Source organism: Myxocyprinus asiaticus, chromosome 7 (genome assembly GCF_019703515.2).
Source record: "Myxocyprinus asiaticus isolate MX2 ecotype Aquarium Trade chromosome 7, UBuf_Myxa_2, whole genome shotgun sequence".
Taxonomy (NCBI): domain Eukaryota; kingdom Metazoa; phylum Chordata; class Actinopteri; order Cypriniformes; family Catostomidae; genus Myxocyprinus; species Myxocyprinus asiaticus.
The window spans coordinates 35,994,574-36,244,438 of NC_059350.1; the positions used below are offsets into that span (position 1 = coordinate 35,994,574).

The 249,865-nt window shown below is 38.2% G+C and overlaps 7 protein-coding genes and 1 long non-coding RNA gene across 19 annotated transcripts; 3 read left to right on the forward strand and 5 right to left on the reverse strand.

The window, feature by feature from the left end:
- Window positions 1–6,572: 6,572 nt before the first annotated feature.
- On the reverse strand, window positions 6,573–98,549 carry apbb2b (amyloid beta (A4) precursor protein-binding, family B, member 2b). 2 transcript variants are annotated; one of them, XM_051703697.1, is made up of 19 exons: window positions 98,434–98,549; window positions 60,619–60,671; window positions 55,333–55,468; window positions 53,278–53,323; window positions 50,635–51,573; window positions 31,435–31,652; window positions 31,114–31,305; window positions 30,247–30,321; window positions 29,915–29,968; window positions 28,481–28,566; window positions 28,100–28,160; window positions 24,561–24,707; window positions 22,841–22,968; window positions 14,642–14,756; window positions 12,893–12,980; window positions 12,722–12,802; window positions 11,928–12,043; window positions 11,569–11,748; window positions 6,573–7,775 (listed from the first exon to the last, which is right to left on the reverse strand). In XM_051703697.1, the coding sequence occupies exons 5-19, from the start codon at window positions 51,569–51,571 to the stop codon at window positions 7,605–7,607; spliced, it is 2,649 nt and encodes an 882-aa protein (XP_051559657.1). In that variant the 5' UTR covers window positions 51,572–51,573; window positions 53,278–53,323; window positions 55,333–55,468; window positions 60,619–60,671; window positions 98,434–98,549; the 3' UTR covers window positions 6,573–7,604. The 2 variants fall into 2 exon arrangements, with proteins under 2 accessions (XP_051559657.1, XP_051559656.1); XM_051703696.1 differs by having other exon boundaries at window positions 12,722–12,805.
- A 2,586-nt stretch (window positions 98,550–101,135) lies between these two features.
- Window positions 101,136–126,484, reverse strand: LOC127444368 (ubiquitin-like modifier-activating enzyme 6). Of its 3 annotated transcripts, XM_051703682.1 has the most exons (34): window positions 126,246–126,292; window positions 125,628–125,715; window positions 123,952–124,034; window positions 123,693–123,787; window positions 123,075–123,103; window positions 122,686–122,780; window positions 119,004–119,115; window positions 118,714–118,794; window positions 118,341–118,463; window positions 118,014–118,137; window positions 116,052–116,155; window positions 115,898–115,960; window positions 115,734–115,810; window positions 115,103–115,169; window positions 114,860–115,003; window positions 114,713–114,780; window positions 114,374–114,452; window positions 112,329–112,409; window positions 112,157–112,234; window positions 111,683–111,864; window positions 111,490–111,595; window positions 111,156–111,245; window positions 110,359–110,439; window positions 110,147–110,275; window positions 109,722–109,773; window positions 109,545–109,608; window positions 109,336–109,405; window positions 109,159–109,230; window positions 108,919–109,042; window positions 108,587–108,780; window positions 106,746–106,873; window positions 106,548–106,635; window positions 106,314–106,408; window positions 101,136–102,882 (listed from the first exon to the last, which is right to left on the reverse strand). In XM_051703682.1, exons 3-34 carry the CDS (start codon window positions 123,987–123,989, stop codon window positions 102,732–102,734), a joined length of 3,084 nt encoding a protein of 1,027 aa, XP_051559642.1. In that variant the 5' UTR covers window positions 123,990–124,034; window positions 125,628–125,715; window positions 126,246–126,292; the 3' UTR covers window positions 101,136–102,731. The 3 variants fall into 3 exon arrangements, with proteins under 3 accessions (XP_051559642.1, XP_051559641.1, XP_051559643.1); XM_051703681.1 differs by lacking the exons at window positions 125,628–125,715; window positions 126,246–126,292 and adding an exon at window positions 126,446–126,484; XM_051703683.1 differs by lacking the exon at window positions 125,628–125,715 and having other exon boundaries at window positions 126,246–126,345.
- Window positions 126,485–127,604: 1,120 nt separating this feature from the next.
- On the forward strand, window positions 127,605–140,536 carry LOC127444381 (glyoxylate reductase/hydroxypyruvate reductase-like). The gene is made up of 9 exons (XM_051703714.1): window positions 127,605–127,916; window positions 129,297–129,427; window positions 129,529–129,601; window positions 129,676–129,792; window positions 129,896–129,984; window positions 130,917–131,021; window positions 131,813–131,948; window positions 134,492–134,622; window positions 134,743–140,536. Exons 1-9 carry the CDS (start codon window positions 127,753–127,755, stop codon window positions 134,862–134,864), a joined length of 1,068 nt encoding a protein of 355 aa, XP_051559674.1. The 5' UTR covers window positions 127,605–127,752; the 3' UTR covers window positions 134,865–140,536.
- Window positions 135,188–150,143, reverse strand: LOC127444374 (zinc finger and BTB domain-containing protein 5-like). Of its 2 annotated transcripts, XM_051703700.1 has the most exons (4): window positions 149,965–150,143; window positions 145,646–146,716; window positions 142,490–143,432; window positions 135,188–136,208 (listed from the first exon to the last, which is right to left on the reverse strand). In XM_051703700.1, exons 2-4 carry the CDS (start codon window positions 146,711–146,713, stop codon window positions 136,165–136,167), a joined length of 2,055 nt encoding a protein of 684 aa, XP_051559660.1. In that variant the 5' UTR covers window positions 146,714–146,716; window positions 149,965–150,143; the 3' UTR covers window positions 135,188–136,164. The 2 variants fall into 2 exon arrangements, with proteins under 2 accessions (XP_051559660.1, XP_051559659.1); XM_051703699.1 differs by lacking the exon at window positions 135,188–136,208 and having other exon boundaries at window positions 142,257–143,432; window positions 149,965–150,132.
- Window positions 150,144–153,775: 3,632 nt separating this feature from the next.
- Window positions 153,776–182,355, reverse strand: LOC127444371 (folliculin-interacting protein 2-like). Of its 6 annotated transcripts, none has more exons than XM_051703688.1 (18): window positions 182,103–182,355; window positions 180,580–180,675; window positions 177,766–177,883; window positions 171,614–171,706; window positions 171,112–171,212; window positions 170,946–171,020; window positions 170,586–170,644; window positions 169,393–169,464; window positions 166,783–166,918; window positions 166,481–166,682; window positions 166,199–166,287; window positions 164,199–164,345; window positions 163,532–163,701; window positions 161,905–162,646; window positions 160,524–160,680; window positions 157,824–158,024; window positions 154,806–154,921; window positions 153,776–154,495 (listed from the first exon to the last, which is right to left on the reverse strand). In XM_051703688.1, exons 1-18 carry the CDS (start codon window positions 182,186–182,188, stop codon window positions 154,417–154,419), a joined length of 2,739 nt encoding a protein of 912 aa, XP_051559648.1. In that variant the 5' UTR covers window positions 182,189–182,355; the 3' UTR covers window positions 153,776–154,416. The 6 variants fall into 6 exon arrangements, with proteins under 6 accessions (XP_051559648.1, XP_051559652.1, XP_051559649.1 ...); XM_051703692.1 differs by lacking the exon at window positions 182,103–182,355 and adding an exon at window positions 172,532–173,164 and having other exon boundaries at window positions 180,580–182,068; XM_051703689.1 differs by lacking the exon at window positions 180,580–180,675.
- Window positions 182,356–183,043: 688 nt separating this feature from the next.
- tma16 (translation machinery associated 16 homolog) lies at window positions 183,044–184,859 on the forward strand. Its single transcript, XM_051703719.1, has 7 exons — window positions 183,044–183,191; window positions 183,275–183,384; window positions 183,528–183,565; window positions 183,731–183,815; window positions 183,952–184,100; window positions 184,258–184,300; window positions 184,415–184,859. Exons 1-7 carry the CDS (start codon window positions 183,189–183,191, stop codon window positions 184,575–184,577), a joined length of 591 nt encoding a protein of 196 aa, XP_051559679.1. The 5' UTR covers window positions 183,044–183,188; the 3' UTR covers window positions 184,578–184,859.
- A 340-nt stretch (window positions 184,860–185,199) lies between these two features.
- On the reverse strand, window positions 185,200–212,528 carry marchf1 (membrane-associated ring finger (C3HC4) 1). 3 transcript variants are annotated; one of them, XM_051703706.1, is made up of 7 exons: window positions 212,225–212,528; window positions 198,609–198,659; window positions 198,058–198,137; window positions 195,517–196,194; window positions 194,633–194,813; window positions 191,750–191,897; window positions 185,200–188,138 (listed from the first exon to the last, which is right to left on the reverse strand). In XM_051703706.1, exons 1-7 carry the CDS (start codon window positions 212,321–212,323, stop codon window positions 187,837–187,839), a joined length of 1,539 nt encoding a protein of 512 aa, XP_051559666.1. In that variant the 5' UTR covers window positions 212,324–212,528; the 3' UTR covers window positions 185,200–187,836. The 3 variants fall into 3 exon arrangements, with proteins under 3 accessions (XP_051559666.1, XP_051559665.1, XP_051559667.1); XM_051703705.1 differs by having other exon boundaries at window positions 185,200–188,171; window positions 212,225–212,527; XM_051703707.1 differs by lacking the exon at window positions 212,225–212,528 and adding an exon at window positions 203,921–203,982 and having other exon boundaries at window positions 185,200–188,171.
- A 17,581-nt stretch (window positions 212,529–230,109) lies between these two features.
- On the forward strand, window positions 230,110–235,255 carry LOC127444385 (uncharacterized). The gene is made up of 3 exons (XR_007897801.1): window positions 230,110–230,731; window positions 232,785–232,916; window positions 233,285–235,255. It is a non-coding gene; the product is annotated as an uncharacterized LOC127444385 (long non-coding RNA).
- The last annotated feature ends 14,610 nt before the right edge of the window (window positions 235,256–249,865 follow it).

Genomic DNA, 249,865 nt, shown 5'->3' on the forward strand with positions numbered 1-249,865 from the left:
GGCTGTCATCACTATTGGTATTGCTGTTGAGAAAGAGATCCTTATGGATTTAAAAACACAAGATGTTCTGCATGACCGTGTGATTGCTTAATTTATGAAACAGGAAAGGAGGACTGATTTTCACTTCAAGCAAATTCGTAAGAGCTTTTTGCATTGTTATAGCAACATCAGGAGTTTTCTAAGTGTAAATTAGGCTGCTTGAGTATTCAGTGTTGGATCAAGTTTTGAAAAGTAGTGTTGCGTTCCATTCAACTCGGAGAGTTGGATTTTACAACTTCCTACTAGGAAAAGTGCAATGGAATGCATCTTGAAGTCAGAATTACAACTTGTAGGCTCGTGCAGAAATTCTCAACTCTGATTTTGCCGAGATGCAGGGGCATGATGTCACACAAACATGTGGACACTCAAGGAGATATACAAAGTAAGTGATAAACATTAACTTTATTAAATAATATCGATAAATGAGTTAGTGTCAGAAACAGGTGTATAAAACTTTATAATCTCTTTTGATAATCATACACCTGAAGCACAAATGCTAGCGCTGCAGCATTGTTTATCAGTTGGGTTGCTAGGAGACATCTCTAATGCGAGTCAAACCCCTGCTAAACTAACGGGAGCGTTGCAGTTTTTTTTCCTTAAACATCATCTTCCAAATATAATGCCGAATGGAATGCATTTATGGTCGGAGATATCAAGTAGGAATATCCCACATCCAACTTGAATTGAACGCAGCATAACCGTGTACCCTGACGAAACGGAATTTATTGCAAGCAACATTTAAATCGCAAATATTATTAGATAGAGTTTTCCAGGTATTATAGACCTCCTTGGTAGATTCATATGAAAAATTATGATTTTTGAATATCTGTTCGGGAGACGTTCATTTCACAAAACAGTCATGCTGCAGTTAAAATTAGGCTTGCTTGAGCATTAAGTGCGTGGACGTGTTTTTAATATGTCAATTGGTATTACTAGTTAGCTGCGACATAACGTATGATGCCCAAAGGGTGTCTTATTCATTGTGAAACTGTGTTTTCTTAATGGCATGAATTACACTGAAGACCTAGACTTTAAATGCACGGCCCGCCACTGTATTTGGCTATGTATCTATGGTGTTGATGGTAGATTTTTAAATGGTCAGGGTTCTTTCAATGTTCTTTGTTATTTGTTCATTTAAAAGGCAAGTTTTCTATTGCAAAATTAAACTTGTTATTAAGACAACAACAATAAAGTTTGTTTATCTTTCAACCCGTTTTTGTAATGTAATTCCATACCGTGATAATACTGTATACCATGATAAAAGCTTCAGCACTTATCCTGATGTGAAAATGTGATACTGTCACATGCCTACCACCAGTGATTAGCATATGTTACTTTTTCAAATTATTTTATTGTTCTGATGAATGATTAATTACTTTAAACCACATTTAAATTAATCTGAAATATTTTGCCTTTATTTTCCCCTTTCATTATATATATATATATATATATATATATATATATATATATATAGACACTCAGCCACGCCTTCGCCACAATGACTCTTTGAATAAACCGTAGTTCATTAGAAGCGAGTCAGTTCGCGCAAACGCCACTAATGCCACTTGAATTGACCGTCAGGAAAACAGATGGTGGGAGAAATTATGCTGATACCTGCGCCAAGCATTTTATCAATTTAGCACAGCAGTAAAACATGCCCGCAAAGCACAGATAGAGCTCGGAACTTTGTAACATGATTGCAGCGGCAAGAGAGCTGCTATTTCAACACCTGCCTTGCACTGCGAGACGCGTTAAGAAAGTTGCGAGGCGCGGTGCGAGCACCTGTGTTCCGCGACTGCTATCGGGTCGTTGAATAACGTATAACGTGCCAATAAATGCAGCCGGTGGAGTTTCTGGTGCCCCCCTAGGGAGTTGGTGCCCTACGCAGACTGTGTAATATGCATATAGGGAGAGGCGGTACTGATTACCGGCTAACGAAAACCCTGCTGCTGTCCACAAGGTTCTGTCACACTCTGTTTGATAGTGCACTAGCCAGTGCAGAAGTTGGAGACATTGCTGGAACCCTGCAGGTAATCTACACTGTCATTAACCCATTTAATCCCACCGGTTGCAATTGTTATCATTAACCCATTTAATCCCACCGGTTGCAATTGTTATCATTAACCCATTTAATCCCACCGGTGCAATTGTCTAAAAGGAGTTTTTGATGTATTTTGCACAGAGTTGTCACTTGTAAATGACAGAGTAGACTTTTTTGCATGAGTTGTGCAAATAGTCACATGACCAGAGCTATTTAATTCCACTGTGCTCCTGGAAATATTATGTCTGTCAAAACTCCGTAAAAAGAAGCAAATAAATCCTGTTATAATACATTTACAACTACCATATTTTGTACATAATTTGCATTGAGTTGTGTTCATTTTCTGTTGTTGGTGGGGTAGGTTTTGCGTGGACGACTGAAAAATACATCTGGATGAAGCATATTTTGTCCACTCATTTTTATAAAGATATTGCGATTAATCACGATTAACTAAAAAAGAAATTAAAAAAAAATAAAATAAAAAATTAAGCAATCACGATTAAATATTTTAATTGTTTGACAGCCCTGTTATATAAAATTATATTTTATATATAAATCATATATATAAAATTCAGTAATTCATAAATAACATTGCACTCTATGTTAATCTTATGATGAGCATGCTTTTATAAATCTTTTTATCCTATCTTTGAAAGCCTGTAATTCAGGCTCTGTTTGCTCTGTCCCTGCAATTTTTTTTTTTTTTTTTTTAGTTCATTCCACTGGATTGTAGCAAGTACAAGGAAAAAAACATTTTCCTCTATCACCTTCTATCATAATATACAGATCTGAAATGCAGGTGGCGCTTTAACACAGCTGAGTACTCGCCATAGGCTCCTCCATAGGGATTATGGCACAAATAAACTGCATAGATGCATTCCTGAGAATGAGAGATTTTGCCATTTGATGTATGAATTGTCTACTTTAGTGATATTTGAAAATCTTTTATATTCATATTCATATTTCTACATCATTACATCAAGGAGATGCTCATTTGTGACACAGAGGTTTTCAGGTCTTATCTTGTTATTTTCTCTAACAAAAATGCAAAAGTGAAAATTTCCAATTCTAACCTGTCAAATGGAATCACATATGAATATTTATGTATCCAGGGACTTTTCAATTTTAAGTGTAAACTTATTGCACACTACTGGCCCCGCCATCAGGTCCGCAGAGTATTATGCTGGTAGAAGAAGAAGAAGAAGAAAAACAAAACGACATAAAATCATTAGGAACTAATGAAATCTCCCCCTTCTGGGGGACTAGGAGACAGGGGCGGAGCCAGGAGTTTTTCATAGGGGTGGTCTGGCAGGGTCCAGCGATCAGTCTGTAGTGGCACAGAAATTTTGAGGCAGCGTTTCCGTATCGTCGGAGGTGGGGTTAATATAGTGACACCTGGGACAGAGAGGTGCGGTGACCTTGGTGTGCGCACATGTTAAGACTCCTGTGTGTTGCGGTTGTACAGAGAGAGTTCCACCTCTAAAAACTAAATTGTGCCCAAGACAAAAATGACCAAAGCAGCAGTTGCGAGCGGGTGGCCAATGGGGTGGCCAGGCTTCGATCCATGGTGGCCACGGCCACCCCTGGCCACCCCCTAGCTCCACCACTGCTAGGAGACAGAAACCTTTTGATGTATTTTTTGATATGCCATTTATTTTCACAACAGTTTACATTTATATGGTGTACAAATTAGTGTAGAGCACAGAAAGCCAGCGTTTCCACAAAAAATGTGTTTGTGTGTTTCACCTAAAGAGTCTTAATTCTTCACTTGTTAATCCTTGTCATGATATTTTCCCTGAAAGCCAATAATCAGAGAGTGTTTCACCATGCAAGAACACTACAGTCAATCGAACAAATACATTATTCTTGGCTAACAGAGAACTCATTTACTGGACTACATTACTCATAAGCCTCTTCCCTCTTTCTGGTTTTGCATGAAGCAGCTGACTCTGACTGTTGTCAAGGAGAACATATTTAAATATAAAGTGTAATTAATATTCACTGTGAATAAACAAAAAAAAAGTGTGATTTAACAGAATGTGTTCTGAATCAACAAAAAGAATACATTGAATTGTATAAGACTCAACTGAATCACAATACATTTCCTCTGTGTATAACAGAGTGAAATTCACATGAATCAAATGAACAAAAACAAACTTAAGCAGACTGATATGTGCCAGGTCATTTGAACACATACGTATTTATACAGATGATGGTAATTATTTCACCATCTCATACTCTGATTATCTGCTTGGTGAAAGCTAAGTATGGTGGCCTTGAGTCGTCAAGATACAAGAGTAATGGTTAATGGTTATAGTGGAGCTAGCTAACCACATCTCACACTGCCCAAAAAAAACAAAAAAAAAATCAAATGCGTTTTAATTATGAAAAAGCGGATCTTGAAAAATATGTCTAATTTGTTTCAATTGTCTGTCACTAACTTCAGGAACATTTTCTAAAGCAGACCTAAGCTATACCTAAAGTACAACATGTAATGTTTGTTTGGGCAGAATGTAATTATCTTTCAAGGCCTTACAAATGTTGTTATGATGAGCATACACAACTTTTTCAGGGTCACCAGAGTAACTGTACAATATTTTGGACTGATATTTCTTGTTTCCAGACATTGTGACTGGTTATTTGAGACAGGGTAAAGGATGTCTGAGCATTTGATACATCACAATGAAACCAGTATATACCAATATAAAATAGAATAAATAAAATAAAACATATAATTTCTGTTCAGTACAGTTTTTCTTCTTAAATTGTCCTAGGACATGCAAGGCAATGTGTATTTGTTCTCAAATCGTCCTCAGAGCTAAAAGAATGCATAGATAGACACTTACAGTTCACATCTTCTTTCATATAGCTAGCTCTTATAAAATAAATTCACATTCACAATCTCTACCATCTTTCACTCTTCTTTTTTATCTTCATATTGTCAGTTGGTTTATCTACAACTCATACAATGATATGTATACAGTATGGCCAAATTAAACGGGATAAGACATGCCAAGGCAAAAAAAAAAAAAAAAAAAGCCAAAAAAAAAAAAAGTATCTGAAATTTGTCAAATAAAAGCTTATGAAATGATGTTTGGTGTATATATAGATACCGTATGTAATCATATAAGTGACTTTTCAAAACCCTTGTGAAAGAAAGGGTGTTGTTAAGTCTAGGACTACAGGTGTCACGCCTGGAAAGACCATGTGGGTGCGTGTGGGTCAAAGAAACGTGTGAAGTGTTCCAAGGGAAGGATGCTGGAATTAAAAGGCTCTTTATAGACCCTGGTGTTTTTCCACTGAACTGGATGTGCTGCAAACCTGTTCCAATTGGTCAGGTATTTATTTTTTTATTTCTCTTTCAGTCACTGCAGAACTGACCTTATCCAAGAGCATCAAGTCCGAGTTCCTTGAAAAAGTAAGCACTACTCTGAGGGTCCAAGCAGAATTGTAACTGTTTGGCTCTAGGCAAAGTTCATCCAGCATGAGTTATTTTATTCTCTTCTCCAACATTCTTTTAAAGGAAAAAAGGCAATTTCACTTTGGAAATATAAAAAGCACATTCATACGTTATAACTGCACACTAAACCGAATGGGTCATCCCTTTCCACACTAACTGTGTTAATGTAGGGCAAGTCTATGGCATGTTCGATCAATTGATGTGCGATTTTCACGTGTTGTTTCATATTGAGCCACCATGTCAACAGAAGAAGTCCAGTGAAGAAAAGTGTCCACAGAGCTTCTTGAAGGAAATAAAATCATTTGGTGAAAGCTTTAATTTGTTTTTAAATGTTAACCCTTCACAAGTGCCATTGAGTCATATGACGTCACTTTCTCTCATCCATCCATTCTCTCCTTTATCTATTTTTGCATTCATCGGGATAATTAAAGGGATACTTCACCCAAAAGTAAAAAATTCACTTATCATTTACTCCCTCCTATGCCATCCCAGATGTGTGACTTTCTTTCTTCTGCAGAACACAAACGAAGATTTTTAGAAGAATATCTCAGCTCTGTAGGTCCATACAATGCAAAAGAATGGTGACCAAATGTTTGAAGCACCAAAAAGCACATAAAGGCAGCATAAAAGTATATGTCCACAAGACTCCAGTGGTTTAATCCATGTCTTCTGAAGCGATCTAATCGATTTTGGCTGAGAAGAGACCAAATATAACTCCTTTTTCACTGTACATCTTGCCAATACAGTCTCTAGGCACGGTCATGATTTCAAGTTCAATTACACTTCCTAGTGCTTCAAGTGTAAACTGCTGATGCCAAAATTTACAGTGAAAAAATGTGTTATATTTTAGTCTGTTCTCACCCAAAACTGATTGGATCGCTTCAGAATACGGATTAAAACACTGGATTATTATGGATTACTTTTATGCTGCCTTTATGTGCTTATTGGAGCTTCAAAGTTTTGGTCACTTTCACTTGCATTGTATAGACCTACAGAGCTGAGATATTCTTCTAAAAATTTTCTTTTGTGTTCTGCAGGAGAAAGAAAGTCATACACATCTGGGATGGCATAAGTGTGAGTAAATGATGATAGAATTTTCATTTTTGGGTGAACTATTCCTTAAAGCAATATCACACGAGCAGGAGTGCTGTTGTATTGATAATCAGCTGATATTCAGAACAACAGCATGAATGCAAGTGTGGTAGCGGTTTTATACAACAGTTTTATAAACAAAAAGTTGATATCGAGTAACTTCCATTTTAGACACAAGATGGCCAGTTATTTTGTCTATATTTGCTCCGCTAATGAAAATAGTTCCAAATGAAGCCAAAGCAGGCTTACGTGTCGCCGAGCAACGCACAGACTGACAGCCTGTCTAGAATGTTGCAAACACAGACAAGCGGAGTGATACAAACAGTGAAGCGTCCCAGTGCCGTGTATACTAAATATTAGCACTCTTGGAACACCACTTTTCCAATCAGATTAGAGGACCAAAACTAACTGGTTCATAATAAAGGGTGTAACATAGAAAGTAACAAAAATAGGTTGTTTCATGACACTTAAAGTACAAACATCCTTTAGCAAATTAAGCAGCATCAAGCTCCTCTACACACACACACACACACTCCGCACACACATATGATCATGCAGCTACAGTTACTAACTGTCACAATACCAAAGAACCTCTGGTGAGGCAAAGAAGCCATATTTGTTTTGAATCACACACACACAAACTTTCATTCTATTGAAGTCATCTCTGCTGAGGAACTTCAATCAGGCTTTGCCCAGATAGGGCGGTGTTTTGTAGCTGGATGGAGCCTGCTGATTTATGTCATGCTTCAGAGATGTGGCTTCCCATGCAGATACTCACAACTGACATATAGAAGTTAGTGGATCAGGTGTGTGTTTCTGAATAAAGGGTATATTTTTGTGGCACCAGCTCATGTTTGTTTTCGTCCTTGACTTCCTCTTCATTTCAATTATGTGACTGGTATATACAGAACATTGTGATTGTTATAAGCATGCAGAGCGTGTGACAGTGAGTGTGCGTGCATGTGTGTCAGATCACTGGGGAAGCTCAGTGATGGGTCTCTTCTGTTTGAGTGTGTCGATGAGGGAAAGAACTCCACGTTTGACACTGGTGGAGACACGGCGCGTGACTGAATCAGCAGGGGGCATCTGTGAGCAGGCTTTCTGAGATGGAGGGCGTGCCACCAGACACTTCTGATAACGCAACTGCAGAAACACAGAACAAAACAAGAAAAAAATGAATGTGTTGAATGTTTAATTCTGATGTTGTATGTGTAACAGATGGGCAGAAAATAAAAACCTTGGAAATGACGTGCTATCTAGTCCTATAACTAATTGTAATAGAAGACTCTTGTCTGTTCTATTGTCTGGTGTTACTCCACATGTTCGTACTGACACTGATCTAATATATGGTCTTGAATAGGGGTGGGCAATATATTAAATATATTTAAATGAAATATTGAATCAAGCAACATAGTGATTATTGCTTATCGTAAATTACTGTAATGTGCTTTTTATTTGGCCATTAAGTTTCCTCAAATCCCTCAAAAGTTTGTTTACAACAATAAAACAATACTTTCTTTTTTCATTAATAAATGGCACAAAAACAAAAAATAAAACAACAATAACAATAAAACACAGAAGCTAACACTCTGAACTGTATCAAAACAACAGTTTTGGTGGGGAAAAAAATTGCATATTAAATGTAACAGCTGTCACAAAGTAGTCATTTACACACAAAATGTGAAATAAAAATTGACTGTCATTACCCCCACAACAAAATATGCTTCAAAATCAAATATATATATATATTTTTTTATATAATCAGTGGCTTTCTAAAAACACATTTAAGGAGGAAAATACCACACATAATCAATCTATGTGCTTGGGTCTCTCAAGGTTAAGGCTGTGTCATTAAGACTAGTTTTTGAAATCTAGTATGAGAGCATCAAGATTTAAACTTCAGGAGCAAAAATGGTGTTCAAACAGAGTTCGATTTCATTTTTGGGAATTTGCTCAAACTGTCTGTTTCAGTTAATCAATTAAAAACTCTAACTCAATTATTTGTTTACATTCAACATACATTTACATTTTTCCCAGCAATCTCTGTGTGGCATTTTTCATATTTTTTGTTTTAGTAAAAAATATATGTAGATAAATATTGCTATTTTTTACTGTATTATTATGTTGTTATATTTATCCATATAAATAAAAATGCTTAAATATCAGTCGTCATAATTTTTATTTGTATAGGATTTTTCACAACACACATTGTTTCAAAGCAGCTATACAGAAAATTAAGTTGTGACAGAAAATTATGCTGTAAAATCCATAATGTCTTAAATTCCTAATTGAGCAGTTTAAATGAAAACACGATTTAAAAAAAAAAAAAACAGGGTCCCCAGTGAGTAAGCCAAAGGTGACTGTGGCAAGGAACCCAAAACTCCATAAGATGTTAGTTAATGGAGAGAAGAAAAAAAAAACTTGGTAGAAACCAGGCTCAGCTGGGGGAGCCAGCTATACAGCATGAATATAATGCCAATATTAGTTATCTATGTGTAATACAAGTCATGTATTAATTGACTAAACTGAGGAGATGTTAGTGGGCAATGTTTAAAACTAAACGATATTGATTGGACGGTTAATGATTAAGTGTCTTTGAAGTCCATCATGAATGGACTGTGGAATTGCACGTAAATGCAGTGTCCTTTTTTATTTGGCTGAAGAAGGCTATGGTTGGCATTAATTTACTCTATATGTATTCCATTTTAAGAGAGTCTTTGTTGTGATCATTAAATGGAGATTCTAAACAAAGTTCGGGAGGATCATATTCATTTAATCTAACCAATCACAACGCTAGAGTAGTCATATATAAACCGCTGCTTTAATGCTGCGACAATTATTCTGGCATCCCTCCTCCACCCCATCTCCAGGTTATGTCTATTTGTTATTAAACTCAGTTTATTACTAAACTCAATTCAAGAGCTCGGGCCGAGTCACGACAGTGAGCCAAATCTGTTTACACATCTTTTTAAGGATTACATTTACATGCAAACTACTGAAATGGAAAACAGCGTGAAAATCGTGCCTTTGTTATTTTTTACCCAAAATTTTACCAATACAATTAAACATTTTGAATCTACTTGGCAACAATGGTTGTTTGGTTGAAATGATAGTGGCTCTGATTAAACAATTATTCTTTTGAGTCATTTCAGAGCAAATATGTAAATACAGTTGTGCGCAAAAGTTTGCATACCCTTGGAGAATTGGTAATATATGTACCATTTTTAAAGAAAACATGAGTGAGCAGGCAAAACACATTTCTTTTATTTCTTATGGGATTCATATTCAACTGTAGGTTATAACAGAATGGCACAATCATAAAACAAAACATGGCAACAAAGAAAAATAGTAAATGACCCCTGTTCAAAAGTCTGCATACCCTTAGTTCTTAATACTGTGTATTGCCCCCTTTAGCATCAATGACAGCGTGCAGTCTTTTAAAATTGTTGTCTATGAGGCCCCAAATTTTTGCAGGTGGTGTAGCTGCCCATTCATCTTGGCAAAATGCCTCCAGGTCATGCAAAGTCTTTGGTCGTCTTGCATGAACTGCACGTTTGAGATCTCCCCAGAGTGGCTCGATGATATTAAGGTCAGGAGACTGTGATGGCCACTCCAGAACCTTCAACTTTTTCTGCTGTAACCACTGGAGGGTTAACTTGGCCTTGTGCTTAGGGTCATTGTTGTGCTGGGAAGTCCAAGAGTGTCCCATTCGCAGCTTTCGTGCAGAAGAATGCAAATTGTCTGCCAGTATTTTCTGATAACATGCTGCATTCATCTTATCATCAACTTTCACAAGATTCCCCGTGCCTTTAGAGCTCACACCCCCCCCCAAAACATCAGTGAGCCACCACCATGCTTCACAGTGGGGATGGTATTCTTTTCACTATAGGCCTTGTTGACCCCTCTCCAAACATAGCTCTTATGGTTGTGACCATAAAGCTCTATTTTGGTCTCATCACTCCAAATTACAGTGTGCCAGAAGCTGTGAGGCGTGTCAAGGTGTTGTCGGGCATATTGTAACTGGGCTTTTTTGTGGCATTGGCGCAGTAAAGGCTTCTTTCTGGCAACTCGACCATGCAGACCAAGTATTGTCGTATTGTGCTCCTTGAAACAACCACACCGTCTTTTTCCAGAGCAGCCTGTATTTCTCCTGGGTTTTTCTTTGTATCCCGAACAATTCTGCTGGCAGTTGTGGCTGAAATCTTTCTTGGTCTACCTGACCTTGGCATGGTATCAAGAGATCCCCAAATTTTTCACTTCTTAATAAGTGATTGAACAGTACTGACTGGCATTTTCAAGGCTTTGAATATCTTTTTATATCCTTTTCCATCTTTATAACGTTCCATTACCTTGTTACGCAGGTCTTTTGACAGTTCTTTTCTGCTCCCCATGGCTCAGTGTCTAGCCTGCTCAGTGCATCCACGTGAGAGCTAACAAACTCATTGACTATTTATACACAGACACTAATTGCAATTTAAAAAGCCACAGGTGTGGGAAAAATAATCTTTAATTTCCATTTAAACCTCTGTGTGTCACCTTGTGTGTCTGTAACAAGGCCAAACATTCAAGGGTATGTAAACTTTTAATCAGGGGCATTTGGGTGATTTCTGTTATCATTATGATTTAAAAAGGAGCCAAACAACTATGTGATAATAAATGGCTTCATATGATCACTATACTTAAATAAAAGACAGGTTTTTTTTGCATGATCAGTCATATTTTCAGAATCAATGCCAAAATTTCACAATTTCTGCCAGGGTATGCAAACTTTTGAGCACAACTGTATGTTTGATATATATTGAACATCATCAAAAGGCTGATAAATATTGAGGTGCATAGCTTAATTGTAAAGCCCTGCTATAGTCTGCACTTCTGCTGACTTTATAACTCATCTGACATGGTCTGGAACTGCTTTTATTCTGGTGTTACAACTCACCATGCATGCTGCCTGAACAGCCTCTGACACACTGCCAGCATTGGGCTCACACCAAAACACATGACACTCAAAGTGCTGGTTCCCAGAGTCCATGATAAATGCAAATGAATGCACATCTTTTCCTACTCCCATGAATGACAGGAAACGTACACGACACTCCACTAGGACCTCCTCTTCCTCCTAAAATAGATAGTCTCACCTTGAGTATGAGTGACATTCAAAAGTATAACTGACAAATGAACTGCTATGATATCTGTCAGTATAATTTAGTATTCTGACACTACATTACTTTAGTATAAATCACAGCTATTTTTGCAAAGATCCTTCACGGTTTAACAAGTAAAACGTTCTGCAATTGCCTTCTCTTTGATGACTGTGACTGTTGCATCAGCTACATTCAGCATCACAGGCATCCAGTCTTCTCGGGTTGATGATGTTATCAAACTATCTATTGCACCATTGAGAATGTCCATGCCTAGAAAAGAGGGACATTTGGCATTGTAATCGCATATACGTGTATGTACACTACCAGTCAAAAGTTTGGACACATCAACTCATTCGTTATTATTTCTATTTTTCACATTTTTGAAAATCTGTAAAGTCATCAAAACTGTGAAATAACACCAGTGGAGGTATGGGAATTATGCATTGACCAAATAAGTAGGCGTATCAAAACTATCTTATATATTCGTTTTTTCAAAGTAGCAACTCATTGTCATAACCAACTTCATGAGATGCATCCTTGTATGCTATTTAAACAGTACTGAAGAAGTTCCCATGTATGCTGGGCACTTGTTGGCTATTTTTTCTTCACTCTCTGATCCAAATCATCCATTAAAAAAAAATTATTATTTGTAAAGCTATGCATACACTGGCACAATTAATATGAACCAATTTCTAGCATAAATTGATTTTAAAGGTTTAAATTTGTTTTAAGCACAACACGTTTTAAAGATCACGAGAAACAAAAATTCAGTCGAGTGTGTCCAAACCAGTGGTAGTGTAAGGGGTTAGGGGCAGAGTGTGTGTGAATAAAAGACACTGGATTAAGCATGTATTACTTAAAAAGAGAGAGAGAGTAGGTGAGAGACAGACAGAGACACCATGAGAATTGTAAATGCGAGACAGAACAAGAAAGTGTCTGATTGCTCACCTAAAGGTCTAGCAACTGGCATCATGCCAACATATAACACCTGGAATTTCTGCACCAATTCAGTCTTTGGTGTGGGGAACTCTGCTAAGGGTAACACACAACATATACATTAATACACACCAATTATGCACTCTTACAGGGAAAAACATACATATAAGCATACTGTGTAACCTTGTAGTGGGACATCAAGCCCAGCGTGTGTCCTGTCCTGTAGGGATCCTCCAGCCATAGCTTTGGCATTCTTGCGCTCTGCCATAATCTGTTACACAGTACAAACAACACATGGAAAGGGTGTTACATCCTTACAGCAGAGTATACATGCATATACAGTATGTCTGATATCAACATGCAGTGACACATATTATGTGAAGCAGATCCATAATAGTTTATTTTTAGCAGAAATGTTACAGATCCTCCACTGAAGTCAGATCACCCAAGACAGATCTTAATACCAGATGTAAATAGGGCCTTAAATCAGCAGTTAAACAGAACATGTGGACCCTGGTTCCTCTTTCTGTGCGGTGTCCTGCCATTTTGCGCAGACTTGAGACTGTCTATAGTTTCTCTGCTGTTTAGCATAATTTTTTGTAAATGTTTTGAATGGACCATTACAGATATTTCTTTAACCCTTTAAGCTCTGAGGGTGTTTTTAACGATTTCTTGTTTCAGAGGCATACCCAAAATTAAAGGCTTACTGTATAACTCGACAAAAAACAAACAAACAAGGCTCAAGTGTTTGGTATCATTTTAAAGAAAACTTTTAATATTTTTTAATGATATAGATTATGATAAATTATGAGACACCCTAAGAAACTGCAAAAAAAAAAAAAAAAACTTGAGCCAAAAATTTACTTTTTTTCTAATTTTTCTGATTTTACATTATATGACTCAGGGTTTAAACAAGGTGGTTCTGAAAAACAGCTTTTGTTTTGTTCCCAATCATGTCATCTGTAACAATTTTCAGAGTCAAATTTTGTGTTGATACGACAAAGCAATCACAAGTTATCATTACAAACTTTATTTATTTATCCAAGTGTCCAAAAACGTCTCCAAGTGTTGTGAAGCCTCTCCAAACAAATAAAACATAATAATTGTACACAAGAACTAATTACACATGCAAATACAGAAATGACTGAACGATCCTCTCTAACCATATTTGGATTACTTCCACCTCTGGTTGCAGTGATTTGAATTCTAATACGATTGGTTTAGCATTCCGTGACGCTGGACAATGTACTACATCATTTCCGATGAAGTCATTTGATCCAGGAAAGCTAATGTGTTTTTAGCCAGATAGCACATCATATGATGTGTGCATACTGTGCTTTGTATGGATTATCTAATGATCTATATGCATCCAATTATGTTGTGTGTGATAATCACCTCCTCTAAGTAATGGTATGTGATATTTTATATTCTGTTTATTTTTTGTGAGGTTATAAGTGAAAACGCGGCATATAAGCAACAACTTTAAATGTAACATGTATGTCAAAGACATATATTTGGCTACAGTATTACTCGCTATATTTTTGTAGGTAAGTAAAACAAATAGGTTGGTTGTATTCTACTCTTTGAGAGCTTTCCAACGACATATGACACATAGTTATTTGATAAGTTTGATATTTTTACCAATTACATAAATATGTGCAGTGCAAAATTATTAATAAATTATCAAAACAGAACACTTCTGATTTGTCTACAAATTTAAAAGCACTTGTTCAGTTTTGGTCATAATGCCTACATGCATTGAAAGCTTTAAAACGATACCTATTTTGTGTTGGTCAAGACTGTAGTTATTAATATGTTGATAACTATTTTTTTCCTGTGGACCCGACTGCAGGCCCAGGCCTAAAACAGATCATTTGAAATAGAATTGTGGGAAAGTTTTGGATCTTGTTTGTTCAGCATGTAGCTTCTTACCCTTGAACAGATCTCGTGCAGACTGGTAGCGATGGCTTTGGCAGGGGTGTCACAGCGGAACACATGACATTTTAATATCCGAGTGTCCTTATCTCGTGCTACATACGCAAAATCCCTGTTTGAACACAGATAAAATGTAAACAGAGTTTAAGTAAATCTTTTAATAGCCTTCAGAAAATAAACAGCCTCCAGAATTTGTGTGGATATGTGTGTATGGATGCTAACAGCCTTCAAAGACCCTGATGGATGACATGCCCTTTAGATTTAACAGAGACAATCAATCACAAAATACAGTACTTAAAGAAAAACACACATTTTAAGAAAACAAAAAATGATTTAAATACATACTGTATGTGGACAAGATAAACACTAAATGAATAAGTGTCTCTAATTTTACACCTCCAGCTGTATCATACACATTCTGCATTTAACACTTCTGTAAAAATAAACTATTATGAAAAAAAATCAACAAACTTCATAGACATCAGCCTATAAACAAATGCTGAGAATAGAGATAAAAAAGTAAAATCAATTTACCTCTCTCTGAATCCAGGAAAGCAGTCAAGGAAAAGAGGAAAAATATGATGAGAATAGAGTGTGTGCATGTATGTGTGCAGATATCTCAGAACATGTGCATTAAACAGACCAAATGGTTATGACACAATGTCCATCTTGCTGTGGGGTACCACTAACCCACACACACACACACACACACACACACACACACACAAAAAGGCAAATAACAATAGCTGCTAGAGCTTGCTGTGCGAAGACCATTCTTAGTTCAAGAAAAGATCCATTTTGCAACAGTATTACATTTTCTGAATCTCCAAACTAAGGACTAGCGTCCATGTAAGCATGAGTGTGTGAGAGAGAAAATAAGGTGTGACAATTCAGTTATATATCATGATGTATGTGACACCTCAAAACATGAGGGTGGCAGTGTGAAGGCGGTAAAAAGCATGAATATGTTACTGTAACTCTGTGGTAACTAGAGATTTTACAGAAAAATAATTCAATGCACTCGTTAATGTACCCAAAGTCCCTTTGAGGCAAGTCAGTTCACTCTGTGGCAGCAAGCTATTTTATATGCAGGTAATATGCATACAAGTAGAGTTCCAAACTACTTGAAGACAGAAAGCTCCAAAACTGTTTGTCAATACTACGTTTCAATAACATATTTCAAATCAGAAATAAAATCTGACAGCGAAGATATAATTATTTTTATTTTTTTATTTTTTTTGGTTTATTTAGCTCAAATGATAAAAAAAAAAAAAAAAACGATCCAGTTAAGGGTATGTTCACTCAAAAAAGAAAATTCTGTCATCATTTACACACCCTTATGTAGTTCTGTTATGACTTGGAAAACTTGAGGAGAAATTTGAAAAAAAAAAATGAGAGAAATTCTGAAGAATGTTTAAACTGTTCTTTCCCAGTACAATGAAAGTGAATGGGGACTGAGGTTGTGAGTACCTAACATTCTTATTATGTGTACCACATAAGAAGAAAGCCATATGGGTTTGGAACAACATAAGGGTGTGTAAATAGTGACCGAATTTTTTGATTAACTATCCTTTTAACGTGCATGCACATTCTAAAGCAAACAAACTCTATCAAAAAGGCAACTGGCTCTTATTTAAAAGGTAACTGGAAGGAGATACTTCCTTTCCTACAGTTTCTCCCATTCATTTTTCCATGAGTGGTCCATCTCCCCCTTATACTATCTCTTGTGAACCCCAGGATGGTACACCTGTTCAGAATGGGCTGTTTAACAGCACCTATGCAAGATCCGACAGCAGGAAAATGTGCTGGAGGTTCAAGGACAACTAGAGGTAGGTAAAGGGAACAATGCAAATGGACCGAAGACAGAACCTTGCGGTTCCCCTGAGGAGTTTGACAAATGGCATCTGTAGTCTGTTTGCGTGTGCGATGATATCTGAGGGAAGGCCTGATTTGAGTGAACACGGTACAAAGTTGCAGTCTCAAATGCAACCTATTTAAAGATGACATGAACATCCCGTGACCTACTTTAATTAGCGTGAACACAAAACTCCGCAATACGATTCTCACCACAACAACAATGCACAGTATGCATCCATATTTCACCACTGAAATCCCTCCGATTCAAAGAAATCTCCACCTCCTCATTCACACTATGTGGAGCAAATCCACCCATTCCACCTTCAAACATTCTAGTATTCCTCCTCGCTCACTCCAGTTCATACTTCCATTCAGAACTACTGACACCAAATGTGATGCTGTAGAAAATGCCTTTCATTCATTCATTTGAGTAATGTTTTAAATGTACAGAGCAAAGAATGAAAAGAAAGAAATTAAGAAACAGAGAAAGAATACTCACATCTAGTTAAGTAACATGTTTTTTCTAGCTGTAGCATTATTCTGCTCCCCTCTTATACAGATTTTCACCTCCTTGACTCATCCTCTGCTCTGTTAAAAACAAGCAGCTCACCTCTCTACGCTCATCTTCTCTCTTTTTTTACCCCCTTCTCTTTTTCGCTCTCTCTCCTTTCATCCAATCCCAGTGTTCCCTCTACCCTCCCCCTCCCTTTCCGCTTGTCACTACGGTATCCTCCTGCAGGATCCTGGGTGGAAAATGTTCCTGATGGGCTTAGTGGCATATTAGCATAGGGGAACATGGTGAGTACACACAAGCACATACTTATAAATGTATGCTACACAATAAATCTGACAACGCCCAGAGTAAAGCATGATTCCTGTGGACTGTGCAGATGATGAGTGTCCTCTGCTGGTCAGAAAGTAGTAATGCTTAGACTCACAGAGGCAAAACTGTGATTCAGCAGCCCTGATGAAGTATGCTGCATTCCACCCCTGCATCACTCACACACACACACACACACACACACTATATCACTGGATTAAACTTTCATTAGCTCTCGTCTCTCGATCATCAATCTTTTATTTCTGTCCTCCTTTCACAAGGGCGACTTCTTCAGTCCAAAATCATTATAGTGACCTTTAGTGTGATGGGGGTGGAGAAGTGCGTCTCCACATCAGCATACATTAACACAGACTGATTAAGTGAATCTCTCATGGAGTGTTTAAGCCAGTTAAGACATGAAGAAAGTTACAGGTGCCAACATGCTGAAGTTTGCAGATCTAAAATCGCTAACTGAAATGTGATGACTTCTGGAAGCAGGTTTCTAGGCATTTAGTATATATCCTTACATCATGAAGGTTTGGGACAGTGTCAGATATTAACTATTCCATGATGGGGCAACAACTGCCCCCTGGATTTAATTTTATGGGGCATGTTTTACATTTATGAGAGCATTTTTTCTTTAACATATAAACTACAGTATACATGGTCATTTTTTTATTCATATTCTTTAATCAGTTCATTTCCAATTCATGTTCTCAATCTGAATATTTAGACTGAGAATATATTACCTCATCCTTAAAAAATATCAAGTCATATTTTATGTGATAATTTGTATAAGTTGGCTTAGAACAGAATATTAAGAACATATATTCATAACATAAATCAGATGTTATGAATAAAAAACAGAAAAATTAATTATGGGGCACTTTTCCCCCCACATTTTGAATTTCACATGGATTTTTTGCCCCAAGCCCCCCTTAATTTCTGAACCTGGTTTGGAACATCATGAGGGTAAGTAGATAATAGCAAATTTAAATGTTTCGGTGAAATATTTCTTTAATCCCCAAGCATTTGACTGAATTTTAAAATTGAAAGATGCATTATGAGTGGCTACTCTTTGAATTTTTCTCAAAACATTCTCAAAGCTAGGCTATTTCTAATTTCATATAGGCTACAAATACACTGCAGCTATATATGGTTGTTATGGGATTGACAACTGTATTTATAAAAGGAATGTTCCGGGTTCAGTTCAAGTTAAGCTCAATCGAAAGCATTTGTGGCATAATGTTGATTACCATAAAATAATTTCAACTTGTTCCTCCTTTTCTTAAAAAAAAAAAAACAAAGCAAAAATCGAGTTTACAGTGAGGCCCTTACAATGGAAGTGAACGGGGGCCAATTTAATTTAATAAATTAAATACTCACATTTTCAAAAGTATTACAAGAAATAAAGAATATGTGGTTAACATTTTTTTTTTTTGTTTTTGTTTTTTTATAAAATCACTTACAAACCTTTTCTGTGTAAAGATATAGCCAATTTTACAACTTTGTTACCATGACGATGTAATGTCAACAAACCCTAAAACCCTAAAATGACTGTAAATGACAAAGTGAATAACTTTAAAGCTGAAATAATAATTACGTTTTAACAAAAGAATTAATGCATGTGCTTTTATAAAATTATAAGCTTCACATATCTGTGTTTAAACCAGGGGTCGGCAACCTTTTTGACACTAAGCCATGTTTTATTTTCCTGGTCAATGGCTGTGCCAACACCCCCCTCCCCCCACACACCGAAAAAAAAACATGCTAAGTATGAGTCCACTTGTGAAAATGTTTCTATTTAACATTTTTCTAATTTCATTGTTTATTTTTAATTACAAATGATATTATCAGCATAACAGTTTGATGCAAAACCCAATGATTATGATATAATCATGATCCTGCATGTGAATTTTCACAGAGCATCTTGTGAAAGTGCATTAATGAAAGAAAACCTGTCCTTTTGTACAAAGGGAGTTAACAAAGTTAGTCACAAATTTGCTTATTTGAGTACTGATCTTGAAATTGTGTGGAATCTTAAATATTTCTTATACTGGGCCTGGGTAGCTCAGTGAGTACTGACGCTGACTACCACCCCTGGAGTCGCGAGTTCGAATCCAGGGTGTGCTGAGTGACTCCAGTCAGGTCTCCTAAGCAAACAAATTGTCCCAGTTGCTAGAGAGGGTAGAGTCACATGGGGTAACCTCCTCGTGGTTGCTATATAATGTTTGGTTCTCACTCTCGGTGGGGCACGTGGTGAGTTGTGCGTGGATGCCGCGGAGAATAGCGTGGGCCTCCACACGCACTATGTCTCCACAGTAACGCGCTCAACAAGCCACATGATAAGATGTGCGGATTGATGGCCTCAGACGTGGAGGCAACTGAGATTCATCCTCCACCTCCCGGAATGAGGCGAGTCACTACGCCACCACGAGGACTTAGAGTGCATTGGGAATTGGGCATTCCAAATTGGGGAGAATAAAAACAAACAAATTTCTTGTATTATGTCATTGCAGTAGTGTAGTCTAGGGAATACGCAGGCATACGGCGTATTTCCACCTAACTTTCTTAAGATTTTGCATATGCCCACCTAAAATAAGTGATGATACGTATGGCTGCCAGAACAACGAGCAGGCTTTTGACTTGGAACTTTTAATCTACTAACGCAATGGCGCAGCACCAATGAGTGAATTGTGCTTTTTATTTTATTTTAAAAACTGTACAGTGATTCTCTCTAAATGCGCATGGAGCAGCGGGAGGTGGGAGCGCAACTGATGGCACTGGCATGACAGACAGTCCAACTAAGCTGATCCACAAATCAGAACATTCATTTCAGACATGATTGCATATTTGCTAACCAATCATACTTTCCGTTTCAGTAAGGGGCGGGACATTTTCAGCATCTAATGCTAATGCTCAATCCTGGAATAACCATAATTTGCACTATAAATTTATTTCCCTGCTAAACTAAATTTTTTTTGCCTTTTACTGCTGTTGGTGGTGCCTTTTTCTCGTGATATCAAATCATTTCAATTTATAATTCTAAGTAGAAAAACAATTTCACTATAAACAGAAAAGCACATTGTAGTACACAAATAAAACAAATAGCCATTAATTCTTATGTAGGCTATATATGGTAATTCTAGATAACGTGTTAACGTGAACATTACTACACTCATATTAGCTATACAATGCATAACAATTTATTGCCTATTAAGTATGTATTAGTTTATTAATTAGAGTAATTATAAAGTATTAACAATTTTCATAGTAGCCTAATGAAAAGAACATTAATGACACCTATTCATTTAAATACGTATTTAACATCAAGTTACCATATCATGGTTCTTAGTAGTGAACTGTACACAATGCCAGCAAGAAACTTACCCTGATATTACAACAGCCAATATACTTTTTTTTCCTTCATAAATTCACAGTATGCCCACCTCTTCAGACACTACTATACCACTGTGTTATTGTAATCATGTATTCACTAGCACGCAATCAACAGCAAGAGAGGAGCAGGCTATTTTATTTATAAGAAGTTTTTCGCACCTGCATTCCAATTTACATCTTGATGTAATCCTTCCTCATGATCACGCAGCATGTTTTCATCAGCTGAATGAGAGAACACTGCACGTGCAAGCCATTCGCACATCATAAGCCGATCAACTATTTAGCCCTTTTCAGTGAATGGCACCTGCAAAATCCTAAAACTTTATTTCCATGTTTATGGAATTGGATTTTTGAACCCCACGGTGTGGGTTTATGTTTTCTCTTTTAATCGTTTAATGTAATTTTGAGTGTGACTATGGTTTAAGGAGGTTGTACCTGTATGCTGCGTTGGAAATCTCAAGGATTAATAGTGGTGTTTTCAATATTACATCACATGTTGTTCTGAAAGCAAATAGAAACAAATGAAACATGGAATGTAGGCTGTCATCCGCGCAGCCTGACCGTAGCAAAGCGGGTGCATTTATTGTGCGATTAACCGAAAGTGAAGCGCTGCCGGCTCGTGATGCGTGAACAACTTGCACATGCTGCACGGGTCGGTTGGGTATACTGCAGTCTTGTCACATTTTAACTTTTTGTTTAGCCTCCCATTCAGCTTATGAAAACACGTTGCGATCATGAGGAAGGTTTATGTCAAGATGTAGATTGGAATGCAGGTGCAAAATTTATATAAATAAAATAGTCTACTCCTCTCCGTTGCTGGCGTGCCAGGGATTACCCCTCCACGTGCCAATGCTGGGATGCATGCCATAGGTTGCCGACCCCTGGTTTAAACCGTCCCAAAATTTTCCCCATTCACTTCCATTGTAAGTGCTTTCTGTAACCTCGATTTTTGCTTTTTTTTTTTAAAGAAAAGGAGGAACGAGTCGAAATTAATTTTTGCAGTAATCAACATTATGCCATAAATGCTGTCAATTTAGCTTAACTTGTATTGAACCTGGAACATTCCTTTAACCGTATTGTACAGACATGAAAAGAAAAACTGGTTGTTAATGCAGTGACGGCACCCTCATTTTGACAGTTTGTTTAAGGTGTGGTGCAAGAACATCACAGAACCAAAAGTACTTGACTCATTCACAAATTTTTTATACTGTTTTGATACCATATTTTGCCCACCAGCCCTGCAGTCTAGGGGTTACCCATATATTATGGTCAAAAGAGTGCAACTGTTTAAAAGTAGAAGCTTAAAAAGCATAAACAAAACATTGAACCTCTGTCGTCAGCGATTTACTTGACCTTGGTGCTAATATTTCTTTATATATATATATATATATATATATATATATATATATATATATATATATATATATATAGCCAACTCCAAAAACAGAACATCAAACAGATGCTAAACACTGCTTGGGTTATCACCATATCAACCCCAATTTCAGAATTGACTTCTGCATTCTGTACACACACAAAACAATAATACAAGGGATTGCAGTTGTCACTCACAAAACTTGTAGTGTGTATATGCCCATACGGTATTTACTTTTTCCACTGATAAAGTATTGCAATGTCAAAAACGTACATTTATTTCCCCTCCATTCAATAGCTTTTTTAGGTCAATTCAGTCTTTAAAATGGTCTTAATCTGATTTAACAATGCAGAAATTGCTTGCTCTAAGAGATTGCAGAGCTCTGAACAAACATTCAGTGAGTCAGAGAGATTAGATGAGAAGCTAACCGAACAAGATCAGCAAAGTAGAAAGTTGGCTTGTTGTTAATAAGACTGTGGATCAGAGAGCTGTAGCGTGTGTGTGTGTGTGTGTGTGTGTGTGTGTGTGTGTGTGTGTGTGTGTGTTTTAAATGATCAAAAATTGTGACATTGCCAGAAGAACTTTAGGAACACCTCCTGCATTCTCATAAATAATATTGTGTTATCAAACATTCAGTTAAGTTCAGTTTATCTCTCTCATTTATTACACATTTCATAAGCTCTTCATCATTTAACATGTTATCCTCAACTAGCCCATACCAATCATTGCCATTGCGACTGGTGCTTACCTTCCATTATCACGGCCAACGCCCCATACACGAATGCTTGTGATTGACTGAGAGTGTAAAACACTGCGATCCATAGGGTCGACCAGATTCAGCATGTTGTTCTCTAGAATGAGGTACATATCCTTCCCCTGGACACACACACAAGCCAGGAAAAAAAATTAAAAACTAAAGTGAGCTGACTTGCAACCTATGTAGGGCAGCTGCCTTGAAATGCATCATCCTAACTGAATGAACATTTTTAAATGACTGGACCACAACTCTGTATGTCAAACAAAAAGCGCTCATCACGCAAAGCACACAGAAGACTTCATTTCAATAGAGTTTAGTGTTAGTATGTTACTCATCTTACGATGCGATACCCTGATATCGAGTAAAATACTAAATTTGTAATTATACTGAACTATTTTAATTAGTAATTTTTCAGTATTGAATTAATTTATTATTTTAAAATTTATAAAAAAATATATATATTTATAATCAATATTTCTCTTGCTCCATTCGGAATTGTCTTCTCCACAAAGGACAGATGCAATGCTGCCTTGAAGGTAGGAATCTTAGAAGGCAACATAATTATGCTGTCTACCATTTGGAACAGCCTTAGAGTCAGGAGTGTGCTTATGAATTTTCATTTTCTAATGAAAAACTAATATTACTCACTTCATATCGGTAACCTCCTTTTATTGGACATTTTAACTCACGTAGTAAATTAATCAAGGTTGGCTTCTAATGCAGCAATTTCTACATATCTAACGGCCAGAGCAATATAAAAGATTATTGAGTTGTTCACTATGTTTTGAAACAGTGACGTCACAATTGTAAGGTCTTAGGATGCTTGTACTTGTATGTGTGCTGGAAGTAATAAATAAATGATCAGACCAGAAAATAAAAGGTAGCAGAACACAGGCTCTCCTCCTCTGTGTCCTGTCACAACACATTAAACTCTCATTCATCCTCTCCCTCTTATATTCACTTGCTTTCTTCGTCCATGACATTATCAGCTATCCCTCGTTCCATTACTTTTGTTCTTTCTGGGCGCTTTCATTTGTTTTATGAAAACTCTCTTTTTCAATCTAATACAGGAATACAGGATGTTTGGAAACACATTGTAGGTAACTTTAAATGAATTGCTGTGTCTGAAGTTGCATACTGTCAGAGTATGTACTTTAGTAAAAAAGTGCATCCTTTAGGTATGCATGCGAGTAGTATGAATACATTCCGGACATTCTTCATCCAGGAATGTGGGCATTGTCCCATGACCTGAATGTACAGTATGCCATAGTAACAAAAACAATGAAAATAATCTGCTCTGGTTTTGTTAGACAAGCACCATTTAAGCACAAGGAACATCTTTTTTGGTAAATATAGCACTTAGGGTTGAAAAGAGCCGCCCGACTCGTGACTGTCTGCTCTTTCTTTAAATTTTTAATATGAAATCTCCTCAGCTCCCGAGGCATTATGGGATAGTACAGTGTCCAGTGGATGCGCGCTTCGGAATATCGCCGGATGTAGTAGATCATCCGGGTATTTCTCGCTTACTCTTTTTATGAATACTGAGGATTCTGACACCCTATTCTATTGGCATACTGTTTTTGGCATTCTATTTGATAGGAAAGTATGCATATTCGGACACAGCTAGTGTGTGTGTGTGTGTGTGTGTGTGTGTGTGTGTGAGTGTGTGTGAGTGAGAGAGAGCGAGAGAGAGAGAGACGGTGTATCTCACCTCTCCCCAAATGCCCACGGTGTCTCGGATGTCATTCTTGCAATAGGACAGTTGACGGATACAGTTGTTAACAGCGACGCTGCTTTTACCAGGAGCCAAGTCCTCTTCAGCCATCTCTACCCAGCCCAGAGAGCGCACGGCATAACACTGTAATAAACACAAACCCAACATATTACACACAGCACTGCAACCATAATCTTTATATAACACTGCTAAAAAAAAATTTATGTAAAAATTAAAAAATGCTTAAACTAGATTAAGTTGGTTTCCTGGTCTCCCAGTCTGGCTGATCTGACAAGTGCCCAAAATCCCTCTTTAAAAAAAAAAAAAAACAGAGGGAGACCAGCTAAGACAACCAAACCAGTTATGTCTGGTTTAAACTTTTTCCAGCAGGGAAATTACATATAAGTAAAGTAAAGCAAATATTTAAGACTTAAAAGATATAACATTCGCAGTGTTCAGGGGAACAAGTCTAGTAGTACAGTATCTTGTTTATCTATTATATTATATTATATTATATTATGCCTCAAATCCAAAATCCTCCTCCTCTGCAGAGAGAGATTTTGAAATAAGGAAACACCTCTTTATATTTTCACATGGCAACCTCTTAGAATAGCTGCAGCTGAAAAGAGAGAGAGAGGGAGAGAGAGAGAGATGTCCTTTCTTCTTACAAAACTCAGCATCACTTCACCCCTCACTCTCTTATTAAACAACGCAGAGCCTGAGTCTGTAATCCTCAAGTTCACCATCATTTACACACACACAGAGACACACTTTCATGGCATGGTGCCAAGATCAAATGGAAAGATCCCTTTAACTAGAAGATCTTTTCTTTCATCTTCCACTCTTTTCCCTCCTCCCTTATTATCCCAGCGCTCTGAGACCAGAATGTTACATCATTCATTCGATTTTCTTGTTTAAAACTCTGTGATGAGACCACACCATTATGAGAGTGTTTGTGTGTGCGTGCGTGCGCGCGTGTGTGTGTGCATGTGCGTGTGTGTGTTGTGTGTGTGCGGGCAGGTTTAAGTGGTTTACGAGGACTTTTTTTTAGGTTACAAACTGGTAATTACAAGGGTCTTATGCTATAAATGTGGTTTATGAGGACATTTCTAGTGCCCCATTATTCAAATTGCTTAAAAAACATACTAAGCTATGTTTTTTTGAACATGTGAAAATGCAGAAAGTTTTTTGTGAGGGTTAGGGTTAGGGTAAGGATCGCCACACCAACATGTGCGTGTGTGCGTGCGTGTGTGTGTGTGTGAAATAATTAATAGACAATGTTGTCATCCTTATTCAGTTTGATTTTAACTGCTGCTGAAAGAGCGGAGCCCCAAGAGGAAGAGTGGGAAAGATGGATAGAGACAATGACTTGGGCGGAGAGAATGAGGGAGATAGAGGTATATATTGAATTGTAACATGAATAGCAGATAAATTCTCATCTGATAACTCGAAACTGAAAAATTAAGAATTAAGTCATCAATGTGAAGTCATGGTCATAACCAGGTCCAGTCGGACTTTGCAGACTTTATTATCATTTACTGCGCTGATATTGCTAAATAAATAAATAAATCTTAAAGGAGATATTTAGCAGAATGTCCAGGCTGCTCTTTGCCATGAAACTAAAGTAGACGAGGACCAGTGGCTGTCAAACTCAACATAAAATAATCACCATAAGGGTACCGTAAATAGAGTCCATATTATACATTTTTGTGAGAAGAACATAGTTGGAATTTATGACATTTAAATCCAATGGACTACTTTTATTTTGAAAAGAGCAGCATGAACATTCTGTTTAGGGCTGGTATCACCTGGCACCTCACAATATGATATGTACTGCAATACACATGTCATGGTTTAATATATTGCGATACATCACAATAATATAATTTGATTAAATTACAAATCAATTACACTTTCAATTACAATTCATTTGGGTATATTTCAGAGCATGTAGCTCGAAACATCACGTTTTTGTCTCTTGGTGAGTGGAAGTAACAATGTGCCAACTTTGTTGTGTGTTTGCATGATATGAATACACAAATAGTTGAATATAATTATCAATACATGAATCTAAAGTATCAATATAATAACAAGAGTAAAAGTAATGCGATATATAGATATTTGATTGTATCGACACAGCCTTAATTCCGTTAACTTCTTTAGTCTTCCACAGACAAAAAAAATACAGTGTTTGAGTGACATGAGCATATGATGACAGAATTTAATTTTTTCCTTCCCTTCAAAATCAGCTGATAATACTATATTGTTGTTGATGGCTGCATGCAAAATCAACTTAGCCAAATATTTCATAAATGGGCATGCAAGTGTGTTCCAATTCGGAATTCTGCACACAGAGATTACATGAGGGCCTTATCACAACAGACAGACAAAACACAAAACTATCTAGTCAGTAATAACATTAATAATGTAAGAGAAATTGCAAATGCAAGCTCTTGCTGATGTGATTCTTTTATAAATCAATTCTTTAATCGCTTTAGAATATATATATATATATATATATATATATATATATATATATATATATATATATATATATATATTTGTGTTTTTTAAAAACTACTGCCCCCCACACACACACTCTGTCCATGTCCTTTCAACCCTGCTAAGGTCTGTGCACGTCACTGACCCAAATGCATGTGACTATCCTTTCATTGCATAGTCATTTGACAGACTTGGAGTTGTTTAGTGCTTTCAGCTAACACCAGAATTCCCTGTTGTTTTGTGAACGACTTAAACATAAATACAAGACAATTACATTACCCCCTTCCACATATTTCCTAGAGTGAAGTTCATGTGCATTTCTTTAACGAGTCAGCAGATGGCACTGTATATTTAGTATTACATCAGGAGTTGGAAATGCCTGACAACACCACCAAATTCCAAAAATAAACAAACAGGGAACAAGTAATAAACAATGATTATAAGATTGCTGTCATATAAATCAAAAATGGTAAATAATGTATTTGCCATGCTTATTTCAGATGAACATGCTCACAAGAAGAAGAGAGAAGACAGGTTAAAGTTATGTTGAAAGAGAATGTAAATTATTTCTTAAACTATAAGTTAACCTCAAGCAGGGCCAATATTGTGACTTGATGTGATTGAAATTCCACATTTGTAGAGGTTCTGGCCAAAAATAAATTTTAGACATCCTAGATAAAATCCTTAGTGGTAACATTTCCAATGAGAAAAAAGTTGTTAGAAGATGTGCAAATTATGACAGATAGTAGAAGGTATGTATATGTTTGGTTTAAATCACACCCATCTCTTACATTAGCGAGGGTCCGGCTATCATTCTTACAATTCAAATTAAACCATGTATTATTGCAGTTCTTCCACATTAAAGATCAATAAATAAAAATAAACAACTAGGCCAATTGGCAAGTGACTCGTAAAAGCCAATTTTTACTAATATTTGGCACTTATTGGGTGTTAATTTTGGATCCTTCCCTCAAGACTAAAATAAGTTCTCTGTAGAGCTGTTATCTTTGAATAGCTGCAGTATGTTCTCTCACCTTGGCTTCAGGGTCACTGTTAATACTACTGGAATCTTCCTCTTCAATGGGAGCAGGGTTTCTAAACACATATACACACACAATTGAGAAGATGTATATGCAGCTTGCATCTCACATGCTAACTTAGCTATGTAAAAGGGAAAACACAATATACCATGTTTTTATATAAAACTAATTATAATAACTACACCCTACACTATATAACCATAACCCTGATCCTACCCCTAAAAGAAAATATAAAATATTTGAATTTAAAAAAAAAGTTTTTACTTTTCCAAATGTGGTCATCCCCTAATGTGACAAACACAGATTTTGTCATATTTAGCTAACTTCTGTGGACAAATTCTTCCCTAAACTATGGCTACGTAAACCCAAACACACCGTAGCTTGAGGGAGGCATAGCGGAGAGTTGCTCCTTCAAATTCCTTTAGACTGGGGTCAGGGTTCACTGTTGCCGCTTGTAGATCCTGAGGCAGAGGGATAAAACAGAGATGCTTAAAAACAAGCACACAAATAGAAAGCAAAGTCACATACAGCCAAGTTTAGAGCCAGTGCTATGATCTGTGTGCATGTTTTTGCAGATCATGCTCAGCTAAACTCATTAAAACAGGAAAGCACCTGCAATGAATGATTTAATAAACTGAACTGAAAATGATTAACCCGTTTTAAACAGAGACACAGGAACACTTGATTTGAAGAAAAATACCTGAGCATTTTTTCAAAATGAATGTAAAAAGAGAAAAAGGAGAAATTAAGAGTGATCAATCACTTTTCTGCAGTAACATGCAGACTCAAGCCATACAGGCAAAGTGGGAAGCCATGCTCAGATGAGGTTAAAGGTCAAAAGGTGAGGAAGGTATAAAGCAGCAGAAAGAAAATCTGCTGAGAACACAACTACATCAGTGGAACATCTACTGGTTGACTGTGATATCATAGAACACATATTGCATCCGTCAGATACATAAGATTTAAGATCTGAGATGTTTGACAAGGGCAAAAATAATATATATATATATATATATTTTATATTTTAAATTTTATTAAAAAAAACAAACTCTTAAAAGTCATGTACCTTTTAAACAATGAATAACCATGACTTTTCCAGTTGTTCATGATTCCTCTAAAAAAAAATGTTTTAATCATTTTATAGAGATTGTACTCACAAAAAGCATTTTCTGAAGTACTGTATAACATACACACTTCAAATATAAAGTATATAGCATATATTAAATATAGCATAACTACAGAAAATTACAGTAACTATAGAACATTTCCAGTACTTTTCCTAGGACTTCTCTTATTCAGAGCATTGACACCAAATACATGAAATTGAGCCTGAAAGATAAAAGCTTTATGTTCTGAGGCACTATATAAGACTATTCAAGTACTTATGGTGCATATGGACAAGAGCCATATAGTTAAAGCAGGCTTGTGTTCAGAGCTCTGGGTTCTGTTAAGGATGCATTTCAGTGTGTAGAACCAGGGTCCAAAATTAACACTTGCCAAGGGGCAAATGTGAGTAGGCCAATTCAAAACTTAATTAGGAACTGTAACATAATACGTGGATTAAATTAAATTGTAAGAGCCATAGTATGACCCTTGTTGATATAAGTAGCAGCAGTTAAATAACCCTTTCATCATAGGGACAAAGCTGGTGAGAAATACTGTATATATGGTTGATAAATTTCACCCTCCAATTGGCAAGTGTTGCATAAAGTTCATTTTGGACCCTGTGTCAAACAGAGCAAAGTGTTGACAGTTCTGTATGACATCCTACTGTGTATTTGGCTCTGCAGGTAATTAAGAAATACTAACCTTCCAGATCTCACTATCAATCTTTCCCACTGCAAAATCACTCCATGGCTGTTTCTGCACCATTATTCACACAAACACACACACACAAACAGGGAGGTTGAGGGGTCAAGGGTGGGTGGGTGGAGAGAAACAAGACAGGGTTGTAAGATCACCCGACAAGCATATGTACATGTATGTGTATGAAGCCTGCTGAATGTGTGTGATTGTGTGTGCGTTTGGCTGGATGCTGTATGGATGTAGATTTCTTGCTTTAAGTGTTATAGTTGCTGTAAAAATCAGAGGAGAAATCAAACTGTTTATCACTAAATTCTGAGAGTGAAAAAGTTGATTACCTTGTCCTCTTCCCGATGGCGCATCTCAGAGTGTCTGTCCTTCCCTGGCATTATCTGTAGGGATGAAGAACGAGGCTACAAACACACACACAAACACAGTTTTAACCTTATTGCTAGTAACAAGGATTTGGCGGTATGACCAATATCGCATATCAGGGCGTGAGTAATTTTATAAGATGTCACGATATACATCACAGTATAGTCACTTTTGCAGGACATTCAACAACAAAAAATTATTTACATTTTAATAACCAATGCCTATTTCTGGATAATCCACTGAATTAAATATAATTCGATTATTTTCTAATTTTATTTGGAAGATGATTGACGCATCCCAAAAGATCAGATTATTTATAATAAATGAATGGGAAATGTCACATTATATTTCTCATATTGGCATGTTTTGGACACATCCCACTATGTATTTTCGCATTATTCCATGTTTCATCGTTGCTCTCACATGTAAATAATTTAAAGCCATCCTACCCATTAATTGTTGCACAAATATACCAAAAGTATAAACAGTACACAAAAATCTCACATACTGTTGTGATTGTAGACACATTTCTAACATTTTCAGATTAAACTGTCATACTGTCCAATCCCACCTGTAACTAGGCTATACAAAGCATTTTACCAGCTCAGTTTAATCACTGCAATACTGTAAAATCTGTAATAAACTGCTACTGGTTAACTGGTTTTTCCCTGGTTTTATAAACTGTAATTTGTCCATAGATTGTGTTTTACTCATAAATGTATAAGTAAGCCACTTATTTATCCAGAACTAAACTTAACTCATTGTGAAACCTAAACACCCAGAGAATGGGCAGGACAGCTGTAAAACGGGAGGCTGATGAACAGACTTACAAAGTAGCAGCTGTTGACAAATCCACAGGAAGGAACATTGCTGTCAGAGGATACAGAAGAGTTTGAGGAGAGGATGGGGATGGGTTCAAGACATGAAGAGGACGGGACGGGGGCAGGGTCAGAGGAGCTCTCAGAAGTGGTGCTGCCTGAATGACTCGATGCTCCAAAAAACACATCGGCATGAGACATTGACTGGAGAAAAAAAAAAAAAAAGATATAAATGTGGATAAATCAAACGTTTACCAGATTAAAACTGATTTAGGGTAAGTCCAGTTTGCATAACCACATGGTTTCAAAGTGTGTGTTTGTATGTGTGTGTACCTCATGATCCGGGGTGGGAGAGGGTGATAAGGAGCCCAGGGAGTGTTTACGGCTGGCATGTTTGGGTCCGGTTGGCACCGGATGGCATGGGATGGGTCTCTGCCACTGTGTGGTGCCTGTTGGAATGTGCCAGTAATAAATACCAGCCATGTCTGTCATCATCTTCCATCCTGGAGGCAAATCAGGGTCTGTCTGAAATGACTGCTCCCCCCAGATATCTGTAAACACAAATACACAAGGTCAGGCGTGGTCCCCACATACCCATCAACTAAGATATCCAAGACTCCCAACATGTGGACAACAGCTTTGAATTGTTTAGATGACATTACAAGTGGCAACCAAATAATTAAATTGTTGAAGCATAGATAATGACTCACTCCATCACAGTGTCTTTCTGTGGGATATGAGTGCCCTGTAATGCTTTAATGCTTTTAAATATTATGTTTAAACACTGTGAATGCTGTTAATGGCACAGTTAATGGTACAACGTTATCACAGCCAAAAATACAAAGAAAAAAAATCACACCAAAAAGCTGAGGTGTGATTTACATTTAGTAATTTAGCAGACACTTTTAGCCAAAGTGACTTACAAATGAGGAACATAGCAAGTAAATGATTTTTCCAATGTTAAAATACTTTCTACTATACCAACTTAATATGAAGAGACAAGCAAGTCAATTGAGACTTGATTCTCCTCAAAAAGTTCCAGGTGCTCCTTCAGACCCAGGTGGAGGACCGGCAGGTGTTGCAGAGCTTGTTGCCCCAGGATGAAACTGCAGCCGCAATCCCGGCTACAGCTTCGGGCATCCCCCACGTCACGCTCGTAAAGATGGGCTCACAGGACGACACAGAGGCCTTCATAGAGCTGTTTGAGAGGACAGCCAGGTCCTGGGGATGGCCCAACAACTGGTGGGCGGTCCACCTCTTGCCTCTGTTGACCGGGGAAGCCCAGCTCATGGCCCAGCATCTGCCGGTGGCAGATCTCTTGGAGTATGAGAAGCTGCGGTGAGCCATCCTGCAGCAGGTTAGTAACAGTCCAGAAAAGCATCGCCAGCAGTTTTGTTCTCTGACGCTTTGTGATTTTGGCCGCCCATTTGCCTTTGTTCAACAGCTCCATGACTCCTGCCAGTGGTGGTTGTTGACAGCCGAACGCGACGCCATGGCCGTAGTTGATCTGGTGATGTTGAAGCAATTTATTTCCCGGCTACCGAAGGGGATGGCAGAATGGGTCCAGTGCCACCGTCCGGCATTGCTGGATGTAGCCATCGAGCTGGCTGAGGACCACTTGGCAGTGGTTCAGGGGGCTGGCGAGCCCTCTTTTTTTTCTCTCTCTCTCCTTCTCCCCCATCCCCTTCCTCTTGTCCTGTTCCGACTCCCCAGAAACAGGAAGCTGTACCCCCTAAACCAGTTCCCAGTGCCCAGGGATCTTTCAACCCACAGGTTTCCCCTATCTCTCTCCGATCTCTTCCCCAGGTTGGTGAATCTGCTGCCGTAGGTGTGATTGTGAAGCCTGGGCCAGTCTGCTGAAGCTGTGGGGAACCTGGGCACTTCCAGGACCGATGCCTGGCAATGGAGCTGGGGACATTGGTCCGGATCCCCGATGCACCACAGCCCGCCCTCGATCGAGCAGGAGCATACCAGGTACTAGAGAGTATTAAGGAGGGTACATAACAAGCCTTGGTGGATTCAGGTTGTAATCAAATCTCTATTCACCAAAGCTTGGTTCATTCTGAAGCTTTGGGTACAAACCGAAGGGTGAAGGTGAGGTGTGTACATGGGGATGTTCAAAATTACCCTTTAGTGATGGTCATAATTCAATTTCGGGGACAACAGCATAGTTTCGAGGCTGCGGTTAGTCCCCACCTCACCATCCACTAATTTTGGGTATGAATTGGCCAGAATTTACAACTTTATTGAGGGGAATATGTGTGGATGGATCCTGTAATAAAGGTGCCAGGGCCGTCTATATTAGTTCCATGTCAGGATGGCCGCGGCTCCCCCATGCTTAGAGGATTCCCTGCAGGGGATTTTCATTTGAGGCAGACACAAGACGAAACCTTTAAGCACACCTTTGACTGTGTGAAATTGATTGATGGTCAACGCCTCCAGCCAGACATTGCTCTATCATACCCCTATTTTTCGATTATTAAGGATCGGTTGTATCATGTGATGCAGGATGCTTAGATGAAAGAAGATACAACCCAATTGTTAGTACCGAAGAGCCATCAGGAAATGTTATTCCAGATGGCCCATTATAATCCGACGGTGGGTCAATTAGGGCAGGAAAAAACACTAAATCGCCTGATGGCCCGCTTCTATTGGCCAGGCATTCACGGGGATGTTCGCAGGTTGTGTGCCGCATGCCGTGAATGTCAGCTGGTGAATCCCGCGGCCACCCCAAAAGCGACATTGCGCCCACTTCCATTGATTGAGGTCCCCTTCGAAAGAATTGCCATGGACCTGGTTGGGCCATTAGAGCCGATGGCACGCGGTCATCATTTTGTGTTGGTTCTGGCGGACTACGCAACGCGATATCCAAAATATGGGAATTTACACTAAGAGATAAAGTCCTTGTATTGCTCCCCACAACGAGCTCTAAATTACTCACCAAACTGCAAGGACCCTTTGAGGTCACACGGCGAGTTGGGGAAGTCGATTAAGAGGTTAAACACACGGATAGAGGCGGTGCATGTCAGATTTACCACCTCAATCTCCTAAAACCGTGAAGAGAGGCAGTCCCCGTGACTTTGGCAATGGTGGTTCCAGAGGAGGAGCTCAGACTGGAGGTGAACTTAAAAGCCACAGATCAGGTCACCCCAGTCACTTGCGGAGACCACCTCTCACCATCACAAGTCACGGAGGTTGCCTAGTTGCAAGAAGAACTCTCCAACGTGTTCTCGTCTCTTCCCGGTCATATGAATCTCATGGAGCACCATATCGAAATGACCCCAGGGGTAGTGGTATGCAGTCGTCCCTACCGATTACCTGAACACAATAAAAAAGTGGTTTGGGAAGAATTACAGGCCATGCTAAATATGGGGGTAATAGAAACCTGGTGGTGCTGGTCCCAAAGACTGACGGTTCGGTCTGGTTCTTTGTGGATTATAGGAAAGTCAATGCAGTGTCTAAATTGAATGCGTACCCAATGCCTCGGATGGATGAACTGCTTGATCGGTTAGGCGCAGCTCGCTTTTATTCGACACTGGATTTAAAAAAAGGATATTGGCAGATCCCCTTAACTACCATGTCCCGTGAAAAGACAGCATTTTCTACACCGTTTGGATTACACCAATTCGTGATGCTTCCGTTCGGTTGGTTCGGGGCCCCGGCTATGTTTCAGCGGCTCTTGGACCAAATCCTTAGACCTGAGAAGGAGTGTTTGGCCATCAAGTGGGCGGTCCTCACCCTCCGGTACTATCTGCTGGGGCAAGCCTTCACCCTCTGTTCAGACCCCGCCCCGCTCCAGTGGCTCCAGCATGAAGGATACCAACATGCATATCACCCGTTGGTATCTGGCTCTCTAGCCTTTTAAGTTCCACAGGCCGGGGGTGCAGATGGCTGTGGCAGATTTCCTCTCTAGAAATGAGGGGGTTGTTGTAAGTGACAAGCCGGATGGCTCTCCGGCATTAGTCGGGCGATGGGGGTATGTGGAGAGATGTGCTGTGGCTGAGCGACATCTGTGGAAAGTGAGGCCGGGAGAGAGGGAACGGTAAGGATTGACACCTGGGGAAAATTATCTCTGAAAGCTGTTTTGTATTAACAGTGAATGCTGGAGGGAAATAAAAGAACAACAAAGCCACAATGAAGGAGAGAGAGAGAGAGAGACTGGAAGCTGAAAACGCTGTGGATGGCAGCAATTCTTTACGTTTATACGAAACCTTATAATAAGGACTTAACGTTGAGTTTTCTGTAAAAAGCAGCAAAATAAATCACCCCGAAGTGTGATTTGCTGGTTCCCGCTTCCTTACTTGCCCTTTTAACTGACTGAGAGTGTCACAATCTCGACCAGCCTAAAATAGTACCATTGTCCGACCAATGGCAGATTGAGTGAGTATTCGTGAAACATGTTTTAAAACAGTCATTATTTTTGCAATTTCGTTTGGTGCTAGTGGCAGAGAAATTACACACTTCACCTTTAACATAAGCCTGTTTACCATTGTGTCTTACAACACACTGAAGCAAATAACCCAAAACCAGAATAATATTCATAACATTTGCTTGCTAGAACACTTTAAAGGAGCTAAAATAAAGTGTTTGACCGAGGGTGCTACAATGAAAGGGCATTTTTTTTTTTGTGGACTCAATCATACTGTAAAATCTCTCACTCATACACACACACACACACACACACATACGCATGAACTCGCTACTGTTCTTTCTGTCCTAACACAGCAGCTGGGAATGTTTGTTTCATGTTTCAGATGTTAGTAAGAGCATTATTCATGCAAAGAAATCTGAGAAACCACACATACACACAAAAAAAAAAAAAAACACTGCAGTCTCTAACTCACATCTGCTAAACAGATTCAAGCCAGGAAATACATCCTTACTAAACCTACGACGCTTTTACACTGAGTGTGTTTGAAAGAATTCTAAGAGGAACATTTTCACATGACATATCAAGTACTCACTGAATGGGTACAAGTGAATTGGGCCAGTCCATAATCATTAAAATTTCAAAAAGTTAAATGTATAGCCACAAGACACATTATAAGAGTTAGGATTATTTTACTGTGAAAATATTGCTAAGTCATTTCCAATTTTACAACTTCATTGTCATGACAACATAACACCAGTAAACCCTGTAATCTGGATAGCGTTGTAACGCTGGTAAATTCCTTATTTTATCACACTAAAATAATTTTTACTAGTGGTGCACTGATCAGGATATTTCAGGCCAATACAATCACCAATATTTTAACACTGTGATTGGCCAATACTGATCCGATCAAGGATATTTCTTTTAAAAGTGCCCTTTGCCACAGTTTTGCAAGTTATATGCTGAAGTTATGTTAATGCCACACACTGTAAAATTACATTTAATTTACATTAACTGTGAAATGCTAACATTTATTTGAATTAACAGTTCTGCATAGTTCTGTTGTCACTATAAAAGATAATTTTTTAGCTAAAACATGATTGGAGATATGTTGGTGCCATTGTGTTTTATGTTGATTTTAGTAGTGTTTTTTATGTTCGTTGTTATGTACTTATTTTAATAATGTACAGCACACACTGGTCAACTACCTGTTGTTTTTAATTGTGCTTTATGAATAAATTGCCTTGTCTTGCCTTGCCTTGCCATTGTGATATACTGGCAACCAGTTAAAACCATGAGAGCATCAACACAGTAGAGATACGTTCAAAAATAAGAGAGATATATCCACTTCAAGCTCCAGAACCTTTCCAGTGAGAAATCTTTAGTATCTATGATTTGTTTACCAGCTTTTGATTAATAATTGTCATACAAATTGTCATGCTTTTGTCCTAGCTGCGTTCTTTATAAACCTTAAGAAATAATTTATTTATAATAAACTTTTACATGATTTCCTTTAAAGCTTTAAAAACTTATGTATGACATTAAAAATTATATTTTAATAATTTTGTGAATGTCATCATTTAATTTTTAATGTAGAAATACAGACAAAAATCTAATTTATATCAAACACAGTCTCAAATTCTTAAACTGTAGACAAAAACCACAGAAAATAATTATTTTAACTGAACTGAATTCAAACAATTAACTGTATTGACAATTAACTGTCTTAACTGTAAATAATGTTAAACAATTAACAGGCCACTGAGGCATTAGCATAAACTGAAAAACATTTTGCTGCAGGGCTAACATTAGCTATTTCTCAGATAAATAACAAATTTGATCATCAGCCATCTGTCTTGCTGAACGTTCCTGAGCCGGTAGAGATTCACATCTTTTTTTACTTTCTGTAAAACAGCCAGTAAAATAATCTCAGGTTAGAGATCGCTGGGATCTCTACTGACATCCCTTATCCCATAAAAATTGACGGTAAACATTACAGACGTCCGCAGTAATAATTAATTTACAGTCAGACACTTGTCCGGAAAACTAATCACGTCCAAATGGGACTTTACTTAATAGCACCATCTACTGTTGGATATGGGAAATGCATGCATTCAGTCTGACTAGAAACAGAAACATATCCCATCTGGAGATAAAAAAAAAAAATGAACAACCAGAAGGGGGGATATCAAAAGCAGAGGCAGGGAAATCACACTTACCAGTGATTGGCCCTGAATCTAGGCACCATCAGCCGATTGCTGATTACAGATTTAAGACATGCCTAATTTTTACTTTTATTTTTTCAAATAAAAAAAACATGCCTCAAAAACATGTCAAAAATATATTTTTGATAATCAACATTATGCCACAAATGTCAAGTTTTTATCCTAACCAGTCATGCAATTATTTTGTTAGACAGTTTCTATTTCTATCAGATTTTATATATATATATATACACAGTATATCAGAGAGCTAAAAAACAAAACAAAAAAAAGTTGCTAGTTAAGGGCTTGGGCTGGTGTACATTCTGTGGTGCCATCAGCCAATCAATGAGGTAATAATGTAATTTTCTTGTTGCTCCAGAGTAATTAGTCACATGCATTTATGGCTATAGTGATTGGCTTTAAACAAATACCTGCACGTAGAACTGAGTATCCATGAGCAATGATGGCAGATTTCAAATTGTGAACTTCCAAGGGGTCCTGCGCCAGCTGGACAACTGCCATTGAAATGAATGGGAATGCTAATGGAAAGCTTTCTCCAGGTATTCTAGACCTCCTTGAAAAATCCTATCAGGACACCCAATTATATGAATGATGAACAGGAACTAATCAGCCTTGCTGTTTCTTTAAGGCAAGTATCACTTCGATGAGTTAATAATTAGCCACCAGAACTGACTAAGTGAGTTAAAATGTTATTAGCCAGTTTAGTCATCTAAATCTTATCTATTCCCGTCATGCTAAGTGAACACTACTAGTGCTCAGAGTCATCTCCTGTCCCCCATTTCCCTGTCAACAAGATAATGAGGCACTGCAGTAAAGGAGCTGTAGTTTCTTTAATACAAGATATTATGCTGAGCAGAGGTGTATCATGGGAGTTGCAGTCCCTGATGTATGAGTGGGTCACTTCAGTTTTCTAAAAACTTCATTGCTATTTTTGGAGAGAACAAAACCTTTATACGGACACAAATACAAAAAATAGAGATAATCAGGTTGACGATCAATAATTAGTTGGATGTTTACACAAAAACAGCCACTTTGTTTTTAAACAACACAAGGGAGAGATAGAGACAGACACAGGTAGACAGACATATAGTTTGCATATAGTAACTATGCTTATCCTAACATTCGACCCACTTTCGTTTCACCCCTCTCTTTCAGTCTCTCCTCTCTTTCTCTGCAGTCTATAAAGCATCTGCTGGACAGAGGGGGAGGGAGCACAGCTGTAAAATTTGTGCACAAGCGCACATAAACACACAAATGGAGCTAAGTGCTTGCCATGAACATATGCACAAACTTTAGTATGCAGCACACAGCTCGTGACACCCCTCATTGCATCCTCTCTGCTTTATCTCTCTCCTCCGCCTACATTTACAAGCATGCACACGCAACCAGGCGTGTAGCTACATGCGCAGCACGGACTCACAGCCGCATTTGTACATAGGCACACACACACAAGGTACCTACCCTCGTAATTCACTATTACAATGGCCAACATGTAGTCTTTACCCAGCATCATGACTGAGCAGCCGCAAGCAGAGCAGATGACATGAGGAAACCAAAGAGCGAGAGAGGGAAGCAGAGGTAGAGGGGGGCGAGGGACTGATGGAGAAAGAGAGAGGGAGAAACAGGGTGGGAGAGAGCGCGACAGACTCTGTTTATTTGCTGTTTATTTTTTTTATCCAAATCAGGCAGGAAGAAAGATATTAACTTCCTGTCCATCTGTGACATACAATTGGTTGTGCGACCACAAAAACCCACCTCCCTTTCTGTTACCCCGACAACCCTGGGATCATTTTTCCTGCAGTGTCACCCAATGCCTGGTCATTAGGGCAGGGTGATATAGCTAAAAGTACTAAATTTTTTCAGCCTTTTTTGAAAATATTCGATATACAATATATACAGCGTATTCAGAATGTATTCAAACCCCCTTCATTTTTTACACATTTTGTTATGTTGCAGCCTTATGCTAATATGTTTTAATAATTTTTTTCCCACATCAATCTACACTCCATACCCCATAATGACAAAGCAAAAACCAGATTTTTGATAACTTTGCAAATTTATTAAAAAGAAAACAACTGAAATATCACATTGACATAAGTATTCAGACCCTTTGCTATGACACTTGAAATTTAGCTCAGGTGCATCCAGTTTCTCTGGATCATCTTTGAGATGTTTCTACACTTTGATTGGAGTCCACCTGTGGCAAATTCAGTTGATTGGACAAGATTTGGAAAGGCACAAACCTGTCTATATTAGGTCTCACAGCTGAAAATGCACATCAGAGCAAAAACCAAGCCATGAAGTCAAAGGAACTGCCTGCAGAGCTCAGAGACAGGATTGTGTCGAGGCACAAATACAACAATTTTTCGGTTGCTTTGAAGGTGTCCAAGAGCACAGTGGCCTCCATAATTCTTAAATGGAAGAAGTTTAAAACAACCAGGACACTTCCTAGAGCTGGCCACCCAGCCAAACTGAGCAACTGGGGGAGAAGGTCCTTGGTAAGAGAGGTGACCTAGAACCCAATGGTCACTCTGGTTGAGCTGCAAAGATCATGTGTGGAGATGGGAGAAACTTTCAGAGAGGACAACCATCACTGCAACACTCCACCGATCGCGGCTTTATGGCAAAGTGGCCTGACGGAAGCCTCTCCTCAGTGCAAGACACATGAAAGCCTACAAAAAAAGCACCTAAACGACTCTCAGACTGTGAGAAACAAGGTTTTCTGGTCTGATGAAATGAAGATTGAACAGTCTGGCTTCAATTCCAAACATCATATCTGGAGGAAACCAGGCACCGCTCATCACCTGCGCAATACCATCCCAACAGTGAAGCATGGTGGTGGTAGCATCATGCTGTGGAGGTGTTTTCAGTGGCAGGGACAGGGGGACTGGTCAGGGTTGAAGTAAAGCTGAATGCAGCAAAATACAGAGATATCCTTAATGAAAACTTGGTCCAGAGCACTCAGGATCTCAGACTGGGCTGAAGGTTCATCTTCCAACAGGACAATGACCCTAAGCACACAGTCAATACAATGCAAGAGTGGCTTAGGGACAATTCTGTGAATGTCCTTGAGTGGCCCATCCAGAGCCCGGACTTGAACCTAACATCAAACATCTCTGGAGAGACCTGAAAATGGCTGTCCACACTCGGTCCCCATCCAACCTGACTGAGCTTGAGAGGGTCTGCAAAGAAGAATGGCAGAAAATCCCCAAATCCAGGTGTGCAAAGCTTGTCACATCATACCCAAAAAGACTTGAGGCTGTAATCGCTGCCAAAGGTGCTTCAACTAAGTACTGAGTTAAGGGTCTGAATACTTATGTCAATGTGATATTTCAGTTTTTTTATTTTAAGTTATCAAAAATCTGGTTTTTGCTTTGTCATTATGGGGTATGGAGTGTAGATTGATGTGAAAAAATAATAATTTAAAGCATTTTAGCATATGGCTCTAACATAACAAAATGTAAAAAAATGAAGGGGTCTGAATACTTTCGGAATGCACTGTACATTTGGTCCAAAATGGCTTAAAAGGGTGTCAGGGAACACTTTCAACCAAACAGCCATCGTAGCCAAGAAGCGAAATATAATAGAAATCTACTTAGAGATAATCAATCAAGGCATGTTTTCCGCACTGTTTTTCACAAAACATTCATTTACACATCGCGTGTTAGTGCACATGACAGTTTTTGAAACTTTGCAAGCATTGCTTCAATTCCATTGAACAAATTCGAGGCACGGGGCAGGGAAGATGTGCCTGTACTTTTGAGGAAGAGTAAAACTATTGCAAATAATGTAAAAGGACAATGTTTTCACTTTGAAATTGCCTGTTGCAGCTCCTCAGTTGTTCTTGTTTAGAAAGACAAGTAAGTCTATTTATCCACTGCCTTTTGTACACTGCATAAAAAAGTCTCAAATAGGGAAATTCATGAATAATCAACTATCGATTATTTGCCATTAATAATTTGACAGATACAAGGTGCTGTACGTGAAATTTTTATGGAAAGGCATGTGAAAAAATTTTCCTACTCCCTGAAAGATATTAATGAAATAAGTGTCGTGAGATTTCTCACCTGTCTCTGTGACAGCACTAGACTCTGTAAATAGCAAACAAAAAAGTGTCCGCGGCCCGCGGTTAGTGATGCTTTCTGCCTATCGATCATTTTGCGCATTCTCATAGTATTGTAGTTTCAGCTAATTATTGAGGCTTAATGCTTTTTTTATGCCATGTTGTTCATAACAGTTGTCAGTTGAAGGCGCTATTTTGCTACTGTTGTTTTTTTTTTCGCCCCTTTTCTCCCCAATTTGGCATACCCAATTCCCAATACGCTCTAGGTCCTTGCGGTGATGTAGTGACTCGCCTCAATCTGAGTGGCGGAGGACGAATCTCAGTTGCCTCCATGTCTGAGACAGTCAATCCGAGCATCTTAACACATGATGTTGAGCGCGTTACCGTGGAAACCTAGCACCTGTGGAGGCTCACGCTATTCTCTGCGGCATCCACGCACAACTCACCATGCGCCCCACCGAGAGCGAGAACAACATTATAGTGACCACGAGGAGGTTAACCCAATGTGACTCCACCCACCCTAGCAACTGGGCCAATTAGTTGCATAGGAAGCCTGACTGCAGTCACTCAGCATGCCCTGGATTCAAACTTGCGACTCCAGGTGTGGTAGTCAGCGTCTTTACTTGCTGAGCTATCCAAGCCCCCGCCACTGTTGTTTTTTACAACTGTTTCTACATGAAGTCTGTCTCAATAAAGCTCATTTGGTATCTTTGGAGTGAGGGTTTTGAAAAGAGGGGGCATGGCTAATCCAACGGCTCAGTTTGTGGAAATTCTAGAACGGCTAAAATCGCTTACAGCACCTTTAAGCTTATTGATCATCAATTAATAAATTTCAGCACAAATGTGTTCAGTAATCTTGCCAGCAGATACAAGTAGGTGTAGCTGCAGATCTGAGATCTCCAAATGGGGGTGAAATCTACAAACGAGGATGGTTACTCCAAAAGAGGGCGGGGTTACTCCAAAAGAGGGTTGTGGCAACTCCAAAAGGGGGCGCCACTTTCACACACGGTTAAGGTTAGGGAAAGGGTTAGGTTAGGGGCTCCCTATATCTTTGCTAGTGGTTTGGAGCTCCTGCCCCTTTTTGGACCTCTGTCTGCAGCTATATCCTTCTCAGCAGATAGACAAAGACTATCTATACAGTCATCCACAGCTAGAGGGCGCACTGCCTTTTGCCTTGATAATCATGAAGCATTTCTCTATCGATGAACATTATGTTTACCGCATGAACCATTAATAGTGTGTTTAAGTATAACATGGCAACAAGCATTGTTGATCCGCTGGTCTGCCTGTATCAATCACACCGACAATCACGTCAGTTCTCGCTGGGAGACCATGCAGGTTTGAATTCACAAATTCATACTAAACAACCTGAATGTGTTAAAAATAAACACTACACTGAAAATATATTAAGAGGAAAATATCGATACTCACATTAATAGTGTATTTATTTGAATGATTTTTAAAAAGTAGGCTAAATGCACACACTTCATTGGCTGTTTAATGTTTTCATGTATCCTTTTACAGTAAGGAATTTTCTCAGATGTTAACGTTTTCAAGTTTGCATTAGGATGGTTGATCAGTCAAAAATCAAACTTTGTATAAATAAAGCTTTGATTGAAGAAAAATATGCATCTTGAATTTTTTTTTCAAGCTGTTTACCACTTACAGTTTATTATTGTTATTGTTAATGATAAATTGATTTTCATTCATTAACATTAACGACTGTCGATTAACCCTAGTCTAAACCAATACACTGAAGTGTGGTTTTATTAATATATAACTATACATTTAAAATAAATATATGTACTCCAATTACATTTAAACACTTGCTATTAGTTTTACACTGTATAAAAAAAACAAGAAATGTAACTGGACATTTCTTGTTATTTTATACTGTGTAAAACTAATATACAAATATACAAATAACACAAGGCTTTAACAAGGGGACTACATTCTTCAATGCTATGAAGGACAAAAATGGACCAGGAATAACTGAACATGAAGGTTGCGAGGCACAAATGAAGGTAAAGACAAAAGCTGAACACAATGGAGGACAGTTGAGGACAAAGTCAAGGTAATCTGATAGAAAATTTGTGGGCAGAACTGAAAAAGCATGTGCGAGCTAGGAGGCCTACAAATCTGACTCACACCAGTTCTGTCAGGAGGAATGGGTCAAAATTCCAGCAACTTATTGTGAGAAGCTTGTCGAAGGCTACCCAAAATGTTTGACCCAAGTTAAACAATTTAAAGGCAATGTTAACAAACATTAACAAAGTGTATGTAAATTTCTGACACACTGCTAATGTGACGAAAGAAATTCTCTATTATTCTGACATTTCACACTCTTAAAATAGTGATCCTAACTGACCTAAAACAGGGAATGTTTTCTATGATCAAATGTCAGGAATTGTGAGAAACTGAGTTTAAATGTATTTGGCTTAGGTGTATGTAAACATCTGACTTCAACTGTAAGTCTTGACAAATCAGTCTGATGACACTTAACGGTCAAATTAAAAGCATATTGACAACTCAGTAATTATGTTGCTTAATTTCATATTAACATCAAAATCATTGTAAATATTCAATATACAGGTGCATCTCAATAAATTAGAATGTCGTGGAAAAGTTCATTTATTTCAGTAATTCAACTCAAATTGTGAAACTCGTGTATTAAATAAATTCAATGCACACAGACTGAAGTAGTTTAAGTCTTTGGTTCTTTTAATTGTGATGATTTTGGCTCACATTTAACAAAAACCCACCAATTCACTATCTCAACAAATTAGAATACATCATAAGACCAATAAAAAAATAATTTTTAGTGAATTGTTGGCCTTCTGGAAAGTATGTTCATTTACTGTATATGTACTCAATACTTGGTAGGGGCTCCTTTTGCTTTAATTACTGCCTCAATTTGGCGTGGCATGGAGGTGATCAGTTTGTGGCACTGCTGAGGTGGTATGGAAGCCCAGGTTTCTTTGACAGTGGCCTTCAGCTCATCTGCATTTTTTGGTCTCTTGTTTCTCATTTTCCTCTTGACAATACCCCATAGATTCTCTATGGGGTTCAGGTCTGGTGAGTTTGCTGGCCAGTCAAGCACACCAACACCATGGTCATTTAACCAACTTTTGGTGCTTTTGGGAGTGTGGGCAGGTGCCAAATCCTGCTGGAAAATGAAATCAGCATCTTTAAAAAGCTGGTCAGCAGAAGGAAGCATGAAGTGCTCCAAAATTTCTTGGTAAACGGGTGCAGTGACTTTGGTTTTCAAAAAACACAATGGACCAACACCAGCAGATGACACTGCACCCCAAATCATCACAGACTGTGGAAACTTAACACTGGACTTCAAGCAACTTGGGCTATGAGCTTCTCTACCCTTCCTCCAGACTCTAGGACCTTGGTTTCCAAATGAAATACAAAACTTGCTCTCATCTGAAAAGAGGACTTTGGACCACTGGGCAACAGTCCAGTTCTTCTTCTCCTTAGCACAGGTAAGATGCCTCTGACGTTGTCTGTGGTTCAGGAGTGGCTTAACAAGAGGAATATGACAACTGTAGCCAAATTCCTTGACATGTCTGTGTGTGGTGGCTCTTGATGCCTTGACCCCAGCCTCAGTCCATTCCTTGTGAAGTTCAGCCAAATTCTTGAATCAATTTTGCTTGACAATCCTCATAAGGCTGCGGTTCTCTCGGTTGGTTGTGCATCTTTTTCTTCCACACTTTTTCCTTCCACTCAACTTTGTTACCATGCTTGGATACAGCACTTTGTGAACAGCCAGCTTCTTTGGCAATGAATGTTTGTGGCTTACCCTCCTTGTGAAGGGTGTCAGTGATTGTCTTCTGGACAACTGTCAGATCAGCAGATTGTGTAGCCTAGTGAACCAAACTGAGAGACCATTTTGAAGGCTCAGGAAACCTTTGCAGGTGTTTTGAGTTGATTAGCATGTCACCATATTCTAATTTGTTGAGATAGTGAATTGGTGGGTTTTTGTTAAATGTGAGCCAAAATCATCACAATTAAAAGAACCAAAGACTTAAACTACTTCAGTCTGTGTGCATTGAATTTATTTAATACACGAGTTTCACAATTTGAGTTGAATTACTGAAATAAATGAACTTTTCCACGACATTCTAATTTATTGAGATGCACCTGTATTGCCCAGCCCTAATGGGTATGTGTCATGCATAACAGTCAGAGTGTAAACCCAGTAGTGCAGTTATGCCAGCTAACATCTGCGTGTAAAACCAGTTCACACCTGTCCTTAAACACACCCTGCTGGCCAAACAGACCTCCCACACACCTGTGAGCCTTTTCTTGACTACAGTGAGACAAACACTGTGCTTTACACTCCATGGTCAAAAATTTGCATTTGTCAACTTAAGGTATAGCTAGGCCTGGGCAATGAGAGTAAGAGATTCAAATGCAGATTTATTGAAGACGAATATACAAATAACACAAGGCTTTAAAAAAAGGGACTACATTCTTCAGTGCTACGAAGGACAAAAATGGATCAGGAATAACTGAACATGAAGGTTGCGAGGCACAAATGAAGGTAAAAGACAAAAGCTGAACACAATGGAGGACAGTTGAGGATGATCACCGGGCATCATGGGAAATGTTGTGCAGAAGGTGATTAACAAGAGTCTCTTGAAGACAGATTTAAAAAAATAAATCAAATAAAAAAAATAATTGGTACAGAGGAAGAGATCTCCGGCAGATTGGCCAGGGCACCATGGGATGACAGATGGAGTTGGCAGATGATCAGGAGGCCAGAGAGGAGCCCTCAGGTAGGAAGTGGGGTCCGGAGGTTTGGGAGGCGGCTCCAGGAAGGCAACTGGCTGAGGATCAGAACACCAGGATGAAACTGGCAGGGGGTCAGGAGGCAGAGCCACAGGGTGTGGAGCCACAGTGTGCAGAGGCACTAGCGAGAAGACCCAGGGGGCGGAGCCACAGTTGGTTCAGGGAGTTGAGACTCGGGAGGAGCCAGAGCCGCTGGAGAAGGGGTCTCTGGGAGAGCAGATGGGGCCGCTGGAGTAACGGGCAGAGTCGTGGAAAACTCAGAGGGTGGAGTCGCCGTGGTCAAGAGCATTGGCAGTGATGGAAAAACGGCTTCCGTGGCTGTGAGCACTAGCCGTGATGGAGAAACAACCTCGGTGGTCATGAGCACAGGCAGTGATAGGGGAACAGCCTCTGTGGCTGTTAACAATGGCAGTGACTGGAGAGTAGGAGCCCTTCTCTTCCACTCCCGGACGGCCGCGAGCACGCTGTGGGAAACTGGCAGAGCCATGGGAGGCTCAATGAAGGAAGTCTCCAGGACCACCGAGGCTGGGGAGAAAGTGGTCTCCATTGAAGGGAGCTCAGGTCACTGGAACAATAGTAGCTCCCCCAAACATTCCTCTAGGGCTGGAGCTGGCATGAAAGCTGGTTCTGGGACAGACATGGCTTCAGGAACTAGCTCATTTACCATGGCAGGCGTGGGCTCGTTGGCCGTGGGAGGCCAGTATGTTACTGGGTTTAAGGGCTGTGATGGCAGGCTCAGAAGATGAGTGGGGCCACCAGAGCAGGAAGCGGAGGGGCCTTCGAGGCGTAATGGCTCGTCCGGCATTGCTTGTACATATTCCTGAAATGAGAGGTTCCCCATCTCTGGAAGAGATGTACTACAGTGGTAGTTAAATCCTATACCATAGATGGATTTGATGTAGGTGTCAGATATTGTGGTTGTCATAGCAAGTTCATAATACTTTCCTGAATATTCCAGAAGAGGAAGATGTCCTGAATAGTTCCATAAACACATCCACCAGCTCCATGCTCTTGGTCAGTTCTTCTGCTGGGTTCAAATGAGGGTCTAATCTTCTGTAAGCAATGAACCAGGAGATAGTGAAGTTTGTGAACCCAAATGCAGTATTTAATGAAGACCAATATACAAATAACACAAGACTTGAAGAACAAAGGGACTACTTCCCTTCAATGCTACTATGGGCAAGACCAGACCAGGGATAACTGAACATGAAGGTATAAATAAAGGCACAAATGAAGGTAAACACAAAACAGCTGAACACAATGATGGAGGACAGGTGAGGATGATAACCGGGCATCATGGGAAATGTAGTGCAGAAAGTGATTTCAACATAAGAGTCTCTTGAAGAAGACAAGGGAAAACACAGGACAGTTTGTGACAATAGATGCCAAAAGATATCCAGTACAAAATGGTAGGCTAAATCCAAAACAAATATGTAATGGAGGAGTTTTTTCAGAATCAAAGCAAATGTTTCTGTTCAACAAAAATGAGAGAAGCCTAATTTTCTGCTAATAATTTGTTAATAATTATATATTTATTGATGTTATTTAATTGCAACAGACATGACAGGTCTAGCATTACTATGAAATTATTTTAAATAAAAAAGAACTTACTGTGATATACATTATCTACCACAAATTTCAAGAATATAGCAATATAATTTTTTTCTTACATCACCCACCCCTAGGTGTACCTATACACACATGTACCTACAAGCTCACACAAAAAGTACATTTTATTAGAACAATTAAATTGTAAACCCCAATAAGATAGCAGAACTCAGAATTTAAGGTAATCATTTACATACATTTTTTAAGTTAATACACTCCAAGTTTAAGTTTGTAAAACTTTCAAATTTTGATTTTGCACTACACATACAAGTTAATTTCTCTTAACTTGAAATATTGAGTAAGCTGACAATCTAATGGCTCTTAACTTTAAATTTAACTCTTGGCTGCACTTAAAATTACCATGTAATCCCAACTTAAATACTTAGAGGGAACCTAATTAAATTAAGTAAACCCAACTAAATTAGACATTTTGAAATTAACTTTAATTTCTTTCCATTATAATCTAGCTAGTAGCTAGTGAATGCTAGCATGCTGAATGCATGCTAACTGGAAACACTATGTTTTGATTAGCATAGGTTAATTTATATTAACTAGCTTGTATGCTTTAAGTTTTTCCCTACTTAATAAAAAATAATTAATTTAAAGGTGCAATATGTAACAATTTTCATGTAATGTTAGCCCTTTTTGCCAATGTGTGAACAGCTTGTAACGCAACTTAAAAACTTCCTAGGTTGCCTATTAAAGCCTGTAGACTGATTTTCATGCGAAGGGAGCGGGTCGCTTTTGCCGGAAAAATCTAAAGGATGTGTGCGCTCCCAAGAGCCTTGCCTCAGACAGTAATAGCTTCTCTTCTGCTTTTCAACAGCAAGGTAGGTAACACTAGGTAACGTTATCTTAGAGATGGAATCCAGCAAATATCCGGCTCCCAGTACAACACCGTCTCCTACAAAAACTCAGAGTAAGCCAAAAATACAAAAAACATTTATCTACTGAATCCCGTCTGGCTAAGCGAGAACGTGATCGTGGTCGAGCAAAAACTAGCATGAACATCGGCAGGGCATTTGATTCCTGGAGGGAACTTCATTCAGTTTTGGGGATCAAAACTGACCCTGAACAGGCATTCTTCAGGTAAGCTTACATAACTGCAAAGCATGTGAAATATAGTGCCATAAGGATTGATCTGTGTAATTTTAGCTAAACTACAATAACACATGAAATGAATGCTAGACAGTGTTCAAGATAATGCAAAAAGACCCATTCATTAGTGTAACATAACTTGGTTATACAGAAAATATATACATTCTATTATTATAAAACAATAGTGCATCGATATATATAAATGACAGTTGTGATGGAATCACATCAATACTGAATTGTGTCAACATATTTATAATGTACAGTCTATTTTATAAACAGCTACTGTCAATATCCACCAAATTCAGCTAACAGCTATTGATAAAGCTGGCTAGCTAGATAACGCCAACATAGGCTATCATATAAATGCAGTCAATGTATCATGCAAAGAAAAGTGATTACTTCAAACTACAGTCTCACATAGCCAGACCTATATCCACACTTTGTTTTAGCCCTGTTCCAGCACTGGAGAGTCAAATATAATATACAGTCTCAAAGTTTGTAGTAAAACAATCATAACTGTGTAATTTTAATTATGCTACCTCATCTGTCAGCATGATCCCGGTGAATCACGTTGTCTCTTTATACATCACTGTTTTGGTCGATGCTCACTCACTCGCATCCCTATGGAGTGTGTGCACGAGCGCGAGCATGAGCAACAGGTAGCTGGCTGCAGTTCACTTAACGGCCACAGGTGTTAATAATAACAAGGGTTTCTGAATCTTACATACTGCACATTTAAGCATTAGGTTTACAATATAGAGCTGGGCTGAATAATGCTATATACCATGCAATGGTAGAAATGTGTCAACCTAAGAGATTCTGCTATACTGTTTTTACTAGGGTATATGATCTGCAGTGCGATTTAAAAAATATGGCATAAAGCAGAAAGCAAATGCCAACTCTGCAAACTGTGTGTCTCAGTATAGACAGTTTTGTTTATTGCATGCATGGTTATGTAATCTATAAAGCATTTCTGGCTTCAATTTCTGACATAAATAACTACACAGTGATGTATACCGTTAGTGTTATAACATTATTCATACTGATAATATTTTGGTCATACTGTTTATCCCTACGCATTACAGTACATACAGTATACTCATGACAAACTTTCTTCCACAGTCTCACTTCTTTGCCAGAAAGGAAAACCAGTCACTTACTGACACACACTGCCTGTGCTTACCTATCACACTCCAGTGTGAGAAAAGTCCAAACACACAAAAACCCTGTACCAACCCACTTCAGTCAAACTGAAAACCACACACACCACAGGAGAGCACCATATCCACTACAGTGGTCCAAATCACACACACACAAAACCACACTGAGGAGACAAGCATCGTAACACAGTGTGAATGTGTACTGACCGCTATCCTCTGGTGAGCCCAGCGATGCACTGTCCTGAGACAATGTGGTCCAGCTGGACTCCTCGTCGCTGTGTGGCAGGTTCTGGATACGGTTTAGTGCACGATCCGTCTTGGCTCCCGTCCGTGGTCTGTCTTTTTTCGTCTCTGGGGAGGAAGAAGAAGATGAAGAGCCGACAGACAGTAGGGGTGTGTCTTCGGGGCTCTGCTGTTTCCTTGGAGACGTGGGACAGGGATTCTTTTCTTTTTCCAGCAAAGGCTTTGTGACATCATCATCCTGCGTATCAGGTCGGTCGTATGACAGGTCATTAAGGCATGACTGCAGGTAACTCTTGGTCTTAAGGTGCTCGGGGGACTTCATGTCTGAGACAATCTCAGTTTTCTCAGGCAGAATGAGCAGGTCATCACAATTCTCCATAGACTGAACATGGCCCTCCTCAATAGTGTCATCATTAACCAACTCATTTACATCCTCGTTAACAAGCTCGTTATTGAGATCAAAGTCAATGTTAGACTCACTATCAAAGCTTAATTCAACATTTAATTCATCATCACCGTTGAGCTCTGATTCAGCAGCTGTGTTTCCATCTTCGTCTTCTTTGGAGGTGTTCTTGTTGTGATCCTGTCGTTCCGCAGCTTTACGTAACTGATTCGCACCATTTTTGGCCAGTTTTGGATTGGCAGTAGATGCTGAAGAAGATGACGGTGGCGTCATGCCTTCACCGAGTCCCATCGCGCTCTGAATGCTCGTGAGTGCATACTTCTTCCGACACTTAGGGGGCGTGGCCTGACCCTGCTTGATGACATCACCACTAAGCAGTTCATTGTGTGAGGAACGCAGGCTGAGGGAAGTGGGTGGAGTTGCCTGGGACCCGTTGCGATTGGCTACATCCACAGTGGGAGAGGAGTTACGTGGTGAGGGCACGCAGACTGACATCATAGCTAAAGTAAGAAAAAGGGCAAAGCAATCAAAACCCCATATAAACAAACAGTAACAAGCAAAAGAAAGACTAAGAGACCAATTTAAGCAATGCAAAAGGTCAACTTGCGCCAAACATTATTAATAATTTTGTTTTTCTCAACCATTTCCAACCCTCTCTTTTGGTCTTTGTATTTTTTTCTGGTATGCCTTTAAGAAATGCCCTCACTGCATTTAAAAAACATAAATTTACTCCTCTAAGACATGGACTTCAGATCTCTTGTTGTGTCTGATATAGTTTCTAATTTCCTCATTCTTGAATTACAGCTTCTTTGCAAAGTCTGCATAACATTGTTATATATATATATATATATATATATATATATATATATATATATATATATATATATTGTTAAATTTTTATGGTTTTCTTGCATAATTTTTACTATTACATGTATTTATATTGATATGTAGGACACGTGCTTAATTTGTACTGTATCTTTAAGACTAGCCGCATCAGCCTGTAAGTGCATATAGAGAAGACTTGCATCATTTCTTTAGCGCATCCATGTGTGATTAGTATTATTATTATTTTTTTTAATCAACAACTGACTGTAAAAAACAGAAAGGGTATTAAAAGAGACATTATTCAATGACATATGGATCCATGAATCTTGTCTTTGGACACACAGAATGAGTTAAACCAATCTTTTACTCTCAACATACAGTAAAGGACCTCGGTGCTAATAACTTTTTCTCCACTATACTACTCAATCACTGGTGAGTGAAATCTGAACATTTACCAACCAGTGGCTAATCATAGACATTTTTTTTCACATAGCGTGAGATTTGGTTGCAAATGCGAGTGATTTACTTGTATTATAGGGGTTTGCCGCATAGAGTGAAAGATCGATCTTGGGATTTAAGAATCGATATTGCGATGCATCGGGAAATCAATATTTTTACACTGCTCTATTCATAAAACAATCTTCACTGCTATATGCCCCAAAAACAATTAATGTCAAACTGAAATGTTCAGAGATGGTGTTAAAAATAAATCCCAAAAGTTGGTATTATTTAGAAGGATATTTAGAGCGACAGATACAACGTTCAGTCAGGAGCAGCACAAGGTCTGATGAACTTTCACACATTTTACTCTTATATCATTAGTTCTTCCTGTGCAAAATTAGTCGTTTTTGCAGATTAGTTTCAATAATTGTTATTTTTTGGACTGGGGAGGAAGTTTTTAAATTCTGAAACTTACATGTTTTTATTGTAAAGTGAACTCTTATATCTCAAAATATCAAGGAAAATATAATTCCTCATGATTCCGTTGATTAAATGAGATATAATCTATAAGTAGATCAATACTAGAACTGCTTCTGCAACAATGTTCACAAAACGTTAATTTATTTTTGCTTAAGACTCTGCAGACTGTGCTGCTTCAGTGGAACTACACTGAAATAAATTTAAAATCAAGTTAATCAGAGGGGATTTAATGCAATTTATAGCTGACCCACAACCCAGTGCTTCCTTCTCTGATGTGATTGAGGACTAAATTAAATCAAGTTCATGCCGAAAGATGAGCAAAGAAATTCACAAAGCTGATTCATAGAGACACTACATTCACTGTGAGAGAAGATCTAACCAATGACATGCAGAAATCCAACATATTACATTAACACAGTTGAACACAAATCAGATACTAACACAGAGGGCTGTCTGACCTTGGACACGTTTTCTCCTTGAGCCTGAGACGCTGTCAGTATAAATCTGCAAGAAATGACACAATGAGCTTCTTTCATCATCTGCAGACCTAGAAAACCATCCACCAACAACATGTGCACAGAAATACAAAGCCAGTGCTATGCATGCACATAGAGTATGCATCCAGAACATAATGTAACTTAAGACCCCGTGAAATGGTTTAACAAGAAAATCAGTTTTTTTTAATCAAATTGTTTATTATGTTTCCAAGAGTGTTGATTATTGTCATGTGTATTTTGTTGATTCATGTCTTTTATTTTGAAATGTTTAGTTCCTGTTTCCCTTGTCATGTGATTTCTGTTTTCCCTCCATGTTCATGTGTCATGTTTTCATTGGTTTATTGTTTAATTAGCTTGTTATGAGTTCTGTTTGTTCATTGGTTTATGTTCTCCCATGTCTTGTATTTAAGCCCTCATGTTTGCATTGTCTGGTGGTCAAGTATTGAATGTGAAAGGGTATGTGCAAAGTCTAGTTTAGTTCATGTTTTGTAGTTAGGGTTTTGGATTTCACACTTATTTAATAAACTGCACTTGGGTTCTTCATCTCATCATCGTCTTCATCATTGCCGGTTCCAGCATATGTTACAGTTATTCATGTTTTTGAGATGTTAGACATTACAGATGATTTTCTGTAAAGCTACTTTGGAACAATATGTATTGGGAAAAGCACAAACTATATAAATAAAAGTTATTTGACTTGTTACAATGTTTGTTTTCCACTTTGGCAACAAAAACTCAATGTACTCTCTTTGCACTGTCAAACAAACAAGTGATAAAACCACTTAAAATATTTTTTAAGAGATAAAAAACAGCCAGTGCTGAAGCACTTTACCAATCAGAAATTAGCCTGCTTAATTCTGATAATTAGCATAATTAATTCTGAAGTAATGGCCAGCATCATCCAATCACTGCCAACAATGTTAAAATAAAATTATACATTATACATTCTGAATCTAAGTACAGATTACCATTGTTCCATGTCTGCCAACCATGTTGAGTGGTCCAAACATCATCTGCAGCCTGAAACTGAACTTTTGATAGGAAATTTGGATTGAGTGTACTTGGCTTCATAGGAAAGCTATAGGATGCACCCTTGCTCTCCTGCTATCTATTTAATGAATGACTTAACCTCCAGTGTGCTGTCTGTCTGCACTGGTCTCAAAACAGTATTGATGCACAGTATTTTCATCCTAACTCCATATAAATCCTCTGAAAGCAAATTTTTTCTCAATGTGAAAATGCACAGTAAATAAAGTATTTCTGATGAAAATCTTGTGCTATTGTACACATTAGTGTACACTGTGTTTAGCAGCGTGGTGTTTCGTGATAAATCACTCAAATAAAAAAAAAATGGCATATTGGATGAAACTAGAGACTCTAATCCAGAGATGCCTAAACCAGGGCCCGCAGGCCAATGTTTGCCCGTGATGACCTTTGATTTGGCCTGCCTTGCCATATACAACAAGAGGGGGAAAAATATTAAAAAAATAATATGCCACTGATGCAGCTATTCACTGCATTAGTTAAGCAGATTGCAGAGTAATGTTGTTTTTTATGTCATGAAATCATAAAGGAGGGAAACCAGGGCAACTTTTATATTTTAATATAATACAGTTTGATATAATTCAGCATTTACTTTCAGCCCACGGCCCTCAATTAAGTTAGATTTTTGGCACTTCGTAGGAAAAAGTTTCATCCATATTTTTGGTCTGTTATTTTCCGAATAGAAAGACTGTAATGTTAAACGCATATACTTACTATATATACTAAAAGTAAATTTTACCTACATTTATCAGATGGCCTCAAAGCTAAAAGACATGGACTAAAAGCCACAAATCTCAATTTCATCAACTGATTTCATGGGGTCTTTAAAATTATGCATAATCTCACATTTGTTACTTCAATTTCAATTTTGTGCAGCACAGCACATCATATCTGTAAAATCATAGGGTAATACAAACAAACACACTTACACACTATGCAGATATATTTCGATAAGCAGGCGGTCACACTCACCAGGGAGCTGAGGATTGTGGGTATCTCCACAGAGCCTCCAGGGCCATGGTGTTGAATTAGCGCACCATTAAGTTTTCGGCCATTTCAGCACCAGACACGTATATCATCACCATGGAAGCACTCTGAAAACTATATGCTGAACACAATAAAAAAAATATGAAAATGAGACAATAGATAGCATATGGAAATTTTTAATTAATGTATTTTCACTACACCCATGCCTCGGTTAAGGATAGTTGTGTGTGTGTGTGTGTGTGTGTGTGTGTGTGTGTGTGTTTCTCTTCCAGGACATCTCCTGCTGTGCATGTAAACAGCATGGGGTGGGAATATGCATCTGGAGCACAAAGACAAAAATAACTGTCAGGGTGAAAGCACAAACAGAAACACACACACACAGGGAATCACCTCACCAGGTAGTGAATATGAATTAAATCATTTGTCACCACACAGATTAATTGAAATATAGTCTAACTACTATAATCAAAAATAACTAGGGCTGGATGATATATATTCACAAAGATTTTATATTCACAACGATATAAAATTAAGCAACATCATAAATGTCACAATCATTTTAATGCACTTTTAAAAGGGCCATTAAGTTTCCTAAAGACTGTGTCATTAGACTAGTTTTATGAATACTCACATTATGACACATTTAATAGCGCCTCTAATTAAAACATTCAGTTGCAAAAGCTGTGTTAAAGTTCCATTCATTTCCGTGAGTCACTTCAAACTATCTGTTTCATTGAATTGATTCATAAGTCTTACTCAACATTGTCTTTGCAACAGTACTCATAAATAAGTGGAACACACAAATGAGTGGAATTTTACATACAATGAAAGTGAATAGTGACTGAGGCTATCCTTCTACCAAGTATCTCCTTTTGTGTTCCATGGAAGAAAGTTATGCAGGTTTGGAACAACATACTGTTGATACTGCTGTTTGTTACTGTGCATTATTGTATTGGAAAATATAAATGAAAACTAGGCATGTCATAAAATTGCGATATATAGATTATTGATCGGCACGTTCTTTTATCTAGATATTTTTGATAATATTTTATATATTAATATTAGACAATATTTAAATTAGAAGCCTAATTTGAGTGCTTTCCAATTCACTCAGTCGGGCTTCTGTTTACTGTCTGGCGTAATAGCGTTGGGAGACACAAGGGGGTAATATAACATTTACTGAAGTAGGTCATAAGGAACAGGTATCAACACAGGATTGGTATTTTAGAGCTCCTTGCACAGGACACATACACACAAAAGTTACAAAGGTTTTTGTACTTCTTCAAGAATGAAAGCGATGTTAATGTGTTTGCAGGTTGGTGTATGAAACTGGTTTAACTTTGCAAACTGAACAATTAGAAATTATTAATCAATTTCTCTCTATATCTTTGAGGAGGTTTCATTAAAGCTGTCAAACCACAAAAAGACATACTTGTAACTGAAAATATATTGTGTAGGCTATATGAAAGATGCATAAATAATCATAAATAATCTTTGTCCACTGATAATGATTTGGGTCGAATTTAATGGAAAACTATGCAAGTTGCACTATGTGGTGCTACACATTTTTGAGCAGCCTCTGGAGACCACGGGCACACGCTGTGTACGTTACATTTTTTTAAAACAATTTTTTATTTAGAATGTGCCATGTTGTCTATTGTGCAATGGGTAGCCCTATTTATATCTGAAATAATCCCCATTTATATCGATAATCATTGAGAAAATCTTCAGATTATCGATGTGTGAAAAAGGCATCGATCCTAACCCTAATGAAAACGATTAAATACCATTCTTCCTTTAGTTCATTTAGTACAAAACACAGAGGAAAATATTAATTTTTTTTAACTACCAGTAGACTTAAACTGAATTTTACTTCTTGCATTAAATAATTTTAATATACTTGGCATAAATGGTTTTGTCGAAATGATGGTTCCTCTGATAGAAAAAACAAACAAACATTTAAGCCACTGCAGAGCAAATACACTGCCTGGCCAAAACAAAAGCATACTCTAATATGACCACATTTAGATTTGATTACGGCACGTATTCATCGTGGCATTGTTTCAACAACCTTATGCAACGTCACAACATTTATTTAGTTGCATTAATTTTTTGACGAGATCTTGTATTGATGTCGGGAGAGTCAAACCACTTTGTGAAGTCTTCTTAAGCACATCGGAAAGACTTTCAATGGGGTTAAGGTCAGGACTCAGTGGTGGCCAATTCATGTGTGAAAATGATTCCTCATGCTCCCTGAACCACTCTTTCACAGTTTGAGCCTGATGAATCTTGGCATTGTCATCCTGGAATATGCCAATATGGAATTTTCCATTGATGGGATAACCTGGTCATTCAGTACATTCAGGTAGTCAGCTGGTTTCATTTTATTGTCGCATAATGTTGCTGAGCGTAGACCTGACCAATTGAAGCAACCCCAGATCATAACACTCGCTTTGGAATAGGGTAAATCTGGACTCATCAGACCACATGACCTTTTTCTATTGCTCCACAGTCCAATCTTTATGCTCCCTAGCAAATGTATATAATTTTTTTCCGATTAGCCTCAATAACAAGTGGCTTTCTTGTGACCACACAGCTGTTTAGTCCCAATCCTGTAAGTTCTCGTCGCACTGTGCATGTGGAAATGCTTTTACTTTCATTATTAAACATAGACGTGAGTTCTACTATCGATTTTTTACCATGTGAATTCACCAAGCGTTTTATTGATCTCCGATCACGATCATTCAAGATTTTTTTCCCTCCACATTTCTTCTGCGAAGCTGATGGTTCCCCACTATCCTTTCAGGTTTTAATAATGTGTTGGACATTTCTTAACCCAATTCCAGTGATTTCAGAAATGTGAAACACAGTAACATCTTTTCCACGACCACAGGATACATCTTCTGACATGGTTGTAAGCTACACACTGCATCAGTTAGGGTTAAAAGAATTGTTGCCAGCTGAAACATATAACTTAAGGCTATTAAATACTGAGATCAAATTATAGGAACTAGAAAATGCAAAAAATCCTATTGTTATCAAGTGTTTTTGTCTTGTTTTCCATTTAAAATGGTCTAAAAATACATTTACTTGAGAAGCAACATATAAGATATTTAGACTTGCTTTAAGAGAATGTATATTAGATATAAGTGTATTTTGAATATAAGTGTATTTTTCACTTGGTTATACTTCTGTGAGTGCAGTAAAGACAAAATATACTTATATTCAAGATCTATTCTCTAAAAGCAAGTCTAAATATATTATATGATGCTTCTCAGGTGAATGCATCTTTTTTTAAGGATTTTTAGATATTTTAAAATATGTGTATCTTTAATGTTATATTCAACATTCTTAAATAACAATTTTTTCTTCTGCAGTATAGCTGCTAAAGAAAACAAGCCAAAACAAAAACAAATCAAAAACGTATTTTGTTGCAGTGTATAATGGGGTGAAGACTACCTCTCTCTCCTTTTTGTTCACTTCAATCCATCTTTAACTCACAAAAAAACAAACTCTCTTTTATATTGCCAATTTTCTTAATGTTAAGAAATACACAGTGACACATATACTGTTTTATGATTATGATACAATAAGTCGCGAGCTGCAGCAAGCTCGTGTGCTCGAGGGATGAACGTCCCCGCGACAGAGTGTGTATCAGCCAGATGCAGTTTCAATCTCTCCCCCTTAGATCAGGACACTTTGCGCAACTCATAGAAGAGGCACTGTCCACACAGAGAAATGCCAGTTTCTAAGTTTGTAGTTATTTACATGACCTGCTTCCATATTATATGAACTTTAATAAAGCTATAACGCATTAAATATAACAGCATTTAAGATAAACGCCAGGGTGTTTCCTTTAAAGATGCTCGTCACTTAAGTTTTGCTTCAGCAGAGTGGCAGCTCCAGCTCCACTTATTCCACAACAAGTGTGCTTCTGTGTTTACTTATTTGGTATTTTTGTACAATTCCCTCATACTTTGCGATCTACATCACCTGAAGCTGTTTGGAAAGTTTAGAGTGCATCTGGGCTGTGGGCTGGGCATCAGTTTCATATGTTACATTAAATGACATTAAACAACATTTTCGTAGACAATTTTTTATGTATGTGTGTGTGTGTGTGTGTGTGTGTGTGTGTGTGTGTGAGAGAGAGAGAGAGAGAGAGAGAGAGAGAGAGAGAGAGAGAGAGCATTGAGACTTAATTAGAGATGTCCGTCTGGTGGCTAACCTCCTCGAAATCCCTCTTTCATGCCTCTCTCTCTCTCTCGGTCAGGAGGTTGCTAGACTCATGACCTTAAATAAAGGGTGTGTGTATGTTTGAGTACATGAATTAAACTTGACATTAGTAGTTCATTCATTTCTTGCCCACAAACTCAAACATACACAGGGGGATAGACGAGATTACGAAGCGAGTTGTAGATACATGCATGAAAAGACATTTCAGCACATGACATTTTCATCTTTTAACAGCACACATGCCACCTCTCTCTGTGCCTATATTACTGTTACATTACACTGTGTGCTCTAAATAAATAATTAATAACATAAATAATAATAACATTCTAAAAACTAAAATCTCCCAATGCTCTTGTGTTTGTAGGATTGTTACATTTATTGTTGCTTGAAATGTATGTTCCAAAATATCATGGCGACAACTGACACTTCAGAGAGAACAGACTCATCCACACAGACTTGCAGTCAAATCACACACCTTTATTTTTATAGGAGAGGGACTTTCCATTGACTTGTATTATGTTTATACTGAGCTAATTATATATTTATCCCCTAATCCTATCCACTTAAATCAATTTTTACATTTTCATAAAGACATTATTTAACATGTTTATTAAGCCGTTTTCCTCAAGCTGACTGTTGGATGGTCCCCACAATGTAGGTGATTTCAGGTTTTTAACATCCTTGTGGGGACATTTCGTTGCACCTCAAAGTAGGCAACACCTACACACACCCCACACACAAAATATAATAATAGAATGAAATACACTTTTTTAACTCAGTATTTTTCCACTCCTTCTCTGAAAGAAATGAATTCTGAAGCACAACAAACAAAAAAGTTTGCCATCTGGACACTACAGCTATAATCAAAACACTCTCACACACACACACCCTCAAATCCACTGAATTCTTCACAAGGAGCAAAAAACAGGAATGTAAGGGAAAGCTGAAGAATTCTTGGCTTTAATTAGCCATCTGAGAAAAAACACATCACTTATTGCTCTTTTACACACACACACACACACATACACAAGTACACACCTGTATTTTTGCAGGTAGATGTGCTTCTGTCACATTAAAATGAGGTGCATCCACTGAAAAAGAAGGAGAAAAACACTGTTAAGTTTGTTTCTCACTGGAATCAATTAACACATTGAAAAAATAATTTTCTTAATCAGTATTTTGTCTTGTTTTCCTGTAAAAACACCTAAACATCTTTAAAATGAGATCAATTCACTTAAGAAGCAAAACCGTGTAAGACAGAAAGAAAAAAAAAAGTTTTGTTTGTTTTCTAAGCATAGGCTATAACTAACAAAATTAGTGAGGTCTATATTAAACCTCATAAATATAATAAAATAGGCATATATTAAAGTTATAGGTTTAATATAAGCTAGGGCTGGGTATTGATACAGACATCCAGATTCAATATTATTCTGATTCAATATGATTATGCTATGATTCATTTGGATATACACTCACTGACCATTTTATTAAGAACACCTGTACACCTAATTATTTATGTGATTATCTAATCAGCCAATCGTGTGGCAGCAGTGCAATACATAAAATCATACAGATATGATTCAGGAGCTTCAGTTTATGTTCACATCAACCATAAGAATGGGGAAAAAATGTGATCTCAGTGATTTTGACCGTGGCATGATTGTTGATGCCAGACAGGCTGGTTTGAGTATTTCAGTAACTGCTGATCTCCTGGGATTTAACAACAGTCTCTAGAGTTTACTCAGAAAGGTGCCAAAAACAAAAATTATCCAGTGAGTGGCAGTTCTATGGACGGAAATGCCTTGTTGATGAGAGAGATCAACGGAGAATGGCCAGACTGCTTTGAGCTGACAGAACGGCTACAGTAACTCAGGTAACCACTCTGTACAATTGTAGTGAGCAAAAGAGCATCTCAGAATGCACAACACGAGGCAGATGGGTTACAACAGCAGAAGACCATGTCAGGCACTTTATTAATGGAAAACTATGTGAAAAAAAATTAAGAATCACTTCAACTTTCTAATACACAACCCTGACAGTTTTAGCAGATGAAAATTAAAATGTTAAAAAAGAGAGAGAGAGAGAGATGACCGACTGGTGAGAGTAAAGAAAGTTTATTTAGCAGCAGAAACAGGGAGGAACATGTATAGCCAGAGTCTGCCCTGCCATAAAAATGCAACCAATCAAGTGTGGTGGAAGAAAAAACAAACTTAAAACACCATTTAAAATGCACACAAACACATATACACGCCAACATACAGATGAATGCTGGGAAAAGAGGCAAAAGCCAAGTCAAGATCACATTTCAGAGAGGAGAAATCTCACACACATACACAGGGCTTCATTTCAAAGACTTGGTTTCCAGCACACTACACAGTGAAAATAGCTGCCAAATGATGAAGAAGAAAAAAAGGGGAAAGAGAGAGAGAGAGAGAGAGAGAGAGAGAGAGAGAGAGAGAGAGAGAGAGAGAGAGAGCGCAAGCGAGAGAGCGCTAAAGGCAACGGAGAGAAAAAGAAGAAAGAAAATCCCACAACACTTTGGATTTCCATCAGCATCTGTATAAACAATGTATGCACACAAAAAGCTTTGAGATACACTTATTAGCTGGTCGCCTTTTGCCCTTTACTCAACACGCACACACAAACACACACACGCACACATCTGATTTTCCTGGTTTCTTCCCATATACTCTTAAAAATAAATGATCTTTCTCGTATCCCAGCTTAATATGCAGAGTTAACTATAACACCATGTCCTCCTAACCAGTCACGACACCCAATAAAAGGTATATTTTCCAAATAAATAAGAGTTTAGTCCTAACTAGATGCGACAGCAATGCTTGGTTTCTTTTCTGTGCTGGGTAGCCCTGTCCACTGTAAATACGTTAATTCAGAATGGAGGAGAGGTGACAGACAAACTGACTTCATCCGATCTTCTCTCCGATTCTCACATGAAGCATATGTCCATACGCAGCTTCAGTGAGAAAAGGATTTATGTTCAATAAAGCTTCGCAAAAGGTTGTGATTTAGTCTGCATGTGCTGCATGCATAAAAGTGCGTGGATGGATGTAGGAGATGACAGAGCAGAGAACTCATTTAATGTAAAGCACACAGCACAAGCAGACTATATATTTATATAATGAATTGCAGCATTTGCGCTTACATGATTACACTGGGCCATATAACCAAACGCTTTTCCAGAGGTGTGAAGCTACTGTCAAAAACACACAGAAAGTGAATAGCTTGATTCAACTGCACACATGAAATTTAAGAAACTGCAACAGAAATGAAGTATAAAGGTATAGTAAAATGTAATATTCACTGTAATAATAATAATAATAATAACAAGAATAATGATTAATAAATAATATTAAAAAATGATCATATTCATATTTAAGAAATATATCACAAGCAAGAGTGCTGTTGTACTGAAAAGTTTTCATCAATGTTTTTATTTTCTATATACTGTGACGCTCTGTTGTGCACAGTGTTGGGTAAGTTACTTAAAAATGACAAATTACAAATTATTTCTCTAAATTGTAATCATATTACTTTACTAATTACTTTATTGGAAAAGTAATCAGTAATCATTACTAATTACTTTACTTTTAGGCCAAACGGTTCTTTTTGCGGAACTGTGCCATTCCATACCGTTTCTTTTTCTACATGGTGCTGCAAAATCAGGATTAGAATGGACTGACAGAGCAAGTGACCAGTCATGAGTCTGTGTTCCACCAGCATGGTTGAGAACAGTAGCTAACCATGCTGAGAAATCCACCCCAGGAACGGTTTGTAATCGTACCGTACCAAACCATTCTTAAGTGGAAATGCTACTGGAACTGTTGCTCACCACGCTCAGAACTGTTCAGCCAGATGGTGGAAAAGCAACTATATTTCTAATTTTGTACCCAAAAGTAGTTAGATTAGAAGAACACACACACACTCACACAGCTTGACAGCATTCCAGCAGGACGAGCCAATAGGCAGGCTCAGATGGAATCTGAGGACTTTTTTTTCTGCACTGATTTTGAGCAAAAAACTGCAGGTTTCTGTGGAACATTGTAAAATATATTCTACATTATAAAATGTAGAGTTGAGAGCACTACTCTCTTTTTGTTGGCTGATAGATTATTAAAATTTGTCCAAATATTTAATAAACAAACACACAAGGATCACGGATTTGTATAACTTTGTGAATGACAGGCTTTCCAATTAAGTGGAAATCTGCAAAGCTTTCTTTGGAATTCTGCGGGCGCAGATTCCATGTGGGCCTGCCAATAGGCTATATCTTCTGTGCTGCTGGTGATCATAGAAGAAAATGCTGATGTATGCCAAACGCACCAGAGATGAAGACGAAGAGGCTGTTTCTTCTGGTGCAATCTGCTCTGATAATGCTCATATGAAGAGTGAAAAATATGTGTAGCATACTGTATATACTATCAATGCCTAATAACCACTATAAGATCAAACAAGATGAAACTTCATAAATCAATGCATAAATCAAATCAATTGCATTAGTTGTGCTGCATGACTTCATGTGACAGGTAGGCTAACCTGTTACACATGATTGCAGATTTTTTTCACCTGGCAAAATTTCAGCGCTCAAACAGTATGGCCAATGTTTTTTCACTGTTCCTCACATGTGCAGACAATAATTCCACAAGTTAAATGCTTAACCATTAAAAAATCAAAGCATCACGAAGAGGTCAATTAACCGCAGCAGTGTAACGGCATATGACAATACTAGCGTTCGCTGTACCACATAAATGTGAACCTTTATCATTTTAAGATCTATGTATTGTGCTATTTAAGCTTATAGCTCATGGTGGATTTAATTATCTGCTATTTTGAGTAGTGTTTGAAGCATTTTCATTGCAATAAACATTCTTTATTGCTGAGTCCCGACTCCCTACGAAAAACCAAATAACTGTTTGTGAACCCTCGTGGTTAACCAAATATTAAAACCGGTTACAATGCAAATCTCTAGTTACACAAGAATCAGACAATTAGGAATAAACCTGAATTACTTTCCTACGACACATGTAGAGGGTTTTTGCTTAAAGTCAACATGAAACAGGGGCCTGGGTAGCTCAGTGGTAAAGACACTGACTACCACCCCTGGAGTTCGCTAGTTCGCTAGTTCAAATCCCAGGGTGTGCTGAGTCCAGCCAGGTCTCCTAAGCAACCAAACTGGCCCGGTTGCTAGGGAGTGTAGAGTCACATGGGGTAACCTCCTCATAGTCGCTATAATGTGGTTCATTCGTGTTGAATGTGGATGGCGTGAAGCCTCTCCATGGCGACGCTCTCAACAAGCCACGTGATAAGATGCGTGGATTGACAGTCTCAGATGCAGCCACCCGGACTGAGGCGAATCACTATGTGACCACGAGGACTTAAAAGCACATTGGGAATTGGGCATTCCAAACTGGGAGAAAAAGGGGAGAAAATCAACAACAAAAAAAAGTCAACATGAAACACAATTTAATTTCCATAATGTGACATATTTCAGAGTGAAACAGGATATTAAATGAGAAAACAATGTAGGGCTGGACTTCATCCAACAGGACTTGATTGGATTGAAAAAAGGGGGTTTTACATACTAATAGGGAGCCACACCAGATTGTGAGTTTGCTTAAACAATGAGTTTGCTTTTGGCCTCTGGTTAATATTATCCAATAGCCTGTGTGGCTTAAGTGATGTCAGTGGAAAAGAAAAGTCATATTAGAGGAAGAAAAAGTTATTTCATTTTAATTAAAGAAAAATAAAATAAAAAAAAAACTTTTTTTTGGAATAACACACTGTAACAAGGTTAAAAATGGGAAAAGAGGAGTCAGGAACCAGCTGAACGGTCAAAATAATATTTAATGAAACAAAAAGACACACAACACAAACGCACACACGGCAGCTGCGTGTGTGTGTCTCTCTCTCTCTCGAACTGCCGCATCCCACTGCACTTATCCCTCTCCGGCCCCGCCTGCTGGCAGGCTTTTCCCCGCCTCTCTAGAACTGGGGAGGGGGATGAGGGGAAGGAAAATCAAAAACCAAAAAAAAAAGAGGAGAGGGAAAGGGCAAGGACAGCTGCTCCTCCCCGGGCTGACCGGAGCAAGTCCTCCGACCCCTGGTGGATGGAACGCCCCTCCGCGTTTTAGCGGCCGGTAGGGAGCCCCTCCACCCCTGGCAGCGGCTCCACCACTCCAGGCGGCCGGTAGCAAGCCCCTCCGTCCCCAGGCGGACGGCCGCGGCTGCTCCTTTGGGCAGACGTCAGTGGCGAGGACTCCACAACAGCGCTTCAGCACCAATGTAACATGGTTCAAATGGGAAAGGAGGGGGCGGGAACCGGCTGAACGGTCAAAATAATATTTAATGAAACAAAAAGACACACAACACAAATGCACACACGGCAGATGTGTGTGGCTCTCTCTCTCTCGAACTGCCTCATCCCGCTGCACTTATCCCTCTCCTCAGTTGATTAGCCTGATTGGGGGCCCGGCGTGCATAGTCATGGCCCGTCCCCACCCTCCTCCTCGTCACACACCCCAATGGATCATTCACAATAAGACAGCTATTTTTTTTTATTTCATATTGACTTTAAAGAACACATACCTGCAATTTTGTTTCAACACAAAGCAACAGAACATTTCTATTGTTTAAACGCAATAGAAATGTCAAAGACTTAGTCAAAGAAAGCAATGCAGAAGATAAGAGGCACATAGACTGGCTCAGAAACACACAAGAAGGAACATTCTTGTCCCTCTCACACATAAACACACACACACACACACACACACACACACATACACACTGTGTGAGTGCCAGGGGCTAGCACAGCACCAGAGCTGAAATGAGCCCAACACCCATTTCCTGTTCCAAGAGCAGACAGGAATTGGGGGAGGCTGATGGAGGGCGTCACTAAAAAGCCAGTCCAGCCCCCTTAAATGCTATCACTAATGCCAAACATCTGGAGTGGGCTTTCTCTCACACTTACACACAAACACACACAGGGCACAATGACATACAACCAGTACAGCCCTGCACCATATTGGATAATGTTCCATTGATGTCATCATGATGGTGACATTCCACAGCTCTGTTCTAGTGATGTAATAAACTTGCCATTGTATGTCATATTAAAAGCCACCTCACATTCAACAGACACTCAATAGCACAGAGCATCACGTCTACTACTAATGGAGACTGCATGAATGGCTAAACAGCTAAACAGAAAAAACAGACTCTAGTTTTTAAAATTCTACAATTATGTACCATGTGGGTGGGGGTCGAACTCAAGTCTCATGTCTTTTAAGTTGCTGGCAGCAGAAGTGTACTGGGCTGAGTTTTACACTTGGCCTGCATACTCTCTTTATGTAAATATATTCAAACTGTGACTGTATAGCATCCAAAGTCACTGCACTCCAGCAAAGGTGAGTTAAGCTTTGGGGAATCTGGTTCCTTCATATAGCTGGTATATCAGCTAGGGCTAGGTGATATAGCTTAAAAAAAAAATCTAAATAGTTTTCAGCCTTTTGACAATATTTGATACCTATCTCAATATTTATGTATTTGGTCTAAACTGGATTAAAATGGAATTTATATGGAGGCGCCAATACAAAATTTGTGTGCTGGTACTAATATCTGATTACTTAAATACTGATACTGATTAGTGCCTGACCGATATATTGGTTGGCCGATATTATCGGCCGATATTAGCCTTTCACCTATATATCGGTATTGGCGTATATTTTACCGATATGCGCCGATATGAAAACTTTTTTTCAGAACATATAATGCAGAAAACAATGCTTTAGGATTGGTGTCATAGCGTAGTTTGTCCAGCAGAGCACGCTCCAACTCCATTGTTTACAAAGCTGTTTCTGAGCTGACAATGGCTCTGCAGACAGGGCGGAGTTAAACGGTGTGGATTTGAGTGATCTCTTCTCCTTAAATTGCTAACTAGTTTGTGAAATACATATTGGAAAGTTAATACAAAATGACCCCATCATTTTATATAACTAATATAACATTAACCCTGTCCCTGACAACCATGTCACTCATGTTTAATTAATTAATTTTATTTATTTATCACACATTTGCACATATACAGTGAAATTCTTTTTTTTCCACATATCCCAGCTAAGCTGGGGTCAGAGTGCAGGTTCAGCCATGATACGGCACCCCTGAAGCAGATTGGGTCAAGGGCCTTGCTCAAGGGCCCAACAGTGGCATCTTGGCAGTACTGGGGCTTGAAACCCTGACCTACTGATCAGTAAACCAGAGCCTTAACAGCTGAGCCACCACTGCCGTTTATCACATCTGTTTGCTGTTAGCCAGCTATAGTTTGTCAGTGCAGTCATTAATGTAGCAGATTGAAAGGTAAACATCAGAGCATCTTTTTGCAGCTCAGCAGACAACGGTGCGGTGGTGGATTGTGTGTGTTGAGTGTTGATTTCACGCTTTGCTGTAATCTAACTGGTGAGACGCAATGCTGGAAAGTAAATAAAGTCCATCTTTTACTCTCCGTGGCAACGAGCTTACAGCTAACTAGCTAACCACGTAGCTACTTTCATTGTTGTCAGCTGAGTGGAAGCTAATTTGTAAACATGTATTCACCAAAATGTTTTGTTCAGGATTCACAGTTTGGTACCCCCTTTCAACTGAACAATTCCAGTCACTGCATTTACAAAATGTAATATTTAAAAGTCTGGTTTTCCAGACATTAAAATAGGATGCGTTATAGAAGTAGATTTAATAAATAGTATATTCGCCCTGTGCAAATACTAATATATAGGAACTGTATCTAAAATAAATGAGGGGTGATAAATACTAATACAACAGGCTGGAAAAATAGACATTTATTCATTTTAATATTCTATATATATATATATATATATATATATATATATATATATATATATATATATATATATTGAATGTGTTGAAACTTGACACCGGGCGACACACTCTAAAAACGGCACCGTTAGATCGGTTTCATGCTGAAGAGTACGTTAAAAGTACGTTTTTTTCTTCTCTCTCGTAAATGTAAATGAGTGTAAATGCCAACACCATCATATATGTCGAAAGGACTGATGCCTGTCATGCACAACATGAGCTCATTGATGTCATTAAGTGAGTCTGCTTTTTTATTCCATCAATTACTCCTGGTCGAAGGCTTCCGTAAATATTTAGTTTATATGTAGGTTTACATCATACATAAATGTAATGGTGCAACGCTCAAATATTTAGTAGAAATTGTGACTTAGTGCCCATTTACGCCACAACTAGACTAAGTTGTAACGTACGTATAACTGGTGCATCCGGCCCTTGATGTTTATTTAGCTATTTATTTTATTTGAATTTATTATTTATTTAAATGGTCAGCATTTGACTGATACTAAACAGTACTGATGTTTATTTAGCTATTTATTTTTTTTTTATTTATTCTTTATTTTAATGGTCAGCCATTGACTGATACTAAACAGTACTGATGTTTATTTAGCTATTTATTTTATTTTTTATTTATTCTTTATTTTAATGGTCAGCCATTGACTGATACTAAACAGTACTGATGTTTATTTAGCTATTTATTTTATTTGAATTTATTCTTTATTTTAATGGTCAGCATTTGACTGATACTAAACAGTACTGATGTTTATTTAGCTATTTATTGTATTTTTATTCTTTATTTAAATGGTCAGCATTTGACTTATACTAAACATACAGTACTGATGTTAATTAAGCTATTTATTTTATTTTTATTTATTCTTTATTTTAATGGTGGGCAATTGACTTATACTAAACATACAGTACTGATTTTTATTTTATTTATTCTTTATTTAAATGGTCAGCAATTGACTGATACTAAACAATATTGATGTTTATTTAGCTATTTATTGTAGTTTATTTATTCATTATTTTCTCAGTGTTCATTTCTAGAATTTGTTGACAAAGTATTATAATAATAATGTCAAATGTTCTTTGATAAAAATATTTGTTTAAGAAAGCAGCCTTCTGAGTACCTTTGCATAGTCATATTGGTGCAAAATCTGTGAAAAATCCACATAGAAAAGGTCTGTTTTCATTCCAGCTCAAAATTAGCTATATCGGCTACCATATCGGTAATCAGTGAATTTTCTCTCTCTAAAATTGGTTTCGGTCTCAAAAATCCCATATCGGTCAGGCTCTAATACTGATAGTTTGGTCGTTTTGCCTTTTCTGCTACCCTGTATTTGGAACCTATTTACTGAACAGACAGTTTGAACTGATTCACAGAAAAGAATCGAACTTTCTGGTGGCCTACATTTCAGTTACCCTCCTTGGTCCTTAAAAGGTGTACTGACTTTTGGCGATATTTTTAATGGTAGCAGACTGCGTACATTTCAGGATATTCAAGCAGGCTATTCCCTGCCAGGTGCCCCCTTCTTCATGTATCTGAAGTTAAGGTCTGCAGTGAAAGCGTATGGTGTGCCCTGGAATTCTGGCTTAGATGATCACTCATTGTTAAAGTGGATCAAACACACTGGAAGTTTTCGGGGCACAGACTCTCTGATCTATAAACAACTACTTGAATGTTCATATAAATCTTTGAAGATATTAACTATATGGGAGAGAGAACTCTCCTGGTTGGGTTATAGTCCTGACTGGAATACAGTATGGTTAAATCTCTGCCTTACCTCCAAAAACCCCTCGCACATTCTTATTAATTTCAAAACCGTACACAAAATGTATTGTACCCCATATAAGCGATACTTGATGAAACTCTCATTAAATCCCAATTGCTGTCTGTGTAATACTAATTCTAAAGGTACTTTTTTGCATATGTTTTGGGATTGTCCGGTCATATCCCATTTCTGGAAACATGTAGTTCATGTGTTAAACAACATCATAGAGCTGCAGTATGACTTAGATCCTTGTCTCTTGTTGCTCAATGATGATTCCTCTTATAAGTTCACATTAGTTCAGAGAAGGCTGTTAATGTCTGGTTTCATGGCTGCTAAAAAAACAATATTACAGCAATGGTTTACACCTGACATTGACATAAAAATATCTTGGTTGCTCTCACTTTATAACATAGTTTATTTGGAATGCAGCACTGCAAGGATCAATGGGGATAGAATACATAATGTCACCTATTGGAGTAATATAGCCCAAGCTTTAAAATAATTATTTCAAACTGAAGATTTGTCAGCCTATGTGATAATCTGCTGCCATTGTTTATTCGTCTGTTCCTTTTAATTTTCCCTGTAGCATTACTTACTGTACTTATGTTTTTTTTTCTATTATTTTTGTTGTACTTTTGCTGTTATTCTAGCATTGTAATTCATTATAATTATTTCAAATAAAAATTATAATCACAAAAAAAAAAAAAAAAGAAAAGAACTGAACTGATGCCATGTTTGCTATGGATGCTATTAAAACATTAACACTCTCAAGAAAAGATAGCTAAACTAGTCTAACATCACAGTAAAAAGTGCACCAAAAAGATTAATCGCAAGTTTATACAACAGTTAGTTGTGGTACTCTAGTAGTAATAGTAGTAATTTGATTGGACAAGCGGCATTCCAAGAGTGCTGATATTTCGTATAACTTCACAGTTTGAATCACTTCATTTTCTGTGTTTGTTAGCTGACAGCTGAGCGTTGCTTAGTGATGCACAACTGTGATCATGTTTTGGCTTCGTTTGCAACAATTTTCATTGGTAGAGCAAAAAACTAAAAAAAAAACAAAATGCCAAATTACATTCTAAAAAGTTCCTCAAAATTAACTTTTTGCTGATAGAACTGTGGAATAAAGTGCTGTTGTACTGAATATCAGAACATCTACTTAAGATTTTTCGTACCTACGGTTTTTGTGACTACAGCTAAATCACAGCTGTGCTGATGATCAGTACAATAGCAATCTTGCTTGTGTGATATTGCTTAAACATCATGGATTTTCGATATAATGCTAATAAAGTTTTAACTGAAAACCAGATGCCATAACATAGATTTAATTTTTTTATATACATTTTTAGATTTGATATGAGCTCTTACAATGAGCTCAACTGATCTGATAAGGCACACATAAACTCAACATAGAACCCAGAACAATGAACAGAGCGGATGAGCCACAATAAACAAGATTTACAGGCCATTAGAGCAACAGAAAAACACACACAACCTCATACTCACACACACACAAGTTGAAAGGAACTTCAGTTACACACAATAAAGAGTGCAAGAAAAAAGTATAGATGAGGATTGACGGGATGCACAGTGTTTATGTATGTGTATATAAATAAGTCTGTTCTATAATAGCCAGCAGGATGAGTTCATTGTTCCCAGTATTTCCTCTGAAAAACAGTTTAACTGAGGCCATCAGATGCAAAATTTGGTGTGTTGAGAACTATTTCAGCTATAAAAACTGAAACTAACCATTGACAAAGCAAAGCAAAGTTTTTATATTACATAAAGCAGATTATCCAGGGCCAATCTCTCTCCCACACTCTCATTTAATTCCTGTGAAACTTTGTAACTCCTGATTAGATTGTGTAGCAGTATATTCGTATAATGTTGGTCAGAACCAGCAATCTGCAGTTTAACAAGCCACTGCAGATTTTCTAAGACAATCTGCAGTTTAATAAGAGACGGAGTGTTGTACACAATAACTCAACTACCCAGATTGTCATACCTTGGTGAAAGACCAGCTTAGACCAGCACAAATTTCTAGGTTGGTGTATGCTGATTAGTACTGGTTTGGTGTTGGTGTAGCTGGTAAACCAGCCTAGCCATGTTGTTCATATGTGAAAATGCTGATCAACCAGCATGCTCTTTCTGGTGAAGCTTGTTATCTAATGAAATTCTACTGGTTAAGCACTAGCACACTCATAGTCATTGATTCAACGTTGAATCAATACTGATCTCTGACACTGAAACAGTATTTACTTTGTTCTTAATTAGCAATGTTTGCGAAGGCAAGAATTACTAACACTGCTGCTCATTTGAACAAACCCCTACCCTTAGTATTTAACTTCTGTGCATAACTTGTCCGGCACTGTTTGTGCTACGGACATAAATGATACCACAAATAATATGGCTTGTTTAGAAATGGTTTGTCATTACTTTTCTAAATACACTTACAATTTTTCCCTGGCAGATGATAAAACAGGTGAAAAAATCCCATCAATTTACATTTAAGAAGGGATTCAAGCGATATGGAACAGAATATCATTTAGGGATGCGCTCTTTTGACTTGGGTCAGTAAGCAAATGGGATGGGACGATATGGTCATCTCACTATTCGGTTTGATATACGATATGAGGTTCATAATTCAATATAATCTCGATTTGATATAATAACACTTAAATTACAAAATATTACAGAACAATTTTTATTTTCTGAAAAATCTGAGCCAAATGCACATTATAATTTCTCATCAAAATAAACGTATTTAATACACAGTATAAATGCTCAAAGTTTAAATAATAAGAGTTGCTTATATGCGTTTCTCCATAAGAAATGACCACAAACAAATAAGCTTTCAAAAATAGTGGGCTACATTCAGGCTGATCAGGTGCAGAACATGTAAAAGAACTGAACAGAACCTGTCCTGAAAAAGTATGTGAAAGTGTATATTTATTTTTTAATTATTTGTTTGTCTTCATTATTATAATAAAAATGTAACTTTATAAAAATACAAAATTCTACATTATATTCATTAATATTATTTCATGAAATTGTATATGTAATAATGATATGAGCTATCACTGTTTGAAATAATGTGTACAGTGTACAAGTAACATTGAGTTTACATTCATTTGTTTAAGAAACACTAAAAAGGTACTGTCACTTTAAAGGTTCAATGAGTGCCTCACATTGTTCTAGTTCAGCGAACATTAACACAAATTTCTCGGTTTCTTTTGTGCATCCTTGCTGCATGAGATTAAAATTAATATTTCCTTTTACTTTTTTATCTGACTGTAAAGAACAGAAAGGATATTAAGACACATTATTCTTTACACATACATTAATCTCAAGAACGTTTCATCAAAATGCAGATATTCCAAGTATTCCAGTACCTTCATTTCTAAAAGCTAAATTCAAGCATTTTAAGCACTTCAAGGACCTTGTGTGAACCCTGTAAACAGCGTAGAAAAAGGCGCATTAGGGGTAAAATCAAGCGAGAGATTGGTAACAGTCCGGTTGTGTGCATTCATATGTGGTTTCGTCATATATCATCTTATGAGTTACTGAATACATCTACATTCACCAGTGTGTCTCGAGCCACTTTTCACCCATTCTATTTCTGACGAGCTCGCTGCACCGTACGCAACAACAAACCCAGCGCGAGAGAGTCATGACCAAATGACTCTTTTGAACGGGTCTTTTTCATGAATCACCCGAAAAGAACTGAGGGTGTGAACTCAGGAGCTCAGGTTAGCAGTTTGAATCAGAGTCACTATCTTAGCAAATCATCCGTCAGTGTGTTCACAACTGGGAGCGCAGACATTTCAAAATAGGAGTCCCATGTGTATTTCGCGCTTCTTTATAATTACAAGTACTGCACCACTTTATATATACAGTATATATGAGATCCAGCTTTTGACACTTAGGACAATCGAGGGACTCATACACAACTATTACACAAGGTGCAAACATTCATTGATGCTCAAGAAGCCAACACACTACTATATGCATACTATGCTTTATGTAAATATCTGCTTATGTAGATTCTGAAGGGCAGTACTAAATATAAAAAAATCTATTTGAATAAATTATGAAAGGTGTGTGAACATTGATGAGATAAAAGGGGAATGCAAACTTATGCATCTTCTCAATTATATATACTGCTTATTAAACCTCCGATTAATGGGTTATCAGCTGTCTTCCTTTTCTTCTACTTTCTATCTTGTTTCTGAACAACAATCTAAATCAAGCAATTATATGATTTTGTCCGTAATGTTTCAGTTAAGGAGCCAATGGCTCCAAAGTCACTGTTTTAGTCTAGAGCCCTGGTCCAATCCTTAGTAAGCAAGTAAAACAACTACTTAGAAAACACCCAGAACACACTTGTAACCAGCTAACTATACCCTAGCAACCACATAGCAACACAATAACAACCAACCAGAACACCTTAGTATTGTTGCAGTGACTTTTGCATGGGATGGCTCAACGTTGAAAAAGACAATCATCAACAGACATGAAATTTCTCTTTTTAGTTGCACTATAATTGTGGCAATAAGTGTAGTAAGTTTAATTTAGTTAAATGGTGGAGGAGTAAACTATTATAAAACATTTAGAGAATTCAAAGATCCTCTTTTGACTTGTAATGGGTGGATAAATATGAATTTACAGAAGCAGAGATGGCTGAGTGGAGGCATATATATATACACACACACAGGCAAACACAAATACTCATGCATTGGACCTGTCGGGTTTGAGAGCGCATTGCTCTGAGGCACGAAAATTACCATTAAAAAAAAACATCCAGACCTGACAGCCTTGACAAAACATATACATATGCACTCACACGCAGCTAAAAATATTGTAAATGCAGATTTACCTTCATGTGCATATGTAACCAGCATCTCACCTCAACTTTCTGTCGAAAAATCAACAGAATAAAAGATGGACGTCAACAGAATTTGCCAATAGATGAACATTCAATAAGGAGAGGCAGTTTCTGGAAGGTAAATGTGCAGTGTTTGTCTTGGTTTGTGTGTTTTACATCTCCAAATCTGACATGCCTGACACAATTGAATTTATTTACATCACAACTGAAGGTCGATCAAGGAGTGGCAGACCGAATAATATACAAATACATCCATAAAAACAGAATAAAGTATTTTCTTTTCTCAAAACACTAACAGCATGAAGAAAAGTCTGACTGTGCTGACATGCCAACACACAATCCCTCTGAACAAACACACAGAGGAATGCATGTGTGTGTGCACTGTGCAGGGCCGTAGCAAGGAATTTTGGGCCCCCTCACTGTATATTGCTCTGGACCACTTTCATATGAAAAATACAGTTTAAAATGTATTGTGGGCCCCCCTGGACCTGTGGGCCCCGGGAATAGTTACCACCTTTCACCCCATTAGCTACGGCCCTGGCACTGTGAACGCACTACTCAGGCACACTGAAAACATTCACAGGAAATAGGAAGTGATGTCAGGCTTGTCAGTATCCGTGACCTCTCATTTCAAGGGGTCAGTGAATTTAATTATCAAGCAAATCAGTGTTTTTCTGTGTTTGTTTAATGTCAGGCAAATAATGCAACTTACCTCTCACACACACACACAAACACACATAGTTGGCACCAACGGTGAGGAAAAGATCCAAACTAAGGCTGTCAAAATAAAATCGAAATTCGAATAATCGTCAAATTTAATATAAAAACATATTTCAATGCTTAAATTGTGCATTCAAATCTTGGATGGGTGCCAAGCACTGACAATAACTTCAGACCGATCACTTTCTTGCACTAAAAAAGGCTAGATGCAGCGCAACAAGTACATTTTAACAGAACGCAGGTGTCTCGAGATGCGTTTTTAAAGGTTGAAGTTTATTTAACTTGACACTGCATCTAAAAAACACAGCGCTCCTACACGAGACGCTGAATAAACTACAAAACGAGGCGAAGTGGTCAAAGAAAATTTGAAAACTGTGTGGATGGACTCAGAAGTGTTTGCTGTGAACGACCCCTTAGGTGGAGGTCTTTGGCCTTGGTTTCTTGCTCTCTATCACCATTTCTCAGATTAAGCAATGGGTTTTAAAACGATTTGTCAGGAAAGGAGTTCAATTTGGACATTTTCGCAATGAAAGAAAAACACTGTGTTACTGTCACAATTTTGAAGCTCTTGAGTCTGGGATAGTACTGTGGCACCAGTGCAACACCATGTTAATATATTAAGAATCAGAATCAGAAGAATCAGAATCAGCTTTATTGCCAAGTATGCTTATACGTACAAGGAATTTGTCTTGGTGACAGGAGCTTCCAGTGTACAACAATACAAAAATAATACAAAAACATCAGCAAGACATAGATAATAATAACAAAAATAATAATTATACACATACGTACATACACACACACACACAGATACACATACATACATACATACACACATATACATATGTAGTGCAAATCTAATAAAAATCTGTTATCTGTTATGTACAGTGCAAAATACAAATCTGTTATTTACAGTGCAAATGTTTTTTTTGTTTTTTTTAGAGGAATGAAATGGCAGAAGAGGTTGGATGTGTTGGATAAATATAAAAAAGACTAAACTATGTATTGCACATAGTTATTGCTCAATAGGGCAATTTAACTCTTCATGAGATGGATAGCCTGAGGGAAAAAACTGTTCCTGTGCCTAACGGTTCTGGTGCTCAGAGCTCTGAAGCATCGGTCAGAAGGCAACAGTTCAAAAGGGAAATAGGCAGGATGAGTGGGGTCCAGAGTGATTTTTCCAGCCTTTTTCCTCCCTCTGGAAGTGTATAGTTCTTGAAGGGGGGGCAGGGGGCAACCAATAATCCTCTCAGCAGTCCGAACTGTCCTTTGTAGTCCTCTGATGTCTGATTTCGTAGCTGAACCAAACCAGACAGATATTGAAGTGCAGAGGACAGACTCAATGACTGCTGAGTAGAACTGTATCAGCAGCGCCTGTGGCAGGTTGAACTTCCTCAGCTGGCGAAGGAAGTACAACCTCTGCTGGGCCTTTTTCACAATGGAGACAATGTGTGTCTCCTACTTCAGGTCCTGTGAGATGGTAGAGCCCAGGAACCTGAATGACTCCACTGCTACCACAGTGCTGTTTAGAATGGTGAGGGGGGTCAGTGTTGGGGTGTTCCTCCTAAAGTCCACAATCATCTCCACCATTTTGAGCGTGTTCACCTCAAGGTTGTTTTGACTGCACCAGATAGCCAGCTGTTCAACCTCCCTTCTGTATGCAGACTCATCGTCATCTCGGATGAGGCCGATGACAGTGGTGTCGTCTGCAAACTTCAGGAGCTTGACAGAGGGGTCCTTGGCAATGCAGTCATTGGTGTAGAGGCAGAAGAGTAGTGGGGAGAGCACACATCCCTGGGGGGCACCAGTGCTGATTGTACAGGTGCTGGAAGTGAGTTTCCAAAGCTGCTGCCTGTCCATCAGAAAGCTGGTAATCCACTGACAGACAGACATGGGAACAGAGAGTTGGTGTAATTTATTCTGGAGTTTAGCTGGGATGATGGTTTTGAAAGCTGAACTGAAGTTCACAAAAAGGATCCTTGCATATGTCCCTGGTCTGTCCAGATATGCAGGATATGATGCAATCCCCTGTTTGCTCGATAAGCAAATTGAAGGGGATCTAGAAAGTGTCCAGTGATGTTCTTCAGGTGGGCCAACACCAGTCTCTCAAATGATTTCATGACCACAGACGTCAGGGCGACAGGTCTGTAGTCATTAAGTCATTAAGGTTTTTGGTTTCTTTGGGACAGGAATAATGATTGAGCGTTTGAAGCAGCATGGGAATTCACACTGCTCCAGTGATCTATTGAAGATCTGTGTGAAGATGGGGGCCAGCTGGTTAGCACAGGATCGAAGACACGCTGGTGAGACACCATCTGGGCATCCTCATCTTTTGTTTCTGAAAGACCTGGCTCGCATCATCATCACAGATCTTAAGTGCAGGTTGAGTAGCAGGAGGGGGGTGGGGGTTGCAGGAGGTGTTGGTGTTTGTGTGAAGTGAAGGTCAGAGTGGGTGTGGGGTGTGAGATTGGGCCTTTCAAATCTGCAGTAGAACACATTCAGGTTGTAAGCCAGTTGTTGGTCCACTACAGGTTTGGGGGTAGGAGTCCTGTAATTTGTGAGTTGCTTCATGCCACTCCACACTGATGCAGGGTCGTTAGCTGAAAACTTGTTTTCAACTTCTCAGAGTATCTTCTTTTAGCCACTCTGATTTCCTTGTTAAGTGTGTTCCTGGCCTGACTGTACAAGACTTTATCCCCACCCCTGTAAGCATCCTCTTTGGCCTGACGAAGCTGCCTGAGCTCTGCTGTAAACCACGGTTGTCACTGTTGAACTTTAAATAAGTCCTAGTAGGAATGCACAAATCCTCACAGAAACTGATATATGATGTAACAGTATCTGTGAGCTCGTCCAGGTCTGTGGCTGCAGCCTCAAAAACACTCCAGTCCATGCAATCGAAGCAGGCTTGTAGTTCCCGCTCTGCTTCATCGGTCCATCTCTTTACAGTCCTTACTACTGGCTTGGTTGATTTTAATTTCTGCCTGTAGGTTGGAAGAAGATGAACCAGACAGTGATCAGAGAGTCCCAAAGCTGCTCTAGAGACAGAGCGATATCCATCCTTTATTGTTGTGTAACAGTGATCCAGTATGTTCCTGTCTCTGGTGGGGCATGTAATGTGCTGTTTGTATTTGGGCAGTTCACGTGTGAGATTTTCTTTGTTAAAATCCCCAAGAATAATAATAACTGAGTCCGGGTATTGTTGTTCTGTGTCTGTGATTTGATGAGTCAGCTGTTGCAGCGCTGTGTTCACACACGTGTATGGCGCGATATACACACTCACCAGAATAAACGAGGAAAACTCCCGCGGCGAGTAGAATGGCTTACGGTTAATACAGAGTGCTTCCAAATTAGGACAGCACATCCTCTTTAACGTTGTTACATCTGTACACCAACTTTCACTGATGTAAAAGCATGTTCCACCACCTCTCGTTTTCCCCGTTAACTCCGCGATGCGATCCGCTCTGAACAGCTGAAAGCCCAGCAGATGTAACGCGCTGTCCGGAATGGCTTCACTCAGACAGGTTTCTGTGAAGCACAAGGCAGCAGAGTTTGAAAAGTCCTTGTTTGTACGGGTGAGATGTAGTTCGTCCGTTTTGTTAGGAAGAGAGCGGAGATTTGCTAGATGAATGCTCGGCAGCATTGTTTGAAAGCCGCACCGACAGAGCCTGACCAGCGCGCCTGCTCGTCTCCCTCGCCTGCATCTCATAGCGCGTTTAAACAACACAGCTGCGCCTCCTCCTAAAATGTCCAGTAAATGTCAGAATATTCAAAAACCGGGAAAAGGTTGTCTGGTATATGCTGCCGAATGTTCAGCAGTTCGTCCCTGGTAAAACTGACTGGAAAAATTTTACTAAACACAGGACAAACAAACAAAATCAACAAAAGAACTGAAGAGCTACACACCGAGGCAGCCATCCACGGCGCCATCTTGATGATTGAACCAAGTCTACTGAACTATGAACTGGCTTAATCTTGAATCAGTCAAATGCTTTCTAGAACGAGAATGCACCCCCCCCCCACCCCACAACAGTTCAGCGTGTCTGGCTGTGTTCTAACTGGTACTGATCATGCCATTGCAGAGCACTTTGAAGGGAGCACAATAAGGTAGTTTTAAACTGAATTCCCAATAAGAATCACTTAAAAAGTGAGTTGCGAATGACCGTTATCCACCTTTCAGCCATCTGAAGTGCTCACAGTGAAGGGTAATTGTCTTCAAAGGGAATAGGGCATAGGGATGATTAGGACACGAGGAAAGTTGCTGGAGTTTATTTATATATTTTGTGCAGCCGGAGGTTTCTTTGGAAGTTTTCTGTATTCTTTATGCTTAGTGTATTGTGATTCAAAACATGGATATATTTTATTTTACTCACTTGTTTCTTAATGATCTGCACTGGACTTGAACAAGGGCGCTGGCATGAGCAGCATGGTGGAAATGGGTATTTGTGTGTGTGTGTGGGTGGCTATAAACTAAAGCCTATTGGCTATTTTTAAAAAATAGGTCGAGTCGTTCGACACGTCCCGCCCCCACTTGTTTCACTAGGAAATACGTCAAAACACCAAATCGAACTGCCCTTGTCATGGAACTTCACTGAGACTTTAATTAGAATTGTGGCAATATTTAAGGTAAAAATTCGAATTTAGTTTCTGAACCCAGTTGACAGCATGTGACAGCACGTGAATAAAAGAGGCATCAGTCCTTCTTTCTTAATGAAAACAGACCATATGGCTGTCTGCTTCCAAAAACAACAGAGAGAAAGAAAGGGAGAACAAGAGAGAGATGGAGAGAGTAGAGAGTGAGAAATAACAATTCAACCCTCCTTTTGTTAAGCCAGGAAAGGAAATAGGACACACATACACACACACACATACTGGACACACACAGTGGGAATGAAACAGCACTTTCATAATCCTGAGTCAAGCCGAAGGCAACTGTTGGTTAAATAAGAAGAGTGTACAATAACACACACACACACACACACACACACACACACACACACACACACACACATACACACACACACATACACACACTAAAGATGACAGTGGGATCATACCATGATCCCGTCCCCCTTCCATTGACAGCAGGACTGATAAATGCTGAATTATGAATCCTGGCTGCTCACTTCACAGTTCTCTTAGTTACTCTACACTTGAATCCTCAAACAAACCCAAATCCTTTTGACTCATACTAAAACTGTTTTGTTTTTAGTTAAGAATGGGTCTCAGTCCACTTTCCATTCAGATTAGTACCCTAAATGCTCAGGTATACTTTGTTTTTCTGCGTTACGTATAGAATCACGCCCGGCCGACCGTGTTTCATTTCAAAGTTTACTACTTTTTTGACCACAAAGGAATACAAACATTTTCAACGCATACCCACTACAACTGCTTTGTGATACTCTTTTAGAACAGTCAATAGGGGTGTAACAGTTCTCGGTAAAAAAACGATCCGTACGGTTTGCCACCCACGTTTCAGTAAGCATTGGCACCACGGTTCACCTCAAGTTTAATGACGCATCTGGAGCACAAGGTTTGATTGGAAAAAACAAAACGCCAAATAGACAGACACAGTTACAACCTCTGCTTAATGTACCTGAATAGCTCTGTAGATTGATACGCTTTACCTGTGTTTCACGTGGGTCAACTTGATGACATCACAGCTCTGCATGTGTTGTGTGTAGTTGAAATGGCAAGCGGAAAAAATAAGCTGCTGATAGAGAAGCCCTCTGCGTTATTCAAGTCTCCTGTCTGGGAACATTTCCTTCAGTTACAATAGCGATGGTCAAAAAACCTTTACAAAACAGTCACTGTTTGCAGACATCGCTCGAAGCGAGAGCTCTATACTGGTAATACATAGATATATGAATAATAATTTATGCCAACATCACCCTGGGAAACATAACGTGCATCACGCACAGGGACGAAGGTGAGCCCAACTGCACAAACTCCCTTCTGTTTTTAAGCAGGCACTCAGTGCTAATTCTGACAGGCATGAAACAATAACAATAAAGCGCTTGGGGTTTTCATCGCTAAAGTTATGTTGCCCTACTCCGTTGATGAGGATTTGGGATTTTAGCGTATGATTAAAACACTCGAGCCGTGTTATGTAATCCCTTCTCATATCCATTTTAATAGCAAGGTTCCTTCTATAGTGATATACAGTTTTTGAATGTTGAACATGCAGTATGCTGAGTTGAGTTTGAAATGCACTTTGCTTATGCATGTAGCATAAAAATGCAGGTATTATGTTAATGTTGATTTAGTAATTAGAGAAAAAAAAGGACCCAAACAAAAATGTACCATTGTTTTTACTATAGTGATATTGTAGTAACCATGACTGTAATAACCATGACTGCTGTCACCATTATTTTCTTAGCAGAAATCATGATTTTTTAATAAAATTTTGATACAATTAACCATGGTTTTTCAACAGGACTGTGCCGATGACAGAATTTGAGTCACGCATACTGTGCACAGAGCGTTCAGCAACATGGACAACCGAAGTATACTTTGGCCTTAAGTAGGGTGGCCATCTGATTTCGCAAAGACAAAGAAGCCTACTAACTTGTTTACATTTATATTAGGGGTGTTGCGGTTCTCAGTAAAAAAAACTAACCGTATGGTTTGCCACCCATGGTTCGGTAAGCACTGGCACTGCAGTTCACCTCAAGTTTATTGACGCATCTGCAGCACAAGGTTTTGCGAAGAAAATATAGCGTCAAATAGACAAGCACAGTTACAACCTCCGCTAATGCACCTGAATGGATCTGTAGATGAATACACTCTGCCTGTGTTTCACGTGGGTCAACTTGATGACATCACTGTTCTGCACGCGTTGTGTGTAGTTGAAAATGACAAGTGGAGAAAACAACCCACTGATCGAGAAGCCCTCTGCGTTATTCAGGTCTCCTGTCATTTTCTTTGTGCAGTCAATTACAACAGCGATGGTCAAAAAACGTTTACAAAACAGGCACTGATTGCAGACATCGCTCATCGCGTGTGCTGTATACTGGTAATTACACCAAAATCACCGGGGAAAGAAGATGAAGATGAGCCGAAATTGCACACACTCCCTTTCCTTTTTAAGCAAGCACTCAGTGCTAATTCGGACAGGCATAAAACAATAACTAATGTGATTGGGGTGTTCATTGCCAACGATATGATTCCCTACACCACTGACAAAGATGTGCAATTTCCATGTATGATTAAAACACTCGAGCCGCGTCACAACCTCCCTCGGATCCATTTTAATAGCATAGTTCCTTCTATAGTGATGTACAGCTTTTGAATATTGAAGATATGTGCAGTAGAGTTTGAAATGCATTTTATGTCGATGCATGTAGCATAATAGTGCAAGTATTAAGTTAAAATGTTGATTTAGTAATTCGAGAAAAGTTTTTTTTTTTTTTTTTGTTAAAGACCTAACTAAAATTAATCATGGTTTAAGTATAGTAATATTGTAGTAACCATGACTGCTGTCACCATGGTTTTCTGAGCAGAAATCATGGTTTTTATACAATTAACCATGGTTTTACAACAGTAATACTGTAGTATTCGCAGTGCATGGAAGGATAGTGTCTGTAGCTACAGACAGGCACTAAAAGCTGCCAGGTCAGCATATTTTAGCAAACTCATAGAAAATAACCACACCAATCCTAAGTGTTTATTCAGTACTGTGGCTAAATTGATTAGGAATAAAGCCTCAACAGAACCAGATACTCCGTCGCAGCACAAGAGTAATGACTTCATTAATTTCTTTACTGATAAAACTGAAATAATCAGGAATAAAATTATGCAATCATCTGTCACAGTACCTCAGAAAACAGTGTCTCATAATTTTACTCACGTGCAACTTCAATCCTTTGCTGTCATAGGTCATGAAGAGCTAACAAAACTTATCGAAACATCAAAAGTCACAACATGTATGTTAGATCCAATACCAACCAAGCTCTTAAAAGAGGTATTCCCTGTAATCTCAGAACCTCTTCTTAATATTATTAACTCCTTGCTATCCTTAGGACATGTCCCAAGAAACTTTAAAATGGCAGTTATCAAACCGCTTATTAAGAAGCCACAGCTTGATCCTGGAGAACTGGCTACTTACAGATCTCCCGTTTATGTCGAAAATACTAGAAAAGGTAGTATCCTCCCAAATATGTTCATTTCTACAGAGAAATAGTATATATGAACAATTTCAGTCAGGGTTTAGGCCTCATCACAGTACAGAGACTGCACTTATCAGAGTTACAAATTACTTGCTCTTATCATCTGATCGCGGCTGCATTTCACTTCTAGTGCCTTTAGATCTTAGTGCTGCATTCAACACGATAGATCGCAGCATTCTCTTGAATAGGCTATAGAATTATGTTGGCATTTGTGGAGTTGCATTAGCAAGTCCTATTTAGACCACTACCGCTTTGTCTATGTAAATGAATAATTGTCAAACCAAACAAAAGTAAAGTATGGAGTGCCACAGGGATCAGTTTTAGGGGCTCTGCTTTTCTCCTTGTATATGCTTCCCCTGGGAGATATTATCAGGAATTGTGGAATAAGTTTCCACTGTTATGCCGACGATACCCAACTTTATATTTCTTCAAAACCTGATGAAAATTCACATTTCTCCAAATTAGCAGAGTGTATCAATGAAATAAAAGATTGGATGGCCAGAAATTTCCTTCTACTCAATTCCGACAAAACGGAGGTACTAATTATTGGACCAAAAACCTCTAAAAGTAAGCCGCTAAAATATAATTTGACTCTCGATGGGTGTACTGTTAAATCGTCTTCAACAGCGAAGAACTTAGGTGTTATATTTTATACCAATCTCTCCTTTGAAAATCAAATTACCAATGTTTATAGAATAGCATTCTTCCACCTCAGAAATATTGCTAAGTTACGTCACATGCTCTCTGTTGCTGATGCCGAAAAACTAATTCATGCGTTCATGACCTCAAGACTAGATTATTGTAATGCATTACTGGAAGGATGTCCAGCAAGATCAATAAATAAACTTCAACTGGTTCAAAATGCAGCAGCCAGAGTGCTGACTAGAACAAAGAAATATGATCATATTAGCCCAATTTTATCGTCCTTACATTGGCTACCTGTTAAATTTCGTATTAATTTTAAAATTCTGTTAACTACGAACAAAGCTTTGAATGGTCTAGCTCCGCAGTACTTAAGTGACCTCCTACCATGCTATATTCCATCACGTTCATTACGATCGCAAAATTCTGGCCTGTTAATAGTTCCTAGAATATCAAAATCCACAAAAGGTAGATCCTTTTCATATTTGGCTCCTAAACTATGGAATAGTCTCCCTAACACTGTTCGAGATGCAGACACACTCACTCAGTTTAAGTCTAGACTAAAGACTCATCTATTTAGCCAGGCATACACCTAATTTATCCTTCAACTCACAATTAGGCTGCTTTAGTTAGGTCTGCCGGAACCAGAAACCAGAAACATTGATCGTGATCTATAACTCTGCAATAAATTGAAAGGCATCTATGCTAATATTATTCTATTTGTTTCCTTGTCTCAACCTCGGGACTCCTATCCTGAGGTCACCAGAACCAGCTGGATCCAGCTCCATTCCTGCTTCGTGTTGGACTCCACTGCTACGTGTCACTGAGTGATGATGACTAATAGCAGCTGGTGCCAGCCAAACATCACTTCAGTCTATTACGATGGACTTCAGAGGATGAACTGATGCCAACTCCAACCATAAGACACTGGATACCTTATATGCCATTGCCTGAACCTTGGACTTAGGATAGACCACACCGAAATTACCAGCCAGGTTGAACTGCAATGCACCTCACTGATCTGCCTGTATCACCTCGGTCTAATGATGGACTACGCTCTTGAAATGGAATACATAGACTATCAATTAATTGCCAACAAAACACTTAATCAGCCAACTAACAAGGACAATTGCATCTATGTGAACTTCTGCAGTTAATCCAGGAAGAACTTCAAAGAAATTAGTCATTAATCTTACAGTTCATACAAAATCTTTGTTTAAACACTGACCCTTTACACTTACTTAGTTTAATAATTTTAAACCATGACTTGCACTATACATAAGTAATATTGGCATTACATTCATGATGTTAGCCAGAGGGGAACTGGCCCCCGCAGTGAGCCTAGTTTCTCCCAAGGTTATTTTTCTCCATTAACCAACATCTTATGGAGTTTTGTGTTCCTTTCCACAGTCGCCCTTGGCTTGCTCACTGGGGTTCTAAATACAACTATTATTTAGTTACTTATTTTTAAACACAATTCACAATCGTATTTTATCAAACTACAAAATGATGAATCTAAGACATCATAGATATTACAGTTTCATTTTCTGTTAATGCATGATCTTCTGTAAAGCGGCTTTGAAACGATGTGTGTTGTGAAAGGCGCTATACAAATAAAAATGACTTGACTAGTTTCCATATAGTAACCATGATTATACTATATAATGTAAACATGACAGTAACCATGATGATTTTGTGGTTACTATGTTTTTACTACAAATACCATAGTTAAACAATGGTTACTGTAAAACAATGATTTTTATTAAGGGCAAACCTGTTGAAGTGTTTGTTACCAAATAGAGAATTCTTACTTTGGATTTGGCAGTAATATTTTTTTTTCTGAACTAGGCAAATACCGAACCGAAACCGTGACCCTAAAACCATGATACAACCCGAACCGTGAGAAATTTGAACTGTTACACCCCTAATATATATCCTTCAGTCAATGCTAATAGTAATGCAATCTTGAAGGAATAGCAGGCTCAAACTCACTGCCTGCAGTGCCTGCACTTTCCTGTAAAACATTATAATAGGGCAATAACCCAACATTACAGATACCCCTGTACTAAATACCCCCCTCTCAGCCATCAGCTGCAGTCTCTACAGGACACCTCCCTCTCGCCTCTCTCTTTCTCTCTCTCTCGCCATTTCTCTATCCCCCTCTGACTCACTTTTTCCCCAGTCAGCAAGTCCAGACCCTTAAAGAGGGAGACAGAGACATAGTGCAGCAGCCTGCTGGAATATAAACCACTATACACACACACACGTCTGTATGCCCAGAGGATGCTGCTACAGTATTAGCAGTGACATCACATCGCTTACTTAAAAAAACCCACACAAGCTGCAACAAGGATACTAGATCCTGTATGGAGATGGCTCACACATACTCTGAAATTGTAATATCACTCCAGTTTGCTGCTCAAAGAGAGATGTGTGTGTGTATGTTAACGAGAGGACAGAGAGAGAGAGCAACAGAAGAAGAGAGAGTAAAGATACTGTACATAATAAATGAATACATAAACACAAAAGAGATGGAAAGTAGGATATTGTTTCTGATTTTTACAATTGCTAAACTAGCAATCAGGAGTTTGTGAAGTTCATCCTTTTATCAGTTTCTTCTCCAAAGGTGTAAGAGATATGAATTTAAAGGAATAGTTCACCAAGGTCATCATTCGGTACCAATTCGATACTAAAATAAAAAAGATGTAACGATACCAGTGTTTCTGCAGTACCGGTAGTACCGAGCACCGACTCAATCCGGTACCAGCACGACGAGCGTGCAGTATGACTGACACACAACTGCTTTAAAATGCTCATTTTGAGCTTGTGCTCTGTTACTCCTTACACTGAAATGGACTATTAATCAAATTAAAATTGTTCAAGTGTGATTTATTAAACTGCTAAAGGCTGCAATCTTAGTGTGGTAGGGATGCGTACTTTGAATGAATGTATAAATCCGAGCGCTCATACACTGGAAACGCCACAGAATCATTCACAACATGTTGTATCAGATGACAGAGCAGAGCAATAATCTACTGTGAACCACACAGCACATGTAAACTATATATGTATATAATTAAATCACAGCATTTGCTCTTTATTATCTCAACTCAACTTTATTTATATAGCATTTAAAACAATAGAGTTGATCAAAGTGCTTCACAGTAATACAATTTAAAACATAACATTTAAAAATCACCATATACACAAACACCAGTAATCTAAAACACAAACACTCCAAAACTGTGTCCTACATTTCATTTGTCAGACTCAAAGGCCAGTGTAAAGAGATAAGATTTCAGACATGATTTAAAAGTGTTGCTAACTGTTTATCTGGAAAGTGAAGATTTAGACAAAAAATACATGTCATAATAAAAGCACGTTTTAAAATATAAGCTAGAGCCCTGAAATTGAAGAAATTGTGACAGAAATATATTACAACTGTATAGTAAAATGTAAGATTCACTGTAATGATAATAATAATAATAAATAATAATAATAATAATTAAGCAATATATCACAAGCAAGACTACTGTTGAATAAAAGTTTGGGGGGAAAATGCACTGACATGTTGAACAGTTCTATTTTCACTTGTTAAAAGTTTTAAGAATTAATTGATTAGACACCATTTTGATGACTACATTAAATTAAACTCTAAAACGTGGAGTTCTGGAAAATAATAATAATAATAATAATAACAACAACAAAAAGGAAAACTTGATTTGGCAAAGAATAAACAGATTTCAGTAGGGTGCTACTTAAAAACACTTAAGCAATGTGAACACGTGAAGGAAACATGCATTTCTTTTAATATATTATTTACATTGAAATGTAACTTTTTAAATGGGCTAAACGGGTGTGTTCAATAGCACATTGTCATTTTAGAATATTTATGCTCTGGTACCAAAATTGGTATCGAGAACCATGAAATTTCATTGGTATCGGTACCAATTTTGGTACCGTGGCAACACTACATTAAATATATAAAAGCACATTTAAGAGCACACAAAAGCGTACTCAAAAATACTTTATATTGTGTGTGTGTGTATATATATATATATATATATATATATATATATATATATATATATATATATATATATATATATATATATATATAAAATTCTAAGAACACTTTTTGTTCTTAAAAAATCTGATAACAAAAGGAATGGTAGAATGACCAAAAAGGGTTGTCCTTGTTTTAATTAAAGTACATTTAAAGTTATTTAGTCTTATTAGGTCTTCTGAAGCCATATGATACCTTTGTGTGAGGAAAAGAAAGTCGTCGTTATTTACTGATTAGGGCTGGATATTAATATAAATTTTCCAATTCGATTCCGATTCACAAGCTCTCAGTTTGATTCAATTTGCTATCGATCATACGGATTTATCAGATATAATGTCCATTTTACTTAGATATGAAAGAAATTCTCTCCTAGTTTATGCTGTTAATTATAAAGGGGACCTTCTAACTAGGTACATTAAGAAAATATTAATGGAATAGTTCACCCATAAATGTAAATTCTCTCATAATTTACTCACCGTCATGCCATCCCAGATGGCATGAGGGTGCTTAAAAATTTTGACACCCATTCACTTGCATTGTATGGACCAAAAAAGCTGAGATATTCTTCTGAAAATTTTCATTTGTGTCCTGCTGAAGAAAGAAAGTCATACACATCAGGGATGGTATAAGGGTGAGTAAATGGTGAGAGAATTTTCATTTTTGGGTGAACTATTCCTTTAATTGTACTAATTAAATTTTATTCGTTTTTCATAATTTTGGTCACATTTTAGCTTTCTAAAAATGAACAACTACATGTATTCTATCAATAAATAAAAATATATTTTAAGAAAAATAGAAATATTATATATAATTTCAAAACTGTTTCAAAACTGCCAACCAAATGGCAGTAGTTGATGTGTGTTGTAATCTACCATGATGCACCATTTTGAATATGCAGGATGGAGAGTGAGATTTCAGAGCTTTTTTTGCACTACAGACAAATTTTATGGTGTTTTTGGGCCTTTTATTTTTATTTTATTTGTTTTTTAGCTTTGAAGCCATGGTCACTATGAAGTGTCTTGTATGGAAAAGAGCTAGGTGGAGCTAGGTTAAGATTCTTCAGAAATTCTCCTTTTGTGTTCCACTAGAAGAAAAATATAGCATATGGGGTTTTTAAGACATGGGGGTGAGGAAATGTGTTTTCAGTTTGAAGAGAATTTTCATTTTTGAGTGAACTATTCCTTAAAATTGGAAAATAAAATTATTTTTTATAAAGCAGTAGGAAGTCACACTTATGGACACAGAGCGAAAAATGAAATTGAACAGTCTGGTACGTTTAAAATATTAGAATGTGGATGTCTTTTTATTTGTAAAATGTCTCATCAGAAAAATGAAAAATATGCCATCTAGAATGCGAGTATTGAGAATTTGAGCCTGTTATAAAAAACTCAAGCCCACAATGAACTAGACAGCTGCTTTTGCATCATAAAGGAATGTCCAGGGTTCAATAGAAGCAGCGTCCATGGCATGCTGCTGATTACCACAGAAATAACTTTGATTTGTCCCTCAGTTTGAAAAAACAAACCAAAAATGTACAAAAGTTGATAGAGCTTAACTTGTTTTTAAACATTCCTTTAACCGGCAGATTGTTACAAAATCTGCTCCAAATGTCTTGACAAAGTTGTTGTCAATAAAATACCACCGATGGCAATAGTCAGCTCTGCTATAGTCTATTTAATACAGCGAGACAGGCCGTGATTTGTAGTATTTCTCTAGTACTGATGTATTTAATTTTTCAAATGATTCTGCCAAAACGTAAGTGAATCTAAATGGTCAGAAGAGAAAATAACAAAATACAACTGAATAAAAGAGGGAAGTGATGTTGTAAAGGAAACACTTTGGAAACCAAGAGATGAATGGAATCCGGAAAAAAATTGGGAAAGCCTATTTCCCAGTTCTAAATTGGGTCGCCACTGCCATTTCAAACCTAAAAAATTGCAATTCTAAAAAATTGCAATTCTAACTCTTTAAACTATTGAAAACTAGCTTTACATACAACTAGGGATGGGAATCATAAAAGATGTAACATTTAACATCAGTATTAGACTACTTCTATACCATACTACAACCGAAGCACTGTATGTTTCATGCTGTAGATTCAAAAGAACCAGCTTGTTAGAATAATTCTTCCAGGAATCGGACTATATCGGAAGCACTGTATGTTTTGCGCTGTAGATTCAAAAGAACCAACTCATTACAATCCTTCTTTCCGGAATCGAACTATACCAGAAGTACTGTATGTTTCACGCTGTAGATTCAAAAGAACTGGCTCATTAGAATCATTCTTTCGGGAATCAGATTATACCGGAAGCGCTTTATGTTTTGCGCTGAACAAGAACAGGTTCCTGGTTCCCAACCAAAGGCAGTTCTAAACCATTTTATCTGGGGGGGCCAGTGTGGGGCCGGGTGTGCTTGTAGGGGGGCAACTGTATAATAACTTAAATGTCCCCTGTACACATATAAAACATAATTTGCTGTTTTTTTTGTTTTGTTTTTCTCCCCTTTTCTCCCAAATTTGGAATTCCCAATTCCCAATGCGCTCTAAGTCCTTGTGGTGGCGTAGTGACTTGCCTCAATCCAGGTGGCGGAGGATGAATCTCAGTTGCCTCCGCGTCTGAGACTGTCAATCCGTGCATCTTATCACGTGGCTTGTTGAGCACGTTACTGCGGAGATCTAGCATGTGTGGAGGCTTCACGCTGTTCTCCGCGTCATCCACTCACAACTCACCACGTGCCCCACTGAGAGCGAGAACCACATTATGGTGACCACGAGGAGGTTACCCCATGTGACTCTACCCTCCCTAGCAACCGGGCCAATTTGGTTGCTTGGGAGACCTGGCTGGAGTCACTCAGCACGCCCTGGATTCGAACTCGCGACTCCAGGGGTGGTAGTCAGTGTCTTTACTCGCTGAGCTACCCAGGCCCCCCATAATTTGCTGTTTTATATTTGCGGACATGCAATTTTTAAAGACAACCAAAGATTCACCAAAATGCAGCTTTCCCTCAGACAGGTGTGCAGGGTGTTAGGGGTTGTACCTGAGGTAAAGTTCACCTCCCCCCGTTGGGGGTGGAGGGAGGCCGAGAGAGAGACCAAGCCAAGATTACAGTTCCTTATCGTTAGAAATTATACAGTTTATCTTACTACCAATACCAAACGTTAGAATTTCAAATATTACAAAGATAAGTTTCATCGTTAAACTTACCTGCAGTTGTCTCTGTGTGTACTCCATAGTAAAAGCTGATGGCAGAGGCGCTGATGGCGCATGCCTATGTGCGTTAATGCAAATAATTACCAGAATTTATTAATACAAAATAAAAAAAGAGTATGAAAGACGTAAGAAAGACGTAAACCCCTCAGGAAAAGACGCTGTGGGTTTCAAACCGATAAACATCTTCAGTAATTTGCTGTAGTTAGTTACAGTTTGTTACTGTATTAATTAGATAAAAAGTAATTTACTGTTATTAATGAGTGATGTCACAGAAATTAACCATGATGCAATCAGATTATAGTTAAATACTGTATAGTAATTTACTGGTCATTTTACAGTTATTTACCCTATAAACTACAGTAAGGGTTAACAGTGTATGTAATGCGCATTATCATGAGGGAGCCACCTTGTCACGATGGAGCAGCTGTATTACCTCTCCCTGCTTTGGGGACAGTTTTATTTGCAAGATTGGAGCAAGCATCTCATTTTATTAAATGCATCCATGAGACACCGCAGAATAAGTGTAATATCTGATATAATTTGGGCTGAAATAGCTGCGATGCCCACATACCACCAGTCTCCGCATACCTGGGAGCGTCTGCTCTCAAAACTGTTCTGGTGGATTGTGAGGACCCATTTTATCGACCAGCTGTGGGTTAAGCACTTCCGAATGACAAGCGCTATGTTTAAATAATTGTGTTCCAAGGTCAAACCTTTCGGTGGGCTAGTCACATTAAGCTATCGCACACTCCTAACAAATGCACGAATGGTCAAAACACGTCATCGTTTTACGAATAAACCGTTTCCATCACCTTAATGCGCATTTTAACCAATGCGAATCTCTAGAAAATCCACCTCTTCCTAGCGCATTAAATTTTAAGCGAATTTAGAACGTTTATTCGCATATCAAGCGTTTCCATTCAGGATTTGTTACGCAAAATTTCAAAACATGCATAAAAATAGTTGGATGGAAACCCACTGCATGAAGGTAAGTTATTTATTTGGGCTTTAGTGGGGTGGTTTATAAAGGGTTCCAATTTTAAGTGTATTCATAATAAATTTGCCATTGCAGGTATGGTGTGGCCCTGTATAAGGCTAGCTGCTATTTCTTTATACCTCTTCACATCTGTTCCATCGTGCTGTTTCATCAGAGTTGTTTGTTTGTTTTGCCAAATGTGTTGCACTACATTTGTCTTGTTTCTGCATTGTACAGAACAAAACATTGAATTAAAGACCTTATTATAAATAACATGTGTGTACTGTATATTGTTCCAGAAATGAAAACCAGACAGATGTATACATACAAAAAATATTTTGTAATGAATTCTTGCCAAATAAGAGCGATCTCTAACGAGTTGGGCTCAGATGCATTCAATAAGGCAGATAATCAGATCCAGATCAGGTTTTGTGATAATAAAGTGGAAAGTTGCACTGTAAAAGTAATTTAACTTACATTTACACCAGCACGTATAATCCACATTAAGTAGAACTGAAACTGGAGCTGGCATGTCCAATGATATGAAACTAATGCTGACTTCTATCTTATCTAGAGAAGTTATGGTTATTCGTTTGACATTCGGTTTCTCCAACCTGCGCTCTCTGGAGCCGACAATTTTACAACGATATCATTAGCACAATTAGGTTAAACAATATATGACTATATCATATACAGGCATAAAATACTGAACTCAAATGGTCAATTCTTGATGTAGCTGGAGAATTATGCCTAAAAATGCTACTATGGTCTTTCATGGACTAGCACTTGTAAATCGCAACAGAGTTCGTTTTAATCGAACCAAACCTGCCAAGTGTGAACACACCCTAAGGGACCATCTGAAAATTCCACCAACTGCACTAAAATGTCAGAGGTGTCCAAGTATTCAATTATTAATTCATTCAATTAAAGTGTAAGTTATACATACAATTTACATCTTTATTTATCTTTAGAATGTGTTAAACACTTTTATAAAAAAATAAAAATAAAGACAGAACATGCAAGGCAGCTGCATTGAACACTTGGATACCAGTGACGTTTTAACACAGTGTGTGGACTTTTCAGATGACCTCTTTTGCACCATAAGCGAATAATGAATAAATATTGAACTTAAATTAAACTTTATCCTGCTAAATAATATTATGCAGTCATAATGTATTAATGTTTTGTTTAAATATAATTTGTTCGGTCTATTTACTACGATGTAGGGTCACTAAACTGAGAATAAATGAGAATACCACTGGGGGGGCCAGGTCTGTTGACATGGGGGGTGGTTCACCCCCAGAACCCCCACTGTTCCCAACCCTACTTACAACAAAATCTGTATGATTACTAAGGGGTATTTGCATCTTAGCTGTATATGACATAATTTCAGGCTGCATCAAATACCAAATATGTGAGTTCATGCACAAGAAATGAGGCATTTATATCACTCTTAACCTACCATAATGTCTAGCTGCCACTAGACTAAATATTCTGTGATAACAAGCAAATTTACACCCAAACAAAATCTTGTTTCGGCAAAAGCTGGGAGTCTGTGCTCTAAGAAACCAGCATGTCAACATCAACACAAAACAAGCTAGGAGTGATGGCAATTTCCCTTTATACACAAAAAAAAAAAAAAAAAAAAAGTCTCCTGTGGATTTCTATGCTAATACTTCACCAATATCCCCCAAAAAATACATAAACCATGATGAATGTAATAGCAAGTACTGCATCATACAACAAATCCTGATGAGCAGACGGCTTGGAAATAAGAGTGCGCAATTTATTACTAAAACAGCCCTCAGCAAAACATTCCAGCAGATTTTCATTCCCAAAGCAGCGACCTTCCTCAGCCAGAGAAAAGGGAAATATGAATCCTGGACAAGGATACTTTTTTCACTACAGCTGACCAAAGAAACATCCACTGAGCTGCTGCTGCACAACAAACAAGACAAGGAGTCAAGGGATAAAAGTCAAGTTTAGGAGATCACGAAGAAGAGAATGCCACTAGAAAAGACAACTGGACAGAGGGTTACGCTGAGATTTCCTCCATTATCCACAAAGTTCTTTACAGGAACTAGCCTACAGTATATAAATCAAGTCCCTATTTTTCCCAGTACTAAAGCCAAGCGCACACTACCTGACTTGCAGTCTTGTTTTAGGTCATGTTGGTGCGCACACTACATGACTGATCGCAGACTGGGTGTATCAACTACACAACCATTCATCCCCGATTGAGGCCATGTGTACACCTGGTATTAAGATGCGTTCTGGGTGATCTGATCACAAGTGTACAAGAGAGACACATCACCATTAAACCTGGTCATCTCTTTTGACCACATGTGTTCGGATTTCGAGGGAAGAGTCTATGATTTCATGAGGACATACATCAGTCATTACATCTATATATTACTGAAGATAATAAAAAGAAAAAGAAAAAGAAAGCCGTAAAACTGGCACACAGTTTATCTTAATTATATACAAACACAACGTTAAGAACAGAATTCTGAGTTATTTTAGTGCAGCTGAGCTTCTAATGTGGGTGCTTCTCATATCTGTGTCCCTGCATATTGATATTAGACACGCTGAAGAATTGAGTGAAGCTCGTGTGCATGTACATGCATTCGCTTTTTAAAATGTTCCTATCATACGGTTATTTCCTTTTAAATCCACATGTAACCGGCAAAGTTTAAACTCTTGTTTTATTAGGCAGTGCTCCGCTGCTTTGGCACTACGAGCTCAATGTCTAAATGTGTTTGAAGTGGACAAATCTCAAAACAGTTTGGACCCAATTACAGCTGTCTTTAGCGTCATCCCGTTTCAAACAGATTGACCAAAACGCATGTCAAAATTATGATAACGAAATACATTAAAAAACTCGCACAGTTTATTCGCGGTAACGTCAAAAACATGAAAGAATGGCTCGGGCCCGTTTTTGCGCTTATTTGCTCTTATTTGAAAAGAAATAAAAACATGCTAAAAATAATAAAGACAGCGGGTAGAGAGATGTGGGTGTTTTATTTTATTTTCAAATTATTCAACACACTCTCACGGCGAAATCGTCAGGATTCGTACGACTTTTCTAAATTTGCTTAATTCGTATGATATCGTGCGACTGCACTCCTTTGAATTCCTGCGACTTTCACTGCAGCCAGTGACGTCGCTGGACATCGTTTCCATATAATACGCAACAATTACTTGCTTCTGCCACACACAACAGCTTCCTATCATGTTTACACACTCTACTGATTGGTTAAGTTTAGATAAGGGGTTTGGGTAAGGACATAATATTAATAAGTATGTCCTTAACGACTCGTGCGCAGAACACGCGCTTACTTCCGCATTAGACATCCGGGAATTTGCACGTGATGAAGTCACACGAGTTTAAGCAAACAACATCATGCGAGACCATACGAAATAGCCAACTCTGAATTATTTTTTGTCTCCTGCTTCCCAATACCTTGTTCTCCTCTGACGCTCTTTCTATATCTCTCTGTACATTTCATTGCCTTTGGCTCATTGTCGGGACAGTGCACACACCTGACGACAAGATGTCTAGATATCAAGCTGGTTTGAAATCCGTAGCGCCTGCGAGACCAGTCACTGACTTAAAACATCAAAGGAGACAAGCTTGAGTCTAGTATTATGCACTAGGTTTAAAGGGATAGTTCACCCCAAAATGAAAATTCTCTCATAATTTACTCACCCGCATGCCATTTCAGATGTGTATGCCTTTCTTTCTTCTGCTGAACAAAAACTACGATTTTTAGAAGAATATTTCCGCTCTGTAGATCCATACAGTGCAAGTGAACTTTGAAGGTCCAAAAAGCACATAAAGGCAGCTTAAAAGTAATGTATGGACCTACAGAGCCTAAATATTCTTCTAAAAACCTTTGTTAGTGTTCAGAAGAAGAAAGAAAGTCATAAACATCTGGGATGGCATGAGGGTGAGTAAATGATGAGAGAATTTTCATTTTTGGGTGAACTTTCCCTTCAACACACAGTGTCTGCAGCTTAGAATATAGCTGAATACAGCACAGCAATCATTATAATGGATACCCCCATGTAAAAAATAAATACAAATTAGATTAGGAAAAAATAGAAACATTTTCACAAGTGAAACTTGTTTAGTGAAACTGGTCAGACATTTGGACCCATTTGAAAATATATGTGCTACTGGGGGCATGTACACAACTGGGAGTGAGAGATGGGGCAGCCATGCTCCTATTTTGCTCAAATTGCTATATCAAATTGTTATATAATAATGTAATATTTATAATATGAGCCCCCAGTTATTGTGAGCATATAAACAGTGTAATAACAACAAGCCCATTAAGCTATCACACCACACATTTCATGTTGATAAATACGCAATACCCAGCAATGATCTCTTGTAATATACAAACACACTTCAATGTTCACAAACAAATTGATAAATTACTGGAAGCCACTTAAAAAACGAAATTATTTTCCAGAAATGTTCTAAGTAGCTTTCAAATAGCAACAATTCCCAAAGCTGCTCTCAATGCTCCATATACGTACTACATTTCAAGCACTGGACTCACAGCCACGGATAGCCAGAGCTAGTAAACGCCTTAACGTGGGTGGTTATATGCTGGTGTACAGTATTATTGGCTATTGTAGTTCGGAGAATGGGAAAATGGTATTCAGGGAACATGCCTGCGCTGGCTGCTGCCTGTGCCTGCCGCAGAACGGGCGTCATGAAACAGGATTAGATTCTCGCCACTGCGACGCGCACCTACAGTACACACAGGCCTACGGGCGAGCGGCTGTGCTGTAGGTGCGCGTCGCAGTGGCGACTATCAGCCGCTACGTGTGCATGCGCTCACATCGATCTCTCCAAACACACAGGATTGTGATTTCACTTAAACTAACGTGCGCGATTGCCTCAAGTCCGTATGATAGTCTATCGATTCCCGCAGCTTTGACTTTACCTATAGTTTGGCCTTGGGCAGGGGTGCCGTAGCCTACCACCACAGACCTGCGAGGGAAGAGGCGACTCGCGAATTTTATTTGCTAATACATACCCTGACGTTGGAATGACATTCCTCGCAAAAGCGAAGGCTAAACAGCGAGGCACAAAGTGACCCGCAGAGTCAAGCTAAATTGGGAAGGACGGCTGCGACCACACACACGACCCCCGAACACGACCCCTTTCCATCTCAAAAACGAACAGGATGTAATAATATCAAAGACGCGCCAAAATGTTGACACAATGTAACAAGCGACATTGTGTTTATATTACTGTTGCAACATTCGAACGTCCGCTCGAGGACACAATGTAACTAACATAAACAATACAGTTTAAAGCCTATCTGCCTGGGCGTCTGTCCGCTTTCTGCTCGCGCTGTGCAACGAAGGGCGAAGAATGTCCTCTTAACTTCATATTTCCAACCTTTTAAAACTTCTTCACCAACAAATGTGTCAAACGGCAAAAATTAGACGTGAACAAATCCAAAAGCCGTATGGCTCTAATGTCCAGGTTAGATTTTTTAGCACATAACTCACCTCAAATGTCAGCACCTTCTCCCGTTCTCCTCCTTTTTTTCTGTTTTACCTCTCTCTCTCTCTCTCTCTCTCTCTCTCTCTCTCTCTATCTCTCTATCTCTCTCCTATTCTCTTCTCTCCTCTCTTCCAGATGTCGAGCGGACTCTTCCAATCCGCTTCTCGTCGGAAGGGAGCGGGCCAATGAGCGAGCGGACCACAGGAAACACATTCGGGTTTGCCGAGTCAAGAGAAGAGAGAGCGTGACGGAAAGTTTAGAGAAAGGGGAAGAAAAACGTAAACACTTTAGGGGTAAAATAAACAGAGGACTTCTTGGGAGAAAAAAAAGATGAAATAAATGTTTTTATTTAATTTGTGTAAATATGAAAAAATAATGTAATATAAATAAAAAAGTAAAAAAAAAAAAAAACGATCATTGTCTTTTAATTTTTTGGTGCAATTCAGTTAAAAACTTAAATATGCCTGCACTGTAAAAAATAAATAAATAAAATTTATTTATTTAAAAAAAAATCACGTGCTTTATATGGTAACATCTAAATTCCTAACTGGTTTTACTGAATTAAAAAATGATAGACCTACTTGATCTGTCTAAATTTACCTGACAAAATAGGTATGTCATTTTTACTGGAAGTAGATTTGTAGTAGAAATAGATCCTTGAGGTAACAATTGCAGGTTACCACTTTTTTTCAGTGTATAATGCACATTTTAAAACTACATTGCAATTAAATTATTTTCATTTGAGCAAAAATCCTGTAACGGTGGGCTAACAGGATCTTTGTTGAAATTAATTCATTATGCTTGTTTGTAGAATAAATAAAACAATGAATGAGTTTCAGCAAATAACACTATTACCCAAGTTACAGTGATTTTTGCATAAGCTGTGGGTTAAGGAGCTAGCAGCTGTCCTATGTCTAGACTGATATAGGCTTTTATACTGTTATAACATCTTCCACCAGAGAAGAAAGCACAGGAGAAGAAAGAGGAGCTTGTATCCATGTGCATGTTAAACAAGATACCCATTAACCATCTGTGCTCTTTAAATGTCTTTTATGTGGGTGATAGGGGGAGGGGAGAGACTTTTGGTGTGAACCCTGACCCCACAGACTGCAGCAAGCAAAGTTCATTTGACACTACAGGGTAAATTGAATTCCTGAGGTCTCCTCCTCTGTCTGTACTAGTGTATGTGTGTTTAAGATAAACACATATTGCAATATTGTTCAAATTCTGATTGAAAGATTGCATTTAAATCTTTATTTACCTATAGCTTAGAACTTCTATAGTCTGAAAAACACATGCTGCTCTGAGGGTCTTCAAAGTAGGAAGTTTAAAGTAAGTTTTAATGTAGATAATGTTCGATTTCTTTATATATATAATCATAATAATGAATAATATGACTGAATCAACCTGAATACATTTGGTTATTTTTTAAGGGTCGGATCAGGTAGAAATAGCTTGTTTTAGTAAGAACTGCAAATTATGACTTTTTACAATGTGTGAGAGAATACGTTTTTGGATAAAAAAAGAAAAGCTGCAGAAACAACAATGCATATTTCTCAAGTGACCCAGAGGTCAAACTTCACTGCTCAAAGTAGCACCTATGTCATGCACAGAGACAACTTGTATTTAATCTACTGTATGAAAGAGTGTGTAATCAGGAATCAGATATATTCACAAACGAGTCATTACTGAGCCTCCATCAGTGAAGATTCAACTAAATGTACTGCACACTGAGAGGTCTCAAAGCAAAAACAGCAACTGTAATTCATTGCAAGACCTGTTTGATTTGTCTAAGTAATTGTTAAGAGTTAGGTAATGTCTTGTTTAGATACTGGATGAACCAACTGTTACCTTTTTATTTTCTCATATATACATTAATATGCATTAATTATTAATTAATCTCACACACTTCCTGTCTAAAGATTCAAGAATCTTTATTTTCAAAGATTTAAAAGAATATTCCTGGTTCAGTTGAGCTCAATCAACAGCATTTTTGGCATAATGTTGATTACCACATAAACGTTTGACTCGTCCCTCCTTTTCTTTAAAAAAGACAAACCGAGGTTACAGTCGAGCACTTCAAACGGAAGTGAGTTGGGTCAATTTTTGGAGGGTAAGCATAAAAAATAAGCACTTAATTTGAAATTTCTGTTAAAACTTGTGTATTATCTATGCTGTAAAGCTGTTTAAATCATTTGTACGGTGGTTTTAGGTTTTATGTTGGTCAATTTATGTTTAAAATTGAATATAACTATATTCACACAGAAAAAGGTTAGTAAGTGATTTTATCAAACTAAAAACATTTTAACACACATATCGTTTATTCCATGTGGCTACTTTTGAAACAGTGAGAATTTTAACATTTCCGGACCGGCCCCCATTCACTTCCATTGCAAGTGCCCCACTGTAACCTTGATTTTTGCTTGACTTTGAGCAAGTTGAAATAATTTTTTTTTTTGGTAATCATCATTATGCCACAAATGCTGTTGATTGATCTTAACTTGTGTTGATGATGAAATATTACTTTAATTTGGTCAGGGATTATATGCACGTATTATTTGCTGTCAAATGTCTCAGTAAAAAAAATTTTTTTCCCATAAATACCTTATTGTTAAAAGAATTCTGAGGATATTTCAAAATGCGATCTATTCCAACATTGTATATAAAGATTAAAGGAAAGAAAAGAGGAAAGCTTATTAAATGGCATTTTGATTGGACTTTATTGAACTTTCCATTGAATAATGGGGTCACAATGACAACATATCATCTTCCAATCACTGGTTTAACTCATTTAGATATCATCAGATATTATCATGTTTTAGATAAACTAAATGCTGGAAAATTCTGTGCAACTGAAAGTCAGCCATTTTAAAGGGATCAAAGTCGAAAATGTTTGAAACGCTTCTTCTACAAGAAATTCACTGAAATCTCAAAGCTTAGAGTTGGGTTAAGAAGTATGTACGTGTGTGTGATTTCCGTGTGATCACTATTGCCAGTCACGTGTGTTAACTTAACTGCTTGGCTAACTCAGATATACATATTCAAGGACACTTTAGGAGGACTGAATGACAACAAAGGCAGCAAATGCAGTGGAAAACTTGTGAAAAGCTTGTTTTTGCTGCTGACATGCAAGCTTTAGGTGATATGAATAAACCTTAACATGAGGGATAGTGTCTATATATTGTAATCATGCTGAGTCACAACCATAAGCTTTATGCTTTGTCTTCAAAATGTTCATGTCACAGGAATGAAAGCGTATTAAGCAGCTGATAGCAGCAGACGGGTGTAGGTGGCTGCTAAGATACTGTTAACTATAGCTCTCTCTTGTGGCACTGTTGAGAATGCATTTCGCCAATCTTACTACCCTTACTTCACAGAAATTTTCCAAAACTGTGGAACTGTCATAGCATGTGTAACAACAGAATCAATTTCCTATAACTCTACCGTAATTAAGGAAATCCATCCTGACATCCATACTGTCCTACAAATGCAAAACACAGTAACAATGTCAAGACTGAAACTAAGAAAAATGGCTTAAATGTAACTTGGTTTTAGTTTAGATTTTGTTGTTGCTACAGCATAGTTAAGCCAAAACTGCCTGTCACAGGCAGATCATAGTTTAAGAGACCCGATTTCTGTCGGAAGTTAATTTGGACAAAATGTGTAGTTACTGCATTTTGCCTTTGCATGGCAGCACTCTCAAGGAAGAGTTGTGAAGAACCTCTGAAATCAGCTGCTGAAGCAAAATCTTTGGCGTTTATGTTGCTTACAGTGACAGACAACTTATTAAACCCCAATATCATCCCAAAACATTTAGTCGTGCAAATAAATAGCCATTAATTCATGACAGTAAGGATGCACAGATACCGTTATACGTAGGTAATAGTATTGGGTCTGATACAGTGTGGGTCATTGAAATGCTTGGGATGTTTCAATGAATAAACAAACAGTGCATCCCTACATGAGAGCAAAATGAATATCTCTTACAAGCCCTCCATTGACTAACACTGAACTGAGTGCTCTCCCAGTCTAAGAGACAAACATACAGAGTAATAAGAAGCCCTGGGGAAGTTATGTAAACAATTTCTTTTCTTTTTACTCTTCCGAGCATTAATATTATAATCATTATTATTATCACATTGAAGCACAATATAATTATCTTAAGGCATCAGCACAGACAATGCTGTGCAATAAAATAATAAACCAGTAGAAAACAAAAATTCACTATGTACATTGAGTCACATCAAGTGCTTCTCCACTTGTGGTCCACAGGGCAAGAGAGGGGAGCGTGTGTGTATGTGTGTCAGGCCGTTTCTTCGCTCTGGCTTTCTCGACTTAAGTAATAGCGCACAGGGGGGCCGGGCAGATCCTCGTCACCATCTGCCTCAGGGGCAAATGATACGGTGAGGTCAACATACTTCCTGCATGCTGAGGGTTTGATCAGTTTATGCATTCTGTAGAGAAAGGAAAGAAACAGGTTTACTGTTATGAAACTGCATAAGAGAACCACAAGAACTTCTGATAGCAATTTTCATCTTAAAGGAATTATTCACACAAAAATGAAAACTGTCATTATTTATTCACCATCACGTCATTCCAAACCTGTAAATCTTTTTTTTTGCCATGGAACACAATAGGAGATATTTTGAACAATGTATAGGTTGCTTATTTCCATTACAAATAATGGGGACTGGAGCTATAAAGCTTCAATAAGGATGAACAGCACCATAAAAGTAGTCTGTATGACTTGTTTGTTATACATACAAGTCTTTTTAAGCCACAGTTTTCTGGCTTTGTGTGAGGAACAGTAGCTGGTTGTAAGAAACCCTGTAAGTTAAGAAAAAGTGACAGTAGTCTTACAATTATAACTAACGGGTTTCTTTAATGAAGGGGTTTATTGCAATCAGGCTCTGACTGCAATTTAAGTAATTATTCACTGAAAATCTTGACATCCGTCCTAGCTCTTTTTGGCACATTCATGAAAGAAGTAACAGTGATTCAAGAACCAATCATTCTTTCGAGTATGATCTTTTAAATTAATTGGGTGATCTGGGTAACAAAACCAATCTAAATGATTCATTTAGGAATTGATCTGGTTCTGGGTCCGGATTCACTAAATGTTCTTAAGAAGAAAATTCTTCTTGACTACTGTTTTCTTCTTAATTTCTAACATAAGAAAAAAAGTTTAAAATATTTTGTATTCCCAGAAAAATAAAACTTCTTAAAAAAGTTCTTATCTTTTTTCTTAAGAAAAAAATAATGAAGAATTCAAATTATCTAAATTGTTTAACTAAAAAAATCATCGTAAATAACATCTTAAAGTTAGGATAACCTCACAGTTGTCCTAAATCCCAAAAGGTAAGATGTTTAATGAATTTACTGGGTTGTTTCAAATGTGAACGCGATCTATCATGTTGAGTCGGAAGTTGCAATGGTCTGTTTATGAAGTTTTTGACTGTTTCAATGTTTTTTGCTGTTTTATGTTATTTGATTTTTAGCTTTTAAACCATGTAAATGTTATCACCAAATTCAAACAATAAATGTTGTTTTGAAGTTTCTTAATATGGTCACCAATCATGCTAGTTGCACTACACTTTCTCTCCACGATCTGTAGTGCATAGAAACAAAATAATTATAACATTAGAAAGCTGAGTGTAACACATCAATGGAAAGGAGGAAGCAAGAACTGGCTTAACAATATAAATAATATTTTAATAATGAACTTAAACCAAAAGACACAAACACACACAGGTGTCGGACAGCTGTCCGTAACTCTCTCTCTGTCGCACTGCCGTCTCCAGTCGGCCTTTATCCCTCTCGGGCTAATCAGCCTGATTAGGGGCCGGGTGTGTAGAATCACGACCCGGCCCTGCCATCCGCCCTGCCACATTCCTCCCCCGTTCTCTCAGGCCGGGGAGCCCCCGGCATGACATACATCCCCTCCCCCTTTCCCTGGGGGGGGGGCGCGACTTCCGCTCCGTTTGCCGGCAGGTCATCCCCGTCTACCTGGATCAGGGGAGGGGACAAGGGGAGGGAAACAAAAAAATAAAATTTGGCACCTACACGCCGTAACGGTGATCGTGCCAAATTAACAAAAACATTTAAAAAGAGAGGGAAAAGGCCAACACGGAGCGGCAGCGGGAGAGAGAGAGAAAAAAAATTAACTTGCCAGTTCTCCGATATGACGTAGCCTTGTCCTCGGCCACTCCTCCACCCTCTAGTGGACGACAGCCGCGCCTCCCCGGGCAGATCGGAGGCAGTCCTCCGGCCCCTGGCGGACGGAATGTCCCGCCGCGTTTTTGGTGGACAGAAGTGGTATCCCCCGCCCCTGGCAGCGGTTCTCCCGCTCCAGGCGGTCGGCCAGGAGCCCCTCCCCACTCACGGTCAGCGGTCTCAGACCCTGCCGCGTTTCAGTGGCTGGTTGGGGTCTCCTCCGCCCCTGGCAGGGGCCCTGAACATTACCGACTGCATATACTGATCAGCCACAACATTAAAAGCACCTGCCTAATATTGTGTAGGTCCCCCTCGTGCCACAAAAACAGCGCCAACCGGCATCTCAGAATAGCATTCTGAGATGATAATATTCTCACCACAATTGTACAGAGTGGTTATCTGAGTTACCGTAGACTTTGTCAGTTCTAACCACTCTGGCCATTCTCTGCTGACCTCTCTCATCAACAAGGCATTTCCGTCCACAAAACTGCTTCTCACATTAACTGAAGCCTTCCTGCCTCCACCTTCACATGACGCATGACCTTACCAATGAGCTTACGTCATCCCTCTCATGAGCGCACGTCACAGAGGTGTACGGAAGCGAACACTTGTAGTTAAAAAGTATATAAGTATTGTTTTGTTTCTAAAAATAATCAATCGTTTGGGTTCAGAAGAACTTTATTTGTCGATTGGAGTCGTATGGATTATTTTGATGCACCCTAAATATGCATTTTGGACCGTCAAAAAATGGAGGACATTCACTTGCATTGTTTAGAGGAGGAGGCCTGAAATGAAATCCTAAAAGTCTTAAATTCTGTTTTGATGAAGAAAGAAACTCAGATACATCTTGGATGGCCTGAGGGTAAGTACATTTTCAGCAAATTTTCATTTTTTGGTGAACTATTCCTTTAAAATATATTTGAGAACTTCTTAAGAATTTTTTAAGAATTCTTATGAACTTCTTATAATTTATCCTAAGAACTTTCTTAATTGTTTTCTTAAGAACATTTTCGTGAATCCAGCCCTGGTGTCCTAGTGGTTTACAGCTCTCAGGAGGGTAAGATTATAAGTGAATAATGACTAATATTAAAGTCTGTTCCACAAAAAGCCATCATTATGGCTTCAGAAGACTTCTTTTTAGAAGCTCGAAAGCTCCAGTCCCCATTCTTTGTAACTTTTGTGTGGAATTTTCCCCTTTTTCTCCCCAATTTGGAATGCCCAATTGAGCGCGTTACCGCGGAGACATAGCACGTGTGGAGGCTTCACACTATTGTCCGTGTCATCCACGCACAACTCACCACACGCCCCACTGAGAGCGAACCACATAATAGCAACCACGAGGAGGTTATCCCATGTGACTCTACCCTCCCTAGCAACCGGGCCAATTTAGTTTCTTAGGAGACCTGGCTGGAGTCACTCAGCACGCCCTGGGATTCTAACTTGCGAACTCCAGGGGTGGAAGTCAGCGTCTTTACTCACTGAGCTACCCAGGCTCCCCCCAATTCTTTGTAACTTCATGAAAAAAAACAAAAAAAACAACCAGTACACTCCTCAAACTCTCTCCTTTTGAATTCCATGGAAGAAACTCATACAGGTTTGGAACAACATGAGGGTAAGTAAATGAAACAGAATTTTTATATTTAAAGTAGCATAGATTATTGATGCGCCTTACGTCAGTTTGAGTCTTTTGTTATGGCCTGGCATAACCGGTACATAGAGCATCTTCACCCCATGAACAACCATAGTGGGCTCAATTCCATACTTTTCCTGAAAATCAAGCACAAAGCAAGTTATTCTGTAATACTGGCGTACTGTACAATGCAACTCGTTAATTTGTTTATAACAAATGCTAACACAGATCATTACGCAGATCATAACATTACTGATTTACTCAAGTGCTACTAACCCTAACTGCATGAATGAAATCAGACAAGGTGAAGTCCTCATGACCAAAGATAGTCCAACGGTCCCAGATAGAGAAGGAGATATCATCTCTGGTCAAAAACAAAAGGAACGAAATATCCAAAAGTTACGAAACGCATTTAAAAAAAAAAAAAAAAATGATGTTCACAAGGGCCAATGCATGCATGTGTGTTGCTATTACCTGATCTGGGTTCTCTTGACCTGAGCGGTTTCTGTAAGCACCATAACTGGAATGGCCAGGTTGAAGAAACAGTTTTTATATGACTCAAATCCATAACCACCAGCGATTTTTATCAACTCCAATGCCACCTACACAAGACCAATAATAAAACAATCATAAATACACAATGTCCTCAAAAAGTACAGTACTGTGCAAAAGTTTTAGGCACTTAAGATGTTTCACAAAAACATTTGTCTTAAGATGGTTATTTATATCTTCAGCTTTAGTGTGTCAATAGGTAAAATACATTTTAAACTCCCAAACATTACTTTTGCAAATAGAATAGATTAGAATAGTAGAAAAGGGAGCCCTGCAACAGATGGCATTGCCCCCACAGAACCCCCAACTGTACATCGAGTCAGTCTGAGATTACATGGAGACAGAAGCAATTGAGACAGCCTTAATAGACAGAAGAACTGTGGTGGATTCTCCAAGAAGCTTGGAACCTCCTATTTGCCAACAACCAAGAAAAACGGTGTCCAGGTGTATCTAGGAGAATTGGGGCTGTTTTAAAGGCAAAGGTGGCCACACCGAATATTGATTTAGCTTTTTTATGTTTACTGCACTTTGTATGACATTAAGTGATAAATGAAAACTATCTATGTCTTTATTTTTGAAGACATCCTCACTATGCAACATTTTTCATAAGTGCCTAAAACTTTTGCACAGTACTGTATGTGTAAATGTTTGGACACTTAAATCACTTAAAATACTAATTTTTGCATTAGAAACTAACTATAAACCAAGTGTCATCTGCAAACAAAGTGATGCTACAGTTTCTGAACCAGAAAGTGCTCAAATACTTTTTCTTAATTTTGAATTTTGTTATAAAATGCAAAGACATTCATACATTTTTAATTGTGGCTTAAGATTCCACTTTTTGAGGCCAGTGTACAAAACAACTGAGTGAAAAATATAGAAACAAATATAATATAATATAATATACATAATAAATAATATAATATACAAATATTAGTGCTGTCAGTCGATTTAACATTTTAAAGGGCGACTAATCGCAGTGTTGAAAATTGACTCTATAAATACTCCTTTCCCTGTCAAACTCCATTTATATCCTTAGGAAAAAGAAAAAAACCATGTAACAATATAATGCTCTATTAACATTACATTAACACAACATTTCCAAACAAAGCCTTCCACAGTATAAAGACAGAAATGCACTAAAATAGCACCAATTCAAGTAACATTAAACGTTTCCCAAAGTGGGAGTTTGACTAATTGAAAAAACTAGTCTCTTCATAGGTTGCATTTTCATTGCAATGGGCATTAAATCTCTTAAACTCTCATCCTCCACAATATTAATCAGCCGGCAGACTGTGGCTATCTGCTTTTTTACAGCAACCGTGAAGCCGCGTTCATGATTTGCATCAGGGCGTCAGCGCCAAGCGCCGATTTGAACTCTACATGAAAAGCGCTTTTAGACCAAAAAAAAAAAAAAAGAAAAAAAAAGTGGACTTTACAATGCACCTTACTTAGGCTGAAAAATAATTTCTGTCACAAGTTCCACCTGGGCTCGTTTTGTACAATAAATAGCATTAAGAGATCCTTTCCCCATCACTTTGTCACTGAAACAGAATCACTGTTGTGTTTGTGCTGTGTAATATTCTGGACAGACATGGCAAAGGTTCCACCCTTCCAACTACTGTTTATGCTGTATTAACGGTAAATGCGTTAGATGCAGTTAAGAAAAATTTATGCGTTAACGTATGCGATTCATTTAAAATGTTTTAACATAATTTTGACAGCTCGAACAAATATTTAAATATATATATATTCTCTCTCACCAGTCCTGCAACAGCAGCTGTAGATGTGGCAATAGCAGGGATGATTTTGCCAGCAATCCGTTTGGTTTGTAGTCTGTCAGCAGCCTCAATGGCATACATATGAGCTCGAAGAGCAGATGCTGCTGCTACAAAATCCATGTGTCCGTTTGAGTCGTCATCCTTTTCAAAGTACAATGGAGTCATATGTAGCCTTTCTAAAGATAGATGAAGAAAGGAAAATTAAAATGAAATAAAATGCATGAAAAAAAAAATAGGATCTCATGGTTTGGTTCCTATAGCTTTTATGTGCCATGTATGCATAGGTGTTTGATTGTTGATGTGTATCAACATACCTGGTGTTATGAAGTCAGAGTTGATGGCCTCCTGTAGCTGTGAGATCGCCTCCCTCTCCTCTTCACTGCTTACCGTCACTTTAATCTGCTCAGGCTTCTTAGCGTTTTCATCTGTCTCTATATGCTAATACAAAACATCCACAAAATGAGTGATTGATTTAAAAGTGAAGCATGCCATTTCTGTGCCATTAGCGGCACCAAACAGAATTGACAAAATATTGACAATTTTTAAATGGATACCTTTTCTGCTGGCTTATATTCGGGAACCTCCACTGCAGCTAAAACGTTTGATACAGCCTCGAAGGAAAGACTCTATGATTGATTTAAAACAGACAATTCAATTTTAAAGTAAAAGACAATTAACAACAGCAAAACATTCCACACAGGTAAAAAGAAAACAGAGAATATTCCTTTTACCTTTTCTGAGTATGGAACATTATACATTTCAGCAAATAGACGAGCTGCGCTGGCAACAAAACTGAAATGCCTAATGGAGAAAGACATTTTCACATCTTCCACACATCTTTTCATTACTTCTTTTCTATTTCTTTTTCAATTTTATTAACACCTGCTTCTGCTGTGAGTGACTGTCTATAAACACATAATATATTTACTCTCAGACTCACAGTGGGTCTTTGAGGTCAAACTCTATAGGAGATGGTGGCCGTTTTGGAGACTGCCAGAACAGACCTAAAAACAGTGGATAAACACTTCAGCTGGGAAAAGATACATGAGCCAGATATTTGGACTTTTGATTAATAAGGCAGCTTCACTGCATGAGTGAGTAAAGCGTGTGCACTTACTGCCGTCTTTTAGCCGTGTGTCCAGTGGAAATGAGTGCAGTAGTTGTAATGCCTAAAATATCAATGTAATAATGGCATGTTGTAAGAACATTACTTCTATTTTCATATTGCATACAAATTACTGTCAATGTGGATGTGTTACCATGTTATAACACTTCAAAATCATTATTACTATTTTATAAACATAACCTATAGTGATCAGATCCATTGGCACTGGGAATAGGCATGTGCTTTTGTACTTGTCATAGTTTAGAGAAGCTCAAATATCAGATTTTATTTTATTGGAAACCACTGGAAAAATAACAGTCCACTGAAGAATTGCTTCATTAGAATTATTAGAAGCCATTCAACAGGTGACTGTTATTTTTCAAATGTGTTCTCTGAAGAATCAGTGGAAGTGTTATTACATTATTACAATTCCGTACCTTTCTTTTGAAGTACTTGTCGAATTTAAGGCGGGCAAGGGCTAGACAGTGATCCCATTGAGTGGGTCTCCGACTCAACAACTTAATGACCTGAAATGATCCTTCCATACTCTCCCCAGCCATCATTCTCTACACACAGACAAGCAGAAATTAGACGACACCAACAAGGCTAAACTAGAGAGATTAGTCAAGTGTGTAGTATATATCCTTACCTGTAGCACATCCTGAGATGATGAATGATTTTGCCAGAACATGTTGTACATGGAGGGCTTGTGGGTAAAAGCACTTTCAAACTATACACACACAAAATACAAATCAGAACACTCATATATACAAACACTTAAGAGCTCTAAGTAGATAGCAAATACAGTCAGAAAGACCTCATTGAATAAATATTTATGGTAAGTGTTGGGGTGTAACTAACTAAAAGTAGTGATGCTACTACCTTAGCTAAATTTTTTTAGTAGCATTATAGTAGTTCAACTGTTTTTCCAACTAGTAGTGGTGTAGCATTAAAAACACTACATTTATTGCTATGTGTTCATCTCAATTAAATAAATTAGTCTTTTCTAGTTTTATTAGTTTTATATAGTGTAAATGTATCTGTTCACTGTTGTCACCCTGAGATAAATACTATGCTGATTGCATTAAATAATATAATTGAAAAAGCTTTATTGTAGGTAGACTAAGTTTTGTTAGTAACTTGCAGTGTTGCTAGCTACTTTTTGTAACAGTATTTTAAAGGGATAGACACCCAAAAATGAAAATTCTCTCATCATTTACTCATCGTCATGCCATCCCAGATGTGTATGACTTTCTTTCTTCTGCTGAACATAAACGAGATTTTAAGAAGAATATTTTAGCTCTGTAGGTTTATACCAGGGGTCGGCAACCTTTTTGACATGGAGAGCCATTTTTTTATTTTCCTGGTCAATGGCTGTGCCAACGTCTAGTACTACCCCCACAGATTCCACAAACTACTTATGGTTGATGAGGAAACGTTACTGACCTTGTCTCTGGCCCACTGTATGGTGTGTTCAATAACAGCAGGAAAAGACTTTAGAGTGCAAAACGGGATCTCTTCTTCTGGTGGGTCTCTCTAAGAAACACAAAAACATCACAGCTGTGTCACAAAAACATGCACACATAAATTGGCACACAGTCTACATCAGTGTTTCCCAATCCTGTTCCAGGAGGCACACCAGCAATACACGTTTTCGACACAGTACAGTACTCCAAGACCTGAAATGGATGCGTCAGATCAGGGAAACATCCAAAATGTATACTGTTGGTGTGCTCCAGGAACCGGGTTGTGAAACACTGAACTATACACACATACTTACATGGCTGTTGTAAGACTCAGTGAGGTTTGGGACGATGATCTCTGTGTGTCCTTTTGTACCCATGGTACCTGAGTCTAACAGAGCTTTCTGATTTGATACACATCGACTGCAAGAAAAAAAAAACACATTAAAAAATGTGCAATAAATCACATATGCAATACATTAACATTTTTTTGTGTTGTCACAGGATTACCTATCCACGTATCTCCGTGCCTCCACATTGTCCAGTGCGGTGACCACCAGGTTGAGTTGGGAGAAGAAAGCATCGCTATAGATGTCCTCTGTAGCAGGACACACTTTATGCAGATGAGCATCTATTTGCAGCTCTGGATTTATTTCTAATGTAGCTTCTGCTGCTGTAGTGCTTTTTGGCTTCTACAGAGAGAGAATAAATAATGGGAAGAACATCAGGACAACAGAAGGAACTAAAATCAGGATATCAACTTATGAGATCTCAAACACTGATCAGAGAACCTCTCCAATGTACTTTCATCTTGGGTGATTCGATCCCAATTCTAAATACAAGTTCTAAATACAATGCAAAATGCATTTGAGACACATACAATCCATCTTTGTTGACCACACTGAGACAGATGTTAATACCAAATGTAAACAGGGCCATTCAGGGCATGCCTGAAGCAGCTGATTACAGAAGTATGAGAGGTACCCGTATGTGTTGAGGTCTGAAGAGAAACTGCCGATTGAGGTTAGATTTCTCAATTAGATCTGGATCGGTGATGCAAATCTAAGAGAGAATAAAAAAATGATTTACTAACATCCCATTACTCATGTAAACGAGAAGGAAAAACATTTATGCTCCTTTGAGGTTTATAGCCCACCTTTCCTGAGAATCTGCTCAATCCCACACCCAGCAATGACAAATTCTTCAGCATCTCACAGCCAATAGCACCACAGCCCACCTACATACAAATATTAAGACAATCAAACAGCAGTGTAACACTTGTCTACATTACATCAATAGAAAGTTTATATATGGAGCATTTTCAAGCTGATGTATATTATTTCTTTAATGTTAAAATTATTTCTTGTATACCAGCTTATATGCAGAGTAGTGCTGTCAGTCGATTAAAATTTAAGTAGATTAATTGCGATTAATTGCATAATATTTCATAGATAACCACGATTAATCGTAGATTTTGAAAGTGCTGACATTTTACTCTATACATACTTCTTTTCCGGTCAAAATGCACTTATTTCCTTCTTAGGAAAGATAAAGCAATATGTATCAATAATGCTTTTCCTAATTTTCCAAACAAAGCCTTCCACATTATAAAGATAGAAATGCACTAAAATAGAACCAATTCAAGTAACATTAAACATTTCAGTGGGAGGTTGACTAATTGAAAGAACTATGCAACCATGTGTTGCATATTCATTGCAATGTGCATTAAATCTCTTAAACTCTCATCCTCCACAGACTGTGGCTGTCCGCTTTGCTACAGCAATTGTAAGGCCGCATTTATGATTCGCGTCAGGGTGTCAAAGCCAGCCTCAAGCACCACTTTGAACTCCACATGAAAAGTGCTTGCAAACAACATCTCATTCTGCATTTTCGTGATAGTTAAGACTTGACGTGTTTCTGTGGTAATCAAATTGCGCCTTACAGAGGCTGCAAAGTACTTGATTTCTGTCACAAGTCCCATACAGGCTTGTTTTGTACAACAAATAGCGTTAAGAGGTCCTTTTCCCATCATTTGATCACTGACACAGCTGTTGTGTGTGTTTGTGGTGTGTGTGTGTTAGTGAAATGACTCCAGGCGGACACATAGTAAAGGTTCCGTCCTACTCCGACCAGTGTCTATACTGGTTTATGCTGTATTAATGGTAAATGCATTAATCGCAATTAAGAAACATTAACTCGCTAAACTTTTTTAATTAATCGCATACGTTAACGCGTTAACTTTGACAGCTCTAACACAGACTATAAGTAAGCTATTAATGCGTTAACTTTGACAGCTCTAACTCAACTATAAGTAAGCTATGTAGGTGGATTTCAACTAAAAGTGTAACATGCTACTGAAACTTTACCCTGGCTGAGTTTTGAATGGCATACTTCCATACTACTCTTACTATTTCTGCAATAGACATATATTGCAGTAGTAGTAAAAGTAGTATGGGTAGTATGCCATTCCGAACTCAGCCTGTTTGTTATAGTGGCTGTCAAGCCCAACACAGCAACACTGGCTTAATCAATGGTGTGGTTTTGGAGCGGAACTATCTGTTTGTTCAACTAATAGAAAACGTGAGGAGTTTTTGGAATCTGTATGATTATTCCTTTTGGTGATGCTAATGGCACAGAAATGACACACTTCAGCTTTAAAACACACAATTCAGCTGGTTCAAGTTTTGCTGTAAATTGACCCTTAAGGCCAAAACATACTATATTTAAGTACGTGAATGCAGATTTGAGCACTTGGCCACCGCATTGCCAACACGTGGTCCGGTTGAACATGCTTAACGTGCGTTCTTGCGTTACTGTGGCGGGAAAAATTCTCAGTACTCAAGCAGGCAATAGAGTTACCTTCAAATGTCTGTGCCATTAAACTGGATGGTTTTTTTATTAAGGTAAGTTGCTATAAATATATTAACTTACTTGCTCAGCAATATTCTCTTCAAACTGTTGCTTTGCGACAACAGTAGTTGAGTTGAAAGAGAAAACACACAGTAGAAGAGGACAGTTCACACATATCTCGCTTTAGCGCCCCTTGTGGCAACGTTGAGAATGCAACATGTAGTTGTGTTAAGTTATGAATTGGGGTCTGACACATTTCAGAATGCAACGACATGTGAAATCAACCTTGCGTTGCAAGATGCGTCTGCGTTCACATACTTACACAGATTATGTTTCAGCCCTAACACTCACCATAAACACGTGAAACTTGTGCAGGTTCAAACACAGTGACTCACCGATGCACGCCCTTAGTGCATCGTACCGATCACCCCTACACATACACGTTAAAATAGACATTTAAAGGATTAGTTTTCCTAAAAATTAAAACTGTCATCATTTACTCATAGTCATGTCATTCCAAACCTCTAAACTCATGTAACAAATCGACTCAGTCTACTAGGTCCTCATTACATGATGCACTCATTACTATCATGTTATTACCATTCTCAAGTCAACAAAACACTTCGGAAACTACTCCTTTACTCATACGAACAACAGATAATGAAGCTCAATATTTGGTGTGAAGCTCACCTGGGGGCAAATTCCTCAGCAGGGAGAGACTGGAGGGGCTGAATGACCTCCACTGTATCTAGATAAAACTACATAAACACACATGTAAAGAAGATATCAATGCCATATATACATCATGGACAAAAGAGCCTCTGTCTTTTGACCTACCCATTGCTGAAGAGGTGCAAACTTTCCAGTGAGAGCCTTCAGCACCTCTTGACTAGCGATGCCGCCTACTGCGGCCGCAAGAGGAGAGAGACAGCCCCTTGCACAGCACGACACACACCTCACCAGATCCTGGTTTAAACACACCTGACAATACACACATTAGATTCAAACACAAATGTGTGATGATCTGTGCAACCGGACGTGACTATGTAAGTGAATGAATGCTTGTAAAAAAAATCTCACTTTGTTTTTAAGTGTATTGATGATCTCCTCTGTAAACTTCAGGAGCAGCTCAGCATCCTGCAAACAACTACATAAAGCAGGGACAAAAATGCATTAGCATCATCATTATTCGTTATGTCAATCAAAATAAGAGAGAATACATAAAAAATGAAAAAGAAAGTGACTAAGGGGCCATTCATACAGAAAGCATTCATGCTTTTAAAAAAAACAGCTAGAACAAAGTGTTTCACAAAGTGCATTTCACTTTACACACAATCATAAACATGTGGCAATGTCGTCTGAGACAGATGTGTCTGCCTGACGCATGTGTACGTAGACAAACAATTGAAAAAAACGTCAGAATGAGAGAATGCAGCCTGTCTCAACGGCCCCTAAGGCTGACTCAAAACAGTGACATGTATTCACTTAGCAAAAACTTCTTTTTTCAAAGTGACTCAATATATACATTTTACCAGAATGTGCGTTCCTTGGGAATCGAACCCATGAGCTCTACAAGTTATAGCACCATGGCGAACTAGCAAGGAAATCTAGTGAGCTTATTATCCATTTTTTATCATGATGCCCCAAAATGCTGTTATTGTAGACAGCTTCCAAAGTTTTGAGAGACAGAGAGAAAAAGTAAGATATTTACCCAATGTTGGGAAGTCTGCCGTGCTGTTCCAGGAAAGCATCCAAAGCTAACATGATTGTATGGAGCTGTAGAGGGACCTGATTTAAAATAAATACAGATTCTCATGTTAGTAACTGCAGTAACAGTAAATGGACTCCAGCAATGAGAGAGGTTGTCATTCTGACCTCTGGTTTGCTTAAGTCGGGGGTGAGGAGTCGAGGGTCAGAAATCTGCTGCTCCATCGTCTCCTACACACACAACAGACAGAGAAAACAGTTACTCAATATATGTCACCACTATCAAACAGATTAACTGAAGGGTTTAAAGGTGCTGACATACAAAGCTGATGGTTTTAGGGATCTTGACTAGGCGAAAGATTCCTCCATGAGCATATGGCTGGAATGATGAGGTGTCTCCAATCGCAAAGCTATAGGGGGAAAGAACTGAACACACACAAACAGAGTTAGATAGGTTAAGGCCCTTTCACATGACATCAACGTTGCCCAGTGGAAGTGTCAGCTACTTGGTTATAATGACAGTCAAGCATAGAAACACGCTACTCAAAGTTCAAATAAGTAGCTCTGACACTATTTCACATTGATCTTCCAAAGCCTAGCCAATGATTACTGGACAATTCGCATGATGTATACAATGAGCACATTTACATGCACGTTCTTACACCAATTATGCTTGATAAGCCGACAACGTGTGTTCATGTCAACGCAATGGGCCTCATTCATAAAACACGAGCAGAAAATAGTTTTTGTAAATCGTTCGTAAAGCCATTCTGATGTAAATTTTAGGATTCATTAGTATTCGATTTTTTCAAAATGTTAGTTGCTGCGAACAAAATTTATACCTGCTCAGGACCACGTGTAAATCTTGTGTAAGACATCCAAAAGCTTTGTGATTTTTCAGACAAACTGCCAGGACTACATTTTGACAGAAGTTAAATTAAATAATGAAAAAATTAACTAAGAATTAAATGAGCCTGGGTAGCTCAGCGAGTACTGATGCTGACTACCACCCCTGGAGTCGCGAGTTCGAATCCAGGGCGTGCTGAGTGACTCCAGCCAGGTCTCCTAAGCAACCAAATTGGCCCAGTTGTTAGGGAGGGTAGAGTTACATGGGATAACTCCTCGTGGTCGCTATAATGTGGTTCTCGTTCTCGGTGGGGCGCGTGGTGAGTTGTGCTTGGATGACACGGAGAATAGTGTGAAGCCTCCACACACGCTATGTCTCCGCGATAACGCGCTCAACAAGCCACGTGATAAGATGCACAGTTTGAAGGTCTCAGATGCGGAGGCAACTGAGATTCATCCTCCGCCACCCAGATTGAGGCGAGTCACTACGCCAACACAAGGATATAGAGCGCATTGGGAATTGGGCTTTCCAAATTGGGGAGAAAAATAATAAATAAATAAAGAATTAAATGAGTAAAATTAATCTTAAAAAAAGTGGTTTGTCATTTTCTTTTTAAACCATACACTTAATTTAAAATAATTATTTGATGCTTGCATTTATTTTTTTCAAGTTTATTTCCAACTCATAAATATAAAATTCATAAATTGTATATCGTTTTTTCAGCAGAATTGATGGCATGGAGTGAACAGTTTGTGGAAAAATTTAGTTTTTGTTTGATTTTCTCAAAAAAGCCCTGCACACTGTCATACCTTGCAACTCTTTATTAGCTTACAGCATTTCAGTCAAACATATTCTTCAGGGATTCTATTAATTTCTCTGAAGATTCTTCCAGTCACAAGTACATCACTGTTACCATCATGATTTACCCAAGACGTTTTTCCAATGATGCTGGCAATGCGCTCAACACAACCATCCAGCAGTATGTTTTACAGTAAAGCTTCAAGTCAAACCCATTTTTATTGACCTCTTAGACTGTTTGATTCACAAAAGAACCTCCTGCAGCCAAAACATGCGTGACAGTAAGTTCCTCACTTTCTTTGTGACCACACAAGCGTGTTTGCTAAATCAAAATTGTATGATTTATGAATGTTTGGAATTCACTAACACACATTTTAATAACAAATCTGGAGGCTACGAAGCGTTCGTGAATCTGGAGGAAAGTTTTCGTAAAGGTCCATTTTACGTGCAAATTACTCCGAATTTACGCACATATTTACAAATGTTTCATGAATGAGGCCCATTAAGTGAAAATTTCACTTCACACAATTTCAGTGAAAGCCTGTTCTAATTAGACTATGATGAGTGATTGTGGATAATATGAATATATTCAACTATCTGTGTGTGTGATGTGTGTAGAATTTGTGTCTGAGTATATACCTGTAACTTGGTGTATGGTACCATTGAGTTCGCTCATGCCATTGATCTCTCTGAAACACACACTCTGCCCTGTCTGGAGACCGTGTGTTCGGCTGTCCATACACGTCACTACGCCAGGGCTCTCCTGTAATTGCATTTCAAGCAGGAAGTAAAAAAATGACCCATATTATAGTTTCTCTGATAAGATTCAGCCTGCATATTGGTAAGGATCTCTAGAAGACTATGAGTAGATCAGTAGACTAAATTTACTAACTGAAAGGATCAAATGAATAGAGAAAAGCGAGTCTGATGGTGAGGTTCTCGCCATCAGGAAGGTGCTCCAATTACCTGGCTGATATTCTGGATGAAAAGTTCTTTTGGTTCCTCTCCTGTAGGGTCAGACACCTCAAATGTGTCTCCAAAATCACAGAACACTCGCGAGCAGATCCCAAACACATCACAGACAATGAACTGCACCAAAAAACAATGATTTCACAAACATGAAACTACTGTTATCATGCTAGCTGGCTATTAATTCTAATAGATTTAGGTCTATCTACATCTCCCAGGGGTAGACAAAGGTCGATCCTGAATAAACCAGATCCCTGCATAAATGTGAATTAATTTGATTCTGAGTTGTTGTTGTTTTTAAATGCTGTGTTTTCAAGCATCCAAACAGAGATCTATCTTTATGTGCAAGTGTGTTGGGGAATGTCTATACCTTGATAGGAGGCTGCTGAGAGTGGCAGAAATTGTTGATCCGTTTCTGTAAGCTTAGATTGGTTTCTGTCAACACTACACACTAAAGAAAAAACACACACATACAAATATCACATATGAAAGGAACATACCATTTAATCTAAAGATAAATCCTAAAACAGAACACTATGGTTAAAATAAGTCAGAATACAGGTAAATCATTTAAACAGTGCAAGCAAGATACTAAATCAAAAACAGTCAAAAACACTATTAAGTTTTCTTTGTTTTCTATGAGTCTCAGTGGAGACCAACCTGGTATCTCTTCAGGAAGCTGAGGTCAGTGCTTTCATCCAGGACATCACTGGACACACTGACCTGAACATATGGATTTAACTCAGCCACTCGAGAATGGACAGCCTCCACCCTGAGAAAGAAACAGAATCATTGTGGATAAAAGCAGGGTATTCTAGAAATCAAGAGCCAGTTGGAGTCTGATAAAGCCACAGTTCATACAGGGTTGTTGTTACAATAATTAATACTACCCCTAGGAGTTCCTGCTGTAGTCTTTGAGTTACTAGCACAGAACCTAAACCACTACTCTACCACCATCATATGCCTGTGCCTTAACTCTAAAATTCAAGACTAATCTCAATTATACCTCAAAAATGCAATAAAAGATTACAATTGTAAAGGGAATTCAAAGACTTTTGTGTTTAATCTCAATTTAAATGCAAACCTGCCAAGGTAGTTATAGTTTCTCCGGTGTCAAAAGTGTCGGTTTAAAGGAATATTCGGGGTTCAGAACAAGTTAAGCTCAATTGACAGCATTTGTTGCATAATATTGATTACCACAAAAAAAAAAAAATCATTTGCACCTTATTTTCTTTATTAAAAAAAAAAAAAAAACAATCAAAAATTTGGGTTACAGTGAGGCACTTACAATCGAAGTGAATGGGGCCAATCCGTAAACGTTAAAATACTCACTATTTCAAAAGTATAGCACAAGACGTAAACAATATACACATTAACATGACTTTAGTGTGATAAAACTAACCTTTTCTGTGTAAAGTTATAGCCAATTTAACAACTTTGTTGCCATAACGATGTAATGTCAACACACACTAAACCTTTAAACAACTGTAAAAATGACGATTTAAACACCGTTTGAGCTCAAATAATGCACAAGTTTTAACAGAAGAATTAATACAAGTGCTTTTATAAAATTATAAGCTTCACATTTCTGCCTTCAAACCCTCCAAAAACTGGCCCCATTCACTTCCATTGTAAGTGCATCACTGTAACCTCAATTTTTGCTTTTTTTTTTAAGAAAAGGGCCTGATGGGGCCTGGGTAGCTCAGTGCTAAAATACACTGGCTACCACCCCTGGAGTTCGCTAGTTCACTAGTTCGAATCCCAGGGCGTGCTGAGTGACTCCAGCCAGGTCTCCTAAGCAACCAAATTGGCCCGGTTGCTAGGGAGGGTAGAGTCACATGGGGTAACCTCCTCTTGGTCGCTATAATGTGGTTTGTTCTCGGTGGGGCGCATGGTGAATTGAGCGTGGTTGCCGTGGTGGATGGCGTGAAGCCTCCACACGCGCTATGTCTCCGTGGCAACGCGCTCAACAAGCCATGTGATAAGATGCATGGGTTGACTGTCTCAGACGCGGAGGCAACTGGGATTCGTCCTCTGCCACCCGGACTGAGGTGAATCACTATGCGACCACGAGGACTTACAGCGCATTGGGAATTGGGCATTCCAAATTGGGAGAAAAAGGGGAAAAAATCCCCCCCCAAAAAAAAAGGATTGATGAGTCTAAATATTTTTTGTGGTAATCAACATTATGCAGCAAATGCTATTGATTGAGTTTAACTTGTATTGAACCTGGAATTTTCCTTTAAGGCTTAACGATTAAGACAAAAAACATAACTGTCCATTGTTTTCCTTGATATTGTAATTGTGATAAATAGAATTGACATCAAAATACTTTTTTGGGTGGAGCAACTGCATACAGTTGTGCTCAAAAGTTTGCATACCCTTGGAGAATTGGTAATATATGTACCATTTTTAAAGAAAACATGAGTGAGCAGGCAAAACACATTTCTTTTATTTTCTTATTCAGCTGTAGGTTATAACAGAATGGCACAATTATAAAACAAAACATGGCAACAAAGAAAAAAATGAAATGACCCCTGTTCAAAAGTCTGCATATCCTTAGTTCTTAATACTGTGTATTGCCCCCTTTAGCATCAATGACGGCGTACAGTCTTTTGTAATAGTTGTCTATGAGGCCCCAAATTCTTGCAGGTGGTATAGCTGCCCATTCGTCTTGGCAAAATGCCTCCAGGTCATGCAAAGTCTTTGGTCGTCTTGCATGAGCCACACATTTGAGATCTCCCCAGAGTGGCTCGATGATATTAAGGTCAGGAAACTATGATGGCCACTCCAGAACTTTTTCTGCTGTAACCACTGGAGGGTCAACTTGGCCTTGTGCTTAGGGTCACTGTTGTGCTGGAAAGTCCAAGAGCGTCCCATGCGCAGCTTTCATGCAGAAGAATGCAAACTGTCTGCCAGTATTTTCTGATAACATGCTGCATTCATCTTGCCATCAATTTTCACAAGATTCCCCGTGCCTTTAGAGCTCACACACCCCCAAAACATCAGTGAGCCACCACCATGCTTCACAGTGGGGATGGTGTTCTTTTCACTATAGGCCTTGTTGACATCTCTCCAAACATAGCGCTTATGGTTGTGAACATTAAGCCCTATTTTGGTCTCGTTACTCCAAATTACAGTGTGCCAGAAGCTGTGAGGCGTGTCAAGGTGTCGGGCATATTGTAACCAGGCTTTTTTGTGGCATTGGCACAGTAAAGGCTGCTTTCTGGCAACTCGACCATGCAGCTCATTTTTGTTCAAGTATCATCGTATTGTGCTCCTTGAAACAACTACACCATCTTTTTCCAGAGCAGCCTGTATTTCTCCTGAGGTTACCTGTGGGTTTTTCTTTGTATCCTAAACAATTCTTCTGGCAGTTGTGGCTGAAATCTTTCTTGGTCTGCCTGACCTTGGCTTGGTATCAAGAGATCCCCTAATTTTCCACTTCTTAATAAGTGATTGAACAGTACTGACTGGCATTTTCAAGGCTTTGGATATCTTTTTATATCCATCTTTATAAAGTTCCATTACCTTGTTACGCAGGTCTTTTGACAGTTCTTTTCTGCTCCCCATGGCTCAGTGTCTTGCCTGCTCAGTGCATCCACGTGAGAGCTAACAAACTCATTGACTATTTATACACAGGCACTAATTGCAATTTAAAAAGCCACAGGTGTGGGAAATTAACCTTTAATTGCCATTTAAACCTGTGTGTTTCACCTTGTGTGTCTTTAACAAGGCCAAACATTCAAGGGTATGTAAACTTTTGATCAGGGCCATTTGGGTGATTTCTGTTACCATTATGATTTAAAAAGGAGCCAAACAACTGTGATAATAAATGGCTTCATATGATCACAATCCTTAAATAAAAGACAGTTTTTTTGCATGATCAGTCATATTTTCAAAATCAATGCCAAAATTTCACAATTTCTGCCAGGGTATGCAGACTTTTGAGCACAACTGTACCATATTCTTTATGTAGGCTACATATCCAAAACAAGCTGAGAACTGACCTAAATGGTCAACTTCACATTGGCTCTCTTAGAAACATAAAAAACAAAGCTGTTATTCAAATTTGGAATAAATTATACACAGAACTTGTCTGTGAATGGTTAGAAAGGTTAACAGCTGCAAAAACACATGTTAAATAGAAAATTAAATAGAAACTTTTGATGCAACATGAGTAGACCTACATAGACTGCGATCACTGATACTTCTCATGATTATTAAATTGTGGCAGCTGTAATTGTAATATTATTTATTTATCCGATTAACTGTCCAGCCCTATGTCAGTGCAAATTCAGTCTGCTTGTAATTTGTTGTGCTTGAAGTTATTTAAGCATACCTTTTCTTATGGCTATGTACATCCTCCTCTCTGATGAAGAAGTTGGTGCCAAGATCCCAAACTTCACACTGCTTAAGGTCATGGAGGGTGACAACCTACAAACACACATGCACAAAGTCTCATAACACACTCTCATAATGGAAGTGCAACTAATCAACAAATAGTTCGAATTCACTATTACAATAAAAATATTAGCTACAAGTACTTTACATACTCTATATAGCAAATTAATATAATGAAAAATCCAGCCTATTATTTAGTTCAATTTAATGCAATGCCAGGATAAAAAAAAAACTGAATGCCCTCAATTAGAAAAATCACAGAACAAGTGCCTCAGCTTCAACAAAATACAGATCGAGAGTAAGGAAGAATTTAGACATTGTCCTTACCTTTACTCCTGCCAGGACAATGTTTTTTGCTGCAAGACATATTCAGAAACAAATTACAATAAAATGGTTGAAGTCAATACCACTATAGATTATTAAAAAGCCAACAAATGAGGTACAAAAAAAAACAATTTTTAGCCAGAGTGTAAGCAGATATGACAGGTAGTAAAAGATATGTATACAAGAATACAATAAGTATGTGTATAAATGATGCACCTACGTGTATGCACAAATTTATGACAATTTTATGCATTATCTACAAACGTATGTATAATTTGTACAGACAGATATACAAGTAAGAGTCATTTTAAACAAGTAAATGTTAATTTATCTATTTATGAATATAATATACCGCAGGGTCCAAAAGTCTGAGACCACATTAAAAATCTGGGATTCAATATCTAATTTAAAACTTGGAAAAAAAATAGTTTAAGGCTATTAAAAAAAAAAACAGACATTATGGCAAAACTAATAAGAAATGTATTAGCCTTCAACCAAGCCTTTAATCAGGCTTGGTTGAGCTTAAAAGGCATATTAGCCTGTTTCTGTTTTTGTTATTATTTCTTGAAAATAATAAATACAAAAAAAAGTGCTGTATGAAAGTTCATTAGCACCACCCACCTATCTCCACTCCAACAGCTCCCATTCCACTGAGAAACACAGCAGACTGGGCCATCTGCTGCATGGCACTGTCTCCCAGCACATAACGCTGTCGACTGCACGCACACACATAAACACATTAGACACCCACAGTTAGGAGCTAGGAAGTTTCCCATCAAAATTAATTTGATTCTGGATACAACAGAATGGAAGTCTGTATCAGTTTCATTCACATTCAGCTTGATTCAGCTGTGTTTCAGGTCCAGTATGCACAGATTACCTGTACAGAGAGTCATCTATATCCATCGAATCGGCCATTGTGGGAAGGGGAGAGGGGGTGACCAGGTGTTCCTCTATTAGATGCTGTAAGAGAAATAAAAACACTTGAGAAACACGACCTGTGCTTTGGACCAATGGTTCTCAACCTAATGCACCTAATTTCCTAATATTTCCTATTATTTTAGTAAGAGTGATGATGTTTAGTTTAAAAACCTTTTATTTTGCTACCACCCCTGGAGTTCGCTAGTTCGAATACCAGGGTGTGCTGAGTGACTCCAGCCAGGTCTCCTAAGCAACCAAATTGGCCCGGTTGCTAGGGAGGGTAGAGTCACATGGGGTAACCTCCCCATGGTCGCTATAATGTGGTTTGTTCTCGGTGGGGCGCGTGGTGAGTTGAGCGTGGATGCTGTGGTGGATGGCGTGAAGCCTCCACACGCACTATGTCTCCATGGCAACGTACTCAAGCCAGGTGATAAGATGTGCGGGTTGACGGTCTCAGACGCGGAGGCAGCTGGGATTCGTCCTCCGCCACCAGGATTGAGGCGAATCACTACACCACCACGAGGACTTAGAGCGCATTGGGAACTGGGCATTCCAAATTAGGTAAAGAAAAAAATAATAATCTTTTATTTTGGCGAATGACAGTATTGTAGCTGGTTTTCCTCATCAGTGGTGGTTAGATTGTCAGGCTGACTAGCCATTTGAGATGTTTGACTTCCTCTATAGCGCTTGAAAGTAAAAAAAAAAAAAGAAACTCAAATGCGTTCCTTAAGTTTTGTGGTCTGCGCTGAGATTTTAAGTAGCGCAAGTGATCCTGCTCTGTGCTCTCCCATCCTGACTTCTGCCTCAATTCCCAATTGGCCTTCTTTGGTCCAAGAGTAATTGAAGATCCGAGGAGGAACGATGAAGCCCCAGAAGTGACAGTGGGTACGCAACTGGCCCTGTCATGGACTAGCACACCCTTATTTGGCCTGATAGTGTAAACGTGGCTATTGGTCCCTATCCCTAAAGTCCACATCTACACTTTCCCCTAACCATAACCATACTAGGGAATCAAAAAATGACACGACACCGGAAAAACCCTGTCCATGTCTCTTCAATTCTCTCAGTCTCACATGAAGCCCTGCCCACTGAAAGACACGCACATGGTGCACACATGGATATTTACACATCTCGATATACACAATACAGTAAAATCTCTATCTATTGACACTTTATATCATTGTCACGATATATATCGTCACATTGCCCTGCCCTACATGCATAGATAGCATAACAAACAACAGAAAACTTTTCCCATATCTTTTGTTGTTGAGATGACATCAAAGGCCACGAGTGAGCAAATATGTTAGTACCATATGTTAGGCTGTTAAATCACAATTTACACATTTAAAATGGTCAATTTCAGCCCAAGTTATGTTAATAGTTTTGCACATTGTTGGACCTATGCAGTTTATGGTCAAATTAATAGTTTTCAATGATTGATTTTTGGGGCATTTCTGTTACTTTTGCCCAATTAACAAGTTTGGTGCTGTGTTAAGTCACTACTTGATGTCCAGTGTAACATCTGGCTCCTGAAGCAAAACCACAGTTTTAGTCTATGCGTCATTTAAGAATGACAGAGTCAGAAATGCTCTGTATTCAGTTCAGAAAACTCAGTTTGCAGATGTTGATTACCTGATTTCAAAGATCTGGATGTGTCACATACAGGGCAGTAGCAAGGTATACTGGGCCCCCTGACTCTATATTGCTCTGGGTCCATTTCCTATTAAAAAATACTGTTTAGAATTTGTTGTGGCCCCCCCGGACCTGTGGGCCCCTAGAATCATTACCAACTTTTACCCCACTAGATACGGCCCTGGTCACATATATAACTTGTCATCTGGCAAACCCATTTGAAACGAAGCATAAAGAGTACATTAACAACAGGTACACTGGTCTGTCATGAATAGCTCAGAGAAGTCATCCCAGTCCTTCTCCAGTTACTTTGCTGTGAATCTACAATGACTGACAACCAAGTCATGCAGTTTCAAGCTCTGTCATGCAGCATTTTCACATGCAATTGATTATAACGAAACACCCACACACATTCCTATCAAAAGATATACACATTAAGGTATACACATTATGCATGTTTGAGCACTAAAATACACCTAACATTCATGTTTTTTTGTTTTTAAATGTTTTTCATGAGTATCCAAAACATACTACCGATTACATCATCACAAAATCACCATGCATTTCATCAGCGAGCTTTAAACGTATAATCATTCATGCATTATATTGCTTACTCACATCAATGTATCATTAGCACACCGGCTAGCTGAGCTGATCACAAAATTAGCCTGTCTATTAAAATATAAGCAAAAAAAAGCCAAATGTGGAGGCACGGCTCTGCTTAATGCAGCTTTAGGGCTGTGGTGGCTTGTTGTTTTCAAAGAGTCGAGGTTTACATCAGTGTGTAAAATGTAAATTGAAAGCTGTTAATACTCTACCTGTCAATGTGCGCGAGGAACGAAGCAGAGGGATTTCGTGTTGTGAAACTTTCTACCGCCAACTAGTGGATTGGGTTATAAACCACTGGTGCTCTACGTTGATCTTGCAAATAAAAGAACGAGTTTACAGCAATAAGAGAATTCAATGAACTATGAAAATATACCGTAACTTTCCTCCCCAGTTCAAAAAGACCATACCAGTGTCAGGGTATGCGTACTTCCCCACTTCACAGAATGCAAAATATCAGTACATTAAATGAGTACGATGTCCAAATCCTCTGTATTCATGATACAGTAGATCCAGAGATGGTCAAATTCCAAATTCTACAGGTATATTTGTTTCGCATGCGTGAAACAAATGTGTTAAGTGCTCAGTAAGACAAAACGGCCTTATGATACAAGCAAACAGCTCATTTAGAGGGTTTTGTGAAGCAAAAATGCACTGCAGGAAATATTGCTGGTATATAAATGTTGTTTCATGTGTCATGTTGTTTTATACATAGTTTGATCTGAGTTTAACTGGTGGTCTTCTTTTATAGGGACTTCAACATTGATCTGTTTCTCACCCACACCTATCATATCACTTCTGGACATATGGATTAAACCACTGGAGTCATATGGATTATTTTATGATGCCTTTATGCTGCTTTTTGGACCTTCAAAGTTCTGGCCACCATTCACATGCATTATATGGACCTACACAGCTGAGATATTCTTTGTGTTTAGCAGAAGAAATAAAGTCATACACATGTGGGATGGCATGAGGGTGTGTAAATGATAAGAACATTTTTGGGTGAACTATCCCTTTAAGATCTGGTAGCTAAATTATAGTAGGCCTATTTCTTCTATAACCTATCCATATTTCATATGATCTAGGCCTACTTGAATTGTATTATTTCATTTGTTAAACACATGAATAGCTGTTCTGCTTTGGTTACTGTATTTTAATGTGATTCAATGCTTTTCATATTCATATCTTAAGGCTATAAACAGTTAGATGTGACCCTTTTTAACCTTATTAATGATTGACTGAAACACAATCAATAATATTGATACCACCAGTTGAGGTACATACACTGTGGTTAGTGGTCAGTTATAGTACTTTGGAATGCAACATAACATACAAACAAAAAAACATTGTATTCTTCGATATTTGCTCTCTGGCTCATATTGTCTAGAGAGAGAGAAATTCCACCCATTGGTTTCCTCCCCCAAGCTCAATCCTCTCCACACACAGCACCTGCCGTTTCCAAGTTCTGCCATCCTTTGCCAAAGATCCTTGCATTTATTTAATTATCCGCTTCTTAATGTGGTGTAGTAGAACAGCGCTCGGGAGACTGCAGATGATCGGCGTTGAAATCGCTCCGCGTACCGTCACCGGATTTCAGCGCGCGATGTCCACGTTACCGAGAGTGTATGTGACGCGCAAGGTGCCGCCGGTAGGACTTGACATTCTCAATAAATCCGGACAGTAAGTTTGAAGTCGTCATTTACACACATAGGCTACTAACCTTATAAAATGTGTTCCACTGTGATCAAACGTGTAAAAAGCGTATCACCAAGGGTCACATGTTACAATATGTTGATTTCAGCAGGTGAGTAATACTAATTAACAAACGTGCTAAATATTTAATTATTTTATTTTTACGTAGCTACTGTTAGTATTCTATTTTAATAAATTATATTTACATATTGGACACATAAAGATAAGAGCTACCCCACCAAGACCTTAATAATGTACATCTTTTGTGATCCAACCACTTGTTCAACATGTGAAACTTCTGCTCAGCAGAAGATAAGTAACTGAGAGAGAATAGAAAGTTAATAACAAACTTGACCAATCAGTTGAGCATTCTCAGTCTGAGCTTTAGGCTAACCTAAGTCACTTATATACATATTTCACTTTTTTTTTTTTCTGTTTTTCTTTAAATAAAAATGAATAATAGTCCTAATATAATTAGAGTATGATAAAAAATATATATATATATATATATATATATATATATATATATATATATATATATATATATATATAAAAATGTAAATTACCAATAGAATAAAAAGTGGCAAAAAGAAAGAATAATATATATATATATATATATATATATATATATATATATATATATATATATATATATACTGTATGTACTATATATAAATATAAAAAAGTCCCATATATTTTTTTACATATTTCTTTGTTTTTAATAATTTAAGTCAGTTTTTTAGATTTACGCATTCAAATTTCATAACAAATTTCGATCAATTGATTTGTGTAATCTTAAGCTAAATTAAATTAAGAAAACTTAAAATATTTGAGCTTTATTAATATATTTTTAAAGATTACACAATTCAATTTGATGTAAATTTGTTATGAAATCAAAATGCATAAATCTTAAAAATATTTTTGAATGTATAATGAATAAGACATTATGTAAAAATTATATTTATAAATAATATGCAAAATTTAAAACAATAATAAAACAAAAAAGTGCCAAAAAGAATAATAAAAAATAAAATAATTCAATTTTATATAAATTTATTATGAAATTGAAAAGTGTAAATCTTAAAAATATGCTTATATATGCAATATATATATATATTATTATTATTATTATTTTTTATTTATTTTTATTTTGTTTTTGTATATTCATATATATTAGTATATCACACTAATGTGTCTTTGTCATTTCAGTTTGTTAAACTTTGTTCAGGGTTTCACTTTCAGTGATATGATATGTTTTGTCTTAGTTTATGGAGATTTAATTGAACTAAAGATATAGAGCTGTTCTCCTTTCATTTCATGTCTTTCACTCTTTATATCTTTCTCTCAATTCTGCTCACACACTCCCAGGGTGCAGTTTGAGATGTGGGACTCTGACGACCCTGTTCCTCGACAGGAGCTGCTGAAAAAGGTCAAAGGTTGCGATGGAATACTGTGTGTACTCACAGAGAAGATTGATGCAGAATTATTGGACGCAGCAGGTTAGCTCTCAATACATGGTCATCATTTTGAAAAATAGATGACAAATTCAATGACATGGTTGAAAGTGTGTGTAAGTGTGTGTGTTTAATGCATAATGCAGGTCCAAATTTGAAAGTCCTCAGCACTATGTCAGTGGGCTTTGATCATCTTTCTTTGGATGAGCTCAAGAAAAGGTCAGTTGAGTGAGTAAAATTTGTATATGAATTTCTTCATTTGTGCCTTGGTGACAGGTTTGTGTGTTTTTCAGGGAAATCCGTGTAGGATATACGCCAGATGTTCTGACTGATGCCGTGGCTGAACTGACTGTTGCCCTGTTACTCGCTACATCAAGAAGACTCATTGAGGCCACCCACGAGGCTAAAACGTACTAAAACTAACCTTCAACACTCACATACAGTACATGCCAGGAAACACAAATCATCCATTAGAGGACTGATTCATTCTCATTTATACTTGTGTGTATTTAGGGGTGGCTGGGGAACATGGAGAACTCTATGGCTGTGTGGTCACGAACTAGCAAACAGCACAGTTGGCATCTTGGGACTTGGGAGGATTGGTAGGAATTATTTATTCATTTAGAAATATCACATGAACATCAGCAAGGCTGTGATTCAGTACAACATCACTCAAGCTCATGTGATATTACTTTTAGTTCTATAAACAAGATGTTCATTTCGAGTTCATTTTGAGTAACTTACATTTCAGACACAACATGGCCATTTATTTTGTCTATTTTTTTTCCACTAATAAAAATAGTTTCAAACAATGCCAAAGGAGACTGATCTTGTGGGAAATCAGCAAACAGAGGTTGACAAATAGGTCTCTGCTTTCTGAATTTTTAAACTGCCCCCAGTGGCCGATGCTAGAACTACAGTTTAACACATGCGTAACTTTACGTGATGATATTAATTCGGCACAGTGGGGATGAATTTGGGCAAGTAAGTATAACTGCAGGCTGAAGATCTCCAAATGGGTGTGGAATCTCCAAAAGAGGGCAGGGTTACTCCAAAATGGGTGGGGTTACTACGAAAGGGGGTTACGCCAACTCCACTTCCACACACTGTTAGGGAAAGGGTTAGGTTAGGGGCTCCCTATATCTTTACTGGCACTTTGTGGCTCCCGCCACTTTTGTAGCTCTGTCTGCAGCTATATCCTTCTCAATTTGGGGGCATAACAATTTTGGAAGCAACGTGCCGATTTCCCATGAGTATTGAGTATTGCCTAGCAATGGACAGACTGAAAGCCTGTCTGGAACACTGCAAACACAGACAAAGTGCTACAAACAGTCAAGTGTTCCAGTGCTATTCAACATCAGCTCTCTTGGAACGCAGTTTGTCCTGTCAAATTAGAGGAACAGAACTAACTGTTGTATAATCATAATAATTGTTGCCAAACAATTAGCTGACAGTTTGTATTATTCATAGCATAATAATATCTCTGATTAAATCAAGTTTCTGAGGTGTGTATGTGTGTGTGTGTGTTGGGTAGGCGTGGCTATTGCAGAGCGTCTGAAGCCGTTTAAGGTAAAGAAGTTCATCTACACAGATGTGGCACCAAGACTTGAGCTTGCAAACATGATACAGGCAGAATATGGTGAGTAGATCTGTCCTATTTTCATAATGGTTAATGGAATAGTTCTCATAATAATAAAAATTCTGTCATCATTTACTCACCCTTGTGTATATTATTTTTATTTGTTGACTTTCTTTCTTCTGCGGAACACAAAAGGGGATATTTTAAAGTTCTCCGATTTGATAGTGACTCACTTAGAAGCTTAAAAAAGCACCCAAAAGTGTAAAAAAAAAAAAAATAGTCCATGGTAATTGTGTCATATTCCAAGTTTTTAAGTTATTGATCAACTCATGATTACAGAGCCTAAATCATATATGGTGCCACGTCAAACCTCATTGGTTCTTGTGTCATGACATCATGACGAGATCACGACTCATGAGTCACACAAACCAATGAGGTTTGATGTTATTGGTGTGTTGCCATATTTGATTTGTACACGGTTTAGTTGACCAATGATTTGATTTGGGAGTATTTAATTAATTTTGGTCAGTTCATCATACAAAGCGATTGTATGACTTGAGAAAACTTAGAATATGATACACAAGTCGCATGGACTACTTTATGACACTTTTGGGTGCTTTTTTTAAGCTTTAAATTGAGTCACTATCAACTGCTGTTCTATTGAAATCAGCGAACAAAACATTCTTTAAAATATCCCCTTTTGTGTTCCGCAGAAGAAAGAAAGTCATTCAGGTTTGGAACGACATGGGTGAGTGAATAAAGAATTGTAATTTTTGGGTAAACTATACCTTTAAAACGATTATGTCCTGAGAGTTAAAGGTAGAAAAGTAATAAACAGTGTGTGCATTTAGTCTCTTTAGATGAGCTGGCAAAGCAGTCTGATTTCCTGGCAATATGCTGTGCTCTGACTCCAGAGACTCAAGGGATCTGCAATAAGAATCTCTTTACCAAGATGAAGAAAAATTCCATCTTTATCAACACAAGCAGGTAACAGTTTGCCTAAGGTCACTACACAAACATCATGTATGCAATTCTAATACCAGTATGCACATTTTACTTCTGTAGAGAAACAGTATCATTGACCACATTTTTCATGCATTTAAGAAACCGTTTTATTCCAAGATTTTTGCAGAAAACGGCATTCTGAAACGTCATGTAAACGAGAACGCCAATTTCCTTACGCCGTTTAAGGGATTTAGAGAAAGCGGTTTAACACACCCAGGCAGTGGCGTATCCAGGACATTTTTACTGGGGTGGCCAAGATGGGACACAGACCTAGTGTGGGGTGGCGATACCGGGAGAACCTTTATGAATGGCACATGATCAAAATGTGTAAATATCGCATTATTTTGCTTCAACATCTACATGTAGAATAAATGAATTCTTAAACTCATGTTAGCATTCACTGAATTGTTTGTATTCAATATCAGACTGTTGTTTTGACATTTGACAGTTTTCTATTCCTGTTCTATTTCAACCTATTACAGTTTCTGGGAATCTCTGGTTATTTTAACATAACATCCATTTTTAAATCAGTAATTGTTTAGGAAAAGTCAGTTACACATTTTTAAGAGCTATTCTCATTGTAGAGAATTAATCTGCGTATAATAACAGGTATAGTGTATAATCATAAAAAGATACAAGTACAGGTGATAACTGATTGAGGCGCAATTCAATCAATCATTCAATTAATTATTCATTCATTTATTAGCTATAACTGCACTGTCCAGCAGAAATATTGTTAAATTGGGTACAAATCAGTGTGTGAAATTGGCTACGAGGGCTTATAGGTGTCTGTCTGGAAACCCCAAAATTGCAGATTGAGCTCTGAATACAGTAAAAAACAAAACTCTGTTTACAGTGTCTACTCAGGTTTATTTTCCACATGTTCTGATAGCTTCAATTACTTTGAATATTACCAAATAAAATAGTTAGTCAAATCATTTGCGGCATTTAAGTGCAATTTGCCCTGCCTCTGCATATTTAAAATGTCAAATAAGGTATAAAAACTTTGAAGATTTTATTGGTCTGACTGACCAATAATACACATAAAGAGCTCATAAATAACTCATGTAAAGATTTAAAGTACAGTCACAGCACAAACCCTTCCATTTCACACACAGGTTAGCCATATATATATAACTTTAGCTATTGAACATATACATCTGTAAAACTCTTTACACACCTCCATCATTGAATCAGAAAACATGGCATTTCATATTTCACATTTTCAAGATAACATGTTGAATGTGGTGTAGGGTCTAGCTTACTCTTTAACCTAGCTACTGTAACAATGAAAAAAATGTTTTCACATTCACATGGAAATTCGGGATAAATTAAACGTTAGATTAGATGAACATACCTCTCAAATAACAGCTTTCTTTTTGACCACAAATCGACATCGTCAACTCATTGGAAGTTGGAGGTAGACGTTAGCTCGTATCAGCTTCGTGCTTCTGACCGACCATTATACTCCAAACCTGGCGCCCGCTGCCCGCGACCTGCGGCACCTGCCTGGCCACCCGCGGCCTGCCCCTCCCGCTTCTGATCAAAGATCAGCTCACATAGCTTCAGTCCCACCACTACTATAATGGTCAGAAATATAAAACTGACCCTGGGTCAGTGTGGCTCTAAATCAACAAATGACCTGAGATGTCATCTTTGATTGACAGGTGTTTCTATTGGTTCTTTGTTCTTGTGTTGATGAACATGATGAACTACCAATCAGTTCTGGGGTGGCCACAGAGTGGCCAATGAGATTTCAGGGGTGGCCCAGGCCACCACAGGCCACCCCCTAAAATCGCCACTGCACCCAGGTTTTACAGGTTTTTGAGGAATGTGCATGTGCATGCAACTGACCAGATAACAAACATCATAGGATGGAGCCCAACAAGTCAACCCATCTGATATAATTAAACATTTCTGGGAGTATAGTGGGAACTATAAACTATATGCATTTATACACACCAATGAAAAATATCAACTGTCCCTCACGTCCACATATATGTGCTCATACACTGGGGGAATCCCAGAGTTTTACGTAAGAGGGAAATCCCACCATTGCAGCCCACATATATGTGCTCGTACGCGGGGAATCCTGGAGTTTTACATAAGAGGGAAATCCCACCATTGCAGTACAATTCCACTGCAGGTCACGATGGAAAGTTAAGGAAACAAACACAGCAACAACTCTGGAATATCTGGAAAAGAAACAAAGCAATTGGGAATAAAATAGCGAAGTCTTCCTTGGATGCCATGTTTGTTATTTACGAAAATGTTGCGGCAAAATTACATTTCTGTGAAAAAAGCTGCTTACTGACCAAGCTGCATATATACTGCTTATATAATACATGGAAATGGAAAAGCTGCTTTCTCGCAATAAGCCGCTTTCTAGAGTCCATGTAAACATGGTCAGTACTGACCCAGTTCAGTGGACAAGTACTGTCAAGTTCAGTGGCTTCCTGAGAAAGGCTCTCCTCTGCATGACTCTGATTTTTTAATTGTGCTTTAATTGTGTTCTTGTTGTAAAGAGGGGGAGTGGTTAATCAGGAGGATCTGTATGAAGCCCTGTCTACTGGTCTGATCGCTGGAGCCGGGCTGGATGTCACCACACCTGAACCGCTGCCCACAAACCATCCTCTTTTTACACTCAAAAACTGTGGTAAGCAGTCTGTGCATGCATATGTATGTTTAAGGCTTGGCAGGTGTTCTTTAAAAACATTCTAGTAGCAGACTTGTTTGTGAAATTGCTTATCATGTCTGTTTATGTTTGTATGCACAGTGATTCTTCCCCACATTGCCAGTGCTTCATATACCACAAGGAACGCCATGTCTGCTCTTGCTGCCAACAACCTGCTAGCGGGTCTCAGGGGAGAACCCATGCCGAAAGAACTTAAGCTCTAGAACACAACACCAACAATGAACATAAAAGAACAACAATACTGAACCCGTCTGTGTTCTAATATTAAAAGAGCAGTGTTTTTGAGTACATAGACAAGGTTCATGGTCTGAGATCAATGATCTACAAAGAGCAAACTCGACAAAGTCCAGCAGGTCTATGCAAGTCTCACAGGCCTTAACAAACCTTTTAGTTAATGTTGCAATTCATGTGCTACTTTGGTTCTGTTGGGTTAGGACAGATTACAGTATTAAGAACTCTGAAGTCTTCCCTTTTCTAATCAGACAAATATATACAGTGAATATATTAATAAAGAGACAAAAGTATCTAACATTTTTCATTATTTTATTCACTTTTTTTTAAATTCATTGTTAAACTGGTAAGAAAAAACCAAAAAAACAAGTGTCCTTACAATGTACAATTAGTAATAGCAATTCCACAAACAAACATTCATTTCTTCAGTTTTGGCATCTCTAGATCTGAGCCACATCGTTCAAAAGATCACATAACACAGTTGTTTTACTTCCATTGTGATTCAGCAGTTATTTTTACCAAAACTTTTTGTTTTTGTTAAAGATTTTTGTTTATACAGTGTACACACGATATGTACATAAATTAAACATTTTAAATTGAGAGTTCAAACATGATACAAACATAACATTCATTTTTCAACATTCATGTTAAAAACACTCAGGCACATATGTATAATATGGATGAATGGTTTGAAAAAATAAAGTACAATACCTATAATTTTGCTTTGCACAAATTTGCCAGGTTTAAGTCTTTGATAAGGGATTAAGTTATGATTTGCATTAGTATACACTTTGGAAAACAATTCAAATAGGGTCAGTATTTACCTCAATTGTAACAGCATCAAATGCATTACTACAGACAAATAAAAGATTTTCAGTAAGGCAGCTTATTTACAGGTTGAAATGTGTTAATAAAAGTAGCTTCTAAATCTTTTAAACAGTTATATAGTTAGTTGGAGTATCAGAGGACTCCCGTTACCCACAGTACAGCACCAAACACGTCACAAAAGACAGCATTTCTCACAAAACACTGGGACAAGACTTATATTATTTTTAAAAACAACTCCAACACTTCCTATTAACAACCACCAATACAATGACAACCAAAAGACAGCAACATCATTTATTTTTTCCATTTACAGCAATAATAGTTTCTTTTTTTAAAAAGATTTAAGTCCACAAAACATCCAACATTAAAGACCGAAGGTGCAATGTTTTACACATTGGTTCATTTTCACTTATTCTCTTTATCCACGGGAAAGTCAAAAGACAGTCAAGGACTTAAGTCTTTGAACGAAACAGCAGGGCAGGATGTAACTGTGGAGCAAAACAAAGAGGAAGTTCCCATGATTTTAGGATAGATGTCTGTATGCAATGCTCTGTTCATGCGTTCATGTCTGCAAATAGCCCTTATCAATGTAAGAACATCTGAATACAACAGAAACAGGCACAAATACACAGTGAAATAGGTGGAAACCTATTTCATTTGGACCGCATAATTTTTTTCATTAATAATATTGACTACAAAATAATTATAACTGTCCATAATGACTTAATAATCATTAAGTGTTAAGTGACAGTCAGAAAACAAAGCATTTATTAGTTTATGGATATCTAGGCAAGGTTATCGGTCAATTCTGCTTTGCCACATGGGTCACCCTTTCAAAATTTAGCAACAAATTTGCTTTGAATTTGCCCTCTATTAGAAAGTAGTTTATCTGACCTTTGAAAAACTGTAACAGCAGTGATTTTGGTAGGCTTCTCATTTCATAGACCAAACCATTCGCTTCATTTGCTCTGTTCTAAAATCTAGTGAGCTGCCTAGCTAGACTGCATTTTAAGGCATCATAGGCACACACTCCTGATACAAAGGCTGTTCCAAAAGGTCGGCAGAATAATTATGGTGCCTTCTAAGATTCCTTGTTTTGGCCAACTTATAAGGCAGCACCGCATATATCCTCGCAGTGAAGGCAATCCCAGAATATTAAGCTTTTTTTCAGATAAATAATTTATTCAAGATGGCAGACAAAGTGAGAGAAATTGTATAAATATATTTCATTTAATACTGAAAAGTATAGACCTAGTTAAAAACTAAAATAGTCAATCTAATAAAATTTAATATTTTACCCAATATATGTGTTTGCTTTGTATTTTTATGCTTATTCGAGTTCTGCATTGTTAGCTCGGCAACATGCTAACATTATACTCCATTGGAATCAATTGCGGGTCGAGTCTCCTGTGCGCTTCATGTGAGAAACACTTTGTGTGTGGTGTGGGAAGTTGCTGTCTATGTAGAGCATTCCAAATCAGTTATTTGTAAGGTTCCATTTCAATCTGGTTGATGCAGGGGCATAGATTCCATGGGGATGGGGGGAGTAATCCCCCCAATAATCAAAACAAGCAAATACAACCCCCCCATTATTTATACTATGATCACTGGAAACACGGGTAAATGCTTCAAGCTGCAACCACCCAATGGTCAAGCCCAATCTATGCCCTTGGACTGATGCCTCTTACTAGGTTTTGGAACAGAGCAATTGTCTCAACTAATAAAAAGATGCACCCAAAAGAGAAATAACACACTGCCTCATTTTGATGCTTCAGTTCAAAATATACAGACAACATCGTCAGAGACTGAAACAATTCTGTTCTCATAGAATCATGTTACTGTACCTACATTTTTACAAAATGATTTTTGTGTGGCTTGTACGTACAGTATTGCTGCACTTTCCTGGTGAAATAAACATTAGAGGTGCTACTACATCAAAAATTACTTGTATTCCCTTTCAAACAAATCACAAGTTCATAAACACTTTACTTTTCACCCTGTTCTTCACACAATGCATGTTTACAAACTTGTTCATCCGATGCATGGTAACTCAAATGATAGACCATTGCAAATGCTTTGCAAAGGACCGGAAGAGTACGCAAGTCGACTTTGCTTTTTATGACACTGTCGGTTAGGTTTAGGTTTAAGGTTTAGAGTAGGTTTTGTTGATTTTATTGTTGATGAAGTTTTGTTTTGTTGAACTCGATAAAGCATCAACCCTACAACCTCATCTATTTTTCATCTTACATATGCTTTTTATGACACTATCGGTTAGGTTTAGGTTTAAGGATGGCAGTTTTGTTGATTTAAAACTTATTAACCTGCATAAATCTGTTTAGGAGAAAACTGTACTTGCTTTTAGCACCACTCAGTAGACATTTCACCTTGGAGCCGCGATATGTGTAAGGAACCATGTAATATCATTTTGCTAAAATGTCGCCAGAGTCACATAATTTTCATGAGATTAGATTGGCAAAAACACAAACAGTACGCAGTTGCCTATACAACTCCTCTGTCAAAAATCTGTCTTCCACATAGCACTTGAGGCTTAAACCCTCTAATCATAGACATTTAAAGGACATTTCTCAACCCATGTTTACACCTGTTATTAATATGCGTTTCAGTGATCCGATCACAAGTGGTCAGCACAAGTGGTCTAGTTAAGTACAGGTGTAAATGGGGTAAAAATTGTTTTGTGATCAGATCACAAAAACCACATAAGGAGGTAGTCAAAAATGCTTGTGATGACATCGCACCTGAGATGTAAACACTAATCCGTCCTGAATGAGTCCCAGACAGCAATGAAGCACCACCTCTCACCTGTCAATCAACCGCTGCGCTAAAACAAGAGTTTAAACTTTGCCAGTTACGAGTGGCTTTAAAAGGATATAAATGTCTGATATGAAAATTTGAAAAAGCGAATATACTGTATACACAAGCACGAGAACTTAACATCTTTTTCAGGGTCTCTGACATCAACACGCAGGGACACACTTCAGGAAGGAGACGCCACTCAAAGGGATGTTCCAAACAAAAGAAAGTACATTTTTTCAAAAAGGGCCCTTTCATAAGACTTTTTGTGAAGGCTACATTTAAACTGTAATGCCATGCTTCCTTCACAGTGCTCACATCAAGAGCTGTCTTTCGTAGTAAGTAGGGCATAGGGATGATCACTTTCGATTGAAATTCACCCATAGTGATTGATGCATGTCATCATGAAATCAGAGACTCTCCCCTCGAAATCTCAAATTAACTGAGATACGCCACATCTCAGAGAGCATTTCTGTGTGATGATAGCTTGCTGTGCTTAATAGTAAACAACAGTCAGCATGATAAAACCCTTTGCAAGAAGTTTCGTCTCTTTAATGCTTTAGGTTTAGTCCTTTTTATGCATAGCTGCTGTTACAGCCATCAAAGCTCCGCGTCATCAATACATTTCAAGACGCTCACTGTCGGACGTTAAATCCACTGCTGTTAGTAATGCTCCCATATTTGTGAGGTGTTGTGGAGAGATTAAAGTCTTTTGCTGATTCTGTAGGACACTGCTTAAATAAATGGTTGCAGTACAAAATGTTTAAACTGCTGAATGTCGTGAACTTGATGTTGTGTACCCATGATCTTATAGTTATGCACTTTTGAATGTGGAGCAAGGATCACCCTGAAGCGCTCCGGTTAAACTGAAGCGTGTCATTTTGCGTTCAGGATGCACATCAGCAGTTTTGTGCCACTCTGTATTAGAGCCTTTCTTATTTCTTCCTTTTCTTATTTTGATAGTTTGGTGCAATAAGATGTTAAAGCTATTTCGCCTATTCATTTGTTGATATTCTTTAGTTATCATGTTGAAGTGTTGCACTAAATGGGCCCATATATCCCTCTATATCGCGTCTGATCGGGGTCACATGAAAGTAACAGAGCCTTATTATCCATGGGTTCCTTAACACAAACTAGTCGTTCAGATAACCCATTGACTAATGTAGTCGATTATTAAAATTGGTAGTATTGCACATCCCTAGTATGACATAAGCGCACACTTTGCGGGTTCTTCTTTGTTTGCTTTCAATCACTAATGTTAGGGCTATCAACCTCTCCTGGATTAATAAAAAATGGCAGAAAATAGGGAAAATGTGTGGTCACAGGGTGAAACAAAACACCTAATAAGTGTCTTGGTGGAGGAGGGAATACAAAAAACCCCTGAACGACAAAGATGGAAGGTTTTTTTGATGCAGGAGTGTCCTGAAAGGCTGAACAGATTAGAAATAGTATTAGATCCTTAATATTTACTATCGTCACTACTGTCACAGGCATTCCCCCTGAGTAGGGGATTGACATCACTAAGCACGGTAAATCTTGGAAATTATTGAGTATGTTAAGAAAGCTTTACAGGGGGGCCTGGGTAGCTCAGTGGTAAAAGACGCTGGCTACCTCCCATGGCGTTCGCTAGTTAGAATCCCAGGGCGTGCTGAGTGACTCCAGCCAGGTCTCATAAGCAACCAAATTGGCCCAGTTGCTAGGGAGGGTAGAGTCACATGGGGTAACAACCTCGTGGTCGCTATAATGTGGTTTGTTCTGGGTGGGGCACTTGTTGAGTTGAGCGTGGATGCCGCAGTGGATGGCGTGAAGCCTCCACGTGCGATATGTCTCCGTGGCAACACGCTTAACAAGCCACGTGATAAGATGCGCAGGTTGATGGTCTCAGCGGAGGCAGCTGGGATTCGTCTTCCACCACCCGGATTGAGGCGAATCACTACGCGACCACGAGGACTTAAAAGCGCATTGGGAATTGGGCATTCGAAATTGGGGGAAAAAGGGGGAAAAATCCCCCCCCCAAAAAAAGAAAAAAAAGAAAAAGAAAGCTTTACAGACCTACAAAGATGCAACACCTAAAACAGTTTAAAGTGTTATAATACTGTTGATAATCTGGTATCAGTATCTGGTCAATTTACACAATATACGGCAGAGCAGATGGCTAGATCTGAGACAATGTTGTACAGGTCTGCACATATACAGGTGCATCTCAATAAATTAGAATGTCATGGAAAAGTTCATTTATTTCAGTAATTCAACTCAAATTGTGAAACTCGTGTATTAAATAAATTCAATGCACACAGACTGAAGTAGTTTAAGTCTTTGGTTCTTTTAATTGTGATGATTTTGGCTCACATTTAACAAAAACCCACCAATTCACTATCTCAAAAAATTAGAATACATCATAAGACCAATAAAAAAAACATTTTCAGTGAATTGTTGGCCTTCTGGAAAGTATGTTCATTTACTGCATATGTACTCAATACTTGGTAGGGGCTCCTTTTGCTTTAATTACTGCCTCAATTTGGCGTGGCATGGAGGTGATCAGTTTGTGGCACTGCTGAGGTGGTATGGAAGCCCAGGTTTCTTTGACAGTGGCCTTCAGCTCATCTGCCTTTTTTGGTCTCTTGTTTCTCATTTTCCTCTTGACAATACCCCATAGATTCTCTATGGGGTTCAGGTCTGGTGAGTTTGCTGGCCAGTCAAGCACACCAACACCATGGTCATTTAACCAACTTTTGGTGCTTTTGGCAGTGTGGGCAGGTGCCAAATCCTGCTGGAAAATGAAATCAGCATCTTTAAAAAGCTGGTCAGCAGAAGGAAGCATGAAGTGCTCCAAAATTTCTTGGTAAACGGGTGCAGTGACTTTGGTTTTCAAAAAACGCAATGGACCAACACCAGCAGATGACATTGCACCCCAAATCATCACAGACTGTGGAAACTTAACACTGGACTTCAAGCAACTTGGGCTATGAGCCTCTCCATCCTTCCTCCAGACTCTAGGACCTTGGTTTCCAAATGAAATACAAAACTTGCTCTCATCTGAAAAGAGGACTTTGGACCACTGGGCAACAGTCCAGTTCTTCTCCTTAGCCCAGGTAAGACGCCTCTGATGTTGTCTGTGGTTCAGGAGTGGCTTAACAAGAGGAATATGACAACTGTAGCCAAATTCCTTGACACGTCTGTGTGTGGTGGCTCTTGATGCCTTGACCCCAGCCTCAGTCCATTCCTTGTGAAGTTCACCCAAATTCTTGAATCGATTTTGCTTGACAATCCTCATAAGGCTGCGGTTCTCTCGGTTGGTTGTGCATCTTTTTCTTCCACACTTTTTCCTTCCACTCAACTTTATGTTAACATGCTTGGATACAGAACTCTGTGAACAGCCAGCTTCTTTGGCAATGAATGTTTGTGGCTTACCCTCCTTGTGAAGGGTGTCAATGATTGTCTTCTGGACAACTGTCAGATCAGCAGTCTTCCCCATGATTGTGTAACCTAGTGAACCAAACTGACAGACCATTTTGAAGGCTCAGGAAACCTTTGCAGGTGTTTTGAGTTGATTAGCTGATTGGCATGTCACCATATTCTAATTTTTTGAGATAGTGAATTGGTGGGTTTTTGTTAAATGTGAGCCAAAATCATCACAATTAAAAGAACCAAAGACTTAAACTACTTCAGTCTGTGTGCACTGAATTTATTTAATACACGAGTTTCACAATTTGAGTTGAATTACTGAAATAAATGAACTTTTCCACGACATTCTAATTTATTGAGATGCACCTGTAGTCGAGAAAGCAGTAAGAATCTGAAAGGTGGCAACCCATTGTTGGATGGTGTCTTTGGAGTGCCTCTGTCATTGACAGAGTGTTTAATCAGAGCAGGGCATTAGACATTTCACTGTTCTGCCATCGTAGGCAGGTTGTTTTCGAGTGCTTGTACAAGTGACTGGACTGACTAAAACGCTTGCCACATTTCAGACAGGCATATGGTCGCTCCCCCGTATGAACTCTGATGTGTTTCTTGCAGTCAGTCAGAGTGAGAAAAGTCTTGCAGCAGATCTTGCAGGCATACTTCCTGGCACCTTCCACCACTAGCACGTTGTGCTCTGAAAGTGCCTTCTTACACTTCGACAGAACATCCGCAGAGGCTCTAGTTAACTGGGGGAGTAGGTTCAAGTTGGAGTTGCCACTGTTTTGACATACAGAAACAGAGCCCTCAAAGTTGACCCCATTTAGAAGCATTGAGGAAGAGGACGAGGAGGCAGTTTCTTGTTGCTGGGAAACATCTGTGTGCATTGACGCACCGCCCGACGGCACTTTGGGAGCAATGCGTCGGTATGAGTGGCACCCTCCAGCACCACCCCTTGTTGAACGAGGAAACGTCTGCAACCCCAAAATGTTGCGCTGGAACTCCAGCGCTAGCTGGTCTACAGCACCGGTGCGAGATGTCACCAACGATGATGATGATGGTATTCCATCATGCAGTGGCCGCAGAAGCAGTGATTCTGGTTGCAGGTCGGAATAGACCTGTGACTCCCCTGGGAGAAGGTGCAGCGAGGAGGAAGATGCAGTGTTGACAGAATCAGCTGGAAGGAAAAAGTGAGCAGGATCGTGGTCAGTTTGAAACTCGCCAGTTGTAGTGTTGGGAACGTTGTCAACACTTGTGGCTAGTTTAGATGACACCACTCTGCCAGCAAAGCTATTTGGGCTCAGGAAACTGGAGATATGCAATCCGGAGGAGGACTCCAAAGCATCACTGCAGGAGAGCGCCTCTCCTCTTCCTTCTCTCTCTCTTCCTGCTCCTAATCCCTTGCTTCCTTTAATCAGCAGTTCGGAGCTGGGCTGCGGTTCAGAGAAACTGCGCTCACTGCCCTCTGGACTCAGCTCCAGCTTTTCTCCAACTGTTTCCACCTGAGAAAACATCACACTACATATTAATCAGATGGTCCATGCTATCCAACCACTATGAACATTCTGTTCTGAAGCCACTTGTTTACAATTATGTAAAAGTGTAAAAAAAATTATGTAAATCTAAAAATATTTACTTTTTTGAGTTTGCAAGGTCTAAAAATTCTGAGGTATATGATTCTTTGTTCATATACCTCTTCTTGTTAAAATGCTCTAACATTGTACATAAACGTTGCCAAACAAAGGAACATGGACAGCAAAATGTCAGTGGAATGGATTGAAGATTCCAAGATTAACAAGATCTATGCATAAATGTACTGTGAATATTCATAGAACTGCTGCTGTGAGAGAGGACAACTGCACGAGCACACTGAGAGCACGCAGAGGCATAGATGAGGGAGTGCATCAAGCAAAAATTTTTTTCAATGTCCTCTCTCCAAAGAAATTCTGAAAAAAGTGATTTCATTACTCACATCTAGGGTCGAGAACCTGGTTCTTACTTTTTTTAATAATTAAACTGGAACTGTATGATTTTCATGACTTTCGGCTCCATTAATGGTTCTTGAATGAGCATTTGACCGACGATGCGGACAGAACACCATACTAAAATACTCTACTGAATCCACAGTGTGAAACACAGCATTATCAGAGTAATCCGATTCACAAACGAGTGACTCTAATGAGCCGGTTATTTTGAATCTACAGTGCAACAAGTGTAGTGTGGTTGCCGAATGAATGACTCTTATGAACCAGTTCTTTTGGACCTATAATTCAGGCAAATGTCAACCACATCATGGAAAAAATAAAAAAGTTACAAAGTAACAAAACCCATTTTAAAATCTGCATTATAGTAGTATAATGGACAATGGATAATGCCATCCAGACCACTAGAGGGTGCTGCTTGCTCACAAAGCGCTGACTGAAGCACTGAATGCAGAAACAACCTTTTAAAGGTTTAGTCAGCGCAAGGCCATATTGCGATTTCAGTCTTAATTCAATCAATCATACAGCATTGATGGATATCAGAATGTCTCAGAAGTCAAAGTCTGGTTTCAAAGTGTTTTGGATAGTTTCCCTCATCATGTAGCCTATAGATAAGTGCTGCTTTCACAACTGTCATGTCCCATTACGGCGTTTTTTCTGCATTAAAGGTGCACTCAGTATTTTTTGTCTTTGTGTCTTCTTTGACTTACACTGACACCTAGCGGCTTGAATGCAGCATCATTTAAAATCAATAGTTTTCAGTTTCAGATGCCATTGTAGAAATGTAGTATTCACAGTCAGCCATGATTACTTTAATCAATGAGTGAAAGTGTCAAATAACAGGACGGTTACTGAGATTAAGCAAGTAGTATTAAGCTGGTCATGTGATTCTAAAATGGCAGCCCCCATGAGCGGCCCCTCTCCATGTAGAGGGAAACTACATTACTGATATGACTGGAGTCTTCATTTTAATGCGAGTGGTCATGATTTCCAACATATATTGCAAAATTATAATTCAAGTCTTTAGGAGTTAAACTTTTTTAATGAGGATGGCCAATTAAATATCTACAGCTGATACATCGGTAGATCACAAGTGTGTGGCCTTTACTGTACATTCCGAGATTTGTTGTAATCAGTGGAATTCTTAAGAAAAAAAATTGAAAGAATTAATGTTTACCATTTTTATTTAATATATAGTTACAGTAGGACCAATAAATGGATCGAATTTATGCCTCCAAAAATGTGTAAACAGGCCTTTTTCAAGAAACGTATTACATTTATCACTTGTTGTTATGCATGTTCTGTTGAAATCTACTCTAAAATAATTAGTTCCCCTGTCCTGTAGGCTTATTTTTACTGTCCTGAAAAAAATAAAAAAATAAATATAGTTAACAGTGTGGGCAAGTACCAAAAATAAAGTATCATATTCAGTCTCTAAAAAAAGGGTGCATCTGTAGTTTTTTATGTACTTTACACTGACCAGCGGACTACAAATATAATTGTTAGTTGTCTTGATTACTTTACATGTGCGGGTGTAAATGTTCACATGATGTGACAGCAATTTCTCCTGAAAATTGTCACATGATTCTTGGACGTTAAATACATTTTCTTTAAATTCTCTAAAACGTTTAAGGACAAGTATGTGGTTTAATTCATTGGACAAATTCGAGATAAAATGGGCTAATCCAACAATCAAACACTTAAAAACACCACTTGATATTAACAACAATTACCTGGTCACTCCCTTCTGCCTGGGAAGTTACATCGCTGGTCTCATCCTCGGGCGAACTCAGTGGTTCACTCTTTACCAGGACCTGCATGTGCTGCTGCTGCTGCTCCTCTTCCTCACCTCCACTCTTAACCTTTATCCCATCACTGTACTCCTCTTTATGTGGCAACAGCAAAGTTTGTCCTGCTCCAGCTCCCCTTCCCCCATCTGATTGGCTGGGAAGCTGCATGTCTTCATGGTTCAATCCCCTTTGGTATTCATCTTGCATTAGTAAACCTCCATCATGTCCTGGAATGACCCCAGCGACGATCTCCTCTCCCATTTTACTGTGGGAGTCTGGTGACAGAAGCTTCTCTCCACACTCTCTGCCTTCTCCATCCCCCACAATCCCCTCTACCTGTGAGGAGAGGCGCTGCCTCACCCGTTCAGGAGCGATCAGAGACAAGGGCTGTTTGCGCTTCAGGAAACGCCGTGTTGGGTGAGAACCACGCTGATCCACTAATGCGCTCCCGCACGCTGAACCTGTTCGCCTCCCGGTCCCCGTGCCCCCATCTTCAGCCCCACCCAGAGCAGAGCTGACCAGGCTCAGGCCGAGCTGCTGCAGCAGAAATGAGCGTTGGAGGTGAGAGTTAGCGGCTGTTGCTACTTGTTGCTGCTCGGAGTGATGCTGGCTGCCGCGATCTGCTAGAGGAGACATGGGCAGAGTGCGAGTTGTTAGATAGTGCTTACAGGCTTTCACGACAGCGTTTAGATGCAGGTGGGAAGCGGCCAATAACACATCCATCACGTTACTCTCCCCTAGCATAAGCGTGGATGTGTACATCATGTCCATGAGAGCAGCAAATGCTTCAGCCGTCACCACCTCAGAGTCCAGGTGGATCATTCTCGTGCTGGCGTCTCCTTCTGCAGCAGTAAACAGGGCTCGGAAATGTGTGCTGCAGGCGGATAGCACAGCGCGGTGGGCCTTAAAGTGACGGCTGCCCACCATGATCACGCAGTCACACAGCTGTCCATGCTGCCTCTGGTAGTTCAGGTGCTGGAAGATCTGCTCAAAGTGCCCTGGGAAATCCATGACCTGAGAGCAAATTCAGAACAGATATTGTAAAAGGAAGGTTAAGGTAATGAACCATACTATTTAATGTTCAATGTCTACATTAGAGCTATATAGTGTTAATGATAATGTAGTATACTGTATGGTTTAACATATTAAAAAATATCAATCTGATAAGTTTGCACGTGTCTAATTAAATATAAATAAAGATGAGTTGTTATTAGATATCAAATATGATGATGATGCTCAATTATAAGAAAGAAATCCATACTTAGGTATGTGAGAGATTGACTAAACTGTTTATAACATGACCCCAAGTGCATGACCCTTATTATTACTACTGAAAATCTATGGTATCACTTTCAAACAATGCGACAGGCTTGCAGAATTATTGTCATTGTTTCATTCCCATATCTTTATGAAAGTGATGGCTATTACAAAGTTAATGCTGTTTAATTGTAGAACAAATTAACACTTTAATGCATACCTCAGGTGTTTAGTGACCTGGGACCTCATTCCACCCCTGTACCAATCCGCCACAATATTAAAACCACCTGCATAATATTGTGTAGGTCCCCCTTGTGCCGCCAAAATAGTGATCAATCCATGCAATTATCTAATCAGCCAATCATGTGGCAGCAGTGCAGTGCATAAAATCATGCATATATGGGTCAAGAGCTTCAGTTAATGTTCACATCAACCATCAGAATGAGGAAAAATGTGATCTCAGTAATTTGAACCATGGCATGATTATTGGTGCCAGATGGACTGGTTTGAGTATTTCTGTAACTGCTGATCTCCTGGGATTTTCACACACAACAGTCACTAGAATTTACTCAGAATAGTGCTAAAAACAAAAAACATCTGGTGACCGGCAGTTCTGCGGATGGAAATGACTTAATGAGAGAGGTCAACAGAGAATGGCCAGACTGGTTCGAACTGACAAAGTCTATGGTAACTCAGATAACCGCTCTGTACAGTTGTGGTGAGAAGAATAGCATGCGGGTTGGCAATGTTTTGGCGGCACAAGGGGGACCAACACAATATTAGGCAGGTGGTTTTAATGTTGTGGCTGATTGGTGTACACACACTGCCTAAAGTTGCATGTTGTAATATTTAATTTTACCATCTTTAGCTGTGATTATGGCGCGTTTGTCGTGGCATGGTTTCGACAACCTTATGCAACATCACAACATTTATTTCCATCCAGAGCTGCATTAACTTTTGACCGAGATCTTGTATTGATGATGGGAGAGTCTAACCACTCCGTAAAGTCTTCTCCAGCACATCCCAAAGATTTTCAGTGGGGTTAAGGTCAGGACTCAGTGGTGGCCAACTCATGTGTAAAAATGATTCCTCATGCTCCCTGAACCACTCTTTCACAATTTGAGCCAGATGAATCTTTGCATTATCGTCATGGAATATGCCAATATGGAATTCTCCACTGATGGGATAACCTGGTCATTCAGTACATTCACGTAGTCAGCTGATTTTATTGCTGCATTATGTTGCTGGGCCTAGACCTGACCAATTGAAGCAACCCCAGATCATAACACTGCCTCCAGAGGCTTGTACAGTGGGCACTATGAATGACAGGTGCATCGCTTCATGCACTTCCCTTCTCACCCTGACGCACCCATCGCTTTGGTATAGGGTAAATCTGGACTCATCAGACCATATAACCTTTTTCCATTGCTCCACAGTCCAATCTTTATGCTCCCTAGCAAACTGAAGTCGTTTTTTCCGATTAGCCTCACTAACAAGTGGCTTTCTGGTGGCCACACAGATGTTTAATCCCAGTCCTGTAAATTCTTGTTGCATTGTGCACGTGGAAAAGCTCTTACTTTCACTATTAAACATAGCCGTGAGTTCTACTGTTGATTTTTTATGATATGACTTAAAGCGTTTTAGTGATCTCCGATCACAATCATCCAAGATTTTTTTCCGACCACATTTCTTCCGCCAAGCTGACAGTTCAACACTATCCTTCCAGGTTTTAATAATGCGTTGGACAGTTCTTAACACAAATCCAGTGATTTCAGCAACCTCCTGTTGTTTTCTTTGCTTGATGAAGAACAATAAATATTTCCCATTTCTGAAACACAGTAACATCTTTTCCACGACCACAGGATATGTCTTCCGACATGATTGTTTAAGAAATGAGATGCTACACTGCAATAGTGATCCAATCATAGGCTCTTAAGTATCTGCTTATTTAAATCCAAACGGTGATTTTTATTTTTATTTTTTGGCCAGGCAATGTATTATTCATGCTATTTCTTACTCGAGGTGTCAGTAATTGACTTGCTTTACATTTTACATTGTTGAAGAAACAATGTGGAAGTAAACTACAGCAAGTGTAACACATGAACAGTATGATTTGGCTGTTGTCATTTGGGTGTACTATTGAAATAATGTAAGTTGTGCATCTATTTAGACTCAAAAAGTGTCTGAGAAAATACATATGTGTGGTTTATGTTTAGATTATGTGAAGCTCAATATGTTTTTGACAGCCAGCTGATCTCATGAAATTTCAGGTTGAAAGTAATGAACCCTGTTCTATGTTTGTTGCATCATCTCTTCGATATATGAAAAATAAAATATCAGAATATATTCTTTTGTATTATTTTCTAATTGTCTTGAAAATGTTTTGAGAATTTTACAATATCTGGACATTTTGTAGATCCATTTGTGATAGATATACGGCGCATATATAGCTATATAGTTCTCTAAAGGCCCGAGGATATAATAATGTTTGGCAAAACAACCCATACATATGTAACCGGTATTGCTCGACCCGCTCCAAGCGGGATTCGAACCGGCGTCTCCAACATGGTAGGCGGGCGCGCTCCTCTTGAAGCAAGGCGAGTGTGGTTTACACACACTGCACAACACGTAAACAGTAAAGCTGTGTACACATCAGTGTTGACCATCATCAGCAGTGCGCGCTACGCCGAAATAATAACAGACGAGCAAAATGAACTCAACTCTGACACAAATGTGTAATTTATACCTTTTCAAGTCCAAAGTTAACGAAGATTAAAAAAAGAACGACTGGCAACATCACGTCACTGTCTTGTTTTAGAGCTTGTCTGTGTTTCCTAAACACGCTATTTACATGCTAACAGTTTAAACAGAAAAATACTAAATCCTATTTCGTTATTAATGTGTGAGTAAACCAACAGTACTAGAGTTTGCATAGGCGATAAAAGGAGGATGTGATGCTGCTGTTAGCTACTAGCTCAGTTCTGTTACAGACAACACACACTTACTCTCCAAGTCGTCTTTGTCACACGTCTTCAGATAGGCTGGGCTTGTTCTCTGATACCATCCAAGAATGCATGCAATATCTGTCCATGAGTTATGTAAAACATTGCGCTATCGAATTAGAGATACAATGGAGACAAAATCAGAGGAAACATCACCTACCAAATCGCGTCTGTGTAATGCATGATAATCACATTCCGCCACCTACTGTACTGGAGAGTGCATGTGCAGACTGGAGCAAGTAAAACCTAAGTACTAACTCAGCGAAAAATGGAACAAAAAAACTTTAAATACACAACAAAGCCATGAAATAGCCATCAACATTAATAGGGTGCTGTCATATAATATAGTCACAGTTTTGAGGTGATGTGGATTGGTGTGTAAAGATCTGGCAGACTTGACTGGAGGGTTGTAAATTCAAAATATAAAAGCGTGGATCCTTGATCAAGACGCTTAACCTCACGTGCTCCACCTGACAGTAAAGCCAGATGCCTACTAACCAGCTCAAAATAACTCGGTAACAGTAGATGATGTTGTATTTACTGCTGAAATCTCACCATTCTGCACTTGAGGATCTCTTACTCTCTCTACTAGAAATGGTCGAGGAGTGAGCAATTAAACGTGTGCCTCTAAGATTTCTCTCCTTAAATTAAAACAATTTAACTAAGCTGCAGATTGAAAATGGGTTGAAATTGACTTAAAAGGAGCAATATGTAACGTTGACATCAAGAGTTTAAAATGGGTACTGCAGTCCAAATTCAAAATATTGGAGATAGTTGTCTCCTCCGCCCCCTCCTCCCCAGACTCGAAACTCACGCGGGTTGCCAGGTTGAGGACACGCAACAGGAACGAGCAAACTGACAATGGCATGCGACCAGCCTTACACTGTAAGTTGATCAGCTAATGTATATGTTTGAAAAGTATAAACCAGCTCATGTGGATTTTTTCTCTTCAAACTCTTGTCAATGTTAGTTAGATGTGGGGTCTGGGTAGCTCACCAAGTAAAGACGCTGACTACCACACTTGGAGTTGCAAGTTTGAATCCAGGGCGTGCTGAGTGACTCCAGTCAGGCTTCCAAAGCAAAAAATTGGCCTGGTTGCTAGGGTGGGTAGAGTCACGTTAGGTTAACCTCTTCATGGTCGCTATAATGTGTGGTTCACCCTCTCCGTGGGGTGCATGGTGATTTGTGTGTGGATGCCACGGAGAATAGCATGAAGCCTCCATGCACTAGGTCTCCGCAGTAACACACTCAACAAGCCAGGTGATAAGATGCATGGATTGACAGTCTTGTCAATCCATGCATTTTGTCAATCCTTGACAGTCTTGACAGATTGACATAGAGGCAACTGAGATTTGTCCTCCACCACTCAGATTGAGGCAAGTCATTATGCCACCACAAGGACCTAGAGCACATTGGGAATAGGGCACATTGGAAAGTCCCCCACACTCTTCTCTGTGAAGACAGGGCTTTATGTATTTATATTTAGCCCTTCTAATAAATAATTGTTATTCTATAAATTTCATAGAATAAAATTATTATAGCACCCACATTCTATTTACAGTCCTTCAGTCAATGAATATTAATGTTATTTATAAAACGACTTTACATAGTATCAGTATGTAGATAATGTCTGCCAATTAAAAGCTTAAGCAATTAATCACTCATTCTTCTTCTTCACAAACTAGATAATATGTTATAATTTCAGACCACAGATTAGAGATTTTATTTCTTATCACTCTAATTGATGTAGGCTACGGTACATATAAATGCACACATTTCCAGACTTGTACATTATTCTATTATCTGAAAATATAAATGAGACATGCTGTAATTTAGAGTTACCTACAGTGCCCTCCTTTAGCTGGTGGTCAGGTGATTCAATGAAAAGATGTATCTTTCTGATGCTCAGCCTCCTCTACTCCATCAGAAGCTGTACATGGTCCATCTCTAAATTACATATTTGATCTGCATTTCAATAGCGACCTTTTACAGCTTCCTATTAACAAGGAAGAGATGAGTTACTTTTCCCTAATGCTGAGATCATGAACATCTATAATGTATAATCAGACACATGATCTTCAATTAAAACAACATCATTTCATTCCGTACCATGTTGCTGGAGGCAGATGGACCCCACTGTACATGACAACACAACATGACAAGTTTTAATCCCACATCAAATGAGAAAAGAACACAATGGACATGTAACTCCTATCACTGTCCACTTCTGTTACAGCAGATCTTCATCTTATAATGCACACAAATATGTGTGGCCTACTAAAAAACATTACATTAAATCAATGGAAAATGATGACAACTGTGGGAGATCCTACAGTTAAAAGAGGGTCTATTAATACAATGACACCATCAGCAACTGTGGGAAATTAAAGGTGATATGATTCTAAGCTTTTAGAAACCCATACATCAAATGGTATTAAAAATAAAGGAAATACATTCAGTTCACATGACATACAGTAAAATAAAATTAGCATGCACAGAACATGGTAAATACCATTAAAATTAATCTTAAAATAAAATATATAGTAAACCTATAGCCTATTATTATAATATTAATAGAATATGAATGTTAATACTTAGAATGAAGTTCAGTGCAAACAAATAACGTAACGGTCTACCTATTAAACATTAATGTAGGTGAGAGAGTTCTAATATTAATGTTGAATTAAGCTTTTATATGTTCGGTAGAACTTTATAGTTTTATTAATTTAAAAATTCAAGCAATGATTCAGTATAATTTCTGTCAAGCAAATTCTCAGTCCTAAACCAATGTAGCTCCTATCGCTATTACGAGTGAAGATGAAGTAATGCTCGTTTGCAGTCATTAAAACTTCATGTTCTGCTTCACTGAAATATGGCCAGTATTTCAACTTAGCATGTTTCCTAAATCTCCGATAACATATTATGATAATTTTATGCTTTAGTACAGTAAATATATTACATATGGCTCCTTTTAATGCTACAGGGCGAGCTGAGGTAACATTCAGATTTGTGGTTACTAAAGATTCAGAAGATTAAGCCTGAATGGCATCACCTTAGGTCAACTTGATTGACTAGTGAAAGGATAGTTAAAATTTGAACTTCTCATGCTCAGCATCCAAAAGAAGATATAGAACTATAAAAATGTTAACACTTTTGGCAATTTATTCATCAGTCATTCAGTTCTTAAGAACACCCCATAGTCACAGACAAGATACCCAACCACATTCAACCTAAAAAGTGTCAACATCATGCGCAAAACGGACCAAAAAGAAACAATACATTTGTGTACAGTTTCAAACGAGACTACTGAAAGTGGTCAAAACTTTAGTATTCATCAAAGTTCCTAAAAAATAAATAAAAAAATACATTACCAAATTCAGAAACATACTGTATTAAAAAGACATTTAAATGCAGCTGAATTCAGAGTGCATTTAAGTATTTACTCACTGAGTTCAACACACTGTAAAACTGACAGATCAATCCCATAAATTCAGCTGACCACTTTCATTTATTTGAGGTAGAGATTTTATTTAAAATATATATATATATATATATATATATATATATATATATATATATATATAAAATCTTTCTCTAGATCTTTTAACTGGAACCATAAACAACACAAAACAGAGGTACAGTTCACTTTCTTGTGTCACAAGCTTGTGGTTCTAATGCCGTGGTGTGTGCCCTTCAGTGCAATGCACCACTGAAAAAATATAAAAGCATTTGCAAGGGCAGAGCTAAAAGTATATACTGTAGTAAGCCTTTGACACAATTAACACTCTAGTAGCACCAGATTAAGATTAATCTATGGACTGTCCAGTGACCAGTAATTACATTAACAGTAACAACGTTTAGTATCACACGCACTCTACCTATACTTCCATTCTGTAAACATTCTACCATCTTTCTGAGATTTAAGCACACACACACACACACTCGCAGAGAAAACACATGCCGTAAACAAACACACAAAACTTCCAACACAGAATCATTTAAGAATTTGATAACTGATGCTAATACAGAAGGTCGCTTCCTTGAGACTCATATAAATAAATCTTACTTCATAATGCTTTTAGTGATGCTCTTTATCTCCAGCCTTCTCTTTCATCTAAGACTTAAAAAGACATTAAATAAAATCTTTGAAAAGACATAAGGAAAGCATAAACAAGTGTCTCAATGTGGTGTATGATCCAGTCCAGAGGGTGGCCATATTTACATATCTGTTACTTAGACGGCACACCTACATACACACAAAACACTGTCAGCTGGACAAACAAGGCATTCTGATTGGTATATTAAAGGCTGGGTGTGGGCCCTAAATTGGTTGTCGAGCACAGTGCATCAAGATTGGTGTGTTAATCTGATAATGATCAGATCTTTGCTGGTCCATGCAGAACAGGTACACATTCCGATTGGTCCTTCAAATGAAATAAATCTTGCTTGCTGCAGTCAAAGAAGAATCCGTGCCACATAGGGAGAGTGTGTGCTGGCCACTGCTGCAAGCAATGGAATGTCACTGGACTCAATCCTGAAAGAAAAAAAAAAAAAAAAAAAAAAAAAAAAAAATCACATAAAATGCATACATTCATTACTTAGATAACATATATTACTTAGATTAAAAGTAATGAGATTTGTATTCTCTTTCATTCTTTTATTTATTAAAATACTCATTCGATTTCAGCAATGTTTGTGCATCTTATTTGCTATCATTAAACATTATTCTGAATATATTAGCATTATGTCGGTTAGTGGCCACCCTGCTCTCTAGATATTATATCAGGACTGGCCATTGAAAAACATAAACTGGTTGACAACTAGTGTGTATACTGTGATCTTACCCAAGTGCCAGCCCCAGTTCTTTAACATGGACCCTGGTTTGTCCTCTCAGATATTCTGCTAAGGACCGACTCTTAAAGTACACCTCCTGTAACCGGTCTTCCAAATGCATCACACACTGAAGTAATGTATTCATGCACACACATACACAAACAAATCAGAATCTATGTAAACAGTCTGAAAACTGCATAAAAATGAATGGTCAAGAAACTATAGGCTGATAACAACGACAATAATTTTGTTATAGATGTATAATAGACAATTGATAATGCCATCCAGACAGCTAGAGGGCGCTGCTTGCTCACACAGCACTGACTGAAGCACTGAATGCAGAAACGCAGCCTTTTAAAGGAATAGTTCACACTTATGCCATCCCGGATGTGTATGACTTTCTTTCTTCAGCAGAACACACATGAAGATTTTTAGAAGAATATCTCAGCTCTTTTGGTCCATACAATGGAAGTGACTGGATGCCAGAAGTTTGAAGCCCCAAAAATCACATAAATCAGAATAAAAGTAATCCATGTGACTCCAGTGGTTAAATCAATGTCTTCAGAAGTGATATGATAGGTGTGGGTGAAAAAAAATATCAATATTTAAGTCCATTTTTACTATAAATTCTCCTCCCTGCTCAGTCAATCTCCACTTTAACTTTCACATTCTTCTTGTGTTTTTGGTGATTCACATTCTTCATCCATACGCCGGGCAGGGAGAAACATTTCTTGCAAAAATTGACTTAAATATTAATCTATTTCTCATCCACACCTATCATATCACTTCTGAAGATTTAACCACTGGAGTCTTATGGACTACTTCTATGCTGCCTTTGTGTGCTTTTTGGAGCGTCAAAATTTTGGCACCCATTCACTTGCATTGTGAGGACCTACAGAGCTGAAATATTCGTCTAAAAATCGTAATTTGTGTTCTGCAGAAGAAAGTCACACATCTGGGATGGTAATTTTCATTTTTGGGTGAACTATTCCTTTAAGCCGGTTTAGTAAAATCCTCGAGCAAGGCCATATTGTGATGTCTTAATTAAATCAATCATGCAGTATTAATGGATATCATGCCAATGTCTCAGAAGTCTTCTGGTTTTAAAGAATTTTGAATGATTTCCCTCATCATGTAGCCTATAGGCAAGTGCTGCTTTCACAACTGTCATGTCCCTTTATGGCAGTTTTTCCTCATTAACATAAAGAGAAAGAATAAAAATTCAATATCACGTTCTTAGGAGTGCCGACCCTTCTAGATATCATGGCTATTATTTCTGGAATGTGCATTTGAATATACAGAGTTTTTACAAAGTGTGTTACTAATTAATTATAAAATAAACCATCGTTTTTTTTCATATCTGCATTTTCTTGCTTACAGTATTACCAATATGCCAATGGTTTTAATTTGATAAATAATTGACCGATAAATATCGGCAGCCGATACATCAGTGCATCCTTAGTAAAGATGCATGTACAGTGCATTCGAAAGTATTCACAGCGCTTCACTTTTTCCACATTTTATTATGTTACAGCCTTATTCCAAAATGGATTGAATTCATTATTTTCCTCAAAATTCTACAAACAATACCACATAATGACAACATGAAAGAAGTTTGAAATCTTTGCAAATTTATTAAAAATAAAAAATGAAAAAAAGAGGTTTCTACAACTTGATTGGAGTCCACCTGTGCTAAATTCAGTTGATTGGACATGATTTGGAAAGGCACACACCTGTCTATATAAGGTCCCACAGTTAACAGTGCATGTCAGAGCACAAACCAAGCCATAAAGTCCAAGGAATTGTCTGTAGACCTCTGAGACAGGATTGTATCGAGGCACAGATCTGGGGAAGGGTACAGAAAAATTTCTGCAGCATTGAAGGTCCCAATGAGCACAGTGGCCTCCATCATCCGTAAATGGAAGAAGCTTGGAACCACCAGGACTCTTCCTAGAGCTGGCCACCCGGCCAAACTGAGCGATCGGGGGAGAAGGGCCTTAGTCAGGGAGGTGACCAAAAACCCGATGGTCACTCTGACAGAGCTCCAGCGTTTCTCTGTGGAAAGAGGAGAACCTTCCAGAAGAACAACCATCTCTGCAGCACTCCACCAATCAGGCCCGTATGGTAGAGTGGCCAGACGGAAGCCACTCCTCAGTAAAAGGCACATGACAGCCCGCCTGGAGTTTGCCAAAAGGCACCTGAAGGACTCTCAGACCGTGAGAAACAAAGATTGAACTCTTTGGCCTCAATGGCAAGCGTCATGTCTGGAGGAAACCAGGCACCGCTCATCACCTGGCCAATACCATCACTACAGTGAAGCATGGTGGTGGCAGCATCATGCTGTGGGGATGTTTATCAGCGGCAGGAACTGGGAGACTAGTCAGGATCGAGGGAAAGATGAATGCAGCAATGTACAGAGACATCCTTGATGAAAACCTGCTCCAGAGCGCTCTGGACCTCAGACTGGGGCGAAGGTTCATCTTCCAACAGGACAACGACCCTAAGCACACAGCCAAGATAACAAAGGAGTGGCTATGGGACAACTCTGTGAATGTCCTTGAGTGGCCCAGCCAGAGCCCAGACTTGAACCTGATTAAACATCTCTGGAGAGATCTGAAAATGGCTGTACACCAATGCTCCCCATCCAACCTGATGGAGCTTGAGAGGTCCTGCAAAGAAGAATGGGAGAAACTGCCCAAAAATAGGTGTGCCAAGCTTGTAGCATCATACTCAAAAAGAATTGAGGCTGTAATTGGTGCCAAAGGTGCTTCAACAAAGTACTGAGCAAAGGCTGTGAATCCTTATGCACATGTGATTTTTTTTCTTTTTTTTTTTTTTTTTTTTTTTTTTTTAATAAATATGCAAAGATTTCAAACTAACTACTTTCACGTTGTCATTATGGGGTATTGTTTGTAGAATTTTGAGGAAAATAATGAATTTAATCCATTTTGGAATAAGGCTGTAACATAAAATATGGAAGCGCTGTGAATACTTGCCGGATGCACTGTATGTGTATAAAGGAGACTTACAAAATCAGCTGGAATGTTGAGTGCATACAGCTGCAAAACTGATGTGATGAGCATGTGTATGAGGTTGGACACCATCACGTCTCTGCCTAACCGTCCACCCTCACACGTGCGTCTTTGACTCGTCACCACCTGCACGCTCAGCCGGTCTGTGTCTGCCACAATGCACAGAGCCTCAGCCACTGGCTCATCCAACGCCGGATGCTATGCCGACACGCATAAACAAACATTAATTCCTAATGCAGGGTTTGTAAACATGTCTGCTGTAACTCATTTTCAATACATCTTATGCAATTTTGTGAGAAAAATAGAACATGATGGTGACAGACCATAAACAAAAAAATCTCTCTAGTGTAAGACAACTTTGATAGTCTCAGCCTTAAAAGGCATGCCTATGTACTGCACAGTGCACACAAAAATGCATGATTTCTTGGCAATTTCTTTTTTAATAAAGTCTTGTTTACAATGCACCAGGCTGCTACAATGAGCACTTCCTAGGAAGTTACAGGTTTTGCCGATTTGCCAGTTTGAGAGTTCCTGGCTTCTTATTTTTGAATGATATTTAAGAGTTTTGTTTGAGACTCTCAGTAGTATGTAAAGGAGAGCAAATCAGTATATTCTGCCATGTTATCAGAGTTATGTTTGGTTTCAAAAGTATTGTAAAAATCACGTAGTTGGTCAATTTACAGGATGGTCAGACGGCCCCTTCCAGTCTAACTAGAGTACATACAGTGCATCCGGAAAGTATTCACAGCGCTTCACTTTTTCCACATTTTGTTATGTTACAGCCTTATTCCAAAATGGATTAAATTCATTATTTTCCTCAATTCTACAAACAATACCCCATAATGACAACATGAAAGAAGTTTGTTTGAAATCTTTGCAAATTTATTAGAAATAAAAAATTAAAAAAAATTAAAAAAAAAAAAAAAAAAAAAAAAATCACATTTACATAAGTATTCACAGCCTTTGCTCAATACTTTGTTGAAGCACCTTTGGCACCAATTACAGCCTCAAGTCTTTTTGAGTATGATGCTACATGCTTGGCACACCTATTTTTGGGCAGTTTCTCCCATTCTTCTTTGCAGGACCTCTCAAGCTCCATCAGGTTGGTTGGGGAGCGTTGGTGCACAGCCATTTTCAGATCTCTCCAGAGATGTTCAATCGGGTTCAAGTCTGGGCTCTGGCTGGGCCACTCAAGGACATTCACAGAGTTGTCCCGGAGCCACTCCTTTGTTATCTTGGCTGTGTGCTTAGGGTGGTTGTCCTGTTGGAAGATGAACCTTCGCCCTAGTCTGAGGTCCAGAGCGCTCTGGAGCAGGTTTTCATCAAGGATGTCTCTGTACATTGCTGCATTCATCTTTCCCTCGATCCTGACTAGTCTCCCAGTTCCTGCTGTTGAAAAACATCCCCACAGCATGATGCTGCCACCACCATGCTTCACTGTAGTGATGGTATTGGCCAGGTGATGAGCGGTGCCTGGTTTCCTCCAGACATGACGCTTGCCATTCAGGCCAAAGAGTTCAATCTTTGTTTCTCATGGTCTGAGAGTCCTTCAGGTGCCTTTTGGCAAACTCCAGGCGGGCTGTCATGTGCCTTTTACTGAGGAGTGGCTTCCGTCTGGCCACTCTACCATACGGGCCTGATTGGTGGAGTGCTGCAGAGATGGTTGTTCTTCTGGAAGGTTCTCCTCTCTCCACAGAGAAATGCTGGAGCTCTGTCAGAGTGACCATCGGGTTCTTGGTCACCTCCCTGACTAAGGCCCTTCTCCCCCGATCGCTCAGTTTGGCCAGGCGGCCAGCTCTAGGAAGAGTCCTGGTGGTTCCAAACTTCTTCCATTTACGGATGATGGAGGCCACTGTGCTCATTGGGACCGTCAATGCTGCAAAAAAATTCTGTACCCTTCCCCAAATCTGTGCCTTGATACAATCCTGTCTCGGAGGTCTACAGACAATTCCTTGGACTTCATGGCTTGGTTTGTGCTCTGACATGCACTGTTAACTGTGGGACCTTATATAGACAAGTGTGTGCCTTTCCAAATCATGTCCAATCAACTGAACCACAGGTGGACTCCAATCAAGTTGTAGAAACATCTCAAGGATGATCAGTGGAAACAGGATGCACCTGAGCTCAATTTTGAGTGTCATGGCAAAGGCTGTGAATACTTATGTACATGTGATTTTTTTTGTTTTTTATTTTTAATAAATTTGCAAAGATTTCAAACAAACTCCTTTCACGTTGTCATTATGGGGTATTGTTTGTAGAATTTTGAGGAAAATAATGAATTTAATCCATTTTGGAATAAGGCTGTAACATAACAAAATGTGGAAAAAGTGCAGCGCTGTGAATACTTTCCGGATGCACTGTATAAACAAAGTAACATGGCATATGAATGATTGTGACCAGGCTTTTCACAGTGGTGGGTAATTTCATTTTATCTACCAGCCCCTTTGGCAGTTGACTGGTCTAAGATTGGCCTTTGACAAGTAATGCTTTTTAAAAATCAGGCAAAGTCAGTCATCCTTCATTCAGAAGGTACTCTTTCCAAATTGCACCTGCTATGAGGTCAACAAGGTCACACAGCCTCTGGTAAGTTTTTAGGTTTTTACAATTTCATGTGATTATGCTTACATTTTCTGTGTCTTAACCATGATGTCAACTTGACATGTCAACAAATTGTTTAGAAATTGATTTTGTACTTACAAGAACAGTGTGTTCCAGGTCAGACATAAGGCACTGTTTGAGCCTGAGATCAGAACTGATGCCATGTAAAGCAAAGTCAGGCATGTACTGAGGACAGTAACCTCCCAGCAAAGAGCGTCCAAAATTATTAACACTGGCTCGACTCTCCACCTGACAACTATACAAGACAAACAAGCAAGGTTATTAAAGGCATTCTGATTTCAAGGGAGTGTGTGCCAGAATAGGGGTTTTCAAACTTTTTGATGCCAAGGACCCCCAATCATGATGATCTCCTTGTAAATTAACCCCTTTCCTTAAATTTAAAGGCAGCTTTATATGTTAATGTACAGAATATTGCTCCATATATACTGTGTGAGAAAAAAGGTAAGTTTGATATTAAAAGGATAGTTCGCCCAAAAATGAAAATTCTCTTATCATTTACTCACCTTCATGCCATCCCAGATGTGAACGAGTTTCATTTTTCTTTTTAGAAGAATATCTCAGCTCTGTGGGTCCATAGGTGGCGATATGCATGAAGAATGCGAATTGGCAAAACACAGAAGAACTCAGCCCTCTCGTGAATGAACATAGAAGCAGATTTATCATATTTATCTGCTTCTCACCCACACCTTTCAGATCGCTTCTGAAAACATGTATTACTGGAGTCATATGGATTACTTTTATGGTGCCTTTATGTGCTTTTTAAGCTTCAAAGTTCTGGACCCTGTTGACTTGCATTGTATGGACCTACAGAGTTGAGATATTCTTCTAAAAATCTTTGTTTGTGTTCAGCAGAAGAAAGAAAGTCATACACATCTGGGATGGCATGAGGGTAAGTAAATGATGAGAGACGTTTCATTTTTGGGTGAACTAACCCTTTACGATGATACCATGTTTGCAAAATTGAATTTTATATTGTCATTGTTCTAAAGCCAAATTAATATTCAAAATTAAAAACGTTAAAATAAATCTGTATAGGTCTAAAAAGACATTAGTTTTTAAATGTATTTGTATGGTGCCTTTCACAATAAATATATACAGGTGCAGTATATATATATATATATTTCACATTCAGTACTTATGTGCAGATTTGGTTTGGTTTCTTGGATTTGGTATTTCTTACAGTTACAAACTAGGGCTGTCAATAGAATAAAATAATCATGATTAATCTCACGATTTATGATTTGTCTTTAAAAAAGCCGAATAAAACGGTAATGTCAGTAGTAATGTTTTCCTAAATGTCAAATGCATAAAAAGTATTAACTGCATGTTAAACATTTTTAATTAATATCTTAAGTTAACGAGTTAACCTAGTTTTCTTGAGGCACTCTGGGTCCTTGGACCCCAGTTTGAAAACCCCTGTAATATTGTGTCCATATTAAAATGAGTCTGTTGCACTTACCTTGGCAGTGGTAACTCATACTCCTTTTGATCTGTAACCATGAACAGTTGTCGCGGTGATGTTTCTTCCTCATCACTTTCACCTAGAGCACTGTCTGAACTCTCATTCCTCCGTATGTCAGTCAAAAGCCTTTGATGCAACTTCCTGTCTAATCCCTGCCCACACCCCATTCCAGTTAGACCCCTCAGTTGTCCATCATTCTCTGCCTCTCTGGGACTGCCAATGTGAAACTGAACCCTCTGGGGAAGAGGACTCTGACAGGCCAAAATGTGTTCTAATCCGCTCCCAACGGAGTCAATGTCTTCTCCAAAACATTCATGGCCAATCTCTGTACATTCAGGCCTAACAGTGGTCGATTCCTGACAGGGTGAGGGATTTGTTGATTTTGTATCAGTGAAAAATGTTCTTCCATAATTTTGTTCCAAAAGTACGTCTGGATTTAAACTACCAAAGCCAGAGCTCAGTGCTTTCTCATTGGTTCTAGTAGCACAGGGGATGGGCTTTGACGAGTCAGTTTTTTCACTGGTCGTTTCAGTCGCAGGGGCGACATCGGGGGTTTGAGAGGAGCAGGGATTGGCTGGATTGTCCATCTGTCCTTGGAGTTGTGTATGCTCCTGCAGGTCTGAGCAGCGAATGAAGTAGGAAAGAACATACAAGACTCGCTGGACCAGCTCCCTCCTGTGTCCCACAACCACAGTCCGACACACTCTCACTGGAGAGCCCAAAGCACCATACAAATCACCTGAACAACACACAATAAACAAAACAATAATGAACCTGGTTAATAGTCACAAATAAATACAATAAGCGGTTTATTTTTCACAAAACAGAAACATGAGCATTATGTTCTTATGACCAGTGTTGAGGGAAATCTGATTCCAAAAGTAATTAAGTAATGTAATTACTTTTTAAATAAAATAGTGTAAAACAATACATTTTAAATTCTTTTAATCAGATAACTGACTTTCAATAATGTTACTTACATTACATATATATACTGTATATATATAAAAAAAAAACACATTCTCCCAATTTGGAATGCCCAATTCCCACTACTTAGTAGGTCCTCGTGGTGGCATGGTTACTCACCTCAATCTGGGTGGCGGAGGACAAGTCTTAGTTGCCTCCGCTTCTGAGACCGCCAATCCGTGCATTTTATCACGTGGCTCGTTGTGCATGACACCGTGGAGACTCATGCTACTCTCTGTGATCCACGCACAACTTACCACGCACCTCATTGAGAGCGAGAACCACTAATTGCGACCACGAGGAGGTTACTACATATGACTCTACCCTCCCTAGCAACTGGGCCAATTTGGTTGCTTAGGAGACCTGGCTGGAGTAACTCAGCACACCTCATGAATTTAAACAAGGAATTTTGTTTATATATGTACGTCTGTTTGCGTTTTTGTGACAGCTGAAGCATGCGCGGCCCCTGAATGTTATTAATCTTTACTAGACGACATGTGAACAAGCAGTCAAGCAGTATCCGCTGTCCAACACACAAACAAATGCGTTAGACTAGGTGCAGAGACTGTGTAAAACAGTAGTACTTGGAATGTACTCAGTGACATTATCCAATATATGAATATTGGTATTAGTATGTATGTATTAAGTATGTTCTTACCTAATTGAGCCCATAGTGGGTTGTATGGATGAGACTTTGCCAGCAGATCCACTGTCTGAGAGGAAGGTTTGTGGCAGGCATGTTTGATTGGCGGGAGGTTGCTGGGCATCACCGTGGGAACCCAGGCTAAGTGATGCGTAAGAACGGCCGTAAGGAGAGCTGAGAAAAACCTGCAGAAAATTTAAGGAAGTTAATGTAATCAGTAAATAACACACTACATCCTCACAAGTGCACAACCAGTCAAAAGTTTGGACACACCTACTCATGCTTTATTAGTACTATTGTTACACATTTTAGAATAACAGGAAAATCATCAAGACTATAAAATAACACTAATGGATGAGTGGGTATTATGTAGTGATCAAAAACAACAAATGTTAAAGAAATCAAAACACTTAAGAAAAGAAATTCCTACGTAGGCACAATTTAAATTTGTCTACAAACTAAATTCAAGCATTTGCAAAAACCTATAGACAAAAAAAGGTTTAAGATTAAGAGAATCATCAATTAAATATTCTGATGCATTTGACTGGTTCAATTATTAATTTGATTGTCAAAATCAAAGCTTGATTTTTCAATTATCCTTTTGGATTACACATTACTAGTTAAAGAATAGGGCTAAAGATCATAAGCAATACGTTTAGATGAAAGGTTCAAGATCACTGACTGGTTCTTGGCTCCATGTTCCATCAGCAAACTCATTTCCTTTAGAAAACGCTGACACAGCAGGTTTCGCTCAGCACTCTGGGAGATCATGGTGAGCCAGACAGGCTCGCTGATGCGTGGAGCCATGTAAAGGTTCCAGACTGTCATCCTACAAACCAAGGGAACCAGATCAGACAGGGGCTTTCACACTGGGCATGTTTGCTGCGGTCCGATTCCGAGTGCGATTGTTCCCGGTGCCCCCCGCAGCTTTGGTCTGGTTTCACACTCACTTGATTCTATCGAACCCCGGTCCATTTGCGTTCATCTTACGTCATCACAAACACGCATGGAGAACACAATGTGACTCATCATACTTTTTGTTTTTTTGTTATTTTGGTGCCATTATGCACAGCAGAGTAAACGACAACTGCGTATATGTGCGCTTCATGGTGTAACTCATCAGATGTCCAGGGGAAGGCGGCTTGCTCACGGCGTTTTTTGAGGAGACAGCTGATTGCAAGGAATTCATTTGCATCTTTGTTTCACGCTCGTGTCCAAGGTGAAGTTATCACCACTGTCATCTCCTGTTATACCCTATATTTACCCCAATGGTCTGCAGCCCTGGGCCCCACCACTGAATTCCCTCACTGTCTCAAAACCACCAAAGAGAGTTTGTTTTCGGAGATCAGCCTAATCAAAATTAGCTGAGGACATCAGTGAATTAAACCTCACACTGTACAATGACGATGTTAACAGTACGAAGACCCCCGGCACCTGTTATGTTTCAAAGATTTATTTGAGGGCTTGCTTTTAAGAAGACCATGAAGAGGGCTTTGCTTGACTGTTTTAGTAGTTTTAACATGATTGCATGGTAAATGTATCTATCCTCATTGCCGTGGGTGAATTTTGAATGAATGCTGCAGTCTAAACAAAATGATTTCTATCTAATTTCATACTAACGGCATTTCAAGGGCTGATGTATTTACTATGTGTTCTTTATTGGATAAGCTTTGACATATTTGTCCATGGCGAGTATTCTGTGATTATATACTGTATGTTGGTAATTTGCGACTCTCTGGGTAATAAGCAAATGTATAGGGGCATGGCTCATGAATATTTATTAGTTTATTATTATGTTAATTAACCTGTGTAGAGCTGTAGATCATGTGACCTAATTAATATTCATAAGCTAGCCCAGGGCCCCGGGGAGGCTTAACACAGCCCTGGGTGTGTACATGAAGTTTAATGAAAGTCACCATGAATTCAAAATTGACTATACTTATTGGATGTTGCTGTTTTTATTATAAACAATTTATCCGTGCACATTATTTATTTATTTTTAAATGGTTTGCCCTTTTAATTAAAAACAAACAACATGGTGATAAGGTGTATTTTATGTTGCTGCTCTCCCCAAACCCTCTTCCCTATCCCCAAACTACCCTGGTTGTGTGCCCGCTGGCTTGAATTTTTCCATAGGAGGAGGAATATCGGAGAATTTGCGTTTGTGTTGCAAGGATAAGTGGCAGGAGTTTATTTAAAAAATGTTGTGCAGCCGGAGATTTCTTGGGATGTGCCGTTCGAGTAAGTGTTCTTTATTCATTATGTTTGGTGCATTGTGATTAAAAACATGGATATATTGTTTTTTTACTCACTTGTTTCTCATTCATCTGTATTGGCACAACGGCTCACGCCTCATCGTAAGCAAAGTCTGCGATGTGCTGTGTGCATTTGTGGGCTGGTTAGTTGACAGAACTTTTGAAAGGCTGGTCGGTATTGCATCTCACATTTTCTTGGTAAATGACTCTGACATTAGCAGCACGGTGGAAAAGGCTGTGTGTGGCTGTTGCTGTTAAATTAAGCCTATTGGCTATTTTAAAAAAATGGGACGACTCGTTCATCATGTCCCGCCCCCAATTATTGTTTCAGTAGGAAATACGTCAAAACAGCAAATCGAACAGTGCTTTTAATGAATCGAAGAAGAGCAGGATAGAAATCAGCACCACATCCCTCTTACTGACTGACCTGAATTCTCCAAGTGCTTCCATCACTCGACACAGATACACCTGCACTCGATGGCTGGACTCTGCTATCCTTCTGCACACAATCATTGCCTGAAAAACAAACACAGACAAACTTTGAGGGAAAAGTATGTTTGTCTGATTGGAATGATTTCAGCCAGTGTGTGGCATTTGTGTGTGCAATATGCATCAGGTGGTCAATGAACAGACTGTGCGCCATCCGTATGCATGCTATCAGAGGCGGAGGTTAGTGCAACAAATCACTCAACTGCAGTTTTCCACTCACCCTCTCGATGGCAGTCTTCAGTTTGTTCATGTGAGACTCAAAGAGAGGGAAGTGGGAGAAGAAGAATTCCTGAAAATTGTGGTTTTCCTCTTCTTTCTCCGGCAGGCTGATGATGATGCTGACTGCAATCTTCTTTCTCTGGATCATTGCTGGGTTAGAACTGCAGCTCTCATCAGACAGGTTGAACATTTCTTCATTGCTCCTGATGCACACACACACAAATGCATGTCTGAGGTGTAACATATCTGCAGTGTGTCTCTTCTGATGTCTTATACATGGAACGCTCACATAAACGCACTCACCAGCGAGGCATGGGGCCGTGTTGGAGACTGGTAACCTGGCTTCGGAGCAATCGCCGTTGGTAACTGCTGGCACAGCCGCTGCTAAAGGAGGAGCCAGGCGATGGTAGGGGCGTGGCCAATAGGCTGCTTAAAGACGCTGCAGAATCAACAAGTAAAAGTTCACTCACAACATTTACATGACACAAAATGTGTCCAAAAAATTTGATGCACTTAATGCTTGAAGCAAATAATCAGTGGTCGACTGATATGGGCTTTTGAAGACCAATGTCAATACCAATATCATCAGCACAGTGGCCGATGGTCGATCGGCTAAACCTGTAGTAAAGACTGTAAAGAGATGGACCAAAGAAGCAGAGCTGGAACTACAAGCCGCTTTGACTGCACTGATTGGAGTGTATTTGAGGCTGCAGACACCAATCTGCATGAGCTCACAGATACGGTGACCTCATATATCAGTTTCTGTGAGGATATGTGCATTCCTACTAGGACTTATTTAACTTATTTGTGTAGCACCGAGCTGGTCTTCACCGCAACATTTGCAAGGTTTTATAAATTAGATGTTACAGCACAGACGTTAGCGCATGCTTTACTGAGTATAGGCTCGAGTCCGCCAGAACTCGTCCAGCCCTGGAGAATGAATGTATGGTTGGCAGAAAGTTCGAAGCAGGATGTCTGGCAATACGGGAGTTAGGATATCCCGTAGTGAGACACCAAAACGTATGCTTGAAAGAGAACTATAGGTTACTTGTGTAACCCCAGTTCTCTGATAACATTAAGTGAGGTGTCTCACCAGACCACCCTCCTTGTTGTGTGAAGCGAGGAAGGGGTGTGCTTGTTTTGAATGATGAAGTGAAGCTGTGTCGTGCCTCTTTTACTGGGTAGCGGATCAGCTCCCAGACACAAGAGTCATGTCTGCAAGCCAATAAGGGCTGGCGTAATGTAAAAGGGCTTCTGAGGAATATGTGGTAGGGGAGTATCCCATAGTGAGACACCTCACTTAATGCTATCAGAGAACCGGGGTTACACAAGTAACCTATAGTTTTCCACAGTCTCCAAGTGCATGCTGTCATTAAAGCTAAGGGCGACAAGCCAACTAAGAAATTCTGAAATTTCAGTATATTTTTCAAATAAACTTTTCACTCAGATTGTTAATTGCTGATAATGTCATTTGTAATACTTAAAAAAAAAAAAAAAAAAAAAGAATTTGACAAATGGAACCCACTTTATTTAAAGCTACACTATGTAACTTTTGGCCCTCTAGCGGTTAAACAATAAAACTGCATGCATCTTGCGGAAGAACATTGTTTTGGTTGTGCTTTGGCTCTGCTCCTCTGTGCGGATGAATTTGGTTCAAGGCATCGGTGTACACATATATGCAGGACATCTTAATAGAGTGAATGGACAAATAATGAAAGAAAGGAAAAGACGGATATCCGAAAACGTCATCTGAGCAGGAGACTTCAGGATATTCTGGCCAAATAGACCATGGTAGTAACCAATTTATAGACTGTTACCAAACAGTGGTCAACATCATTTCAAGACTCACATGTCCTTGGCCAGCCTAGGACTAAAGGATTTATTGATATAAATTATTGCCGTTATAAAGAAAAATACACACATGTGCTAGCAAGTAAAAAGTTCTGCACCGATTACAGTATGATTACAGTATAATTACTGTATTTCACTGCACACACACACAGAAGTGTGTGAGTGATTACACAACTGTACATAAACCATATCAATAAAATATATTACCTTTTGAGTAAGAAAACAAAGCCATCTCTCGGACGCTTTTAAATCTTTTCAGATCTCGGAGTTGTCACCACCTCTGAAAAGCCAAGCCGATGTTGATTCAGGTTTTATTACGGACTCTGTCGCTTTCCCTTTTTGCTTGCAGACTCTGCTCTGTTTGGGGTTTCTTTGTTTTTACAACCGGTGATTCCCCGGAGGTTTGCCGTTTTGAATGATCCATGGTCAATTTTTCTCGTTCATTGCGACAACAAACTTTTAGCTTCACGCTACTCCCACACCATACATGTGCTACAGTAGCTGGAGCTTATTTTCTCTGTGTACGGATATGACGTCAACACGCACGGGCAAATGTATGCAATTTCCCGCAAAATCCGTCCCGACAACTTTAAAATATAAATCATTATTATTGGTTTATTATTATTATTATCTAGTTAAGTGTATTTGGGTAAAGACATGGTTTGGAAGACAGATTTTTATTGCACTCTCTCATTAGTAACATTTAGTTATTTAAAAAAAAAAAAAAAAAAAAAAAGGTTACATAGTGTAGCTTTAATACAATTTAATAATAGCAAATAAGTTATAGAAAAAATCCAATGTAAACACTTCTTTATCTCATATTTACTTAAAATTACAAAATAAAATCAAAGCAGAACAGAAAATGTGCACTATCCATCGACATGGCTATTGGTAGATTTAGTGAAAATAGGAGAAGTTACCACTTCTGTTAATTGACCAGTGCCGTTACTCAAAATGTACAATTATTGGCCAATTAATCGGCTTGGCCGATGTATCGGTCTATTACTTCATAAAGTTTAATACATAACCAGTGAACTTTACCCTTCATATAAATGTACGTACCTGAGCGGGCAATACCACTATCTCCGTCCTCACATTGTCCTCTGCTTGGCATGTCCACTGGATTACTGTGGGCTGGAAAAAAAAAAAAAAAGGAATTATCAACTCAAATCTGAAAGATGTGAAGGAGTGTGTCCACATTGCTTCACGTGGTGGGTGATTTAGGGGAGGTGTTGAGTTCAAGAACTTGTTTCAAGTGTATGCAGGTTAGTATTCCATGCAAACACCTACAAAAAGACCCATCTAATAGTGTAGAGGTAACCCCGAAACCTAGAAACCATGCAGTCTCATCCAAAACAATGCTGATGAGCCATAAAGACAGTGGAAGTGCATTATATGAAGGGCCTACAATCAATCAAGGGCTAAACAGAGAAAAAGATAGAGAGAGCACACTAGAAAGTGAGCATTAAGGATGAGTTCACCCAAAAATGACAGTCCGGTAATTATTTAACAAACCTCATGTTGTTCCAACCCATATGACATACTTTCTTCTGTGGAACACAAAAGGAGAAAATGTTACATTTTACTAGTCTTTTTTTCCATGCAATTACAATGAATGGTGACTGAGGATTTCAAGCTTCAAAAAGGGTGTAAAAACACAATAAAAGCATTATAAAAGTGGTCTATACTGCACTATATTCCATGTATTCTTAAGCCATACTATAGCTTTGTTTGAGGAAGATATTCGGTAAATAATGACTTAAATTACGGTCTGTTCCTCACACAATGCTATTGCATGGCTTCAGAAGACTTGGAATGTAGTGCATATCTGGACTATAATTGTGATACTTTCATGGTGCTTTTGCATCCTTTTTGAAGACTGAAACTCACAAATTTCACAACTCAAACTTTTTCCTTCTGTGTTCTATGGAAGAAAAAAAAAGTAGTATGGGTTTTGAAGTACGTGAGGATGAGTACATGATGATAAGAGTTTTTATTTTTGGATGAACATAGCTAAAAGGTGAGTGCATGTGAAATCAGCTCACACTGCTTCAGCATGCCACACAAACCTGCAAAGAAAGACGCGCTCCGAACCAAGCAGAGCAGAGGAGTGCTAAGCACACGCCGAACTCCTGCAAGAGGAGTAGTATATGGCCATTTTAAGAAAGTGTGTGTATGTGGGTGGGTGAAAATCAGCGAGAGACTATAGAAAATAAACAGGCAAAGAAAGAGAGGAACTGTTTGCACCATCTTACCAAGGCTGCCGATGTGACTAGGAAAAGTTTGGCTCATCGACTCAAAGCTGTCTTGTAGCCTTTAAAAAAATAAACAAACAAATAAAAGACAATCAGTGGTACAAAGAATACCTGAATGCCAAAAAATCAAGCATTAATCAAAATCAGATCAAAACTAAGGACACTTTTAGACATTGCATTAGATAACAAAACATCTAAACAAGTGTCATCTTCAAACAAATGATGCAAGACATTTTCTTAAAACTAAATTACTTGTCATGAAATGACACAATGATGCATTTCTAAGTCTGGCTTAAGTGTCCAAATAATTTTAGGGGCCACACCATTGCAGCAATAGATCACAGCCAGCAAGAGACTTACGTATTTGTACTTCCAGAGGTGCTGCTGCCAAATCGTGTCGAGAAAACCTTACTGACCATCAGCTGTGGTGGAGACCTGTCAAATACACAAGAACACGGTATTATCATCAGCAAGCAAATATATAAAGTTTGCATCAAAGAAGATTTGCCCTCTTACAAGTACTAACCGAATGTGGTGAATCTTCAGAGTTGACCCTTTATAGCTCATAGAAACGGAGCCAAACATCATCTCCCCAAGCATGTTCACATCTGAAGCTGGTCTGGTGTACTGAACATATATATACAGGTCAAATGTAAATATTCTATACAGCCATAACTACACAGTGCATGTTGGAATTTCATGATAGAAATTTAAATTTTGCTTACAAATCACTGAGACCAATTCATGAATTGGTTTGACCGATTTAACAGAATTTGCTCACAAATCGGACATCACTATGGCTTGCGAACAAGTATTACTCTACATAGGAGCAATATCTAGCTGATGAAAATATTTCTAGCTAGAGAAATGTATTAACAAGTAAACTTTATTCACTATAGAAATTTCCATGTCTGTTCCATGACTTTTACAATTTTATTAATTTCCATGACTTTTCCAGGCCCGAAAAATTTGATTTTAAAATTCCCTGATATTTTCAGGTTTTCCATGACAGTGGGAATGACACAAACCTGATATGTAGGGGGCTTGTCTTTTTCACTTGCTTGGCTCCCGATTTGGCAAGCACCACTTCGGGTGGGAGGAGTTTTGGTCTCGTCTGCAGTCTGTAACATGATATTCAAAACAATAAATCACATCACATTGTGCATCTCAGTCTTCCAGGTCCAAATATAGAATGTCTTGTAGAACTGAGTCTGGAGCATCAAGTTTAGTATTTATTGTAGATGTGTTGACATTTATCCAACCGGCTTTAACAGTTCACCAGAATCGAACCTATCACACACCATGGCATCAAAAGACTCATAAAACACTGCAGGAATCGCATCCCTGACACATGACATTCTATGATGACCTGAATGATTGATAACCTTCACAGACTTATTGCCAGCCTACACAATGCAACAAAAGTCATCTCAAGTACGGCTGGAGTATTTAGCACTTTAAGCAGTGAAACAGTATATTTGTATGGCAATTAAATTTTATTTTTTTTTAAAAACCTTGACTTTTGTTACATATCAATTATGAATCAACAGCCCACTCTCACAGATGTGCGAGTATGATGATTTTGTGGTGCAAAACGAGTGGAAACGATGGGAAATTTGCAGACTTGGTGAGATGTCTTCACTGAATGGAAAAACATGTCTAAATTCCAAATAAAATCTTCAAGGTAACTGTACACATGCAGGAGAAAATCTGATTAAAATATTTTTCCGCAACATTGATGATATCAGTTTTGACAGGGTATCATATTGATATTTGTCCAACAAATAATTTTTGAAGATCAATCCGCACTCAAAGATCCCTCACGTCTGGAGGAGGAAGTTCCCTGCAACAGTTAAAGGATGAGCAAATAGGAGGTGGGAACCGGCTGAACAGTCAACCAAGTTTAATGTAAAACTCCACTTAAACAAATATAAACAAACACACACATGCAGCATGGCCGCATACGTCTCTCTCTCTCTCTCGAACTGGCATCTCCGGCTCCCCTTTATTTCGCTCTCCCGCTGATCACCTGATTCAGCTCCAGCTGTGCACCCTCACAGGCCGGCCACACCCTCCTCCTCATCATCACACTCCTCCCCCGCCCGATTCAGGCCAGGGCGCCACCGGACTGACTTACTCCCCCCATCTCTGGAGGGGAGACGCTGCCCTTTCGGCTGTTCTGTCAGCTGGTGGTCCACCCCGCCTCCTGGGAACCTGGGAAAGAGACGAGGGGAGGCGTGGGGAGAGGGAAAGGGCGAGCGGGAGACACAGAGAGAAAGGAGAGAGAAAACTTGCTCGTCGGTCCCCGGACACGCTGTCGCCCGGCCCTCAACCGCTCCTCCCCTTCTGGCGAACGACAGCTCGCTCCTCCCCTGGCGGACGGCAGTGAGCCCTCCGACCCCTGGCGGACGGAACCGCTCCTCCCCTTCTCGGCAGACGGCAGTGGTTCCTCTGGCTCTTGGCGGCTGGCAGCGACCACTCCATCCCCAGGCAGACAGCCATGGCTGCTCCTTTGGCGGACGGTAGCAGCGAGGACTCTGCAACAGCGCGTCCCTCCTCCTTCCCGGGTTTCGACCCCACTGTAACAGTTAAAGGATGGGCAAGGAGGAGGTGGGAACCGGCTGAACAGTCAACATAAAGTTTAATGTAAAACTCAACTTAAACAAGCTTAAACAATCACACACACAGGCAGCACGGCCGTGTGTGTCTCTCTCTTGAACTGGCATCTCCAGCTCCCCTTTATCTCGCTCTACTGCTGATCATCTGATTCAGCGCCGGCCGTGCACCCTCACGGCCCGGCCACGCCCTCCTCCTCGTCACATTCCCCTTTAAATTAAAAGTTGAAAATCCTAATTTTAAGACATTGCAAATCAGTGCAGTTTATCAAGAGTATTTTCACGACAAAACAGGGGCTCTTGCGCTGAATTATGGAGTAATGGGTATTTTGCAGGGATGTACTAATGTACTTTACACTAGGGATGGGCTTTTTGAGTAATTTTGTAGTCGAGTACTCGAACACATAAAAATACAAGTAATTGATTACTTGACATTTGAACCTGTTTCTCTGATGAAAAAAAATTGCACTATGCATAAACATCATCATCTTGATTAGAAAATGATAAAACATTTGCACTCACACATAGAAACATATATTTTAAGTCTTCTAAAGCAATACAATCACTTCAAATATTGATATAATTTTGCATTCACTGTGCCAACCAATGCATTGAGTTGTAGCAACAACATTTAGGTGAGAGAAGCTGTTTCATCGTTGCCCATGACAGACAAAGGCACAAAGGAGAATCAAATTGCAATATTCGAGTAGTGTTTTTACTAGTCGAATATTAAAGCTGAACGAGTACTCGACTAATCGATTACTCATGTACATCCCTACTTGACACAGGGAAAATGTTGTAAAATGATGTGGGGATTAAAAATGAAAAAAGGATTAAATCACTTTTGAAATTATTGTATTTTATCATCTTTATCTAAGCTGCATATCAAAGCCCTATTCAAACAAAATCTTAATTTTTCCAGTGCAAACACTGCTAAAACATAAACAATAATATGGAAATGTCTGCCAGCACAATATTCAATTCAATAGCAATACACACACACACAAACACACTCTCTTTCTGTCTCTCTCTCTTTGTGACAAAAGATGAAGAGCTGAATAAACAGACCAAATCATGTGACGACTTACTGATAATAAATCTCACTCTGTTCAGACAGAGCCAAAGGCCTTTAATAATATGTCTAGATGGATGGATAGATGGATATGTATAGAATGGTCTACATGAAAAAGAAACACATCTTTAATTTAGCACAAAGAAAAGTCCTAAAAGCAACAGTAGAATTTAATGTTCAATCTTAGAACTGTTAAAAATCATGGTGAGTTTGGATACCTTACTACAACCCCAATTCCGAAAAAGTGGGACAGTATGAAAAATGCTAATAAAAACAAAAAGGGATGATTTGTAAATTATATTCACCCTTTTCTATATTGAAAGCACTACAACTACACATTATATGATGTTTTTCCTTGTGAATTTACTTGTTTTTTGAAAATGTACAGTAATTTAAAATCAGATGATTGCAACATGCTCCAAAAGAGTTGGGTGAGTCGAGTGTTTACCACTGTGTAACCTCACCATTTCTTCTAATAACATTTATTAAGCATTTAGGCACTGAAGACACAAGTTTGTTAAGTTTAGAAAGTGGAATTTCCCCCCATTCATCCATTATGTAGGTTTTTAGCTGCATAACTGTACGGGGTCTTCGTTGCCGCATGGTGTGCTTCATAATGCGCCACACATTCTCAGTTGGAGATGGTCAGGACTGCAGGCAGGCCAATCTAGCACCCACACTCTCTGCTCACACAGCCATGCACTTGTAATCCAGGCAGTATGTGGTTTGAAGTTGTCCTGCTGGAAAATGCAGGGATGTCCCTGGAAAAGACGGTGCTGGATGGCAGTATGTGTTGCTCCAAAATTTGTACATATCTGTCTGTATTCCAGGTGTTCTCACAGATGTGCAAGTTACCCATGCCATTGGCACTGACACACCCCTGACCTATACAAACATTGGCTTTTGGACCTGATGCTGATAACAGCTTGGATGGCCCTTTTACTCTTTGGCCCGGATAACACAACAGCTTTGTTTTTCAAAAACTATTTGAAATGTGGACTCTTCAGACCAAAAAAAAAAAAAAAAAAAAAAAACAGTTCCACTGTTCTACTTCCCATCTAAGATGAGACCGAGCCCAGAGAATTTGGCAGAGCTTCTGGACAATGCTGATGTAGGGCTTCTGCTTTGCATAGTAAAGTCTTAATTTGTATCTGTGGATGCAGCGGCGAGTGGTGTTGACTAACAAAGGTTTACTAAAGTTATCCCAAGCCCATGTTCATGATATCCATTACAGATGAATAATGTTTTGTTAAGTCAGTGACGTCTGAGTGATCAGAGATCACGCACATTCAGAAGTGGTTTTCATCTTCCCCTTTACGCACTGAGATTTGACCATATTCCTTGAATCTTTTAATTATATTGTGCACTGTAGAGGGTGAAATGTCCAAAATCCTTCCAATCTGTCTTTGGGGAACACTGTTCTCAAAGTGCTGGATTATTTGCTGAAGCATCTGTTGGCAAATTGACAAGTCTCGAATGATCCTTGCTCTTGAAGGACTAGGCTGTTTTTGGAGGCTCCTTATATACTATGACACGATTGCCTCACCTGATAACGTCTCCTGTTTCACATCACCTTGTTATTTTAACTAGTCAAATTTTTATTAGTCTTAAATTGCCCGGCTCAACTTCTTTGGAGCGTGTTGCAATCATCTGATTTGAAATTACTGTTCATTTTCAAAAAACAAGGAAATTCACAAGGAAAAACATCACATAATGTGTAGTTGTAGTGCTTTCAATATAGCAAAGGGTGAATATAATTTACAAATCACTCCTTTTTGTTTTTAATTAGTGTTTTTCATACTGTCCCAACTTTTTCAGAATTGGGGTTGTATAAATACATTCTAATCTGGTTTACAGAAGAAGAAAATATTCCAGTTTTGACACAAAAATTTACAGGGGGTCATATCATACATCAATGTTTACTTTTGTGCCAAACAAACGGTTATAATTTATGGTTTCATGACCATTTTCCATCCTCTCTCTGAAAATTTGAATTAAACACCCGTGTCACATGTGAAATAAGAAACAGAGTGACTATTTGCACCCAAGTGTAAATAACACCTGCCACACAGCATAACTATTTGCACCCCAGTAGTCTATTGGAAACATAGAAATTTAGGTCAAACTGCATTGTGAGTATTGCTTCAGTGGTGTTGGTCATAATGGCGGTGAGTCAATGCCTTTTTGACTCAGGTTCGATTCCACGTTGTCACACTATTTTCCCAATCGGTTTCCTTTCTCCTCTCTTAATATTTTCTTTAATACTACTTATAATACATAAAAGTTAATATAAAAGGTAATTTCACTATAGTAGTATTGTAGTAACCATGTTTTTGGCGGTAACCATAGGTTTGATGCAATTAACAATGGTGTTACTACAGTAATATGGTATTTATATGGTAACCACATTTAATTTTGTGGTTACTATGATTTGACTACAAAATACCATGGTGATACTATGGTCAATGTAGTAAAACCATGGTTAATTTTTTAAACGGAAGGTTAGGGGTAGGTTTAGGGGTAGGGGTTGGTGTAGTGTGTCTGTGGGACTCTAAACAAACACAATCAACACACTGCATTGATGCCTCTATACTGTTAGTATTTAACCAGGGTGCAAACAGCATCTACCATTATTTGTACCAGGGTTGGGGTACAAATAATATTTGGCACTACATGCACTGGATTGTAAATAGCATCTACCTTTATTTGCTCCTGTGTGCAAATAGCATCTGCCAATAAGAAATAGCGATTTGCTATGCTTACTCACAGGCAGCAGGTTTGCTGTCAGGTCCTATTTAGTTTACAGTAGTTGTCAGTGCCTGCATTATAATTCACAAAACAATCCAAACTGAAATGTGCCATACAAACTATTAAGATCAGACTGAAATGATTAGGGATCTGGCTAAAAATCCATTTCAGCCACTCTTTACTAACACTGGGATCCTTCAAAAGGATATGCATAGCAGCATACAGCCAGAAACAGCACAAAGTTTGACAGATTGTCCCATTTTCCTTTTATTATTAGTCATAGTGTCATACTTCATCCTTATTCTCATCGTGACAAGGCAGGCAAGTTTCTAAACACAGAATAGGCATTGTCAATGTGGACGATCATGAAGTAACGTATTCATCTATCTGATGTCAGTAATTTGCAGAAGTTTGGCACAAGCCACTTTTGTAGCTTTTGAACTCTTTGAAGTGAAAAGTTTACACATAATGCAAAACTCATACAAAAACACATGCAGTACATGATAAAAAAAACCATCAAAAAGTCAGTAAACGGACATATGCAAGATACACACACACACACACACACACACACACACACACACACTCATGGGTGTTAAACGCTTTGACCCAGTTAGTCGAGCAGTCACACCTGTCATGAGATCCAAGCAAGCTGGATTACAGAGCATGTGACTCCTCCCAAAACAGTGCTCATAGACCCCCCCACACCACACCACACACACACACACACATAATAGCAACTTACTGATGCATCCAGTTTATGTATTGCTTTGGAGTCAAAGAGAACCTGGCGCCCTCTTCTCTCACAGTCTTGATGCACTATCAACCGGATCTGAGCTAGATCAAACTCAGCAGATGCCCAACTAAACAAGAGAGAGAGTGAGACAAAGAATATCCATTGTGGTTAAAGCATCCAAAACATAAAATAATACTACCCTAAAAGGTAAAACGCTTCTAAAACTCTGCTGAAACTGAGAAAAATGGTTTGAGTTTTTTTTTTTTTATTGTCCAGCCAAATGTGTTGCACATACACACATGGTAATGCACTGAATAGATATGTACATAAATCGGAGCATAGATTAGCCAAACCCCTCAGTCACACGAAAGATAATAGACAAAGAGACCAATTTCAGTCAGTTTTGACCAAATGTGTAGTTACTGCCTTTTGCCTTTGCATGGCTTATATCACAAATAGCCAATTTAATAACCAAATAATGCATAGTCTTCCAATCTTTACAAATGACTAACTTTAAATGCTTAAAAAAAAAAATAAACTGGAAACATTTATCAGAACCATCAAACTTGTTGAGGGGAACCCAAAAGCTTTGAACATCTACATCAATGAAAACACATGATGTACTAATTGTGTCTGAAATGTATGATAAGCATTTAACTGCACAGAACATTTTCTTCACACACCCTACCTGCTTTCCATCCTGGTGTTTGATTAGTGATCACTCATTTCCAAGCCTCCAGGCACTACATATACATTCCAAATAATGTACAAATTGCAACCACAAAAACCCCGAAATGGAGAGACGACCATTCACACAGTCGCATGTTTCTGCTGTTAAATATTGGAAGAACCTCAGATCACCATGGTCTAACAACAGAAAACACACACACACCGTCTCCATCTCCCACTTGTCCGAACTCTGAGTGCGAGAGTCACTACCACACACACACAAATCCTGTTGGCAGCGCCCCTTCTTTCTGGTTGTGTAGACGATGCAGTGTTATATCAGTGTCTGTGTGTGAGTTGCAAATGACTTTGTGTCTGTTTGTTACAGTGAGTGTACAGACTTTATATATGAACTGCTTAGTGTTAATGTGAGAGTTCAAGTGTGTTTGTGTGTGTGTGTATGTTAGACGATACGTTGGTCAATTCAGTCCTCCTTTCTAACCCAGCTGCTGAACAATACACTGCTATGCACAGGCTCCCTTTATCCTTCACACACACTCTCTCACACTCACACACACGGAGGGCACAGGCTCTCTTTATCCTCTACTACTGCGACTTTGAGCGAGTGTGTGTTGTTGTGTGCGTTTGTGAGGCAGTATGTAAGAGAGAGAGAAAAACATTTGCTTGGGGTGGTACTGCCACTACACATTCTCTCACACACACACACACACACACCATCTAACCAATACTTATCCACTTCTAAAAAGCCAGGGAAAAAACACATTCACACAGAAACACACACACACAGGAAGACTCTTTACAACGAGTTCAACAGAGCCTTTTTGAAACCTCGGCTAAGTTTAAAAATGGCATACTACCAAACTACTTTTACTACTTCTTCCATAGCTATATACAGCAGAAATAGAGTAGTGTGGTACTACTCAGCCATCCCCTGTGGGATTGTCCTGATACTTCAGGTCACATGATCAGCTGTGTCACATGACTACTGTAGTACAAACACACCGAGACTTCACTGACTGACAGCTAGAAGCCCTTCAGATCTCAAGGGGCTGACAGAAATTATGCAAATTGCAGATTTCTGAAGAATTTGAATACCTGTCATTTATCAATTTTAGCCTACATATTTAGCCCCTTGCATGTGCGCTTATTAAATATTTGGGTTAACTTGATTATGCTTTCACCTACCAATAAAAGCATAGTACTCTGAGCCCCGCTTAACACATATTACCATATTCAAATACATTCCTAGAATGCATTTTCCCCAGAAAACTGCACAACAATACAGAACAGCCAACAGATTTCATCTGGGCCTCCAGTTAATACTGCAAGGTCTAACATCATGCAGCTTGAAGATTATATAGCTTATATGTCAATATATACACTCACTGAGCACTTTATTAGGAACACCTGTACACCTAGTTATTCACGCAATTATCTGATCAGCCACTTGTGTGGCAGCAGTGCTATGCATAAAATCATCCAGATACGGGTCAGGAGCTTCAGTTAATGTTAACATCAACCATCAGAATGGTGAAAAAATGTGATTTCAGTGATTTCGACTGTGGCATGATTGTTGGTGCAAGACAGGCTGGTTTGAGTATTTCTGTAACTGCTGATCTCCTGGCATTTTCACGCACAACAGTCTCTAGAGTTTACTCCGAATGGCGCCAAAAACAAAAAACATCCAGTGAGCAGCAGTTCTGCGGACAGAAATGCCTTGTTGATGAGAGAGGTCAACGGAGAATGGCCAGACTGGTTTGAGCTGACAGAAAGACTACAGTAACTCGGATAACCACTCTGTACAATTGTAGTGAACAGAATAGTATCTCAGAATGCACAACACATCGAAGCTTGAAGCAGATGGGTTGCAACACAAGACCACGTTGGGCACTTTATTAGGACCATAATGCTCCTAATAAAGTGCTCAGTGAGTATACAATAAACATTTACTGGAATGCTTCATGTTTCTCATGCAAGATACTGCTTCAAGATGCTTAAATAATGATGTACTCCGTGCATTAACATACACACACGCTGACTCAAAGTACAAAGAGCAAAAACAGCTTGAGCAGATTGCCCTCATAAGCAAACAAAAACTGAAGACAAACAACAAACACAAGCAAACACTCAGTGTACCTGTTGCTCAAAGCATCCTCTGAAGTGAACACACGCCTTGTGGTGGATTTCTTGCGACTCTTAATCTTCATCTTCAAATATATTCCAATCGGTAAACTAGAGAGAGAGAGTGTGTGTGTCTGTGCATGCATATGCATGTGTGCCCTAATCCAATATTCTTAAAAATTAGATCAAGACAGAGTGAGATGTTACTTTCTCAAATCAAATGACCTTTACGGCCACACAGAATCATGGTGATATTCAGATAGAAAGACAAAGAGAAAGAGAGCAGAAGGAGAGAGCGAGAGATGTTTTTAGGTAGAATGTGTTCAGAGAGTGAGGAAGTTCTTCACTTATCTATCTGATGACCGACTGAATTCAGTTCAAATGTCACATGACTGTCAGTCATACACACAAATACTCACACACACACACTCACAAAGCATGTGATCCAAACCCAGTCATAGGACACTCTCACAGACCAAAGTTGCTCACCTCAGCACACAAACTCACACACAACGTTTGCTAACACTATAATAAGCATCTTTTGCAACAAACAGTCACAAAGAAAGTCATATGCTTCATTTCCACACAAGAGAAAGTTTTATGCTTACCAAATTATTTTCAGAGGACAAAGTGTATATTTCTAATGTGCATTAAAAAGTAACAAAAACGAAGTTTCCCAAAGAACATAAAAAAGCTCATTAAAGAGCATTTCTAGTGAAAGTGGCAAATCATATCCATATTTGGGTGAAGCTACTGATTCTGCAAATAGGTCAGTCTTGAAAAGTGGCTGTGGAATGGAAAGGGATTGGAAGATCCTTTTAGAGGTCCACTTCACTAGTTCTCTCCCATGTATGCCACAGGAATGGGAAGTAATTTTTTAAACAAGATATCATACTTTAAAACAAGTATTTAGCACAGGTGACCACCATCCAGCAATAGGCTGCCATCAAACTGTCATCAAAATCAACATCAAATTCTGTTTTGAATATCTGGGAATAATATGTTATGGATTTATGTCATATCATGACCTAAAGCGTTGCTGTCAATTTATAGCTACACTGCCTGTGAGCAACATCCACACACCATCATACACTGAAACCCACTTTACCCACATGTTATCTAGAGACTAGAATAGTAACCAACAGGGAAGACACCAGAATAAAACAAGAAGACATAAATTAGCTGTCAGTAAAAACCAGACGCTAATGTCAATATTGTGCGCGCATAAATACACAGGAAGTATTACGTAACGCGTGGACGTACGCTCAGCTGAATGGTCACCCACAGAGACGCCGCTCGTGTGTGACTCCCTAACGCCGTTTACACTAACGACACGGCTGTGAGGGGTGGCACCCTGAAACCGTGATCATAAACTCCTACATATTCGCACGATACTCCCTCTGGTCTTTAGAAGAAGAAGAAACAGCTGTGATTTAATCGCTCGCGCTGCTTTTGCGTGCACACTCGCTCACGTGCAGAAATGAGGAGCGCGTGATTATATCCATAGGTGTAGTATCGGCGCATGCTAATAGACTTACCGCTGCTCCGCTTCCCTCGAGCAGTCCCGGGAGCTTCCGTTACTGACAGCTCTCTTGCTGAAGAGTTTCTGCAGCAAAGTCGGCATGCTTGCACTCTATTTCATATGCACACACCCGGGGATTCCCGTTTCCCCATCGGGACAAGCATCCAGGTTTCTAGTAGATATTTAGGAGAGATTCATGAGTGGATTGTATGAGTCATGTGACACATGAACCAGCTGAGCTGCGACACCAAACAAACCCACGAGCGCTCTCTGCTGAGTGGACACGGTTTAACAGGTTTGAGTGCACGTGCAGAACGTGCCTAGCGTGCCTTGTTTATTTATTTATTTTTATTTTTATTTTTTTACGTTTGCACATGAATAAGTGCATTGTATTTTTATTATTCTTATTTGCTATTTGCATAAAAACCATATAAAATTAAGTTGATAAAAATAGGGTGATGTAGAATCTATATATATATATATATATATATATATATATATATATATATATATATATATATATATATATATATATAATGTAATATTGCCCTTCCAAATCTCTCTGAACTTGTATTCCTGAAGTGAACACAAGAAAATGAATAAAATAATGACATGAAATAAAAATGTGAACAAGCCATGTGAATAACTCAAATAGGTATTTAGACTCTAAAAACTAAATAGTCTTTTTTTTTTTGTTTTTGTTTTTTTGTTTTTTTTTGTTTACAGTTTACAACAAGCACATTGAACTTGTACACACACACACACACACACAAAACATACAGTTGGAAGTTATACAAATAAAACCTTTAACACTTCACATTGCGTGAAAAATATATTTCAAAAGAAAGGTTGTCTATGAGGCCAAAAAAGTAACATACAATTTCTTTCAGATTATACTGCATTTTTGTGCCAACATACGTACTGGAAGACCCAGAAACAATGTGTAGAAGGATGGACTATCGACTTTCCATCGGAACTTGTAACCAAGATGTCACTGATGCACGGAACCATAATACCGTCGAACCGATTCAGCGGTCCGTCCCTCATCCCTTCCCCCATATTTCACACGTGACAAAGACGGGCAATAACTTATATCATCAAAATGGCAAGTTTTTAAACTACCTTGCGTGTAGATAATAGGGAATGTGTTTTATTTGATGTGTTTCATTATTCGTTTTCTCGTTTCAGCCGAAGGCAGCGAAAGGAAAGGGACCGGTGGAGAAAAAGGTTGTTCATCCATACAGCAGGAAAGCTGCTTATATGGCGAGAGCTGCTAGCAAACAAGTGAGGAAGGAAAAGTAAGATACAGTTCTGCTTTAACTTTACATTTATTCTCGTTCTTATATAGTATAATATATAAACATGTATTGTTTGTTGTACGGATTATATTTGACACCTTAATTTACATCCATAACGTTAATATTTTTTAAACTTTCTTTAGGTTAAAAAGTGAAAAGGCACAACGTCTAAACGTGATTGGTGAGTAATTTGCTGATTTTGTTCTGCTATTGTGAACCTTTGGGGGCAGCAAGGAATTGGAAAGACCGTTGGCCAGCTTGAGTGAAATTGTCCAAAGGCATCGAGTAAATGGCAGTTTACCTGTGTGAGCCTTATCTTCTTGATGTCTTCACTGAATTTCTGCAGGTGAAAAACTTTTGTGGTTCCAAAACCAGCTAGATCCCAACAAGGCTGAATACACCAAACACGACGCTTGTGAAATCATTGAGAGGTACGATTTGAAGTCCTAAGCAAACATGTTGTAACGACACATGTAAAGTTAGAATGTACATTGGATCATAACTCTGTAAATTCAGAATTAAAACCTGTATCTGGTTTCATATACTGTAAGGTGGCCTCTTTCTCAGGTACCTTCACCGTTTTGATGAAGAGCTGGAGCAGATAGAGTTAGCGAACAGTATTAAAGGACGACAGGGTCGTCAGCATGGCTCCAGAGAGGCTGTCATCAAACAAACAGTAGAGCGAGAGAGGGCACAGTATGAAGGCAATGGCTTTGGTAGGTTTCTTACTTATAATATGTGTCATTCACATTTTTTCTTGAATGGATTTAGTTCCTCTCCTTTTCCTGTTGTAAGAAGCCTCTTGATTGTCTTTGTTGTTCAGCTTAATTTAGTTATAGTATTTTAAAAGTTAGTGGTCTTTTCAATTTATAGAAATCCCTGACATCATCAACTCTAAGCATCTGAAAATATTCAGGTAATTACTGTATAATACTGTTTGTTTCTTCATTAAATCAAATTCTGTCACCAAGCCATGTAAATTCTAACATTACCACTAACTTGTCAAGTGACATTTTACGTTGTTTAACAGAGAATGGAACAGTGACCTCAAGAAACTCCCTAACATTAAGATGAGAAAGGTTTCAGCAAAAGGCTCTGACAGCACACTCTGTGCTGTTTCAAATGATGCACACACGGAGGAGGAAGAGAATGAGGAAGATGAGGTATCACAGAATTGTGATATTGACCTATAGTGTGTAGTGTGAAATTCTGTAGCTCTACTGTAGTACAACCTATTGTAAAGGGACAGCACGATGTGTGTAAGAGCACTGGACAGAAAGAGTTTGGGACATTGAAATGAGTGTGCATTGTGTGAGAGTACGTTAGTGCTCTTTTACCAGCAGCCAGAGGCATCTTGCTATGTACATTTACTCATCTGTACCTGTAAAAATGGCTTGTTGTGAGGAAAGGGGTTGCCTAGTTACCTAGGAAACATGATAACACCATTATATAAATAAACAGAGACTTTGAAACCATTTGATACATTCACTGATGTATTGCACTGATTTTGCATGTTTCTTTTATAATGTGCATTTGAGTTGTTAACGTTCATGTTGATCACCATATCAGTGATCTCCCTTTATCCTTGCATGTCCATTGAGAGCATGGTTTTTAGTTTTTATATCAGTATCATCACTGCAGATAATAAAGGTCCAATTTCAAACAATGAATTCTTCCTTAATAACACTCAGCAAAACATAATGACCTCCAAAATTACAGATCATGTTAACAGATAGCTGTCGTAAACATAATTAGCTTTCAAACCCTTTCAATCATACCTCCTCAAAAGCTGCATAAGTTGAGTTTTTAAAAGAACAAAATGAAAAAATAACCGCAAAGAGACAGTCAGTAACACATCACTTACTCAGATTGGCGTGGTTTAACATGGGTGAAACAAGTTCCAGTTACCAAAATTACCTGTTCAAGAGAAGTTTTTGATAGATTTTACTATATTTAAAAAAATGAAAAGTTGCCAAAAAGTATTTTTTTAACACTAGAGAGTATTTTCATTTCGACAGCCAGCTGAATAAAGAATACAGTGAATACAAATAATTCAGTGACAAGATGCTAAGTGATGCTTGTGGAATCATACATCTAAGATTGTCATGTTTGCAGCAGACTTTAGTTTGCATATAACAGGTAAAATAAATGAATTATTAATAAATTAGATAAGTAAATGTGAGAAAAGGACTTTGTTCCACTGACAGAAAACACTGCATTCCCTACTTCAAGTTTTGCCATGTATGATCTAATGTCCTAATGTTGTATTCATATAATCAAAATTAGCTGTTAGAACAGTTCGCTGATGATGATCAATATATATAATCCTTGTGTGACACTGGGTACACATGTGTGGACATTGTATTTTGGTTTCGCTATACACCACGCATAATTTAAATTCACTTAAACTGACTGATCTCAGTTCAGGAGACTCTGGGCTGTCAGTTAAGGGTTAAACTTTCCACGCACTGAGTCATGTGACCAAACAACAAGGCGCTGACCACAGCTGAGTTTTTCTTTGTGAGAAATGCCAACAAAACTACATCAGGTAAGAAACCTAATTAAGTTTTTACACTGAAACCTGTTTCAGTCAAAAGATTAGAGTCTCTAGTTTCATCCGATATGCCATTTTTAAAATTTGATTTATCGCGAAATGCCATGCTGCTAAACACAATGTACACTAATGTGTACTTTAACGCATTTTTTCCCTTTGAAATCCTATATTCACTGTGCATTATCACATTGAGAATCAATGGGTTCATCCAAAAGCTGAACAATTTTTGCTTTCAGAGGCTTTATATGGGGTTGGGATGAAAATAAGGTGCATTTCGAACTGTTCTGAGAGCAGTGCAGACTGCACATTGGAGGTTAAGTCATTCACTAAAAAGGGAGTATCCTATAGCTCTCTGTGCATCTAAGTCCATTCAAACCAAACTTCCAATCAAAAGTTCAATTTCAGGCTGCAGATGATGTTTGGACCACTCTACATGTTTGGCAGACATGGGACAATGGTAATCAGTACTTAGATTCAGAATTTATAATGTATAATTTTAGCATGGTTGGCAGTGGTTGGATGATGTTGGCCATTACTTTGAATCAGAATTAATTATTCTAATTTCTCATGTAATATCTGTAACGTCTCAAAAACATGAATAACCAACATTCCTGGAAACATAAACAATTTGATATAAATAAATAAACTGACTTTCTATAGCTTGGTATTTTTTTTTAATTTCACAATTCAATTCAATTTTTAGGAAAATTATTTGCTGTAGATTATTATTATTATTATTATTATTTTGCATGTTTATTAAGTGCTACTAACCAAACAAAAGGGAAATAGAAAACGCACATAGCAGTCACGCTCAAGTATCAGGAGGATATAATGTATCTATCGATATAGTTAATTCAGATCTAGAAATGGCTTTCTCAATCACCAGTTTCTTCTCTTTGCCCATAGAAATTAATTAATAACTATAGTAACTGAGATTTGTTTTCCCCCATGGGTGGGAGGTTCCTCCCTTGCCGACTGTATCTGTAATCAGACTATAAACCAAAATAGGTCTAGCATTATTGTTTTGGTCAAAAATAATATACCTTTGTGTGTCACAGAATAAGTCAACAATATACAACCATTCTTTACTGAAAACTAAGTTCGACAGTGTATACAAGCTATCTTCCAATGCATGTCTCTTTCCTAGTTTTCAACACTTGTATCTTTGGTTCATTTAGGTTCTTTCAGGACATTCAAAGAATTTAACTACTCCTTTGAGTTACACTTTAAATAAAATCAGCATAATGATTCTCTAGATCTATTCCTGATCTAAGAGTGCCAAGTCAGTTGAGGTGAGAGCCAAAGCTTTAGAGGATTACAACGCATCTGATGCTCAGGTTTCCTCTCAAGACTGGTTCCCTGACGTCTGTAATTATTGTCGTCACGCCATCTCAGTTTATCCCTGGTCCCCTGTCTAATTTAAATGTCAGATAGAGAATTCCTTAGAAGTTATGGTAATTAAGAAAAAAACTAAACCACCTCAGCTATACATGTTGAAAATGATTTTTCTTATTCTGATGAAATATGACCAGTAAGAAGTATATATATATATATATATATACAGTGTATGTATATATATATATATATATATATACAGTAGGAAATTCTTATGTTATCTTCTTAGCAGATGAACTGTGAATCCTCCCAAAAATAAATAAAAGTGAAAATGTAAAAAGGTGCTTTTTGTTTTTGTATGTAAAATCACATGACTTCTGATACACCAGGAGCCCTTGGCTACACTTCTCTTACTCCATCAAGTTAATCTTTCACCACTGAAGTGCACCATGAAGAGTAGTGCAGTAAGCCACACACCATTTGAGATCACCATTTGGGCCGACTATTCATCGTGCCCAGTTCTGAGCAAAGACAGGAAGTAGCCATGTCTTTCCCACCCATTGTCAAACCGGGGCCACCTCTACACTTCCTGTGGGCACAGGACAGAAAGTGTTTGTTTCTGTCTGAGGTGCAGGAACCTCCACTGCCTCATGTTTGCCGTTACTCTGGGTGACGGGGGGCGGCCTGCCATCTCCGTTGCGGGCGGTATCAGGGCAGTCCTGTACAAAGATTATCCTGTTGAAAGCTTTTAGCCTCCTCCAGAGCTGCAGGTAGACTTTGCACTGAATGTACATGAAGATGAGTCCTCCAGCAAAGCCAACAGCCACCACGATGAACTTGGTCCAGAACGGCCACTCCAGCACCCCTACGGCATTGAGAGGGGACAAACGCTGCAACGCTGTGTGTGCAATGAGAGCATGGCATTACAGCACTATATCAATACATACCACATAGCTACTCTGAAATACTACAGCATGACTTCAGCGGTAACACTTTGCAATAAGGTTGAATTGTTAACATTAGTTAATGCATTAGGTATCATGAACTAACAATGAACAATTTTGTTTTTTACAGCATTTATTAATATTGGTTAGTTCATAAAAAAAGTATTGTTCATTGTTTGTTTATGTTGGTTAATGTGTTAAAATAAACAATGTATTTGTACATTGAAATTAACATTAACCAAAATTAATAAATGTTGTAGAAGTATTGTTCATTGTTAGTTCACGTTAACTATTGCACTAACTGCACTAATTTACGTTAACAAACACAACCTTATTGTAAAGTGTTACCACATCAGTGTACCATTACATACCATTAAGCTACAGTCTAGCTTTCATTGAAAAGTGCACTAAGTATTTTTTGTTTCGTTTCCCTGGATTTTTTTCCCCAGTGGTCTTGGAATTTATAGTGCCACCTACTGGCATAGATGCATAAAGTTTTTGTTAATAAACCACTGCCTCTTCAGACCCATCAATAAAACGTACATTCTTGGATTAAATCTCAATGTTTCACCCATTATTAGTGCACTTAAAATGCACTATACAAATTATGCGTATTATTCTGCTCACCACAATTGTACAGATGGGTTATCTGAGTTACCGTAGCCTTTTTTGTCAGCTGGAACCAGTCTGGCCATTCTCCATACACCTCTCTCATCAACAAGATGTTTCCGTCCACAGAACTGCAGCTCACTGGATGCTTTTTTGTTTTTGGCACCATAAACTCTAGTAAGTAAACTCTAGAGACTGTTGTGTGAGAAAATCCCAGGAGATCAGCAGTCAAAGAAATACTCAAACCAGTCCGTCTGGTACCAAACAATTATGCCACGGTCGAAATCACTGAGATCCTATTTGTTCCCCATTCTGATGGTTGATGTGAACATTAGCTGAAGCTCCTGACCCGTATCTGCATGATTTTATGCATTGCTGCCACACGATTTGCCTATTAGATAATTGCATGAATAAGTAGGTGTACAGGTTTTCCTAATAAAGGGCTCAGTATATACAGTATATATATTAGAGGTGTCAAAGTATTGCGTTAACGCATGCGATTTATAAAAAAAAAGTGTAACGCATTAAGTTTTCTTAACTGCGATTAACGCATTTACCATTAATAAAGCATAAATCAGCAAAAACACTGACCGGAAAAAGGTGGAACCATTGCAATGTATCCGCCCGGAGTCATTTCACTGATGCACACACTACAAACACACTCAACAGCCATGTCAGTGATCAAATGATTGGGAAAGGACCTCTTAATGCTATTTGTTGCACAAAACATCAAGTATTTTGCTGCCAGGGCCTGGGTAGCTCAGTGGTAAAAGACGCTGGCTACCACCCCTGGAGTTCGCTAGTTTGCTAATTCGAATCCCAGGGCGTGCTGAGTGACTCCAGCCAGGTCTCCTAAGCAACCTCCTTGCTAGGGAGGGTAGAGTTACATGGGGTAACCTCCTCGTGGTCGCTATAATGTGGTTCATTCTTGGTGGGGCGCGTGATGAGTTGAGCGCGGATGCCGCGGTGGATGGCGTGAAGTCTTCACACGTGCTATGTCTCCGTGGCAACGCGCTCAACAAGCCACGCGATAAGATGCGCGGGTTGATAGTCTCAGACTCAGAGGCAACTGGGATTCATCCTCCGCCACCCGGATTGAGGTGAATCACTATGCGACCACGAGGACTTAAAAAGCGCACAGGGAATTGGGCATTCCAAATTGGGTGAAAAAGGGGAAAAATCCCCCCCCCCAAAAAAAAATAAAAAATGTATTTGCTGCCTCTGTAGGCATAATTGAATTACCTCAGAAGCACATCAAGTCTTAACTATCATGAAAATACAGGAGACGTTTTTTACAAGCGCTTTTCATTTGGAGTTTAAAGCAGCACTTGACACTGGCGTTGACACCCTGGCGCCAAAGTTTGTGGAGGTTAAGAGATTTAATATATATACATACACACACACTGGCAGCCAAAAATTTGGAATAATGTACAGATTTTGCTCTTATGGATAGAAATTGGTACTTTTATTCACCAAAGTGGTATTCAACTGATCACAATGTATAGTCATGACATTAATAACGTGAAAAATTACTATTACAATTTGAAAAACTTCAACTTCAAAGAGTTCTCATGAAAAAATCCTCCACATGCAGCAATGACAGCTTTGCAGATCCTTGGCATTCTAGCTGTCAGTTTGTCCAGATACCCAGGTGACATTTCACCCCACACTTCCTGTAGCACTTGCCATAGATGTGGCTGTCTTGTCGGGCACTTCTCTCGCACCTTACAGTCTAGCTGATCCCACAAAATCTCAATGGGGTTAAGATCCATAACACTCTTTTCCAATTATCTGTTGTCCAATGTTTGTTTCTTTTCCCACTCTAACATTTTCTTTTTGATTTTCTGTTTCAAAAGTGGCTTTTTCTTTGCAAATCTTCCCATAAGGCCTGCACCCCTGAGTCTTCTCTTTACTGTTGTACATGAAACTGGTGTTGAGCGGGTAGAATTCAATGAAACTGTCAGCTGAGGACATGTGAGGCGTCTATTTCTCAAACTAGAGACTCTGATGTACTTATCCTCTTGTTTAGTTGTACATCTGGCCTTCCACATCTCTTTCTGTCCTTGTTAGAGCCAGTTGTCCTTTGTCTTTGAAGACTGTAGTGTACACCTTTGTATGAAATCTTCAGTTTTTTTCCTTCATTCCTCAAGACAATGATTGACTGACGAGTTTCTAGAGAAAGCTGTTTCTTTTTTGCCATTTGTTTTTTACCTAATATTGACCTTAAGACATGCCAGTCTGTTGCATACTGTGCCAACTCAAAAACAAACACAGACAATGTTAAGCTTCATTTAATGAACCAAATAGCTTTCAACTGTGTTTGATATAATGCCAAGTGATTTTCTAGTACCAAATTAGCAATTTAGCATGATTACTCAAGGATAAGGTGTTGGAGTGATGGCTGCTGGAAATGGGGCCTGTCTAGATTTGATCAAAAATGACTTTTTCAAATAGTGATGGTGCTGTTTTTTTACATCAGTAATGTCCTGACTATACTTTGTGATCAGCTGAATGCTACTTTGGTGAATTAAAGTACCAATTTCCTTCCAAAACAGCAAAATCTGTACATTATTCCAAACTTTTGGCCGCCAGTGTATGTATATATATATATATATATATATATATATATATATATATATATATATATATATATATATATATATATATATATTCCTTCCTACCTCACTATATAATTATGAATTACAACATATTTTTGTACATCTCTACTACTAAATCTCGAATGCAATGGTATTCTAACCAATGCATTAATCATTTTATCAATGTAAAGTCTTAGCAAAGATTGTATTTGTATTTGACACTATACATTAATTACTCATTGGAACCTGAAAAACACGTATTGCATTAAGTATTGTATAAGTAATTAAGTATTGTTTAAGTTTTATATTTGTGATTGTGTGTTTACCATTGTTCTTGCCATGGCGGATCTCTTCAGCTGTGCGGTCAATCAGAACATAGAGAGACCAGATGACACACACTACGGCCGCCAGGTGAAAGGCCACAGAGCAGAAGATCTTCCTCCGCTCACTCGTAGACATCTGTAGCTTCTCCCACTAAAGAAGAGAGAGAGAAGAAGGGTGCCATGAGAGGAGTGGACAGATCACTTCTGTGAATCCACTCCCTTCTTGTAATTATTCCTTTAACCACATTGTGGCAGCACTTTGCTATGAGTGCACACTGATCTACCCAAAAGTTCCACATTTAAAAGAATCTGCAAAATAACAATTGAACATATATTATTAGTGGTGTTTGCTTATGCATTGCTAAGGTATTTGAACAAAACCTTAACCCTAACTATTAACTTGAGTGTAACTCGTCCTGTGCTTCTTGTATTACGGACATGAATGATACCTCAAAGCATACGGCTACTTCAGGAAATGTATGCTGTAATTTTTCAGAGCGATTAGACTTATGATTTTTAACTTGCAGATGATAAAATCTGTGAAAAAATCTCATAGGCCCCCATAGATTACAGGTGGGGCCTGAACCATATCTAGAGGCCAAGGGCTGGATTCACGATTCTAAGAAAACAATTAAGAAATGTATTGAGATAAATTATAAGTAGTTTGTAAAAATGTTCCTAAGTGTAATTAATGAAGAACATTCATAAGAACATTCTTATTAAGTCTTTTTGGGAATACAAAATATTCATAACTTTTTAGTACTTAGTACTTTGAATAGTACTTAGGAAGAATGTTATTCTTAAAGCTGAAGTGAGCAATTTCTGTGCCACTAGCATCACCAAACAGAATTGCAAAAATAAACATTGATTTTTAACCAGTTTTTTCTAACACTCCCCTCACCTGCAGTTGATCAAACAAACAAATAGACCTGCTCAGCCATGACGTCAATTTGTAGGCAAACCCAGAAATCTAATTCGCCATTGGTTCCCTCAGGATTTTCCTGTGGGTTTTTATTATGGGGTTTTTGAACTTATGTGTAAAATAAGGTCTATGGTAAAAATTACTTGATGATCTACAACATAAATGTCACACTTTCATACCTCAAATGTGAATTTTGAAGCCGCCGTGTGTTTTTAAAAAAAGTATGTAATTAAATACAGCTTCAACATTAATGTTTGAGGTATGAAAGTGTGTCATTTATGTTGTAGAACATCAAGTTATGTTTACCACAGATCTTATATTACTCATAAGTTCAAAAACCCCATTATAAAAACCCATAGGAAAATCCAGAGGGAACCCATGACGAATTCTCTTCGGGATTTTTGGGACTTCAAGCTGAACAAATCTATAGTCCCACCCCCAAACTCCTGCCATTGGTTGCGTCAACATTGCTGTGTCGGGCTGGATGGGCCGCTCAAAAAAAAAAAAAGAAGAAGAAGAAGAATTTTTACAGTGCCAAAAAGACAGTGTTTACAGTTTTTGAGGAAATCAGCCTACACATGGCTTACTTAAAGTTGTCTCTGCATAATAATTTGGGATAGGAGAAAGTATTTTAACGTAAAAAAATTTCAGCTTTAAGAATACAATGCCCTGGCAACCATGAACATCACCCTAGCATCATTATAGTGACTTTTGCACAGGCATCCACCACTCATTTTCTCCAGAAAATGTTCCAAACAAGTTTGCACTGCATAAATTTGCTAAATAAGAGATGAAAGTCACTGTAAGCGGTTGCACTGCCATACACACACGCTGCATCCGTATATCCATACTTCCCTACTACTGCATATAGTATGCCAAAAATAGTATGCCAATGGAGTAGTATGTTCGAATCCTCAATATTCATAAAACAGTAAGCGAGAAACACCCGGATGACCTACTTTTCCCGGCGAGATTCTAAAGTGCGGATCGACTGGACACTTTACGATCCCATAGTAGGGTGTTATGATCAAACTTGGGAAGGGGGTAAAAAAAGTGTAAATTATATGTGATTTTAAGAGGTTAAGATACACTGTGTCAAATGTGTGGAAATAACATGCAGAGAAGCACTTAAATATGTCTCCGGTATAAAATGCTGTCTGTCCAATTTTAGAGGTTGTAGTTTGAAAGACAACATTGGACTATTTATAATTTCCTCCTTTTTTTAACAATGTTGACACACACACTGTAGTCATTTCTCTTCAAATACCATAAGACAGCCAGTAAAGGATATTAAAGATATTGAATTTTGTTGGTAAAGATTGTCCAGAACTGAAGGCTCTTATTAGTGTTCAGTAAAACAAGATCTGAGCTGATATGAGGATAGAATTACATTTTGGGACGTCCTTATATGGAAAAACTATTCATACGTACAATAATTATTTAACCCCAAGTGTATTTTGTTTTAGGTGTAGGGTTAGGGTTAGTCGGTATTTATTAGAATTATAAGTCTTGGGGCCTGGGTAGCTCAGCGAGCATTGACCCTGACTACCACACCTGGAGTCCCAAGTTCGAATCCAGGGTGTGCTGAGTGACTCCAGCCAGGTCTCCTAAGCAATCAAATTGGCCCAGTTGCTAGGGAGGGTAGAGTCACATGGGGTAACCTCCTCGTGGTGCGATTAGTGGTTCTCACTCTCAATGGGGCGCGTGGTAAGTTGTGTGTGGATCGCGGAGAATAGCATGAGCCTTCACATGCTGTGAGTCTCCGCAGTGTCATGCACAGTGAGCCACGTGATAAGATGCGCGGATTGACTATCTCAGAAGTGGAGGCAACTGAGAATTGTCCTCCACCACCCAGATTGAGGTGAGTAACTGTGCCACCACGAGGACCTAGTAAGCAGTGGGAATTGGGCAAGTCTATGGTATGTCTTCATTTAAATAACTCAGTAAATGCGTCTGTGTGTTACCTTGCGCAGAGGTTTGAGATGTGTTTCCATGATGAAGTCATATTTGCACAGCTCACAGCAGCGTGTATCGGAGCTCTTGATCCACTGATGCAAACATGACTGGTGCACAAAACGCAAACTCCCTGTACAGTGACAGGGAGTGATGAGGGGGCATTCCTCGTCACCTTCACAGTGACAGATCCTACACAAACACATTTAACCAAACTCATCAGAATCACTACATCAAACCCTCACTCATTGTAACTCTACTAAAAGACAAGCTAAGAATTCCCATGCTAGTTCAGGCTAGTTTATTCTGGTTAGTGCTGTTTTGTTGCCGGTCCAGCTTTTGGAGCAGTATAGCCATGTTGTTTACCAGCAAAGAAAATGCTGATCAAGCAAGGCCTGTTGTATCATAGTGTAACAAGTAAGAACAAGTTGATTCAGTTAATTAAATAATCATTTTGACATGTAACAATACAAACGTTACTGTTACTTTTTCAAAATAATTTAAAAGATTTCAAAGCAAAAAAGATGTGCATTTCCACATGGAGGCGGCCATTTTGGAATTGATTTTACAGGACCTTCTACTTCTACTTCACAGGGTGGCAGTAGACGTAGTATATTATAGGTTACATGTAAACAACAGGTTTTTCCGCAATATATTGATCATGTTGATAATGTCGCTTTACAAAATCACGTATCAAATATGATACGATAGGCTTTATAGGTTTAAACTTTGTGAGGAAGGGAGTGTGCCTGCACATATTGTCTTGGTCAGTGGGGGGCCTTGAAGTCAAAAAGGTTGAGAACCACTGGTCTAAAACACTATATGCTGGAGACCAACAAATTTTTGTTTTGTTTTTGCAACAGAGAACTGTTGTCCATCCATCCATCTCTCTCACCTGCACACCTCTAGTTCATCATCAGTGCATACTTGTGGAGTGGTGCCATTCTGATTAGTGGCTATTGTGCATTTATAAGGAGATGGGACGGCCATATCTGGATCTGCTGAGCTTCGTTCCTCATACGTCTTCGTAAAAGGCTCCTCCTCCTCACTTCCACACCTACTACTACCGTGCTCACTCATTTTCCTGTGATTGGCTGCCTGGTTTTGGCTCCCACACTCCTCCCGTTTTGACGACAACTTTTTGTGGGCCTTGCCATTGGGTTCCTTGCAGTGTGGCGGCTGGTTCTCTTTCTGTCCCTCGTCTGAGTTGACAGATATGAGCTCAGTGCCGTCTCGTGTCTCAGAGGAATGCGCTTGCATGTGTCGGCTGCTGCTGCGTCTCCGTCTTGCTTTTTCACGGCTCCATGAGCGAGTTTCTCTCCAGCGCTCCTCGTCTTCTGAGGATGAGTCTGAGTGTGTGTGCACATGTTTATGAGACCGTGAATATCTCGGTTGGTCCACACACTCTGTGACACACCCAACTGCCCCGGTCCCACTGCTCCTCCGTCGTCGTCGGATGCGACGTTTCACTTGCCGCTTTGCATTGGGGGCGGAGTTGAAGGTGGGGTTTATGGGCATGACGAGTGTAGTCTGATCTGAGCCATCTACTTCAAGTTTAGTGTGACCACTAGAGCTGCACAACAAACACACACACATACATGCAGACAAAAGCAAAAGGATGAAGACACAACAAAGCATGAAATGATTGTGAATGCAAAACATGATGTACAAAAAAAATTTGAATCTCTTTTCAACTGGGGTTAGTACTACATTTAAAAAAAAGAAAAATCTCTCTCATTAGCCTCATTTGTCCTTTTTTGTTCATTTTTGAGACAGAGCCCCAGTTGTAAAGAAAATGTGGTATTCAAAACGCATAATGTAGCTTGGTTGTAAATGCTTCAACATACTTTCATTGTTACTATTGTACACATTTATACATTCAGTAGGGTCCAAAAGTCTAAGACCACTAGTGAAAATGCTTCTATGTTGTATTCTCTACTAATTCAATACACATTTTTACAACAAATTATGTTAGCAGCACAACAATTTTTATGAAAATTAAAAATATATACACTACCGGTCAAAAGTTTTGAAACACTTACTCATTCTTTATTATAATTTTTTTTCTTCACATTTTAGAATAATAGTAAAGTCATTAAAACTATGGAATAACATAAATGGAACTATGGGAATTATGTTGTGACTTAACAATAGTCCAAAATAAATCAAAACTGTTATATTTTAGCATCTTCAAAGTAGTCACCCTTTGCCTAGAATTTGCAGACATGTACTCTTGACATTTTTTTCAACCAACTTCTTGAGGTATCACCCTGGGATGCTTTTTAAACAGTACTGATATCAGTATCTATGTTGGGCACTTATTGGATGCTTTTCTTTATTATTTGGTCCAAGTCATCAATTTCAAAAACTTTTTTTTATTATTAAATTTTTGTTTTATAATGAAATAAATTAATATGCTGGCACAATTATATTTTTGTCTACAAAACTAATTTCAAACATTTAAGCATATGCCTTCAGATCAAAAGATTTTTAAGATCATGAGAAACATTTCAGTCAAGTGTTTCAAAACTTTTGACCGGTAGTGTATATATAGTATTTCTTGTCCCTGTTTTGCTTCAGTGACTCCAAGTTTGCCCAAAACCTGATGATCCATATTATCCCAACATTATACACTCACCGACCACTTTATTAGGAACACCTGTACACCAAATTATGTTGCATGTGGCAGCAGTGCAATGCATAAAATCATGAAGATATGGGTCAGGAGCTTCTGTTAATGTTCACATCAACCATCAGAATGAGGAAAAAATTTGATCTCAGTGATTTTCGACCGTGGCATGATTGTTGGTGCCAGATGGGCTGTTTTGAGTATTTCTTTAACTGCTGATCTCCTGGGATTTTCACGCACAACAGTCTATAGAGTTTACTCAGAATGGTGCCAAATTTTTGATAGTTGATGTGAACATTAACTGAAACTCCTGACCTGTATATGCATGATTTTATGCATTGTGATGCTGCCACACAATTGGCTGATTAGATAATCGAAAGAATAAGTAGGTGTACAGGCGTACCTAATAAAGTGGTCGGTGAGTGTACTTCAACATTTTCCAAAGAGCATCTTATATGCTTCAGTGGAAGCAAAGAAATCAGATCTTTTGTACAAATTTGCTAACAATTTGATTAGTGGTCTAGAAATAGTGCAGAATGCAATATTCTTCTTCATGTTGCATCTGCGTCATAAAGTTTCTTTGTTCTACATTTTTTTAAATCCCAAATGTTTGTTTATTTTCAAGTTTAAAGTGAAAAAGTGGTCTCAGACTTCTGGACCTCAACATTTATACATCCAAACAAACCTTCTTTTAAAAACACATTACACATTCCATAAAACCACATGTTATACATGTAGATGAGCAAAGCACCAATACAAACACCGTCACCCCTGTAAGCAAGGGCAACAGTCTTAGGCCGCACTGACCTGCATATTTCCTGAGAGGAGGGTATAACTGATGTTTGAGAGACACTGTTCAGCACAGCTCCCTGTGTGGAACTACTCGCCTGAAACAGCCAACAACAAAGCCAGCTATCAACAAGAAGTGCAAAAGAATCTTCCATGGAGTGCCAATTTATTGCCAAGCATTTACTTTGCTGTGATTAGGCTTGCTGTGAATAATGACGGTGAACACAATAGAAGTGTCTGTGTGTGTGTGGGTGGGTTTGGGTGGTTTACGAGGACAATTTTTTTAGGTTACAAACTGGTAATTACAAGGGTATTATGCTATAAATGTGGTTTATGAGGACATTTCTAGTGTCCCCATAATTCAAAATGCTTAAAAAACATACTAAATGATTTTTTGAAATGTAAAAATGCAGAAAGCTTTTTGTGAGGGTTAGGTTTAGGGGTAGGGGATATAATCTATACTGTAAGTTCGTACAGTATAAAAATCATTATGTCTATGGAGAGTCCTCATAAGGATAGCCGCACCAACATGCGTGTGTGTGTGTGTGTGTGTGTGTGTGTGTGTGTACCTTAGATATATTGCTGGATCGACTTCCTGATCGTCCAGGTGCCTTCTCACCCTGAAAGAAACAAAGAGGATTATTCATATTCATTCTCTCTCTCTCTCTCTCTCTCTCTCTCTCTCTCTCTCTCTCTCTCTCTCTCTCTCTCTCTCTCTCTCTCTCTCTCTCTCTCTCTCTCTCTCTCTCTCTCTCTCTCTCTCTGCTCCACAATCCTTATTCTTCTATGCTAGCTTCTATACTACTCCAGGCACTTTGAGATCTTAACAGTCCTCATTTGTAAGTCACTTTCGATAAAAGCATCTGCTAAATTACAAAATGTAAATGTAACTAGTCATGCTATAAGGTTACACCAAAAACTGTGTGTAATTCCAACATCTTTCTCAAAGAAGCACACACACATTCTTTCACTTTTTCTTCTTGTTTACAGTAAAGTGCGATTTCTGTCACATGTTTGTACAGATCTTTAATGTGACTGCAGCTTTAAGAAAAACCAATCCTATTACTAAAAATAACAGCATCCTAAGGCCTGTTTGTGTGTGCATGTATCCATGTCTGGGTGTTCATGGTAACTAACATTTATTTTCAGGTTGATCAAAATCTGGTTAGGTGAATGTAAAAAAAAGGAAAAAAAAAGAGAGATTCAGATCTTCATTCATTTAATGTATAGAGCTCTGTTTAAAACTGTATGAATAATTAGAAAAAGATAATGCTAATTTAACACGCATTGACCTTTATAACAAGTAAAACAGTAAAATCTATGAAATACATACAGTACAACATGCACATTTATGAAAATGACTCTTGTCTTACCCTCATTATATACTTGATCCTTGCATGAATTTATATTACTGTGGTTTTATAGTTTTCTCTTGTTTACCCAAAAGCTTAGCAAACCCAAACAATAACCCTACATAAAAAATTTCGTTTGGAGAATAAAAACCAAAAAAGTTATTCTAATTTAAGAGGGGTGTGAACAAGGTGTTTAAAACCAATATACAAAACCACTTAGAAAAATACACATTTATACTTTAGATTGGTCACAAACCTTACAGTTACTAAGATACAGCCCCTGTGACAACTAGCCCCGGCCTCCTTAGTTTCTGTCTTTTTGATTCCACAATATTTTAAGTATGATGCATGTCATAAAAAAGTCATTAAATCTAATTAAACTGGCATACTACCATACTACATGCATTTTGACAGGAAAATAAGTAAATAAATCAAAATTCAGAACTTTCAAAATCGCCAATTGATCACGATTACCTATGAAAAATCATGCGATTAATTGCGATTAAATATTTCAAACATCTGACTGCACTAATATATACACAATCATCTTTTTAAGGTAAAGAAAGAATTCTTTCTTTTAGGCAGTTCTACTTTGCTAGGATGACAACAAGAGTTCAAAATCAATATAAAAACACAAGTGGCACAAAGGAGATTGCTGACCTTTGATTTCTATTTTTAAAAATGCTGAATGTTTTGTTTAGCCAGTGATGGTATCTGAGGCGTTTGTGAAAACTGAGCTGTATTAGCATTTATTGCCTCCTTGTGCCCCAGGCAGAGGTTATTCCTACTGGGCTTTTGGTGGGTCCACCTTTCCCACTGGTCCACACCTGGCCCATTATTAACTTACAATGTCTTTCCTTCTAGCTAACATTCAAGAGCACACACACACACACACCTGATTATATAACGCTTTAGAACCCCATAAAGTGCATTAAATGTGTTGAAAGAATAGACATAATTAACTTTTCACTTATTTTTATATAGCCTATTCTGTTAGATTACTCAAGGTCAGTAACATAATCTAAATACTTTGGATTACTTCTTCAGCAGTGGTAGATTTTTTTCACTTGTTTTGACTCTAAAAAATCCGCCTGCACAGTAAGACAAAATACACGTTAAAAATACTTTCTCTGAAAAAGCCTAAATATCTTATGCAGTGTTGCTTCTAAAACAAATTTATCTTGTTTTAAGGATTTTTAGATATTTTTACAGAAAAACAATATAAAAAAATCTCATCAATAATAAGATTTCTGCCCTAATATCAAAGGTCTTACTAGAGAAAAAAAATATGATCGTGCCTGGTAACAGGTGCATATAAAATGGCTAGAAATAGCATTTTAGCTTAGCATATAGCTAATTGTTAACTTGACAATTTACAAAAGGCCTATTTCTAAAGTATTTTTTAACATGTCTGAATCAACCTGACTGTATAAGGTTACACCAACAAAACTAATTCGAATTGTTAGATCATGTAGAAATAGCTCCTTAAGGTAACAATTGCAGGTTACGACTTTTTGTGGTGTGTGTGTATATACAATACATATTAACTCCCTACATTTTTTATTAAGCTAAACTGCCAAAAATTTTGCTCTCTTATGAATTAAGAATGTCTATGTTGGTTAGCTGCTCTCAGTAAAGTATTGAGCTCTTTTTCCTCTCTCTTCTGGAGCGACAGTGTATCGCTCTGAATTATTGATGTGAAAGCTGACAGACACCAACATCTGATCAGCTCATCCATATTTTATATACACTCACATTGTATCTATAAATGATAAGTGTGGGTGAGAAACAGATCAATATTTAAGTCCTTTTTTACTATCAATCTCCACTTTTACGTTCACTTTCAGAAAGTTTGAAGCTAGAAAGTTCTGGCCACCATTCACTTGCATTGTATGGACCTACAGAGCTGAAATATTCTACTAAAAATCTTTGTTTGTGTTCAGCAGAAGAAAGAAAGTCTATATCTGGAATGGCATGAAAGTGTGTAAATGATGAGAGAATTTTAATTTCTGGGTGAACTATCCATTTAAGGTCCTAAGTCACATCTAATTTTCCCAACACAGAGTTTTTGAGAGTCTTTGTTACAAGGATTGTTTATGGAAAGATTGACAAGACCAAATTATCTGAGCTATGCCATCAACATTAATTATATAGCTCTGTACTCTCACCATATGACACCAGTTGTCTCATTTGTACCTATTTTTAAGTATTCTTGCAGAATTTTAGGAGAAACATCTGAGATAAAGTTGATACTTGAATTAAATATACGTAACTGAAAAGACAATTGAGTCTCCTAAGCTAGAGAGAGCAACCTCTGTATAATAAATCTTTTCTCCACTGTCTCTAGAATTAGATTCAAGAGACTTGCTGTGGCATGTGACGCAGCTAATGGATCCACTCTCTATCTAAAAGCTTTTCATTCTTCACAGCTCCTGCTGAGCTTCCGCTCGGTAAAAAAAAACTTGTTTATCTAAATCTAGAATTTCAATGCTCTGGCAACACATGTAAAATTACCTTCTTATTGATGTTTTCTCTATCTATGTAATCTACTTGGATAAAATAGAATCACACTTCTTTTTCTAATTTGTGTTGTGATGTTAGGCCTACATCTTCATATAGCCTCTTGTTACAGTACACTTTTAAAACAAATTTACCTTTCAAAGTAGGCTTTGATTAAGGAGATATTAACTAAGGTCATGCCAGGTTTCTGTAGTACCATTAGTAGAGATTTAACTAGAGTATCTAAAATTATATACCCTATAGCATTGAAACATATAGCACAAAACACATTCAAAATCTCCTCACTGTCTCTCTCTCCCTCTTTCTTCAAACACTATTGAATAAAAATCACAAGGGGAAATTGATCTTATCACTCATTATGTTCAGCCAGCACATCTCACAACTACACACAAGAACACAAATACAGCTTCACATTTGATCTGAAATCTACATCATTAAAGGATGCTTTTAGAAATAATTCTGTATTAATGTGAAAGTGTTACAATAATCCATTCTTAAAGGAATATTCCAGGTTCAATACAAGTTAAGCTCAATGGACAGCATTTGTGGCATAATGCTGATTACCACAAAAATTTGTTTTGACTCGTCCTTCCTTTTCTAAAAAAAAAAAAAAAAAAAGCAAAAATGTGGGTTCCAGTGAAGCACTTACAATGGAAGTGAATGGGGCCAATCCATAAACGTTAAAATACTAAAATATAGCCACAAGTCACAATCAATATGTCTAACATGATGAAAAAATCACTACATAACCATTTCTGTGTAAAGTTATATCCAATCTTATAACTTTGTTGCTATGACAACATAACAGTAAACACTAAAATCCTAAAATGACTGTAAAAAAAGCGATTTAAACAACTTTAAAGCTCAAATAATACACAAGTTGTAACAGAAGAATTAATGTAAGTGCTTTTATAAACTAATAAGCTTCACATTTCTGCCTTTAAACTCTCCAAAAATAGGTCCTAATAAAAATCCTTCACTGTAACCTCAATTTAAATTGTATTGAACCCAAAATATTCCTTTAAGTGTTCCAATAATCCATTCTTATATTTAAATCTAATTAAATCAGCACTCTGAGTAACTTGCCTCTGATAATTTATTTGATAAATAAAGTCCCAGTAATATAATACACATACACATAATAAGCCCCCATAGTGGCACTTGATATTTTTAGCTCTGAATTTGAATTTTAGATCAAGTCGATGACCTAAGATCAAGGTTCATAGGCCTTTGCTACTATTTTTTTCTGCTCCCCTGCCATGCACATACATATACACATTCCCTGTTTCTTTGTACAGTTGACACTAGAACAACATGCTCAAAATTATACTTTGGCACAATTGTAAGACACATGTTTCTTGCACCAGTAATTTTTTTTCCTTATGTTGTGCTGGCCAATATGACAGTGGCATTGAACTTTATAGTTACACTTATTTGCATGGTAGCAGCATCATGCAAAAGCAAAAGTTTCCAATTACTAGTACCACAGCAGACATAGCCTATTTGCAGTCAGCTGTGATTCATTCAGTTTGGAATCAAAAGTGTCCAATACCTTTAAGATAGTGGAAGGTAAATTTGATTATAGGACTTATTTATGAAGCACAAGCAGAGTATTAGTAAAATGATTCTTATGTCAATTGTCCCATTGAATTCAATGTAAGAATGGATTCATGTGTTTTAATGAATAAGGCAGAATGAGAACATAATGATTTCATAGCAAATACTATTTCCCTACTGAAACAAAACCTTAAGAAACACTCACAAAGAAACACACACAGAAAAACTAATCTTGACCATTCACTTTGTTCTATGGCAATTTATTTCCTCTTATTTGTCAGCGGCAGACACCACATCACAGAGCCCGTGACATCACGCATACAGACACACAGTGCTCTAAAGAAGGAAGCATTATAAGGCTCGTCATTTCTCAAATATCTCAAATCTCCCCTACACTTACAATAAACAATAATGTACAATCGTAGCACACAACAAAACTGACATTCACTTACCCATAAATTTACCACTGAATGTTCTTGCCGAGCTCCTCAGCTTGCACTTAAACCATGCATGTATGTTTGTGTGCTAGGTAGGGCTGGATTAGCTCTAGCTGCTTGTCTGAGGTGTAATCTGTGAGTTGTTATTCTATCTCTGTCCCTGCACTCATTTAGATTCTCAGGGATTGACTAATACAGGTTCTGTGTTAGATCCTACACTCATTTATTTCTCTAGTGTCTGAGATAGTGTTCTCTGGCTCAGCCATCTGGAGCTTTGCCTATACAAGCACAAATACAAGAGTGTGCAATCATTATTCTGCCTCTGAACAGCTGTTATTTTATAGATAAACCTGTCAGTGGTAGATTCATGCGCACTTTTTATGCAGATACACTTACAATTGTCACCAGTCCTTATGATTTGTGTTTGTTTAAGGGACAATGAGCCTGCAGCTAATCACAGACCAATATTAAAGCTCTGGCTGGCATTCAAAAGCTAACTATAGACACAAGTGCATTATGGGATAATGTGCTGATGGGATACACCTGATCACAAACTCAAACTACCGCTCAAACACACATTAGCACACACCTACCGATCACAGTACAATAAGAATGTCAAGAGAAATGCAGACACAATTTAAACTAGGCCAGAATGCTGAATCCATTCTAAGTCCTTTGTCTGATATTCGAATTTCACTAGAATGTTTATGCTAACAAGAATACTGTAGGTATTTTCATACAACAATTTTGCCATAGCAACTACTGAGTGATTCCCTGTGGCATTTTCATCAGCTCTAAAAAGAAGTGTCAGAGAACCAGCCAAAATAACTATATTGACACTGACTCACACATTGTCTAGGCTATATACAGTATAAAGCTATATAAATACTTAAAGTTTTAGGGATGCAAACTTGATATTAAATGGCCACAGAAAAAATAATAAACTTTAAAGTCTAACTTATAGAATTTATAATATAGCTTTGGAACTTTTTGATAAATTACTTGTGTATTACTCCTCACTTGAAAGTCTCTCTCTCTCTCTCTCTCTCTCTCTCTCTCACACACACACACACACACACACACACACACAAAATAGACATATTTTTACTTTGTAAAATGTTTAGGAAAAGAACAGTCAATAATCCCTCTAATCACTATGCTAAAAGTATATAAAAACTGCTGAACTCTCTTTTATCAATTGTTTTTTTTAACCTCCAGTCTGCTCTAGGTCCCCTTTTTCCCTTCATTCCCTTCAGTTACTTCTGGGGGAAGGACAGGTTTGCTGTGCATTTTAACTCTCATTCAGGTAAAACTTTATAATAACTAAATTACTTTTGAATAACATAATAAGTCAATAAACATATAATGCTTCAACTGCACAGAGCAGTATATGCACATTTAAATATGATAATATATGAAAATAGATATGTAAAAATTTCATGACATTTCGAATTATTTGAAAGTACCAGTCAAAAGTTTGAACGCACCAGCTGACTGAATGTGTATTTATATTCATCATGATCTCAAAAACCTTTTGCAAAGCTGTTATCAAGGCAAAGGGTGGCTACTATGAATAATATAAATGTAAGATTATAATTTTACATTTGTTTGGCCTCTGTATAATTCCCACAATTCCATTTGTGTTATTTCATTGTTTTGACAGCTTTGCTATTATTCTAATTATTATTCTAAATATATTAATAATATAGAATCGGTAGGTGTGTCCAGGATATTCAGCAAGAAAAATGACAAAATGAAATGAAAAATCATGAAAAGTGTGTTACAAAACAAGCCTACTGTCTAAATGAACACAAGGAAGCACGATATTAAATCATTTTCATTTATATGAACCAATCTAATAATGCATAATAATAAACATCAACATATACTGTATATTTTACTAAAACATTTTAATAAATGGAAAATGGTAACAAACCCCATTTTGTTTTTTCTCCAATTTTGTAAGCTTTTAGGAGTGAAATGCCTAGAACACAACCAAAACCGGACCTCACCGACATTCTTAATTTTTGCACTATTTAAAGTGTAAATGTATTTATTTATTTTTACTATTTCACTCTTTCAAGTCCATAAAACCATAAGGAAGAGCATGTTATTACAGTCTCATTAAACTACAAAGACAAACAATTTTTTTTTCTCGCAATAGCACTAGTGAATCATTCACAATAAGCCTAGGAATTGTTCATTAACATGCTCCTAGACCAGAGATTCCCAGACTAGGGCCAGCGGGCCAAAGTTGGCCTGTGATGAACTTTAATTTGGCCCACCTTTTTTTGTATTTGTTTTTATAATGAAATCATAAAGGAGGGAAACCAGAGCAACTTTAATATTTTAATATAATACAGTTTGATATAATGCAACATTTACTTTCGGCCCACAGTCCTCAGTCAAGTTTGATTTTTGGCCCTTTGAAGGAAAAAGTTTGGGCACCTCTGTCCTAGACAGACTGGAAAACTGTTAGGGCTCTCTGGGATGGTCCTCAGCTGGTTCAGGTCATATCTAGAAGGTAAGGGTTACTATGTGAACATAGGAAACTATGAATCTGGGTGGACATCCATGACGTGTGGAGTCTGACCAGGCTCAATCCTTGTACCACTCCTGTTTAATCTGTATATGCTCCCACTAGGTCAAATTATGAAAAAGAACCAAATTGCCTACCATAGCTATGCAGACGACACCCATATCTACATAGTCGTATTGCCAAATGACTGCAGCCCCATAGACTCTCTGTGCCAGTGCATTGATGAAATTAACAACTGGATGTGCCGAAACTTCCTTCAGTTAAAATAAGACAAGACAGAAGTCATTGTATTTGGGAATAAAGACGAAATTCCCAAGGTGAAAACATACCTTGACTCCAGGGGTCTAAAGACAAAAAATCAAGTCAGGAATCTTGGTGTCATTTTGGAGTCCGACCTTAGTTTCAGTAGTCATGTGAAATCAATAACTAAATCAGCCTACTATCATCTCAAAAATATAGCAAGAAATAGATGTTTCATTTCCAGTCAAGACTTAGAGAAACTTGTTCATGCATTCATCACCAGTAGGGTGGACTACTGCAATGGACTCTTCACTGGCCTTCCCAAAAAGTTACAGCTCTTAGAATGCTGCTGCCAGGATTCTGACCCAAACCAAAAAATCTGAGCATATTATTCCAGTCCTCATGTCTTTACACTAGCTTCCAGTTACATTTAGAATTGATTTTAAAGTACTACTCCTTGTTTATAAATCACTCACTGGCCTAGGATCTAAATACATTGCAGATATGCTTATTGAATATAAACCTAACAGACCTCTCAAATCATTGAGGGTTCACTCAAATATATACAATACATTTTTTATTTGTTTTATTACTTTTTATTCTTGTTTTTATTTCTTGTTATTAACTGAATCAAAATAGATTTTTATGTTTCTTGTATTTTCTTTATCATTTCTATGTAAAGCACTTTGAATTACCATTGTGTATGAAAAATGCTATATAAATAAACTTGCCTTGTCTTGCCATGCCATTAAGAAAGTAAATAGGGTTGATTTTAATTTCATGATGACTTTAAAAACTTTTTTGCTTCCCAGTTAGGAGACTCTTTTTATCCAAAGTACTTAAAAAGATGACACTTTATACAAGTGTGCAATAATAGGGGGATGTATAACAGTACCTTCCAGTTCATGGGTCACAACCATGGGATTAAACCAGCAGCTTTTGTGTTACTAGGCCAGAACCTTATGAAATATCTCTGTTTAGGAAAGACCAGAGAACCAGATTACCAATCAGAGAACTGTGCCATTTTCTAGGTTAAGAAAAATATTTCAGTAATATGATTGAGTAATGTTAAGCAACATGAAACAGAAGGAATCATAAACACATAATTATTTTGACAAAAACCTAGAAATGGTAGACTCCCTGGCCAGTGCACTGAAAACTGAACTAGGCAGCTGATTCTGACACACCCTAAATATATTGCAGTTTCATCTGTTGATTCCTGTGGCACAAAAACACACTTTACCTTTAAATATGTCTCACCCTTTGCGGTTTATGCTGAAACTGTTACGCCTTTCTTTCAAGATCAGAAATACTTTTCTTATAGTTCCGTCATCTATTACCATTAAATGTGTGCACAAAATGATGCTGATAATGACATGGGTACTCAAAACTGTGTCTCAAACCATGTGTCGTCTTGTTTTAAAGAGCAAAGGTGAGGAGAGGTAGCCAGGGGAACCCAGATAGTACCCATCAGGGTGCCAAGAAATTGAGTGTATATGTGTGTGTATGTGTATTAGTGAGTAATCGCTGATGACAGCTCCAGCAGAGAGCACAGTGGATTAGACTCCCGGTGGAGAGGACATTGCTAATTCATGGAAATGCTACACGTGAAATGCACATCACACTCTTGACCTAAGACCTCCAAACAACACACACACGAACTCACCTACAACACATGGAAGGTCTGAGAGACTATTTCAACCATTTGTCCATACTGTTAAATGAGATCATATTTTTTAAATAACTCTAATTGAAGTGCTTGCTCAGTGTTGAGTTCATTGTAGGTGACAATGATGTGACCACCCCAATTGTTAAAAACATTATTACAAAGCTTGAAGGGTGAGCACTGTATTGTTATTGTTCTAAACTCTTTTCACTATAACTATTGCTCATAGAGGTTTAGAGATTTGCACAACCTCCTAACCTAAGCAATAAACTTTAGCATGTTTACGCTACAGACATGAATGATACCTTCATAATCAGACTAGTGAATGATTTTACTGGGTGAAAAAAAAAAAAAAACATAGACTTGCATTGAAGGAGGGATCATTCAGTGTCTAGTGACCACAATACAGTGTCAAGATAAAGTATGTGAACCCTTTGGAATTAGCTGGTTTTCTGCATTAATTGGCCATAAAATGTGATCTCATCTTCATCAAAATCACAAGTATAGACAAAGTACAATGTGCCTAAGCTAACAACACACAAACAATTATAATCTTTCATGTCTTTATTGAACACATCCCATTAAACATTCACAGTGCTTTGGAAAAATTAAGTGAACCTTTGGATTTAATAACCTCAACCAAGCGTTTCTGGTAGCTTCATATTAGACTTGCACAACATTCAGAACATTCTTCCTTACAGAACTGCTTCAGCTCAGCCATATTCTTAGGATGTCTGGTGTGAATGGCTCCCTTGAGGTCATTCCACAACATCTCTATTGGGTTAAGGTCTGGGCTCTGACTGGGCCACTCAAAAAGGTGGATTTTCTTTTTTTGAAGCCATTCTGTAATGGATTTACTTTGATGTTTAGGGTCATTGTCCTGCTGCATCACCCAGCTTCTACTGAGCATCAGCTGGCACACAGCCACCCAGACATTATCCTGTAGGATATCTTGATCAACTTAGGATTTCATTTTTCCCTTGATGATGGCAAGCGGTCCAGGCCCTGAAGCAGCAAAGCTGCCCCAAATCATTAAACTCCCTCCACCATACTTCATCGTTGGGATAATGTTTTCATGGTGGAATGTGGTGCCCTTTTTATGCCATATGTAGTGCTGCGTGTTCTTCACAAACAATTCAACCTTAGTTTCATCAGTCCACATTTTCCCGATATCATTGTGGAGTGTCAAGGTGGTCTTTGGCAAACTTCAGGTGCGCAGCAATGTATTTGTTGGAAAGTAACTGCTTCTTTCATGGTGTCCTGCCATGGACACCATGCCTGTTTAATGTTTTCCATATAGTAGACTCATGAACAGAGATGTTAACCAGTTCCAATGATTACTTCAAGTCTTAAACTGTCACTCTAGCGTTCTTTTTTACCTCATTGAGCATTCTGCAGTATGCCCTTTGGGTCATCTTGGCTGGACAGCCACTTCTAGGGAGAGTAACCACAGTACTAAATCCTCTCCTTTATATACAATTTGTCTAACTGTGGACAGATAAATATCTAAGCTCTTCGAGATAACTTCGTAACCATTTCCAGCTTAATGCAAAGCAACAATTCTTGATCATAGGTCTTCTAAGATTTCTTTTTTTGCAAGCCATGGTCTACATCAGCAGATGCAAACTCAAAATGTTTGAATGCTTTTTATAAGTCAAGTAGCTCTAACCCACACCTCCAATCTCATTTCATTAATTGGATGCCAGGATTGCCAACTCCTGACTTTAATTAGCTTTTGTTGACGTCATTAGCCTAGAAGTTCACATACTTTTTCCAACCTGTTTGAAAGATGTATTCAATATGTACAAGAACACTATAATAATTTGTGTGTTATTAGTTAAAACAGATTGTGTTTGTTCATTACTGTAACTTAGATGAAAATCAAACCAGATTTTAAGACAAATTTATACATAAATGCAGGTAATTCCAAAGGCTTCACATAATTATTCTTGCCACTGTATCATAGAGACTTGGGGGTGGGCTCTTTTGACACCAGCAACCACTCAACCACTTGTTGATAATTCCAGCCTTAGGTGTGAAATCTATTTTTCTTTTTTATAAACTTAACTTAGTGTATTATTAACTGGTATAAATAAAAAAACATTCACTGTACTATCCAGCACAAAGTCAAAGATGTTTCAGTGACATGTTGCCAAAAACCTTGAAATAGTGTTGGTCATTGGTTCAGGGTGTCTGGTAGTTCAAAAACACAAACACGTGCAGGTCAGTGGGACGTGACTTTCCTTAAGCATTCATTTTGGTGAGAGAATACTGAGTGAAACTTCTTAAGATGCATTACAAAGATGCTTTGCTTGAGAGAAGAACAGTAAATAGTTCAGCATCAGCAAGCAGCATTTGACGAAAACTAGTGTCTTTTCAACAATTATCTGAATTAGATAATGCCCCAGTAATACACATGGATAATAATAACTATTGTTTGTACAGACAACACACTCAAAAAATTATTGGAAATGTGTGTAAACTTTGTAATCAGAATATCTGTCTATCCAAAAGTAATAAATCTTATTTTACAGACATAACTGAAAAACTATGCAGATACTATTTGACTTGAAAATCTAGGGAAATCTATTTGACTTGAACAACTCTAGTTTAAAACTCCAGATCTTCCTTAAAAGTGCTCAGAACAATTGAATTTAACTGAAATTCAAAGATGTTCACGAAAAGCTAAACCAAAGTTATGGAGAGGCATGTTTGATTTTTACACATTCAGATGTACTTGATTGAAATGTTAATGACCTTGAAGATTCTGAAATATATGCAACAATCTAATATCTTACAGTCCTACAGTTCCTATTAACATAAGACTGAGTCATTCTTTTTATCCTCCCTTTTGAACTTTAAAGCAATAGGAGACCTGAACTAAACATTTGCTTAGTTTGGCTTTCTTTTGGCACTAAAATATAATAGATTTATGCCAAATCTAAGACAATTCACTTGATTTTTATTCTATTTTTTTATTATTATCTCTGTCTTGTTGCTGTATTGTTTGTGCACTGGAAGCTTCTGTCACCAAGACAAATTCCTTGTATGTGCACGCATAATAAAACTCATTCTGATTCTGATATGGTACAAGCTTACAACATGAACTACATTTAGAATGGTAACCCTTACCATCACTCTTACACAGTAACCTTCAAAATACCAACTGTGTATTTTGATGTTTACACTTACAATACAACTTGCACTACAATACAATACTACAATACACATACACACACACACACACACATATATATATATATATATAATATATATATATATATATATTCTGTGTACACAAATTGTGCATCACCTCACTATGCAACAATTAATTTTGTACATATACATACATATAGGCCTACTGTATAGGAATTATTCCAAAATAGTTCCGCTATTGTGTACATTTCTTCTCATGTCTAATGCTGTTTTATTTATTGTCTGTAATTTACTGTAGTACCTTTTGAATGTTTGTTCTATGTCTGCAATTAAGTTTCCCGAAGGAACCACATTTTGTTGATTTTCCTCCATTGCCCCGCAGTGTTAAAAATGACAATTAACCTGACTTTGACTTTGAGCAAGACCACAGTAGCTAAAGGGAAATGTATGGCTGGCCCCTCTTTACCATGGTTATATCAATGAAACTATGCAACAAAATTTCTATAAAACAAACAATGATGTTTGTTATGGAAAAGAAAATTGCCTAAACACGTTTTGAAACTCCACATACAGATTAGTAGGATTCTCTCACACACATACTGTATACACACAGGCACACACAATGTGGGTCATATGGAAAGCAGTGTTACATGTGTGTATCCATAAGTAACATGTATATACAGTAGATGTTGATAAGTATGTGTATGTAGATACTTGCCTCATTCTTTTTACTCTTGTCTCTCGTCTTGCTAGAGCTACGACTACTACTGGCGGTCTCCTTGGCGATAGGCACAACCGATATCTGATGCACAGGCATTCTCGCAGTGCTCAGAAGTGTTGGTTTCCTCTCTGCCTTCAGTCCACCAAAGACAACGGACTCACACTATCCTGGGGGTCGGCATGGAAACAAAGAATACGATCCACTCCAAAGCTCGTGCACACTCTCCTACAGATGCATTCATGAAATCAGGTTAAATATCCTGGCCGAGATCTCAGACTTCGACAGAGAGAAACATCCGGAAAGCTGGCTGTCACGTCTCATAAAAGCTTAAGCCAACCTTTCTCATTCTACCTGTGAGATCTGTGACTGAGAGAGAAAGAGAGAGAGAGAGAGAGAGAGAGAGAGAGAGAGAGAGAGAGAGAGAAAGTGCTAATTTAAGTTCGATTCTACCTGAGAGCTGCAACGATACCTCAGTCTGTCTCTGTGTGTGTGTCTGCTAACCTGACCTGTAAACATGTTGCTGAGAGGACTTAGGGGTTATTTTCGTTCCAAATCTCCTCCCTTCAGGAGCAGCGTGGGATGGAGCAGCCTGCTAATCAGCTTACAATACCAGGGGCTGCATAGAACCTCAGCTACTGAAACACACGCAGGCACACACCACACCCATACATGGACACTTTGGACCTAACAAACTAGCTTATGACATATTAACTGTTTAATGTTCAATTTATACAAACAGTTCAGGCTCGCTGCAATTTCTCAGTATATAAACATATTGACTTATTATATAATAAAACTGAAATATAATGGGTGGACCAGAGACATTGTAAGAGAAACTGAATAATATAAACTCTTATAACATACTTATTACATATTAACCACTTATGCATACCATCCAACTGCAAATTTGCAGAGAACACAACCACAGAATACATACAAATTTAGCACACTAAAAGGCTTTTCACACTGTGCTTAGCCCTGGGTTAATGTCTTTTTAAATCCATGTTTAACCCAAGGGTAAGCAACGTTTCGCAATTTCACACATTTTGAAAGGAGATTTGCACCACTTTTAACCCTGGGTAAGGGAGCCCTGCTCCAGAGCAGCAGTGCTAATCCCCAATTGCAGTGCAATTGGTTTGATGTCAGACAATCAACCCAACACACTCATAATGATACGTACCTGAAGCAACTTTTTGGCTGTACCACCAAAACGTCTTCCTTGGTCCATTGCCTGCATCACCAAAACATCACCCTTTGTCCATATTATAAATGTCACTCTACTGCTGTATTCAACACATTTCAGAGGCTACATTTTAAAATGACATGAATTGAAAAGTCTGTCATCATTTACTCATTGCTTTATTTGTTGCTTATTTGGTTATTGCTTTGTTTGCCATGGGATTAAAAAAAAGGGAGTTGCGGTGCAAAAAATTAGAAAAGCACCATAATAATTATCACAAAACTATTCTATGTTGTTTGTGCACTGTATTCCAGATCTTCCGATACCATGTGATGGCTTTGTCTGATAAACAGATCCAAATTTAAGCTCTCACGCAGCAATCAGCGTCCATATTCGCCAGAACGTTCAAATCCTGCTCTCAGTTAAACAGTCGAAATTGCTGCCTCAACAAGCATTTTGACAGCGTTGACATCAGTGATGTCAAGTGCCATTGGCTAGCGTGTCTTGTGACCAATTGTGACATTATAATGTTTGGATGTATATTTTTGAATGAGATGTGACAGTCTTCACAGAGAGGAAGATTTTCAGCGATTAAAACCTTAAGTTTAACTCTGTTCCTCACACGAAGCTATCGGAGGAATCTGAAAGCAGCATGAGCCATTTGGAATATTTTTATAGTGCTTTTTTTATTATTTGTTATTAATGTTATAATTGTGACTGTATCTGCTTGTTACGTCTTTTATATTGTTGGTTGGTTAGACTGTTATTATTATTATTATTGGTTAGGTTAAGGAATAGGGGTGGGTTTAGGTGTTCAGAAATATAGATATTATAATGTAATGTAAAATAAAATTATAGTGACTACATTTACCTGCCTGTTACATTTTTTAATATTTAAGCAACCTAGTCTCATACAATGAATGTTAATTTAACTACATTTTTGCAAACTGAGTATTACCTGTCACTTTTTTAAGTTTTGCTGCAGTTTCCTTGTTAAATGAACACTAGAGGTGCTACAACAACTGTGCGTTTTATTCACTTTCACACATATCATGAGTACTATGGCTGTTTAGGACTTTATAAACTTATTTTGTGCTCTATTACTCACACCCTGCTATGTTATTATATCAAAACACTTTTACTCTAACACAATATTTGAAAAACTATACATTTTAACGCTTGTACTACAGACCCACCTACAATTACACACTTATTCCAACGTAATTAACTTCCATGGTAGCTCACCTGATAGAGTGTTGGACTTTGAACTCGGAGACTGAGATTCGAGTACAGTCATTTATCTTTAAGACACTATCAAACAGTTTAGGTAAACATTTATGGAGGTATGTTTTACTCATTAAAACATCCATCTAATATTCACCCTAAAGGTGAAGTATGTGATTTCTTTTTTGCATCTGCTCTAGTATTTTTACCTTGTGGTGTGTCCGAAAGCGCCTTGCGTCAGCAATGTGGAAGACCCAGGTTTGAATCCCATGTTGAAACCAGGAAGTAATCACGTTTGCATAATCAGTGACGAGCGCATTTCGGAGGTTGCATTTTTCCCTCGAGAATTACATCTTTACTCCACTGATGGTTAGGTTTGGGGTTTGGGTTGGTGGGGTATAAAATTTGCATTGCTCATCAATGTATTACAGCCTGTACAACTGAAAACAACTCGCTTCACAACTCGCTTTTGGTGCCCCTCTGTGGACATTTCACCTGGAAAATAGAATTAACACGTGCCTATAAGCCCAACAACACTTACCGCTTATAGTCCACTGGGGGCAGTGTTTTGAATTTCGGTAGGCACAGACCGATTTTAGCTCAAGAAAAGTCAACCTACTGTTTCCGATTTCACTGAGATACAAAAATATGACCATGGGTTCAAAATTTTTTATTGCAAAAAGCCATTAAGTACTGCTTAAATGCACCTGGTTTCAGAGTAAAATTAGTGGGAGCCATTTCTCTCTCTCTCTCTCTCTCTCTCTATTTCATGCTACTAAACTGCAAGTTAACACAAATGACTCCACAAGTAAGCATACCCTTTCTCTCCTATGGTCCTACAGTGCTGCCGTCATTTGCTATTTATCTGTTTTTCCTTCAAGTTTGTATAATTTTAATTTGTTTGTTATGTTGAATGCCCTTAAAATGCTCTTACAAACAGAACAAGCATCAGAATTTGTACGCAAGACTTGGACTTGGATGAGTGTTAGCCGTATTAGTATTATTTGTGCAGACTGCTAAGCACATTGGTAAAATAACATATGCAAGGCTAAATATAAGACCCATTGGTTAGTTTTGGCTGTGTTTGATTTAATAGAACTAGCAGCGCACCAAAGGTTGGTTTGGTTCCTGTACAACAAACTAGGGTTATGAGCCATAGTCAAGGAAGGGGGAGAAAACAAGGAAGGGGAATTCATTGGATTTGAACCTGCAATCATTGTGTTTGCAACTCTGATCCTTAAATAGTAGATTGTTCTTTCAATGATGTTAAAGAGTGCAGATATTTAGTACTGGAACGTTTTACTCTATGTATAATTTCGCATAATTTGCCATTGGCAAACTTTGTCAAATTTCTGACTCCAGACTGAAAAGCAAACAATTATCGCAGAACTTACAGTGTGATTATCTTGTATTTTATATATATATATATATATATATATATATATATATATATATATATATATATATATATATACACAGTGTTGGGTGTAATGCTTTACTGAGTAATTAATTACTGTAATTACATTTTTTCATTGAAAACACACGATGCATGATCAGTCATATTTTCTAAATCAATGCCAAAATTTCACAATTTCTGCCAGGGTATGCAAACTTTTGAGCACAACTTTGAAAATATGACTGATCATGCAAAAAAAAAAAACTGTCTGTTATTTAAGGATAGTAATCATATGAAGCCATTTATCATCACATAGTTGTTTGGCTCCTTTTTAAATCATAATGGTAACAGAAATCACCCAAATGGCCCTGATCAAAAGTTTACATACCCTTCAATGTTTGGCCTTGTTACAGACACACAAGGTGACACACACACAGGTTTAAATGGCAATTAAAGGTTAATTTCCCACACCTGTGCCTTTTTAAATTGCAATTAGTGCCTGTGTATAAACAGTCAATGAGTTTGTTAGCTCTCACGTGGATGCACTGAGCAGGCTAGATACTGAGCCATGGGGAGCAGAAAAGAACTGTCAAAAGACCTGTGTAACAAGGTAATGGAACTTTATAAAGACTGAAAAGGATATAAAAAGATATCCAAAGCCTTGAAAATGCCAGTCAGTACTGTTCAATCACTTATTAAGAAGTGGACAATTCTGGGATCTCTTGATACCAAGCCAATGTCAGGTAGACCAAGAAAGATTTCAGCCACAACTGCCAGAAGAATTGTTCGGAATACAAAGAAAAACCCACAGGTAACCTTAGGAGAAACACAGGCTGCTCTGGAAAAAGACGGTGTGGTTGTTTCAAGGAGCACAATACGATGATACTTGAACAAAAATGAGCTGCATGGTCGAGTTGCCAGAAAGAAGCCTTAACTGCGCCAATGCCACAAAAAAGCCCGGTTATAATATGCCCGACAACACCTTGACACGCCTTACAGCTTCTGGCACACTGTAATTTGGAGTGATGAGACCAAAATAGAGCTTTATGGTCACAACCATAAGAGCTATGTTTGGAGAGGGGTCAACAAGGCCTATAGTGAAAAGAATACCATCCCCACTGTGAAGCATGGTGGTGGCTCACTGATGTTTTGGGGGTGTGTGAGCTCTAAAGGCATGAGGAATCTTGTGAAAATTGATGGCAAGTTGAACGCAGCATGTTATCAGAAAATACTGCCAGCAATTTGCATTCTTCTGCACGAAAGCTGCGCATGGGACACACTTGGACTTTCCAGCATGACAATGACCTTAAGCACAAGGCCAAGTTGGCCCTCCAGTGGTTACAGCAGAAAAAGGTGAAGGTCCTGGAGTGGCCATCACAGTCTCCTGACCTTAATATCATCGAGCCACTCTGGGGAGATCTCAAACGTGTGGTTCATGCAAGACAACCAAATACTTTGCATGACCTGGAGGCATTTTGCCAAGACGAATGGGCAGCTATACCACCTGCAAGAATTTGGGGCCTCATAGATAACTATTACAAAAGACTGCACGCTGTCATTGATGCTAAAGGGGGCAATACACAGTATTAAGAACTAAGGGTATGCAGATTTTTGAACAGGGGTCATTTAATTTTTTTCTTTGTTGCCATGTTTTGTTTTATGATTGTGCCATTCTGTTATAACCTACAGCTGAATATGAATCCCATAAGAAATAAAAGAAATGTGTTTTTTTCTTCATTTCTCCTTAACTTTTTTCTGTTGATTTTTCTGCTTTAATATGATCTTTGTTGTGATCTTTGTTGTAAGACAGAGATGGAGTCAAAAAAAAAAAAAAAAAAGGAGAGAGAGAGAGAGAGAGAATATGAGAGAAAGTACCCAGTCAATGTTTAAGGTTTTCCAGGGAGACATTGCTTTTTAAAAGTTGCCCTTCATCTATCTGAACTTCTTAAAGCTTAATGAAAATAGCTGAAGCTGACTCCAACGCAAAACCTTGCTGAAAAGACCAGTCATCAGCCTATGTTTTGTTCTAGACACTGCTTTGCTGTGCTGGCTTGTCCCCATCAGTTGTTAAGACAACTGGCCTGCTTAAACACCATTTATTTACCAGATTAATAAATTGGTTGCTTAACCAGGAAGACCACCTTGGTCAACTTCACCAAATAGACCATGCTGGTCAACTAGACCAGCACCAAGCCAGCACTAGCCAGCATATGCTAATGACATTGACAAAAGCAAATTAGAGTCAGGAGTTGACAAAACTGGTGTCAAATTAATGAAACGAGATCAGAGGTGTGGGTTACAGCTACTTTGACTTATAAAAAGCACTCACACATTTTGAGTTCTATTCACAAAAAGCATCTGCTGACGTGGGCCTGCCTTGCAAAAAAGTGATCTCAGAAGACCTACGAACAACAGTTGTTGCTTTGAATAAAGCTGAAATGGGTTACAAAGTTATCTCAAAGAGCTTAGATAACTGAGAGAATTTAGTACTGTGGCTAGTACTCTCCCTAGAAGTGGCCATCCAATCAAGATGACTCAAAGGGCACACCACAAATAGCTCAGTAAGGTAAAAAAAGAACCCTAGAGTGACAGCTAAAGACTTTAAGGAATTGTTGGAACTGGTTATAATCTCTGTTCATGAGTCTACTATATGGAAAACATTGGTATTGGTAAACAGGCATGGTGTCCATGGCAAGACACCATGAAGGAAGCCGCTGCTTTCCACCAAAAACATTGCTGCATGCCTGAAGTTTGCCAAAGACCACCTTGACACTCCACAACGCTACTGGGAAAATGTTTTGTGGACTCATGAATCTAAGGTTGAATTGTTTGGGAAGAACACGCAGCACTACGTATGGCGTAAAATGGGCACTGAATACCAACATGAAAACATCATCCCAATGGTGAAGTACGGTGGAGGGAGCATCATGATTTGGGGCTGCTTTGCTGCTTCGGGGTCTGGACCGCTTGCCATCATCAAGGGAAAAATTCATTCTTAAGTTATTCCTACAGAATAATGTCAGGGTGGCTGTGCGTTAGCTAAAGCTCAGTAGAAGTTGGGTGATGCAGCAGGACAATGACCCTAAACATCGAAGTAAATCCACCACAGAATGGCTTAAAAAAGAAAATCCAACTTTTGGTGTGGCCCAGTCAGAGACCACACCTTAACCCAGTAGAGATGCTATGGAATGACCTCCAGAGAGACATCCTAAAAATAAGTTCTGTAAGGAAGAATGGTTTTTAATGTAGGTCTAATCTGCAGCTACCGGAAACACTTGGTTGACGTTATTGCTGCCAAAGGAGGATCGACCAGTTATTAAATCCAAGGGGTCACTTACTTTTTCCACAGCACTGTGAATGTTTAATGGGATGTGTTCAATAAAGAAATGAAAGATTATGATTGTAGGTGTGCTGTTAGCTTAAGCACATTGTGTTTGTCTACACTTGTGACTTTGATGAAGATGAGATCACATTTTATGACCAATTAATGCAGAAAACCAAATTTCAAAGTGTTCATATACTTTTTCTTGCCACTGTTTTTGTATTAAATTCAATAATATGAGTCTTTCTCAAAGTATATACATTTATGTCACGTTTACTTGTTTTAAATAAAACGATTGCGGACAGATTTAAAGGAGTCTATGAAGAGTTATAAAGAAAAATATAAAAATGTTATATATAAAAAGTAAAAGTTTTTAAATGTAGTATATATCTACTATTTCAGAGAGGACATACCTCATTGCACTTTCACTGAGATGTTTTTTTTTTTTTCATTGTGTAACGGCCTGCAGTGTTAAGTGCTTCACTCAAATAGTTTCTCAGCCAATAATAGATTTTATGTAGTCGTTTATGTAAGCATTACAACACAGACTAATCAGACTGGTGGCCTAAGACTAGGTTTAGGCTGATGTTATCCTATTTTAACAGGCCTAAAGTACTCCAGTGTTTCCAAACACCACAAATGTACAAATTTTATGTTTATAAATCTCTCTGTATCAGCAGGTGCTTTTATTTTTGGGCAGAAATATTTCTAATATTAAGGCTATTATTTTATGATGTCCAATAAATAATTTCATTCATTCCTATTTTGCTGGTCCCGCTGGTGCTGAAGGACACACACACAACACTGAAAAAAAATGTGTTGGATTTATTTAAAATATATGTAGCATTTTTGCATCACGCTTTATAATAAATTCAATTTACGGTCATTTTATGTCAGCATAAATAGAAAAACTTTGTTAGATATGCACAAATGTATCAGTTCATTCAACTTTATTTACTTGAAAAGGGATGTCACATAAATAAGATTTAACAACTAATAGCATGTTGTCTTAAATTAACTCTTATATTATAATTTCAATTTAACTTAATTGGCTCAAAAGAAAATAACAAGGTCAGTCATTAAACAAATGATTCCACACAGAAGTGCCGATGAATATACAATTCAGCTATGTACATTCACATGCGCAAGCAAAATTTCATGATTTGAACAGGATCCAACTTCACCAAAAAGAACACTGATCACCCTAATGGTGACTTTACACAAAATAACTAATTAGAGTAAAATAACATCAATAATACTAAAAAGAACTTAAATCTCTATGAATTCTTAATAACATCTAATTAAATGCCCCAATAAGTTCCTTTTGACCTAACAAACGTGCTTTAATTATTCAAGCGCAAGGGTTTATGGGTATTCCCCACAAGCTCAGTTCTGTACTTGAACATTTCAGTTACTAGTCCTTAAAATTCTACATTTATGGATTTTTAAGACCAAGAAGTTCAAGTTCACTTTATGTATCACTCTAAATTCACCTTTTTATTAATAGTAGTGTCACGTATTCCCTGTGTTTTTGCTTAGACTTTTATTTTGAAATTCTTGTTTAGTTCCCTGTTCCTGTTTCCTGTTAATTTTGTAGTCCTTTGTAGTTTCTTTTCATGATTGGTTTTCCCCTGATTGTTTTCCCCAGGTGTTCCTCATTTCCTTGTTTGCCCATTTGTATTTAAGCCCTTGTTTCTCCTGGTTTCTTTGTCAGTCTTCACATGTGTTGTGTTGTGTTGTGTTGTGTTGTGTTGTGTTGTGTTGTGTTGTGTTGTGTTGTGTTGTGTTGTGTTGTGTTGTGTTGTGTTGTGTTGTGTTGTGTTGTGTTGTGTTGTGTTGTGTTGTGTTGTGTTGTGTTGTGTTGTGTTGTGTTGTGTTGTGTTGTGGTTTCCATTAAAAGCTGCATTTAGATCCTCATTCCTCACCTGCCTCTTCACATAAAAAGTGACCAAGGAATAGATCTAGCGGCTGTCAGAATTTTACTCCTTCAACAAGGGGACCGTCCAGTTGAGGATCATGTCAGTGAGTTTTTAGAGCTGGCAAATGAAGTGCACTATCCAGACTGCTTTCTGGTGGTTTTCTTCTGGGCCGGTCTGAATAGCGCACTGAGGGGACTGATGCCTCCGGCTGATCCTCACTGGACGCTTGGCAAATATGTGGAGAAGGCTCTGGAACTTTGCGGTTCCCACTATACAGTGGATAATGGCGGGAACCCCGGGCCAAAACCTTCATCTTCGGCCCCTGTCTCGAAGCCTTCCACGGCCCCTGTCTTGAAGTTGTATGATCTGCTACTGATGTCGGTGAGTAGGTCCATGAAGACCCTACCTCAAAAATTGTCTGCGCCCACGCCTGCCACGGCCAACAAGCCTACACCCACGCCTGCCACAGCCAACGAGTTAGAAGCCTCATCCATCCCAGAGCCTGCGTTGCCAGCCTCGTCCGTCCCAGAGCCAGCATTGTCAACTTCGGCCATCCAGAAGAGAAGGAGAAGAAAAGTTTCTGTTCCCAAGTCTCATCCCATGAAACCGACCACGGAGGTCGTTTCCGAGTCTCTGCCCACGACCACGGAGGTCGTTCCTGAGTCTCTTCCCACGTTCGCGACCACTGAGGTTGTTTCCCATTCATCCAGGACTCTTTGCCTCGAGCCTGCCACGGCTCCGCCTGCTCCCCCAGAGACACTTCCTCCAGCGGCTCCGCCTCCTGATCCTGTCTCGGCCCTGCGGCCGCCTCCCAGGACTCCTGACCCAGTCCCCACCTTGAGGTCGTCTCCTGGCCGCCCGCCTGATCTGCTCTGGTCTACTTGGTCCTCCGAGCCTGCAGCGTCACCCTGGCTCTCCATCCCTCTGGCTCTGCCTTGGTTCCAAGCCAGACTTTGACTTGTTCCTCTGCTCCCCTTGCCCCTTGTGCCCCCCTGACTTACCTGTTTTCCCCCACACCCCATGGACAATATTATTTATTTTTGTTTTTATTTATTTTATTTTTTAAAGAGCGTCTGGAATCCGCTCCTTAAGGGGGGGAGGGGGGGGCTCTGTCACATTTACTGTGTTTTTACTTTAGACTTTTATTTTGAAATTCTTGTTTAGTTCCCCGTTCCTGTTAATTTTGAAGTCCTTTTGTAGTTTCTTTTCATGATTGGTTTTCCCCTGATTGTTTTCCCCAGGTGTTCCTTGTTTGCCTATTTGTATTTAAGCCCTGGTTTCTTTTGTCAGTCTTCACATGTGTTGTCATGTTCTGTGTCTGGTTTCCTGTGTTTTTAGTTTTATTCTAAGTACTTTGTATCTTTGGTTTCCATTAAAAGCTGCATTTAGATCCTCATTCCTCGCCTACCTCTTCACAAGTAGAAAGTGTGGTGGGTGTTTTTTTTAAATACGTTATGGCTGAGCAAACAAATCAGATTTAAGTGCACAAAAACAATGATTTGACATGTGGTAAGAAGTGTTTTATATATCCAATCAATTTTCATGTCCATTGTGGAGAGAGGTAATCTAGGACAGTTCCAGAGATGCTGAGCGCACACACACACATATGCACAGCAGCATACAATCACTGTGTGTAAACATTTTGTGATAAGGGAAGTCAGTCTGGGATTTGCATGTTTGTGTGTGTATGGTATCCTCCAAGGTAGAACCATCATTGTTAATCTCACCAGGCAATATGATCCACCCATTGTGGTTACCCCCTTATCGTATTACAGTATGGTCTGTATACAAACAGGTGCACACGCTCAACCTAATAGACATTAATGCACGGCGTTAATGACTAAGAAGTCTCTTTCAAAGTGGATACTTGTATGTGCAGTAGTACATGTGAGTAATTTGATTTATCATTAAGAGGAAGTAAAAATGATCATGTGTTGTTGATCATCTAGTTTGTACAGGTGCTGGAGTGACTACAGAAGAACTGTTGCGACACTGTTACTAATTAGACCTGTAAATTTGTTAATGGTGTGTGCTGTGGAATTTGATGAGCTCAGATGATGTTTGTGGTGTTATTTTGATAACATGTTAGTATTATAATAGTATTTAAGCTGCAAAGGGGCTGAAGTATCAGTGATGCTCTAATCTGGCAGTACATTTGTGTTTCTATGTTCAGCTCAAGCAGATGGCCTCTCCCTTCAGTGAGATGGAGTGGTACACCATTCTATTTTCTTTGATAGTGTTTAGTCTGTTTACTCTACATGGCATAATACAGGAGAGCTGCATGCAAACTACAGGTATGAAAACTAACTAAAATGAACTTTAACCAAGATTAATATGTGCTGAAAATGTATTGTTCATTGTTAGTTCATGTCAAAGAGAACAAATATGTGGCAGAGAAACTTGGAGTCATATAAAGTGCAACAGGATTGTGGTAGTCACGACTCACTTCAAAGTCAAATTTATTACCAAACCCCTCCCCTGAAAGTACTGATTTCGTGTAACATAATGTCAAACTATCTTTTAAATTCTTTGACAAATTAATCTCCTGAGACCCCGCATCCACATGCATGGACATTGCATTTGGGCTTTGCATAATTTAATTTAAACTGACTGATCTCAGTTCAGGAGACTCTAGGCTGTCATTAAAGGGCTAAACTTTTGACACACCGAGTCATGCGACAAAACAACATGGCGCCAAACTCAGCTGAGTTTGTCTTTGGGAGAAATGGCAACAAAACTACATCTGGTAAAAAAAAAAAGTCTAATTCTTATGGTTCAAAGTGTTAAACTGAGAAATCTTTTAAAAATCTAGTTTAAATCACTTGTCAAAATGTAATCGTGGTGTCCAATTTGGTTTCATACATTTTATAAAAACATTTATAGCATTTTCTTACATTTTTTTTACTGTGATATAACTTTTTACTTGGTTACAATACTTTCTTTAAACATAGAATACATGAGAGTATAAACAACTTCATCACTGATTTCTAAAAAGTTTTCAAACATTTTTTGAGGTAACATTTTATATATATATATATATATATATATATATATATATATATATATATATATATATATTTATATATGAATTTAAAAAAAAAAAAAAAAAATGAAGTTTTCTCAGGGTTACATCATATGACTTGAACAAAATGTGCCTTTTCATAACAATATCAAAATAAATATCAGTTTTAAAACTTCACGCTCAGTCTTGGGGGTCTAAAGGTTTCCGCTCTGTTTTATGGTTTTTATGGTCAACATAAACAACAAAATGGCTACCTACATGTTGGTTAAACCCAATTACTTTGATTTGGTGGACAAACACTTTTTAAAATATGAATCATATTTTAAATCACAATTGTTTCACTACTTTTTTTTTATTTTTTTATTTTTTTAAGAAATAACAATAAAAGATTATTCTGCACTAGTCATGCCAAAATTTATTTTTTCAGAATTTTTTTACTCTGGAGTCTGCATATTTTTTACTTCAAGCCCCAGAAAAAATGTCAATATGACATTAAACTCAGAAATTGAAAATATGCTCATCATTGAAGAGGTGAATTCAAGTAAATAGTTTGTGTGAAATGTATTTTTTATATGTATTTTAATTTAATAGATCTGGACAAAAATTTGCATCACTTCATCATTGACCCTTAGGACACATGGCCATAATATGCACCTGTTACCCTCTGTTATTGAATTTTATGATGAATCTTGTGAAAAGAATCCACGTTATGATCATGAAAAAGTTTTTTTTTTTTTTTCCAGATCGCTCACCCACTGTCACAGACACACATTTTTATACTCCAATAACCTAGTGAATAAAGCTTGGGCTGTTTCTATGAAGGATGTAAAAAAGCTGTACTACACACAAAAGCGTTTTATGGGTGAAACCCTGAAAATAGTTTGAATTACAAAAATGTACCTTGTAACTGTACACTCGTCATAGCAATATCTTACCTTATGTTCTCTTCTTTTTAAAGAAAGGCTAAATATTTCCTTGAACTGTTCTCTTGGCCATTTTTGAAAGTGCACGAAACGTTTGAAAAAATGCATTACTTCAGTAGCGTAAGTTTCATGTGAACACTATGAAGGAAAAGTAATCGCTAAACTCCGACATACCTGTTTGCCAGTGTTCAGGGGTGGATTTAGTGATTTGGGGGCCCTAGGCAAAGTACAGGAATAGGGCCCTCTTCAATGACACACATTTAGGTCAATTTTCTCTTAAGGTGCTGTAAGCCTTTTTATTATTATTATTTAATTTTTGTATGGAATGTTATGGAGAAAATACAGTGCATCCAGAAAGTATTCACAGCGCTTCACTTTTTCCACATTTTGTTATGTTACAGCCTTATTCCAAAATGGATTAAATTCATTATTTTCCTCAAAATTCTACAAACAATACCCCATAATGACAACGTGAAAGAAGTTTGTTTGAAATCTTTGCAAATTTATTAAAAAAAAAAATGAAAAAAATCACATGTACATAAGTATTCACAGCCTTTGCTCAATACTTTATTGAAGCAGCTTTGGCACCAATTACAGCCTCAAGTCTTTTTGAGTTTGATGCTACAAGCTTGGCACACCTATTTTTGAGCAGTTTCTCCCATTCTTCTTTGCAGGACCTCTCAAGCTCCATCAGGTTGGATGGGGATCATCGGTGCACAGCCATTTTCAGATCTCTCCAGAGATGTTCAATCGGGTTCAAGTCTGGGCTCTGGCTGGGCCACTCAGGGACATTCACAGAGTTGTCCCGGAGCTACTCCTTTGTTATCTTGGCTGTGTGCTTAGGGTTGTTGTCCTGTTGGAAGATGAACCTTCACCCAGTCTGAGGTCCAGAGCGCTCTGGAGCAGGTTTTCATCAAGGATGTCTCTGTACATTGCTGCATTCATCATTCCCTCGATCCTGACTAGTCTCCCAGTTCCTGCTGCTGATAAACATCCCCACAGCATGATGCTGCCACCACCATGCTTCACTGTAGGGATGGTATTGGCCAGGTGATGAGCGGTGCCTGGTTTCCTCCAGACATGATGCTTGCCATTCAGGCCAAAGAGTTCAATCTTTGTTTCTCATGGTCTGAGAGTCCTTCAGGTGCCTTTTGGCAAACTCCAGGTGGGCTGTCATGTACCTTTTACTGAGGAGTGGCTTCCGTCTGGCCACTCTACCATACAGGCCTGATTGGTGGAGTGCTGCAGAGATGGTTGTTCTTCTGGAAGGTTCTCCTCTCTCCACAGAGAAATGCTGGAGCTCTATCAGAGTGACCATCGGGTTCTTGGTCACCTCCCTGACTAAGGCCCTTCTCCCCGATCGCTCAGTTTGGCCAGGCGGCCAGCACTAGGAAGAGTCCTGGTGGTTCCAAACTTCTTCCATTTATGGATGATGGAGGCCACTGTGCTCATTGGGACCTTCAATGCTGCAGAAATTTTTCTGTACCCTTCCCCAGATCTGTGCCTCGATACAATCCTGTCTCGGAGGTCTACAGACGATTCCTTGGACTTCATGGCTTGGTTTGTGCTCTGACATGCACTGTTAACTGTGGGACCTTATATAGACAGGTGTGTGCCTTTCCAAATCATGTCCAATCAACTGAATTTACCGGAGGTGGACTCCAATCAAGTTGTAGAAACATCTCAAGGATGATCAGTGGAAACAGGATGCACTTAAGCTTAATTTTGAGTGTCATGGCAAAGGCTGTGAATACTTATGTACATGTGATTTCTTTTTTCGTTTTTAATTTTTAGTAAATTTGCAAAGATTTCAAACAAACTTCTTTCATGTTGTCATTATGGGGTATTGTTTGTAGAATTTTGAGGAAAATAATTAATTTAATCCATTTTGGAATAAGGTGGAAAAAGTGAAGCGCTGTGAATACTTTCCGGATGCACTGTATTCCTGTGCCCTGAAAGATATCACTGACTAAAGTTACTTGGACACCAGAAAGTGGCTTATTGCGAGAAAGCGGGTTATTGCAAGAAAACAACGTTCCGGTTTACATGCACTGTATAGGCGGCGTACATTACTCCCGTATACGTGACTCGGTCAGTAAGTAGCTTTCTCCACAGCAACATAATTTTCCTGCAATGCTTGTGAAAACAACACACATGGCATCTGAGAAAGACTCTCTGTTGATTCACTTTATTTCCAGATATTCCAGAGTTGTTGTTTTTTTTTTTTATCCCCTTTTTCTCCCAATTTGGAATGCCCAATTCCCACTACTTAGTAGGTCCTCATGGTGGCACGGTTACTCACTTCAATCCGGGTGGCGGAGGACAAGTCTCATTTGCCTGCGCTTCTGAGACAGTCAACCCGCGCATCTTATCATGTGGCTCGCTGTGCATGACACCCCGGAGACTCACAGCATTTGGAGGCTCATGCTACTCTCCACGATCCATGCACAACTTACCAAGTGCCCCATTGAGAGCGAAAACCCCTAATCACGACCACGAGGTAGTTACCCCATGTGACTCTACCCTATCTAGCAACCGGGCCAATTTTGTTGCTTAGGAGACCTGGCTGGAGTCACTCAGCACACCCTGGATTCGAACTCGTGACTCCAGGGGTGGTAGTCAGGGTCAGAGTTGTTAATAATGTCTGACAACACATTATAAAAACACAATCTGGCTCGTTGGGTTGACGGTCTCAGATGCGGAGGCAACTGGGATTCGTCCTCCGCCACCCAGACTGAGGCGATCACTATGCGACCACGAGGATTTAAAAAGCACATTGGGAATTGGGCATTCCAAATTGGGAGAAAAAAAATAAATAATTTGTTCTCTCCACAAATTCAAACCAAACTGAACTAGCAACAATGTAGCTTAACAAGTAACTTGCAACAGAGTATACAGTGAAATCACACTAACTTTTACCTGTTTATGAACTTGTGTAGACACATAAAAACCTTGGAATATTCCACTACAGCCTGATATGAGGGGGAAAGGGGTTTCTTGCATTGATGGTGCTGAAAATAACAGCAATATCAATCATATCGGTGTTGTAACAGTGATATTTAAAATTTTAGCACACGTTATTTAGCATTAATGATAATAACAAAGCATATTATTTCTATTTTTAGGGGGCCCTTGTCTTCTGGGGGCCCTAGGCGGATGCCTACCTTTGCCTAGTGCTAAGCCCGCCCCGCTAATGTTTTCAGAAAACCAGCGTCTTTTCGCAGTGGAGAGAGAGCTTGCTTGCTCAGGGTTGCCAGATTGCGTGACTAAAGTGTCTCCCTGGCAGAATATTTCCAAACTGTACAAGTGTCGAGATCTGATTGGGGGATTTCACCTATAAAAATCTGGCAACCTCACATCAGATCGAAATCTAATTCTGACCGACTAATCACCCTTATTTAAAGTCTGTTATTTATCAAACGTATTCAAATTAAATATTAAATATTTTGTTGCATTCTAAGTAATACAAGACACAATTGATCTAAAGGGGATTGTAAGAGGGGATGGGGTTTTTACAAGGGGGATGCTTTTTGGTATTTCTTGCAACAAGGGGGATGGCATCCCCTCACATCCCCCCTCAACACGAGCCCTGTGTATACGGAGTTAGGATGAAAATAAGGTGCATTTCAAACTGTTCTGAGACCAGTGCAGACAGACAGCACACTGGAGGTTAAGTCATTTCCTAATTAGGGAGCAAAGGAGCATCCTATAGCTTTCCTGTGCAGCCATGTGCATTCACTCCTAGCATCCGGTCAAAAGTTCACTTTCAGGCTCCAGATGATGTTTTGACCACTCAACATGTTTGGCAGACATGGGACAATGGTAATCAGTACATAGATTATGAATTTTTAATGCAAAATTTTATTTTAACATGGTTGACAGCAATTGGATGATGCTGGCCATTACTTTGAATCAGAATTATTTATGCTAATTTCTGATGTAAAGTCTGTAACATCTTAAAAATATGAATAACCAACACTACTGGAAACATAATAAACAATTTGATAAAAAAATCAGACTTTCTAAAACTCTGTATTATTTAACATTTTAAAATTTCACAACTTAATCCCACTGTCCACATATGTGGACATCAATTTACCATTTAGTCTATTTTATTTTTTATTTTTTATTTTTTTGCATGTTTCATAGGGGCTACTAGTTACAAATTAAAAAGTGGAATGGAAAATGCACACAGCAGTCACGCTCAGGTCTCAGGAGATTAGTATAAAATTATTTCAATAGAAACTAGATTTGTACTTTTTTTGGAAGAAATTGTGAGTGGTGCTTGCCTTTGCAAGCTTTCCCCCACAATGATGGTAGAGCATTACTATGCTCTTAAGGTATTTTGAGTGGTTTTTAGCACGTTTCTATGTGGTTGCTAGGTGGTTGCTTACTGGCCCATGTAAGAACCCACCCCCAAGTGTCTATGATATTCTCATACTAAGATATGGCTCAAGACTATGGAATTTTTTTTATTACCCATCAGGTGAAATTTTGTTTCTGATTTATTTTGTTACTTAAAAAAGTAATAGCACATCTCTCCTTAACAAGCTGCATGATTTGAATTCTCTTTCATGTCTCTACCACAGACGGAACAGTCAAAGTTTAATACTTAGGCTTAATAGCTTGATTAAATCCCTAACCCTAAGTATGAGCATAGTAATAGTGATACATGGCACCACTAAATACAGGAACAAGTTAAATTGTAGGACATCAGAAATACAATCTGTGAAGCAATTGAAAAAGCATTCACATGTGTTGTATGGAAATGTGTGTTTATTGTCATTCTTCCTTAAAAGTACACGTTGCACACATTTGCATTAGCCCAATAGGCAGTCTAACCAAACAAGTCCAACGAGTTTCAACTGTGACGTGGCATTCTTGGTTTGTTCTCCCCCTTATTTTCCTATAAAGACAGTGAAGATTTCAAAGAGAGACTTCAGGAGCCAATCAATGTCTGAGACAGCCTTCACCTCTCAAGACTTAGGATTTATTGTGCAGCATACATTACTTGAGATCAGTTTTTTAAAGAAGACTATTTTAGGATCAATGATTTCTGTGCGACGTGAATCTATTAATTAAGAGATTTCTGAAGACTGATTTGGGACAAACAACATGGTGGATCATCACAGCCTATGGATACAAAGAACTCTGCAACACTGTTCCAGGATCAGTCATCATGAGTTGTGTCTGTGCTCTCATATGACCTGACATGCATGTCGTTACCTTCATTGGACTTTCAAGCTCATCACCTGGACTGATTCCAGCTGCAAAACCAAGGTTAACAATAAAGACAGCAAGTGCATGTCTGTTCTTAAGCATGAAGGTGTGTTTGCACATTAAAGAGGTGACGTGGTTTATTGCCAGCTGTAAGGAAGTAGGAAGAAGTGAACTTTGATTACTTTGTGTGAGAAGCTTGTAAAGCACAAGGCTCTAACACACAAGGATTTTTAATAAACTGTGTGTGGCATGAACGGAAGGAGGTGTTATTCAATTCTGTGAAGTAGAGCAAAACAAGGTATATAATTCTCTTTAATATTCTCACCTCTCTCTCTCTCTCTCTCTCTCTCTCTCTCTCGCACACAGCGTTAAGTGTCTGCAAATGTAGTTAGTGACACAGTAAAAATGTAAATATTAAACCTAGGGTCTGCGGATCCAGCAGGGGTCCGTGCATATGCAATGGACAAAACATATGTAATTTTTTTTTTTTAAATATAAAAAAGATTCTATATATTTTAAAATGTATTTCTAAATTTGGTACGTTAATGATCTGGCATTATAGAAGGTAATACTGTTTGTTAAAGTTACTAATGAAAGTTTTAATAAAGTGTGGTAACCCTTTACATTAATGTCCCCTTTGATATGGGTTTGATTCATTATTGACTAATAATTAATTTACAAATGCATTATAAATCATTAATAAGCATTTACAACAACATGCATAAAAAGGGTGACTTCCATGTAACACCCACCAAATAGTGATCCATTTTATCTCACATGATCCTTCTCACTATAATAGTATATTTCTGATGCATTGTGACACAAATCATGAATTAGGCTATTTTATGTTTTGGATTTTTATAAGTATGAAACAGTGTATTTATTAACCATTTTTTAACATACAAGTTAAAATGCTCACTATTTGGCAATAACTGCATATCAATGGACTTATAATCCATTTATAAATGACATATTAATCATTAATGAACCCCTTTATAGACCCTTAATAAAGGGAACATTAATGTAAAGTGTTACCTACACTGACATTTTTTTTTTTGGTGAAGTAAATATTGCAGAAAAGATTAAGTTATTTCTACATTGAATAAGTTAAAGTGTGAACTTGAAAATATTAAGTAAATTCTATATACGTACTCAATTCAAACATGTACAAATGTATGTTCTAGCTTATAAGAATTATATTATTTAGTTATCTTTACAATGTGTCCACATGTATGAATCCTAAAGAGGAAAACCTTGTCATATTTATTTGATAGTTTGACAGGTAAATAAAAGTCAATTTTAACTTTTCGAAGCTGGTGTTCCCAGCATGCACCGGGCTTCAATAATTAATGAGCTTGCATAGTTTCCCTGTTTGCAAGTTGATTTACACCAATTTTATTGTTGATTTTGTTATTATGTTAGGCAACTTTTTGTTTTGTGAAGTCTGAAGTTAATTTTCTTCTTAAAATTACCTGTTAGTGATCAAAAAAATTATCTTTTGATTGTTAGCATTATGCACCAAGTGTTCAGGTCTGCATGAGCAGCTCTAGATCTTGTTTCTAACAGCATTAAAGCAAGGTGATGTTGTCTAATAGACTACAAAGCATGCATTAAGCTTCCCTGTGGAAGGCTTCCGTGTGTCATGTAGTACATGATTAAGTATGTTCAAAAAGCATTGAAATGCCAGTACACTTTTAAAAGCATGGCTCAATTCAGTACTACATTGCTTGAGTAAAATGTACAAACAAAAGGTTAGTAAAATTTCCTTAAAACAGAGTATTGCAAAGTAAACTCTACTTGAGAAGCTCTAATTAAGAATTGTGTGTAGAATTTACTTGAAAATATGGTCTGTAAAATTACTAGCAATTTTTAGTGGAAATTGTTTCCTAGGTTTTAAGTAAACCTCACTTTTTATTATTATTTTTTTCAGTGTGAAGGTTTACAGAATAAAATCTAACTTATTTTAAATTGGGGGTTGGCTGAGAGACTGGTTGGCCTTAAAGGCTCTTCTGCATTTCCATTTACACATCCACACAACTACACATCTGCATAAACGGCTGAATGGAGTGTATTAATCGTGTGCACAAGCAGCTTGGTAATGGATTTTCTCTGTTCAGTCAGTCTTATATGTGTGTCTTCACAATTCTGTATATCTCAGCTGCTTCTATCTTCCTCACTTTCATATTTTCTAGTAGCCAAAGAAATCTTATTAAGAGCAAGATGAACTGGTTAATGCTATTAGTTCATGTTAGGCCTGTTATTTTTTTTTTTTAATTTTTTTTTTTGTATTATGACTGACAGTCTTGCCTTCATCTCTGTATGTATGTGTGTGTTTGTGTGTGTGTGTATAGGGATGTGATTGTGTGTGTTTGTTATGGATCTGCCGTTTTCAGGTTTTGAGTTGGTCTTCATCTTCATTGCTTTTACCATCATGTGCTTATTCGGCCTGGCTGCTGTCTACAGACATAATACAGATTATCAAGGTAAACACACTTTCTTTATACAAACACATACATTTACTTTACTTAGCTTATCTAAATTGGGAAATACCATAGACTTGGATTGTTTTTACATAAAGCTAACTATAATTTCTACAGGCTAAATATAACCCACACCCTTAAAGAAAACGTTTCAAATTTTTTTATATTTATATTTTCCAAATGATGCAATCCCTAAAGGTAGGCCTTGTCAAAAACTTTTGGGGACTATTTTTTTTTTTATGTATTTTTTTGTACCCAAAATATAGCCAAGTACGTACAAACACCTTGGAACAAATGACTTAAATTACAATGTTTCATAAACATAGCATTTACGTTGTTAGTAAAGTTTGTGTGTGTGTGTGTGTTCATAGATGACTACACAGAGCAGAAGCCAGAACGAAAGAACTCACAGAAAAAACAGCGTGCTCTCATCAAAACAAATCAAGAGCCACCATGAACACACAAACATATGCAGTAAATCTCATTTAATACTGTCAAGAGCATTTTTTACTTTTTGGAACCTCTCCATGAGTGCTCATTGGACAAAACAGGTCTGGCTCAGTTAACCACGTGACAAGCTGTGTTTGAAGATGTCCGTCAAGAGACGAGAGACTGAAAATGGACTTGTTATTAACCTCATCTTTTAGGTCATCCTCAAGACGCATACATTTCCCTCTCATCTGTCTCTGATTGGCTTGAATGTATATGACCCCAATACATAATTAACCAAGAAAGGCAAAGAGGATTTAATAAAAGCTCAACTCTTACCCTTTCCCCATCTAAATGAGCTTAAAATGAAAAATATGATGATTTAAAACCTGTCTGGAGAATTTATGTTTTCAAGGAGCTTAGATTTTGGTGAGCAAATTGCCTTTCGCACTTCTATAGGCTAGAGATGGTCCAGGATTTACACAGCAAATTCCAAATAATTACAGGTTCAGTTGAGATGACCCAGGCACTGGAAAGTCAGTTATTAAAATCTGTGCCCCGGAGCAAGGCAATTAACCACAGTGCTCCAGGATTGCTCTCTGCAATTACGGTAGACTGCTTTAAGTCACTTTGAATGAAAAGTGTCTGCTAACTAACTGCTAACATAATGGATTATGGCCATTGAGCGATCTTGAAAATGGGAGTGAATTCCTTCCACAGTGTATGCGCTTAATCTTAAAATGTTACGTGATGTAAATATCCATTGGATAAACTGGATCTGGTGAAGAGACATAAAGGAAAGCACTCTGGTGCAAAACAACCTTATATTGTTTCTAGGAATGTATGGAAATGAGGTTAGACTATTGTCTGGTATCATGACCAAGTGTGCTGTATGTAATTATCAGGGTAAAAGGCTTTTGGGGAACTTCTCAGCAGCTGCAGGACAATTTCAAGTGCAAATTCAACAGCGATGAATGAAGTTCACAAAGTCAAATTCATGTTCTAATAGTACAGCACAAAGAGCAAATTCTAAAATATTTCATTCAAGCATTTCATTCAAACTCAATTAAAATAATTTGTTCGTATAGTAACCATTCAGAAAACTGCTATTTTATGACAATTTTCTGGTGTTGACAAACTAAGCACTATATAGTGTTATACTACAGTGTTGCTGTGTTGCAGCTTAGATTTTTCTGGTGACATTTTACAATAAGGTTGTATTCATTAACATTAGTTAACTTTAACTAACAATGATTAATAATTTTTTAGCACTTATTAATCTTGGTTAAAGTTCATTTAAAAATAAACTAATTCATTTTAAAAATAAAAAGTTGTACATGTTAAAATTAGTTAATGCATTATGAACTAACATGAACTAACAAATGAACAATTGTATTTTTATAATTTAACTTTAACTTTACTCAGATTAATTAATGCAGTAAAAATATATTGTTCATTGTTAGTTCATGATACTTAATTTTACAAGGTTTTGGGGGATGAATATGTAATTTAAGTTCATATCCAAAGGTTGTCATTATCATGTAATTTTGTGTTTCACTCTGACACCACGTCACCTTTAGAACCTTATTTTAAAATGCTACCGATTTTTCTTCTTCAACAAATGATTCAATATCAGTTGTTCTACTTTTGTACTCATATACAGTTCCACTCTTCAATTAATATTGCGTTGGGTTTCACACAGTTTTATGACATTTAAAAACTTTTTATGAACTTTTTAATAAAAATGTAGCTGGATAAACATGAGTCTTTCATAATGAATAGTACATTTCTATTGTATCTATGGAAAGGGTACTGCATATGGGGCCCCCTCTAATGGTAAAGAGTGAAACTACATATCTGATGTTATTTCATTCCTGATTCTGAAGTCTGAGATGAGACCGCATTGTAAATCATTGTCTTTCTTTGTCTTTTTCCTTTTTATTAAACCCTTAAAAATAAACAGAAATAGTTTCAAAAGGTAATGACACAAAATGAAGAATATATATTTAAGGTTATGCACTATTGGCGCTATTGTACTTTTTCTAGGTCACTAATTAAATGTAAGAAAATTAGTGATATTGGCCACGTTAAAGGGATAGTTCACCCAAAAATGAAAATTCTCTTTTCATTTACTCACCCTCATGCCATCCTAGAAGTGTATGACTTTCTTCTGCTGAACACAAACTGAAATTTTTAGAAAAATATCTCAGCTCTGTTGGTTCAATGCAAGTGAATGGTGGCCAGGACTTTGAAGCTCCAAAAAGGAAGCATAAAAGTAATCTATAATACTTCAGTGGTTTAAACCATGTCTTCAGAAGCGATATGATAAGTGTGGGTGAGAAACAGATCAATATTTAAGTCCTTTTTACTATCAATCTCCACCTTCACTTTCACTGTCACTTTCACATTTTTGTTTTTTGTTTTTGGCGATTCGCATTCTTTGCGCATTTCACCATGTGAGGACAATTTATAGAAAAAAAAGGACTTAAATATTGATCTGTTTCTCACCCACACCTATCATATTGCCAGGGTGTAAAAAGTACTCAGAAATTATACTTAATTGAAAGTATGGATACTGAGTGAAAATTTTACTCAATTAAAAATCTCAATTAGAAGTATCTAGCCAAAAACATACTTGAGTGAATGTAATAAAAGTATTCACATTACATTTTACTTAGGTATTAAAAAAGTAAAAAGTAACTTTTTTCCTAGTTAGAATGAATTCAAGGAGATTGTGTGAGAAAGGATGTTGTTAAATTTGATTGGTCTGTTAAGTCGCCTTTTTACTGTCTCTGACGACTGTCGTATTTCTCCCCCAGTGATATTCGCAACCTGGTCAAAGAATAATTTTACAATAACTACATTTTTGCAAAATGAATTTTATGTGGCCTGTTGCATGTAACACAGCAATTTCCTGGTGAAATGAACACTAGAGGCTCTAAAATAATTACTTTTATCCCCTTTCACACAAATCACGAGTAAAACAGCATTTTATCAGTTCATAAACACTTACTTTTCGCTATGTTCCACACACAATGCAATCTTATGACATATATAAACACTTTTACTATTGTGCATGACTTATTTTAACGTTTGCATTACATAACCAACTACATTTACAAGTTTGTTTAAGTGTAGCTCAACTGATAGAATGTTTCATATGTGATACAAAGGACTGGGGTACGAGTCCTGAAGAGCACGCTAGTCAACACGTAAGCCAAAAGTGTCATAGAAACACCACAAAATGACGTGGTTGCTTCAGAAATTGTTTTCCATGTCACATTTACTTTTTATGACACTATCGGTTAGGTTTAGGTTTAAGGTTTAGGGTAGGGAGGTCATTTTTGTTAATTTAAATCATGATAGAACATTAATCTTAAAAACCTCATCTGTTTTAATTTCCCTTCGGTTGCTTTCAGATGTGTCATGAACCACATCATTTTATTTTGCAAAAACGTTGCCACATTCACGCAATGTTAGTTGCACAGGAGAGGGCCTCACAAATTGCAACGTCAGAGCACCCAGCTCCTTGAGACATAGAGAAAGATAAAAAAGGCATTTAGAATAAAGTTTAGGACAAAAAAACGTCAGTGTTCCTTACTTCGTGCTCATAGTTTTGAATATACTGTATACATCACATTCAGTCAGGCGGTCAAATATGGTCTAGTCTCACAAACATTTTAATGTATCCGAAGCTTAAATCAGATCCAAAATTCTGCCTATGCAGATGGTCAGAACTCAATTTTTACTCAATTACATTACACCCCTGCATATCGCTTGTGAAGATATGGATTTAACCACTGGAGTCTGATAAATTACTTTATGCTGCCTTTATGTGCTTTTTGGAGCTTCAAACTTTTGGTACCCATTCACTTGCATTATACGGACCTACAGAGCTGAAATATTCTTCAAAAAACATTGTTTGTGTTCAGCAGAAGAATATGGGGGGGGGGTTAACATTTTTGGGTGAACTATCCCTTTGTACAAAATGTCAAATTTCCTTGCTTCCACTGAAGCACACCATTTTCTTTTTTGAAACATTTTCAAGACACAAAACCTTTTGCACAAACCTATGTATTCCATGCTGTCATTAAAGCAAATGGGGATATACCAAATAGTAAGAAATTTATGTTCATTTTTCAATTCAACTTTCTATTTAATATGTTATTCTGATAATATAATTTGTAATGAAAAAAATTATATTAAAAATGGAAGCATTTTCACTTGTAACCTCAGACTTTTGGACCCTGGTGTTTATTGTAGCCTACATATATTACATAGGAAAGTAACTCCCTATACAATGACTATGTTAATAATGAGATGTAATATCAATATCATGAAAATACTAATTCTCAAATCTCTCTAACAAACTCAGGATTTCTATACATGTCCCTAAAATTCCTATTCCTTAATGTAGAAACATGGTGTGTCTTTAAGATTCAGTAGCCAATTTGAGAGAGAACTAATGTGCAGTACGACTCCCTCTCACCAAAGAGGCATTTTCTCCTCTTTGGTCAATAGTTTTTAAAATTGCCTGTCTGCATAGGAATGAAATTTAAATCAGAAGGAGGGACTGTGTGGTTGTGAATATATTTGTGTAATATATACGTATGTCTGTATATATGCATGGAGGAACCTGCACTTTTAATCTGGAGGAAGAAAGTATGTTGGGGGAGTAATTTGGGAATGTGCTTCCTGGCAGTAACTACTTAAAGTTGTAAACTGCAGAAGGGGCATTGTCTCTTTCTCTCAGTGTGTGTGTGTGTGTGTGTGTGTTTGTGTGTGTGTGTGTGTGTGTGTGAAGCTGAGTGTGTGCTGTGTAGGGGGGTAGTAATCAAGTTTAGAGGAGAAAAAAGGTTATGGGGAATGCCACTGTTATCTACTATTGCAGCAAGCAACAAAGATAACACTTCCTGCTACATTGAACCAATTATATACAAACACACTTGGCAGCAACACTCTCTCCTTGAACTCAGCATTAGGATTATAATACATACTGGTGGGGTTCACTTTTCAGAACTTTTCAGAAAAATTTTGACAATTTTTTAGAGTATTTTAAAGGAATAGTTTAACCAAATAAATTCTGTCATTATTTATTCACTCAATGCCATTTTAAATCCAAATTACTTTCTTTCTTCTGAGGGTTGTTAATGCCATGTTTGATACAGGCTCTACACATTGAGTTGATAAATTATTTGATTTGTTTTTAGAGTGAATAACAACTTGATCATGTGATCATATGCCTTCAGAAACTTGATGCACAAGTCCCATGGACTACTTTTAGGACAATTTTTTATCTTTAAAATGAGTGACTATCAACTGCATTTGCAACATTCTTTAAAATATGTCATTTTGTATTCTGCAGAAGAAAGTCATATGGGTTTGGAACAACATGAGGGTGAGTAAATGATAACATAATTTTCATTTTTGGGTGAACTATTCCTTAGTACTATAGCCTAAAAAATATATTTTTTTGTTGTAATTTCAATTGTATGATTTTAATATTGTTGGTTACGCACTGCCCTGACAGACTTTTTGAAGTATATGTATGTGTGGGTCAGTGGTCGTCTGTTTACTGATTGACATCATGTGCTCTTGCTCCTGAAGGATGGACTCGACCTCTGCCTGGTTGAACATGGTGTTTTTGAGGTCAATGTGTGGCTGCCTGTGTGTGTGCGTGTGTGTTGAATTGAGAAATTCTGAATGGGTTGGTGTGTGTGTAAAGATCTGGCTGTATGAGAATCCTTCCTGACTTCCGCCAGGAGTGTCAACATTTACAAACATACAAAAACAAAACAAAAAAAAGAACTAAAATTAAAATTTACAGATAGCTTTTTAAAATTTTAAAATCACATGCACAACAGTCTCTAGAGTTTACTCAGAATGGTGCCAATAACAAAAAACTTCCAGTGAGCGGCAGTTCTGCAAACGGAAACGCCTTGTTGATGAGAGAGTTCAACGGAGAATTGCCAGACTGGTTCGAGCTAACAGAAAGGCTATGGTAACTCGGATAACCACTCTGTACAATTGTAGTGAGCAGAATAGCATCTCAGAATGCACAACATGTCGAACGTTGAGGTGGATGATCTACAACAGCAGAAGACCACGTTGTGCACTTTATTATGACCATAGTGTTCTTTATAAAGTGCTAAGTGAGTGTATGTAAAGATTCAGCACAAGTTGTATCAGTATCATATGGAAAATAGTTGCACAGAAACGGGTGGAGTCAGTACCCTATGTCTCTAAGCAGAGGGATTATTCGAACAGGCTGGTTAATCCAGGTAATGACATCTAATCCCCAATAAAGCAAACATTACGACACACAAACATAGTCACAGACATACACCCACCCGAGTCATTAGAGTGCTTGCTGCGTCTGTGATTTCATTACGAGTCAATGAGCAAACTGACCTAAACATCTTCGATGAGCCTGTGTTTTCATGCATGCAATGCCTACATCTGTGTCTCCACACAAGACACTCTTGTCTATAGGTATCTGTCTCCATGGATACCAGGTGGCTTTGAATAAGAATGCAACATTATTAGCATATTCAAACTAAGGGAATAAAGTGTAGAGGACAATGTGAATTACAAGGAAGAATTAGAAGACAGACATGGTGAATATGGAATGTATAGTGTTGGTGAGGAACATTTTTGCAAACACCATAAAGCAGTAAACAACCTCAAGGGTATCTGGATGTGCACACATACACACACAAATCAACAAACTCAACACACATGCACACAGACTCAGATGGGGGTCAAAAGCTGCTCTTAGGACCGAAGTGTCGGCCTGTTGGTCTGTCTCCTTACCTTGTCCATTAGCTACATGCTGGGTTCTAATCCTAATTGACATGAAAAAAGATCAGATGATGTGTAGTCACACACACACAGGAGGCAACATGGATGTTTAATAAAGATGAGCAGCGTCTATGACAAATTCAGTATATCAGACAAAATTAGCAATATTCATAAAATCACAAAGTGGTCATGTTTGTTTTGAAAGCTGAAACATACTTCACAAATTGAGTGTGGCACTAAAACTCCATGACAAGCCCAATATATCAAACAAGAATTGAGATAAATGGACAGAAACACACCCACACTAGTGAAAGGTCAAAGAGTGGACACACATATGGCTCACACACTGTCGGCATGCACACATATGTACTTAATTATGGACACAAACACACACTTACACTCCAAGAGGTCAACTAAGGCCCGCTCTCACACTCATTCTATCTCTAACCCCCCCCCCCCCACACACACACACATTATTAACTGACTTCATTCACATAAACACAAGTACAAATGATCTGGTATTTACTTTCATTTGTTTGCTTGATGGAGCTGCTACTTTATTTGCATATTAACCTAGTTTTACGCATTGTCTTGCGCAATCGTCGAGCCGTTTGTGACTGTGGCTCATTATAACGCACATGTGCACGGAGACACACTGAGTATCTGTAAGTCTAATAACATTACCATATTGGACCCATAACATGAGCACAGTGGGGTATCTGTCCAGTTTAGTATCACATCACTGTACAATAGCAATCACACAAAAGAAGCCATACTGAGATCAACTCTCTCTTTCTGTCCATCAGCAGGTCTGAGCCTTTTATTATTCACTCTGTTTTCGGGTAAACAATCTTAGCAATTTCGTCTCCAGTGCTTTAGATTTGCAGTACTTGTATCTGAGCTCAACTGAGTCCATGTAGACTTCATTATGTACTACGTATGTGTATGTGTGTATGTATGTGTATATATATATATATATATATATATATATATATATATATATATATATATATATATATATGTGTGTGTGTGTGTGTGTGTGTGTGTATGTGTGTGTGTATGTATGTGTGTGTGTGTGTTTATATATATATATATATATATATATATATATATATATATATATATATATATATATTGTCTATTGTGTATTCTATATATGCTATTATATATACATATAATATACATTAAAACATATTATTTTTTTAAGTCTTGTTGCTGTTTTTGTATTGTTGTACACTGGAAGCTCCTGTCACCAAGACAAATTCCTTGTATGTGTAAGCATACTTGGCAATAAAGCTCATTCTGATTTTGATTCAGTGCAACATTTGTGATACACAGGGGGTGTTCCTGAATTCAACTGGGCTCAAATTAAATCCTAGCCTAACCCCAAATGTAATCAGTCTTTATTTATGTATGCTTACAAGCTGCATTATAATTTTATCGCTCTTCCATTCTGCAATGTTATGTTTTGCCTCTCAAGTCAGGGTAATTTACTGACATCTAATGTATCCAAAAGTCAATCTGATGAGAATTAGAACATGCAAATCTGTACTTTTGATGAAAAAGGTATACATTAGCTTTTACAGACTTTGGCCAGTGTGTAAGAGTGGGTCAGGCTGGCTCTCCTGTGGTGAGGTTTTGTTCTAGGTAGTGAAACACAATAGTAGCTCATTAGTGAGAGAGCTCATAGATCCAACAGCAACACTATAATCAGCACTTCACAGCTCGTTCACACATGCGCATGCACACACATACACACACACACCTAACTGACCAGGCCAACCAATAATTCACCTATTTGACCGGTGCTGCAGTAATCTCTAACCACACAAAGCCACAATCAAATGCACATATATATTTAGATGCCATTACTCATAATAACAGATATTTATCCACACATAGTGGAGTCCAAAAGTCTGAGATCATATTTTTGCATTTAAACTGGAAATAAACAGGAAGTTTGGGGATTTTTAAGTACAGTTCAAAAGTTAAGACGTTATTATGTCAAATGAAGAAGTTCCCCCTAATTTTGAATATTTGGTTACATCCTGGGACATAACAAGTACTTAGACATTTGGAAAATGTATGTAAGCGGTTTGTTATTTTAACAATGACATTTTTTTAAATTATGAATATTATTAAACTAGAAAAGAATGTAAAATAGAAGCATTTTCACTAATGGTTTCAGACTTTGGACCAAACTTTATGCAATTTCTTAAAGGAATATTCCAGGTTTAATACAGATAAACACACATAATGTTGATTACCAAAAAAAAAATAATAATTTCGACTTGTCCCTCCTTTTCTTAAAAAAAAAGAAGCAAAAATCTGAGTAAAGATGTTGACTACCACCCCTGGAGTCACGAGTTCAAATCCAGGGCGTGCTGAGTGACTCCAGCCAGGTCTCCTAAGCAACCAAATTGGCCCGGTTGCTAGGGAGGGTAGAGTCACATGGGGTAAACTCCTCGTGGTCGCTTTAATGTGTGGTTCTCGCTCTCGGTGGGGCGTGTGGTGAGTTGTGCGTGGATGTCGCGGAGAATAGCGTGAAGCCTCCACACGCGTCATGTCTCCGCGGTAACGCGCTCAACAAGCCACGTGATAAGATGCGCGGATTGACTGTCTCAGACGCGGAGGCAATTGAGATTTGACCTCCGCCACCCGGATTGAGGCAAGTCACTATGCCACCACGAGGACTTAGGGAATTGGGCATTCCAAATTAGGGAGAAAAGGGGAGAAAATCACACACACACACACACAAAAAAAACAATTAAAAATAAATAAATTCTGGGTTACAGGGAGGCACTTACAATGGAAGTTAATAGGGCCAATCCGCAAACGTTAAAATACTCACGACGTAATGCTTTAAATCCTAAAACCCTTAAATAACAGTAAAAATGATGGTTCAAACAAATTTACAGCACTAATAATACACAAGTTTTAACAGACGAATTAATACAAGTGCTTTTATACAATTATAAGTTTTAAATTTCTGCTTTTAAACCCTCCAAAACTATTTTGCTTTTTTTAAAGAAAAGGAGGGACGAGTCTAAATAAATTTTTGTGGAAATCAACATTATGCAATTACTGCTTTCGACTGAGTTTAACTTGTACCCGGAATATTCCTTTAACCACCATAGGCTATTCTCAATAAGAATACACATAAGAAAAACATATTGGTATTTATTTAAAACTTGTGTTGAGGTGGACACCTTCCTATGAGCTCCGTTACCTAATAGCTACATGTTGGGTTAATATGTGCAATGCAAAGTGTGTGTGTGTGTGTGTGTGTGTGTGTGTGTGTGTGTGTCCACCCAGTTTTAGGTCTTCCTCACCCCTCCTTCTGTTGTGCTGTCTTTTACCCTTTCTTTCTCTCTCTCTCTCTCTCTCCTCCCCCTTTCTCTTGTCTGTATAAAGAGGGGGTGAAGACACATTGTCCTAACTGGACATTCAGACCTATCAGGTCACCATCTATCCATTCCTCTGAGGAGAGAAGAGAGAGTGAATAGAGCGAGCTGGAACTTTGGAAAAGTTGGCGAGATAAAGGCCGAGGACTCAGTTGCGCATCCTCTATAAAACGTAAACGAGCAAGAAATTACTGATACCGACAGAGACTTCAGAGGAATTCTATATGGTCCGTTATCTGCATACTCATAGAATTTGCACTCGAAGGTACCGGAGACATCTGAGGACACTCGAGTCTGCAGAGAGGACCAAACCTCAGCATCACCATGAGATTCTTCCATCCGCTGTATCTGCTTCTGTTGCTGCTGACAGTACTGCTCATCACCAGCGCGGACAAACACGGTACACAAACATTCACTTCAACAGGCGTCTGTGAATCAACTAAAAGAAGTAGAACATGCATTTGTAGAGCTTCAAAAATCGATTTAAAGAGAGTTTGGCGTTTCTAGCCTATAATACAATGGCTTTCATGTAGCGTACTGAGTGTTTTGTTAGTTTTCGGTAAAAAGTCGTTCAAAAGCTGCACAAGGTGACAAACGATAAGATGCATTTGCAGGTTTTGTTTCAATTGATTAGAGTTAAATATCCACTTCAAAGTTTCCCATTACGGTTTGACTGAGAGAAAGCGCTACAAATGACTGAATCGCGATCCGTTTTGGCTAACGCTTTTTACCAATTCATTCAAAGGAACCGACTCAAAAGAGTGATTCGTTCGCGAATCGGGCATCGCAAACCCTGATTCTGAACAGACGACGGGGAGAGAAAAATAAATAAATAAATAAAAAATAAAAATAAAAATCTGTTGTTTTATTTTTCCTTTCCCGAACGAATAAATCGACATAAAAGTATGATATTTTAAATAACCTATGTTAATTTTCACAAAAAAGGCATTATGCGAAAGGTCAAGTGGGTGAAGTGCCCTAGTGGTTAAAGATGAGGACCTGCAGTTGAGAAGCCCTCAGAAGGACTACTAGTAATAAAAAATAGGCAGCTGTAAGGCTCTGTGGAATAAACAGTCTGGGCTCGAGTTTAAAATAATGGGTCACTGTGTTGAACATTGATATCACTTTTAGACGAGCAAAAAGTCCAGTGTACTTCATTTAGTTGGCATTCACTGGTGGTGCGTAAAACCAACAGATGGCACATCCTACACGCACTAAAAGAGTGAGTTTGAGGATCTCTTTTTACCCTATGACCTGTGAATAAATGTTATTTTTAATCTCTTTATTCTACATTTATTTAGATTTGATCAATTCGTAAAGTTTCTGTAATCACGAAGTTTACATGAAAAATGGACTGCTTTTACGCACAAGGTTTTAGATGATCTGAATGTTTGGCCGTTCGTAGCCTACTGTAATAAGTGTAATTTACGTGGGTCACTTTACGTGTATAAACTCTCGTCTCCCGCTGCTGTGGCGGCTATGCTTAATTAATCTGGTGCCCGTGGGGCGATCAAGCACCGGTGTTCATTGTTAGTCATGATGTTGAGCACAATAGACGTAATGCATTAGCATAGGGTTACTGCGGTGAATGAGAAAAAGAAAGGGAGGTACATGGAGTTCGCATAGCTGTAGTAGTCAAAGGCAGATATAAAAAAAGAGCACGGTTCTTATGCGCATCTCCTCCCGTGCGCACCGTGCCATTGTCCCTGCGCCTCTGGGAGAGGATCTTATAGCTGCTTATTGAGGGAAGTGAAATGACCGTTATCAGAAGAACCTCTGATTGTTATATTGCCCTCCAGATTGTTTGTTACCTTCTGGGGAGACCATTCATTTTGGTTTTATTTCAGGTAACACCCTAATCAGGGGGGTAGATCCTGGGGAAGGAGGGGGCAAAAGGGGCGCGTTCCCCCAAATTTGCGTAAACATCACATTGTCAGTATTACAATCAATATTGTAAAGAAAATTTCGGATTTGTTGCCAACCATGTTGAATTGACATATACAACCCCTGACGCCAATTATATAACTGTGTTTCCATAGAGGTGAGGAATAAGATTAACAGTTTGCAGATGTAAGACCTATTTTAAATTGAGGTTAAGATTCACCCTGAACTGTAAACTTTAAAGTTGTCATTACTTGAAATGTCAGGTTTGGGGCTCATACCTCAAATATTTATGTTGTTGAATCCATAGATATAAGATTTTAAGTGTTAATAACTCAAACTTTTGAGTACAAAATTGAGGCTATGGGGAACACCCATAATGCTTTGCGCTCAAATTCTTTAATTATGTTCCCTTGGTCAAAGGGAAGCTATGGGGACATTTAAATAGCTGTAATTAAGAATTTATAGAGGGTTTAGCTCTTTTGTTGTATTATTTATGTTGTTTTGTAGCAAACAGTTGTTTCGTGTGATGTCACCATTAGGGTGATGAGTATCCCATTTGGTCAAGTTGGACCCTGTCGACTATTTCTTTTTGAGTGTGTGAAGTTAAAGTGCAGGTATAAATGCATTTATTTGCAGAGTTAAGATTACATAATGACTGACCTAGAATCAGCTATGGTCTTTATTAGAGCTATGCTAGTGTTTGATCTAAAATTGAATCAATTCAATTGAAATTAATGACAACAGTAAATACAACAACATTAAAATAGCTAATCTGAGGTACGTCTACTTGCATCTAGTTAACCTAAATGGTTAAGTGCATTCTACAGTTGAAGTCAGAAATGTACATACACCTTAGGCAAATACATTTAAACTTAGTTTTTCACAATTCCTGACATTTAATCGTAGAAAACGTTCCCTGTCTTAGGTCAGTTAGGATCACTACTTTATTTTAAGAATGTGAAATGTCAGAATAATAGAGAGAATGATTTATTTCAGATTTTATTTCTTTCATCACATTCCCAGTGGGTCAGAAGTTTACATACACTTTGTTAGTATTTGGTTGCATTGCCTTTAAATTGTTTAACTTTGGTCAAACGTTTTGGGTAGCCTTCCACAAGCTTCTCACAGTAAGTTGCTGGAATTTTGGCCCATTCCTCCAGACAGAACTGGTGTGAGTCAGGTTTGTAGGCCTCCTTGCTTGCACATGCTTTTTTAGTTCTGCCCACAAATTTTCTATCGGATTGAGGTCAGGGCTTTGCGATGGCCACTCCAATACCTTGACTTTGTTGTCCTTAAGCCATTTTGCCACAACTTTGGAGGTATGCTTGGGGTCATTGTCCATTTGGTAGACCCATTTGCGACCAAGCTTTAACTTCCTGGCTGATGTCTTGAGATTTTGCTTCAATATATCCACATAATTTTCCTTCCTCATGATGCTGTCACCACCATGCTTCATGGTTGAGATGGTGTTCTTCGGCTTGCAAGCCTCACCCTTTTTCCTCCAAACATAACAATGGTCATTATGGCCAAACAGTTACATTTTTGTTTCATTAGACCAGAGGACATTTCTCCAAAAAGTAAGATCTTTGTCCCCAAGTGGACTTACAAACTGTAGTCTGGCTTTTATATGGTGGTTTTGGAGCAGTGGCTTCTTCCTTGCCGAGCAGCCTTTCAGTTTATATCGATACAGGACTCGTTTTACTGTGGATATAAATACTTGTCTATCTGTTTACTCCAGCATCTTCACAAGGTCCATTGCTGTTCTTCTGGGATTGATTTGCATTTTTTGCACCAAAATACATGAATCTCTAGGAGACAGAATGTGTCTCCTTCCTGAGTGGTATGATGGCTGGGTGGTACCATGGTGTTTATACTTGCGTTCTATTGTTTGTACAGATGAACGTGGTACCTTCAGGCATTTGGAAACTGCTTCCTAGGATTAACCAGATTTGTGGAGGTCCACAATTTATTTTCTGAGGCCTTGGCTTATTTCTTTTGATTTTCCCATTATGTCAAGCAAAGAAGCATTGAGTTTGAAGGTAGACCTTAAAATACATCCACAGGTACACCTTCAGTTCAGTACACCTCCTATCAGAAGCTAATTGGCTAATTGTCTAAAAGCATGACATAATTTTCTGGAATTTTCCAAGCTGCTTAAAGGCACAGTTAACTTAGTGTATGTAAACTTCTGACCCATTGGAATTGTGATATAGTCAATTTAAAGTGAAACAATCTGTCTGTAAACAATTGTTGGAAAAATTACTCGTGTCATGCACAAAGTAGATGTCCTAAACGACTTGCCAAAACTATAGTTTGCTAATATTAAATCTGTGGAGTGTTAAAAAATGAGTTTTAATGACTTCAAATTAAGTGTATGTAAACTTCTGACTTCAACTGTATATGAACACCAAGTTAATTGAACTTGAGTTTACTCAGTCAAATGAGTAGTCAACTTATTAGGGATATCAGTGTGTCTTCTATTAGAACCAGTACCAATAACCGTTTATTTGCCTCCCTTTTCAGATTTTCTCAAACTAAGGCGGAAATATCGCAGACACAACTGCCCAAAAAAGCGTTGTCTACCTCTTCACTCCAGAGTACCATTCCCTTGAGGTGAGCCACACACACAAACTTTAGTTCACAGATAGCGTATTTACTTTGTTTACACACGTGGAATGAGCAAATAATTGACATCAAAGTGTTATACATTGTTCAAGAGGAGCATATTTGGGAATTTTGATGTTCCGTGCATTTATTCGTCAACAAATAATCGCGAAATACCTTGAATAACTTTTGTGACTCCTTGACAACACAAACCAAGTCTTGCCTAACAAGTTTAAGAGTGGCGTTTACCACTCCATTGTGATCTGCGTCCTGTTTGCATTCAGAGAAGGGACAGCCAGATTAATTAACAAACTGCCTGTCAGATCTCGACCAGCCACAGTGGAAACAAAAAGAGAATGAGAGGGAAAGACTTTGGGTAAATACCCTGCAATAAATGAGCTTGGATCTTTATAGCAGTGAGACTTTCTCTTGGACTGGGAGTAAACATAAACACTATACACCCTCCTACACATACAAGAGAGTGGAAACCTCAGTTACACATCCCTAGCAGAGACACATACACACACAGACAAACGGGAAAAGCCCTACCCCCAAAAATACGATCCATTTTAACAATCTGCCACACACACAGTAAAAGCTTGGGTGGGACTCAGAGTAATGCCAGCTCTCAATAACACACCTGGCAGCCTAAAAGCACTAAATTAATGGAATGATTAACAACCGGCATGAAATCAGATTACGCGTGAATACCATACAAGTCAAAACAAAGTGTATAAAGTAGTATTGAGGTGAATAGACATCAGTTGGAAAATTGATTCATAAATAAAGCAAATGCTTTTTTTTTAGGTTTTTTTTTTACGTTTTCTTGTAGGGACGGGGTTAGTCTTAAGTAATTATAAACTGATATGATAGAAGTCTATCATTAATGAAGCTTTTAGTTGGTTCATTCCTCTGATTTAATGTAAGATATGTGTAGGCCTATATATTTTACTCTACACACGCCTCTATCTGATGGGTGAGCGGATTAGGAGTGTGTTTTGGTGGGTGTTAATGTTAAAATGTGTTTGTGACGTGACACTGTATTTGTGGGGACACACATTCACTGTGACAGCCTACCGGAGCCACCTACTGTTTTCAGATACTCCGGAGAGGTTGTCACCTTTAACCTTTACTCTTTGACCTCCACACAATGACTCATAGTTAGTCTAAAGTTAACAAAACACACTAACAGACAGACACACACACACACACACACACTATATATACATTGGAACAATGCCCAAAATACAATAAAAGCCACACAAAGATCTCACCAACAACAATCAATATTCATTCTGTAAACTTGTGAATTTAAACTCTTTCTGTTTTCTTCTTGCATAGGTTTTACAGTTGACTCTGAGGCACAACTGGAGAGAAACCTTTATACAGATGCAATAAGTGCCAAACATTAGGATTACCAAAGATCAGCATTGTACAAGCATAGGATGGAAATGAGAACAAAAGCTTCAAATCAAAATACTCACCAAAGACTGTTATAGCCGCCAATATACTGTGAGTGTATGATGTGATTTTATGAATGTGTACTAGTGAAAAAACCATGGGGGACATCCACTCCAACCAAAGATGCTGAATACGCATTGCTCAATCGGTTTGCCAAAATCACTGTAAATAATAAAGACTGAATTAAATGTTTTATATGCAAGTTATGCACTTCAAATGTTTTATTATCCTACTTAAATAAAAAGAGTTTTGTCTTTTCACTCAGTGTGTCTTATACAATCCATACTGCTGATGTGGTAAGAATATATCTTTCAAATTTACAAGCTGTACAAATAACAGTGAAAATTGATGTGCTGTGACCACATGACT

Bases quoted from the DNA above. Each gene is read 5' to 3' on its own strand.
- apbb2b (XM_051703696.1), bottom strand. From the start codon at position 51,571: ATGATGTCAGTCTGCGTGCCCTCACCACGTAACTCCTCTCCCACTGTG. The intron at 14,757-22,840 runs GTAAGCACCAGT...GTGTTCAAACAG, and splicing joins GTTGGCCGTGATAATGGAAG to GGATTTTGCGTATGTAGCAC. The intron at 12,806-12,892 runs GTTACACAGTAT...TGTTACCCTTAG, and splicing joins GCTTGATGTCCCACTACAAG to CAGAGTTCCCCACACCAAAG.
- LOC127444368 (XM_051703681.1), bottom strand. From the start codon at position 123,989: ATGGCCGATTCGATGGATATAGATGACTCTCTGTACAG. The intron at 122,781-123,074 runs GTAAGGACAATG...GTGTGTTTGTAG, and splicing joins TTGTCCTGGCAGGAGTAAAG to GTTGTCACCCTCCATGACCT. The intron at 106,874-108,586 runs GTGAGAGAGAAT...GGTCTTGTGTAG, and splicing joins CAGCTGCTGTTGCAGGACTG to GTGGCATTGGAGTTGATAAA.
- LOC127444381 (XM_051703714.1), top strand. From the start codon at position 127,753: ATGTGGTGTAGTAGAACAGCGCTCGGGAGACTGCAGATGATCGGCGTT. The intron at 127,917-129,296 runs GTAAGTTTGAAG...ACACACTCCCAG, and splicing joins ATTCTCAATAAATCCGGACA to GGTGCAGTTTGAGATGTGGG. The intron at 129,602-129,675 runs GTCAGTTGAGTG...TGTGTTTTTCAG, and splicing joins TTGGATGAGCTCAAGAAAAG to GGAAATCCGTGTAGGATATA.
- LOC127444374 (XM_051703699.1), bottom strand. From the start codon at position 146,713: ATGGATTTCCCAGGGCACTTTGAGCAGATCTTCCAGCACCTGAACTAC. The intron at 143,433-145,645 runs GTAATTGTTGTT...ATGTTTTCTCAG, and splicing joins AGGCAGAAGGGAGTGACCAG to GTGGAAACAGTTGGAGAAAA.
- LOC127444371 (XM_051703688.1), bottom strand. From the start codon at position 182,188: ATGCCGACTTTGCTGCAGAAACTCTTCAGCAAGAGAGCTGTCAGTAAC. The intron at 171,707-177,765 runs GTAAGTTGCTAT...ATCATGTTACAG, and splicing joins TACATAAACTGGATGCATCA to ACTGCAGACGAGACCAAAAC. The intron at 154,922-157,823 runs GTAAGTCTCCTT...ACATTACTTCAG, and splicing joins TCAACATTCCAGCTGATTTT to TGTGTGATGCATTTGGAAGA.
- tma16 (XM_051703719.1), top strand. The intron at 183,566-183,730 runs GTGAGTAATTTG...GAATTTCTGCAG, and splicing joins ACAACGTCTAAACGTGATTG to GTGAAAAACTTTTGTGGTTC. The intron at 184,301-184,414 runs GTAATTACTGTA...GTTGTTTAACAG, and splicing joins AAGCATCTGAAAATATTCAG to AGAATGGAACAGTGACCTCA.
- marchf1 (XM_051703705.1), bottom strand. From the start codon at position 212,323: ATGCCTGTGCATCAGATATCGGTTGTGCCTATCGCCAAGGAGACCGCC. The intron at 196,195-198,057 runs GTCAGTGCGGCC...TTTGTTGTGCAG, and splicing joins TCCTCTCAGGAAATATGCAG to CTCTAGTGGTCACACTAAAC. The intron at 194,814-195,516 runs GTGAGAGAGATG...GTGTTTGTGTAG, and splicing joins GATGAACTAGAGGTGTGCAG to GATCTGTCACTGTGAAGGTG.